The sequence below is a fragment of the Gymnogyps californianus genome, chromosome 8 (genome assembly GCF_018139145.2).
Source record: "Gymnogyps californianus isolate 813 chromosome 8, ASM1813914v2, whole genome shotgun sequence".
NCBI lineage: Eukaryota > Metazoa > Chordata > Aves > Accipitriformes > Cathartidae > Gymnogyps > Gymnogyps californianus.
Window position 1 is genome coordinate 10,067,907 of NC_059478.1, and position 288,358 is coordinate 10,356,264.

Sequence of the window (288,358 nt, forward strand, 5' to 3'; positions counted from 1 at the left end):
TAGAAACACTAGTTTATGCAAGCATATAAATACAAATCTTGGCAAGTCCTTTTATTTTGTACTACTCACCAGGCAATAAGGTAACAAAAGAAAGCCTGTGGTCACCTAGTTGGAAAAAAAACTTTCTTTAGAACACCACCACAGGTGTAATAAGATACTGTGATTGCATTGTAAAAGTGACCTCAAAAATGCTTTTTTATTTAAGGCTCATTTGGTAGGAGAATTGATCACTTTGATCACACTTTTACTGTTGTTCACTCCTAAATGTACGTGGAGAGTTTATCATGAATATGTTTGAAACACGCGGAAACACTAAAGACTCTGCTTTCTAGATGATTACAGGTTTACAGTTTTGTCTGTGTACAAAGGCCGTGTAAGTACTGGATATCTTAACCAGCCAGGCTCCTGCTCTTAAAAAAACCAAACAAACCAACAACCAGCCAAAAAAGAAACCCAACAAAAAAACCCAAATGTGGTAGAAAGGGGAGAAAATGAATAACGAATTTGACATTTTGATTTTGTTTTTTAATGGACTATTTTCAGGAAAGGTAAAATAATGAAGATTGAACAGCAGCATTGTATACAGTTTAAATCCTCCTAAAAATGAAGGTCAACACAGGATTCTGAGATAAAAAAAGACAGATTAAATATTTTGAACATAAAATGCAGTTTATAATGAAATCTATAAATGGAAACCTTTTCTGTTGTATAATGCTAACACATGACATTTTGCTGTTCATATAACCTTTAGCTTTTCTGTCAATATTATTGTGCTGCACTGATTTCAGAAAAGGCATTAAACATGGTCAGAATGAAAGGCATGTTTTAATAATAAAGCAATTATTATCCCCTTATGAAGTAGGAATATAATAGGCTTTTAATGTATTGAATCAAACACTATCTGCTTCAATAACTGTGTTGCTAAAACTATGATCTATAATTTATTAAGAACGGAAGAAAATTTGATGTCAGGAATGTAAACTAAGCACTACAACAAACACTTGTTGCAAAGAGACACAGATATTCAGCAAATTGTGATTGAAGGGTCCAAGTATTAGCATCAACCTAAGGTTTGATGTTTATTTTATTTTAAGATGAAAGCAAGCTGAACTTTTAGATTTATAAAAAATAATTGGTCAGGCAGCAGCAGAAACTGCATACTAGTGACTGCATAAGCATTATGTAAGAGACATTTTGTTCAACAATCTCATAGGACTGTCCCACTTAAAGAACTTGTAATGTAATTTCTAAATACCAGGCATGATCTCTGAGTAATTAAAAAAAATCTTTTCAAGATTCAATCCTTCTGTCTTGTAGCTTTTTTCTTTATCTTTGCTTCCAGTGTGTAATTTGTATGCCAATTTGTAGAAGGATGTGAAATCGTTTTTAAGTTGTAGGCCCAACTTTGCCTAAGCATATGTTTGTGACTACAACTTTTAATATTCAGAAGTATATGACTGTTTATGCTTGCAACTGTGTATTGTGCAGCTTGTCTGATCTGTTTTAAAAGTTTTATTAAAAACGTGATTAAGAGCAAGAACAAAATCGCTTCTTGCAATTTTAGATGCCTTTTAAGAAATCTTGCTTCTGTGTTGCTGACACCTCAGTCAAACTATGCAAGTGTAGTAATACAAGATATTATTTAAGGGACTGATTGCAATGATTAAAAGAGTTGGAAGTTTTGATAGCCATATATTTGTACAGAGCAAACTTCAACTTTGCTGTAAAACTAACATCATGGTGTTTTGTGTTCATTAAGCTATCATGACTGAACAGAATTCTTCTTGAAAATAAAGGTCCAGACTCTGCAGTGACATGGATCCTATGCGTTGCAGAGAAGCCAGAGCAATTTCTGCCTCTCGTTTCCAGCCCAGTTGAACAAAAGGGATGAATAGTAAGGCATCACATTTAATAAATACACACTTTGTATTGTTTTTCAGTATTGAGGAAAATACTTAACAAATGATCAAGCAGATTTTAGAGTAACGTGCCAAAAGCAAAGATAAGTTCACAACAGAAGGCCCTCTCTTGCTGGGTGCTCTGATATCCATGAGAATCGTGTAAAAAGTAGTGGAAAGAAATCGCTTCAATGGTTTGCACTAACTTTCAATTAAGAATGTTTTTATTACACTGCAGGATAAAGCTACAGTGACCATTGTTAACTTCACCTCATTCCTGCTTTTTATTTGAACAGAATGGATAGGAAACAGAGTTTACGAAGACAGGAGAATAAGTCCTGTTTTTGTCATCTAAGCTGTGTAAATACAAGAATCTGCTGGGGCAGATCATCTTGCAAAATGAACCTATATGATATAACATCTGAGGGTATGTCTGCACTGTAATGTACCGGAGAAAAAACTGAGCTAGTGTTAAATGAGTTTCTAATGAGAAATAGTCTAGCTGTGGCAGGATGGTAAATTATCCTCACACAGAGCTGGGCTATTACAAATAGGTTTCTACTACCAAAACCAACCCTTGATTATCTGTACTGTGCAGATGGGCAGGAGACCTCAGTGCTACATCTGAGCTTGAGTCAGGACTGCAGTGGTAGAACATCTTGTTCTGCCACCTGCTTCAGGGCAACCTTAAAGTCCAGATTTTCTGAGCCAGAGCTTGAGATTTGTCTAAAACTTCCTGCACTTGGTCACTAAAGTAAACCTCTTGCTGAAAGCTTAGTCCCTTCTGAGTTTGTTTTAGATGGGTTTGAAAAAGTATCATTATTTTGATTCAGCTATTTATAAAATTGATGCAACTAGCTATCTTGTGAAGCAGTTTGGAAGATTAGTAAAGAGTTTGAGAGGTTTTTCAGTGCTCATTAAGTCCCAATTATTCACCCTTGTCATTAACAACCTCTTTGTCACAACTGACCTTCCCTGCTTCTGAGACTTGGTTCTGAGAGTGTTCTGATCCCACTAGCCATGACTGTAATTTATGTACCAATTCAAATGTGTGAAATTCATTTTCAGACTAAGCTTGCAGCTGGGGTTCAAATATGCAAAAACAGATGCTGCAAGGGCAAAAAAGTAAAAGTAATTTTCTAGGGTCATGTACGACTAGATTGGCTAAAAGGTGGGTATCATCAATGAGTTGATTTCAGAAAGTCTGTTCGTTCTACTTTATAATGAGAGCTGTTATGGGAATTTTAGCATGTTGGAACTGACTGAACACTTGAATGTACCTCAGACTGGAATGATAATAAAACAAATCTTCTATATACAATTACAAATATTAAATGGGAACATTTCAGAAGACACACAAGTAATGCTTTCATAAACATGTTAGTTACAATGCAAATGAAATCTAAACCTGTGTAACAAATTGGCCATAATAATTTATTTTATTGTTTCTAGAAGGAACTTATTTTTTTAAATCAGGTAAGAGCATTTGCATTAAATTTCATTTTGCAAGTTGCTGTGATAACTGTGTCGTTGCAGATGCTAATGCTGGCCTTTTAATCTCATAAGTCATGAAATGTACTTGTCTTATATGTGCATGTACTCTCTTCAGTGCACCAGACAAAGCTTGCACTTAACCTGGACAAATACTGTTGCTTCTACTCTGTAAAGACAGCTTCACTATGAATAATCTGCAATAGCCAATTCAGCTTTATCTCTATGAACAATTTTCATAATTGCCCTTGATTAATTTATGTACATACTGATAAAATGTTTTTCTAATCCCTGCAATAAGCCTTTAAAAACTCTGAACATCCCCTCTCTTCTAAAAAGAATACTACCTAGCTCCTTCCTTCCTTCTAATTAACTTCTTTGGCTCTGGAACATGCCCTTTAGAAATTATAGTGCCCTAAACATTCTCCTTCGTTGATAAAACACTAAAATATGAAATGTTAGAAAATGCAGTCTGAAATACCATGCTCTTCAGAGGAGGAAGGATTTACAGCCTCCTTAAGAAGAGGCAGACAGCATAGCTTATAGCACCACAAAGTCCAAGGATTCACAGTAAAACCCTTCCTAAACATGAATAGAGGAGATTCATATTCAGATGATTAAATGATTAGAGATGAGGAAAGCCTTCCATAGGAAGGGGATTTAAAAGATTGAAAGTGCTTACTTTGGAAGAAAAATGCAGAGGATTAAAAAAAAATATTATATATAAAAAAAACCAGTAATGCTGTAGAGAAGGTAATTACTTTTGTTGTGTACCAGTGATCTGTATTTCCAGAACAGAAGGAGGATTTAATGAACTTTAGAAAGGGACATGTTTAAAATGATAAATGTAAATAGTTGTTGTTTTTTAAAAAGGTCTAAGAATAGTTGATTTTAGGATTGTCATACACTTACTGAGTTGTAGACATAAGTTGGTGTCAAAAAGCCTACAAGGCTGAACAGTGCCATTCACAAATGATTCCATTTTTTTGTTTGTTTTAATCTGGGATATTCACCCTTAGATTTAAAGATGAAGTCAACCATTTGCTGGCACAGTTTTTTTTCCACTGAAGTGTTACCATTGGAGGCAAAGTCACAGCATGTTGTTTTGTTCTGGAAAAATAATCGTTGTGTTCCAAAGATATCCCTGTGGCATCCCTGCCAAGAAATGATTTCTCTGTGAGTATGCAGCTTGATCAGTTAGCACATAAAAGGAAAGATGCAAGGGACATATCACAGCCCCTTTTCATCTTAAAATTTTCACTTGTTCATGTCCTTATGATCCAGGCAGCCTGACCGATTTTTGTCTGTTTCTTGCTATTTAACTATGCACCTCAGATCTAAGCACGTGCACAATAAATCACTGCAGATGCTTAATGGAAGGTCAACTGAAGGTAGCAGAGTGGGCTTTAACTGCACGATGTATGAGTTTTGGAGATAGCACCCGAGTGGCAAAGACTTGTATCTGTAACACAGTCAAATTAAAAGCAATATCTGTCAGGAAAAAAGCAAAGAAACTATTTCCAACTGACAACTATTGTTATGGTAAACTTGAGCTTTAAACTGTTCATTGTTTCAGTTATAGTGCTGTTCAAAAAAAAAAAACCCAAAACCAAACCCAAATCCAAAAAACCCACACAAGTAGAATATTATAATAAAGATGTGCATTTATTTTCCTCAACTCTAAGATGCTTTTATTTTTGATCAAACTAGTAAAGTATTCACCTTCAAGCTCAGACTGATCACAGAAACTATCATGCCTATTATTCAAAAGTTGAAGGAAGAGAAAATAGAAATAGTTCTGTAATCTTAACTATAGTGATTGCTGTTGCTCCCTCTACAGTTAAATGCAGACCTTTGTTAGAAACACAGGAATGTGGTTTACAAAAGAAGGCCTATTAGTAAGAACTTAAATGACTCAGGCTTTAAAGTAAGTGGATATATTCAAATAAGAGACGAAATTTAATTAAAGCTGATGTTATTACTAGCTGCTATAATTCCATTTGTTAGCAGGAAAACATTAAGGAACTATATATAGCCAGATTGAGCAAATGTTTTATATAATTACATGCATAGTTAGAGGGTATAATCAGAATCACACATTAAACATTGGCATGTTTTATTCTGTTGCTAGGGACAAGTGAAACAAGACAAGACAGCCCTCTTCTGCTTCAGAAGCAAAACTTAGGTATCATCATGAGGTGCCAGATACTGTAGATATTCAGAATATGACCGAGGAGGAGCACATGACTGCGGAACATGTGCTGCCCTCACCAGCGCTTATGAGTGAATAACTAAAGCTTCCTTAACATGTGTTCATTTCCCCTTGTGGGCAAATCTCTGCTTGATAAATCATTTCTTCCTCTTGTTTTCCAAAATTAGACTTGACATATCTCCAATAGGCCTGCTAGGATCCAGTAGTGAATGGTCATTATAATAAAAAAAATACATTTCTTTCCTAATTTTAGGCTTTCTGGAGCCTAAGACGCACAAAAATTGGTTGCTAGATCTGTTCCGTGGAAGACTGACATTTTTAATAAAGTGGTTTCTTTTCAGAACAAAGGATTTGTTTTCCCCAAAATTTCATTTTTGAAGGAAATAAATTTAAAAAGTTCTGAAATTCTTAAAAGTAACTGAATTTAGGAGTCCAAATTGCAAGGTGCCTGGCTCAGCCATAATGATCAGCTCTCAGATCTAGCAGACTGATGAAATCAGCAAGATTTTATACTCATGGTTGGACAGAAAGATTAATAGCTTGGGAAGATTCTCAGATGTGATGCTCTAAAGCTAAGAACAAATCCTGTGAATCCTTGGTATAGCTGAGACCATGGGAGTTAATGAGTTCACACCTGCACAGCAGGGCTAGCAAATGTTAGGAATTCTCTCAGTGTTTTCCTTCTCTAAATCCTTAAGTGAAGCTTCTAGGGCTTCCAGGCAGCATGAAAGTTTTGAAGCCTCGTGGTCCATCACCTAAAGGTTGGGACAGAAAGAGGAGTTGTTTTGTGCCATGGATCTTTGAAGAAGTGATGTCCCCAACTCAAATTCTGTCTTTTTGGCAGGACCGCACAAGAGCTCACCCTTGTACCCAAATGCATTCCTGCCCCTAATGTAGGAGCATGAGGGCCCAAACCAGTGATTGGCCTCTCAGTCAACATGCATGGTGGGGATGTTCAATCGCTGCTGCCCATTATCGATCGCACTTTCGTTACCACGTCTGTCTTGCAAAAATGCTAATTTTGGTGCATGTACACTTGTTCTATTTTTGAATCAATTTACATCAAAATAAGCTTTGAAATAGAAGTTTCAAATGTGACCAGCATGCTTCCAAGACTAACAGGTTAGAGACATCCCATTGAAACAAATTTATAAAGCTTGATTTATTTTTCTCTTAGAAGTTTAAATGCCAGGCTGCATAGCTTGCTAGAGAAACTGTTTAGGCTCTCAAATCCTTGCTGCAGTGCTGTTTTTTAATCAGGTAATCAGATGAGCTTCAAGGCTACACGAACTGAAAACTCTATAAAGTGCTTAAAAATGAATATTATTTGTGAAATCAGTTGTGGTACAGTAACTGTTACAGGTCTCATTTGAATATCTTTGAAGCCAATAGGATTTGCATGTAAATCTATATTCTCAAAGTAATGTGGGAACTGATTTTAGAACTCAAAACATACCGTGCGATAAAATTTCATTGAAGTATCTTCTGTATGTTGGGGATATTATGAAAAATTTGAATCTAAATTTAGATCCATCAGTATCAAATTAAGTAAATATAATAAAAGTATTGATACACCACTGTTCCGTATTTGGTACAGTTTTTACCTTTGAGGATGCAAGGTTTTTTGCTTTCTTTCACGAGGGTTTGGTTTGTTGTTTTTTTTTTAAAGAGAGTCATCTTAGTCATTAGCATATCAGAGGAGTCAAATATTTCATTCTCAATATATGATTCCTAAAATATCTGCCTTATCCCCTAAGTTTTTGCTCCAGAGCTTACCAATCATGTCACCAAACATTCTATCTCTGAGCAAAAGGGTAGCTATTAAATTTGAAAGGTAATGCTGTCCATACAATCCACTTAATCCCCACCATAAATACAGCTAGAGGCACTCCCTGGGCCTGTAATTACCTCAGGGGCGTGAAACGGAGTCTAAGATCAATATAAAAATGTTCTAATCTTCTAAGTAATAGTCCCAAACACTATAATTTAGTATTGTAAATGGTCTTATCCTAGGACATCACTTTCTCCTGGGCGCGTTGGACATGACAACACTGAATGGGGATGGGAGCACCAGCTAGGGCAGCTTTCCTCCAAGCAGAGCTGCAGTGGTCTCATCAGCAGAATTGCTCAATTTCTCCTTGCCCAAGTGGTGCAGGTGACTTTCTTCTGGAGCTGCATACCTCTCTGCAAACAAACCTTTGCTGCATGGAGTTTGCGGCACCCAAAAGACAATATATCTTTTCTGCTCAATATGGCTCCTTAGTAAGTATTTGTTAATACTGCATTAGGTCATGTTTTCTGCAGATGCCCATTTTTAACATACTCTGTTATGAGTCACTTTGCTCAGTATTTTAGATCTTGACTGTAGCTTGCTATTTATAGGTGAATTCCCTCAAGGCGTTAATGGTTTCTGAAGACCTTCTCACTCTAACACCATTCATACATTTTACAGAAATACATTTTTCTTTGTATTTCTATTTGAAAAGAGTTCCATGCTAAAATACAGAACAACCAAGAATATTAATTGAAAAACAAGATGATGTAAGATTTTATATTCTCTGCTTTCCGTTTTCTAGCCATGTTCTTTTGGATGCAAATTTAAAAAACCTCCAAGGGCTCCTCAGTAGTTAGCCCTTTACCTGTTTTTCTGCCAGTATTAACTCTTGCATGCTGGCAGCTTTTGCTTGAGAAGTTATTGCTAACATTCACTGTCATCATAGGAGACAACTTTAAACTGATTGGAATATTTATCAAATGGTGTGTTAGCACTCTCAGCTGAACTATAAATCATCCTGACTGACTCATGCTTTGTCACCCTCTGAAGCCTGACCCTTATTTTATTAATCCACAGGAGAAAATATATTAGAGAGGAGTGTATAAAAAGAATAATAAATTAGCTGAATAGTCTTTAATAGACATAGCTGTCTTCAGAGAACAGGGTAAATTTGAATAGTAAAAAAATCAGAGAAGTTTTGTTATATGGAAGCTGAGGAAATCATTCTTTGAAATTATAATGTGTGGTATCATAAATTATATTCCTTAATCTACATAATTATGTGATGTGGGTTGTCCCCACCCAGTAATCAATCTGCTCATATTCCCAAATATACAAATTGTTTTCTGCTATTAGTTGTTCCATTGCAAGTAGGAAGATAGATTTACATTCTTTCCCTGACTCTGTGCTCCTGCTTAAAATACTATCCCTTGTAATTATTTTACTGTTTGTCACATACACAAAAAAGCAAAAACCTAGGTGTCCTGGTTTCGGCTGAGACAGAGTTAACTCTCTTCTTAGTAGCTGGTACAGTGCTGTGTTTTGGATTTAGGATGAGAATGATGCTGATAACACTCTGATGTTTTAGTTGTTGCTAAGTAGCGCTTATCTTAAGCCAAGGTCTTTTCAGTTTCCCATGCTCTGCCAGCAAGCAGGTGTGCAAGAAGCTGGGAGGGAGCAGAGCCGGGGCAGCTGACCTGAACTAGCCAAAGGGGTATTCCATACCATGGAACATCATGCCCAGTATATAAACAGGGGGGAGTTGGCTGGGAGGCACGGATCGTGGCTCGGGAACTAACTGGGCATCGGTCAGCGGGTGGTGGGCGGTTGCATTGTGCATCACTGGTTTCCCCCCCCCCCCCCCTTTTTTGGTTGTATTCCTTTTCATTACTATTATTATATTTCATTATTATTATTATTGTTAGTATTATATTTTACTTTAGTTATTAAACTGTTCTTGTCTCAACCCACGAGTTTTACTTCTTTTTTTCCTCCTTCCTCCTCCTCACCCCACTGGGAGGGGGGAGGGGAAGCAGCTGCGTGGTGCTGAGTTGCTGACTGGGGTTAAGCCACGACACTAGGAAAGCCTACTGGCAGAAACCTCTGATCCCAGAGAGTCAATGAGAATAATTCAATCAAAAAAAGTAACAACCTTTCTTGTTGTGTCTTTTTTAAGACAGCTGTCCTGACACACATCCTCAATTCCTAAAACGCAAAGGAAACGCTATGAAACTGCTGGGTAGCTGTAGTTAAAAGTCGAAGAAAAATTCCAAAGGCTCCTGGACTAACAACAGAAAATAAATCTACAAACAAACCATCCGTTGGCTTGCTATATTCAGAGTCATTCCATGGAAACAAAACAAACATTGGAATGCAGGGAGTTTAGATTTTGTCTTCCTAATGCTCAGAGTATCCTCCTGTGAAGTACCTTCTAAACCCAACTGTACAGCAACGTTAAGGTAGAAAATAGACATTTGTATCAGTGTGTGCATGTGTATGACCAAAAAACCCAATCTGTTATGAATATATGTACAAGAAAATGTGAAATTTTATTAGCTGCAGAATTGTAACTGCGTTACTGGAATACTAAAAAAAAAAGCTAAAAATATTTTTCAGGTTTGTTCTCGTAGGTGGGATTGTGCCAAGTTGTGAAGTAACAATTATTTTGAATTAAGACTATTCTGACTGATGTGCATTCACACACTTGTAAGTGCACAAGCTTGTTGGTTAAGAAGGCACTGCCTGTAAATGACTACAACTACTAAGACTCACTGTAGCCCAGCAGACATGAGGTCAGCATGTGTGTCACTTGGGTTATTGACTAGGGAATGGGAGCGGGATGAATTGGTAAGCGTGCCTGCTGGTAGACAGGAGAAATGGGAGTGCAAATGCAAGCTAGAGATTTAAACTTGTTCCTTTCAATTAAGTTAGTTGGTTGCTTTCAATTGAGTTAGAAACACATACAATCTGTTAGAACATCTTTGGTGAGAGCATAATATCATAAACTGCAGTAATTTGATCATTTGCGGTCATCTGAACATCCCTAAGTTTATCCCTCAGGCAACTCCACTGACTTCCCTGGAACTACTCCAGGGATGAATTAAGCCCTGTGCTCAGAGAAATAACAAATGCCTTATACATAGGTTCGCTCAAGCTGTGTTGGTATCAGAGCACCTTTAATGTTGAAAAACCAAATTCTAAATCTTTCATCCAAGTTAAATTGGCAGCTATTTACTCACCTGATTTTTGTCTAGATGTAGGACCAGAATAGTGCTGTCAATGCTAGGCTTTGTTTTTAGTGTCCGATACCATGGTCTCTTCTGTCCACAGTTGATAGTGGGGAACCTGCTGCTTTCAGTGCTTAAATAGTCCTGTCTCATACTGGTTTCTGAAAAAGGTGTGTATGTGCAAGCTCCTGCCCCTACGCAGAGAGGGAATCGACACTCCATTGCAGGTTTTTGCCACATCGCCTCCTTTCCCATGAAGAACAGATGCACCTGCAGTGCCCAGAATGGAGTGGCTCTCACCTCTTGACTTATTTGCATTCTGCCTCCTATCTGTGAGGGATTTTGAATCATGGAGACTTTTGTAGAAAGTATATCAGTGTTATTTTTCAAGTGGATGGAGAAAACTTTTATGTTAAAATGCTACGTATATGTATGTATCCGATGGTACCTCTCACCTAGAATTTCAAAATATGGTGTAATTACAACAGAGCAAATGAACACACGGAAGGACCGTAGTAAGTTATTTGCCAGAAGTCATGTAATGAAGCAGTTGCAGAGCTATGGAGCTACATTTGAGTGCTGATGCTTCTCGTTTACAGCCACAATAATCCTCTTGTGGCTCTACAACCTGATGCGTACTAAAATGATGATTCCCAGTGACGTTGTACCATTGACCTTAAGTCTCACACGTGATCACTCTCACTTTCTGAGGTGCTTAACAGTCAGATTTGGCTTATTCATATAAATGATTCATTTCCCACATTCCATTTTCATATTCTTGTTCTTTAATAATTTCTCAAGCTTTTAAAAGCAATTTTTTATCATAGAAAAGTTCTGCATTATTTTTAAGAGAAAAATTCATTCAAAGCAAATAGTTACTTACTTTGACTTCCTGTAGTCATTAAAGTATTGAATTTAAAACGAATTGAAGTATTTATTAAGCTAATCTGCACAATATTATTTTATTTAGTAATAGGTTTAAATTTTGTCTAAAAAAAAGATAAAGCTGAATTAAATTACGGGCCTTTACCTATCTCCAGAATTTATTTATGTCTTTTCCACGGTAACGAAAAGCACAGAAACAGTTCTTTCTGGTAAATTTTATGATTTTGTTATTGACTTTATACATTCCGTATTTGTGAGCGTCATAAAGAGAAAGGAATCAGAAAGGTGTTTTCCCTGTTGAAGAAACACGGTACAGTGCTTTACTTTCACAGGGGCATTATTGTATAACACTACTCAAAATATGTTATTTTGTTTTATTTCAGAGTTATTGAAGGAACAACATACCACGTAATACAGAAGGTTTTGTTTTCTTTTTAGATTGACACCATTGTGTTAGATAAAAAAATTGTATCTTGCTAGGATACCCAGGTCTAGATTTTCTTGTATGTAAACACCTTAAATAATATCATGTTATACGATTAGCCATTTGAAATTAGTATAGAATTTAATGTTCCTCACTGAGTGAAAATGGCAGGCTGGGCAATAAGATTGAGATCCTAGTTGTGAAATCTAGGTTCTTGTAGTGAAGCAGATGAATATTGCATTAGCAGGCTCCCTAAAGCTAAAACGGCCAATGAGTTCAATGGGTTGTACTCCACCAGTGTTTCCTATAAAATCAGATGTCTCAAAAAATCGAGGAACTTGAGAAAAGGTGGGTTCTTTTGCAACATTTTGGCCACTCATGAGTCCTTATTCAACTAACTGAGAAATCAGCGAGCCTTCTGTGGGCACAAGGAGCAGTTGCAAATTCAGCTATGAATGTGAAGCGTCTTGCTTTGGAAATTACACCTCACAGTGTATAAATTGCTTTGAAAATTGAATTATTTGTAGTAATTTTAAGATTAAAACAAGGTCATCTTATCCTTCTCTTACCGGAGAAGTCTAAATGATATCAATGTTATCCTTGGCTTAGTTTCCAGATTCTGAGAAGGAATCCACAGGACTGGTATTTCAACCAGTTGTCTGCTTCCTCCTGCTCACACCACTGGTTTGGAGAGTTGTAGAAAGCTATGCAAAAAAAAAAAAAAAAAAAAAAAAAAAATCCAGTGGGGAGAACAGGGGAGGGCATTGGTTTGTTACTTGTTCACGTTGTAATCTTGAGTCAGCCTGCCTTTATTTACAGCGTTCACTGGTCTGACCTCTTGACATTTGTCTGACCAATGCTGATTTCAGAGAGACAGAATTGGAATATGTAGTCTTGATGTTCGTGTATTGCAAGGGTACAAATAGTTGAAACAATAGCTTCAGAAAATGCACACGTTTTCAGCTGTAGACAAGATTTCTTATGTTGATTTTGTATTTAACTGGGTTTGATTAATGTTTTCATGCTGGATAAAAACAATAATTTATAATAATTATTGTTGTTGTCTGATAAAGATTTTCTTTTGCCTGCAAATCATTTGTATAGACGAGGCTGGTTTTGGAAAAAGTGAGGGATTGCCCGAAGTTGTATGCTATCAAATTTAGAAAAGAGACTGCTGGAGGAATGGTGCAGTGCTGGGTAGGAAGTTGTAATGGCAAGAAGAGCAGTGTAGTAGGATATACATTCGATAGCAGCGTTATGGAGGTTGGAGACCATCAGAAGAAATTACGAAGTGCTGTACTTGAAAGTAGACACATCTGCTCTGAGGTTTTTCAGGCAGGTTTCTAAATAACTTTTATTAACCCTAAATCTCTTAAAAGATTATGACATAAATTACTCTTTTGTAGTACAGGTATTCTAGCCTGTCCCATCCTGTCATGTGTTGGCTGCGATAAGCAAGAGTCTCTTCAGACTTCTAAAATGCTACCAGATTAAGAATAAACATGTTGCTAAATAATAGTAAGTTTATCATAGGTAATAGGCAGCAAGGGTGAACATCTTAAGATATAGCTACACCAAAACCTATAAAACTCTAATCATATAGCTGAGATTTTAATAAAAAATGAGTAAAACTGGCACAAAGTGCCCTGAGAGGAGAGTAGGAAAGTAGCGGGTTGAACAGTTAAACTGAGTCTTTCAACCACCTGTATAAAATACTTTGGGCATGTATGCCAGCAGCCAGTGCAGCATTTCCAGGGAGCAGCTTTTGGAATCTGCTGCATTTCATCTAATTTAACAGATGAAACTTTTGATGTGGAAATAGTGGGAAAGTTTACATTCTCCTAAAGGAATTAAATTTTACTTTGGGAAATATGATATAAATACTTGACAGATCGAATTCAGTTTAGTCAGTTCCCAGAACACTGATTGGTGGAAACTCAGTGAGATGTTGGACTGCAGCTAAACAATTTCAATTATTCAATTCCTAGCCTAACAAACAATCCTGTTAAAAAGCGGCTCTTTCAAACAGACTTTATAGGTAATGATAGTGGCTGAAACAATAGCCTCACTGCTTCAGGAAGGTGTTAATGCACCGTACAAAAAAATCAGCAAACAGCCTTTGATAGAATGGACTGTTTAAATGCAAATTTTATTCTACTTATTAAAAATAATTCATAGAATCAAACAATAGTTAAGGTCCCTTTATGATTCCAAGATGAAGTCAGACAGCAGTATACCAACATGAAGAACACTGATTGTTTATGATTAAACATAAAGTCAAGTTTTGAAAAACAAAGTCAATGTATAGCATGCATATCAATGCTACTAGCAGTGCTATAGTCCTGTTTCTGTCTCTTGGATTTCTTTTAACTTAAATGGGAAAGTTGTAGTTCACACAGCAGGAAATCCAGATTGTACTATAAATGGGACTACATTTTTCTAAGAAGCTGCCTGTAATAACCAGTCAGGCAAACTTCCCATGGCACATCGAGAAAAACGGAATCTGTGACTGTGCAACTTGTTCAGTCCAGAATTTGGTTCTGTTATGTCCAACTAAACTATGTTACTGTGGAAAGGAAATATATTTGGGAATTAATAAAGGCAATTCCAGTTCTTGGTTACTGTAAGGCAGGAACGATTCTACCATTGAGATTTGAAAGGCAGGGTGCAGATGCTTATGCAATTGCAACCTGCTAAGTGTGTGTTAAAGACCTACTCTGTATTCATGAAAACACTGAATTGTTAAGCAGAGCAAAAGCAAGTACTGCTATATATATTGAGATCAACTCCCAAGTTGATTCTGCTAAGAGATAAAGGAAGTTCATCCATGTTGAAGGTAAAAAACGGAGAAGTTAAATGTACTTATTGTGCCTAAAAACTAATTTGTTTGGTTTGTTCCTAAAAGAGGGCCAAGCATACTGCAGGCTTGGACATGCAATGAATAGAGCAGAGAGATCAGTAAATCTGAAGATTAGTAATACAGTAAAGGCCATTGCAGTCTACCTGAACAATTAAAATCTAATGATTTGCAGAATGGAGTCTAGAACTTCTATATACTGTACAATTATAAACAGCACTACAGCTACAAGGAACTAATGTGCAGCTGTCTGTTGTATAAGGTATCAAAACTACTGTAAGAGCTACTTGATAAAGTAAAATCAAACTGATTCCTGCTCCTGTATTGCAAGGAGTTGCCCATGCAATAGATGCGTAGATGTGAAGCAAAGAAGAACTGGATTGATATACTTATGCTATATGGATCCGCAAGGTAAACATCTCAGTAGAAGGGAGCGTAAATGTATACTGATCCTCAGGCAGTTACATAGCATTTCCCAAAGAGATCCCTCTAAACAAGTCAATTGTATGGGCTCTGAGAGGGGCAGCTATAAAAAAAATGTAACCCAGCAGTTGTAAAGTGATAAAGCAACACCATTACTCTGCACAGTTCACTACTCTTGTCTTCTCTATAAGTTTTACTCTTAAAATTTTACTGTTTTCTTTATAACACACTAGGCACAGTACTAAATGGTGGAATTTTTACTTGATATGTTGATAAGCAGCAACATATCCAGCATCTCCTTATGGGGTTGCTGAGCAAGTATTTAATTCTGGTCCCTTTGGCTCTTCTAGTTACTGATGGACTGAATGCAGAACCTTTGCTTTTTTTCTTTCCAATTCTTGAATAAGCCAGTCTTTTCTTGAAACATCAGTGCACCAAATACTTCACAGTAGGAGGAAAAATCATTTGCGAGAATGGAAGTGTGGCAGCTTCTTAAACCCCAGTTTCCTACTGGGGAAATAGGATTCTATTGCTGGGAGTTCTGAAAGCTCCGTATACCTTATTGACATTCCTAAATAATGAAAGATATTTGATATTTGCTTTTTGGTATCCACACAATGAGCAAACACCAAAAGCTTCACAAAAAGGACATGAAACAAAAAGAAGCTTACAGGAAGACTGGAAAAAGGTAAGTTTCAAATATTTGATTTATTCCACGCGAGCCATATTGTTCCTTTGAAATATCATCTGATTGTTTATCACAGAATTTTTTTAATGTAAAAAAATAGCCTGTTTTAAACATTTCCTATCTTTTAATTCATGTAGGTCTTGCAGCCTAATAGTAGGCAAAATATAACCACTTTCAAACTGTTACCACTGGAAACGTTCATTTACACACTTATTTCCTCCCAAATACCTTACAAATTACTTAAGTGAAGTTCAGTGAGTCCTAGACACGTGAATAATTACAGTAAGATCTTACAGGGATTACAACTGCAACATAAAGTAAACCATGTATTGGTTAATTCTCTGCTGTAAGGTGGTTGGGGCTGATCTGGTTGAGTTGTATGTAGTTAAACTGCTTTATTATCAAGCTATAGGAAATTCTATGGATTGTGAGAAATCTTTTTTCCAAGACAGAGCCAAGATTGACTTTGAACTATAGTGGTTAAATCACTTCCCTGAGCTAGAGGAAACTGGATTTCCATCCTTGTGCCAATGAATATTGATACAAAGTGGAATAGAATCAACAGGATTAAATTTAATACTTTCCATCTTGGGATGTGTGTGTGTGGTTTAAGACAAGTACATTCCTATAACATCCAAAGGGAGAAGATAAAATGTACAGGGCTGCAGAGGATCTAAGCTTTGACTCACATACTAAGTGACAAGCATGTATATCTCTTTGTGAATCTAAAATTAATGATTTAGAAATTGATGGCTCAAGTTTCTAGCTGGAGAACTTAGAAGTCCAAATCCCACTTACCTGAAAAGAAAATTAAGATCCTAGGAGATAAAGTTTCTTGAAAATGGTACTTACATGTGTAAGTCGCCTTATATTTGCATGGTACTCTACCTGCACGATAATTTACCTTGAAGTAAATTTGTTGTCTAGGCATGAGACTAGAAAAGAGATGCAAAGATGGTGACTTAGAAGTCTTGAGAACTGACAGTATTTAAAGAATTTTTTTAAACTTAATGGTACATGTCCTGAACTTAGATTTCTTTAAAATTTATTCAGAATTACAAATCACTGCTGGAGGACATTGAATCTATTCTATCAGTACTAACTCCCATAAAACATATAATAAATTGTGAGTGCCTAGGTATTTATTTAGAATCATTTTTGTTAATGTCACACTAAGAAAGGCTATAAGAAATGAAATAGAATGCAGACACATATACCTAGCAGTTCAACAGGCAGTGCTATTGGCTGTAAAGAAGGATAAAATGAAATGTTGTGATTTCGTATGGAGCTTTACCACCACTTCAAGTGAAGGACATAGACTTATTCAGCAGTTCAGGAATTCAACCACAAAGTAGGAGATGGCTGGTCAAAGTTCAGTAGGCACTCCGTATGATAAAGGAAAAGGTTAAAAAGTTATTCTCAGGGGTGTTTAAGACTGCTATTTGTACCTTGCCTTTCCTTTTCAAAGCTCAGCAGCTCCGCAGCATCTGGAGTAGTGGCAATATAGACTGCCCTACTCTGAAATAAATAAATAAATCATGAGGGAATTTTTCAGTGCATATGGTTTGCCAGAGGAAATTGTCTCAGTCAATGGCCCACAGTTTATTTCAGAAGAATTTGACATGTTGTTAGGTCTAAATGCAGTGAAGTATGACAAAGTTGCTTCATTTCATGAAGCATCAAATGGAGCAGTGGAACATTTTTTTTCAAACCATTAACCAGACAATCTCACTAACAATACGTTATCAGAAAACTAGAGTCTGTTTGGTTCTCTTTTTTTTTTTTTTCCCCCTTTTTTTTGGTAAAAAACATCCCCTGTATGTCACAACAAAGGAAACAGTTAGTAGTTTTTAAATAGACCGAGAAGTCCCAAACCTTGTGCTGTTACCTTAACACAATGCTTGTGGCCTATTACAAGCAGTAGTAACACTGTATTTACTGAGTTACCAGGCTACGCAGGGTTAGAAGCTTTTATGGCTGGAGTCACAAAATACTGGCCGCCTTGTTAAAGCTCAGCCCTTTGTGGAGTCAATGACAAAATTCTCCCTTGCACAGAGGAGAAGGGGTGGTTTTCTTCCCTTTGTCCACTCATGCAGGTATAGAAAATGCCCAAGAATTTGAAATTCTTAGTAAAGCAAAGAGGAAGCTGAGCTGAGAACAACAAGTATAATGAGCAAATGTGTCAGACAAGTCATTTCTTACAAGGCTCTGAAAAGTTTGTTTTCCTGCTTTTTCATTCTGACCAGGGAAAGTGCATGGCATTGCTGTTAAAAGCTATCACGAAGACTAAAATGAATGAGGAATAATGATTCATATGGAGAACAACAGGGTTTTGTTGGTGTCCTATAGGGATGAATTGCTCAACTGACAATCAAGGTATCAATACCTGACTGACTTCTCTACCACTGATTTATTATGTGGCTATTTCTATTAGCCATACAATAAATATTTTGATGTTTTGTCTTATTCTTGGTATTATCTAATTAGATTGAATGGCAGTAAAGATTGGTTCTTACTGTGCGCCCACATGGTACATAGTACTATGGCATCACAAAGAGCCCCTAATAATACAGTAAATAACAAAATAAAGATTAATACTCTAAGCTGTCCAAACATGCATGCAAGGTGTGACGAAATTTTAATCAACCCACTTAGAGCTTTTTAAATTGTAAATTTGCTTGGGAAAAAATCTTGATTGAGTCTAGTAGAGCTGAGAAACTAGTTAGACTTCTGAAAATGAGAAAGTAGGCCTCAAAATGTGAACTTATAATCAATGGCTAATAAATCTTTCAGAGCTACAATTTAAAATGTGAAGTTTTATTTTATTTTCAGGCCTTCCAGTGCTTTTTAATCTCATTCTTTTGTTTTCTTTTTTGGGGTTTTACTTTACTTGTGATTGGATTTTTCCTTGTATTTTGGAATTGCTTATGACTTGCATGACTCAGCAGTGAAAGAAAAAAGTCTGTTGATCAATTTTAGAACATTGCAGGTGGGAGATTCTCATCTGGTCTAGTTTGTCATGACTACATTGAAGTGAACGAATCTGAGATAACTTATACTGAGACCTACCCCCTGTGTTTCAGAGGCAACATTTTCCTGTGTATTAAGAGGTAGATTTGCTGAGGGGAGGGTTTCCTAGAGGCCAGCCTCCTCTGCCTTTCTCGCAGGTGTGGCACATCTGTTCCCCGTCACACAATATAGCCGCACAGCTCTGCACAATCTCCTTTCTCCTCTGCCTTCATACCTCTCATTCACATTGTGGCTGCATCTGTCTGATGTATTGAAATCACCGAAAAGCTTAGACTATTATTAATAGCTTTTTGCTGAATGATGCTTTTGAAAATCATCTCAGTCTATCTGTATTCTGACTACAGACAATTCGGTCAAAGAACAGTCTCTGAGTTCTTTGGGGAGAACTATCACTGTCAAGTTCAGCACTGGTGGTAAGGTCACCAAGGAGATGGTCTTAAATGACAGTGTCATGAACTTGCCAACTGATTCTTGCCAGCTTGCTGGGGTTCTGGCCAAACCCTTCAGCATGACGGACAGCACAAGTACAGAGGAAGCCTTTGCCCTGTTGCAGCTAGAGAATGGCTGATGATGAATAGAAATGACTCCCAATACAATGCATTACATTATATTTTATAAGGACAGCCGAGCTGTCTCCAACTTACTTGCGGGCCTGAATAACTTTCCTTTAAATAGGTGTTCTTAACAGACATTCATACCGATGAATGTATATTTTTTGCCTACAGGCTCCTATTCACCAAATATGGAGATTCTGTGTTTGCTTTGATGCTGTTTGTTTTTGTTTGTGGTTTGTTTTTCTTTTTTTTTCATACCCGTTACCTCATTATTTGTAGCAGCTTCAGCTTTTGTGCATTTAGTTCTATTGGATTGTCTGTCATGGTGCGTGATTTTAACACGTATTCCTCTCTGTATTTTGCATGTAGAAAAAATCCAGTTTACAGGGGCTGTTTCAAGATACACTTACTCAGGCCAAACAGTTCTAAATTTGAATCGCAAAATTTCAAAAGAAATCCCATTCTCCATTGTTGAAGTAGTTCAGGTAAATAAACTCAGAAGAATAGATTCCTGCTGTAGGATAACATTTAAGAATTTGTAAAGAAACAGTCACAATCTTATAGTACATCTTGAACTCCGTTTAATTGAAATAATTTGTTGGGAAAAATTATGGACAGTCATATTCAGGAGATTTATTTATAGATAACCTAATTTAATACAATGCTGAGACTAAAGCTACCCTCTCTGTTAATCTGTGGATGTAATCTTCGTTAATATTAAAGAGTTGTGTGTGCATGAACCAAGGATGGTATCCCTGAGTGCTTAATTGCTGTATTCAAAATAATTCTCCTTACAAAGGATTTAATATTAGGATTGTTCAGAATTATATATGGCTTGACTTTAGCAAATAACGTTGGATATTACTTGGTTGTTATTTAGAAAAGGAAAGTTACAAGAAGTGGTTGAATAAATAAAAGACAGTCATTATATGTGTAGGATCCCTGTTAGCTTCCTTCCTTGCAATATTCTCTAAACTTACGCTAGTGTATGCTGTGGAAGAATCAGGTTACCCATGGTTTTTCTATTTTTTTCAGGAATTAGAGTTTTAAGGATTTCTTGTTATTCTCCAACACTGAAAAGTCAGAAGATAATTCAGGTCGGAAAGGACCTCTCATCCAAGCCCTTGCTCAAAGCATGGTCAGCTATGGGTTCAGACTAGGTTTCCTGGGACTTTATCCAGACAGATTTGGAAAACTTCCAAGGATGGAGACTGTAACAGTATACACAGAAATGTCCAGATGACAGTAATTTCCGTATGATAAATATATGCTCTGACTGCTACAGACTCCCTAGATTAACTGTGCCTTTGGAGCCCCACCCTGAAAGGTTCTTGCCTGCTCTGAGGCAGGTCTGTTGGAAAGTGGTTAGAATTTACATCAGACAGTGTCTCCTAGGTGCTACAGGTTATGTGAGCAGTGTGAAATACTGGCTACTTAGCTGGATCCTCTCAGCTAATGGTCAAGGATGTGGTTGTACTGAAATGGGAGGAATTAGACATCTTTATTCCCATTAAAGATCAGGTCAATTAGCATGTGGTTAGGCTTTTAAGTCAAGAATTACATGCAATTTAGCAAAGTGCCAAGTGATTGAATTGATTGGGTTTGGCACTTAAACTGCCCGGAGGAAGAGATTACTTTCTTATGTGCCTGATGAGGGCATATTATACTTGGCAAGCAAATGTCAGTACTATTATAACTACCAAAACAATCCTTACACAGAAGATGTTTATAAAATATATTTACATTAATGCTAATAACAGTAAAAATTAGGATATTGATGAATAGAAGCTCCATCTGTAACTGTAAAACAGTAGCTATATAGATTGGCACTAGTTCAGCTATCTTCAGAAATTTTAGTCCTTTCATTAAGGATGCCAGAAGCGGCCTCAGGAGAAATATTTACATTTTTATTTCAGAGCAAGATAGCCTTGCATTGAAGATGCTTTTGTTCCCACTGAAGTGTGAGGAGCAGCAGAAGTTATTTAAATTTGCTCATTTCTAGAAATGAAATACCTGATTATATTGGAGATATTTTAAGCTCTTATTAGCATAAGTTTCAAAGCTAAACGTTTCAGTACTGGGTTCTGCAAATCTTAATCTGTGTATCTTCATCCTCTTACTGCTTAACTTGATAGAGATCCGGGACAAACATTTGTCTCATTTACAGTAATGGAGTTCACTACTGTTTGTTTTATAGGAAACTAGCAAAACCCTAGTATAGCATCCAGAAAGCAAGTTAAACAGTTAGAAATAATAAAAAAATGAAAATGCCTACTATGTGCTGCATTGGAAAGATACAGAGCAATGGTGTAATATTCTGACTGGATTATGAATAGCAGACATCATAGTGCATTATTGCAAAGACTGGTCTTTGAAGCAACTATGGATTTTTCAAGCTCTGTTTATTTTGCTTTTTCATAAGCTAAGGTTTAGCTCTTATGTTTTCATAAAGGAAGCTGCAGTCCACTTGGAAGTAAATAAAATTACAAAATAATGTTTTCTACGAGAGGAAGAAAGCAGGAATGTAATCACCAGTACCTGAAACACATATACCCTGTGTTTTTCAGCAGATGTGCTACTGAATAGAATGGCCAGACATTAGCATTTTTAACGTCTTCTAACAGCATATGACAAATGTGTCATGAATAATTAGATATTACTAACTACTGAACAGCGCTTAATTCACTTACTTGCTGGTACATTTGCCCTTTCTATCTGACAGCTCAAGTTGAATAAATGCTATCTCTGGCTCTGAACCACCAGCTGTATAGGGCAGAAAGGTCAGTCTTTCACATCATAGAGTGAAAGCTCTTTACACTGAATAGTAATGCAGCTCCTGAGTCTGTACTATTTGAACGAAACTGCCTGGATGGTCAGTGGTGTGAACTGGTACTGGACTTTGCTCTCTGATTAGATGGTGTGCTAGCCTCATGGTTTCAACGCAGATGAGGCATGAATTAACTTCAGTGAACTGAGAAAAGAGTTTGTCAAGGTATACATCACTATCTATATGTCAAGAAACTACTTACATATTAAACAATGCAACGGCCAGGTCCTCAGCTAATGAAAACTCCATTTCATTGAAGTAAAAAATGTCTGCTATTTTCTGCTACCTATAGACTTAGTTGACTGCATTGTTTGGAAGAGTGTACTGCACTTCAAATATAGTGGATATGTGTGTGTTTCTAAAGATTTTGCTGCATTTGTTTTAAATTTGTAAGGTCAGGTATACAACACTGTGCTGGCTTAGAATATTCTTCACACATATCTGTAAGGCTGCACTAGCCAATAAAATCAAATTTACAGCTGGAATAGTATTGATTACCTTAGCATCCTTTGCCAATGTTGTCAACAATTTACACTTTAGGCAGAAAATAAGGTCACACTAAGGGCCAAGACCCTACTCCAAATGCCATTGAAATCAATGGAAACTTTCACACTGACTGCAGAATACTTAAAGGTCAGGCTCTGAAGTCCAAATTCTCACGATGGAAAGCTGCCCAGCGCTCAGGGTTGGCCACTGAACAAATAGGCACGGAAAGAAACTCATATCCTGTACCAGGCAGTAGTACTTTAAATGTAAGGCTTAGACGGAGGCAGCATTTTGCTGTAAACAGTGAGAAAAAGGGCTGAGAAAATTTTTTATTTAAAAAAAAAAAAAAAGATTAATGCCATTTTAAAAAACAATGATCCAGTGTGTTTGCTGTGATTAAAGGGAAAACTGGAAAAAAGAAACATCTTAGGGGAAAAAAGTGAGAGTATAGATGATTTAGACTGTGGAAAGTCTCAATGTGTAGCTCAAACTATGCTGAATTCCATGAATGAAAATGGAGGCTGCTAAATAGGAGGAAAAGTAAAAGAGAAAGTGAGATGACAAGGTCTTCCTCACGGAGATCATGATAGAGATTTTGTGATGTCTTGTCGCGTCTTCCACATCTGTGAGGAAGCAATTCGTAATCATTCCTGAAGTTAAACCTAATTTAAAGCACAGTGAAGTTGATGCAATGTTAGGTCATTTTTCTTCTATGAAGCTGTCTGTTAAACTTTGTCTTTTTCAGCATGTACTATCTAGTCTCTTTCATTGCTTCTTAGCAAAAACACTTTGTGTATATGCTTGAAAGATGCATTTTGATGGTAAGATGGGATGGGAGCTTTTGCATCTGAACTGAGGAAAGAGGAATTAAAGAAGCATTGAAATGTGCTGCTGTGCTTTCTGCTGTTGAGGTGCAGTGCAGCTGTTGCTCTTCAGGGGAGCAGGTACTTAATACGAGAAAACACAGTGTCTTTGCTGAAGTAAGTTGCCATTTTGTCATGGGAAGACATGACTGTGGGGGAAGAATGAGCAATTGTTCATTCGCATCAAGAGAAATATTAGCCAAGCAAATAAGAAGATTACTCGTTTTCTAATTGATGTGAATGCACTTAACACACACATATAAATATATTTATGTTATACAGCACAACTCAGGTTGTGTTGGTCTTGATAGATAAAAGAGAAATCCTGAGTTTTCCTTTCCATCCGTTGGGTGATTGACTGTCTCAGAAGTATTTAAAAAATTGGAAAAAATACTACCTTTTTTTTTTTTTAAGTCTGTGGGAGTCATCTACCCACAGGGTTATGTAGTACATATATTTTTTCCTTGAAATTAAGTGAGAAATGGGGAGATACTGTATTTATATTATGAGTGCATGAAGTCCAGAGGCCAACTGTAAAAACTATTTAATATCTTTTTATATTAAAAATCATTACAAAATTTTTATCCTTCACTATCTCACAGGGTACATTCATTCATAAGATGGTCTTAAAATTGCCTATTGTGAGTTTGTGTATGCATATGATGACATATTGATGATAAAGCAATTTACCCATTTCATTAATCATCAACTGCATGCTGTGACTAAGCATAATGAAAAAGGAGCAAACATAAGGAGTTTCTTTCAGCATCACTCATGCTTGTTGGATTGGTAAACGCTTCAAGACTGCGATTATATCTACTTTGTTGGTTCAGTCCTCTGCTTTTCAATGATAAATGATATTTTTACAGTTAAATAATTTGTTATTTTATTTCTGTGAATATTTACAGGACTCTGATCCAAACCGGTTGCTCAGCGTTTTCATCGTCATTATTATCTGGAACATAACTTTTAACATATGTTTTAACCACATTGACTGTTAAAAAATGTGAAGTCCATCCAGTGACCATTACACTGGGTCATTTTTGTGCATTCAGTGCTTCTGTTGGATATAGTATCAGACGGGCTAATGTGTGAGTGATCATTTCCTCTAGATGCTTCCTAATGACACTGTATGTATAGGCTATTAGCAGGAGTGATTCAGTTGAAGCTTAAGACCTATTGCCTGTGCTACTTTGGAACTTATAACTGGAAAGATCTCTTGTTTCTTTCCAAACAGCAGCTGCTCTTTTCTGCTCAGATATGTGTCTGCTAGTCAACTTGCTGTGTTGGTTTTCATATCCCTGAAGCTTTTGTAGGGTTGCATTATCATTAGGATTTCCAGAATGCTCTCTGTCTCCTGCAAGGAGGTAACAACTTTAATATTTTCTCTTCACTATGTAAAGGTAGTCTTCTTTTTTTGGTAGTGTGAAATGATGAAAGGGCTTTCAGACAGTCAGTGTATTCAGTCTCATAAATTATTTAAACGTATTTGTGTGTTATTTTACCAGGCAAATACTGGGTTCTTACCATATTTATCATTATATTTTTTTAAATTTTCTGACATACATTGTAGTATCATTAAAACTTTTCAGCAGCATTGAAGGAACTCATGCCTATAGCTAAGTGGAAAAGTAATATGGTCATTTATTTGCATTCGCAATAAATTTTCTATGCTGTTCACCCCAAGGCTCTTAGTATTGAGTGAAATGCACTCCTTAATCAGACATGAGACCTCATTGTAATTGTAAATCTGCAGTCAAAAAAAGCCTTAAGAGTACTTGCAATATAACTGTAATATGTTCCAAGTTGAACAGTTATGGCTCAGTGTTTAGATTAATATGGAGTGGAGAGACTTGATCCATACCTGCAGTATACAAAACCTCAAACTTGGCAATTGGAATGGGAATATTACTGTGGGTTGGTCTTACAAGTTTTGAAGCTAACCATTTTCTTTGCTTACATATACGTTACACACTATGCACGTAGACAGTCATGCACATGAATTTAAGGTGGCTATCTCCTGAATGTGTTGGATAAAATATATATTTTAGGCCTCCAAATTGATGTTGCTAAGGATTGAGAAGTTTGGCTAGTCAAATGACCAAGTCACTTAAGTTTCTCATCACAGGGAAACAATCTCTTCAGTAAAATGGTCTGTGGAAACTTGAGGAGTGTGTTTGGAGTTTGGATGAGATGAGTTTTGAGGAAAGATGGCTAGCTGATAGTTAAGAAAACATTTGTTGTCTTCTGTGTTGGAGTACTACACAAGGTGGTTTCTTAGCACTCTGGCACTGCTGCATGTACAGAATATATTTTTAAAAAATTAGATAAAGATTTGTTAGTAATTGTTGCACTGTGTTAGTAGGAATGTTAAAGTTACCAATACCTTGTTGTCTGAGAACAACCTAGATCAAAACTACTACCCTTAAAGCATGGGAACTGCAGTTGAAGACAGGCTTCAGAACAGGCAGTTTCTAATTTATATTTTGCTGTAGGCATTCAGAGTTGCACTTTGACATAAATTCAGATCATGAAATTTCTCATCAAGTTGCTTAATTCTCCTTTGGCCTCATTTTATTCAGCATAGTTGTTAACCTCTGTGCAAAGGGAGCATGATCTATTTGCAAAGCAGCAACAAGAAAGAATGATAGCATTGCACAACTAATCCATTTTTCACACACAAAAAAATACATGGTATCTTGATGAAAACTGGGCCTGGATGAAGCAAGGAGGTTTCATCAGCCATCAGCTTTCTATGCCAGGTTAAAACATTAGTAGTAAATAGCTTAAAATCACAGACACCCCAGTGTTCACCAAATTCATGTTCCTCATCTGTTTCCATTTATTATAAGGAACACAGAGGTTATGACTGGACAGGTATTTAGATGTTGGTAACTATATACAATTTTACCAATGCCTTAAGTACAAGCATGCATTACCTATAGGTATGAAAAGTAAGAAAATAGACCTTGAACCCAGTACTAAAACTCTGTTCGTGCCTTCACCCGCCGTTGTCTCCACAGCTACCCAAACCTACTATCAACAAGGTTACCGTTCTCCATACATATTTATTTTGAGGAAAGCCAAAATCCACAAGAACCGTTCTGGCTTGTGTTCTTCATCTATCTCAGATTTTATTTTTAAAGCAAACAGCCTCCAATTGAATAGCAGGACCAGTATCCCTTGGGAAAGAAAGCAGAGAAAGGGAACAGGAAAATATAAGCAAATGGAAATTGCCAACGATGGGGGGAAGCACTTGATAAGAGCTAGGGAAAAATAAAAGGAAAATGAGAAGAAATAATTCCTCAAATCTTGGTTCAGTGATGCTTTCTGGATCAAAGGATATTACAGAAATACATCTCCTGTGATTAAAAAGACTCTGCTAAGATAAGGAGCATTTGGGGGCACAGTTGGTGCTGCTGAATATTGCTGACTAAATCTTTTCTCCCAAGAATGAGAGCAGTAGGCACTGATGGTTTCCAAGAACTTGAAAAACAACCTTTTGTTTAATTAAATGGAGAAATTTCCTCAATGAAGAGTTCTCATTTGAGCTGAGCTTTTCTGTGGAAGAACTGACTATTCAAATCACTGTCGTTATTCATAACTATGAATGGGGATGATCTATACAATCTTCAGGTCACTGTGGTCAGATAATCACAGAAGGATGCAAGTTTGAAAACTCTGGAGGTTTCTAACTCGATATTTCTATTTTGTGTGGTTTATATTTTTTCTTAGCCTTAATTCTTCTTTTGTGAATATATTTCAGATTTCAAAATTATGACAAAAAGGTAGTGTACCTGTAATGATAGCTTATAAGAGCAGTATAGTTTTAAAATGCTTTATAGAGTAACTCTAAGTGATGCCACATGGTCTAACGTCATTGAAATTAATTTTCTATGTTTCTTCTAAAGCAATTCTGCCGTGCTTTTCCAGATGCACCTGCAGAAGTTAATGATGCATTCATGAGATTGCATTATACTGCTGTAGATTTCTGTCATGAATGCAGCTGAAAATGAACCAACCCTGAGTAATAGGGGGGCACATTTGCTGACAATCTTGTGCACTCCCAATGGAATACTGATCTGCTTTCTTACTGACCTCTTTCCTACACCCTCTCTCTTATCTGTAGCCCTGTAGCATTTACTGTGGGTTAGTGTGTGAGTTTTCTAGTTGCTTCTCTAACAAATGTAGTGGTCAAGCTCTAGCTTCACACTCTTGTCTCCCATTATTTCCCTTTTTATTCTTTGAAAGATCAATGGCACCATTTATACTGTTCATACTTCTCTTCTGTATTCTATTTGCTCTGTAATTCCTGTATTTACAATAATCCAACAAAAACATTCATTACACAAGCACAGAGGTCCCTCTGTCAATTATGTGATCTATATTGATTTATGCCAGCTGAAGTTTTGGACTAATATTTTAAATGTACAAAATATGTGTATCAAGATAATGAAGCAGATTGTAGCTGGTCTGTGAAGTTGTATATATAGCACAGCGAATATCACGCAAAGAAACTTCTAATCTCTCTTCCTGAGGACCAACAACAGTGAAAACCGAAAGCCCTTAAATTCAGAAAGCGCTAATCTCTCACTGATCTTGAGGCACAGTGGGATACACGCTTTCATCGAGTGCTCTGAATACTGGTAAAATATTTGGAAAAAAGAAAGCTTCTTTATTTTACTATAAGCCACACAGCAAACACTGCCCTAAAACCTGGGTTAGAGGCAAAGGATAGTCTGTGGAGTAAAAATAAATTTTAATTTTGTAGAAATACCTTTGCTCCGCAGAATCCTCAATCATATGCGCTGTCTCTGCAGATCTACAGCCAGTATGGATGTACGTGCCCTACAAGATCTCTAGCACAAGGCTAGTGTGGCTGCGAAAGACTGAACCCTAACTAAAATCAGTCGCTTCAGTGGCAACATAATTACGTTGATATGAAGCACTTAACAAGAGAAGTCCAGACCCCATGTTTGCAGTAATAATAGTCCAGTTCCACCACTTAGGAGCTCTAATTTCACATTGTTATGCTTTCAGTCTGTTACTATTACAGGACAAATCAATCCAGTTTACAATCCACATATAAACACACGTAAAGAATAGAACACATCTAAGCATATTAGATAGAACTAGATTTTAAAGATAGAATTTGGCTGTACTAAATGTATTTCAATACGTATGTGCTGTGTTTTTATCCCATAGCACGTTATGGTATATGTTATTTCATGCAAACATAAAATTAGACTGTGCATGCATTGTAGCATTAAGGTCTGAGGAATTATCTGTAGGTCTGACAGCTTTTCAAAACTTGAGACAGTATAATTCGAATTTTAATTGGTTTGCAATGAAGTGTTGTTTTGAAATCGTCTTCCTTCTTAATAAATCTGTAGCACAGCTCTCAGAGGCTTAAGGAAAAGTACTTGGCCTTTTTCTTATCCCCAGAATCTTCACGCATAGATGTACATCTGCATCAATTGTGTTGTCTCCAGACTAATTATCTCATTTACATATTTCATGCTTTCTGCTTAGAATGCTCCATGGGACAGCCAAGATTTAAATCGTGTGCTGTCAGACTGGTTAAGGGGAGGGAGATGCATTTTTATTTTATTAATATTATTATGAATTGTATGGTACATTTAGTATTAACAGAATATCATATCATGTAGTGCTTCATATAAAATATTATGGTAAAGAATTGTTGCAAGATGAAGCTCACAGAACTTAAAAAGTGCTAAAATCAAGGTTTTTGTGCAATCTTGCCTGGTCACCTCTTCCACCCTACACTATTACTTCCCCTGCATTTTGAGACTCTTGAGTTAATGAACTCTGTTCTTGTTTCCTGTGTCATTTAAGGTAATAGAAAGACTCGCATACCAGTTACGTTTTGCAGATGTCATGCCATAGAACCAAAAAATTGCTCGCACTAGAATGGCACATAACTGATAAAAGTGACCTAGTGGACAAGTGAAAGTACAGCAAGTTCTCAGCTGTAGGTCAGGCACACCTAATTAAAGATATAACTTTGGTTCCTTTCATGGTCTGATGCTTAAGAAGAGTATAGTTGAAGATTGCCTCAATATATAAATTTCAGTGTGAATTTGGGACCCTTGATACCACCTAAATGCCTAGTCAAAGTTTCCCCTTGAAAAATAGTGACCGCTTGAGGTTTCCAGGTAAGTGGGCACATTGCTATAGTATCCCCGTAAGATTAGGCATCTTAGGACCTTGATGGCAGGTTAGGCTGCTTTCTCTCAGAGGTTTCTTCAGGGAATCATGTACTCCTAACAATACTGCAAGGTAGAAACCTTGGTAGTCTGCTCAGTGCAGGCTGTGTGACTGTTACACATTCTGCTTTACAGGCTTCTGTTGAGTGAGTTATTTTATGTGCAGAGTGCAGAAATGTCATGGTTCACTGACTAATGGCTGCTAGCCCACTTCCTTGTATAGCAAGATTAATTCACTATAGGATAAACCAAATAAGCACCCTTGACAGGCAGGATCTGTGTCCTTTCAGTGGCTGAAACGAATAGTTATCCCAGTTAGCACTGACCTTTCCGTTCTACTGAAAGGCAGCTTAGTATTGTTCCTTCATTTGAGGATAGATATTGCTACTCTTCCTCTGCTAAGTACTGCTAAATAGCAGAATATGGCCTGTAATAAAGCGTAGACTTCCACAGAGGTGGTAGGTGATCCTTTGTGGTCCTTTTCTCCCCTTTTTATGTTTGCTCTTTTTTTATACTTTAGCACTGATCCATAAAAAGTAGTTTGATGATAAGTGAGCAGAGAAATTTCTGAAGACCACCTGTCTACAGACATCATGCATGGATTGCTGTCCTTAAAAAGAAAACCCCATCTGAACAGCTTCTAATAAGGAAATCTCAGATTCACATAAAAGGCCGAGATCTATATGTACAGCTATGAAATCAATAGGCAGTCCCTGAAGCCACTGCTCATAAGAAGCCAACTATTATAATGCATATTTGTCTGCAGCTCTGGAAAAAGAATTCTGCTCAAAACAGCATCAGTCTGTCTGAATAACAGAAGTAATTAAAAAAAAAAAAAAAAGAAACCAAAACAACCAAACAACATCCCAAAACAGAAAAACGTTTTGCAACATGTAGCTCATCAAAATTTTGAGAACTATTTTCCTTTGCTCTTGTCGGCACTGTGTAATGCTTTATACTGCCTGTGATAACAAAGAGGGCACTCAACTGCTCTTTAGTGCACTCTTAGATTCAAGGTGTGTGGAATTTAAGTATTTCACAGTGCTCATTTATGGTACCTTCACATACAGTGGCTTTTTCACATTAAAAAAAAAAAAAGTGTTGAAACACAAACACTAAATATTTCACAGCCATAAAATTAGAATCAATGAGTTAGTAAAATCACAAAATGATGTTTAATAGCTCAGCTATTGAAATCAGTATATTCATTCCCTTCCACGTACAGAAGAGCTTGTACTATGCTCATCCCCAACCAACTGAAACTATAAATACATTAAATACAAAATCAGCTAATTGTAATCTAGTATGTATTTTCTTTTAACATATATAGGACCGTAATAGCTACAATATGCCTTACTTCTGGTATTCACTCTATTTTGGTAATTCTACCCAGCAGCCCTGTTTTCTCCGTCTATGTTTTAACCTCATAGTTGCCTTATTCAGATTTCTTATGAGCTCAGTAATTTCTGTCAAGAAAGAAACAAGAGTTGCCAGGGCCTAATGGCTTTGACTTTAAATGTCTTGTTTAATTACAGCTTCCTAGACATTTACACGGTTCCATATGTATATTTGGCAGCTCTAAGAAAAAGGAATTCACCTAGTAATAGCACTGAAAGGGTATCTATTTTTAGTCCGAATTTTGTAGATTCCAGTATTTGAACCTGTGAAAGGCGCTCTCTGTCCTGATAAATTCCCATTTCTACATTTTAGTTGTTATTTTTCAGTTATAAAAATAATTCTGCTTTCCATAGGGCATTTTACCCTTAAGGGACTATGTGCCTAATAGGCAAGGGATTTTAGACGTTATTATGTTCAAATCTTATATGCAAATATAAATACTTTTTAAATTATCTGATGTTTCTTTGGACACTTGGTGAAACATACTAGGTTTCCTTCTGTAGTCCTAGGCATACTGGAAATTATGTTGCTGAAACTAAAGGCTTCTAAACAGGAAAGTAATACCTTTTCTTCTTTTTTCTTCAATCAGGGGGTCAAATCCCCAGATCCTTAATCAGTTCATTGATTATATTCAGGTACAGTTTTGACTTAAATGAGTGGAAACTAAGTCTAGATAAGGATGATAAAATTTGGCCTGGCATTATCTGCCCCTCTCCCGAAGGAAGCAAACAGTAAATCCGTATTGTTTCTGAAAGGGCGAATTCAAAATTACTTACCACTAGTTTAGCTCTGTCTTCTTGGAAGTCAAGAGTAAATCTTGTATTGATTTTAATGGGAATAATTAGGTCAGTTCTGAAATTCTGAGAATCTAGAGTGACTAGCCTCTGTAATGCACTCTAATATCTTGCAAAATAAGCACATATTGCATTGTGAAGTCTTCCAAATGCAGTGATTGCTGAGGCTGGATCCAGCTGGCTCTTGTTAAAGTTCAGTAATCCACAACTTTGTAATTGATACAAACTTGGAGTTCCCTGAAGTGAATGTAGGGAATACGGTTTTAGATGAGGTCCTGAGCTGCTATGCTCTGCTAGTTTGGAAGCAAATTGTAATCATTCCTGTTTGTTGTGGTTTAACCCCAGCCAGCAGCTAAGCACCACGCAGCCGCTCGCTCACTTCCCCCCTCCACCCCTGGGATAGGGGAGAGAATCAGAAAAAAATCTCGTGAGTTGAGATAAAGACAGTTTAGTAGGACAGAAAGGAATGAAAAACAATGATAATGATAATAATAATATGACAATAGTAATACTAAAAGAATTAGACTATACAAAGCAAGTGGTGCACAATGCAATTGCTCACCACTCGTTGACTGATGCCCAGTTAGTTCCCGAGCCGCGATCTGCCCCTTCCAGCCAAATCCCCCAGTTTACATACTGGGCATGATGTCATATGGTATGGAATAGCTCTTTGGCCAGTTTGGGTCAGCTGTCCTGGCGGTGTCCCCTCCCAGCTTCTTGTGCCCCTCCAGCCTTCTCGCTGGCTGGCCATGAGAAGCTGAAAAGTCCTTGACTTAGTATAAACACTGCTCAGCAACAACTAAAAACATCAGTGTGTTATCAGCATTATTTTCCTACTAAGTCCAAAACACAGCGCTATACCAGCTACTAGGAAGAAAATTAACTCTGTCCTAGCTGAAACCAGGACACTGTTTTAAAGGTGCATATTCTTATCATTCTCAGCAATTGAGTAAAATTACATTGCTTGTAAGAAGAGCTTTCTAAAATAGGTGCTGGATACCATAGTAATAATGAGCTTAGTAAAAATGCTTAGACTGAACGTGATCTCACAAAAGCAAAATGTGGCGTAAGGCTAATTTATAAAACTGCCTCGTTAACTGAAATTATTTGTAGCTTGTCAAATATTAAGTTGCTCAAATCAGTTCTTTGTAATTGAATTTCAGAGAGATTAATTTAGTCCATTGTAGTAATGAATTTAGTAGATTGTATGTTTTGTATATTGTCTCTAAATTAAAATTAAGTAAATACGTGGCTAAGTCTTCTGACAAATTTTTCTTTTTATAATATCTAAAAAAATTGAAAAGTTAAACTTCTCTCTTATTTGCGTTACACTTAAAATTAATTGAAAGCTTAAGTGAGCTTAAGAAAACCAGAAGTCATCAGAAACAAATTTTGTAGGATGGTGTGTATTGTCATGTTCATTTTCAAAATGAAATTACTCTGCCTGATAATGGTTTTCTGCTATTTGCTCAGTTTGTTTAAATTGTATTTACTCTATTTTTCCAGTCTTAAATGAATTCACACGTTTATTTTGTACCTGACTTATAGAACTTTTATGATAGAAAGAAAACCCTGTTTTATCACTGTCCTACAAGACAGTCTTCAGTAAATGTCATTATAACTGTAGAGCAAAAACGATGGCTAGTCACGGGCCTGTGCGCAATAAAGATTTGTCTGTGTAATGCATAGGTGACTTAAAGAGCACTTAGGATTCTAATACTCGTTAATGTCCTAACTTGCTGTTAATTCATAAATATACCTTTGCCAATGATGTCTGTTTCTCAAACATGCATAATATGTTGCTTCTAGGCGTGTATATGAGCATCTTCACTTCTCTATGATGCCTAAGAAAACTGTGTTTGCGAGATCCGTACCTTTTTAAGATGTCCCTAGGGTTCCTGTAATGAGTTTGCCTCCCTTATTACGTCTGCTGCAGAGCCACAGTATGGCAAAGAAATTTCAGACATCTGCTGTAAAAAGCACATCACAGTGTCTGGATTAAGGAGCTTTATGCAGCATATGAAGTTGTACTGCAGTACAGCATCTTTTAAATAAAAGTAATCTGAAAGTAAAAGGACAGGGATTGAGGAATTTGAAATTTTTTGCCAGTGTAACGTGTCACTACCCTATAAAAGATATTGTGTTATCAGTAACATGGTCCCTTACTACTGATGGTTTTTGTTAGCATTAATAATATTATCAGATATAATGCTTATTATTACATGATTTATTATGTCATATGGCGCTTTAGTTATAAAATCTAATCTTGTTCAAATACAACTATATCTAGACTACCATCGATGCCACTAGACAGAAAGAAAAAAAAACCCCACCTCTAAATAAATAATTCATGTGAAATAAGAAAAGACAAAAGGTAATTGAAATTGATATTTAGTTGTCTGGGTGACGAAGTGGAACAAGTTCCTCTTCAGTGCTATCACTGAGAGGAACTGTAGGCCTTTTGTGGTTAACCAACCGTCCTGCGCACACACTAGGGGCACTTAGCTCCTTCACAGAGTCTCTAAGGGTATAGCAGGTATCATCCAGGACACTGTTCTGTCCCTAATTGCATCATGGGTGACATTTGTGGTCTGGGAGCCTTGGAAAAAACCTTTATATATCTATAAGTTTAAATCACGCTGGGAAGATCAATAGTACTGTTTTTGCAACAGTCAGTTCAAATCTTTTCTTTACTGTTGAACGCTGTGGTGTAGGGTTCAGTTTTGGAGAATTTTTTAATAGTGGTTGATGTTCTACCCAATAGATACAATTTGCTTGCTCACCCAATTACAGCATCATCAAGTTGTATGCAAAGTTGTTAGGCTTTGTAAACATTTGATAAAAGCTGTAGCCCCATATTTTGTAGCAACATTTTTCTAATTGTACTCTTGCCTAAGTATCTGTGAAAGATGTAAATATCTGTGATTGTTTCTGTAAGTACACAAAACATACATAAATAATAACTATGAGCAATAGAGGGGTGATAATGTAACTGCTGTTTCTTTAATAACTTACAGTGCACAAGCAAAAATATTTTTATTCCTGGGTACAACTGCTTAGTCAAATTATGGGACTTTTCTGCATTGTAAGACAAAATTGAGAGTCGTGTGGTGCTTATTCCCAAGTGGTGAGTGCAAGAGCCTCCTGTGAGAGACAGCAAGAAGGGCGAGACGGGGGCAGAGGTTTGGAGTCCTCAGACAGTATTAAAAAAGCAAATAGGAAAGCTTTGATAAAACAAAAACTTTCGCTGCTGCTTTGAGACTGTTTTGAAAAACTTTGCTGTCACCTCAATGGAATTTGAATAATGTGGAAATAGAATTTTTGGGGGTTTAATATTTCCTGTGGAGTGTCATCTGTACTTCATTGTGAAGTACAGACTATAGAATCATAGAAGCAGTGGAAAATGTACATCTAGATTTATCGTCTTCAAAGAAAAATATTTCAAAAACTATCAAAATAATTTTAGATCAGCTGAAAACTTGCATATGCATAAGTAAATAGCATTACTGAACTTTATATCGATGCATTTTTTTTCTGTAGGTCTACTGTTCCCTCCTGTATGTACGATTAAACATGTAATCAATTATATTTTTGCCAGGTGAATCTGTGTTTTATGTGCATTCTTCCAGGCAATTTAGGTAATAGTTGACATTTCTTGTTTACTTCATTGCAGGAAAAATGGGCTAAATCACTAATCTAAAAGTGGTAAGCACCATGTCAGAATGAAATAAGATCCTTAAACAGATATTTAATGAACTAGCAAGATTAGGTAGTAACAACAACATTTTTGGTAATAGTGGTGCTTTCCCAGGGGCTGTAGTACCTGTTTAGGTCACTGAGTGAACGTCATAGTGCATTAATGCACAGTGCTGTTACCATGGACCCGGGGTAGCTCAGCTCATCTGCTTCTGAATGACTGTTGCGTGCGATAGTCTGACACTTTCTGACACAGTTCAACAGGGAACTGTGGTTTGCAACAAAACTAAAGGACTGAAACTTTGGTGGGAAAAACGTTTGACAAACAAAAGCAAAGGATTGCTTTTAGTAGCAATAAATAATAATAAGATACATAACAAAATGTAGTTCGGTATCGTTTTTGTTTTGAGCAGGACTAGTGGCCATCTCGGATGGACAGCCTGGCCAGTATATGTGACTGGTGTACATGATACTACCTGTTTTCTGCACCATATTCAACAAGGGGAAAATGCCTTTTAGAAGGAAATGCTGCTATTCTGAATTCTGCAAACTGCCAGTCTCTGCTAGCTATCTCTAAGTAATTATCACAGTCCCACAGAGAGCACATGGGGTCTGTGATGCAGCAGTAGAAATTGGGAGATAAGATGATGATGTGCACTTGATTTGATAGACTAACCTGTATAGAGTTTCTAAGAGAAGGGTCAAACAGCTGTTTCTTTATGGATTGTCATAGTACATCAAGAGCCATAGCAATAACTTTTACATTTTTATCCTTCACTTCTCATAGTACTGCTTACAGAAAATTCCAGAAAAACAAAACCTAACTGTTTCTCACTGGCTATTCATTTATTATAACTCCTTATTGCACAGTGAGATTTTGTAATAATAATTATTCACAATGTGATTTTTTTTTCCTCATCTGTTTTTCAGTTTTCTGCGTTAGACTAAACTGTGATATTACATGTCACAAGTGACTGAATTCACTGACAGTTTACCTCTGAAAGCAGGATAATGGGAGTTACAAATTAACTGAACAATAACATTGTTAAAGGGAGGAACAAAGTATTTTATAGCATCCTTTGTTTGAGATAAATTCTGGAACAGAAAGTGTTATACTGTAAATTAAAAAACTGTTATCAGGGTAGGGACTGATATTAAATGAGGTAATTTGGTTTGCTTTTTTTTTTTCTGTGGAGAAAGTAATCTGAAACATACGATTTGAAGACAGCTATTAAGCAATTTCACTTACATTACAGAATGTCCCGTCTTCAACTCAGAAGTACCCAAATGCATTTACTTACTGCAAATTTAATATAATAGAAAATAGTGATTAAAGGAAGGTACTATGTGCTAATGTATGGTCATTAAGATTTATGAAAATTGAAGTAGATGGCTTCAGATTAGACAAAAGTTCTATTTCATAAAATGTTTTTTACACTTATTTTTACCATGACAATTCAGCTGATATGTCAGAGCTCTGCAGTCTGTCTGAAGGGAGAAATGCACAGATAGAAGTACAGTTTTGAGTTTCACCTAAAAGATATTCAGGTTTGACAGTGTCCTTCTGTTATCAAACAGTGTGCAAGAAAGCTTAAAAAAAAATCCTGAAATTGCTGACTACTCCTGACCCTCATTTCTGAGTTCCCATGTAAAATTCTCTTTAAAAAACCCAAAACATATAAAACAAACCAAAAAAAACCTCAAACAGTAAAAGTGGCTCAGATACTTTAAAATTCCTCAGAAAACCTTTTAAATTGAAAAGGTTTTACATAAGTTTATCTCTAAATGCCATAAAGATAGATGGACCGTACTAATATATTCCTTACTTGCTAGTATATTCTGTCATAGTGTATTGACCACCTGCTGTCTCGGGTCAGGCCTCCATTGGCAACTTCAATAATCTCTATTGGTGAGAGTGTTTGTATCCCCATGAGGCTAGCTCCGAGTTCAGCATTTATAAGGAAAGACTGCTGAAGGAGGAATAAAAATAATCATTTTTTCATCAAACCAACACTCTAGTGAGTATGAATAAATAGTGGCCGAACATTGTTCGACAGCTCATTAGGAGAAGGGGAAAATAGGTGAATGAAAGAATTTGAAAGTTCTAAAGTGTAGACTGTGCAATTTACTATTTCATCTACCTTTCAAATCTAGATGGAAAGATTAGATAATAACTGGGAATAGTTCTTTCTGTCCATCTTGGGACTTCCTGCCAATGCTGCAAAGAGTGCAGTCATTCAATAAAACTGTATGTAATGGTTTTAATCCATTCTGTATGGAACTTCACTTTAAACAGATTGTCCTCTTCAAAATATTTAAATAATATTCAGGGTGTTAATCCAGGTCCCTGATTAGGAGGAACCTTTTCTTTTCAATGTAAATAGACTTCGTATCGGTGTTAGAGAGAACTAAATGTTTCACTAAATACTTATTAAAATTAATTGTATCTCTAATTACTTTTTCAGGATTATACGTTATCTGATAATTCCTAAAAAAAAAAGTTGGCAGCATCTCTTCTTTTTTCTGCCACTGTGTGAGATTCAATGTCGGATATCACAAATGCTGATGACTAAGAAAACAGTAGAAAGATTACAATGAAATGTACGTCTGGGATATCAAATGAGACTTAAGGAACAAAAAGTCATAGTTATAAGCAATTGGAGATGAACTAGAAAAGAGTAAATTACAAAAAAAAATTATATTTACATTTGATAGTGGAAACAATTCATATTACAGACTTATTGATGTGGAATCAATTTATTTAAAATAGTTTTACAATTAGAGGGTAAATTTGTAGCAAAACTATAGACTGAAGTAGTTGAGAACTCGCACATCTGGATCTCCAACATAACTCCAGATGGTTGGGATATGAGTATGGCTTATCTAATGTGTATGTATGGAAAAAGAGTCTGTTTTAATAAATTGTCAAAGGACACAGCATAGTCCTTGGAATAAAAGGAAATTATGAACAGTGTTAAGAGAAACAAACATAGACATTAAATACCATTGATTAAGCTTTCTTCTCAATTGATTCACTATAGTTCTTATTGCCTTTTTTTTTCAGACAACACAAAATTTGCAAATAAAACTGCTTTGTGAAATTACGGGCTTACGTAAAATGCATCCTATATTGATGACAGAAGAGTAAAAGGTGAAGGACTTCCAGGCCAGACCCCCAAATTATAAAGATCTGTGTCCTTAAGCTTGATGAAGCTTCTGTACCACTGTTGTGGCTGTTTCATGACTGATTCCAACCTGTGCTCCCCAAAAGTAACAAATATGAACTGCTGCTTACTGCCAGGGCTGAAATGTGAGATTTGTTACTGGAAGCACAGGCCCTGACATGCAAAGCAGAGGAGTAATTCCATTTTACACTGCAGGTAGCTCGCCAGTAAGGGGAGGTGGGTCTCACTCCTACAGCAAATGATTTCATGGCATAAAACACGTAGAAGTCTTAGTCTCTCATCGCTTCCACATCCTATACTCAACACCTAAACCTACCCAAAGCAAGCCTACCAGGGTTTTTTTTTTTCAGTGCTTAAACCAATAACCGATCTTTAACTTGTTTCTAGTTCTAGATGAGCCCTTGTGTTGCGACTAGCAATGAAACAAAGTGAACTCTGGATCTAAGGGCACAGCATTTTCAGAAATGAAATCATTATGGTAATCTGATAAAATCTCTGTTTATCCGTAAGAGTTACTGGTGGAAGAAATGCTGCTGTTCAGTGGTGGATTTAGTTTGTTAACCTTAGTTTTTGTCTCTTCTGTAATTGCAAGTACATTGTTTGGGCTAGAGCTGAGGAGGGATTGCTAATTGCTTCCTGGCTGAACTTTCTGCAGTTACAAGTGTTTTTGTTGAAGACTGTCCATTAAATGGTAGAAGACATTGTAGTGGATGAAAAACAAGAGCATAATTCTATGGCTCTGGAGTAAGTTTTTAGTCAGTTGGGAGTCAAATCCCAATCAGTCTTTCAGATTACTTAGCTTGCTAGAAGTGAAACCAAAAAGAAATGCATGTAGACTTTTCTTTTGCTCAAGTGCAAAACAAGCAAGAGTTGGCCTGTATATTCAAAAAATAATGGCTATTTCCAAGAAATATGAAAATGTGTATAAACAATATATTTTTTTGTTTAATGTTATTGGCAATAAATAAAGATACTGTATAAACAATTATCCTAAGCTAAAAGCACAGAGGTAAGAGATCTCTGATGACAACATGGATTAGTGATGCAGATTGCCCAGACAGGTATTTGGTTTTGCTAAAACAAAACTTCTGATAAGACCTGCAAGTAGTGAAAATAATATTTGTTCTCAGAGTAAAAATAGTACTGCTGAGTATGTGTCACGTATCCATGATAAGCTATGAAAAGGCTTTTACTCTGTACTATGCTATGTCGATTGGCATTCACCATTTCTCTCTACAGGAATATAGGCTATGGTTCAAAATTCTTTTCAATAGATAACATTTAAATATTTTATAGAATGCTATTATGCAGAAGGTGGAAAAAGTGGGAAATAAATATTCTGTGAAATTTTGTATTTTAAGATGAGCTTGGAATTCTTTGCAGCTGGATTTTTTTCTCAAATGGATGATTGTCTCTATAATCTTTTCACATGAATCATAGCAGTTGTCATCTGGATACACCACTTCCATGAGCTTTTGATCAGGTCTGTGAATATTCTCGGCCTATATTCAGTTCAGATGTCACATATTACTGAGAACCTTGTCCAAGAAGATAGTGCCACTGTATATTTGGTTAAAAATGTGATGTTTTAAGAGGAAAGATCCCCCCCCCCAAAGTGATGGCTGTTTCTGCTCAGATGTGTCATCTCAGTTATGCTGTGCTTACAGACAGTACAGGCAGTTTGAAGTTCACACCAAATGCCTAATGTTTTTCCTTTTTCATTAGTAAGAAAAAGACAGGAGCACAAAATAAGGTCGGTCTGTATTGGACAAAAAGAAATATATTACAAGGTGTTTGTTTCATCATTTGGCTCCTTTTGCTTGTAGAGTTCTGGATTGCTGAGAGTTTGCAGAATACTTTTATCTATTAGAATTGTTATCACCAGTGATGATCTCTGCTCTCCTAAATATTTCCGAGGTCCTGGTATATTTGTTTTGTTTTTTTCTGGGGAACTTTTGTAACATGGTTCAAGCAAACTAGCAGTCTCTCAAGAATTTTATATTTGATGTTTCCAATTTTCTTTTTGCTACTTACATCTTTTTAAAAGAATCAGATGCTGAGACACAGTCTTGTATTATTCTGCCAAACTTCAATTTACCATTGAATAAATGTGTACAGAATTGACTACTGTAAATGTATTGAAATTTCACTGAGCTTTTTATCATGTAGAGATCTAAATTTGGGGGTCTAGAGGTAGGGAGAAGCATAATATATACTTCACTGTGTTTTGGCACTCTTTCCAAGGCACCTGCTTTTACTTGTTCTTTATGCAGGATATTGGTTAGATTGATCTTATGGCTTATCTTCTGTACTTGTTATTATGTTTTTATATTTAAAAATATTTAAAACAGAAACAAAAAACCTAGAGTCTTTAATAGCCTTCTCTTTGGCAATAACTATTGGTGTAAACCAAATGTGTATGTATTACATACATATAAGCCCCTAGAAGAAATAAATTATTGTTGTGCATCAGTAACTGGAAGCCAACTTTGAAATATGAGAAGAAATCTCTGTTACTGATGTATAATGTTTCTCTGAAATGTAGAAAGAAGGGAAATGAGGATGATCTCCTTTGGCTCCATACGAAAAAGGATTAAATAAAGTAGGAATCTTCAGTGTGGAAAAGAACTGACTGAGGGGTCACAGTGTAATTAAGATGTGGAACTGTTTTCCACAAGACATTAGGGATGGTGAAAGTTCCACAGAACAATGGTGGCTGGGAGAACACTAGATGCTGGCCCCTGGTCATATGCTGTTGATCATTGCTAGAAACAGAATAATGGTCTAGAAGGATCTTAGGGAATCACTAAAGTAATTCTCATGTTTTTAAAACAGAATCACTAATGCAAAAAATTGCTTCCCCCAAAATCACACATCACCAAAAAAAAAAGCCCCAAAAGCCCAGCAGCAGAAAAATTTGACACTTTTTTGGAGGTGTTAGAAAATTAAGTAATATGTGGACATTATGACCAGCTTGATTTATATATTCTGGGAAACACTGGGCAGAAAAGTCACAGAGACAAATGCATTACCCTAAAAACTTTTCTCACCATTCAAAGTATTTCTGTCTTAAGATACTGAAATGCAAGAAATCTGAAGTGCATTGCTGACTTTTGCAGGTTTTACACATCTGTGCCCCAAGCCACTGCCTTTGCTATATGAATATAATCTCTCAAACATATTTCTTAGAAAAATCAATGTATCTGAAAAAAACCCATTTGATTATTTAATGTTACAAATCCCCAAAGATATCACTGCTGTCTGTACCATTCTAATTTTCTCTAAACATAATGTTCACATGATTAACATTTTCAAGGTTGAGGATTAATCTTGTGTACACTCATTGCATACATGGACATGACCTCCTGCAACTCATTGTGGAAAATGATGAGGAAGTTCTTACTGAGAAGAACATTCTTGAGAATACAATGCTCTGTGTATCAAGAATCAATGAGGCTAATGACATAGTCAAAATAATTCACTAATGTAAGCGTTTCTTGTTCTTGCCATGATCTTTAAAAGGCAGAATTAGCGTACTGTAGAAGAGAGGTCTTTCCCCACTGGGAAATGCTCATAGTTAGTCACAGGTAAGCAATTAAGGATTGCAGTAAAGCACTGAAAAAAACATACTGATCATACAAACACCACATTTATCAACATACTGCTAAGTAGTTGCAGGTAAAGCTATCAAGTTTTACTGAATGATATTTGATCATTGAGCTAAATTTAGTGAAATCAATGTGATAAAGTTTCTGCCTCTCAAGAAATAACATGATTCTGCGTTGCTGAAGTTTTTTCAAAATCATGCCCAGGTTTTTGAATGCTTTAATTAGTGACAATAAGTAATGATGATTTTGGTTATATTCATTAACATAAATACACAGTTACTCTACTCCTAATGAAGGACAGCATTAGAACTGAAGCAATAATTTCTATAGATTTAAAAGTACAAAATTACAAAATGTTGGTCAACAAAAATTCTGTCAGCAGAAAATAGTGACAAATACGTGTATAAATCCAAGAAAATTCAAAGTCTTCTGCAGTATCAAGTACCACAGAATTCCTGAAACAAATAAACGGTTCCATAAAATAGTGAATCCTGATCAATATGCAGTGAGAAGTCAGGCTTTTTTTTTTTTTTTTTTTTAAACCGATTTTCAGTCTTTTTAATAATACTTATTTCAGACTTGGGAACAGAAGTTGTAATGAGCAACTGAAAGGTAGCATCTGTCACCTCAGTAGGTTCTGAACCTGGGAGCTGGTCTGTTACTTGGAGAAAATAATGCACCTCCACAAGAGAGAACCAGAATTGTTCTAGATTCACGCGTTTTACTCCCTCAATGGCAAATAGAGATCTTCAGGTGAAAACGCATGCAGAGTGTTTCATAGCCCACATCTAACAAGTACCTCTATTATTACTTTAATAATTCCAGTAATCACTTGTATATATGAATATACATTGCAGTTATTTTTGTGATCATATTTAAGAACAAAGATGCATTATTCTCAAGATTATTGTAAAGGTATTCAGCACTTTGGAACAGTGGGAATGGATTAAATTTCCTATATGGTAAACAAGAATTATAAAACACTTTAGACAAATGTGAATAATAAAATATGAAGTAGAACTATTCATTCCTACGTGCTCTGAAAACTGAATTGTGAAGTCTACAAGTTATGACTTCTGTATTTTATTCCTCACTTTGCTATCAAGTTGATACATAGTGCCAATAGCTGTAGAGTCTAATTCAGGAAAATGCCTAAAAGCATTTCTACATTTAATGACACACTAAAGCATAGTGCTATGCTGAAGTGAAATTCAAAACTTCTTTTATGCCTGCTATACAGGGTTTTCCTATGCGTATTTGGTAAGAAAGGTACCCTGAAAGCATATAGACTGAAATTCAGCAAAAAGCTGGGGTTTTGCCTCTCTAAAACTTATTCAAGTTCCTTAAGAAAATGGATGTCTACTACTACTCAGCACCAAAGTCTATTTCTAATGATAATCCTAGTAATTACACAACATGAAAAAGAATGCAAAAACCTTGAAATTGGGACAAAAATAATTAATAAACATTTGTCTAACTTCTACTCTTCTGTCTAGTAACTTCCTCACTTAACCTAGGAGCCGTGTAATGTGGTATAGCCAAGAAGTGCTTAAATAATCCAGTATAGAAAAAGTTGCAATAAGGCACATGGAAACTTCACGGAGTTTCAATGCAACAGGCTAAAAATGTGTTATCATTCCTGCTTCCCGGCTGAGGGTCAGTGGCTTATCAAAACAGTATAATGTGCTCACAGGTGAACATCTGGCACTGCCCTTGGAACAGTTACCAGCTAAATGTCTGCTGGCCAGCAATGATTTATATGGCCCACTGATTATCTGACAAAATAAGAGGTAATTTCCTGTCTGGGACAAACATCTGTCTCCAAAAGTACACTACTCTTGGCTGTAGTGAGATAGGTAAATCAAAGAGGAAAATGTTTCTCCACTTAAAGATACTTAAATAGAAAGGCAGAATTTGGAGGAGAGTCATCTTGTTCAGGCAAGACTCAAGAGAAAAAGGAAGTGTAGTGAGCACATTCCTTGTGAAGATATTTATTTCTGTCATCCAGCATGGGGAGCAGATTGCTTTTTCAAGCTCAAACTCCTTCTTTATTGGCTATCAGTAACTCAGGAACGGAAACAGCTGAAATATAATTCACCCTACAAATTAAATAATGATTCCTTTTCTTGTAGCTTAATGCTTTTGTGTACTGAGATTTCAGCTTTGGTGCTCAGTGAATGAAAACTCTATCAGTATGAGTTATGTCCCTTTGTAAACAAGGTTTGTCAAGACAGCCTATCTAAGTAATAGACAATATACAGCATGGAAGAGAGTACTGTTTTTATTGTGTTTAGAGGTATTCTTAAGTGTACTGTTCGGTGTAACTCTTTCCATTCTGCTCACCATTGAGATCATCCCAGATCTCCATAACACCTCTGAAATATTCAGTTACATAAAATATTTCAGCCCTAAAAAATAACAATACCTGTTTGAGGTAAAGAGGAGAGAAACTAAGCTTTCATTAATTTGTAGAGCCTCCACAATGACAGTAAATTGTTTGGGCAAGAAATGTAGGTAGTCAAATCATGGTACATAGAAAAACAAACCTATTCTGCGGCAAAGCTTGTTTGACCTGGGGAAAGTTCCTTTTAAATTCAGACATAGTAATTGTGCGATCTTTAGCATACAAGCCAACTCCAGCCAGGTCGTGAGAGAATTTGATGTGCAGCCTTAGCAGTTCTTATCTACTCACTTAAAGCTTCTCACAGAAACACATAATTATATAGTTTAACTTTTCATGGTTGTGAAGAAAAGCTTGGTAATATAATCTTAGGCCTAAAGATGAATGAGAAAGAAATCTTACCTGTGCTATTTTAAAACCAGTCTCATGATAAAAATATTTGCACTTTCGGAAAGCTTTGGGGAAGCTGACCTGTCACTTTTGACTTTCGCATCTTAGAAACCTCTAACTACACACTTGTGACTTTGATTGCTGTACATGTTCTGCACGTCTCACCAATATAACAATGAAACATTTACAGCTTAGTGTGGTATGTCTAATAAGAGAAAAAAATCTTAATATCACAGGAATTTATTCAAGAGTTTTTTTACAAGGAACTACGTTTTCCATTAAAGAGTCCAGCTGTCTGATCACTTATGCTTAAACCTAATTGATATATTAACCAGGCAGCCAAGTATCTTAGGCATGTCCTAAGTATAAAGTAGATGACGTCTCTTACTTGTAACTGTTTTCCTGTAAACCATGTTTGTAATAGACTCTAAGCTTTGTTTATAAAAAAGTAGCATGAATCAGACAAGGATGATTTTCAAAATTAATTGTCTACATTATGAGACTATATGGTACATGTAGGCCAACCTATTAAAAACTGAAAGAAAATATTCATCTATTTATCTGGGGAGCAATGAGTAACCCACTAGCTAGTTACTAGATTGATGTGGTAGTGTGACCCCAAGAGAATTATTGCCTGCCTTCATCTGTTTTGAAGGGGGAGATTATAAAGGTAATTTAAAAAATCCTAATGATAAATTTCAGCACAATTTTTATTGTGTTCTCGTAACAAAGTGCCCCCAATGCCGATTTTTGTAATATAGAAAATCTGTCAATAAGTGCAAAATATTAGCAGAATTGAGTGCAGACAGTTATAGGCAAACAAATTTCAAATTGCATTGTATTTGTAAGACAGATCATGGCAAAAGATCTCTATGTGTATTTCTTTTTCTACTTGCTTACATAGCCTTTCACTGGGAGTCAAAAAAATATTGCAGTTCATGCTGTATTAGCAGTTGCAGCTTAGTTCTTGGATCTTATATTTTCCTTTCTTTCACTCCTTTTTAAAATGAGTGAGTTTAAATGATTTGAATAAGGAATACAAGGAACTTTGCAAATTAAGCAAAAAAAACAAGAAAAATTACCATGACCAGGTAATCAAAAAGCCATTTTGATGTGAAATGATAACAGCTACTTATTTGGAATATGACTAGATCAGCTTTCTTTAACAGTGTACTTAGAGTTTTTAGAAATTAAATTATTTAAAATTAGTAATGATATTTAATTAACTGCATTGCAGGCATGAAAATGAGGCAGCACGTTATTTCTCAAAAACCCCACATTTTTCAGCTATTCAGAGTCTTAATGCTCATCTAATGTGCTAAACCCCTGTTACCTTCATTTTATTATCTTGTAGAAACATTGAATTGGAACATCCAGTCGTAATCATTTTTCATTCAAATTGATCACAGCTTTGAAGTGTGTGCTATGAAAGTAATCGCATCATAAGAAAGACAAAAAATTAGGTCATTGGAATAAAAGGGAAATTATCATACAACTAGAACACATTCATATCTCTTCTTGCATACAGCCTTTCAGGCAAAGTTGCACATATAGCATTTTCGTATTCACTTGAATGTTTTAAGTTTTAATGAATTATGAATGATATTACAGCTGCTATTGCCTTACACAGCACTTTGAAAAATGATTCTAATTACAGTGACCTGTGACAGTTCTCATTAGTTTGTCACTCTGAGTACTCTCTTGAAATTAGGAATGTGAAGGGGCTCAAATAAATATTAGTAATTCATAATAGAAAGTATTTGTTGTCATAATGACGTAAAATAATCTTTTCGAAGTGAATAATTTATTTCTGATAAAAGCACAGGAAGATAGCTTTTCTGAAAATTAAATTTCAAAAATTATGACATTGCAAAGCAGGGATCTAATAATAGAAATGTTTAGGTCCAATCAGACTTTGCCTATAGCAGCCCCTAGGAGGTGTGCATAGAAAAAGAGTGATGTCAAAAGAAACTACATCCCTCATTCTGTGTGGTGCTTTCTCTTCAGAGCTGGCACGAAGAAGAACTCCTCTGTACAGCCCCAGTTAAATCAAGGGTGAGATCCCAACAGCCTGGTCCCCCAGTAAAATGAGATGACAAAGATAAAAGTGCAGAGCAATTTATATCTATCGAGTTATGGTAAGAAGAGTAGCTTTACTCCCAGAGAGGTTTCAAAACTTTACTTTTTGCTAGCTAATTTTGCAACATAAAGAATAGACATAATTATAGGCTGTTTTGTTACACTGTCTCACTGTGGAGCATCCTAGGTTGTGTGCACTATATTTCTGCACGCTTGAGAGCACATGCTGTTGATGCTTTGAAAAATAGGTGCTAACTTTAGACAGGTTCTCATCAAAACATTTACAGTTTTTCTGCAGCAACAAGTTATGTTAAGGCTCTCAAACCTCATATACACATATAATGTGAATGCCTATATACTTAAAAAAAATAATTAAAGGTAGGCAGCTAAAAAGAAAAAAGAAACCCCCTAAAATGAAAAAAAAACCCTAATGGCCCAAGCCCTCCCCCCAGATCCTCAACTATAACTAGTTCTCTGTAAAGTGTAGAAGTGAGGGGTAAATCTAGCAAAATTTTAAATTTGCAAAGATCTTTCTTTCAAAGATTTATCTGAGAATACATTTTAAGAGGAAGGATAGTCCACAGCAAAAGGAAGATTTATAATGAAGTTTTCCAGTTATTTGTTCTTTCATTCATTGGATACCTGTGATGAATGGAACCTTTTCAGTTCTTTCTTGTTAGTAAACCATCACTAGAAGCAGTGCTTCTATTTAGGAACATAGATGCTTACTTTGGCGTCTCTTTAATATATGTACAATGAACTGCTCTGATTTGCTAAGCATTCCGGTTTAGAGTTGAGCTCAAACAAATTTTTATTTTTCCCAGTGAATTATAAAGGAAGTTTGAAGGCTAATCAGTAATATTTTTCTGCACTCTGATAAAGCAGAGGCTTTGTACTTTTATTTCTGCTTAGTAAGGGCTCTTTAATGTTATTGCAAATTTTGAGCATCACTTTTTATACTGAGCATTTGGAATTAATCCAGAGAGAAGAATAAGAACTGTCAGTGAAAACATGACTTCTGAGGAAAGATTTTGAGAACTAGGTTTTGAGGAGGAGGAGAGCACGGTAACAGTTACTGATAACCTGAGAGTTTATTATAACATTTATCGTAACATTATTTTTGACATTATTTGTAACATGCCTGAGAATGAACTTTTCAAGCAATGAGGAAAGCCACCAAGACCCAGCATATTTACAGCTGTTTTTGAGGGCTGAGAGATGCAAAGAATAAGTGAAGTAGTAGATGAAGTGTTAGTACTAACCTGGGAAAAAAAATAGCCAAACTGCTATTATAAAGGATAAGAGCTGAGTGAAATGCCCAGGAGGTGGGAGAAGAGAAAAAAGAGAGATGCGCTCTTCCATGTCCTTTGACCGGCTCCTATTGCCCTAAAGGCCCCTGCTGCCCACCTCCTTAGCAGTAAAGTGTCTCCTCCAGGGCCAGGCTGGGTAGGAGTAACCTGCAGAGACGACATTACGTATTATTTAGTTGTCTTTTCTTACCTGATGGTTCTTTTGTTTTACTTTCTAGACTATTTTTAAATGCTTTTAAACTAGTAGAAAGCCTTTCATTATCACCTTGCTCTGAATTGTGAGACAAAAAATGAACTACTATGAACTCCATAGAAGATTTATAAATCTAGTACAAAATTAAGCATTTAAGCTATGTGGCACAGCATTAAAAAAAAGCATGAAACTAACGGTGTCTGTCTGGAAGAAAACCCAATCCAATTCCCTTGTTTATGTGCTAGTCCTAAGCAAATTTCATTTTCTCTCTACAGCTCGCCTTTTCATTTAAAGATTAATAATACCACTGTGGTAAGCCACTTTGAGATCTAAGCAGTCACCTGTAGCTTGTCATAATTGCACACTATTCACTGCAGTCCATAACTTATAGACTGGTTTGGGTTGGAAGGGACCTTAAAGATCATCTAGTTCCAAGCCCCCTGCCATGGGCAGGGACACCTTCCACTAGACCAGGTTGCTCAAAGCCCCACCCAGCCTGGCCTTGAACACTTCTAATGATGGGGCATCCACAGCTTCTCTGGGCAACCTGTTCCAGTGCCTCACCACCCTCACAGTGAAGAATTTCTTCCTTATATCTGATCTAAATCTACCCTCTTTCAGTTTAAAGCCATTACCCCATGTCCTGTCACTACATGCCCTTGAAAAAGGTCCCTCTCCAGCTTTCTTGTAGGCCCCCCCTTTAGGTCCTGGCAGGCTGCTATGCTGTTTCCCCGGAGCCTTCTCTTTTCCAGGCTGAACAATCCCAACTCTCTCCGCCTGTCTTCACAGGAGAGGTGCTCCAGCCCTCTGATCATCTTTGTGGCCCTCCTCTGGACTCGTTCCAGCAGGTCCCTGTCCTTTTTATGTTGGGGGCCCCAGAGCTGAACACAGTACTCCAGGTGGGGTCTCACAAGAGCAGAGTAGAGGAGGAGAATCACCTCCCTCGACCGGCTGGTCATGCTTCTTTTGATGCAGCCCAGGATACGGTTGGCTTTGTGGGCTGCAAGCGCACATTGCCAGGTCATGTTGAGCTTCTCGTCAACCAACACCCCCAAGTCCTTCTCCTCAGGGCTGCTCTGAATCTATTCTCTGCCCAGCCTGTGTTTGTGCTTGGGATTGCCCCGACCCATGAGCAGGACCTTGCGCCTGGCCTTGTTGAACTTCATGAGGTTCGCACAGGCCCGCCTGTCAAGGTCCCTCTGGATGGCAGCCCTTCCCTCCAGCGTGTTGACCGCACCACACAGCTTGGTGTCGTCGGCAAACTTGCTGAGGGTGCGTTCAATCCCACTGTCCATGTCGCTGACAAAGATGTTAAACAGCACTGGTCCCAATACTGACCCCTGAGGAACGCCACTCATCGCTGGTCTCCACTTGGACATTGAGCCGTTGACTGCAACTCTTTGAGTGCTACCATCCAGCCAATTCCTTATCCACTGAGTGGTCCATCCGTCAAATCTATGTCTCTCCAATTTAGAGACAAGGATGTCGTGCAGGACAATGTTAAATGCTTTGCACAAGTCCAGGTAGATGGCGTCAGTTGCTTTTCCCTTATCCATGAATGCTGTAACCCCATTGTAGAAGGCCACCAGATTTGTCAGGTACGATTTGCCCTTAGTGAAGTCATGTTGGCTGTCACCGGTCACCTCCTTATTTTCCATGTGCCTTAGCATAGTTTCCAGGAGGATCTGCTCCATGATCTTGCTGGGCACAGAGGTGAGACTGACTGGCCTGTAGTTCCCTGGGTTTTCTTTTTTTCCCTTTTTAAAAATGGCGATTATATTTCCCCTTTTCCAGTCAGTGGGAACTTCACCAGACTGCCATGACTTCTCAAATATGATGGATAGTGGCTTAGCTACTTCCTCCGCCAGTTCCATCAGGACCCGTGGATGCATCTCATCAGGTCCCATGGACTTGTGCACCTTCAGGTTTTAGATGGTCTTGAACCTGATCTTCTCCTGCAGTGGGCGGTTCTTCATTCTCCCAGTCCCTGCCTTTGTCTTCTGCGACTTGAGTGGTGTAGCTGGAGCACTTGCTCGTGAAGACTGAGGCAAAAAATTCGTCAAATACCTCAGCCTTCTCCACGTCCCGGGTAACCAGGTCTCCTGTTTCCTTCCAGAAAGAGCCCACATTTTCCCTAGTCTTCCTTTTATCACTGACGTGCCTATAGAAGCTTTTCTTGTTGCCCTTGGCGTCCCTGGCCAGAGTTAATTCTATTAGGGCTTTAGCTTTCCTAACCTGATCCCTGGCTGCTCGGACAATTTCTCTGTGTTTCTCCCAGGCTACCTGTCTTTGCTTCCACCTTCTTTAGGCTTTCTTCTTGTGTTCCAGTTTGTCCAGGAGCTCTTTGTTCATCCACGCAGGCCTCCTGGCGTTTTTGCCTGACTTCCTCTTTGTTGATATGCATTGCTCCTGAGCTTGGAGGAGGTGATCCTTGAATATTAACCAGCTTTCTTGGGCCCCTCTTCCCTCCAGGGCTTTATCCCATGGTACTCTACCAAGCAGATCTCTAAAGAGGCTAAAGTCTGCTCTCCTGAAGTCCAGGGCAGCGAGCTTGCTGTGCGCCCTCCTTGCTGTCCTAAGGATCTTGAACTCCACCATTTCATGGTCACTGCAGCCAAGGCTGCTCCTGAGCTTCCCATTCCCCACCAGCCCCTCCTTGTTGGTGAGAGCAAGGTCCAACATACAACCTCTCCTCGTTGGCTCCTCTATCACTTGGAGAAGGAATTTATCATCAATGCATTCTAGGAACCTCCTAGATTGCTTATGCCCTGCTGTGTTGTCCCTCCAACAGATACCGGGGTGGTTGAAGTCCCCAATGAGGACCAGGGCTTGTGAACATGAGGCTGCTCTTATCTGTCTATAGAGGGCCTCATCCGCTTGGTCTTCCTGGTCAGGTGGCCTGTAGCAGACCCCCACTATAATGTCACCTGTCCCTGCCCTCCCTTTAATCCTGACCCATAGGCTCTCGGTTGGCTCCTCATCCATCCCCAGGCAGAGCTCCATGCACTCCAGCTGGTCATTGACATAGAGGCTAATCTTGACCGCGTAGAAGCTAGCATACCTTCCCTGAAGTCAGTGGATTTATATTTATGCATGCTACTTGAAGTTTCTGTCTATCAAAAATCAAAGGAAGCTGATAAGGGCTGATAAGCATTGCATTCATTCAATGTAATCAGACTCAATTACTGAATTTTAAGATAATCAAACGGATATGAACAAGGCATCTGTAAAACTTCAGTAAGAGATCAAGGTACTATATGGTAGAATAATATCAACACTTTATATTAATTTGTGTTTTTAAAAAAATAGCACCTGCTTCTAGATTGAATTATCATTCACATTTTATTTTAAATGTGCTTTATTGTTTAATATTACTTTAGCTTAAAAGAATCATCTGAAGATAGTCCACAACAAAATTAAATAGAAGTGTTGCAAACTTTTTGTATTATCAATGCATAATTCAGCTGTATCCAGATATATCGTGCCATTCCTCCTGCCTTCTCATCATCACCTTGTCTGGTTAGACAGAAAAAAATCTGAGGATGAAATGTACTAGTGCTCCAACTATTCCCCATTGCATGCTTGCTGAGTTGTCTAATAAGTTGACTGTCTAAAGGGAGGGTGAGATCTTCAGTTAAGATAACACTATGGACAGCTATCATGAAGGGTAAAGTTAAACTTTAAAACTGAATAGCTACAGCTTAAAATAATACTCAAGTCCTCATACTGAAAAGTTAAGCCATTCATAAATTTCGCTCACATATAGAGATAAATGTATTAGCGTATTATTTTAAGATGCTTTGGTTTATCCCGCTGAAGGAATCAGAATAATGACTTTAGAACAGCTTGAACTACCTCTTCTACCTAAGGAGCCTTGACTGCTATGTTTTGCAGCTGATTAGGTCTTTTCTTCAGAACATCATTTCCTGGTTGCAACAAAACTTGCTGGCATTCTCAAAATTCTCCTTCTACAATATTTATTGTTGTTTTTCATTTTAGCAGCTCTTTTGTTAATTAAGTTGTACCCATACTGCCAAATAAAATGGGTTAGGAACCAGTTACTGGCTTTAAGACCAAGTAGTATGGACATGCCTATAGCCAGCTTCTTTTACTGAGTATTTCTCATTGCTCTGATTAGAATATGCTAAAACAGAGGTAAGGGCTGTGCTAGCAGTTTAGCAGTGCCGCTAATAAGAGGCCCAGAACCTGGACTTTTTACTGGCCTTCTTTTATTTAGCTGTGCCCATGTGGGCTTAGTTACCCTTTACCTCCTGGATTAGCTCATATTTCTACCAGTAATCACTTGAAAACTTCTTAGCTGTGTCTGCTTTTCCTTTCCACCAAATACAAACCCCTTTCTTTAAAAGAGCTCTGCCCAAAGCAGGACTATTTCTCAGAAAGGCGTATCATTTTGCTAGGGTCAAAAATAGTGGAAAGGATTTTTTCACAGTCCGTTTGGAACTCCAGAGGTTTTTTTTTATTTTTCTTGTTTTATGTAGACTAACTTCTCGTCATTAAACAGGATAATAAAATTCAGGAATGGGGAGGTAAGAATTTGTCCTATTGATAGGTAGTATTTACTCAACAGTTTAGATTAGTAAGATGTTTATCTGTCTGTTTTCCATTTCAAATTCTTACTATAAGAATATTTTACATCTACAGACCTTAGAAGGGCCTTGGGGTTATTACCTTTTTCCAAAACAGAAGCCTAATGGTATTATTCCATCCATCAGTGCTGCCAAAATACACAAATAAAAAAAATCTTCCTGCTTGTCTCCCGTGACAGCGCCAGCTCAAGAAGGTAAGAATCGGACTGTAGAAATAAGCCCTACTGTCATCAGTATTTGAAGTAAGACTGTCATCAATATTTGATTTTTTTTGTCACTCTATACTGTCCCATTTCCCACATCAAAATACCAGGAATATTAAGTGTATACTAATTATGTGGAAAATGCATAATGCCATGTTGCCTTTGCGTAACATACCTTTACTTCAAACTGTGTAAAAATTCTGCTACATTTTGATATGGCAGTACAGTCCATCTGTTGCACAAAAGAGCCATAGGCTTCTGTCTGTTTATTCCGCACTGTCTACATAAGTGGGGAAATCCTTGCAATGTGGGAACATGCTGAGAGATCTCTCCCTGAACGTATTTCCACTATATAAATCATGTGCAACTTGGCTTGTGTTTGAGTTCAGCCATCTAGAGAATAACATCCTTTTATTTTTCAGTCTTCCACTTCAAGAAATGAAATGACAGAGAGATCAAGTGCACATGATTCTTAGCTTCCTCATGTTCCTTCCTTTCAAATCCCAAAAGCCTTTTTTCTTGCTTTCAGAACAAGAAGGAAATAGCTCTATTTTACTTAATCCCTTGTGTACCTAAAGTGGCCAAGAGTAATTCACCTGAAAAATTATGAATGGACTAGTCGCGTTAGAAAAGAAACCTACAAAGGTATAAGAGGTATCTTGCTTAACTTTCTGCTGAGGTCAGCTTTTAGACTGCAACTTTGTGGTCGCAGGTGAAAATAATACTCTCTTCTGAAAAATGTTTTGCTTGTGCAGTAATGATGATTGCTTTTTACAGGTCCAACCTGAGGATAGGTTGGCATCTGTAACTCTGGGAACAGAAATCAGTTTTGCAGATTGTTCTCACAATTAAGAAATTATAACCTTCCTTTTATTGTCCTACCTTCCTTGCACTTCAGATGAAGTGTGCAGAAATCACCCTTGGCAAACTTAGACCACTGTCATATGCTACATAGATCTGAAGCTGAAGCAAACGACCTTTTGCTAGGAGCCTTTTAGAAATAAAATAGGCAGTAAAATAGAAATAAAATGCTCTTCTGAGAAGAGCATCTCTCATCTAGAAATGTAAATAAGAATCAGATCCCTGATATGCAGTCTGAGTCACGGATTTTCCAGTAAACAGATGGTGAATAAGCTTTTCCTAGCAGGAAAAAGCTCACTTTCATTGAGCCTCATAGTAGAAATAAAATATTTCTTAATAAAATAAAAGATTTAACATAATAAAAAGACAGAAGCATTCATTCTGTTTAATAATGAAAAAGAATTATTATTTTAAAAAAATATTTGAAGAAACATGTTAGTTGAATCTGTATGTATTCTGTTGCGCAGTGTTATGAGTGTGTTTTCTACTTCTCTTTGCTTCATGGCAGGATGTCTGTTACCATATATTGGTTATTCCTATTTCTTCACTAATAAATTAAATTTCTATTCATTCTACATCCGTATCAGTAGGTGTATGTGTGTGTAGGGCAGAATTAATTTTTTCCCCTACTGGATCTTCTAGAACCACCAGTCTCTCTACCACATAAACCACTGTATTTGCAAATGTGTTTGCTGAGAGGGGAACATAGGAGGTGTGGGCTCACAACGTGTTTAGAAAAGACAAAGATACTTTTAGAAATGGCTGTACAAGATCAAGATACTAATGGTCTCCAGCTGTTTGATGTTGTTTCTCTGCTCAAAATTGCTGATCCTACAGCTGAATTAGCAGAAAAAAAATTATGTGAGGACTCCCCATCTACTTCAGTGAAAAGTGAGGCAGCCTAATCCACCAACAAATATTATGTAAGGCTTTCCATCTCCATGTGTGAAGAAATTAGTAAGGGAGTAGGAAATGTCACTTGTTGCTCTTCTAAGAGGAGAATTAAAGACGACTAAAAGACAAGCAGGTATTTTATTTTAAGAGGGCTTGTTTTGTTTCTTTTTATGCCCAGTTTTATGTGGTAACATTTCAGAGGTGTTGAATGCATAACTAATTTTAAGCAACCAAATTATGAATTTCCAGGCCACTGACATATAATTGCAGTTTGCTTTTTGAACATTGTATGATCAAGGATTAATATGTGTGACTGGAAATACATTTTTATTCTCTGAAGTGTAATCAATGATCCTCAACTTTTTCTTCAAATCAGAAAACCTGTGCGAATTCCAAACACTGTGTGTGGAAGTGCTGGTCAGCATTTGCATTCTGTGAATTTGATAAACAAATATAAGTCAGTAAGAATGCGTAAAATCAATTAACTAAACAAACCATGCATAGCACTCTGAAGATGTAATTCTAAGTGCTGCAAATGCAGTCATCTGCATTGCCAGTTATGTTTACCAAGATAAGGAAAGTTATTTATATGTTTTAACATGCAAGGTATTTGCCAAAGAGTAAATTTAAGTTTCTGTTGAAATTAATGAGAGAATTCTGGTTCATAATCACTCACATATGTTTTGATTAGTGGGAAGTCCAACATTTCCTGGTACCAACATCTACAGTAATGCATAGTTCAAACTTTCAAATGCAATTAGAGAAATTTAATTAGGGAAACAAGTATAACATTAACGGAATTTTCTGTATGCACTATCTGGTTTCCATAAATAGAAATGGTAAAATTGTCTGTTCAAAGAGCATTTTAAATTTTTGCATACATTCAATAGCACTATCTGTTCAAAACCTATACAAATGTAGGAAAAGAAAAGTAAAACCTAGGAAGGCTTACAAAGCAGTGAATACTTCATTGTGGTTTTTTGGTTTGCTGAAAAAAACAGGCATGAGATGTTGATTTCAAAGCATGATACCCTCTTACTGTACCTAGTGGCATTCTTTGGTCTTGATTCACCGTTGTCCTGCATCTTAAATGAAAATTTGTGGTGCAACTGCATGTGAATAGTACTTTACATCTGTTTAACACTGATGCAAATTATTAAACAAACAACTGGTAAAACACAGATTGCAGATACTCTGTTAGTCTGGAGTTGAGGACATGAGGAGATGATCATCTTTTGACTTAGGCACTGGAGTTGCTAGTGATTGCGACAGATGCTCCTGATGACCTGAGAGGGAAAAAGTGAAGCGTCTGTCTCATCTGGCTTCAAATCCTGGTGACGTTCTTTCATTTGATCCTGCCTTTGTGAGCTGGTGAAGTTAACTGCTGCGAGAAAGCAGCAGTTGTCTCTGTGTGCGTCTTCTGTGTGTACCTGCGCCAGAAATTACCCAGCAGCTGGGGCAGGCCCTAGGCTAACCATGCTTCAGGGTAATGGTGCCATCAGACCGCAGCCAAGGTTGCCCACCAATTTGTTGCACTACCACGGTGGTGGCGGGCAGCCAAAGTGTGCTCCTGGGCTGCCTCACAGCTCGTTGTCTGCCGCAGGGGAACCAGAGAGAAGCTTGCAGTCCTGTGCGGTGGCTGGGGAACCCAGCTGAGGAACCCTGCCTAGCCTGCCCTCAGGAGGTCTGAGCCTCATGGCACCGCATAGAAACAAAGTAATAAGTGTTTAGGCTAGCTAAACCTCCTTTTTTAAGATTCTTGTCTGTAGCTCATGATAGTGTTACAAAAGGCATGATTTCTCAAAATCTAGACAGTAGTTTCACTGAACCCTCTATGTATACCAAAGCTATAATTTAGCTTCGCTCTTTCAGAGATAAAGATGAGGACATACGGAGATTCAAAGAAAGACCTTTTAGCGTTTCAAAAAGGAAGTTATTGTCAACAAGATTAAGACGTTAAATGGCTATCTTTATAATTTTAAGCTTTTTCTTCCCTTAAAAAATTCCTAACTCCTTCTAAGAAAATAGTCATTACAATAGCACTTGTAGAATCTTCCATGTTTTTCTCATTTGACCGTTTGCTGTCTACCAGAGAACTGGACACAAGTAGTTGCTATAAAGCATATCTTCATTTTTTAAGTATTGTAAGTATGCAAGGGTGTAGTGGCAGGGAGAACTCTATTCCTTAGATGATTCAGTGTATTTTAGTAACAGTTCATTGCCAATGTCATTTTCAGCCAGTATTTTCAAACATTTTAGTACAATTCTTTCTTCTTTCAAAAGTGGTCTAATTATGTTAACATCAGAAGTTTGTGCAGGTTGAGATGTCAGAAATTATTTAAATATACTTCTTAAATCTTCTTCCAAAATCAAATCTCTAACAGTCTAATAGTCGTCTTATGTTGGTGAAGCAGTATACAGGTGATGTGAACCCTCTCTGAATAACTGTAAAACGATCAGTATGACCATTTAATTAGGAAAGGCACCCAGCATATTTCCAAACTAATGGTAGTATAAATATTCAAACTTCTAGGAGCAGCACAGAAATCTATGTGTCAATGTAATCTTAATTTCCCTGGACATCAGGGTTTAAAAAAATTTAGAGCCTACAGCAAAAATCAATTTTGAGAATTACCTTAGAATCCTTCTTGCATGCGTTCAAACCAGTATTGCTTTGATTGAAACTGTTGTTTATTTTTATAGGCATACTGAAAAATTCTTATGTTTCTATAAATGCTATGTTTTACAGGTAATGAAGATAGGCCATACAAGGATAAAATAGAGAATTCTTAATATGTACAGTACAAGTAACTTAACATAAAATGTTTCAACACAGGGCCATAAGAATAAAGACTTGACTTTTTTCTTTTAAAAGTTATAAGCCTAACTTATAGGAGTAGTTACAGTTAATAGATTTTAAGATTAGAAAGGTACATCTCCATCATCTACTCACACTCCCCAGTACTGATCTTGAAAAAATTTCATGTTCATATATATGACAACCCTCAAGTATGTACTTGTTTGTTTTTTCCTTTTTCTTTTTTTTTGGTATTATAATTAGATAATATATCATGCCCATAACAGAGTAATATTACCGGAGAATAGGGTAGGTAGAGGTATAAGAAAATACTCATTCACTGATTTTTGTTAGGTTTGGGTTTTTTTTAAATAATAAATCTGCAGTAAACTAGGGCCTAGCATTGGCATTATGATCTCTTTGCTGTTTTGACTTGAATTTGGAAATCCAAATAAAGGAGCATTTTAATTAGTGTAGTAGTCTATACTTAAACACAGTAATTATTATTATTGTTGTTAGCCTTCATTGTAGCCCTTGTGACAGTGCAGGCAAGGCCTGTGGAACAAAAAGTAATATCACCATCTTCTTGACAATTGAGTATCTTGTGCATTAGAAATAAAGGACCTTTCAATAACTGGTAAGGAATCAGTGTCGGGGAAAGTCTACAAGAAAAATACATCATTCTTTTTTCATTGGGAAATGAGTGTTAAGTGTTTACATCTACTTTTCTATTGCTTGTGCTTTGTTCATACACCTCTCAGAAGGAAGTTAGCAAAGTGTGCCACGCGTACGTTATCAAGGAATGTTTGAAAAACAGGTTTCTAATACACATAGGAGATTTCACTGGGCTTTGAGGGGAGTTGCTTTGAGAGAGGGGTTGTGGCTTGTCTGGAAGGGGATGTTTCAGATAATGACATTTCTCTTTGAAGTATTATGTTCTTTTTTGCTTGAGTCACTAGGCACTTTTCCTTAATAGGAAAGGGATTTCTAGCATGATAAAAAGGATGTCTTGATTTGGAACGTTCCACACAAGTATATTGGGGGGCCTGCACCGTGAAAAATAAAATATGCTTTAAATGAAAAATAAAAGTCAACCAGTCAACATAGTACAAGTGAAAGAGCAAGCAAATTATATATATGAAAGAATCATGCCTTTTTATTTTTTGGTGAGTGCCTTTTTAAAGGATCAACTCATGTTCTTATGGGCTGGTTTACCGTTGCTTTGAATCATATGCATGGATGAATAGCATGCATAAACCACAACTTTTCTGTTTTGGTTTATGTGGACTCTGCAATACTTACGCTTGTTGGAGGTTATTTTAAACATTTTCTTGAACTGTTTATTTTTTCTGTGTCAGACATCCTGCTGTTCTGTATCAGACACCACTTCTCAATTTCAAATAAATAACTGCATGACAGAATGTAGTATAAAGCTCATCCAATTTGATCAGGCATTGCAGTTCTCTCCTCTCATCTGTTGCTACGTATCTAAAGCACAGTATGCTATTAGCATTAATCAGTCATAGTGTTAGATCATTTATCAATAAATAGCTACATACCAGTAAATAATTACTTCAGTCAGAAAGAGCTGAATCAATGAGGGATTTTTCATTTATTTATTTTAAAAAAATCTTACTGTTTCATAAATGGGAACTTTCTTGAGCTTGCTTACTTGGTAACCGTATATAAGTGGTTTAGGTGGCTATTTCAAAAGCACTGTAAATGCCAAGTGTATTACCCTTAATCTATGGAGTTAATCCTCATAATTCTGGAATCTTGTTAGTCTTGATCTTGAAAAGACCCCAGTCAGACAGGCTACTTGTGTCTCTCAAATCTGAGCAAGCTATTTCTTGTGTTTTCCCACCAAATATGGGTTCATTTTCCTGATTAACAGAGAGATGAGCAAGCCTATGGATCTGAAGTCTTTAGGCCCCTGATGTGACAGTCTGAACCACTCCTTATGCTCACTGTTATGCATGGGGCGTGAGAGTAATAAAGTGTTTTGTATCCTCTTTCTGCATAACTCTGTAGATATGACCGAAAAGGTTTGTAACAATTTGAATCTTTTCTTTCTCACATTAAAGTAGGAGAAAGTTAGTGTTGAAGTTCTTATGTATTAAAATTGCTCTTTTGTAATCAATCATCCAATTCAGGAAAAATCTTCGACTGTGAGGAATCTATCAGAGGTGTGCTAAGGTGATGTAGGTGTGCTAAGAAGGTAACCATGAGTGTGACTAAGCACTATTCACCCCCCAGTTCTTTCAACTTGCTGTATGTGACAGGTCTGTATTATTTCTGGAAGTCATGCAGGCATCTTATATGAATGCTGGGGGCAATCAATGTCCTCATGTTAAAGGAAGAACGCAATCTACTGGTTGCATCATTCCCTCATTACTCGGTAGTCCCACTAGTGGCAGCTGGAATTATTATCCTCTGTCTCACGTATCACATGATTACAGTACACAGCAAATGATCATAATTTGCTAGCAGTAACAATGTAGTCAAGCCAGATACCCTTTATGAATGTGCTGTGTCTTACAAACAGTGAATATCCTTATAGAATCATAGACTGGTTTGGGTTGGAAGGGATCTTAAAGATCATCTAGTTCCAAGCCCCCTGCCATGGGCAGGGACACTTTCCACTAGACCAGGTTGCTCAAAGCCCCATCCAACCTGGCCTTGAACACTTCCAGGGATGGGGCATCCACAGCTTCTCTGGGCAACCTGTTCCAGTGCCTCACCACCCTCACAGTAAAGAATTTCTTCCTTACATCTAATCTAAATCTACCCTCTTTCAGTTTAAAGCCATTACCCCATGTCCTGTCACTACATGCCCTTGTAAAAAGTCCCTCTCCAGCTTTCTTGTAGGCCCCCTTTAGGTTCTGGCAGGCTGCTATGCTGTTTCCCCGGAGCCTTCTCTTTTCCAGGCTGAACAATCCCAACTCTCTCCGCCTGTCTTCACAGGAGAGGTGCTCCAGCCCTCTGATCATCTTTGTGGCCCTCCTCTGGACTCGTTCCAGCAGGTCCCTGTCCTTTTTATGTTGGGGGCCCCAGAGCTGAACACAGTACTCCAGGTGGGGTCTCATGAGAGCGGAGTATCTTTGTATCACTTTCTCTCCATTAATATTCTCTATAAAAAAATCATCTACTGTTTCAAATTGTAGTTATTAGGAAATAATTGGCCTGAATAATGCATGAACTTACTAGCTGTAAATGGTAAAAGATACAGGATGCATAGTTACAGTTTTCCAGAAATATGTTTAACTTAAGGTTTATATAGAAATGATGTTGCTTGTTTTGTTTTGATTCTGGCATCAAAAATTCATTTATTATTTAGCTTTGTTTGACATTCCTTCAGGGTCAAACTTCTTGGGATTCTGAATATAATCACAGCAGGTATGTGTACATCTCTTGTTGCCTGGCTGAGCACAGAAGACCTAGAAGCAACCCTAGAGGCAAAAATCCACTCCCTTGATGCATTTTTTTAAATCGTTAATGCTTTCTGGCTGCAGCATGGGAGCAGGTCGTGATAGCAGAGCAATGTAATTAACCTTCTTTATAAATTAAATGTGCAAATGTGTTATGTAGTGCACAGAATTTGGATAGAATTATTTCTACTTCAGTGTAGGTTTAGTTGGGAAGAAATAATTTTCTAACAGCTGCTCTGTGGCTTGGGAATTTGAAACAGCTTTTACTCTCCTTAAACCAGCTATCAAGTACCTGCGGCTAAGAATGGCTAAATGTGAAATGTAGTCATATATTATTATGTACAGGATCAATATTTCAAAAGGCCATCTAAGCTCTTTGAGAAAAGAAGGATTTGCCATTTTTTCTGTAAACCACAAAAGAAGCATAGCTGGAAATACTTATTTTTCTCGTCACTTAGAGTTTAGCAGACAGGCTTCTATGTAATGCAAAGATGGCAAAAGAATAAATAAATTATTCATGAAGCCATCATTAATTGTTGAAGGCTCTTTAGCAATTGTGGAAGGGGAAAAAATCTTGCATAATCCATAAAGGTAAAATATGCCACAAAAAATAAAATAAAATGAATAGCTTATATGAAAGGTGAGAGTTTGCTAACCATTTGTGCATAAATTTGTGAAAAACATTCCCTTTTCTTCCTTTCCTTAAGGACAAGGGTGAGCACACTCCATATCTTTTGGAGAGAAGAGAGTTATTTCCTTTATTAAAGAAATGTGGTGGTTCCTTTGTCTTACCTGTTTAAAGCACAGAAACATGATGAAAAGCCAACAGATTGAAATTCAAGGAGCTTTACTAAAGAAATAACGCACAGTGCCAGATATAGATGATATTAGACTGCTTGTGTACCGGGAAACTGCTGCGTGTCCTGAAGGCATGCTAAAACTCTCAAAGCAATGAACTCGGGGAAGATCCCTACAGCTTTTGTAGGTGGTTTTACCTGAAGGGATACATAGGACCCAAAAGATGGGGAGGAGTTTCTGGGAAACAGAAGCTCGTTTACAACATGACAAAAAAGATATGCTTGTTTTCACTTACATTGTCCTGAGGTGGGGGCTGGCCAGGCTGCCATATGGGTTCATTTGTAGTTCAGCCTGCATGTAAGTTGCATGAAAACTTTCTTGTTTGCAAAGACAAAAAGTAATAATTTGAGGAGTTTGTGACAGAAGCAAAAGTACAGCTGGAAGTGTGGCAACATAAATAGTTGTATGAGAGACTTAAGCAGCAACTGCTAACCAAGTAGGAAATCAATGTAGCTGTTGGTGTGAAAACTCATATGGCAGTGTTTTGACTGACTTCTATAGAAATCAATGATGTGACATGAAAAATTATTCATTATTGCTTCTATTGTAATGGGAAATAAACACCATTTTCTTGAAAAATTCGCCCACCAGGCTTGTCTAATTTAATATGTAAAATGAAAACTGTTGTGGGCTTTTATAAAAGAAACGAGTAAAGTGCACACTTAAAGGGAAATTGCATAAATACTTCCATCATTGAATGTAGAGGTAAAAATTTCCCCTAAAAGGGTCATGCAGTAATTTTTTACTTTGTGGGGCATGCTAAAAACAGGGGAAGGTTTGCAGGAGAGAAAGTACTAAGTGTTGGATACCATATCATTTTAAGATCAGCTTATATTTTTCTTGCCCTTGTACTAAACATTTAAAAATTTCCTTATTTTTTTCTTTTCACTTCTCTTTCTTTTCCTTCCTGTAGATTTGTTCTGCAGTGTGTGTGTTGCTTTTTCGAAGTCAGTGATTTTTCTCATCTATACTCGTATATATTTTACAAACTAATTACCTATATTGTGGGACATGGAATTTACTGTTTCTTGAGTTTATGACTGACATCAGAAAACATGTACAGCTTGCCAAAACAGAGAATGAATCAAAAGTTATGTTGTGAATCGAAAGTTGATTGATACTGACAGCAAGTTTAGGGATAAATACTCAGGTTTGTTGTTTTTATACAACAGCCTTAGCTTCTTGTTAAAGATTAAATTAACTGAAAACCAATTCCAAAGAAGTCCATTTAGCTTGCTGCATTTTTTAAATAAATCCTAATACTGCACTAATCTGTATTGCTATATTATTTCTTATGGAATTTGTCTTAGTGGTTTCTGAAGTGAAGAAATAAGGAAAAAGTAGAAAACCCCAGCCGCCTTCTCTGTATGAATCAGCAAATCGATACTTTGGAATCAATCATTTCATAAGAATCCAACATAAAATACTACTATAAAATTTAGAAGTTGTCCTATTTTATGTTACAAACACCTAATTCATGACTGATGTGGAGGCACAACTTTTATCTATATGTCCTCTATATAGTCATTCATGGTGGGGCATGGGATTGGTATTTACATGCCTGAATTTTTCTCCTGCATACATAAGACAAATAAGATGTAATGAAGTGTTTTCAATGGAAAATATTCTCCTGCCCATCTGCTTAGGCAAACTCTTTTCCATAGAACTTCAGTTTCTAGATTTAACACTTTAGTTAGGATGTGTTAACTGTGGATGCAAATATATGAATCTTCCTCTTGACTAGTTTTTATAGGAAGCCTGGACAAGACAGATGGGATCTGATTATCCATTCAGGAGAATTAAAAGGGGTCGAGTATGATGGTGTGCATTGGCTACAGAAACTGGCTTGCTTAAAAATTGGCTTACTATCCCAATAATGATTTTTTCATTACATGGTGAACAGCATTAAAAAATAAAGAATGGTATTTTGGTCATTGTACATGTGTGCAAGCAGGGTGTTATCACTGTTGAATGTTACAGGCAAAAGATAGATCAAGAAAAAGCAACGGACTGCATGCTTATTGCTTTTATCCTTGCAGGGAAGCAAGTCATACCTAATATAGTATGTTTGGCTTCTTAGAAGGGCTGTTTAGCATAGGCAGAACACCTGTGTCTAGTTGCATCTGCTATCTCTGAGATGTATACCTGTATTCACCTATGTGCATTTATACCACTTTGATACTGTTGAGCTAGCTACAGTATCTTGAGTGACACTTCATCATGCCATCAGGATAGGAAATACACCCAAACTAACCGTGATTATGATGTGTCGATATTTGAATGATAAATGTCATAGGAATTGCAAATGATTACCCCCTGAGGTATTCATCTACTGTCTTAGCGAGATTTCAGGGAGCTCTGAGCCTCTGTTTATACTGTCTTTTGAATCAGCTAGTCTATATCAATTCAAAAGGTCTGTATCAACAGTGATCCCATGATACCTTTTGTAAATAGGATCGCTAACCCCAATATGCTGCCCAAATAACAAGTTCTAATAACGGTCAGTCAAGCCAAATTCCCCCTATATTCCAATGTTAGGTATAACATTCTTCACGTCCTCTTGTGCTGTTTTCCTCTTAAACCTCATGAAAATGAAAGCATTCAGGACTCTAAGAAATCAAACTTTATTCCAAGCATAGTTTTTCCTACTTGTCCCTGTTCTTCCAAGAGGTGTTGCAAAAGCTAACTTGAAGCTCACTGCGGGCTGATTTGCTATATGCCTAGGCTGAGATTTCGAAGTCATTAAGTTACTTAGTCCTCTTATCTATCACAATTAGAGTTAGACACCCAAATATTTTCATGTCTAGACATATTGATGGAAGTTATAGTCTCTCTTCTGTCATGGAAGATTATAGTTAATAATTAGGATTAAGGCATTGGCATGCATATTAGAAATCACTGCAGCCAAGGAACTCCTTTATCATCTAAATCTGCAGTAGATGCATAGACAACTCATCAGTAGCTGTGTTTGCTTCTATAAACTGCTCCCTTTTCTTAAAATGAGGCGTGTAGGACACAGCAGCTAATAACAAATGTCACTCTCACAGTAAAGCAGCAGAGATCCATTCCAGTTCTGACTGTAAAGGTGGAAAAGCAGCTGAAAACAATAGCTCGGTTAGGCTAAACAGAAAATTAGCAGCTCCAGTTCTGAGTTTTGAGCATATCTGGATGTTGTCATACCAGTTCTGCATTTATGCATTAGTGTGTATTAACATAAGGGCATCTCTCTCCTTCCCAGAATCTCAGATGCATTACTTTCTTTCTACGTTCCTCTCTGTATGGCTTTGCATCACAGATTTGAATAAAATCACACAGTTTAAGGGTCAAGATCCAGATCAATTCCTGCTCACTTGGAAAGCAGGTAGTCTGAGACCATTTAGAAATCTGTTACAGGAAAAATAGCCTTCTTTGAAATGCAACAACTGAGACTTAGCTTCCTGAGCTCCTCTGGAGGCAGAAAATCTGTGAGGGAGTTGACAAGAAAAAAGAATGGGGCAGTTTAGATGTTGCAGGGCTTCCGTCACTCCACAGACTCTATAGAACAGCCCAGGGACTGGAGGCAAGGACAAGAGAAGGCTGAGAAAAATGGCCAGTGGTATAAGTAGATTAAGAGCCACCTAGTAACAAAGAGACATCAACGTACTGTGAGAATGAGCATGACTCCTAGTTGCAAAATGTAAGGTAAGAAATGATCCTGTGTATGTGTGACATGGAGCGGGCTGTGGGGTGATTAAAATGGTAATCAGATCTTGTAAGCAGGAGTAAAGAGCTCTTTAGAAAAGGAAATCAATTTACAGCGAGTTTGTAAAATTTTCAGTGTTCTTAATGTTTGTTAAAAGTATGTTTCAATTATAGCCTGTTGTATTGTCAATATCTTGTTGTAGGATTTCTCTGGAGTACTCTACTCCTCCCTGAGTTAAATATTAAATTTTCAGTGTTTGGTACCGGTGTATGATATAACAGCCACTTTGAAAGGTATCGTTGCCATATATACAGTCTGAACCAACAAGCTGTACACAGATTCCAACCCCCCCCAGCCAGCTGCCCCAGTTTATATACTGAGCATGATGTCATATGGTATGGAATTATCCCCTTGGCTAGTTCGGGTCAGCTGTTCTGGCTGTATCCCCTCCCAACTTCTTATGAAAATTAACTCTATCCTAGCCGAAACCAGGACAATGGTATATTACTGGCTTTTCTTAAACCTTACACAATTACGTCTTATATCTTTACTTTCTCTGTAAAAGGAAGCTGAATTCTAGTAGAATATGTTATATCAAAGTTCATTAGCATTTTTACTCTTTCAGCATCCCTTTATATTATCCATTTTAATCACCAGTCTTCATGTTCTTGGTTTGATAACCACCAAAAGCAAAACCACTTTTAAAATTCTGTCATGTCTGTAACGGAAACTGGCATTCTTGAATAAATATTCATAAAATGTTTGTTGCATAAAATGTACTGAATATAAACAAAATGTAATGGCAGTCTGAAGTGTCAAAGAATGAACTACATAAAGGGGTTGTATTTTGAGAAGAAATCCAGGCCATTGAGTGATTCGGATATTAACATCTCCAACAGTAAACAAGCAGTACCATGTTTCTTGTCTTTGTAAAATTGCGAAATTCATTAGACTAAAAACTGGTGTTATCTATGAACTCTTAAACGTTTACTAAAACACTGCCTTTATGGATATTGCACATCTGTGTTAAAAAAAGAAAACAAACACTAGTGTCATTGTGACAGAATAGGTAATTGGGAAACAAAAATAGCAAGCAGTACTCTGTTTTTAACTATGACCTTATGCACAGTTACCAAGTTTAGCAGTCTATACAAGGTTTAAATCATAGCAATACCCTGAACACTTCTGTTGTACTGTCATGTTCTCCTAGAAAAAGTTATGTCATATTCCCCTCATATATCACCCCTCAAATTTCAATGAAAACCATCTATAACAAAAGATCTTCAAGCATAATAGAGGCAAAATAAAATTTAATAGGATTGTATAGTACAAACACAAATAATGAAAAAACTATGAGCTTTGTTTATATTTGGGCACCTTGAGATGTTAAAATAATCTGTATTTTATGTATATAACTTTTTAAAATATCGCGATGGGCATTTAGGGGGAAAATATCTTTGTATCATTAGCTGTTCTTGATAGCAAAAAATATTCTCTTAGGTCCATGATTCATATCAATGAGTACCTTGAAATCAGAGGGAGGTGGGCATATTTATTAGGATAACAACGAAACTCCTGATTTTTGGTGCTTTGAAGAACTGGCAAGCAATATGGTAATAGGCAAAGTTTTTACTTCATGGTTGTTTGCAGCTATAACTCTTTTGTAAGATATAACGAGGTAGAATAAAAAGGAAAACAACTGCTGGTACTTTAATAACCTGTCCTGTAGGACAGCTGGAATTTCAGAGCTTTAGGTCTGTATATTATGCAAAGTGTGAAATTTATGAAGAATCTGCCTTTCTGCCCTATTCTATTATTCCTGTATTTTTTTCTTCTTATATTATCTTTCTGTACCTTTCCAATCAGGCACAGTCCACATAAAAGTTTGGAAATTATTCTCCCTCCCTTAAATAGAATATTATATAGTATGCTGTTGTGCTAGTCATAAAGTCCTTTGTATAGATTGTCATCTACAGAGGTTTGTGTAGCTTTTGAAGTTCTCTTAGATGTGGAAATGCTTCACATATCCTGCATACCTAAGGTAAAAGCATTGGATTTCCACTCCCATCTCAACATTTACTATCATTTCTTACTTGCAGAGTAAATATCTCCACAATCTACCAGGCGAGCTCTAGCTGCAGGTATGTCAGTCAAAACCAAGAAAATAAAAACTGTAATAGAAAAGGTTTGTTTAACTATATTGGCATTCCTTTGATACTTTTCAAGACCTTTAATATGTGGCCAAATTAGCATCAACAGAAATGGCTCTTGAGTGCCTTCTGCATTTTCTCCGTGAATGTGATATGGATGTCATTTGACATGTGAACTCAAAATAGTGAAACGATTCTGTATTCTTATATTTCTGTAAGAAGTAAAATCAGTCTAATGAAAAATTAAAAGGCAGAAGAGTCATTACAAACAGGTTATTTGAGGTTGTCCTTTGAAACAATAATTGGGAAAGCAGATTGGCACAGAGTACGAATACATTAGTCCCAATGTAATTTTTGGGTTAGACTTTTCATTGTTTGTAAAAAGATGCCTTGTTTGATAGCATGAGTAAAGACACAGTCTTGCTTATGGCAGACAGTTTGCTTCTATAAAGCCTGTCAGTACAAAAAGCCACAAGGGCCAGTGCTGTAGAGAGCCAAATGGGGGGGGGGGGGGGGGGGGGGGGGGGGGGAAGGGAAGTGGAAAGGAGAAGAAAATGTGTGATTGTTTACCTGGGATTGCCAGGTAAGATTGACCTGGACGCATGATTTTACAGCACAGCCCTCAACAACCAATCTCTACAATTTCCCCCTCAGTTCGACATAGCTCTCAGAGCACAGAGTTGCAGGGAAGATCTAATGTTATCATTTCCAATATCTGCTATAGTAAACCCAGTTCAATAAATCTTAAGGATTCATTTTGGTTTTGATGTAAAGCACACATCCAGGGAATTCAGAGTGCATTAGCGAGTCCTTAGAATGTTGAAGCAAGTTTTACAGGAGAAAAGAAAGGTTCTAAAAAACATGTGAAACAAAAAAGAATCAAAACTTTTAATTTCAGCTGACTTTTGTGTTGTATATATTATCTCATTTTGCATCTGCATAGCGAGGTTATTATTATACTGCAATACATTAGTGAATGAGATCACATTAAAGATGCAAAAATGAAAGGTACAAAGAAAGATCCCATGTAGATTCCATCTGCAAGGGAAGAACAGTGTAAGTAAGACCAGTGTAACTAGAAGTGATTGGAAAGCTCCAGCAAAGGTTTACATCTGACAAATATGAACATAATAAAATGAAGAAAGGAAAAACTAAAGAAAGAGAGAATTGTAGTCAGGTGTATTAAAAATTACAAAAGAAGTTGTGAGAGAAGCCTATTTTGGGTACTCAGATATATAGAGTTGACAGAGTTCCTCACTTGATTTCTTTCTCCACTATTATATCTGCTGTTTGAGCTTCTGCGTATCCTTGGGCTTTCAGAGATTCAGTTTATTCAATAAAATAAATAATACAGTGCATTTCTAAGCAGGAAAATTACAAGGATGTAAGCATATATTTACAGCAGTGAAGAGAGAGATATTAAAGGGACAAAGCAGTAAAAGTTTCAGGAGCTTTATAACAAAAATTGACACGTGCTAGTTGCAGTCCTGATGTTATCTTGCCTTTTCAAATTCAAGTAGAGATAGCAACTGTAAGAAGATTTGAGAACAAGCTCATTCTTACACACAGGTGACATTGTTTTCCTATAGTAAATATGAACTTACTAAACGAGATAATTTTAAAATTAATACGAGATGATGTTGCAGATATAATCTTTAATAAAACAAAAAGAGATTAAATGTTTTGCTGAGAATCTGAAAATGCTCTAGGGACAATTTCTGTCCTTATACTGCACACACAAAAAATAGTTGGCAGAATGTGATAGAGTTATTTTTCATTTTGTAAATAGCACATAAGATCTTGTGTCATTTAAGAAAAAGTACATTGTAAAGTAATGCTGTAAATATTGCATGACATTATTCTGATCCAGTGTGACAATGTAGATGCTATGAAAAAGAACAAGAAAAATTGCCTTTTTAAGCACTATTAATCTGCCTGCTTTTGAAATTTTTAATCTTTAAAGCAATATAAAGCCATATTCTCATCCTTCAAACAACTTTCTAGCTTTGAATATTTGGTTTTGTTTTTTCCAGATTTACACTTCTACTATTTTACTATTATTTTAGGTCGTCCACTGATTCTGCAGCTACCTGTGCAATAATAGAAAAGAGCTTTTTTTCTTAAAAGAAAAAAATCCTTCATCTGTGTCTGAGATTGTCTCTTTAGGTGGCATTTTATTCCTTGTGCTCTCCATTGAGCATGGATTATGAAAAATGCCTTGTTATAGTAGTAAGACTCTTTATAATGAAGGTAATTTTATTCATAACAAGAAGAGAAAGATTCTGTTTAATACATCTAACTTTTTTTGGTCAAAGATCAGGTTTAAAATATCTGTTAGATTTAACCTCTCTCTGAGGTTAAAAATCTCTATCAGTCTTTTTATTTTCGTAAATAATTCTCCAACGTCATCAAGTTTATTTGTACCAAATCAGAGACATTCAACAGATATAAACAGTGTTACTCCATTGTCAGTTTATAAATGTTGAGACTCTCTTGTTGTCTATTAAGAATATACTTGCAAGTGTGCAGCTCATACTCACTTTTGTCTCTTATGTAGATACTTACCTGTATGGGTAAGGTCTCATTTACAATACAATTATCTTTTTTAATACTTTGCTGTGGTGCACGTAGATATATGAGGTGATATAAACATTTTTTGCATTAAATTTTGCTTCTGTTCTTCACCACATAAGTGCCTGAATGTCTGTGTGCATGTGCACGCACACTACATATATCTTTTCTTTTCTCGCAAGGAATTAGATAACATATTGTTGTTTTGAAGTTGTACTTGTGATTTTATAATCAGTCAAGAAATAGTAGTCCACTAGTCTGTGTTAAACCATTAACCTTGTATCATTACATCAACAACAGTTGTTCTATTTCTAACAGCAGATATTTGAGTAGATTTGAACATTTTTTCATTTTCATTTCCTTTTTTTCCCTGAGTTAATGAAATATTTTGCATGTAATCTTCTAATTTAACAAAAAAATCTAGCTGTAATTTAATTTCATACATATTTTTTTTTTTAGAGTTTACCAAGACTTTCATAATAAATTCAAGGTAATGTATAAATCACTTTCACAGGAATGTGTGTACAGCATTTTATTCTTACACCAAAAAATATTTTATGTGCCCTCTACTAGCTGTATTGGTTTTTTTATGCTTCTTAACACCAAATTGTATTGCAGATTGACAGAAAACCTCTAATCAATTTTGTATGTAACCAGCCATTCTTTTTATTGTTATGTATATTATACAGCTGAATTTAAATAATAGTCAAGAATAGTATCAGGTGATAACGATGTCTGCTCATCCTTAGTTATTACTTTACTTTCAGAGACAAAGGAGAAATAGATGTTTGGATTTCAGGTATTGACACGTTTAATTGGAAAATTGGAAAAGTACCTTAGAGTTCACATTTTTTCTGTATATAAAATAGCTTTAAAATGTCTTCATAAAATGCCAAATGATCCTGAACCTCTTGTTTCTATGACAACCTGACTGTGGTATCCTCTGAAGCTGCAAGTGACTTTATTAAATATTTTGTTTTAAGCAGGAAGGATGACACTGATTTTTACCAGATGAGCTCTCGGACCATTGTTTTAGTCTTTAGTTTTAAATATGCTGCTTTGTAGCTTCTTGGCTATTTCAGTGTCAAACATCAAGGAAGAGAAAATACAAAATTAATAAGGCTCAGCTCATGATACTTTATGCATAGAAAAAGTAGTATTTTCAACTGTCTTTAGACAATACTTGTCTAAAAGATACAGCTGCTTTTAATTAAATTTCATTTTGTGAGGAATACGTACTGATTCTTCAAGAAGACCAATCATCTGCAGACAAATATGGCAATAACAGTTTTTTTATTTGTTTTAGTATGACTTTACTCTGAAACATTTTTGTTTTCTGTTTGTTTTCTTTATCCTGTTTTTATGAACACTCTGCCTCAGTCAAAGAGGTTAATGTTACTATGCAATAGGGAATCTGCAGTCTATATGAAGAGGCAATGGAAGAAAAGAGATATTGGGAAACCACATAGCTGCCAGGCCTCTAATAATAGCATTGTTTTTATCAGAAGCATAGTTTGAAGACTCAGGTGAATGACAGCACACCACCATTGTCGTGGTTTAACCCCAGCCGGCAACTAAGCCCCACACAGCCGCTCGCTCACTCCCCCCACGGTGGGATAGAGGGAAGAATTGGAAGAGTAAAAGTGAGAAAACTCATGGGTTGAGATAAAGACCGTTTAATAGGTAAAGCAAAAGCTGCACACACAAGCAAAGCAAAACAAGGAATTCATTCACCACTTCCCATGGGCAGGCAGGTGTTCAGCCGTCTCCAGGAAAGCAGGGCTCCATCACGTGTCACGGTTACTTGGGAAGACAAACACCATCACTCTGAATGTCCCCCCCTTCCTTCTTATTCCTCCAGCTTTGTATGCTGAGCATGATGTCCTATGGTATGGAATATCCCTTTGGCCAGTTGGGGTCAGCTGTCCCAGCTGTGTCCCCTCCCAGCTTCTTGTGCACCCCCAGCCTCCTTGCTGGTGGGGTGGGGTGAGCAGCAGAAGAGGCCTTGACTCTGTGTAAGCACTGCTCAGCAATAACGAAAACATCTCTGCATTATCAACACTGTTTCCAGCACAAATCCAAAACATAGTCCCATACAAGCTACTATGGAAAAAATTAACTCTATCCCAGTCAAAACCAGCACAACCATTTCAGCTAGACATTTGTTCTTTACATTAAATGTTGCAAAATGGAATAAAGAGTGACCTTGATGGATAGTTCCATTGGAATTTACTGTCACTTCCACTCATTTTGAATTGGGCTCGAACAGTAAATCATGCCCGTTACGTTTTTCCCCCCACTCTCTCAGTGCAGAAGTGAACAGACTGAGAAGTGTTTGTGTTTCATTCCATCTATCGATGCATTTTTGAGATAGTAGTAATACTAATAATATACTCCAACTTAAATGCAGAGAGAGAATCAGATCCACAGTAAGTGAAAAATGAGAAAACTTTATTGCATTTACAGCTGAGTGTTCCCAGGACGTAATTCCTGCAAAGTAGCAATTTTTCCCAAATTCTAAGAGCCATGGAAGCCCAGTTCCTCTACCAGGAACAGAAGAGTGTTGCTATTCTGCTTTTTTGTTTTGCTTGCCTCTCCCAAATTGCGCTTCATTTTTGCTAGATTGGCTTGGGTCAATCTATATTCACACTAGATCATTACAAACAGGACCTCATTTCAGTAAAATGAAAATAAAATGCTTGGAAAATACTGGAGATTTCTGCTACCAGTTCAGCAGGCCTGGTTCTGATGAATAGCATTTTTATTTTAGAAGGTAGATTAAAGGCTTAGCTCTAAACAGGTAACCATAATACTTGTACATATCCTAGGTAATTAAAATGTACCAAAGCTTGCTGTTAGGAATATCACATGAAGGACATAGGGTTATAATCTGGTATACAGGCTACTCTAATCATAAAAGGTTGTAAACAAGCCATTTTAAAAAATGATTGGTATTATGTGTAGTTTCGTGACCCATGTTCATTTCTTTGAATGCAGCTACTCAACATAATTTTTGTTGTTCCACATTAATCAAAATATGCCTGCAGTTAAATTGGTGAGGTGTGCAAATAAATGTTCATATTAGGAAGGGTGTTAGACACTGTTTTCAGTCTCTCAATCCATTGAGAACAGGTAGTTTTGTCTATGATAATGGGTTGCAGAGGGTACAAAATTCACTCTAATTCACACTGAGTTATGGGAGCAGAGACAAGGAAATAACATTTTGTTAAGACAATAAATGTAGACAGTGGCAGAAGTTAAATATTTAGAGCTCTGGCCTAGTCCCAAACAGCATCTCCATGTTGCTAATGGCTAGCTAATTCAGTGCTTTGTCTGCGCTGCCAAAGAATGACAATTGAAGGGAAAATTAAAACTAAAATATGAACAAGCTCATCCACTTATGTAAAGATGATCTGGCCAAAGAATGACCAAATAGAAATGTTTTCCTAGTTTATTAGAAATAAGAATAAAAGTGTCTGACAGAGATGGAATCCCCATACAGTCTGTGTAATATCAAGAAAATGGAATTAAATAGTTCAGATCATCGATCTCTAAACTCTAATGGTCCTTCAGATTAATCAGAAATTTATAGAATCAGAGGCCCAAATTTCTACAGAATACTTTAATTTTCATTCTCCAGCCCAGTCACACCCTCTCTCTCTAACTTCACAAACACATCAAGGAGCTCTTAAGAGCTGAAGAAAACCAAAGCAGTCCTATTGCTCCAGACAGAGCGTTCATTGCTGACTGGTAGCAGCTTTCCAGGGTTTTAGAGATGCTCTTCCCAAAGAAGGACAGAGCAGCTTTGTTCCTTCAGGGTACAGCCTAAGCATATTTGTGTATTGTTTTTACTTATTGTCAGTAAAACAAAGGTGTCAAAGCAATGTACAGGTCCATACAAAATTCTGTTTTCAGGGAGTGATTTTGTCTCTGGAATTAATTAATCAGAGATTGCTTAAGTAGGAAATTTTCTTCCTTCCGAAAGTGTTGATCTTTTATTAAAGAAATGCTGGCACTAGCTATTCTAGAAATGGGAACTCAGGTGTTCAGGAAAATTACTTGATTTGCATTAAATAGTGCCATCTTTTGAAACATACCACAACAATATAAACTGACATTGTGATTGTTGATAATTCAGAGTGGCATATGGGAGGAACATGTGGAAGTCTACAGTAAAAATGCCAACCAAAATGTTAATATTAAATGATGAAAGCAAAGTTACTGAGTTGTTGATCCTGCAGAAGCTATAGGCTTCATAATATGCGCAGTGAGCCATGCATACATAAACATCTGCAGGTTTTGGGCCTGCCAGGTGTAAATCAAGGCAGCTAGCGTTGGCTATTGCCAAGTTATAGGTATAATTCACCATATGGTGAACCATATAATTGACAGGGTACAACACAGCACTATTACTTGTGAAACAAATTTAGTTGTCAAAATGAAAGTTCCCTGAGCTAAAATACAAAATAATAGTAATAGAAGATTTTTCCATAGGATTTTCAAATATAACATGCATGTTGCTACTTTTTCTCAGATGCTTAGATAAAGTCAAAGTTAGGAGGGGAAAAGAACTCCCAAAACATACCATTCCTCCAATTTTTCTCAATGTTCCAAAGCATTCAGATCAATTCAAGTCCTCTTTCTCAGGAACAGGGCAAACATCTCTTACCAAATTGATTTTAGATTCATCACACTAAACAAGATTAGGCATATAAAAAGAAATTTTCATGTGACTTCCAACATACTAAGCAACCCATACAGTCAAGCTTACCACAGCCTAGAACACGTCATGATGATAAAACTAGGAAAAAAGAGAAGATAAGGAAAGAAGAAATACAAGAAATAGTCTAGGAACTAGTAATGGAAATGAACATGCATGCATAAAATTGTTTAAGGATCAATTTGGATTTGTAGAACTGGGGACCATTTTTGCTTATTTCTTTAATAATCCAGTCACTCTGGAGTGAGCTGTCTCTCAGGACTTTGTTTTCTGGCTCTGCTGACATCAAAGATAATGCCAAATGTTTAAATTGCATGAACACTGCATGGGAAAAGCAGTTTGTAGGATATCCAACGTAGTAGGGAAAGGTGAATTTTGGAAACATTTTACGTGAATCTTGGCTTACTGAAGTCAATGGCAGAGCTTCCAATGGTTTCAGCTAAAGTACAATTTCACCTTTGACTTTTCTACAGCCTTCACCAAAAAAGAAAAAATATATTATAATTTTTTTTGTCTCTTAAAAGAACCAACAGAAATCTTAATATCCTTCCTGTGTTTTCTCAAGAGGCAGAATGGAAAAAGTAGTTATACTTGAAAAGCTTTTTTTTTTTTTTTCCTGGGAAGGAGAAAGAAGGGATAAATGTTTTCCAAGAACAGTGAGGAGCAATGAATGTCCAAGCCTCAAAACACTAAATAAAATGGGGGTTGTGGGGGGTGGTGGTGTGTGTGTTTTTTTTGTGGGTTTAGGTTTTGGGTTTTTTGGGTGGGGTGGTTTTTGTTTTTTTTTTTTTAATTGCCTTTTTGTTAAGGTCATATTTTCAGCAGGATCAGAGAAGAGATCCTGAGAAGCAAGATAAAACTTCTTTATTCATAGATTAAAAACACAGCTGCAAAAAATTGATAGAGTTTTAAATTGGCATTTAAAGCATGAAACAGATAAGAATTAAATTCTGTGGTTATGCTGAAATTCATGGAAAAGACTTTCTTTAATTGTCTGAAATGATGAAATAGGGATTGCTGAAACTGACAATAGCTTATATTTTCCTACAGATATAAACGTGGCACATTTCTGCCCATTTGGCTTTTGTTCAGTCTTTATGGCAGAATAACTCAGTCATTTTAAAAACACTGAAGTGCTTGTTAGATTAATCTAAACCATCTGAATGTTGTTTTGTTGAACTGGGGTTCTAAGCATGCAAGCACCATCTTTGAGAGGGAGGCAGTGTAGTCTTTTGAGCTTATGCAGAACATGTTATTCCTGCTAAAATTACCAGCAATTCATTTCAAGGAAAACAAGGTTTTTGTGTGATACGGACATAAGTCATCTCAGGAGTGGAGCTCTGCATCAGGAGGAAGCTGCTATTGGGTGGCCTTTACTTTCAGTTATTTATTCATTATTTACCTGGTCTGGATTTGTAACAGGGCCCTAGAGATATGAGAATATGTAAAGAGGAGTTTTAGAGCTCTCAGCAGGGTAAGCAAAGTTATTATAAGAATTATAATAACAGATATTATAAGAGGGTTATATTGTAAGAGTTATAACTGCCCTATTAGCCGTCACTGTTCCTCACATCCTGAGTCCATCCTTGGTGGCAGCTACAGCAGCAGGGCCCGCTATGCATGAGGCTGTGCAAATGAGATCAGCTGCTTGGACATCACCTTTCTTGAACAGCTGGTGTGCATTGCCACTGGGAGAAGACATAATCAAAGTGGGTAACAGGGCCATAGCTGTCCTTTATTGAGACAGTTTTCCTGCCTGATTTTTCTGTTCCAAAAGCCTGTTCCTGCCATAATGATCACACATGGTTCCAAGAACTGCTAACGCTATGCATTGGCATAAATTGAGTGAAAGAGTAGTAATACTAGTATACAAATACTTTTAATAATGCATTTTTAAAGCCATCCTTTAAACTTTTATATACTTAGGAACACATCATTTTATAAAGTATGTACGTATTTAGTGATTTATAAGATTACTTCATTATTTTGGGAGTTTCATTCATTATTTTTGTCATGTGGGAACATACAAGAGTGGGTGAACCTAGTTATGCCTGTTTTCATCAGCCACGAAGCTCAGCTAAAGAATGCAATTGCAGTACACATTGGCATAATTATACTAAAGTGGAGGTAGGTAGTATGGTTAATAGCAGTAGTAAAGGTGTTACTGATCAAGCTTCATCAAGCTTTATGGTGGCTTGGGATGTTTGGTTTTGCCTAGGTGGTATGGGATGTATCTAGTTGATTTTGTTATTACCTGTGCTAGCTAAATGAATGCTAGCACGAGTGTGACTGCTTGCTCTATATTTGTAGTATGATTATAGCTCAAGATACAGAAACTTGTTTATAGTCCTAGAAAGGCAAAACTCAAACATGCAATAAAGTAAAAGAAGAAAATTGAATCCTACAAAGAGTAAAGATACACAGAAGCAAATTTGCAAGTTAGTTATAAGGAGTAATACCTGTCATTACAGACCAACAAACATCTTATTTTAGCTTTTTTCCACCTGTTCATTTGGCATTTACTCTGGTTTCACTTTCACTTACTACACTGGCAATGTCTGGGCTCGGTGTTCCAAGGCTGCCTTTTCACTTAATTTTCTCAAATGAGCCAACTGTACGTTTTCTTTTCATGGTTTTTAAACATCTGTTAATGAGGGAAAAAAACCCAACCAACCAAATAAACAAAAAACCAAAAAACATCCTTAAAAAATCTTTTTAACAGGCTGATGTGATGAATACACAGTGGTACAAAAATGTTTACAAAAATCTGCATATTATAAAATGAGCATTCTTGAGCTTCTGTTCAAATCAAAGCAATTTTGCATTGTGATCATACTTAGAGAAGCAGTTAGAATAAAAAATGCTGCATGAAGTATTTAACAGAAGGCTTGGCCAATGATCTTGCAAACACTTATAGGCATGCTTGGATTTAGGGAAGTGAATGATCCAATTGATTTCAAAGTGTCATGAAACTGTACCTACAGAGCTTGATATAAGGTCTTTTGAAGTCAATATAAAGGAAAAAAAGGCCAAGAAGGGGCAATCCAACTTTCAGAGAAGTCACAGAATTAAGCCTTTAACTTTTCCCGGGTTTTTTGTTAACATATGAAAATACATTATGAAGTTGATGGATTTTCTTACAGGCAGCTACTGACAAACCCTATCTCCAGGTCTGGCCTACAGTCAACAACATTGTTCCTATTTCACTTAGATCTGGTAAGGAACTTGTTTCTTAATAGGCACATATCTAATAGTTAATATTTTTTTACCTCTAACTCCTATTTATACATATACCTATGTGTACCATATTTTATTTTAAAATATACATTACCTAAGCATTTATACTCTTTTCTAGATAGTAGATGTATTTTACCAGCAGCATTATACTATCTGGTGTTTGCTGATTCTCCAGAGAATTTTGTAATATTCACAGCTGTCAGTTTTTTAGGCTATCTGGTATTTTACAGTGTCTGATCACCATTTAACACATACTTTAAAACAACAGATAAAGCTTTGACTTTTTGCTCTTCAGATAAACAGCAGCTGTATTTTTAATTGACATGAGCCATTATCTCCTGAATTGCAGGGAAAAGCACCTATATTACATGGCATACAACTAGATTGCAAGGTGAATTTAAATGGTACCCTCTCTAAAGAAATACCTTTGATTTCACATATTTGACATGATATAATCGTATAAAATATCTGACACCAGGGCAAGTCTTAATTTTAAAATTTAAATCTACAAAGTTTAGTGTGAAACACTCCTGCTATTCTTTATTCCAAAGAAAGCTATCTTAGCAAAGTAAAATGAAACATGTGAATTACTTCCTTTTTTAATACCACACATAATTCATATTTGAGACAGATTGCTGAACAACATAATTGAATTGGAGGGCTCTGGAGGATTCATAAAAGAAATGCATGAGAACATCCACAGTCACATTAGATATATAACATTTGCATAAACCTGCACACTCAAGATCATGCACTGCTTTAAATTAAGAATACCTTTCTCCTAAGCTGGTTCTTTTATAGCTGATAGTTCGGAAGTAAAAATATGTTTCGTCTTCAAGAGCTGACTTTTCAAATATCCTGAAGTGGTTGGTTTACTAATATCATCTAGTACAATCCTTCCTATTATTCAGCCAAATATTAAGTTTACAGGAATAAGGACTAAGATGTAGGGGGAGCTTTGAAACTGAAAGCTGTGAAGCTAAAAACCCCCTCATCTTGGATCTGAATTCAACAGTTGGTGAAATTCTGATTCTTTGACATAAATTCTAGAATTCTTTTATTTCAGTAGGACCAGGAGATTTTCATGAACTCTGTGATTTGGTTCATAATTTTACAGACCATTTCAATCTATCTTTTTTATAGTATTTGTATTACAAATAATATAAGTACTAAAAAACCCAAACTCCTGACCCCTTAACTGAGACTAAAGGTTGTAATGAATTTAGGTTAGCATTGCAAGCATGTTTCCACATCAAAAAACCTCAAGATACTGACATGTTGGGCATGTTGTGTATGGAGCTATGGCTTTATGAAACTCTAGTAATTTTGTAAGAATTGTCTACTTTATTGATTTAAAACAGGGGAGAATGTAGTTTGCCCATCAAAATAGGGATCCAGCTAGCCCATTATCCGCTGTGAGAAATGCATGGTACACCACTTTTTAAAACAGCTAGTTTAAAGAACAGTATCAAATCCTATAAAACAAATGGTTTAAGAGAAATTTTCTATATATGAACTGTTTCATATAATACCATTTCTTATATTATATTCCATGTATTAGCATTCTATAAACTTATGCAGCTTTCTATAAACAGCCTTAGCACGTAGAACCAAAATCTAAACGCTCTGCCTAGCATTCTTTCTGCTACAATTAAGCTATTATGAGTTGAACTTCTGCATTTACTGTTGCATTTTCAGTTCAAAGGTTATTATTTCTTTGGTAATTGAGTTTTACTGGTTTTGCATAATTCGCATTAATTACAGTAGTTAATGGTAATATTACTCTGCTAAGCACATCTTCTCTGTCATGTACCCAAAAGCTGAGCTACTGACAATTCATTGCGAGTATTGGAGGGGACAGATAATGTAATACGAATAGCTTATAAAAACTGCACTTAAGTTTGTCAGTGATAAATTTTAATGGGGACAAATAACTAGAGCTATTATTGCAGCAAAAAGGGCTTTACAATTCCATTTGCTTCTGCCTTCTACATTGAAAAATAATTTAATTTTTCATACACCATAATACTTTGGCTGCCCAAGATCTATATTGAATACTGATAGACAGAGCTAGAATTGGAGAGACATAATGTATTTTCCATGTATTTTTTCTCCACAGTGTGTTCACGGAGGCTTAAGAAAGTAGTAGGCAATACAGATATAAGCATGGCTTACCCAACATCTTGTTGGATTGGTATGTAGCAATAAAGGTGACATGTATGCATTGACATGTCTTCATCTGTATTTACATGTACCAATACCTACGTATATTCAAAGTAATAAATTCTCTGAGAGCATAGTCTTATCAAAATGCTCTTGTATGCAGTCAGATGGAAGTTACTTCTTAAAATCCAGCAAACCTTTTGAACATATCCACATAGCAAAGTTGCCACTTCAGTATAGTCAGATTCACACCTAAATACATATTTACTTTTGCTTTTTGCTGTCTAAGGCATCTTTTAATCCCTCCCATTTGCAATTTCATAACATGAAAAGGGAGAGACTAATTGGAATATTTGGGTGTTGATGGTTTGTACTAGGATCCTGAGAGGGCAGAGGAATGTTGAAAAAAGGTGAAAATTGAACATATGAAGATAATGAAGAAAAACAGAATGTAAATGAAGTGGCTGAGGAGATAGGGAAAGAGTACAGGATCTGTGCAGCTGGTCTGAGTAACTCATAGTAATTAGAGTAAAGGAGACAGGTAGTGAGGTAAATCAGAGGCTCATGGACAGAGAGTCAAGATTTTAAGCAGGTAATAAAAGTTGAATTGAAGTCACCCATACAAGTTTTGTTTTCTTTCTTAAGTCAGTTAATATTTTTTGACCATGTTTTTGGGCAGCAGAGTATACTGCCCATGGATCCAGAGGATATGAAATGCCATTAATTCAAAGAATTCTTTGTTAAGTCTCCTCCACAGCTTCTCTAAAATTTGCTAAGCTGCTACATGGTAGACTGTGCCAGGAGAATTTAGGTCTCTTGATTATATTTTTCTGTTACTTTTCTGTTATTCTGTTATAAAGTCATAATAGTGTCATTAGCTGTGTTTCATTTTCTTGATTTTCCTATGGGTTCCTTCTGCTGCTTTAAATATTTAAAACAAACACACTACTTTGGACATATTTTATGTGATTGTTTTATTCCTTTCAGGAAAAAAACTATTGTGTGTAAAAATTTTGTGAAGCTGGGTCTGGCAGCTAGAGCCAAGCATGATGGGAGCAGGTGCTCTACAAGCTTTTTGATACAGCTCTGCCAACAGAGCTCGCTTCAGTCCAGCCAAGCTCTTGTCATCTGATTACTGTCTGTCTCCTGGGCAGCCTGACAATTGGTCCAGCTTTCTTTTATGTTGATAAAGAGCAAATTGGACTAGATTGCAACTATATAACTCATTTCCCTTCTGAAACATGTTCACTTGGACTTCTAAAGGGTATTGTCCTGGCCCTTAGGGCAGCAGTGGGCCTTAAATGCCCTGACCAGCCTCACCTGGTCCCCCGTTCCATACCCCCTGCCCTTCATCTAGGGTATCCATTTGAGCTCAGGTTCTTTCCTGGCCTGTGTTATAGGTGTGTCTGTTTCCTGTATGGATTGCAGACCTACACTGTAGCCTTGTCTCTAGCCCGGCCTGCTACTGCTTCTGGCTGGGCTCCCTGGACAGCCCTGGTCCATCCCCTTACTGTGTCTGGGATGGCCTGCCATGCTCAGGCTCTGTGGGATGGTGCCAGTTGGTGAGAGCACAGCCTGTGCTGCAATCACCCTTGGCTCCTGCTCATCATTCTTCATGGAGTTGCCCTGCTTCTGGTGCTCCTTGAGAGGTATGTCTTTACAGAGTCTCCAAAACTTTGCTGTAGTATACAGAAAGCTCAGAAATGCTAGAGAATGTATACAGTCATCATTGTGATCTAGAAAAGTGAAAGAAACTTTCTACAGATAGATAATTGCAGCATTTAATTTAATTTGTAATCCCTTAGGTAATTTTGAATACATAAGCTTAAGTGACCAACTCAGCATCACGAAAGAGCCTTGTGGCTCAGGGCAGAAATTCAACCCTAATTCCCTTGTTCCCCATCTGCTCAATTTGTGAAGTGGATTCTTAGGAGAAAATAGGCAATTAAAAGTTGTTTAGTGTTGATTTTTTAGATGGTACTGAGAACTCAGGTAATATCTGTCTAGTTCAAGTTATCTGTATTCACATCTACTGAGAAAACGGGCATTGTAATGTAGGAAGGAAAAATATTTCTGTCATACTTGGTCATATGTTTCAGTGCCTTTAATCTAAAATAAACTCACCTAGTCTTTTCTCCTCAAACCTTTGTGAAATCCAAAAAAAGCAACTATTAGAAGAAAAATATCTTAAGTATTTACTGTTAAGATAAGCATTTGTCTTTGGGCTGTGACAGGACACAGACTCTAACTGATGCATATTCATGTTCTCTGTCTCGTCTTTCTCCACCAATACTTGCATCCTTCAGTGTGGTTCCTTTAAACTTAGTATATTTTGTGCTTGGTTATTAATTATACCCTCAAGAAACTAAAAGCCTTGGAATCTAAATATGCAGGTTTTGCTCAGTCTTACAAAACTTCATGCGTTCAGGAAAGGAATCAAAGATTAGGGCAGCGCTTCACAGCTAATAGTTTCGGCACTGCTACATATGTCTACTTAGTCTCACCTTTTGATATGCTTAGTCCTTGCAACAAAAAGAAAACAGCGAAATAAAACTAATTCCGTGTTTATGTGGCCTTGCTATATCCCTTCTCTCAACATCACTGGAGAGACTGGTGCTTCATAAACTGAATTCACTTTCATTCTCTGTAAAGTTCTGCATTATTTGTTTAAGAAAACACAGCTGAAAATCTGAAATGGTAGCAATTTCACACCTGCTACCCCAGACCAAAGTTTGTTACTTAGCACAAAAACAATGTTTCCAAACTCATGTGTTCAGCAGTGCACTGTGCAGAGTCTCTAGCAGGTGTTCATCACAGGAGATGCCTTAATGATATTTAACCAGGTTCTTTTAAATCATTATATTTTGAAATCTCTTGCCAGTATTAATTTCATTTCTGACAGTACAGTTTACTGTAGTTCATATGAACCAGTGCCAAAATAGATGTAAATGCACTCAATTCATTTTGTTTGAATTTCCTCTTGAAGTTTTCATTTTTTAATCAAAACTATTCTTCGTAAACCTTATCTATCTTCCATTTCTTTCCCCAGAGGCCTCATCTGAGGTCCACTGAACTCAAAAGGAACCATTTCACTGAATTGTAAAGGCTTTGAACCAGCTTTCAAATGCTACTTTTAATGTGGAAAAACAAATAAACATCAGTACTTTTTCTTTTTTTTTTTTTTAAACAGCCCTGTAGTTGCTTTGAATGATGTGCATTCACTGAGACCATACAGTGCCTTGTTGAATTCAGTTGTATGTTGAGTAATTGAAGACAATTATTTATATTGGGTCAGAAAATAACCTTCAGTGGATCTCTGCTGTTCTGTGTTGAACTGCTTAAAGTTAAATACAGTAATTTTGGTATTTTAGTTCTTGTTTACTCTACAGCAAACTGCTACAAAACTGTTTTTCAGTAGGAGGTGTTTTGGTTTTTTTTAAAAAAAAAAAGAACCCTCAGAGTTGCCTATAGACCCTGAGAGAAAAACCTGCACTTATAACAGCTTAAAAACCGTTGCACTATAGTACAATCCCTGTTGCAGCATAGTGGATCTGCAGTTGTCTTTCGTGCCACAAATGGTTAACTTGGAGCAGCCGTCATGCTAGAACCATGCTTGCATAGAGAAAACCCTACGTGTAAAAGTATGAATAAAGAAGATATGGTCCATTTGCAAATACTATTATCCCAACTTTATGTCAGAAAAATCCAATTCATACCCAATTCATAACACTTTTGCGTGGTCCCAACAACTAGGATGTGGCTGGCTTGGGCTGTCTTTCTTTATACAATTTTTATCTAAATCATTTTTTCAGGTCTAGTTCCATTATGTGGGAATGCAATGCCCTACATGTTCAAGAGGATTCTACAGCACACGCAAAAAAATTGGGGAGGAGACACAGAAAAAGCAGTGAAAAGCCATTCAGAACAAAACTCGGCAATGTAAGGTGTAAATAGTTTGTCTGCCTTTTATGTCCAAAAGTGTATAATTACTAGTTCAGTTAGAAGCCTGCTGCCACTTAATTGCCTACTCACGAAGTTATGGTTAGTATCATATACTGCTACTTACCTGCCACCTGCATCTCTTGCTGGAATAAAATGGAAAAATAAATTTGAAACATGTAGAGAGATTGCTGAACTCATAGTAACAAAGAATGTGCCTTTAAAGATCTCTGCTGAGTTCACTGGCATGCTTGAAAAGGAAGGATACTGCATGCATTTACAACATTATTTGATCTGTGTTTCAAGGGCAGAACTACCTATCATCTGTTATTTACGCTGAGATCAAATGTTCAGTGTGGCTGGTAATAGTAGTAGGCAGAGACCATTTTTAGTGTTAAGAGTATTTTTCTTTCTTTTTCTTTTTTTTTTTTAACTGTTGAGTTTTGGAAAAAAGACTGTAGGGGTCAGAGGGTGAAGGTAATGATGACCGTTATATCAACTGCTTAACATGGATTGAAACCTAAAGCTTCTTTGTTTAACTATAAAAGAAAATTATTTTGCTAGCCTGGTGGAGGTGGGGGAGAATCTTGAAAATGCCAATCGCTGCCTATTGATATCCTGCTGTTAGCCCTTCTGCAAAACATAATATGCACACTATTGCAATTATCCACAATGAGTGTAAGTGGAATAATTTTAAAATATTAATTATTCCCCTATCAAGTGAGGTCTTGCTCTGCTTCGTTCTCTTGTTTTGAGCTCCTTCATAGTGTTAGAGGAGTCTATACCAAGTACTAAACTTTAAATTGGAAGACAGTTTATTGAGTAATTATTAACAGATTGTTATTAGAATTCATTGATTTGAGGATTCCAGGTCTATTTCAGACTGGAATTTTCAATGGAGTTGGAAAAGGAATACCTAGTTCATATAAGCTGATATAAACATTTGTACCTTAATACCATTTATGCATGATAAATATTGCCCAGCCTCCTGTCTCTTTATTTGCTCTGTTATTTTACGTAGCATATCTGTGAAGCATTGGCAGAACTGACCAGAGAAGAATGGACTTGTTTCTAGTCAAAATTTGGGTTTTGCTGTTGTAAGAGGTTACTGAACCCGGATTTTATTTTTTTTTTTAAATAAATTGATTTCCATTAGGAGAGCTTACAGAACCAAAAACATTACTAAAGATAAATCTTTTCTCTGTAAAGATAAGCTGATTGCCTCTGAGGTTTAGGAAGCAAATCCTCCTGTTTTAACATGGAATTATTGAAAGAGCAGTGCTGGCTTTCTCATGTGGGGCTTGTCTTGCTTTTGTGGGGCTGATGGTCCCTGATCCTGGCTGATGGTGCTTCCTGGATAGTGTTCATGTAGATATGAATCAAATGCTTTTGCTTGCTGCTTTATCTGGTGGTATCTTCAGGATTGGAGATGCATGTCTTCCCGGTTCTCTATCTTCCCCTTTCATGTAAACAGAAAGAAGTAATGAGTACTTTGGGGTCTGCTTGACAAAATCTAATACACATCACATTCTGGGATGAAACTATAGGATGTACAGAACACTTACAGTGTGTCTAACAGCTGTTTGATTTGAATTCAGAATTTTAGGGGTCCGTAAGGGGGAATCAGAAATGCTTTATAGAGACAGTCTTGCATCTTATGATCCTTTAGGCGTGCAGGCCAAATTTGAAGTTGATTTAATGCGCAATAGCGAGCAAGAGGAAAACCTGACCTAGTCACAGCAGAACAAAGAAGAAATTCAAAAAAAGTTTCATGATGCTTCCTGGCTCTAATGCTTACATTTAAGGACGTGACTTGCCTGAAGCAATTAGTTTTAACAGGCTAGAATCCACAATGGTACTGCCAGCCGGACATAGGTGGTTATTTGTAACTCTGAAAATTAGGCAATCAGAAAGTCTTATGAGTAAGCCTAATGGTGTAAATTACTTCTTCAGAGCAGGTCCGTGAAACTTGACAAATCAGAAAGAGGGAAGATGAAAACAAATAAGCAAAGAAACCATGCTGCTTGTCAGATGCAAAAAAATGCATGTTATCCCTCCCCATCTTAATCCTTGATATTCTTGTCAAATACCATTTTCCCCATCACTTGTTACTTTTGTCTTATCCTAAGCCCATCTGTTTTTCACATTCTTCAGTATAATATTCTCTTCAGTATAATATTACTTTCAGCATTATTTTGATTTTGTGAGGAAGACCAAGAACTTCTATGCATGAATAACTTCAGACATGTAGAAAAAATGCTTTTCATGTTATAAAAAGTTGTAAGAGGATATACCAGGGGTGGAACAGACTACTGATTTCTCTAAAGTCTTCCACTGAAATGAACATCTCTTAAAAATTGACATAGTCACATGTGTGCCCAGATCTGTTAGTCGTGGTGCTTGGCTCAGCTAGGAAGCAAACTCATTTTAGATGAAGCAAGTTACTAGTGAGCTTTGTCACTATTGGCTGGATCTTTTAAGGTGAGTCTATGCCAAATTTTACATGTAAAGTAGCAGCAGAATGCAGAAATGGCATTAGAAGTGCCATTTCACATCAGAAGATAAAGGGTCTGCAGAATCACTAGCCTCAATAGTGTAAAAGGAATAGAAGGGTAAATTCTTCCCTGTACTTAAATGACAGTTGTTGTGAAAACCTACCAGATTCTGACGTTTTTTAATTCCACTGTTTTGGAAGCTTGCATTTTGTGACTTAACCTCTTTCCTGACAACCACACAGGGTCATTTAAAGTGTGCATATAGTCAAATGTTAACTTTGCAGTCCATGTTCAAAATAAAAGCGACTGATCAATACTGCTTTTACTCAGGTAAGGAAAACAAGTCAGCTTCCTCCTTTGTAAGATTCTCCAGTCTAAAAGTTATCTTTTTAACTTATTCTAGTTTCTTCAACAACCAAGCTGAAGAAAAAAAATTAAACTATTTCAGGTAAAGGATCATTCTTATCTGGTCCAAAACCCTTAGCGCTTCACTAGCTTGATTTTATTTGCCTTTTTTAAAGGTGCATCTCATTAATGGTTCATAGTCTTCATATGATGACCTGGTCACTCAAAGACATCTTTCTCCTTTGTTCTTTCAGATTACAAAGTTCCTGGATTATTGCTGAAGCTTTTGTCACAACATGTTGTTTTTATCAGTTGTTGTTATTGATTTTGTTGTATGTGGCCTCATTTTGCACTTTTGAATTTCATTTGTTACCTTCAGTCCAGCTGCCAAGGTCATCCAGTTCTTGCCATGTGATATCATTATGATGTTCTATATCGAGCTTGTCGTTTCCTAGCTTGAGCAACATAGGCAAGTGTAATCATACTGGCTCTTGGGGACAGCTGCCTTACTTTAGACAATCCTTTTGCTTGCTGTGACTCACAGGTGGCCCTGGCTTGGGGTAGGAATGGTTTACAAGTGCAGGTTACTTCCTTCTCTTTTGTTTTGAGTTACAGTGTGTATTTTTCTGCAGGAATTGAAGATAGAAGCTGATGTTCTGGGTTATTTTATAGATATCAGAATTCAATGGATATAAATGCAAAAGAATGAATCCTTAGAAAAATCACAAAAAGGAGGAAGTGCTAGAATACAATGACTACATAAAGCCTTGAGAACACTAAGCAGCAAAGGCCCTTAAGGTGTCGGCACTTCACAGAAGGAACAGGATATTGGCATGATCCCAGATGCCTAAAAACAAAATTAAAGGAATTACAAGGTACTGGTTAGATCTCAGCAAGAGCCTTGCATTCACTAATAGCCATGTGAGAAAAGCTGTAATTGCTCATGGTAGGATAGAAAAAACTATCTAACCAGTATGCTTTTTTGGCTCAAAGACTTAAATTATGAGCAGTATAGAAGTTGAGCTTTTTCTTGGAATTAGTGGGGGTGGGGAAAGCCTTGGAGTTTGTCTGCTTAAGTGGAGTTTTGAAATGATCGGTGGGGTTGCAATAAAACTCATCCAAGCAAACTCTTTGTAAGAAATGAGTAAGATGACAAGATACAAAACTACACACATTCAGACACACATAGTACATTAAAAAAAAAACCCCAAAACCTCCTTCACCCAATAAAGAAGCAAAAGTGAAGTGGAATTGGTTAATCTTAGTATATCAAAGTTGCGCCTGTATGCTGTGGAATTCTGCTCCCTTACCAAGGGCCTCAAATGTTGGCACTGAGATGTTGAAGTATGTTTGAGAATCTGGGCTTCCATGCTTCAGATTCATAGGAATTAATTGTCTATAATAAAATCTACATTTTCAGGTGGGTGACATTTAAAGACATACATTTCCACCAACTGCAGAGAGAGTATCCAATCTGGATTTAAGTTAGCTGGTGAAATACAGCAACATTTAATTCTGGATGAGGGAGCTTAATGCCTCCTATTGGGATATCTACTCAGAATCTGAATGAAGGCAGGTGGCTGGTCTGCATGGAGGGATATGCTACAGGGATTACAGTGTATGCAGTAAATTAACCTGTGGATTAAGCTAGTCCTGGAGTTTACTTGAAGTGTAGTCTTCACAGTGAACTCTAATATGTTAACTTTCTTGACTTTTTTAAAAATCTGAGATATGGGAGCATGTGGGCTACCTCTAAATACTAAAAGCATGAAAGCCCAATGATCAATTCCTAGCTCTCAAGCCTTGTAGCACAAGACTGGGTCGTGTCTTCGCTGTTCAGTATTGGTTTCTTCTAGGCTGTGTACACACTGTGTAGCACTTGGCTTTTTTGTGTCCTTGGGATCTAGATCATCCAGAGGCAGTTGCTTTTATTGTGTGTCTGCAGTTCAAAGTCCCTGAAATAATGACTGTGCTGCAGCACAAGGTGTCTTTGGGGCATGATCCCAAGGCTGTGTTAAATGCTGTGGGATATGCTATAAGAGCATCTAAGCATGTGTTGGAAGAACCTTACACAGGTCAACAAGGGGAAGTGCAACCTCCCTCTCCACCTGGGGAGGAAATAACCTCTTGCCACCAGTACATGCTGGGGGCTGACCACCTGGAAAGCACCTTTGCAGAGGAGGATGCGGAGGTCCTGGTGGACAAGTCAAAAATGAGCCAGCAATGGGCCCTTGCAGAAAAGAGGCTAACTATTCTAGACTGCATTAGGAGGAGTGCTGCCAGCAGGTTGAGGGAGGTGTTCCTTCTCCTCTGCTCAGCACTGGTGGGACCACACCTGGAGTACTGTGTCTAGTTCTGGGCTCAACAGTGCAAGAGAGAGGTGGAACTACTGGAGAGAGTCCAGATACAAAGATAGTCAAAGAGACTTGCCTGGAGTGATATGACCAATAAGGCTATTGGTGGCTTACGCCAATCATCAACATTAAAAGCAATAAACAGTGAAAACAACAGCCCTTTGAGAAAAATATATCCATGAACATCCAACACAGTGCAGAAGGCTGCACCCAAGGTGGAACTGCTATGTGTAAAAACGAGGCTGCCAGCCAGGACTCTGATGCCTCAACCATCTGGAGTGGTTTCCTGCTCTCCTGAGTTCATAGTACTGGTTACAATGTGACTGGAGGCCTTTATTGCTATCACCTCCTATACTGATCTTGCTTAGTATATAATCATAGATTTTTGTCAGTGAGTGGTGTGGTTCTGTCCTTGCAGCTACCTCAGCCCAAAATTCCCACATGACGGATACCATGCTGACAGAAATGTAACTCAAGACTAAACATTGTCATATTGTGTATACAATGTTCATACTGAGGTCGCTGGGAAATTCAATTGCATAGGATGAGAAAATAATTTCCTGCCTAGCTCTATGGAGTCTGCTCACATTTAGGTTTAACAATTAAAATATGACTATAGCAATTAAGTTAATCTTAAAGCATTTTAGAAGCATGCTGTTGTGTCTAGCAGAGCCCTTCGACTTTCTTTTGTTATTCTACAATTTTTTAATTTTGAATTTGGGTTTTTTAGGACATGACTGACAGCTTTAAAAACATAGTATAGCAAAAGCAAGTCTATTATCTCTAGCATGAACATATTTAAACTTTCCTTCTTGTAGCATTTCTCTGTCCATAGGTATGTTATGGGCACGCGTTACAGAATAGACTGGAATCAACAGATCTCAGTTGATTCCAGCAAGTCATCTTTGTCATATATGTGGTGCTTATAACAGCAAGTGCTTTTTTGTAAAGAACATTCACATTCTAAGAAGAAGAGGGTGGAAAGTAGTTTTAGGTACTTTTTCAGTTGCCAAACTGGCCAATTAACAGATAGATGACAACTTTAAATGCCATTAATTTAGAACTTGTTGAATACTTTATAGCAAGCAGTATTCATTAAGCATTATTCCCATTTTCTATTTACAAATCTTACATATGTAAGCCTTTTCAGTTTCCTCTGAAGTACTCACATTTCTTTTAAGACTAATTTTTAACAAATATTTTTTCCTCTTTATTTGTAAACTGCTTGCTATAACAAACAACTAGTCATGTTCGTTGCTGGTATCATGGGATATTGATTTTGCTTCTGGAGTAGTTTACTCAGTTTTTTTCAATAATAGAAAAATGATTAGTCTGTGATAACTTTCATTAGAAGTTCTCTCCTTGAATGATTGAAAATAGCAACAACAAAAAAATCAATAGCATTTTGGGTATCCACTGTTACTCTCAACATTACTAAAGTCCGTAGTATCAAGAATATGGACAACATGAAATTGTCTGTGCCTGTAAACACTGGCAAGGTCTACTAGTGTCTTCAGATCACCTTCTGGTTTAATCAAAGTTAACTTGGAACAAATACCATGGGAAGATAAAAGCCATCATTACAGTTGACCTTTGTGTAATTTCATTTCATGATGACTTTTTATTCCTTCAGTTCTAACTTTGCAATTAATAGTAAAAGAGATAAAGGGCAATCGGTTTCCTGCCAATAACCTGGGGGTCAGAATTTGAGGCAAATTAGATAATGAACAAAGTCCCAAAAGCAGACCCACAGTGGAAATGGAATTTAAGAACTAATAAAAGACATTCATAAAATTATGCACAGGAACTGGAGGTACTTTGGAAAAAAGAGCAGTCTTTCAAATAAAGCTACTGACAGTATTAGAAGACATAAATGATAACGTAAGCCCATTTTCAGGGAAGCAAAGTCTGCAGTCTGTTTTTGAAACATTCACATTCGTTCTAACTTTAGATGTTCCACACATGTAGTTTTGGATTATAGTTTTTAAATTCACAATCAAACATCACAAAAGGAGCATTTTTGTAACAAATCACAGTTAATGTGGTTTTTCTGTAAAATCAATAGTTAGATATTATCAAGGTCTGTGACTTGCAGCTACAAGCCCTATGTGCTTGATAATTTCCTTATATAGGGTAAACAGAGATAAATACAATTGCTTAGCTGGAGTCCTAGGGAATAATGACCTCAGTTTTAAGTTATACAATATGGCAAGGAAGAATGTTGGGAAAGTACCAATATATTCACTACCTGTTTTTTTGTGTGTGTGTGGCGTTGGGGGTGGGGCAGGTTGCAAGGAATAGCTGGTTGCAAACAAAGGTGTGTTACTTATTAAGTAAAAATAAACTGACAGAAGACAGGGTATGTAGCAAAATGTGTTTATATGGCTATGACAAAATAATCTTAATGATCAAGTTCTTAGCACAAATGAAACAGAACAGTTCTGTTGTGCTCAATGAAAATATATGAGTTTAACTGTCTGACTTGATTTTTGTAACTCTAAAATATGACCACAGGCATATAAGTTTGATTTTTAGTGAAGTTTCAGAAAACTTGTAATGTACAAAAAGCCTAATATTTTGTTTACACAGCTATCAATTATTCTGTTTATTACAGCAAACTTAAGAGGATCAGAATAGCATTTGTTTACAGAATAATATGATATCTGGTCCAATAAATTACCTGGGGCAAGCTGGTGTAAGTCTATTCAATTCTGCTCTTTTACCAGCAGAGGAGATACCAGTGGGAAGTACAGTTTTGTCATAATTATGTGACATGGCACTACTATAAGATAAAGTTCAAACACACCACCAGGGATGGGTCTGATTATCCAAGCCCTAAATCATTTCATTTAGATTCAGTTCAGAGTAAGTCATGTTATCTGATTTCTAACAAATGATAGGATGGGAGGTTTCTTTCAAGTACCTGACACTTGAAGGTCAGCTGTTGTCCTGTTTTGTACATCTATGAAATATTTTACAGTATGTCACCATACTCCCAAGTGAAGAAGAGTTGTGCCTGGGCCTAAACCCAGGTCCCTTTTCCTACCGTGGAAAAGGGACAAGGTAGAAGGGAGAAAAACACCTCTATGCTGTCCTAAGACCTGGAAATAAAGTTTTACTTGGACTTTATTCTTCATCCACCACTCACTGACATCTGCACTGTCTAGAACACTGCATTAACACTTGCATTTACTGCCTGAGCTGAATGCCATGCACCATGGGAAACTCACGTAACTTAATCAGCAATCAAGATGTATACCAAATACATGGAAAGCAATTACATTATAATAATGCAACATAATAAATTAAGGTCATATTGACTACAATGAATTTGAATAATTTAATACCACTGAAAGCCAATAGCACACACCTATTGAAACATTCATTACAATAAATTGTTTAGGCCATGTAAAAAACTTATCATTCAGTATGAATATTAACAGCCTCTATTTCCCAGACAGCTAGACAACGATTAGAACTGACGATTTTGTATGTAATATGGAAATGATGTTCTTAATGGCAGTGAAGTTTTTATTGCAGTGAAGATATAGAAAACAGATTTATACTGGCAACTATGAATTACAATAAGGTATAGTGTACAGGACAGTTTCTTTCTAAGTTAATATTAACAAAACTGAATTCAATTTTTTTTTTTGGAGGAGTAGCAATGTTTTTTATAGCCTGTTTCTACGTCTTTTGCTTTAAAAGTAAATAAATAAATAAAAGGCCCACAGTTGGCTCTAAGACAAAAACAAGCAAGAACAAACAGTGGTAGTATGGTTAATGACCTAAACAGAGATGTTTGTATTCAGTTGAGGTCCTTGAGAAAAGTTTTGTATTTCTAAGGGTCTTACTGTGTTTGGGCCTCAGGCCCTCATCTGTAAAAAGGGAATGGTACAATTTGTTTCCTGTGATTTTTTTGGATATGGGCTGCTTTGGACAGAGCTTGTCTTTGTGCAGTACAGCTACAGAGTGGTCCAATGTTGGCTGTTATACTCTGATAAAAAATGAAATATGCTTTCTTCAAATTTATTTAAACTTTAGATACAAGTAAAGAAAATGTTTTTTCAAATATTCTAGAAAGGATAAGACAAGTCATATTTCCTGGACTGACCCTGTTGTAGTGTGACACTTTTGTAAAGTTACTGACACACAGTTGTACTGAATCATATTTATATTGTGTTCTCAAGAATTTCTGGTGATATGTGGACAACAGTAGATATTTCCTTCATTAAGCACTTCAGAAAGTTTATCAGGATACTTAGTTCCTTGATTTCTTGGTCACCCTTAATGGCTTTATAATTGCAGATGATATAATGGTCAAAGGGTCGCCCTTTGTAATCCCAGGAGTACATAAATGTTTAATATTGGTTCTACTCCAACTAGAGTTAAAGGAGAAAATCACTATAGTTTCAAACCTAGGCAGACATTGGTCCTTGGGCATTTGGGTGATTTATAAGGTTTACTAGATATGGCTTAATAAGGCATAACATCAGAAGAATACATTCTGTGTATAAATTTTACTTCTGGTATTGACTTACGGAAATCAACATAACAAAATGCAGTTCAAGACGTGAATCTTAGTTACTTTTTACAGCTGCATGACATGCAGTGCAGATATCAGAACTGTTGTTGTAAGCTGTGAGTTCCATACATATCCCAATAAATGAAAGTGAGCACAGCTGATATTTCTGAAATCCGTAGAGAATTTTGAAAAGTCTGAGAGTTATTTCTTTATTATTACTAGTTATAGTAATATACTATTTATTATATATATACTAATAATAATATATATACTAATATATTACTTCCAAATATATGATGTGTCTAAATTATTCCATTATTAAAAAAAAAAAAAGAAAAGCAACTAGAAAGATGTATCTGTCTCACTGCCTTAGAACTTACGTTATGTTTGTAGTTGGACTATGCAGAAATCAGTCTTTACATTCATTTTAAGCACAACTGACACTTATAATTTCTTATTACTGTTGTGCCTTTGTATTGTTCAGGATGCAAATGTATAAAACACAAGCCATATCTCAAAGAGCATAACAGTCTAAGTATGTAAGAGAATATTTCAAAAATTAAATTAATGCATAGAAAAATTAGCTGACTTCACACATTTGAATCCTAATCTTCTGGACTCCAGCCTACACTTAACCACAGCGCTCTTGTCCTCACAGTTTTTGGGGGTATTACCATCTGATGGTTATGATACGTTCAGACAATGCAAGTAAACCCAAGTATGAAATGGGTGCCTTACAATCCCAAAGTATAAGTTTGCTTCTGGTGTAGGTCCTCTGTAACATTCAGAGGTATCTTGGGGAAGGCTTGTCCCATTTCAGACTACATTCTGAGCTACAATGTGAAGTATTTCCCACAGATATTTGAATTCTTAAATTTGTATTGCAGTGTTTAAGTTGACTTTGGAACTTTACTATAATACCAGTGCAATAACTAGGAGTTAAAAGTATATTTAAAAAATAATTTAAAAATCGATGTTGATGTAGACAGTGTGAGATCTCGAGGGCTTTTTCTGTGCTTTCTGGATTCTAAGGTTTTTGAGGGACAGAAACTGACCACTTAAAGCAGAGATTTTTACTTCTGTTTAAAAAAGCAGATGTTATTTAAGCAGAGATTCTAGCATATTCACATGTCAGGGTCTAGAAATGTAAAAAAGCCAAATGTCATAGCTCAAACTAATACTGTGCTGATACTATCACTTGCAGGAGAGGAAGAATATAAGAATGTCAAAGTGGATCAAAGAGCACCCCACTGTAAAGGAACATTCTCTCAGAGAAAGATTAGTTGAAGCAAGACAATTAGAAAGATTCTCAGCCTTGTTATGTTGCCTTTTCTAGTATAATGATCAGCCAGTTTCACCTCCATTTTCCATACTAGATTTTCTGTAGGGACAATCCTTTGGGGAGCAGCACAGGCTGGTGTAACTCTGCAAGGGGAAGTGATTCAGGAACTGAGATCACAGGGAGCCAGACAGAGCAGTGCCCTCACTGACAAGGATGAAGTCCCACAGTACCTGAGCAAGGCAAAGAGCAGACCTGATGAGGGTAGCCAGGTACAGCCAAGACTTCAGGGATTACCAGACAAGTCTCTGGTGACGAGGCAACTCTGAGTTTAAGCCTGAAAGTAGTCCATGGGTCAGGATCAACAAGGTATGTAGCACAAGATCCCAGGTAGCCAAACCTTCAGGAAGTGGAAGAAGCCCTGACACTAAATCATACAAAGTTAAGACACAGGTATGCTGTGTTTGTTTGGTCACTATATAATAAAAAAAGTTTTTTTTTCTCGTACTTTAAGAACTCATGTGCAAGTGCAGGAAAAATAACATTTTTATTAAAAAGTTCACAATCCTGTTAGCCAGCCAACCTACTATTTCCTTATAACTGACTGCCTAACAAATCTTACTTTTGTTTTGCTTTTTTTTAATCAGTATTATTATTATGACTAAATAGTGGAGTAGAAGTTCTGAGATTTTCATAGCTGAAGCTGAATATGGATTGTTGAGAATAACAATTATTTTAATGGCAGTGTCAGCCAATATGACATTGTTGTGAAAGAGTAAATGTGTTTATGCATCATCAAACTGTCATTTTGACAAGGTGGTTTGTTTTGGGTTTTTTTTGCTAGAGAGGCACTTAAATGTCATGGTAAGAAAAGATATGAAATGTACCTTAAGTAGCTCTGCATGATGGAATTTTCAAATGGAGGCAATTAGCAGACTTGTCAAAACTTACAAAAACACTGCAAGCTCTTTTCAGGAACCTTGCACAATGTTTTTCTATGTGTATATGTACAAAACATACATACACGCCTGTGCATGTGTGTACATGTATAAGCAACTCAAATAGAAGACACATGGATCTGAAGACAATTTGTTTCCCAAGTTAGAGGTTTTTAGATCTCTCTGTATCATTGGATGATTCCATTATCTTTGCCCCCCTTTCATTTTTCATCTCATTTGTCATTATTTTCATTTTACTAACAATATTTTCGTTTTCTTTACTAGGAATATTATTGCTATAACAACAATCTCCACTGGTGTTTATGATGGAAATATACAGTAGTAACACATGATTCCCATTCCCTTTTTAATTAATTAAGCTCTTAATTATTTTAAAAAAATCTTTTCACAGTAATAATTGTATACAAGTCCATTACTTTGTGTAGCCACATTAAAACACAGTTCTGGTATAGATTGCACTTTTTTTTTTTTTTTTTTTAAATGAAAAGCAAGATAAAGAGTACATCTAGTAGACAACTTTGGGTAAAGGCAAGAAACAAAAAAAATTATGTCCTAGGTAGTAAAAAGCAATCACCTTCTCTGGATTTTGTTTAACTTTTTTACTAGAAAAATTTTACTTCTCAAGGAAAAATAACTGCACTATGTGCTGATCTCTTTAATATACGTAAGAGGGTTTGGACTGATCTAGCAATTGAAGCAGTTAATTAAATGAAGAAATCTCATGTTTAATTTATCATCTGATCTTATGAAATTTTGAAATCCATATCAATGCTGACAGTCTGACAGCACTGATGTCTGAGTGTCTGATAGCACTGATAGCACTAGTGTCTGAGTAAAACCTACTTTAAGATTGGAGGGAAACTGTCAGATAGCACTGTCATCTATCACTTACTATAATAGCTGTAGTAGAGAATCTTCCCAAAACCTAAGACAATTACATTTTTCATATTATCTGCCATTATTTGACAAAAGTCACAGAAGTTCATTGCAGATATGCATGAATTTTAATCCTGTTGCATTAGAAGCACTCTTTTACCACTTTCAAATTCTTCTGTTTAACAAGATGTGGTGAATGACATATTGGTGCATCAGACTTGCTTCTGGAGCGTATATGTATTGCAATATTTAAAACAGATGTTAATTGGGATGCCATTTACAATTATTAGAATTCAAGTTATTTTCATTGTTTTTTGCATTTCATTGTGCTAGATACAACCCCCAAATACCTAACAATTGTAGAATAGCAAACATGAACAGCAAACAAGATGTGGAGTTTTGTGGGCTAGGAATACACAACAAATAACAGCCAATATCCTCGTAGCCTAAAGTAGGAAAAAAGTAAGAGTAAACAAACTGAAAGTCATTTGGTCAATGTCACACAGCTATTAAGTACAAATGAAGTGAGCTGGGGAATTCTGTAGCCGTGTGTCATTCACTGTCTAATAGGCAACATTTGGTGAATAAATGTGATTTCAACTTTTTTTGGCCAAATCCTAAACCATAAATTTTCTTAAACCCAGAAGAGCATTTTGTCACAACCCAGTGTGCCTCCTTAGCCCAGTGATTAAAGGAACCCAAGCACGATATGACAAAGAGGAGAACTGAAGCTGAGTTTGGTGGTGTGCCCTAAATATGGGTCTGTTCTGGAGTTGGTCAGTGACTTTGAGATTGTTCTTTTTTCAGTGTACGTTAAGATAAAACTGAATGGGTATGTTTATTAATAAGATCCCTATTTTATGAGTTAGAAAATAATTTTGGAAATTCTGATGGTTTTGGTTCACAGAACAAAATATTTCCCAAATATTCTCGAACATCTGAGCACATCTTTTTTATTAAGTATTTACTTAGTTTTAGGAATCTGCTCAGTGCTTTAAAATACACTCTGAAAGCGCCCCCCAGTAAAAATGTCAGTCAGAATAGGTTATTCTTTTCCATTCTGATCTTCTGAATAACATAGGTCATCACAGGTGATACTGGCATGTGATCTAATAGGTTGTGGCTGAAGTAGTAGATTTGTTGTCTTAAAAGGGACAGCTATCTCAGAAAGGGAATGAACTTGTTACTCTTCATGCAAGAACCTGATACTCTTGATGCCAGAGGCTCATGTTTTAATTTTAGCTGATGAGATCTGTTTAAAGGTCACTTAAAGCTCTTGTATAAAGATGTTGGCCTATACTGTGGTGACATGCTTATGCAAATATAACTGAGCTGAATGAAGACTTAATTTTGCTGTGTTATAGGAGTCGTGTAAATGGTGATAAAGGGAACACATTGTGCTTTGTTTTTCTGGAATATGTCTTGGAGTTTTCGCACAAAAATAATGAAGATGTCCCAAAAAAGGCAATATCATATTGAAAATCAGTTCAGTAAAACAAGATCTCCTCAAGCACAAATAAAGTTAAATAATATTAAATCTGAATGCAATTTGATTAACACTTGTCAGATAGGGAAAGGAAAAAAAAATAAAAAGGAAAAATTTCTTCATTTGCAGGAAGTACTAAACATATGGACAATGAGACAATTCCAGTAAATTAGCAGCCTGGTTAATTCATTAAGAAGTTATCTCTTGGGTAATTGCTGAAACTGAAAATGTTGACAGCCTATTATTGAAATCTCCATAGGATGCTAATGTAGAGTTGAGGGATTTTTCTGTTAAGCTGAATGACTCCCTAGAGTCAGAGAAAAGAAGAATGTTAGCTGCCACCCTGTACTTTGCCAGGAAAGTGTTCTTTACCATTAAATTATAAGAATATAAGGAAGAAGTTTAATTTATAAAAGGCTATGTTGACATCAGCCTGAGATCTAAGTTTCTGAGCAATGGGATGCTAGAAATCTATAAAGCTTTGTCTTTGAAAAGTTAAATTGGATTCTATGTCTACTGCCAGGAATAATCACATGTATTTTTAGTTTGGGGTTTTTTTTCTAAATGTATCTGTGAGATACCTAAATGATAACAAATGCTGGGATTGTGCAAAATGGGCCTCTGCAAATGAAAGGTCAGTAATGTGAAATCCAACTATACTCTTAATAAAGCTAATTCACTTTCTTATTTTTACCATCTGTATTAAGCAGCATCTAGCAGCCAAAGCCACTGTGGTAGATACTGTGCAACCAAAAAAATACTAGCGTTTTTCTATATTGTGTTGTTGATGTCTATCATTGCTGCATGTTTCAGTTTTGTGTTCATCTGATTCTTTAGATTGTTGTTATATATCTTTTGGATTGCAACCCTGACAGTAAACCACAATGTAGGAGCCAACTCCTTAATTGGAGTCCATTTGAATTTGGAATTGGAGTCCAATTTAAATTTCCAAATCCATAAGTACGGTAGTTGTCAGAACAAAGTTTGAAAATTAATATATTTTTCTATAGATAATGCAGTTATATCTGATAGTGTAATCTTCCATAGTATTAATCTTTAATGATCAATTGTTTCCACATTTGTCTTAACTGTAGGTCTACTCAGAAAAAATAACAAAATAAACAGTTACAAACAGTATCCAGTATCACCCCCACCCCGTTTTTTTTAACACCTGCCAAATGTCTTTAATATCTAGGAAGACGCTTTGTGGATTAAAAAAAAAAACCAAACAAAAACCCCAGTAAATTGGAATTTTAAAAAAATGATTAAATAACACCTAGCATTACTGCTTAAATAGAAATTTCTTGTGTACCTGCATTTATAGGATGATCAGGTTTGAGTGACTCTAAAAAAACACATTAAGACGTAGTGCTAGGGTGTTTTTCTTCTGAAGTTATTCAGCCCACTGGAAAGTAATCTCCCCGAGAGATCAATACTTCCCTCAGTGTGCTGATTGAGTTAGCCTTCCAAACATCAACAGAAGGAAATAAAAACCACAGACAGCTTGCAAATCCAGCTAGGCCATAAATGAGTCAACAAGTCCATTAAGATGCATTGACTTTCCGTCTACTTACATGTATAGGTAAGCAGAGATTACAAACAGGAAATTGTTAAACAGGTGGCACAAATTATGCGCCACACTACCATACAGTAAGCTATTTTTGCATACTACTTCCTGAGACTTCATTTTTGGTATTCTTGCCATGCAACAAATACAATTGTATCTTAGATGATGTTTGACAAAACTAGCATCTTACCAGGAAGAGTACTATTAGTAAATTTAACGTATAATTTGGAGTGCGAACTTCATAAGATTGTATATCCTTATTTCTGTATATAAGCATGATTATCCAAGCCTTTTCCATCTGTAATTGCTATTAGCTCCTGGTTCTAAAACCTGTATTCATGGAAAAAACCTAGGGATCTAACTAACTCCACAGGTATTATTTCACAACTTCAATGATAATGTTTTGAGAAAAGCTGTGGCCTGTGAAGGCCACATGATTCTTTCCTATTCAATGAGTTCTTTCCTATTCAATGAGTACGCATAGCAAGGCCTTACTCTTACAATGGCACGCTGAGGACATGACATTCCATCTAGTCAGAATTGGTACCCTCTACACTTGTCACATTGGGTCCAAAAGCCAATGTGTGTAACGTGTAACATTAACAAATAGACATATTGCTCTCAGAAGGCCTTGGTAGGTAAAGGAAAAAAAAAAGTCTTATGTATACAGTTCTGAGCCTCAGCTCTTGACCACATGTAGGTATTTCTGGTGTCTCTGTACCACTCATACAGATAATTAGAAGAACTATTTGGTTGTCTTCTCCTATTACAGCCCTGAGTAATTCTGAACGATATACAGAAAGCAGGGATTTGTCACCTGACCTGACATGGCTGACATACAGCATTCCTGAACTTAGCATCAGTTCTAATGCCTGATGTAGGAACTGAGTCTTGTCGCATAACCTGAAGTAGGATGTGTTCCCTTCCTTTTTAATGAAAGCTGGCTATCCTAGCTGAATGGATAGTGATTAAATATTACATTCCATGAACTAACCAGTGAAGTGATTTAAAATGGCTTAATTCGAATGGTGAATTATTTAATTCCTAGGAAAATAAGTAATGAATTGGCTGTCTATATATGCTCAATTACCATCCAAAATTCAGAATAAGATCTTGTTAATGATTTCCTTACTTCCTTGCTATTTGCATTTAGCAAAGCAGTGAAATACGAGTTGTAATTTGAAATGAGTAGCACATACCCAAGTTGCATGTGCCCTTCTGGACGCTGCTGTACTGAATCTACTCTGATGTGAAGGAGAGGAAAGAAAACAGAATGGGAACAGGCACACATCTGAACTGAGTGGCATACATGAATGATGCAATGATTTCCCAGTAAAATAACAACAGAAATAATAGCATTATCTAGTAATTATTGCTAACATGCTACTAACAAAATACAATTCTTATATTTTGCCTTATAGCGTATTATATTCTAATCCAGTATGTTCTGGATCACTACATGAAATTCACCGCAGAAGTAACTTTCATGGATTGCACTTAGGTATTTTGAACTTGATTGCAGGATGTTGCTTTCTGGTTCGGGATTTAGTCGTTTAAGTATAGATAATATTTCTTCCAAATAGTACAATGTCTTAATTTTTATGGGGAAGAAATATTAAGAATTAACAACTGTGATACGACATTAAGAGTATCAAGTCTCTCCTGGATATAGATTTTACTGAAATATGCCGAGCTTGAAAAACTAAATAGAGGGGAAAAGTACCACTTCTTCCTTGAAAGACAAATATGATTTTAACTGTATGCCTTGTGTTAGAAATCTTGAACCTGTATCATACTTCTACTGAAAAAGCTTTTACAATAACTTTATGTATGTTACTGGCTTTGCTATGAGTAGAAACACTACAGCTATCCATAAGCTACTATCAGACAATCCATCTGCTGCATGCATATTAAAATCTTTGAATGAGAAAAGCAGCACAGCTTTTAAATGGGAGGCAATGTAATGCTTGCTTAACTGCACTCTCTGGATTATCCGTTACAGAATGTCCTGTAGTGCAAGACTGTCAATCAGTACTTAAATGAGGACATTAATTAGCTCAAAATAGCTAGTCATTTTTGGTTGATTATTGTTCCAAACGTTTTATCTTTAGATAAATTATTCATGAATTATTATGGTCATCCTTTCTTTGGTTCTGAGGCATGAATATTATCTGACAAGTGACCGATCTTACGAGTTTTCTTCATTGATCATTGTGTATTGTTTTGTATTCCACCAGCTCGTTTCACCTTTTCTTGAAGGAGATGCTGACATATCATGGCAGGTCATTGTAAATAATCATTAAGCAGTAAATGCTTTACACTTGACAGCGTCAGCTTGAATACCTTACAGGATCACTGTCATCTCACCATGAAATGTGAGAGAAATGAGATACATTGCCTCTAAAGTACACCTTAAGTGATGTATTTTCTTGGATTTCTACTATTATGCCTGAAGATCACTTCTAAAGAGACATTTTGACCTTCCTACTTAAGAGGGCAAAAATTGTTGCAGTTATGTATTTAGATTTGTGTGGCTCAGGTATGTAATTTCCTTAACTGGTCTGCTGGCCAAAAGCAACATGAAATTTTTGTAACGCAGATATAAGTTTTGAATACAGCATAACATAGTGTTATGGTAACATACAGAAAGAATATAAGCAGATCTTGCTTTTAAAAAGTAACTCTATTTGGCACACTAGTTAGGGAGTGTGCATTAGTTAAACAGAATTTTATATTCCCTCATTTAACTAAGGAAAAAAAAACCCAACACAAAATTCCTCAGAGCTTGGTTTGCTCTAAGCACCTGTATGTGGAGTGTGCTCAGGTTAGCTACCCATCCATTATGTTTTGGATCATATCCTGCATTCTAAAAGGGCTGTAAACACCTGATTTGGGTTCTTTCTTCAGTCTAGAAGCAGCTCACTCTGATCATTACTAAGAACTGGTAGTTCTTTTTATGTATACTAATACAAAGGGCTTCCCATATCAGTGTGAAGAGAACACATAAATTTTCTTTCTACTATTTTCTATAAATACATTTATAAATGAATATAGGTAGTGATAAATACAAACTAACATAACAAAAGAACCTGGCAGGGAAAATAAAAATATTGTCTAAATGCTAAACAGTGAGTAAAGATTTCTTGCCCAAATGTTGTACTTTGATCCTACAATTTAATTAACAGATTTTTTTTCCCAAACTTCCAGCATTAATTAGTGTACTGGTATAAAGTAGTCTTGCTAGGTATTTACAGATTACAATCAAGAACACATGTCCATTGCTCAGCAACATGTAAGACAATATCTTGTTTTTATATACCTTATCTCCTGAGGTTATTTCTACTAGCTAGCTCACTATATGTACATGGGGTAGAAGGTGCAGGTAACATTAGTTAGACCACAACAACACACACAAAGTACAACTAGGGTTTTGCATGTCTAGTCAATTGGGAATGTTAATCCATTAAATTTTCTTCCAAGTAAAGAAATTAAATAAGTACATAATTCCCTTAACCCAGTCTCAGTATGAGATAATTTTGTCTCCTCTGGAACTGAATAAGGAAATGCAGTAAATACTTTGCACTGAGTTAGAAGGTGAGTTGACCAAAAATAATTGGCCACATGGGTGACTTCAGTATTTCTCGGCTCTGGAATACATAGTGAATGCTGCGCCTTTCCATAATGCTGTGCTCCAAAAGCTGAGCTTTAATTTTCTTCTAGCCCATTTGGTTCTAGAATAAATGTTTCTAGGCTGGATGGCTATGGTTTTTTCAGAAATTCTTTAATGTATTTTAGGGCATCTCTTATGGGTAGATACAGACTTGAGCTCATTTTGGAAGGCATGACGCTGTGCTAATGGTACTTTAGCATAATAGTGTGCTAATGTGACTACTATTTGTGGATTAGAACTTGCTTTTGTCTGATCAGCTTGGATGACAGGTGGTAAAGTACTGATCCATTCACTTCCATTCATGTCCTTACTCAAAACATGATTACAGAAATTTATTCAGTGAAAAATCACTAGTTTAGGAATAAGGGTGACTAGAAAATAAGGCTTCCTTTCAAGGAAAATTCCGTGTTCTGATATTTATGTTTATTAGAACAAAAATGAGTCTTTGACAGTCTTCTTGGGCGTAAGGCACACAGGATAATTAAGAATACTGTGTAGACAATAGAGACATTGCCGATTCAGGTTTGTGCTCTGGTTGATTGAGCACAGGACCTTGAATCTGGATCTCAGGTATAAAGATGTAGTAATTAAGAAATTTTATTTCCGACCAAGTGACTTATTCCAACTGAACAGAAGGCTTTAGATGACCAGATCTAGTGAGTCCAAGAGCAGAAAGGTTTTTAAGTTACCACTTTAGCCCCAACAGCAACTTGTCTCCTTGGCTAGTTTAAAATTGAGAACAATGTGTTTTTCTCCATCAGTCCTGAGCTCACAGCAAAAGAGGTCTGACCTACATTTATCCCAGTAATATTGAAATGGCCTTTTTTGCTGAAGTTATTGGCACACAGAGGAATAAAATTACTGTTCTTTTGAGGCAGCTTACTTTTAAATTCTGAAAGCTTCTTTTTCTCTCTTCTGCCTTTTATTATCATTTTCTGCATTTTGAAGGGCAAAACCTCATCTAGGAATGGTTAGACAAGAAAGTGAACTTTCTATCACCATTTAAAGTCAAATTCCCCTTTTTTTCCTCTTTTTTTTTTTTTTTTTTTTTTAAACTGGAAACAAAGGCCATTTATCAAGGACATGGAAGACCAAGTCTGACTATTAATGTGGCTTTTAATCCCTAAGATTATATTCAGATGTCTTTTTAATCTAGCTTCACACCTAGGTGCCACTTAATGTTTTGAAGTCTTACTGGGAATTTTAGTAAATAGCCCTAATGCTGGTCTGTTCTTCAGCGTATTGACATTGTGTTCCAAATAGTCTTGTCCAAACATGGGTTTGAGGAAGCCGCTAAAGACTTTCCTGCCTGTAATGCGCAGATACATGTTATGCAGATTAACTGGCTGTTACCATCTGGAGGACTTCTTTATTTTAAGTTTCTGCCTTTAGATTTCAGCCTGTTGCAAATGCTTGTGTGATGATGCAATTATCTATATATATTTCTATATTTCTATAATTTGTATTGGAACTTACATTTTCCACTCCCCAGTGCCCCCAAATCAAAATTGACAGGAAACCTAGGTTACAAATAGTGGTAGTTTAAAGAGTTTCTAGAATGAAGAGGTAGAACAATTCTGTTTTATTGAAGTTCATGCTAGACAGTACTTACTGGATGAAGTAGGCCTGTGCAAGCTTGGTTGATTGCCAGTACATAGAAAATGAATTGTAAATTGGAGAACAGGAAGAGTTCAAGTTTGCATGTGAAATTAGTTACTTTAGCTTGTGTTATTCTTTTAAAGTTACCTAAGGAATGTAAAGTATGAGTCTTTTCTAGTTTTAATGCAATGTTCACATCCGTAATGTTAAAGTTTGCTTAAATATAAAAGTCTGGTGTGAATCCATAACAGTGTCATTCCACATATACTTCAACTAAGGACTGACAGTTCAGCCTTGAAGGAGGAAAAACTTAGTGAGTACTGTGTGGTTTGAGATGATGAGAGCATTGTGATCTGTTAGATAAGTGGTGGCCTAAGAGAATACGAGAAGGAAACTTGTGAAATTAGGAAAAGGTTGGGGATGGGGAGTTGGATAGGCAAAGTTTGAGAAAGGAATGGATAGGTGACTGATGAATTTCCATTGTTGGGTGTCAGTGGAGACTCTACAGACTGAATGTACACTTGGAAAAGCTATACTTGTTCTTGTTACATGAACCTGCTCTTATCTTGATATTTCTGGTTTGGGAGAAAGAAGGCGTACCTCACTTCATTACACCAACAGGAATGAAATGTAGTTTGGGGGAATGAAGGAATGGCTTGGCTCCCAAAGGAGAAAAGTACTGTGTTATAGAGAAGTGACCTTATATTAGAGGAGTATTTTTTTTATTATGTTATTAATAAAATATTTTTTGACCAGGGATAAGTTGCTAGATGACACTGAACAAATATATTGCCCAGCTTGAACAGGGTAGATACACTTCAGTGGAAACTCAATTCATAAACGGCCTAATATCAGAAAGATGCACAGCATTTTCATGAAGGTCAAGAAAGCAAATGAAATTTGGATCCAGTGGGATGGGATTTCAAACTTGTGTTTTTTTATTTTGCAGGACAGGTGCACTTCTTGAACAAAAACAAGCAATAGTCACTTGGAACAGTCCTGCATTTAGGTCACTGGCGATGAGGATGGTCTACACTCAGTTCTAGAAGCAGATTGCATGTTGTTTTGTGGATAATGTTGCTGCCAGAAACACCAATCCTTATGCTACATTGCCAAAAGTGCTAACTGACTATGATATTCTTCCTGGGAAGTAGTGCTAACTTCTGTTACTTGCACCTCAGGGAGGTTTGTCAAAAAGTCTTCTTGACACGACCACCTGCTGGTAGTCTATTTAGAACACTGGAAGTGTCACCTACGTTCAGTCAAGTCCAGCTTTGATGAGGATAAACAAAATACATGGCAGGAACAGTAAGGTACTGTCAGACTAACATTAAAACGGCAGTATATTAGCTTTTGCATGGAAATCTTGATGTAATTTCAATTCAAACAATGGATTTGTTTCCCCCGGGAAATTGTATATCCAAAATGTCTTTCATGGACCTTTGCACAGAAGTTGAAGTCATATTATATGCTGTAAAAGCAACCAGCACATTTGCAATTATTTCAAACAGAAAACATTTGGAGAGCCTTTGGGATTTAATTTGCTTAGAAACAAAACAATCCCTTGAAGATAAATAGCAAGAGGCATTGATTCTACTAACTGGAACACCACTTCCAAATTAATTGAAAAAGATTTCCTAAACCCAGTGTACGACTTCTACCAATTAAAAATATGTCCTGATTGGAAAGTTTGGTGCTGAAGAATTATAGTTACAGCACACTGAAAACTTATTGAATTAACTTTTAATTAAGCTATTTTATATCAAACTACTTTATATCAAAGACAAATGCAGCATTACTTCAAAGAGTTCATGCTGAACATGAAAATCATTAACATTTAAATAAAGATGTGCCATATGGTTTGGCAGAAACTGGAATACTGTCAGACATGGCGGCCTTCTGCTTTCAGCTTCAGAATTTGGAGTCCATTATAGCCTGGATGGAAAAAAAGCTTAAATCTTCAAAGAACATAGCCATTGTCAAATGGACATATTTTGTTTTAATTCATTGGGTAATCCAGTTCTAAGTAATTATAAAGTACTTCAAATGTTAAAAATAAAGGCACGAGTGGAGGGGCAGTTGGGGTTGGTTATTTATTGCTGACCATGTAGGTAAATAGACCATGAAAGTATAAAATTTAAAAATTTTAGACACAGTTTCTTGGTCATGGTAAAATCGAGGATGGGAGAATCAGTAGTAAAGAAGAAGGGAAAAGATGTGTTCTTTGAGAACAGACCATTGTCTGTGAGACAATTCTATGCACCGGCTTCTGTGCTTCTGAATTCCAGGACATTCTTAGATACTAGTGCAATGATCAATGCAAAAATGGTGTTCATACAGTTGAGGGCTGGGCCTCGAACATTTTCCTGAATTCAGAGGATTTTAGTCTGTGATTAGAAGATACAAAGTGTTTGACTTTTCAAACAGGGCAATACAGACTATACCTTAGAATCCCTTTAAATCCTCGTGAAATCTACATTAACAGGATGCACTAGGACAATTTCCAAGTGAGGGAAATTTCTGTGTAAAGAGAAAGAAATAATCATGTACCTTGAAAAACATTTAAATATGACTCGTGGACATTCAGCATGTGTACTAGATGCTGAAAAGTGTTGCAAGAACAGTACAAATGCTATAGGTAAACCAATTTCCTCTGCTTTCTCAATTCAGATTTCAAGATGCCTCATGCAACTTAGTAAGCATGGATTCCTCTGGTTTTGTTGTAGAACAGTCATTTTCTCCCAGGAGATGCTAGGCTGGAATGAGGGTGGTTACCTGTAATGGTTGAAGTTGTATGTTAGGGATTTCATTCTGCTTCTACTCAAGAGCATGGTAGAAAATGCAGTGTGGCTCAGAATGCTAAAATGTCTTCCTACACAAGTATGATATACACATATATATATATGTCTGGCTGTGCTTTGCTTTTGTCTAACAGAGAGACTGTATAGTCATATTGATACACACAGACACACCCCTGTGCAGGGGTCATGCAAGTGGTATTTTCATCTTCCAGAATATTGAAACACAAGTTGGTAAACGAACAAAAACCTTCCTGGTTTTTAAAACAGAAGGTACTTCCTAATAACTTAGAGTGACTGCATATTCATAGTATTTTAATGATAAAATATTTTCATACTAATAGCAATAGGAAAAGCAGCACTAAAAGTAGGTATGTTTTCCCACAGAATACGTATAGAAGAGGAGAAACTACTTTAGAACACGTTAGAGACCAAACCCCTGCAGAGTTGGATGTAGGAATCTCAGGTGAGATTGCTACCATGAATAAACATAGATCCTCATAAGGTAGACTAGAGGAAGAAATATTCAATCCTTGTTTAGTCAAACATGATTTAGCTGCTCATAATAAATGTAACGCAATCAAATGAATATAGTTCACAGTCATTTTTATTTTGACCATCTGTCAGTTGTGCTGCTAGGTTTTCCAGGAGTGAAAAGGTGGTTTAATCATTCTCAAAAAAATTTGTGTTACCAGTCTTGACCTTACTGTTATTTCACATTCTTCTAACAAATTGACGGAAGAGGGTAGAGCTGTATTTCAGTTCTTTGCATTTAAAAGATTTTGCTAAATACAGTCACAGTCATGTAACTGTAAGCCTGTCTTCTCAAAATGAATTATAATGGTGTTGATGATCATGCACACTTAATATCCAGTTCTTCAGAGAGTAACCTATCTTCAGAAATGGAGAGTTGAGGAGAAACAGTGTATTAATTTCAATTTAAATTACAGTAGTGACTAGATTCTTTTAGAAATTGATCCTATAATGTTATAGATTTTAATCAAACATTTCAATATAAATCATTTATAACAGGATCAGCTTCCTGTTTTGAAACTGCTTTCCAATTTTCTGTAGCAGAAATTATAAAACTGGAATTAATTCTTCTGAGGAAACTTACAATGATTTTTTTTTTTCTTCCTGAGTATTGTTTTAAGAGCAACTTCTTTTTTTCTGCGCCTTTTTTTCCCATGCCAGAGCTTAAATTTTTTGGAGTGTGCAATTTCCTGCTACAGTAAAGAAATGATTAAAAGTATAGAAAAATAAACTGTGAGGAGATGCAGGAGCAGGTGATGTGACTAACAGCATTTATCTTCTGGTAAGTCCTATGGCAGACCTGTGATTGAGGATAGGATGGCAGTTGAGGGCTCCCAAAATAAAAGTGATAATAGTCCTCAAAAATCAAATAACTGTTTAAGGTACAGACTTATGTTAAGTCACATTTTTTTTACTTGTGCACGGCTTTGCATTTGCAGGTCTTAGCTGGAGTCTGCAGAGACACAACTGCCAACATACAAAGATTAAAAACAATTTTCCTGGTATTTCTGAACTGTCTGGAATTTGGAAGAACTGTAGATCTTATGAGAGTGACTGGTCTCAGGAAGTATGGGCAATTCAGATAAGCTTTGAATAAGCATCAAACATTTTGCTGCTCACTGCTTCAGTTTCAAACTCTGAAATTTTTTAGGCTTATCTGTCACAACAAAAAGGGAAAGGAGGCAAGGTGCTATCATGGTCAAAAAATTGTACAACCATCAATAATAAGAGGTTTCTCAGTGCTCTTAGAAATTTCCTGGTACCTGCACCTTGAGACTAACAACTGGAAGTAGAGAGAAGTTTGGTCTGTGTTAATTTAACAAAAGTATCTAAAAAATATCAGCTCTTATCTCCGTAAGTGTTAGTCAGTGAGAGGAAAGGGTAAGATTTCAATTAACTGGAGATGGAATATTGGTCCACTGTGTTTTCTTCCTTGTTTTTGATTGCTTCTTGTTTTCAGGATAGCTAAACATATTTAATAATAGTTATCTGAGTATTAAGCAATTATTTTGAAGTGATCCTAAATTGAACTTTTTTCCTGACAGCTCTGCTTTGACATTTTGTAATAAGGGAATCTCGCCGAGTTGACGCTTTGTCAGAAGCAAGTGCTGTAATATTTAGTTCTCAGGTAAGCTGCAGTGATGTTATTTTCACGATGCTTCTTTCTTATATAGGCTAAATTCCTGATAAACCAAATTATGAATAATTTTCTTTATTTTTTGCTGTACCTCTCAATTGTAGAGAATGTGTTTAAAACAACAAACAGTATCACAATCTGTTCAGAGTTACTTACCAGCTTAAAAAAAAGCAATTTAAACAGTTCAGTGGTATTTATGGTAAAATTCTGTTGTGGTTTAGTTTTTCTGGTTTTCAGTTTTTTCTTTTTACAACAAGGTTTCCTAAATAACAGGTATTTGAATCTCAGGTTGTTTATTGGTATTGATGCTTTTCTATGAGGCTACTCACTGATGAGACTACTTTCTTCACAACAGTTTCACTTATGATAATTATGATGGCCTCAAACTGTTCAATAATTTGTAGACATGTTTTTAGTGTTCACTATTCCAAGTCGTTTTAGACCACACTTCCATGATGGTTATTTTTCTACGTGTGTGCTGTAGAATCACAGTTATGAATGGATAACTCAGGGTGTTATGCTAGAGGTAGGGTTTTTTCAAAGAGGTCCGTACTTAAAGATCATCTGAAATTATATTAAAGCAAATCCCTTTGTTTTATAAAGTCCTCCTACATATGTCTGTTGTCACGTTTCACTACATAAAGAACATAGAGCATTTGTTACTTTCTTTCATGTTACATGGCTGCAGTAGTTCTGATTTCCATTTAATTTTAATTTTATTTCTTCTGGTTTGTTTTTATTTTTTGTAGAACAGTCACTATGGCTCTAAGCCTTATTCTTTCTTCCACACTTTGCCTCATCCTTTACATACTAGCTTAAACTCTTATGAAAGCCAGGTCAACAATCACACTATGGAGTCATGAAGACAGTTAAACCCCTGTCAACAAAAACTTTTAAATCATTGTTCTGGAGAATAATTTGGAGAATAGGGTCCTATATCGAATCTTTGTAGATTTTATAATTTCTACAATTCTTTTCCCTAGTTTTGTACATCTCTGAAATTACAAGGCTTAAAGTTGATTTTATTCCTATAAGGTTTTGAAACAAGGATCCAAGGGATATTTTAATAATAAGGAACAAACCTTAAACCTTTTGAGGTTCTTAAATGCAATTTTACAGTAATTTTCCAAATGTATTTCACACTATAATTTTTTCTATGTAGATTAATTAGATTTATTTCACTAAGTCTAAATAAAACCTATTCATCCTTGAAAGCAGGCAGTAATATGTAATATATGTATTTATATATAAATATATAAATGCAGAACTCATCTGTGTGTAACAAGTGTTATACTGAATATGGTTAAGTTCAGTTTTGTTTATAGAAATAAACAAATTATAAAAAAATGCACTGTTTTGCTTGCACTTGCTGTGGGAGAGTAATTTAAATCTCCATCATAAAGACAAACTGCAGTAATATACGTATTATTACTTACAGTATCAGAGGAGTTATAGCAGAGTCAACGTATGAACTGCAGTACTAGCATTAATCCATCCCTCCCTCTTGCCCTGTAGAAAAGGAGAAAAACAAAATGTTTAGATGTTAACTTTAAATAACATAAAGTAAGAACTTTTGGAAGTTGAATTCCTTCACCTTTTTATTCTCCATATTATTTATATATTATTATTATGTTAGTCTTTCATCTTTTCTCAAGTAAAATAAATAGACTAAAATGCTTCAGTCTTACAGGTTTTCCAAACCTTCAATGACATTTGCAGTTGAACCCTTCTAATTTCTGCAACATTTTCTTCACTGTGGATATTGGACACTATTCCAATAGCAATTCTATGATGGTGAATAAAGCCACAAGGTAGCTGTTTTATCTCTTAAATATGCAGCAAAAGCTTACACTTAGCACCTTCTACTGCATTGTCATGTTGTGAACTTAGGCTCATGATTCCCAGGGCTCTTTTTGGTATTACTTCTTCCCATTAGGGTTTTCTATCCCTAAAGAACATAAACTATTTTTTCTCTATTATGGATAAAATTATATCTTTAGCCATTAAGAAAGATTACTGGTTTTTACTTGTGCCTGGTTTACCAAATAATAAAGATTGCTTTTCATCATGATTGTTCCGCTACATTAATCTCTGTCTCAATCTTTACGTATCTGCAAATATGATAATTCCTTATTTCATTTCTTTCCAGGGAGAAAGTCACTGGTCAGAGTATTAGTTTGGCTGTAATCAAGATCCAAACTTCAGGGAACTTGTATAAGCAACATTTAATTAAAAGTAATATCAAAGTCTTTAGGGACCTTAAGGGACTCATGATATCCTGAAGCAAATGTTTTTCTTGAGGTATTTTTTTGTCTCAATTGGTTTGTTGTGTATATTCAGATACCATGCCAAGAGATTGGTGTTTACAGTATGGTAATGTTAGTGATAGGGGTGTCATTAAGAAAGTTCTTCTAGTATAACTTAAAAGACAATTGTCAAAGACTGTGCAGCTACTCACTATTGCAAGTTTATTTCATAACTGAATCCCCCTTAAATGTAAATGCTTATATCTAGTGTGGGTTTTTTCCTGTATATGGTTCTTGCAGATGAAATTTGTAGCCAGTGGCTGACACAAGTTACTTATTCCTCTCTAGAAAGTAATCAAAAGCTGTCCAGATTTAGTGGAACACTTTAATAACTTTGGGGAAAAAGCCTAACAAATCACATGCAAACTTAATACACAGCAGTATTAACTGATAAAACACAAGTTATAAAATATTTTGCAAATTCAAAGTTAGTGAGTTCTACATTAAATTACAATAAATATTAAACAGAATTGATTTATTTATTTGAATTACATTTTCTCATTATTTAATTCCTCTTGAACTGATTTCCTCCAATTTCCAACGTTTCATGAAAATGTGATTATAAACACTGCATATTTATAACCTTTAGTTAAAATATAATTAAGCTTGAGGAAAAACCCTCTTCTGCATAGCAAAAAGAGGAACATTAGCAGTGGTAGGAGGAATGTAAAGTATTAGGCAGGTGGCTATATTCCAAGATCTAAAGGATCATTATGACTGACCTATATTATTTACATCAAGAAGATTTCACCTTAACTCCATTATTTCTTGTTTGGTTAGAGAATTACTTTTAGCTAAACATAAAGTCTTCACTGAAACCGTACAAATGGTGAACAATATACCACAGCTGATTTTGTCAGGTTATTGTTAGATTATTTTTTTATAAGTACCTTCTTTTGTGAATTCAGTTAGCTTCACGTACTAGTGGTTTAAATCAGTGTAAAGGTCTTTTTTGGTAGATTAAATAAATTGTACTGAAATAAATCCCTCTCATTTTCTCTTTGTAGGTGATCTCAGATCTCTATTTTGTCCTCTGAAGCTAGTAATCTATTTACCCTAGCTACAAGTTCTGTCAGAACCTGCTTTGCTTAGAGCTTAATTGCTCTAAGGAGCACTTGAAAAAACTTGAATGGCCCTGGTAAAAGACAATGGTATCCTGAAGAGCTCCTCTATATGCTCATTCCTTTTCTTATTTAACTTCAGCAGCAGATAGCTGTGAGTACGCTGACATGTTTAGAGACAAGTACAGAGATCTAAGGTCTACTAGCACAGTTTTCAAGCCAGGATAAATACCTGTAGTAAGGAGAGGTAGTATAGGTATCTTTCCTTTCCACTCTGCTGTGTCATATGGCTATTCCGGGCATGGGCACAGAACAAAGCTTTGTATATAATAAAAATGAGAGGTAGGCTGTCGCAGGGAAAACTGCTTAACTCGTGGTTTAGAACAAATAAGGACTGGAGCAGCTTAATGATTTATTAATGACATTTTATTAACTGTCTGTCAGTGAGCCAGTCATTCAGGATAGCTCCAGTAGCGCACACAAAATGTTAATGAAGACCTACAATTTTCTAAATGTTTTATAACTACTCCTCAAATGTTCTAGTCACACGCTCTACTGTGTGCATGCTCCCCCTCTTGCAGACCATGTGAGTTGCAAGCACCCCCCCTCCACTTCTGGGGGTGCAGGTTCTCGTATTTACATACATCTCCTGTTAGAGCTGTGGGTGCCCCAGCTTTATGTGTACCCTACTGCTCCCTAAAACCTGCTAATCCACATGCTGGTAAGAAAGGCACCACGGTCACATACGCACACCCAGGTTTGGGTCCCTGGTGCTGCACCCTGCATTGTCACTTCTCTAGCTGGATGTAGGCTGCTTATGGCATTCAAGGGGGGGGATGCTCTGCCTGGCCTAATCGGAGGTCGTGGTGTCGGTGGGGCGACTTCTGCCAGTGCCAAACCAGGTTTAGACAGCTGCTCTGTTATCCTTTTCTCACTCTAAGATCCCTCATGCTTGTTGCAAATTTTCATTATTCTAACTCCGTTTTATTTAGTCAAGCCAAGGCGAGAAATCACAGGGTTTAAGTTTGCAGCTAAGCATGGTTTAATTGCTGAGATAAGAATCTGTACTCTCCTGACTGAGAGTAATTTCATTTGCAAACTATCCGTAGGATGTCAAGCTCTCAGAATCATGTTTCACTACTTAACCTTTTACAGCAGAGACAGCTGCAGTAGCCCTGTGGTTGTTCACCTCAGAAAGTTCAGCTTTATTCACTATGTGAAAAGTTTAAGGAAATCATAGTAACTGGACATGTGAAAGCGTGACTCCATTCCAGAAAATGACAATAAGCCAGGCCACTGGGCTGTAACTAAGCATGGCTTTCAGGGTGTTTCTTTGTAAGGTGGTGGGGTGGGGGGATGGGAACAGGGTGACTGAAGAATCAGAAAGCATTAAAAACGTCATATGGAATTACACAAGAAAGGAAGTATTTGCTAAATCATAGTGTCTTTCGTCAATGCTACTTCATATCACTCTGGGAAGCAATCTTCCTTCTGTCTTCCCTGGTGAACTAATAAACAAGACTGACAATTCCTGGAATTGTTCTTTATAATAATGACTTATGCGTATTTATACAGCTTTTTGGGCTCTGCAGTCCTGTAGCATTGATAATTTGGGGCTGAACCCATACTGTTTCAATAACTGGCTGCCTTCTGCTAAATATGTCCTGCCACCTATGTGTTCTGAAAAGTGAAGGTATTCACTAAAATAAGAAGTTATAAGATAAATTGTTTCTTTCACTTAGAAAAAGAAATCCAGAAACTTGCACCAGATCATTTATTTTCCAAAGAATGTAGTCTCATGCCTCAGTTGTAAAATGAGAGGTGGAAAGACTCCAAGGGACATACGTTGGGTTCAGCAGTCTTTCTGTATATAATTAGTTACAAGATTGGAGGCTTAATTAAATGAGATGTAACAAGTTAAGTGAAACACCAGGAGAAAAGAGAAAGACAGCTGTAAATACATTTAATTTCCAATAAAAGTTTAAGAACATTCTAAATGTTGCAGTTGTATATTCCTTAGAATAAAGGTGTGACTACTTATAAGTAGCAAGTATTTGTCCAAGAGTGTGTTGTTGCAGCAGGTAATTACTGTTAAGTTTTAGCTTGTTCTATACCCATGATGTTTTTGATTAGCAAGCCTCTAAAACATTCCCAATAGAGAGGACTGTCAATACTGCTGACATGTATCTTGTACTTTTCTTACTCTTTGCAGTTCTCTTGGAAGTAATATGAAGAGACCAGAAAATGTATGCATGTACACTGGAACATCCTCTGTTTGTCACTTTTTTCTCTACGATATAGCAAGTATTTGAAAAAGGTTATTAATTTGGGGGGGGCTGGGATGCTTCTTTTGTCTCTGAAACAATTCATTTTAACCTGAGAAGACAGAATGGTTTTAGCAGCTTCCTAAAAACTGTCATAACTATTACACTCTCCAGAATTTGATAAGTCTAACCAGTTTTTTCCTTTTGTGAGAAAACTATGTCTGCCTATGTCTATTCTTTTCTTCTGCAAATCTTGAGCTGCCATTTCTCATTTGTCTTTCGTTGCTGATGTTACAAAATTGCTTATTAAAAATGTTTCAGAAATAAATTTGCGTAATAAAAAATCTAGAGTATAATCACAGATAATATTAGCAGGGATGTGGAAAACGTAATTTTTTTTCTGTCCTTTCATATCTTCCTTTCTAAAATGCAGTAAATTGTTGACCTTTACTACTTCAAAAGACAAATGTGGTTTTATTATGTACCTTGTATCTTGATATCTTGTTGGCTATAGCACATTATGAATCTTACTGGGTAACATAGTCTGGCTTTCTACCAAGAACAAGCTATACCTTACTACAGTTCATTGCAATGTCTGACTGCTTTGGAATAGAGGAAAAGTCTCTTGACAGATGTCCTGACAAAGCAATAACAAAAAGGTCATACCACATTTCCTGCAGCATTTATCTTGTTTCTTTAGTGGCTGTGTACCGAAAACTAGATCCAATTACATCTAATTAGGAACACCAAGTTTTGCAATAAAGTTAAGACTCTATTAAACACTTTTATCAAAATTATTACACATCATATTTGAAAATTCTAAAACTCTTAAATGGCATCTCGTCAACATTATTATTCAGATCCAGTCTTAAAACTTTTTACCTTTTCTAAAGATCAAGGTCATAGAGCTCAGCAGTACTTGTTTTATGGGGCCTTGGGGCCATTTTAAACTATTACTACTTCAAGAATTGTTGATTATGATTGAATACTGGAACAAAAGCACATCATAGACATTCTGAGCAAGTCTTCCCTGACAACATCATCAGCATATGGAATAACAAATGCCCAATATTCAGTGACAATTATGAAAATGCTTGCTTATCAATTATACTATCTTCCCTTGATAAGCCATAAATGATTAAAGGCTAATTCTAAAAATACTGCATATTTGAGTAAGTACACCAATTATGTTTCTTTCATCATAATGTTCTGATTTTAGTAAGCAAAGTAAAAATAATTGATGATGCTAAAGAAAATATTTTCTGTGTTTGATATACAAGAGTAATTTGGATAAGTTTGGAACAGGCTATTTTGAAAGGCCACAGAAGTCTACAGAAGTCTTTCAGCTGAATTGATGAGTTGTGTTAGACCCATAGGCTGTTAATTACATTGGTAACAGTGTCATCGTTGTTATGGCACCAGTAAAATAAGGTGCTTAATTGTGTGGTTTTTACACTGCTTAAAAATTGACTTATTTATTTTGCTTTGTGTCAGACCTTTTCTGCATAAGCAATATCAACAATAAACTTTGTTATGTTCCAGCTAGCTCCATATTTTAAAATGCTTAGATAGAAAATTTGGTCCAAAGTCAAGCAGGAGTTAGAAGTCACTAAGATTGTTCCCATCACATTTTCTTCTAAATGAGAAACATGGATTCTGATTAGTACATTCAGAGATAACCTATGTACAATAAATCTTATTTTCCCTCTGCATTTTGTAACAAGAAGAGGTGAGTCAGAGTACAGTATTCTATATTTTGTAAACCTTAATTACACAGCTGCAAAAACTGGCTCAAAAATAACTTTAGTAATTGTTCAACTAAATGCTTACTATTTTCTTTCCCTCTGTTTTGTCTTCTAGTGATTAATGCGTGATATACTGTCGTAGTTTAACCCCAGCCAGCAACTAAGCACCGCACAGCTGCTCGCTCACGCCCCCCATGTTGGGATGGGGGAGAGAATCGGAAGAGTAAAAGTGAGAAAACTTGTGGGTTGAGATAAAGACCGTTTAATAGGTAAAGCAAAAGCTGCACACACAAGCAAAGCAAAATGAATTCATTCACTACTTCCCATGGGCAGGCAGGTGTTCAGCCATCCCCAGGAAAGCAGGGCTCCATCATGCGTAATGGTTACTTGGGAAGACAAACTCCATCACTCTGAATGTCCCCCCCTTCCTCCTTCTTCTTCCCCCAGCTTTATATGCTGAGCATGATGTCACATGGTATGGAATATCCCTTTGGGCAGTTGGGGTCAGCTGTCCCAGCTGTGTCCCCTGCCAGCTTCTTGTGCACCCCCAGCCTCCTTGCTGGTGGGGTGGGGTGAGCAGCAGAAGAGGCCTTGACTCTGTGTAAGCACTGCTCAGCAATAACAAAAACATCTTTGCATTATCAACGCTGTTTCCAGCACAAATCCAAAACATAGCCTCATACTACCTACTATGAAAAAAATTAACCCAGCCAAAACCAGAACAAGTGAATGGCTAATAGAAGTTCTTCCTGGGCTCAGCTAGCTTTTTTTTAAAAAATCCAATCAAAATGCACAGACTGAAGGAACAAAAAGACCTTTCAGTCCAACTCTGTCCTCAAAGGCCAAGTTATCAGAGTCAATATCCCTCATACAAATTGCTGTCTTGTATATTCTTGTATGTTCTGTATTTAATAGAACTTAATAGTGTATTAATAGAATACATTTAAATCCTACCCACTTATATCTAGTGAGAAAACTTTTTGTTACTGAAAAAGCATTCCTCTAATAATACAGATGACATAGCACCAGGACTGATGAACTTGACTTCCATTAAGAAGCCCACTGGAGTGGCATAGTTCTACACTCAACAAAAAACAAATCTTGGTGAAAAGAAGAAAGTGAAATGAATGCAGCTTTGATACAGTCTCTTCATTCTTCTTACTATTCTTGATAAAAAGCATATTTGGTTTGTTTACAAAGTGCTTTTACTTTTAGTGATGTGGGTTTATAATCTGAATCACTAAGGCTTTAACTATAAATAATGTATATTTATATGCATATGCTTATATGTATATAATGTATATGCTTAATTATGAGAAGATACTATGAATTTTAGGACTGACTGATTCAATGCAGGTGAGCCTTATATTTATATCTATTTTTATGGTTTTGATCTACTCCTTTGCCTTCCCCATTTCACTTTCTTTCCCAAATAGTTTTTCCTCTCATACCGTGCTCGTTCCATCTTTGAGCTAAATGCTGATATGCACTGTTGGGGACAGGGGAGGAGGGCTGCACAATAGCCTGGATAACAACAGCTGACAAGAAGTAATGAGAGAGTAACTCTGTGTGACTGGAACAGCCAAAACTGTCTGAGAGGATTTGCGCAAACAGTGATGCTGCTGAAGATGATGATAACCATCATCCAGATTGAAGAGCAACCAGGGAATTACAAAAAGACTTTTGAAATAATGACGAAGTACCTTGAAAAGAAATATGAAAGACGCATAGAAAGTATGCAACAATCATGAGGGACCTTGGACTGAGAAGAGGATAACAGAGCAGCAGTTTAAATCCATTTTGACACTGGTAGAAGTCACCCCAGCATGTGACTTCTAGGGCACCGACAGGCAGTATGCGTAAATAAGGGAACCTGCACCCCCAGAAGTGGAGGGGTCTTACAGCTGTGAGTGTGTATGTGTGACTAGAACTTTTTATCATTACTTATAAAAGGATGCTTAGAAATTCGTAGATCTCTAGTAACATTTTTTTCAGTGTGTTACTGTTTTATCTGTTTTATTGCTGAAATAGTGATCCTCAGTGATTGGTTCACTGTTTACCAGTTAATGACATATCATTAATAAATCAATAAACCACTTCAGTCCCAATCTGATTTATGCCATGTGAATTGAGTGGTTTTTTTATGCTGGTACATATTGTATCTAGAAGCTTTCTTTGATGAAGTAAAATATTACAGTAATTAAATTGTGGATGATTTGAGCTTTGCAGTATAGTGACATTTTTCCTGTTTGTTAGAAATTGTGAGGTACATCTTGTGGGAGAGCAAGAAAAAAGTCATTCTAAAAAACTTTCTCCCTCCTCAGACATCTTAATTATTTGACTTGCCTTTTCTGAAAGTCATAGTTTTTATCATGTAACTGTAACAAAGTCTACTCCTAGAGGAAGAAGTACAAGGGTTATAAAAATGCTAATTTAAGCTAGAAAGTATAAATAAATAATAGATAAAGTATAAATAATTATATTTAAATTTTTTTCTTTGACATTGCAAAATAGGGACTAGATTCTTAGCAGAGAAATTGCTTAATCCAGGCTCATTTTATACAGTTGAGGGTCTAGCCTCATATACTTCAGTGCTCTTCTGAGTCAGGTCCTTGAAAATTTTCCAGTTCTCAAATACAGGTGTTCATTGTGCTCTACTGAGGTATAAACAATTGAAGAAACAAATCATATAATGGTATGTAGGCCTATTACATGTCACGATGAATTACAAAAGAGTATGATGGCACCAAAGTGATAAAGGATTATGACTTTATATGCTGCTAGTGCTGAACCACAATTATCTTAGCCAAGAAGAAGCAATTATTCAAAACAAAACACAATTTGCTCTAAATGCAGACTACTCAGAATATATGGGGTGTAAGTCTTCCACTGATGTAAAATAGTTTGGCTCAAAGGGTAAGTTTTCAGAATCAGTGTGACCTTTTAATTTTCTTGAGTTATCAGCCTGTTCCCATAGCATGGATAATTTTTTCAGGCACTTTAAAAATGAGCCTGTAGAGACAGAAACCGTCTTTTTTTTTTTTTACTCTAAGCCTCCCTACTTTCAACAGTCGTGATTTTTTTGTGTCATGATTTTTTGTGTTGTGCTCTCCTGCAAATTAGAAGGCAATGATTTAGACTCGGTGGGAAGGGCCTGGTTAGACTGTTCCCCTGAATGATATGGTCTCAGGTGTGTTTGGCAGGGCTGCCACAGGTGGCTGGTGATGGTGTGGCCATGAACTGCTACATACCAGTTACAATGGCTTCCAGCTGGCCCTGTGGCAGAGAGAACCAGGAGAAAAAAAACGAGCATATGCCAAAATTACTCACCAGAGAAGTATTTGGCATCGCATATTGAAGGAGACTGCAGCTGTTAAGTTGGGTGCTCTCTGCACGGAAGGAACGGTTCTCTTCTGAGGGAAGTGCCACCAGAGCGGGAACTCTCCTGAGGGAAGTGCCGCTGAAACTGCTGCCACACCAGAGTGGGGACGCTCCTGAGGGAAGTGCTGCCACAGCTGCTGCCATGCCAGAGCGGGGATACTCCTGAGGGAAGTGCTTCCAAAAGCACTACCACACCAGAGCAGGGATACTGCTGAGGGAAGTGCTGCCACAGCTGCTGCCATGCCAGAGCAGGAACAGTCCTGAGGGAAGTGCTGCTATGCTGGAGCAGGGACACTTGTGAGGGGGCTGTGGCCCACTGCTGATTGCACACCAGAGCAGGGCCAGGGCAGGGCCAGTGTGTAACAGAGCAACAGAAACCTTTAGGCACCTGCCTCAACTGCTACACCATCTGTCACCTCATCAGAGGAATTTTCAGACTGGCAGCAAAAATGAGGTAATTTGAGAATGGGCAGGTGGGAGGATGAGGGTTTGTCTAATCATATTCTGCTTTTCCTCAATACCTGAACCAGTGATTAGAGATTTGTTTTGGTGGGCAGTGAATTAACTGAAGTAAAACTCCCCAACTTTGGACTGTTTGCCCCGTGATATGTGGATGAGACTTGATACAGACTTAATCTAAGCATTACCTCTTACACAGACTCCCTGTTTAGATGGTCCTGGCGGACACTAAGTAGAATGATCCAACTGCAGTTATTGGGCACTAAGAATTTTCCTTGAGAACTTTCATGGAGCTGTCAGGGTGCTGTGAATCCACATCCCAGCTCTTTCTACAGAAACAAAACTAAAATTGTATACATGGCAAAAATAATTCATCTATCTCTAGGTGTGGCATTGTCAATAGAAGAAGTGATCACTTGGATTTGTGATGGGACCAGAACACCTCAGTAGAAGATAGAGGGCTCCTGTAAACATGGGGTCTGCAGAAGTGTGAGGTGCAATGTGTCCTATCTCACAGATACTGCTAGGGAGCCATTTTGCAAGTTCGTCTCCAGTTAATAACACAGTGAATATAACTAAAATGCCATCACCTGTGGTGCCTGCTAGGTCCAGGTGGAAAGTAAGTGTACCCTTTACCTCCGTATGTCTTTAGGTATAAGCATTAGAGGTTATCACTAGAAGAATAAAAGGTAATTCAAGCGGTGGTTCTCAGGATCCTTAGAAACACTAGGCATCCCACTAATTCAGGTGAAAATATATGGAAATAAAAAGTTAGAAAAAATTGTGCTTTAGGAATATCAAATCAGCTTGATAGGTTCATGATACAGGCACCAGAAGTTTTTTTTCTTCCTCAGTGAATTTTGTATTGGGAGGGCATGGAATTTACGTCAGCTGCTTAACTTCACCATATCCTATAGACAACAGCTGTCAGGATATTATTGCAGTGCTACTCCATGATTGCAGGTAGCAGGTGAGAGAAAAATAACATTTCTGAAGTTGCAGTCTCATGACATGTAATTTGATAAAGTTTTAATTATAGATTTTCATTAATACTTTATGTTATATAATATACTTCAAAAGTTAGTATATTCTTTGTATTCTGTGTATCTTTTGAATAATGCTCTAATCAATTAGTTGTATAGAGTTTTTAAAATACAACCAAAACCTACTTTTCACTGCTAAAATACAGATACTGGCCTGGCATTTTCCTCAGTACTAATGGGGTTTTAGTTTACTATTAGTCTGTAATTAGCAAATTTCTTTCTAAATTCTGAGGATCACTTGGGGAATTGCTGGATTGGAAGACAGCTTGGGTTTATGTGTTGGTGATGGAAAAGATGTATTTAATTTTGCCTCTGCACTTGCAGTATTTTTCAGAATGTATTTGTATGTTATATTATAAAACATAGACATCTTTTAGTACTCTTTGTTAGTATTTGTAGTTATATAAATGAACTAGGCCCTATTAACATTACAGTTCAGTATACAAATCCATGTGGCATCAGAATCTTTCTGTGTAATAGGGCATTATAAACTTAATGTTCTCACATTAGTGTAAGAAAAATATACTTGAATATAAATCAGCTGGCTTTAATCAGTAGAGTGCCCAAGTAGCTAAATAAGCTCTATTTAAACTCACTGTAAAAATATAACAGAAAATATATTCAATCTGATTTTGTAAGTGCATTGATTACCATTTGGGGATACATTCATAGAATTTAAGAGCGAACAAGTATGTTAAAATATCTAATCTCACCACCAAGTGTCCTGATCTGTTTAATTTCACCTGATTGTCCTTGCATTGTGCATATTTCTTCAGCTGGAATGAAAGTAAGCCCTGTGGTTGAACTAAATAATCCTTTTGACAGTGTATGGTTCAGGTATCCTAGTCATACATATCAGTTGCATGATTGATACATAAGACAATAGAAATATTATTTCAAAGGAAATAAACTCCTAAGGAACGAGATACTAGTAGAAGAACTTACTCTGGACAGGATTTTGTTGGTATATGAAGTTATGCTTGTATAAAATAATACTTTAATGGCTTGTCTATTGTTTTTATTTTCTTAAATTAGATGGTTAAAACTGAAAGCACCTGTGATGACTGTACAAGAAAAATCCCCAAAATTTGTAAGGTGATTTCCCCCCCGCCCCCCAGGTGAAAAAAGATGTATAGAGTAAATTTACCATTTAGAGTTAGTGTTATACTGTCTAGAACAATATTATATGGCAGCAGTTCAAGTACTTCATCATAGTAAAGAGAAGTCTTTGGGGACATACATACATATCATGAAACCTATGAAATTTTGATGTTCCCAGAGCCATAGTGAATTTGAGATGGGACTAGCGCCAGATGTCTAACTTGTATTAATATTCACTGAACACAGAAATAGCTTTAGTTTCAAAACCAAATGCTAATAAATTGTTCATACTGTAGCTGTCACTGTAAGTGGTGTCTACAAACACAGCAGCCTCTCGTTAAGGGTAGTATCTGTTAGAGCTTACACTACATTTAGTAGTGTACATTTAGATACAGCAGTTCTATTCCATTACTGTAGATATGTATGTGGACTGAATATCTTTGATCTTTTGGAGTGATTTAAACACAGTTGTGCTGACTTCAGAGAAGTTGTAGTGTTGAAGTCTGAAAGGGATTAAGGCTTATTATTAATAGTCTTTAAAATATTTCAGTGAAACTCAGATTGACTGTTGTATTTTTATAACCTTTCCATCCCTTAACATATGGAAGGAGGACTACAAATCAAGTCTTTCTGTTCAGACATTATAAGTGATCAAAATAGTTTCAAATGGGTGCTTCCCCTCCCCCTTCATCATGTGAATGAATTCTGAGTACAGATGTGGAAGAAAAATTCAAAGTATACTTGTCTTTCATTCTAATGCTTCCTGACCAGAATATTTATGTGGTGTGCTCATTTGTATGTTATCCCTTTTTTCATGTCATGTGACAATTTACTGCATTGTCTCAAAATAGAGGTTTTAGCAAAAGGAGCTCTTTGCTTCCTCAGATATTATTAGCTATATCAAGTCATGGTGCCAATTGAATTTTAAATATGCTGGATTACAGTGGAACTCATGTGGAAGTACCTGTGACATTCATGTGACCACCACATGAATTCTTAATCATCTGCAGGTTATAGTGAATACTAAATGAATCATTAAGATAAATGTAACTATATTCCATCTTTGTTATCAGGGCAGCTGTGTGAGTAGAAAAGTAAGTGTGTCCTTGATAGAAACAGTAGGAGAACTTGTAAAATCCCAATGCAGCATCTGTGCTGAAGGAAGAGAGAGACTAGCACATTCCCTAAGCAACTGGGGGGAAAATGGAAGCATGCAGGCATGCTGCTGGCATATTTTATATGTGTGTGTGTGTGTGTCTGTAGGTAATAGAATGAGATATGGAATATCATGCTAAAATTTAAACATGCCATCCCTAAAAAAATTGATCAAGACCAGAAAGTTTGTGTTATCATTTATTTGTACATCGAAAGTACACGATCACTGCAGGGTACAGAGAACAAAATGAGAACAAGAACAATTAGTCTTTCCTGGTTTTAGAATTATGTTGCTAATGAATTTGTTCAGGACAACATTTGGGGGGGGAGAGAATGGAAGCATATTGGTGAGAGGGTCAAGGCGCTAGGTGGGGAAGAGGAAATTATAGGCAGTGTTAGTCAGCATTACATGATACCAAGTGCATGGAATTCTGGCTCTGTTGAAAAGCTTGGAGACTTCCTATTAGTTTATTTTATTCTGGGTGTTTGTTTCATAAACTAAAGCTCACTAGTGTAACTGAGAAGCCTTCTACTGCAGGGTAGATTGGACTGAAATCCCGGATGAAATCCCACTCTGCTGGAAGTGGGAAAGTGGGACAAAAAAATCTTTTTTTTTTTCATCCTTCACTGAAGAAAACCCAGAGAAACTGTAAAAATATTATCTTTCTGTTAGTATATTTTTCTGCCTGTTTCATAAACTCTCATAACCTTTCCCCTACACACAATAAAGAAACTTAATGTCCAAGGAGACGCTAACATCTATTTTCTTTTTGTAAGAGAAACATTTGCACATTTGCTTTTAAGTGATTTCAGTTGCTAGTAGTGTTTGGTGATTGTATGTATTTAGAACTGCTATGGTTCTTTTGCTTTGAAATGAGCATTTGTGGAGAGTTTTGTGTATTCCAGCTCATCAAAGGAAATTCTCATTAACTTATGTTGTACCTGAACCTTTGAAGATACAGTACTTATTATATCGGCGTTGCGTACACATTTCATTATTCGTTCAATCACCTTTATGTTACATGAAACTGTTAGTCATGAAAGTGATGTGCTGTACTTTCAGATTTGGGATGGAGATTGTTTCTGAGGAGAAATTTGGGACTTTCACATTTTATTTATTTAAATTTTTTTGAAGAAGAAAAGTTTCTTTTTAATGCTTGCCTTACGATCTGGTTCGAAGCTGTAGTTGGAATACCAGCAACTCAAACATGTGTCTGAAATATCCTTTGGTCATCCAATAAGCTGACTTTCCCCCCCTACAAGGAGGTCAAAAGTTCAGCGTCCCTTATTACTATGAAAAGAAAATTAATGATACTTATTGAGGACTTAACTGATCAATATTGCAGTAACTTTAAGACTGTATTTATCAGGATAAACTTGCAATGTTAATAGTAGCAAGTGTTACACACTTTCATCTACTGTGTAGATAGAAATGAGAAACATACTGCTGTGTTTTGTGACTTTTTCGGATAAAACATATTGCACTTAAAGAATACCCACAGCTACTCTAAATTGTTATAGCTCCATTGACTTTGACAGAACAAATGTTTTATAGATTCTGTGTCTCAAACCCTGTAACATCTATTTGGCAAGCTGTTCCTAATACAGCCTGCAAAACAAAGATCACATTTATGTTTATTCTCTTCAGATGGATTAAACAGAGAGACTTCTTGAAGTTATCATTGGAAACAGATCTTCATTAGGTGAAAACTGCTTTAACTGTAGATGTTTTATGGACTTCAGCATTTTATATCAGCATTGAATCTTGTTCTTAACACAGAAATTTCAATCCCGCTGCAAGTTTTAGAAAGTTGAGTTGCTGATGTACTAAAAGATGCTACAAAGATTCATGAAAGCATTTGCTTAGCTAGTTATTGTATATACTTTATGCAGTGAATCAGAAGGGAGATTTTCTGTATATTATTGCAGTTCTTATCCATGTTTTTTGAGGAAACTTGAAACTGAACACTTAAATTTATAGACTCTTTTAGTTTGATAGCATATTGATTGGTGGAAGAAGATTTGTGTCTTTAATAAATTGACTTTATCCATTGCTCTGTCATTATCCTGAGTTACACTGTTACACTAAGGTTTATTAGTAGTTCTGTAAGGTGCTTTTGGCTTGTTTTTAAAGGCCACCTCTGTTAGGCATTTAATTCTACTAGCTTGAATTTATATTGATAGTTCCTGTAGAGTGCCATAACGTAGAATGTGAATGTCACATGAATAAATATATAGCATATATGCTGCATATAATGATCAGGGTTTTCCAGAGTTTTAAATTTTTTTTCTCCGTGATTTTAAAAGGACAAGATTTTTCAGAAGTGCAGAAGATTTATCCTCTGAAAATTGTTTCCTTCAGGAATTTTTATTTTAATCATTTTTTTTTAAATCTTGACCCAAATGTATAGAGTTAGCTTGTACCTTACTATTGTATATCTGAACATAACAAAGTAGCAGCAACCTAGCAGATCAGATCAAGTAGGAATGCTCTTAATAGTGAAGATATGTTGGTGACTCTCTTGTTATCTGGTTTTGCTCTTAATCTGTATTATCAGACCTGGCAATTGCTACTACTTAGGTTGTAATATCTCCAAGAAACTCTCGTTTTTAAAAAATAAACTAGCATAAAATTTAATTGAACTTTTTAATGATTTGCAAGTTTATGTAAATGACCAATTTAAAAAAGAACTTTATGTAATCGGACACATTCACTACTCAAGCCTAGCATTAAGTGTTCTCTGCAAATCTCATTATATGCAGCTCATAAGAGTGTAATTAACAAATTAATTTATATGTAGATAGCCATCTAAATGCCAAAGCATTTTTATTCAGCAAATTCGTTTCCACTTTTGAGTTGGTGGTGGGAAAAAAAATGTGAAAGAAAACTTCATAGGGTCAGAATGAGAGGCATTGAAACTCTCATGAATAACATTTTTTTGACCATTCTTAGCAGGTGCACTTTCAGTTGTCTCTTTTCAGGACGTTCTGTATAAACAAATGCAGATCTTTTTAATTTATTTTTTTTTAGTATCTCTGTTTTACCTTGAATGTTCGGTGTAAAATATGTATGATTAAACAACTTGGTTCTGAATTTAGTTGAACTTTGCAAAGAGAATAAATTTCAGTTAAAATATATTGATCTAGTCTCTCCTCCTAATCCTATGCTGTAAAGGCATCTATACAGCCTTGCATTATTTCAAGAGCACACTTCAGGCATGAACATAAGAATAAAATGAACCTGAAGTAGATCCCCTGATATCTTTGATCCCTTTGCGATCAAAGCTATAAATCAGAAACCTGAGAGTGGACTCCAGATAGAAAGGAGGAAAAAGTAAGATAAAGGACAGAATTCTTACGTAAAGTATAATATGCTTCTATATCAAATTCAGTGATTATTGTTAGTACAGATAATACAAAAATGAAGAGGGAATCTATGCTAAAATTCTCTGTCTTTTCAAATTACTTTGTTTTATAAGGTTCCAGCTACTTTCTTTGTGGTGTTCTGCAACATTGCAGAAACTGCTGTAAAATGCAAACAGATAATGTTTTGAGAAATGTTTGTCAAAATAAGAATAGATGATATTAGACTGATACAATCTATTTTAAAAGTTTGATTTTCAAATAACTTTTCTAAAGTTTGAACATACGATGCTTAAACTGGTTGTATTATCTAGCTATGACTAATAACGAAGCAAAAATAACTCCATCTGAGATTGTGGTATCATATGAAATAAATACCTACAATATTTTCTACTAGTTAATTATAATTAGCTTAAAAGTCATATATTTAGACAGATCATAAGACAGACAAATGGAGAGGGACAGTGGACTCAAAGTTAATATTCATTTTAAACGTCAAGTCTGTAGATATTTGCACACTGATTTGTTCACCTTTCTGGTTTGTCACATTAAAAACAACACTTTAAAAGTTTCAGTATTCATAAAAATCCAAATATTTTGGCCTAAAAAAAGGTGTCAGCACATGAAAAACAAACAAAAAACCCAATGTGCTTGGAATTTCCTTCTGTAACCCTTCAAACAAAAGGAAGTACACTTCTCAGACATCGGTAGACTTATTTTTGTGTTTATATAAGGCATTGCTGTTTGAAGTCTGTCATCTTCTTTTTGCTTTTACCTTGAGTGACTAGGATAATTTTCTTCCAAGTGACCAGCAAACATTCTCTTTATTTCCTGTTTTTTAACATGCATGAAAGAGCAAATTTTAAGGCATGTTTCTGGAGACTTAAACAACCGGATAACTGTTCTTTGAGTATTTTTTTTCTTTTTTTCCTATTTTCCCTTTGACATTTGGTTTCTTATCACTATTGAGAATACAAGATTTTTTGATACAATTCCTAATCAAATCTTTTTTTTTTCCCACAGTCTTTCCTGTTGCTTCTGTAGACTACAAGTTAATACTTAATTACAACCTGATGCATTAGTTTTCCAGGAATTTCACATACATGTAATACAGGTGTAGGAAGAGGTATAGAAAATTATATTTTCTAAGTTTAAATTGTAAAATGAACTATTTCAAGGATTTGAATAAGGTATTGAGGGCAAAATGATTTTTTTAATATATGTATTTTATTGTAGTTTACATAACAAGGATAACAGTGCACAATGTTCTTGCGAAGTCCAGTATTTAAAGATGAAAATTCTGGTGATGAAAGTATACATTTTAACTGCCAGGAGCTTCTGTTAAACTGTGACTAAAAAGGAAGGAGGGGAGTATGGAATTATCATCCCATATTTTTTGTTGTTATTCCTTTAGCCAATACTTTTCCAATTTTATACGTTGATACAAACCCAGTAGCTGAAGATGAACATACTATAAATGGGGCTGTCAAAAGTACTTTGCCAAGGAACCTGATTATTTAAATGTTTTGATCTATGCTCCTACTACTCAGAGTTCTCCAAATAAAGAAACCTTGTAAGTTATCTAAATCACTGATCACTTTTGCATTAATGGATTTCCTGGAATTATTATTTACAAATAAAATTATTAACTAGTATTATAATGATCTTGGTGAGCTACAGGAATATTATATGTTTGTTATAATTTGAATCTATTTACTATGCATTTTGAATGGATCAACAAGCATAATCTGACCTCTGAATAAGCAGGGAGTCAAATACATGGGGCTTTTGTTTGCAAAAGCAGTGCACTACTCTCTTGGTCAGTTTTTTTGTTATTTGAAAAAACAAAAAAAAAAACCTTGGTAATTTCAATAACATACTTCTTGAAGAAAAGATATCTAATTTTTAGCTATTAAATCACCTTGTAATACATGGCAGATGTTGACCTATAAAATCCCCTTTATAACAATTTCTTTATGAAATTGCAGGCATAAAAATACCTGCTGCTGCTGCTATGTCATTTTCAAAAAGTTTCTTAAATGTCACGTAAGCTGGAACCTGAAGATTGCACTCATTCGGACATTGTGAAGATGCAGTTGTTAGTATACCTGCTCTAGCTATGTCTAAATCTAATTCCAAAACCATGGCTAATTTCTGTTCTAATTCTTCACTTTATCCACATATCTGTTACAGCATTTATCAGCAAGTGTATTGTTTTGTTTGTGTACACTAAGTAATGAAGCTAATGTTTTGATTTAAATGGAAACGGGCAAATTCAGTTATTGGATCCTCTTTTAAACTTTTTTCTTTAGTTTCATGTATCATTTTCTGGAGAAGGCATTTCCATATGTTTGGGGTAGTATGTGGAAAAATTGAAATATTTTAATAAATATAATAGCATCTCCAACACTAACTTGAGTAAACAAGCAATAAAAGGAAAATTCTTAGAGCAAATATTGTGCCAAATGTAGCTATTGAGAAGCAGAAGCTGCAGGAAGTTCAGCTATTAAATGTCTTTTTGAAAATTACACAAGTAAACCTTATATTTAGATTACATATTTATTTTTTAAAGTGTATGGGTTTTTTTCTGCCACTTTCTAAAAGGACAAATTACTGTCTTTCAGGACATAGTGAGAGCATGGTTATAAATCAATCCATTTCTTTCACATTTTAAAGCAGGGCAGAGGGAGAAAAGACCAGCTGGGTGAATGTGTCAGCTCAGTTTAATTCCTAGGCTTCTGCTTCCTTACTGTTGCAAGCAATATATGTTACAGGAAGTATGAGGGAAACTTATTCTGCTCTTGCAAAGAACAGCTCTACCCTTCAAAAAATAATCCTAATAAAATCCCTTCTAGGGTGTGTCCTGAAGTATATAGTGCTTTTATAGGTAAGTATTAAAAGTCTGTGGAAATACTATCTTTCTTTTCTAAAAACTTGTGGAATTGTTGTTGAGAATATCAACAGCTGCTGGTTTAAACTTTGTGGAAGAAAACATTTTCTTCAGCTTAAACTGCATTTGACTGTTTCAACTTTCCACTTATTTCACTGTGTAAAAATTATTATTTGGTCAGTAGCATTTATGATTCATATGGTTACTTGCTCCTTTATCCTATCCATGGATATTGTACAGGTAAATAATGTTCTTCTGTTTACTAGCCTCCTCTCACATTATTTAAATTATTAAGGTTAATATAAATTAGTTAGAGCTGATTGCTTAGGACCTTGACTATTCAAGTTTTGAATATCTCCAAGTGCAGATACTCAACAGCGTCTGATCAACCTGTTACATTGTGGACCACACACATGCTAACAATTTTTTTTTGTCCTTAAACCAAGCTGGAATACCCCATGTTCCAGCCCATTTCCATTGTTTCTTGTCCTTCCACTCTGCACTGCTAAAAAGTCTGGCTCCATCTCTTCTGTAGCTTCCAATAGCTGTAGAGAGCATTAGGATCTTACCCTTAGCCGCCTCTTCTTAAGGTTGAACAAATCTTTCTCGGATTTTCCTTGTGTGTTATGTGCTCCGTGGTCTATTGTAAAATGCCGTCACAATTTTCATTCTAAAAGAAGCATGTCAAATAGGAAAATTACTTAAAGTTTAGCAGCTTTTGGTGAGTAGCATATGCTACTTATCTTCCACTTGTGCAGAACACTGAAAATGCTCAGACAACTAAATAGCACCTGATGTCTTGTGTAAGAAACAAGACCATTCTGGTGTATAGATTGGTTGCTTCTGCATTCCTATCACCGTACTGTCAGCAGACAAACTGTTGATTTGGGAGTCTTTCTTGCAGTATCATCACTTGAAAATGTGGGAAAATTTCTTAATAGCAATAAAATTGCCCATTTTTCATCTGAACAGTTGACTAAAATACATAATATTCATTTTTGTTTTAAACCCAAACTCCTCTAGGCAAGGTTGGATTCTACTATTACAAGGATGAGGAGAAAGGAAAAAAAGTTGGGAAGAAATAGAGGGTTTGGGTACAACCTGTCCGTAGAGAGGGAAGAATTCTGGAGACCTAAGCTCATTTCTTCTGCAACTATAGAAATAGGTAGATAAAGATAACCACTTCTGCAAACAGAAAATGCCTGCCCTCTTCATCATTACCTCCCATGGAACCAAATCCTGACACTTCCTGTGGAAGCAACAGCAGCAGCCTGCAGACAACAGGGCTGCAGCCCTTCCAATATGCTTCTCAGTCTGTCATTCTAGACTACCTATTTTGCCTGTGCATTGTCAACTCTCCATTATTCCTTTTGATACTGTTTTGTTTGCTCACAAATTCTCATTTTCCAGATCACAGCAGGATTCAACGAGAAAACAGGTTTGAAGCTGATTGCAAAGAAACACTTTGAAGTACACAGCATACCCAAAAAGCAAGCCCTTTTCACATCTTTCCCTCTGGCCCCACTCCCAATACTTTTTCCGATTCCTTTGCTTTCTGCTCTGCATTTGTCTCCATTCTTGTGTCATGCAATTTCATTCACAAAGGAATGCTCACACTCTGAGCAATCCATGCTCTAACACCTGTGTCCTCAGGGAAGCCTACAGGACCTCACAATACTACTCATACTTTGCCAGTCTAATAGTTTTCTGTTTCATGTTGATACTGTTGCAGCTGTCTTCTTCCAATTGCTTGTCATGAAAGAACATAGGTTCTGAGTCCGCTGCTTGCTCTTGTACTTGATAACATAATGGAATTCCATTCATAAACTGATCAATCTCCATCTCAAAATGTTGGTGAGTCAAAGAGTAATGAGTTTGTAAAACGTGTTATGCAAAGATACAGCTACATCCATCAAGTTGAGTGAGTTTTTTTCCAAGTAGTCTGCAAGCTATTTGTACTGGAATGTTCTGCTTCTCTCCCAAAGTACCTAAGTCTCCCATCATGCAAGATGTAGGTGGACTTTTGAGTCACAGTGTAGAAAACCAAGTGTGCTACTTTTAACTTTTTATATATCTTTACATACTTGATTATTTGGCCTTATGGTATGCTTTCCAGGGTATGGAGGTTTATATATATAAACAGGTTAAATTTGCTTCCAAAAAGAAGGAAAGGATGGGGGAAAAAGCTTTTGTCTGACTCGAATAATTTGTATTTTGAACCAAATTTATTTTCTTGGTCTATTTCAGCACTCTGAGTTTGGAAACAGCATTTATATCGTGCCCACCTTATGTGGAATATAGCTGTCCAAAGCACAGTATCCTTGTGTACTTGCCTTTCTGTGTAGTAATTGTGATCATAGTTTCTTTGACAGCTAATAGATGATACTTGAACTACACGAGCAACCATGTCTTCCTTGTTGCCCTTCCAAAACTGTTATATTTGAGCATCACAGTTTGGCTAAGAAAGTCCAGGAGAAAACAAGAGATGCATAATTTTTCTTGAGTGGAGGAGCTATAAAATAACAGACAAAAGATTTTAACCCATTTGTGATCAGAACGTTCTTCCTGACAATTATTTGATGGCGCTTTCCTGCCAGATGTGGATGATTGGGTATTTTGCTGCTAGGTTGTGGATTCTTTTTTCCTCTTCTGTCATATTTACTATCCAGACAGGCTTCTTTAGACCTTGTAAAATGTGTGAGATGGCTCTTTTATGACAATTCTTATTGAACTTGCCATGTCAGTCTTTGATTTACACGAGAAATAGCCTGTAATGATAGCTGCTGTAGAAGACTGGTCTGAAGTAGATATAAGAACTATCAAGGAAAAAGTCAAAGAATTTCTTTCCAATTTCAAGCTGGTTAAATAAGGTTTACGCTCAGATTGTAATTTCCTCTCCAGCTGGCCTACGCTTTAACCTTTATTAAATCATAGGAACATATACAAGATTTTGTCAGTTTCAGTGCAGGAGACAACCTATTCACTCCTGGGTAGTTGCTTATGGACCGATATTAGAGTGTTGATAGAAAAACTGCAGAGAAGAAAAATGTTTACCCTTTCCTCCATCAGTTCTATCTCTGGGTACCAATAAGAAGGACAGTAGTAAGAATGATTGAAAAACAGCAGTGAAATCACTCATACAGATTTATATACTTTTGTGAAATTCTGCCAATTAAGATTTAGTAGAATGATCTAATTTCAGTCTTATCATGTATCAAAAAATCTATAATGGGATTATATCTAGGTATAGACAATTATTATCTGAGAGATTCCTTTGTGTTATTATTTAAGAACAAATATCTTAATACTTGAAATATTAGTGTTACTTGAGTTATATCTCTGTGGATCAGTCTATGTAGTTTTTACTTAGCTTTTTGTAAAGGTTTATAGTGTTAACATTGCTACCTGAGCCTTCCAGAGCTCTTCTGAAACCCTAAAATCAGACATAAGGAAAATGTGTCCATTTTACGTTAATCAGTCCAGATCTCTAGTGGTGTCTTAAGGTCTCAGAGATATTTACAAGATCTAAAGAATAATATTTCTAAATACTATTTAGAAGTAATCCCCTGCAAGTGAAACATAGAAATCTTGTTCTAGTCTTATACTCTATAATGGCAAGTGATCAGCATCTGGGGAGCAAAACTTAAATCAGAAAGTGTTTCTGGGTTACCCTTATTTCTTAAATAATATACTAAGTTGCATGACTGCATACCTCGGAGCTTGTTCTGAAAAGTGGCATCAAGGAACTGCATATAACTGTCTTGGGAAGTAGCTTGGGAATGTCTGCCAAATCTGTGTAGTCCAGTTAATTCCAGTGGAAACGCTACACCTCTCAGAAATATATTACTGGTGATAGTATCTGGCATAGCTGATAATACTTTAGCCTTTTACAAACAAATCAACTGCAGGAGAGTTACATGAATCTTCTTTGCTTCTCTTTAGTTTAAACAAGAGACACCAGGAGATCAACATTGAACGAGAAAGTAGGACTACAAATTTTCACCTTTGTTTCACCACATAAGAAGGTTCTGTCATGGAAGGTGAGAGAAACAATTGGTGAAGAAAAAGAAGATTAGGTAAGAGAATTAGTTGTCCTAGTTCCTCCACAATTACCTTTTCTCTCAGAAAATTGATAAACACAGTCTCTGAGCCAAAACTGTTTTCCCAGGGTAACCTATTTCATATATGCAGGTTATTCAGAATCAACTTATTACTGAATTTGCTGTACTACTTGGATTCTTTTCATTGATTAGTTATTTTTTTTCCTCATCTTTACTACATTGAGTCTGAAATAGAATGTTTAATTGTATCTCAGGAAATATTTTCCAAAAGCATTTAGTGGATAATATCTAAGAATAAATAAGTTTGAGGCAATCATTAGCTGCTCCAGACAGTTCCCAAATGGAAAAGAAATTTGCATTAGAAAGAAAAGATCCAATCATAAAAGTTATGTAATCCAATTATAAATACTTTGTGAATCTTGAGTTCATGGGCTGTTTGCCTTATTTACTAATGAGCCTAATTAAAAAGATCCCTGAAGCAAAAAAAATTAGGGATGACAACTGATGTTAAAACACTGTACAAGTGCCAAAAAAAAGCGTTAAAAAAGCTCTACTTCAAATCTCCAATTCTGGAAATAGTCCTGACTTTTAGGATGTACTATTCCAGAAGAAAAGTAGTTGTACAATTATGCATCGAGTCTTTATTTTTCAAAAGTTTGGAGTTAAAGTGATTCATGACTCAATGCTAGATTTCAAATGACAGTAATTTTTGGCTGTCTTGATTTAGCTTCATCAAGCTGGGTGACCCCATAAGCTGTGGCTCTTGACTCTTCTAGCCCCTTATGATTATTAGTTCTTTCTCATCAACCTATTGGTATGTCAGCTCCTTTACAGCACTTCTTGATGAGTTTGAAATATTTTTAGTCAAATAGTTCATTAATTTTTTGAGTATGATACTTCTGCTTCTGTTTAGCCCAAATCTGTTCAGATATTGTCTTTTAAATTGATACAAGAATATGATTATATATCTCAAAAGAAAAGAAAAGCATTTTGCCTGTAGACTCTACCCTACTCCACCCTTATCACACTATTCTCTTTTCAAAATTCTGGAGGAATTCCTAGGACTAACAAGAGGGGCATAATTCAACTATGTCTTGCATTTAAACTATTCTGCTAGGGAAGTTAAACCAATAGTGAAGTACTTGAAAACTAATAAATAGCCTACTACTGTGTTTAGTATGTTTTACAGACATTGAGTGCACCATCTGAGATGTTTACTTGAACTGTTTAACAAGTATTTAGGACCGTTTCTTTTTCAGTATCTGCAATGTCAGATCCTTATGAACACAGAACCTCTGCTATTTAGTCTGTGCTGTGACTAGTCTTCCATTTCTAGATATGTGTCCAATGCAATAGCGAAGTTATTTTTTGGTGGGGAGGGGAGGGCTGGGGGGGGGGGGCATGCAAAAATCTATGGACTGTGTTTGAACAGCAAGCGATGATGACATGATGTCATCTTTTAGTACAGACTGCACAAACTTGTCTGAAGCATCTGGTACTCCACATTTGAAGTTAATGGGATCAAAGTTTCATTGCTACGCTTACTGAATTTGGAAGAAAATAAAAAAATTTGGATATGCCACACTCGGTGCAAGTATCCTTCTCCTTTTCTTTTACCAATACGGTGTCTGCTGTTTTGTAATGTTTCAAAGTGCCTTTGAATTGGAGCAATAAGGTTGAGAATAGAATTTGTTTTATTAATATAATGAGTTTTCTGAAATTACATGCCTGGATCATCTTGTACTGTGCAATGGATAGCTTGGGTTTCTTGTAACATGTCATATCATCCTTTTGAAAAACAAATTTGATTTTTCTTCTGGTAGTCTACATCACTTCATATGCTCTTCTGAAGTGGCATTAACAAGTCCTGTTTCTTTCACGTGCCTCTATCCTCCTTTTGACATTAGTTTTTGAATATATAAATACCTTTTGACATTACTGACTTGTATATCAAGCCAATTTAATATTCTCTATTACTGAACAGAATGCTGAAAAAATACCTAGTTTCATAAGTATAGCACCACAGATATTAAAATTCTGTAATTTATTTGTTCTCCTACTAGAATATGCAAAACAACATGTTAAAAATGTCTCTTCATAAGCAAAATGAATTATACTGTGTGCTACCAGAATTAAACTTGAGTTTTACAACAATACATAGATATTAAAAATAAAAGGGAAGCTAAGCTTTAAAAGGTTACCAGCGGAAGTCTACTGCATGCTTCTGTGCATACACAAGACCCTTTCTCCATTAAAATGATCTGATTCCACTGTGAAAGATAGCATAAAATTCAGGTCATCTGGGTGATGCTGAAAAACTTGAGACCATTTGCTGTTCTTTGGACCTGTCTTATTACACTGATGCATCTGCAAAGAATTATGCACTTTGCGTTCTGTGTTTTGGTGGAAATCACTGTCGCTGAATAGCCTGAACTAGAGGGAAGGAAGACTTCCCCTTGTCTTATCCACTTGTCAGAGCCAGCTTTCTGACTGAACAAAATAGAAATATGATGGAATTAAATAAACATGTGCAGGAAGTATTTTAATATAGACTTTCGGTTTTATATCACAACTGAGTTATGTCTTTAAAAATGAGAAAAATGTACCATTACAGTAACATACCTTTTACTTCATAAAATCTATGCCTTTGAAACCATTTTTGTAAAAGATGGTTATGTGCCTTTAAACTTTCAATTTTTTTTTATTGTTTTTGACCTGCAGTTCAACCACAGCTAGAATTTTTATAATAAAAATCAGGGGATATTATTGTTGTTAACTTGGTTAATGGCAATTTACTTCACTAAGCAGTGAGGCTATCTTATTGCAGTTTTCTTACTGGAAGAAGATTATAACTGTGTATATATATCTATCTGACCTAGATACTGGATAGTCTGGAGCTTTTCACTCCCACTTCCAGGGAATGAGAGAGTTTCAGTAGCAAGCTGTCAGAGTCAGAACTGAGATCACTACGTGCAATATCACCAAATAAGTTATACTTAGTTGCTTTAAGTCTAAGATCCGAAGAATAATTACTAAATGTTTCAAAGCCAGGAATGCAGTTTCATTTCTAATGTTAGGTTAGGAATGTTAGGAATTCCTAAATGTTAGGAATAAAAAATAGTTATCAATAGTTTAGCAATTGCCCAAGGCAGGGTCGAATATAGCTTTAGGCAAAGAAAAAAAATATTTTCTCTAAAGACTCTGTTGTAGTAGAAAAAGAATATTGGATTTTTTTCTGACTCTTGTAGCTTTATCCTTTCACTATATCTGAAGAAGCTGTGGTGCCTGCGGTCTTACGAATTTAAGTTTCTTACCTGTTCTTACCAATCCTATCCAGACAGGAAAAAAGGTTTGTGGTAAATGATGTACTCATTAAATGGACGTATTACAAAGCCGATATGTTTGTTAGTCCAAATAAATTTAGGGTTAAAGGAACGAACTAAAAGACCCAAAGGTGTATAACTTTGTTATATGTATCACAGTCAAAGCACTAGCAAATTACTGAAAGTAAATACTTCAAGATACTCTCTTTCAGCAGTTAGCCAGATAAGCGGTAGCCCGTTTTGAGTGACTTTTTTGTTTTTCTTTTTTCTTTTTTAAATTCTTTTCCTTTAAATTAGAGTGGATTCGGTTTGGTAAACTGATGCGTGTGATTTATGGGTTTGCAGGATCCATCTATGAGTAAGCTCTGGTTTGGTGTACTAATCATCCTCAAGCCTGACTTTATAAAACAATACTGAATACTGTGCTCATGAGTTAGTGTGATGTCATACTGCTACCCCTTTTTTATTCACTTTGCATGTCGTCTAGAATAATACTGTGAGAAGAAAAGCACTTCATTTCACTGTGCTAAATGTAAATGGATTTTTATTTTTTTCCTGGCTATTAAGTTAGAACATAGTTCTACAGCATTAACTATCTAATGAGTTGGTAAATTTCTGAAATGTATTTTAATTCATCTGAATATATATTTTAAGTCTTATCTGGTTTGTGAAAAACACTAGAGGCATGTTGGATGTATTTCATGCATTGATTGCAGTCTTGTGCCAATGTACGTGCTTAGAGAAACTTCCAAATTGATTAATCTTTTATAAAAATGTTGTTTCTTCCTGAAAATGCTGCTTGAGCAAGCACAAAGTTAATCCCCTTAGGTAACAATGTCATTTCAGTAGATTTCATAGGAAAACTATGGGTGCCAACAGAGATATAATTGTATAGCTAAATGACAGAGGTAATATACTTTTAAAGACATATTCAAATTGCTGTGCTGTAGACTTGGGGGATTTATGCAAGCTATCTTCAAAAATACTTTGGCAATGATAAACACGTTTAGAAATGGTAAAATTTGCCATTTATGAAGAGCTATAGTATGAAGAAGAAACTTCTATAGTATGAAGAAGAAACTTTGAATAAATAACACTCATTATTAGTCAGTAGAATTAGATTATTTGAGTAGCATCATTCAATTAAAATACTCAGTATTCAGAGTTCAGTATTCAGTGTTCAATGTTCAGTATTCAGGAGACAGTTGTATCTGTCTGCATTTTGGCAAAGTTGAATAGTTTTCCTTGGTAAGTATTATTTACAGGTTACAGTAAAAGCACCTTCTGTTAACACATATGCCGATAGTTCTTTATAATACTAGTCTATGGAGCACATAAAGAACGGAATGTGTACGAATCACTACTATTCCTTAATGTGCAAACCACCACTAATCTTTAATGTGATATTTCCTGTGCCATATGTACCAATGTTATGTTCAAACACATGAATCTCAATGTGAGCAAAACTTGAGAAACTAATGTATGTTTCTTCTTACCAACTGGCTTCAGTTCACAGACTTTCTGTAATACCCTGTGGTCTTGAAGACACTGCAGTTTGTGTTGATATGACAATGTGGGTTGCAAGCTTTAAATAAATAAATCTTAAAGGTAAGATTTGTTATTACCGATTAGTAACAGTCTTCCGTTAGATTAAGAAAACAAAATTTCTTTCATATAAAAGGAATTTTCATACTATCAATGCTTACACAAGTAGCATTATCAAGGTCACAAAATGAGTTTGGGGGAGCTGAAAGTAAATATCCAGACTTGCAGTTAGTCTATCACTATGTCCAGAGACATAAAGATCACTGGAATACAGATGAAGGTGAATCATAGACTGGTTTGGGTTGGAAGGGACCTTAAAGATCATCCATTTCCAACCCCCCTGCCATGGGCAGGGACACCTTCCACTAGACCAGGTTGCTCAAAGCCCCATCCAACCTGGCCTTGAACACTTCCAATGATGGGGCATCCACAGCTTCTCTGGGCAACCTGTTCCAGTGCCTCACCACCCTCACAGTGAAGAACTTCTTCCTTACATCTAATCTAAATCTTCCCTCTTTCAGTTTAAAGCCATTACGCTTTGTCCTACCACTACACACCCTTGTAAAAAGTCCCTCTCCAGCTTTCTTGTAGCCCCCCTTTAGGTCCTGGCAGGCTGCTATGCTGTTTCCCCGGAGCCTTCTCTTCTCCAGGCTGAACAATCCCAACTCTCTCCGCCTGTCTTCACAGGAGAGGTGCTCCAGCCCTCTGATCATCTTTGCGGCCCTCCTCTGGACTCGCTCCAACAGAGCAAAGAGAGTGAAGACAAGAAGTAAATGAGTCCTTACTATTTAGACATAGTATAGGTACTTCTGACTGTTGAAGATAAATGTTTACATAACATTTCGCATTTAAAGGTTTTTCTTGATAGTTTTGTGATATTTTTCTTTAACAGGGCATTACTCAATGACAGCAAGAAGCTTTTTACACTTGCTGTCTTATGGAATGCAACTTCCTTCTGTTCTCATAGTCATCACAAATTAAATATTTGATTAGATCTGGCAAGAGTAACTCATCTTTACTGAGAAGAAAAACCTAATCTGAGTTGTTTATCTGTATATTTTTAATAAAGTGTGAAAGGTGAGACAAGTTATAAAATATACACCAAGGTAATACATGGTTGCATGGGGAAATATTCCTCTGTATGATACGTCATGTGAGATGCAATTAAATTTTCTTCATTATTTTATTTAGTTTTGATAAGCCATTTTTGTGTCCTACAGGTTTTCTGGATTTTTTTTTTCCCCTCTCTAAGCCTGTGCAGAATGCATATGGTATGTTTTATATGTTAATGTAGTGGCTTTATTTGTCTTTTTAAGCACTAACCTTTGAATTAGCATTTTCCAGAAATAAGATACATGTAATGTTCTTCACCTCAAAATATAAAAATTTATTGTTATAATCTCTATCATAATTTTGTGATCTTCTAGCATAGCTGGAAAAAATACATGAAACAAAGTGTAATCCTTTTGAAAATACTTTTCTGTAGAGTTGACTGTGTATTCTTGATATGTAGATAATTGCTAAATGTGAACAGAGCAATATAGTAGACAGCACTTCAAAGTTCATTTTCCCATAAATTATTAAATTTGTTATCTTTTGAAGTCTAATTTTTTTCTGAGAATTTAACATGTGATTTTTGACAAGGCTTAAATATGTACCTGTATTTTTACTTATTAAAATATATTAATCCAGTAATATGACTATAGCAGTGGACAAAATAACAGAATAGCATACACAAGTCTTCTCCAGAACAAGGCTTATGTTCAAGTATTTTGAAAAAAACATATTAATGAAAGCTTATACTTATGTGTTGTCATGAAATTATCTTACCGGTTTTGTTTGATTTCTGAAATACTAAATGTCTGCAGTCAACTGCTGAAGACAGCTATAAGCGTGTTCAGACAATATCCAGCACTTACATGTACGACACCAGCTATGCACTTTTTGTACATACTTTGCTTTTATGTTCAAAGATTTTGCTTCTAGTGAAAATAAGTCATCTCTGTCACCTCTTTCATGATTGGCTTGGTAGATTTATGTAGCCTTTCCTAGGTTATGTTTCTCTGAGTACCAAGGTAGCATCAGAGATGGTACCTTGCAGGATATGCTCTGAGCAGATGAGATACACAGTTGAAATTCCAGTAACTTTTCAATAGAGGACAACAGAAATTACTCATGAAGAGCTTGCTTTTTGATCCTCAAGAGTAGAGTTGAACTTGAGAAAGATGAACTCACTGGGGTGGAAAGCACCGAGTAGTTCTTGCCACTGGGAAATAATGTACTACTGTTGTTGTTGTTCTGGAGGTGCGTCTCCTTATAGGCTGTCCCCTGCCCATGTTCTGATCTGTTCCTTTTTTTTCCCTGCAGAAAAATCATATTACTGGGGAGATGATAAGAACTAGTAATGCATCTTGACCCAGATAAATCTGAGAAACAAGTAGAAGGGAAGTCCTGCTCTTGTGTACACATACATGCACATGCCAACACACAGACTGCTGATTTCATTTAAAGGCATATGTCTATTGTGAGACAACATATGATCTGAATTAAAATTCGTCTGAGTGATTTAATGTAACTCCAAAACAGAGTATGGAAATTGTCTATTTTCTAGCTAGAAGCTTCTAGCCGGAAAATAGACAGGAAAAGTGGAATCTAGCTTTTTTGGTTCCATGAATACATGAATAAAGAATGTTCACTCAAATGGTCTTAGTTATAAGGGGAATTCAGAATAATATTTATTATTACTATTTAACTCACAGGAAAAAACATGAGGAAATTTTTTGTAAGATTTAACCAATCTGGAAGAAGATTATTTGCTCATACTGGTTCATCATGAATGGACCTTCATTTTATTTTAACACTGGTTCTATGCATTTAATTAAAGAAGTTTAGAAGGTATGCATTCAAAATGGGTTATATTAAACTTAGTTTAACTTGGCTAATAAAAAAAGAAAAAGAAACTGTTTATGAGAAACAACTCCACTTAGAAAACTTATTGAAAGATTTCCAGACTTTTTACATTAATCATTGACACTGGTCAGGGGCTTTTCTAATAAAAAGAAGAAATTTGAAAAGGTTAAAAGAATAAATATATCAATTACTTAATCATAAAAATGAAGACACACAATGCTATCTTGAATTATGTTTCACAACAGTTTCATGTTTTAGATAATGATTTTGATTGATACTGTAGGAGTTATAACTGTAAACTTTCTATTGCTGAAGGAGACAGACAATCAAAGCTACTAAAACAAAACACAAGCTTTTATAGCTAGAATGGAGTGGCAGCATGTAATGAGCCTGCTGAGTGCTTAAACACTATAGAGTTCCACAGTGAAATACATCTTACAGGCATTATAAATCAATTTGTGTAACGGAAAACAAACTACAGGCAGTTGCTATTTGGAATTTATGTATTTTTATTCTTTTGTTGCTGTCTTTACAAACATACTGGGAAAGTCAAAAGAACACATTATATCAAGTAAACACACTGAGGGCCTGTAGGGCAGTCATAAAGGTGTTTAAATAACCATTTCAAATGTATGTGATTAGTAGAAATAAGTTGAAAAATATGTTGTACTTATTCTATAAATACACTTAAACCAAACAAACCTTCTAATCCATCAATATGGCCTTTATTTTTCCGATCCTAATGTCATGAATTGGCAAAATTGTTGACATACTATTTCTGGCTTTACTCTGTGATACTGTCTGTGCCCTTTACTTATCAGCTTTACCATCAGTCTGCAACTTGTGACCCAACTGAATTTTCTTCAGAATTTACAATATTCAGATGCTTGGTATTACTGCTTCATTTTGTTTACGTCATGTGAAAGAGAACTATGTAAAACAGGGACTTTATTTCACCTACTGACTTCAATTTTTCAAGAGAATTCTTTGCTATCGCTGTGAAATTTAAATGTAAAATACATATCTGTAGATTATCATTTCTCCTTCTCTAAGAGAAATAAGCTACTGCATTACAGTAGCTGACTGTATAAGTTACTGCAAGGTGAGAGGAGACAAAAAAAGCACAATTAAGTGAGAATTTCATGGAGGAACAGGAAGGATCAAATCTTTTAGGGAACAGAACAGTAAGTTCAGGTTTAGTTCTCTTAAATGGTCATGAGTGTCTCTAAAATAATGTATGCCTAGTTGTATTACTTATTCAAAATTCCACAAGTTAAAGACTAAATGTAAGCTTAATTTTTAAATTACTCATTAGGTATTCAGTATGCCTATATTACGTTTTAAAATAAATCTGTTGAAGTTAACTTGTTTTAGACTTGAAATCCAAAGTACTATCATGTAGGGAATGTTTTTCTTTCAAAATGTTTCAGAACTGATAATATTTAATTCTGGTAGGATTTTTTGATATTTATTGTGAATTATATGGTAACATGTGAGTCTAAATATTGCCTTCAACGCTGTGATCTCGACTGTGCTGTAATCCTGACTGTTGTCTTTAGAAGACTAACTAGCATTATCCTTTGATCACATACTTCAGAATATATAGTGCAGCTGTTCAGCACCAAAAAACTCTTTCTTATTCTAAAGGCCTACCAAAACCAGAAATAATTGCAAGTTTTATCAAAGTGAAAGAACAGAGGCTCGTTATATTTTTAATCACTCTTGTTTAAAAAGTAGAAATTGAAAAAATACTCCATAATGCTACAAACTAAACGTGACGGTAGCCACTGATAACTCATTGGACAATTTATGGATAAAACCATATCTTGAACTGTGTATGACTCATTTAAAAAAAAGTGCAGCACAACAAAAACTACTCGTGCCAGGACCTTTTTACCTTGGAGAGGAAGTCAATATAGACAATATACCAAGCAGTGATGAGGCTCACTCAGTTAATCCTAACTCGCACTTCATTTTCAGTTACTGTCACTCCCTAGAAACTGAAGGGCGAGATGTTGATACTAAGATGGTTTCCCTGTCTACCAAGCTCTCTGTATGCAGCCTGAAGGAAGTTTTTTTTGGATAATTGCGTGAGGTAATTGCATTGTGTTACATCTGAGATACAACTGCAGATTTCCTGGGAGAGGTAATAGCGAGATAGCTGCTTCCTTGGCCAGATTTAGAGAAGGGATTTGCCTCTCCTTTTCCCCTTCCCCAGGTGAGTGTCTCTAGAACAACTATCTGACTTTCTATGATTGCTTTCTTTCTGGTTTGCTGATCCAGAAGGTCTTTTCTCAGTGTTTTATTTTTGGTGGTCTATATGAGTTTCAACAAGATGTTTCCATTTCAATGAATTAATATTTTCTGTAGTTAAAAAAGCATTTTGTAAATAAAAAAAATAAAGCTACTTGTTTTCCACACAATGTTTTCAGAGCTGTTGGCGGGGCTTTCTTTGGTATTTTTGTGGGTTTTTTTTAAAATGTCTCTGAAATTTCTTTAGCTAGCAGCCATGTTTTAGATTTGCTTTGTAAGTCTTTTTTTAACTATCACTTACCTAAGCTGAACAGCTTAATAAACAGGGTATTTCTGAAGCTAGTGGCACTGTTTAGGTAAGGAAAGCTGTAAGAGAACAATGAAGTCATAACAAAGTGATTTGAGAACAGTGCTGAAGGCAAAGAAATTGAAGGTAATGAAATCCATCAGGGAGGTGAAAAGGAGATGTGTGTGCCTGAGGTTTATGTATTTCCATGTGAAATGTTTTGAACTTCAGGTTTTTTGATATGTTGTAGCTTGAAGCTACAACATATGTATGACAGTGGTAGGTTCATCGGATGCTAGGGAGAATATGTTAATGTACTTAGGTACAAAATGTTCAAAGTTGGAACCCTAAAGGTGAGCCATGTTTTTATAGATTTAGGTATTCAATGTGGAAAACTTTGGTCTTAGTGTAATACATAGTTATATAATATTATTATACATAATTATTTATGGTATTCAGATCTCATCATATGCTTAGAAGATTATGTTCAAACAGGACAGTGAAGGACAAACTATAGTTCGGAAAACAGCGGTATTTCTATGTGTTGTAAGGCCTGCTGAATAGCTGGTCATAGGTTTGGATGGGTTACTCTCATTCTCTCTCTCTCTCTCTCCCCCCCCCCCCCAGTCTCATTCATCTAGCAGCAGAAATAATATTAAATTACTGCTGGACTGTGCATTCTTTTGATCTTCCAGTGCTCTGTACATAATATTCTGTTACTGCTTTTGAAAATAGCAAATCAAATGTACATTATTGTATTTCTGTGAAAGAATATTTGAAATTTTTCAGAATGCAGTGGACTTTTATTTGACTCTCTCCTAGGAAGGTCCTGTATTGTGTAACATCTGCAGAGGCCAGCTGACTCTACTTTTGTCAAAACAGGCAGTCTAGTGGTACAGAATGATCCCCTGAATTCTTTTCAGAGTTTATCAGGAGGGTTAGAATGGAGCCCTAAATTTTTTACTAAGTGATCACTTCAGTAGATGGTGTACACATGAGTGCTGTGCAGGTAATTCATAGCCCTCTGGAACAGAGTATTCCTTTTTGAGACCAGCCCTGTTGCACTGGAAGAGCTGAGGGAGATAGAGAGGTAGACAGACAAAATATTAGTGAATGTTCTGGAGTGGTTTACCCTCTGGGCTCTCAGCCTTTCTCTTTCCCCCTCGCCAACACACCCTTCTCATGGTATTGAATAACAGCACTATAATATCTTGAAAAAAATAATGGCCTGGCATCAGGGATTCCAACTGATAGAAGGAGAATGTAGTACTGAGAGATTACATTTTTGGACACACATAAACAACTATATTTGTGATGTCAGTGAGAAGTTTGGTAGTTTGCTTGCTAAGCAAACTAAAATATCTAAAAGATCTTAGCAAGGGAGAATCTTAAATGGCCATAGTGTGCATGGGTACGAGCTATATGTTCAAATAGCACAGTAGTCTTGAAAGCAAAATTTAGCTTGCTATCTGGAAGGTAAAGACAGTGTAGCAGTCTTTGGAATATTCTGTGTTCCTGTCTCTGATGTAAAACCTTGTGCCGACAAGACAGACAATTTCAGTGATATTTGAGAAAATATTGTAATGAAGAGGAATACAGATCTATCAGGAACTCAGGAAACTGTCATATAGGTCAGCTCTGTAAATTCCATGTAAATAAATGACAAGGAAATACTTAAACAGTAAGATGCTTTTTAAAGTAAGTTCTGGATGAGGGCACATGGAACCAAATAGCATGTGGTACAGGAGGGTCTACAATTTCAGGATTAAGTTCTAAACCCTCTGTATCCTAGGAAAAAAGTAGAGGACACAGGTAATAAATAAGCAAACAAAGGAGTAGGAAATAGCAAAGAACATTTTTATGAAGTTTCAATTATGAAAGGTACATGTGAATAGACTTCAGCATATGTGTACTTCTGCATAAATGCGACATACCTAAAGACTATTCTCCTTGAATGACTGAATTAAATTGGGTGCATTTAAATGAGCATAGTGATAGAACAGTCATCTTGATAGGAATGTTTGATATAATAATGCCAAAGTAGATGTTTCATTGTAACTTCATGGTGGATTTTACAGTTCATGACTGGCATGATATATGAAAACATAGAGTCAGATAAGATAGTTAAGGCAACTGTTTCAGCAGTACTAGAGAATCTCTATTGATTTAAATGTGGTATCCAAATACAGAGAGAATTACATCAGGTCTGTACTTTCTACCATGCAATGATGATAAGTGACAAAGAACATGAAACACAAAAGAGTAAGAAGGTTGCAAAGCATAATATAATAATGGAAGGCTTCAGTTAAATTCACAAATCTTGGATAAATGTCATATCAGGACAGAATGCTTGCTTCTGTCATATCTAAAATTTGAGTCAGTGCTTTTTGGAGCAATCAGTCAGAAAATCTTCAAGAGGAGATGTAGCAATCAATTTAGATCTGATTCAAGATGTACTAGAGATCATAATGGACTTAAATTTAACATCTTTATATAAGAGAAGCAGCCAGGTAATTTCATTCCTATAGCATTTTTAAGACAAGAAACTGCTTAAAGGAAAATGAAAAGAAACAGATAAAAGGTTAACCTGGTTAACCAGGGTGATGATTCCATATGGCAAAGAGGTTGTTTAAAGTCAATGTATTTGATATTATATTGGAGTAAATGTATACCACAATTTAGCAAAAAATGCTAGAGGATCTGACAGGCCAGCAAAATTCATCCAGCAGGTTAAGCAGGAGAATAAAGGTCTTTTCAGGTAAAGTTTAGAGAGTGAAAATCATTTATGGAAAATAAGAACAGAAAACTGCATCAATTCCAGCAAGTTCAAAACAAAGCCTTAACAGACAAATTGAAGAGTTATTTTGAGGATGAACTTGTTAAAGTCAAAAAAATTTATAACAAGTTTTTCAAACATCTGGAGCTCTGCTGGAGATGTGCATTGCGCACACACACACACACACGTGTTATATAACATGTAATGTTATATCCTATGTTATGTTATATATGATATATATTATGTTATATGTTATATGTTATATATTGTGTTATGTTAGATATACAATATATAATATATTATTATGTTAAATATACTCTATCTAGCATGTATGTTATATACCATATATAATATGTAGGATATATAATGTATATAATATTTATATATAATAACATATATTATATGTTCTATATTATAATATATGTTATAATGCTAATGAAAACAAATTAGAAGCCTGTGGCAAGTGGACATAGTATTACTATGCTTAGTCTTGATTGAACTATGCTGACTCATCAAGGGCTTGTCTTCAACTTCAAATCTCATCTTTATCTTTTTGATGTCTGTGCTAATAATTTTTTACTTCAGTGAGTACAGAATCAGATTCTTTATAAGTAAATGGACAGACCCCATTTCTAGAGGATAATCTAGATTTTTTCATTCTATCTATGCTATAGGATTTTATAGCCTAAGCTAAAGAAGATCCTATTCAATGCTAGTTAAGTCATCCCATTTGCTTTATAGGCAAAAGGACATATCATGTGCATCAATTTGGATATTGATTTGTGCCTGTGTATAGATCAGTGAAAGGCCTTATGTCTGATTTTTCAAGTTATTTTTTATTCTCTTTTTTCCAAGGAATTAATTACACGTATTGTTTAGAATTTTTATCACTACCTCTTCTGTGTCACCCTGATTTGCACAATATGGTTGGCAGTATCCTCAAAAACAAACAAAAAAGTTTCACTGGTATTGTAGGTAGAAGTACTCGGCAGTTTGTGGAAGATAATTTAATAGAAAATGTATGATGATACTAAGGCAGGATAATTTTTTATAAGGCGGAATACATGAAATCTAAAGAAGTACTCTGAGGAAATTAATGAATTATATTTGATCCCTCAGATTTTTTTAAAGCACAGTGCCTGCTGTCTTATTCTGACATTAACAGGAAATTATTCTGATATTTTAGTAAAATACTTTCTTATGCTAAAATCTTCCTTATTTTAAAATACTATTTTTATGATCTGTTTTGACTGCCAGAGTCTTGAGAGCATACTGAAATTTAAAAAAAAAAAAAAAAAGGACTTGTAACTTAATGAGATCTGGGTTAAATTAATTATTTGTAAGACTCTGTTTGTTTTGTATGTTTGTAAGCGCATATGTGTGAGAGCAAGAAAAGACCTTAAAAATGACCCTATTTGACAGCACATGAAATCTGCAGAGGTATTCCAAAAAGGTATTTTATGGAGATTCTTTAAATGCTTTAAAACAGAAAATGTTGGCTTTTCGCTGCTGTATAATGTTAGGGGCATTCTCCACCTTTAATTTCTTGGAGTTGTATTTTTCAGCTCCATTTAAAGGCCATAGAAAATAAAGCAGAGCTGAATTCTGATTGTTTACTTTTTAATTAAGAGATACATGAAATGTTAAAATCTGATTTATCCTGGCTTCTTGGAGGATCTATGTAACTCCTCTCACATTTTATTTTGAGAGGTAGTTCAGTCTTTTGTATTATCTATTTTTTTCAGTATTCATTGGATCTTTCATTAGTGAGAGTTTAATAAAAGTAAAAATAATTTATTTTCCAGGACTAAAATTCATAGATTCTTATGATAATTCAAGTTTAGGAGGAAATAAACTCTGTTTTCATGATAGAGGAGCGAAACAAGACTGGTTTAGTTTTATTTTGACATATGGCTTTGCTGTGAAATGGCAGTTACCTGTTTTGCAGTCTTCAGCCAGAATAAAGAGAATGTTGCATGCAGAAACTGCTGCATGCATTAGTGTACAGACACTTCAGATGGACATCCAGTTGTGACAATTTCCCCAAAAATGTAAGAGAACTTCCCACATAATGCTGTCCGCTTGGCACTTTTGTATTTGTCTTATCAAGCTTTATTTTCTGGGTATTCTTTAAATATAATTCTTTGCAAGTCCTGACAAAGGCATAGGCAGCCTATCTTCTAACATTTAGTCCCCACAACATACTTCTGAAATAATAGAATTGCAGTTATTAAGTTACGGATCTCATTTTGACATCTCGTGAGGCAGTTCCTGAATTCCTAAAGGAGACTAGCAACATTGTATCTATAGTATATCACAGAACTGTTTGTGCATTACATTACATCGGAGGTATAGATGTAGAATAAATATATTCTGTGTATATATAGCACTCTCGGTATAGATGTTGAATAACTGAATTTCTGCCTGCCTTAATATCTTGCAAGGCTCTCCTCATCTCAACCTGTGTTAACACAGCTAATGAGATCTGGTTGTAATGTCATTATGTGTGTTCTGTATTTCTAGCACACATGGAAATCAAAGGAAAGGTACCATAGCTTCCTCTTGATCAGAATTTTATCTAGCAAACATTGTTTTTTCCCCATGGATTGTGTCGTGAACATCTGCATAGAAAATATTTTCTTGACTATGAATGGTAGAGAATGCTAAGCTTGCCATAGAATATAAATTACTTGTCCCTTGGTTATTGTAGTGCAAGTTTTTAATACTATACCCATTCTTCCTTGTGACTGGAGAATAAGCAGAGAGTCTCTGATACCAATTCTAGTACCAATTCTTTCAGAAGACACACAGATACTGCAGATTCAAATTAAGACAAAAAGTAAATGGCCTGATTATACTTCTCCCACTTGCTTATGTTTGTGAATATTATAAATATATACTAAAATATTATCGTGAAGTATGTATTTAAAAACAGTTTCTGCTAGCATTAGGAAACTAGTTAAGCAGATCAATGTAAATAATCCATTTAGCAAATTACAATAAGTAAATGGAAATATATTTAGAAGCATTAATTTTTAAGAAGAAAACAATGATAGTTTGCACTCTACAAAACTCTTATATTCAAATAAAAGAATTCTGAGTTTTCCTTCCATTCTCTGTATGTTCTATAAACATACTGTCAATGGGGTACAAATAAAACTCAGAGGAACAGATATATACAGTAATAGGGAGATAATATTTACAGTAGTGGGAGAGATTGCTTGGAACTTCTCCAGGAACTGCTGTAGTCTTCAGGTGCTGTTATTTACAAAAAAGACTATTGTTGAATGTTTTTTGCTCTTCAACCCAAAAAATCAGCTTTTTTTCGATGTATTATTAAGATTTTGAGACTTTTGCGTTCAATGGCAACAAATACAAGTAAATTGTTTGAAAAGAGATGAGCCAAAGAAGAGATGAGAATGAAGAAAAACAAGAGTTTTTATCTTAGAGAATGATTTATGAGGTAACATTAAGAAGATAAATACATGCAATCTGAGTAAGTGCTATCTGAGATGGAGCAACAAGCTGAGCGCAAGGGTGAACGCTTGCATTGAAGATGAAATATATTCACAAGAAATGTAATGGCATAATGGAGTGACAATAGGCAGTGGAATTTTAGGCTGGCTATCATTATGTTTCTTAGCACATCTGTTTGATAGAATAAAAAATGATGGCTTGATTTAGCAATCTCAGGGAGTTCAAGTTGGTAAAGTAATGACCTGCTTTTGATGGTAGTTGAATATTCAATGAATTCTCTAAGTAATTCCAGAAGTTTGGTGGGGTTTTTTTTCAATTTTTACTGCTATATTTCTTCCCAAATATTAAAAACCCCACCTGTTGTATATTCTCCCCTATGAACAAAGTAGTTTTCAAAATTACTGGTACATTAAAATATGAATGAATAATTCATGAAAAAATGAATAGAAAACTTGAATTATTTGAAAAGATTAGTATTTAATTTTAAAACAGCAGTTTTAATTTTTAGAAAGTGTTCCATAAAATTATTGGTTCATATTCGTTTAGTTGAAGATGTATGGCCACAGGAGGCAGTAATAGCAAATCAACTTTGTTCTTCAAAAGATATAATACCGGTAGATTTTTATACCCTGTTTCCTGCACAAGTAAGCCCAAAGAAGCCTAATCCATTTGTGCACTGAGAATTGTGAGAAAGCTAGAAATTGACCTTTAAGTCAGGTAGTAATTTGAACAGGAACTTACTTGACATTTCTGTATATGCATATATTTTTTCTCATTAAAATGAAACAGGTACAAAAAAGTTTCTTTGGATTATTTGCCTTTATTCAGTTTTTCAGTGAGATTGAGAACTATTATCTGGAGAATCTCATTCTTCAAATGCTTATTTCTGCAATCAACTTTCTTTTATTTAATTATGCTTGGCCATATCCTCATAAGGCCATTGTAAAGTTTAAGTCACTCTTTGCATACGCAGAGAGATACCTGAAAGGAAATTAGCATAGGTGTGCAAAGTATTATTATTACTCTACAGTAAGCTGTAGGTTACAGCTGAATGGTGTTTGGTGAACGGTTGCCATGTTTTTTTCCAAGAAATGTAATGGGAATCCATAAATATTCTCTGCTCTCTAGTTAAATCTTTCTCTCCTCCCTTCCTGTCCTGTACCCCCCTGCCACCTGACAGCTTTTGAAAGTTTGTTTCTGGACATTAGCATTCTATTTATAAACATCCAGAGTTATCAAGTTTTGCAACAAGGGTCATCTTTGAAAGAGAATATTTTCTCCTTCTTTGTATTCACTCTATTTACAGCTCTAGTTTAGTAACCATTAAAGTCAATCATACAATTGTTATTGATTACATGATGTTTTGGAACAAATCTTGAGGCTCTGATGAATAAGCGTTCTTGCTTAAGACAACATTTAAATATGCATTTTTAACTAGTACAGTCAATACAACTTGTGTACAGTCTTTAAGCACTGAAGAAGGAAGAACTTAATCATATGTGTGTTTTGAATGAGAACTTGCTAATGATTCTTAAGAGTTTTTTGAACAAGAACCTAGTAATGTCATTTTCAAACCTTGGCTACAACTTCAATGTGTGTTTTACTGATTATGTAGAAGCTCATTTTTCCTTGGCCTGTTGCTATGACATTTTCTTTAGAGACTCTATGCTGTTACAAATGAGTACATAACACATAAAAGAAAGAGTCACCTCTGGTTATTCAGGAAAAAGATAACTACATGCCTTCAGATTTATAAATAGATGAAGAAGGTTCAAGAAGGGGGAATAAACTTTGGTTTTTGTTTTCCTGCAGAAATCTCATCTTGTAAGAGTGGAGGATATAGATTGTCTCAGGGGGTTTTATGACGGAGGATAGTATCTGAGACAGAATTTAATTTTTAACATTCTGTCATACAGCTTTCTTAGTATTCTTCTTAGCGATAGAGTTAGCCCATATTAAAGTAATTTCAGTACCACACTAACAAAGGTCAGTTCGCTGGGGTTTTTTCCTTCTTCTTGTTGTAGGCCATAAGTAGTCCTTTGTTGTCAGCTGTAGTTTAACTGTTCGGATACCCATTGTCATTTCTCTAGGAACTGCTAGAATTTTAAATTAATATTGTAATTATTTTGGAAAACAATCAGGAATCAGGTTCCTTGCCAGATTTATAATTAGATCAAAGACACTTCATTTAGTGTATTTACACTATGGAGCATCATGCACTGTTGAGGAAGCATGGGGAAGAGTTGCTCGTAATTTATTCTACATTTTATTTTCAACATAAAATACTAAACCAACTGAACCATAAGCCTTAGGTGAATAGATTTCTTTACTTGTGGTATTTACTGCTTGGATAAATTAGGTGTACATAATAACCAGCTGTCAACCTCCAGATGTAATACAGTCAAGCTGCATAAATTCTGCAGACTCCGACACTGACTTTCCCTGATGTAGGGCTTGGTGGGCTGCTGTAAATAATTTCATACTGTGTAACCTTATTTCATGCCAGCTTTGTTTTTATTTTTATTTTTCTTGTAGTTTAATGAAAATCATGTTTTAGTAGCAAAGTGTGATTTCAGTGAAACTGCCGGAGCTCTACTTTTTGAGAACATGGAGGCAGAAGAAACCAGAGAATGTGAAATTTCAACTACAGTGCTTGCAGCAAATGACAGAAAATCAATGAGTGAAGAGTCCTCACTTCTGATAAAATGCTTAGCTGTAATGCAAATATTACAGTACCAGTAATACAATCTGGGGTTTTCTTCTCCCTTCTTCAATTTTGTTGCTCAGCGTAATGATGGAGTAAGGTCTTTAAGAGCCTGAGCTGCCCACTAATTTCAGTGAAGCTGATGAATAAATTGGATAGTATAACTGACCATTAAAACAGCTTTTATTCTCTAATGGGAAAATTTCAAAAGCCTGTTAGATGTTTGAAGGCTGTTGATGGGTAGAAGGGAAGGAAAGAGGATGAGAGAAACATGGCAGAAAAACCTTGAACTCCTTGGAGCTTTGTAAGAAAGCAAAATGAGAAAATAAGCAACATACCTTATCAAATCTTTGGACTACTACATTTTTTTTCTCTTTAATAAAATTTTAACAACAGGTGATCATATTATGAGAGAGAAAACAGTTTTAGAGATGTAGATCTTCTTAATTTAGGCATATCAGGTTGCACCTCCCCCACCAAACAGGAAAAAAAGTTGCAAACTGATACGTTAAATGGGCTTGAACATCCTCTAATGCTTTATTAGTGAAAATGAGATCACCAGCTCAAATCCAGTATATAAAATGAAAGATAAATTTCAACAGCTAGGTGTACATAAATAGTGCAACAGCAACTTGAAAACAGGCAAAAGATAAAATAAATACATAAATAAATAAATATTTTTAAAATGTCATTAAAGAGCAGACCCAGCCTATGCAATCATCTGAGAGAAAAAAGACGTGTATGTGCTGTTCATAGGAAAATACCTGTAAATTGAGTGACTGGAAAATGATAGCCACAGTGGGATTAAGACTCGGATTCAGGAGTCACTGGAATATAAACAGGTCATTTGAATACTTCAAGCAGATTATTTACAAACATGTCTTTCATATTTTGGGATAGCTTTGCTTTACTGTGTCAACCTGGATTTAATGGAATGTGAAAACATTATTTAAAAATGGAAAGTGGCATGGAATTTTGGACAAACTAAGCAACAGAGTGGTTACCTCAAGTCTCACAGCTTGTGCTCATCTCTGTATTGCTATGCTCAGTTTTCAGTAGCTGAGACAAGGCTTCATGATCTACAGTTCTGCCTTTGACAGTAGTTTAGATAGCTGAATCGATCGTTTTTATGCCAATTCAAAAAATAACATGATGAAAGCTGCAAACCTTTTTTTTGGAGTAAAATACTGAGTTAAATTCATGATATTATTAAAAAAGGTGATTTTGTTGATCAATATTTAATGAAATTTTTAGCCACCTTTGATAGGTACATGACAAATCAAAGTATAATTTTGCATACTTTGGACTAAGTCAATTTTTGTTCAGTTACCGGTTTTCACTTATCAGAGAAGTAAGAACTCTCTGATGAAAAACATAAATTGAAGTTTGAAAGAATCAATTCCAAAGATTACTGTTGTTGTTTTTTCATGTGATAGCAATAACTTACAATATGAATTACTAAACAATGTTATGTTAGATAACTTTTTTGTTTCAGTCTTACACTAAAATAGAAATATGGCTCTATAAAGAAAAAATACTGCAAAGACCTCAATCCTTTATGTGATTTCATTTGTTTCCATGAGTAATTCCAGCAGAAAATCTAAGTCAAACTGCTCCAGATAAAACTCACTATTTCTGTTCTAACTAAAATAAATCAGAATCTGTAAGTCAGTGGGTACTTCCAAACCAAAATCAGTTATGGATTTGATTAGCCTTTCCCTGTTTATGAGGGCATGATATAATATAGTTTTCCAAATTAGTGTGTATGTTCTCTATTTTCAAGTACTTGTACATGTACCTTGAGACTCTGCCATGCTGAAATGGAAGTAAAGTATCAATTCAAACTTCAAATAATGTACCAGAAAAAAATTTGTAGGATTTGGGGGAAATATGAAGTTGACTTTTATGAAACCAATACCTCTTTATTTTATTTTATATAGTAATGTAAAAAAAAAAAAAGAAGCAAGGCTAAAGGCAGGCAAAAAAACTCCATTGAGTACAATTTTGAACATGAACAGTTTTGCTGACAGGTACATTTCATTAATCAGGTTCAGTTTATTTATCAGTTTGAAGAAAATATTTTCAATCTATATCAAATATTTGCTAAAGTGTAAGAATGAGGAAACTCAAGTGACTTTTTTCATGGAGGAGCTACTAAGCCTGTCAAGGGAAGAGGTTTCAGACACTGCAGGATACGATGGGCAAGAGAGTCATAACACAAATTTGGGAGCCTACACTTTGTGTAGAGAAACTGTGTGACTAGCAAGGAACAGTGCCAGCTGGCCAGGCTTCAGAAGGGATGGGAAGAACTTTCCAGGGACTGGAACGGACTAGGCAGAATTTGCTGCCACCTAAAAAATCATTTAATTGTGTGAAAAAAAAGTTATGTCTTCACAAGTTAGGATATATAGTAGGCAGGAGGTGATTTGTGTGCCAACATTTCTAGTTCCATCTTTTGTAGGTGTTTTGAGTTCTCTATATTGAAAAAGTTTCTAGTTTTTATTTAAATTAAAATAAGCTTTTCTGCATTAAAAAAACCACCGCTGATATTTTGATGGATTTTACTGCAGAGAGAAGATCTAGGTACTTCCACTGCAAGAGTGTGGGCAATTCAAGGTTTCATCAGAAAGAGTTGGGCACTTAGCTTGATAACATTTTTTTGTCTATCCCCTTACTCACCTTTCTACACCTTTAAGTGCCTCATAACTTTTATGAAGCTATCTACTGGAAGATTTTAGAAAGTGTACCAGACTACTAAAAGCTGACATGCAATACTGTCCTTTCTTACTCTCTATTTCACACGCTAGGCAGCTTGATACTATTCTTGTCAATTTTTCACCACTCTGCTTTAGTGTAGCTCTTTTCCCCTCACATAACTTTCACAGGTTGATGTAAAGGTGCCTTCCATCAACTTTAATTCAAAAGCAAGTTCTCTGAATTCTGAACAGGTAAAAAATCCCTTTGTATGTCACTCATGGTTTTGTATCTTTGCTCTGGCAGAGGATTTTTTGGTTTTGATGCCCCCCCTCCCTGGTTCTTCTGCAAACTCATTTTTCAGATGTTATTGTTCATGTAACAAGTAATTAATTTTCAAGATTTTCATATCTTTCGGACCTGATGTAGTCTATTTTGGACCTGACTCTTCATTTAGCCATGTAGTTTTTTGGGTTTCTCTCTCCTCCTCCACTCTAATCATTCCTTCCATAGTTTTGATTTCTCACCCACTTCTTACAAAGAAGGTTTGTCTTATATAAAACATATTTTATCTTAACTTCTAGTTAGGCTTTACTTTAAAACATAAGTTAAATACCCTTATTAAAAAACTACTTACCATATGACCTGCTAGTCCTTAATAGAAGGCTGCCAAAGACATTTGTCCTCACCTTGTGCATCAAGATTTCTTTTATGTATTAAAGTCAGATGAAATATTTCTTACACTTGAAAATAGTCATGTTGAATCTATGATTCTCTTTCTAAGTAATCAAGTTAAGATCAAGATACGTTCATTCATCTTCATGTCTTAGCCACTTTAAATTTATTTCTATTTTTCAGATCTTGCCATAGTCTTTGTTGTGGAGATAAATAAGGAATTAATTTCTGATTTTTAACAGTGCTTGCCATAACATGCTGTAATGTCTCCAGGTTCACAGAGGAAGGGGCTTGTTTATATGAGTCCGGTTTCTCTCAAATGTTTCATTTAACGCATTACCCTTTGTATTTTGCTCTGTAGTTTTTCTATAGAGCTTGTGTTCAAGCCTGACCTTTCAGCACTATGAAGACAGACATAAGAGTATAAACTCCAAAGGGTTGTCAATCAGTGTGATGCTAAAATATTGCAGAGAAGAAATTACTGTATGCATTTTAGAAATCTCTTCAAAATACTGTAGCCTATGCTTTTATTGTAAATGCAGTTGATTTCACCTAGCTGTAGCCATGCAGTGGCTATATTGCAGAAGTGAAGCAGTATTAATCTTTTTATGTAAGCCTGTATGGAATATACAGTATGAAACTCTGTGTGAATTCTGAGACACTTGAACTCAAAACCAAAGATAAACCAATGCTGGAAGAATGTAACCAGAGTGCAGTATAAGGATTAATTTTTAGTATAGGCTCTAAATTTATTGATACCTTCTACACATTTTAGTGCTTCATGGAATTTAGACATTTGTCTGCAAATCTTTCATCAAATCTGACATAAAAAATACATTATTTAAGAGTGCTTAACAGAATTAAGTCCACTGGGGAAAAAATCAGGTGTGGCTTACATCATTGTCTTGTTATTCCTTTTACTTCTGACTTCATCCAAACGCCTATCATGAGGTTTAAGGTTACTTCATCATATTACAGGAGTAGAAAGTAAGTGCCAGTTAAGCAGGAGGACTGTTTTGCCAAAGTTTGCCATAAAAATAACAATAAAGTCTCTGCTGTAAATCCCTCATAGCAGGAATCCAGATAAGCATCAAAATTTTACTATGCCTATGCGATGCTTGTTAAAACATTTTCATATGCTTTAATTTAATAAGCGCACATCTAATTGTATTCTTCTGCTGTCTTCCTTGTGCCAGCACAGATACTCATCTGCCCCTACAATGAGTCAGTACAGGAATCTAAACCAGTAGAAAATTACCTTATGAAAACCAGCTGATCAGCTGATTGAGCAGAATACCTTTCTTCTGGTTTAATTCTGTCTTCTGGATATTCACCATGATATCACACAAAGTGCATTGGGCAGGAGGTATGGGCTGGAGCACATAACTGTTTATGGAAATATAGATCTGTAGCTTGACTCAAAATAGAATCTAACAGCACGAAGGAAAATAAGTAAAGTGCGAAGGATGCTTCCTTATCAAAACTTCAAATCACTAAATGGGAAACTGGTTTAAAGCAATACTATGAGAAAAGTCCATGTTTTGCCTATTTCTTAAATTCATATACAGACATATGCATAAAGATATGCAATTATACACAGAGAGAACAAACTGTTTCTGTGTTTCCATGTTTCATAATAAATTTTTTATTAGGATAGACTCATATCCTATGAGTAAGAATAATTTCTTAATCATGCTAAGGTTTATGGACAGTAAGGCAAGGGTTGGTGGTTGAATAGTTCGAGCTTCTTTGTTAGTTTTAAAATGCCATGATATTTAAACTTGGCCTTCAATACTGCCAACAACACCTGGCAAAGGAGTTAGTTACATTTAAAACACTGCCAAGCTTCCAACTCACTCCAGAAACAGGCCATCATCGTCCTTCAAGAAAGTGAATGAGGCATAAAAGAGCACTTGACAAAATTCAGGGTATTTTTGAAGGGGGAAGATGAGAGGGAGGTGGAAGTAAATATACTGGTTATCGTAACAGTCTTTTAATTGGACCATGGTTTTTAGCATTACTAATAGCTAGTATATGATGCAAATTGGTAACTATTCAAATGTTAATAGTGTGAAGGAGAACTACAAACAAAATATTATTTCCAGTTAATTCTGCAGATGTGCTAGGAGTGTCAAGGCCAATAGACCTATGTGATTTTGATGCAGAAATTAGTTTCAAAGATACTGAATTGTGTGCTTCTACAGGATTTTGTTGCTGATTTATATGAGGTTTTTATGCAGATTAAATTGTAGATGTATGTTTGGGATTTGTGCTGTAGTATGTCCCACATTTTCTCACAACATAGGTGATTTCTGTGTATATTGGTCATTATTTTAGAAAAGCACAATGAGAAATTTATAATAATGAGCATAGTCCTATTTATTTCAGCTACTGTTTGTAATCAGAATAGGCATGTAAGTTATTCCCAAGCAGAGTTAATATGTAGTTTGACTGTCAAACAGAACAGCCAGTGCTTCTTTATGCCAAGTTTAAATAATTAATGAACTCCAAGAACGGGAAGAAGATTCCATCATGACATAACAGACTTTAACTAATAACTTGCAATTTGGACTGGAGACAATACTAACATTCTGATCCACTACATATTTACGATTACTCCATAATACTACACATGGATTATATTATCCATGGATGGCCTTTGGTTTTCTAACAGGTTTAGTTACTCTGCTGAGAGAGATCTTGGGAGCAAAGACTATTTCTTCTAATGGTATTGGTCTCCAAGAGAAAAACACAAAGCATTGTCCATGTTTCAAATGTAGAACTGTTTCTTTTTGTTTCTTCAATGCAGTGGCAGCTAAGATTTACAACAGTAGTGTAGTGTTGCAATGCTATTGGTTAAACTACCCCTTCCACACACAGAAGTATTTAAGCAAGAGTATTTATGGTGGTAGGGCATGATGATAAATAACAGCCCATATTTCATACACTATTTTAAACTTGAATGCTCACAATGTAAGACAAATCATCTGTGTTTAGCACTGGTTTTGGTTTCTCAGGCATTTGAATCAGATTTGCAGAGAATCAGGAGCTTCTGATAAGAAGCAGGTTCTGGCTCTATAAGAGGAGGAGAGGAGACAACCGTGACTGTTGGCTCTGCAAAATCCACAGAATTTGCACAGATTCTCTTGACACCTTGAACCTCCTACTCTGACTGTGTATGTACAACATAATCAAAATATTGACTGGACAAAATAGTAGATATTTCCATCCTCTTTGTGTATGATCCTCAGTATTGAAAAGTGCTAAGTGTACTCTATTTCTTGCAGAAGTGGCCAGTATCTGAAATGTAAAATACCTGCTTGTCATATGAAACTGTTGAACTGATGAATAAATGATGGTACTTGTATATCTCCACCTATATAAATAGACAGCCACTTCACACACCCATGTATTTCTATTACAGAACTAGAACAGAAGATCATGCTGGCAAATAATAATACTGAGGAAGTGAAGAAGTGTATTTCACACAAGTCACAAAAAATGTCCTGTAGTGCACCTTCTCTCTAAAGCACAGAAGGTATTATCTCCCCACAACATGGATACCTCCTAGGGAAATATGACCTCAATTTGGCAACTGAGTTTTTCTCTAGTTTGTAACAGTGGGCTGCATGTGTCAGAAAAGATGGGTAGGTTGACAGTGTTTTGTATGCAGTATCTTATAATTATTACATGCACTACAATACTTGCTAGTATTGTAGCATGTAATAAGAAGCTAATGGCTGCTTCTTTCCTGTTTGGACCCATTTTTACCTACTTTTGGATTTTTTTTTTTTTAGTTAGTCTTGTTAATACTTTTTATGTCAATGTTTTGCTTTTGTATTTGTCTCTCAACCTTTGTTTTGCTAAAGAAAATTAGTTCTCTTTTACTGTCCTTTTGTAAGGTAAACTATTTCTTGAGATCTTACCAGAAGTTCCACTGTGTACCTTTGAGGGCCTTTTTTTCTCTTCTTCAACTGTAATATGTTATGGATAGATGGGAATGTTAATAAGATTGTCATAATTTCATTTGAAATGAAAGTAGAGAGCCCTTTAGGTTACTTTATCTAGGTAACTTGTTGAGTGGATGTCTATATTCACTTGCAATTTTTATCGATTCTAGTGGGACTGACTGCTTACTTGCTTTTGAAAAATCTCATAGCCCACAGTGCTGTAGTTTCATTGTTAGAGCTAGCTAGATTAAGCTGATCTATTTGTATGAATTGCTCTAGTTTGCAGCATGTATATGAGTAAGATTTCCTTTAGAGATCCTCATTAACTTTTGGAAAGATGCAGATTGTTACGTGGTTAATTCTCTTTGGAAAATGGCTCTTCATAACTTTTACAAATTTAACATTTGGAATTGAAATTATTCCCTCATAATTCTATATAAGCTAGAGGGGCTCCAAAAGCATTTGATGTACCAGTCACAGCCTGAGTCTCCTGAGAGAAGTTTACTGACATAGCTTTAATTACCAACTTGAAATGAAAGGTATTGTTCTAAATTTTTTGCACATAGTATTTGTCCTTTTCTTTCTGACCTTTTTTATGAGTTAGTGGAAAATCGAATAGTAGTTTACATGCACACATAACTACACATACTAGAAGAATAAATTATATATAATTATATAGATGACAATATGATAATAAGTAATCAATGAGTCCGAAGCTGCTCTGTATTAGACATTCCCTGTGTTTCTTCCTTCTAAGGAATCTGGTTCATTTACTGACTTTTAAACACATATTTTATAAAAATCTAGATTCATAACTCGTGTTCTTTTCTAGGTGCCAAACAGCAAGCATAAAACTTCTCCAGAGCTCTAGTAGAAAGCTATGCCACTTCTTGGTGTTTCACACTCTTGTCTGTTCTTAGCTATCCTTGTGTGAACTAATTTCATATCAATTAACCTAATATGTCACTGTTTCAATCTAAGGCATTATGTCTTCATGTAATAAGGGACTATTGATTCCTTTTCCCAGTCTAATCAAACAACACAGATGAAAAAATATTGTCCCTGTTTCACAATACTTAAAATCGTGTTAGAGATGAATTTCAGTAAGCAGCTGACCAAAAGCACTAGGCAAGTAATGAAAACCTACATTAAGAGGAAAAAAACCAAACTGTTTTCCAAAAAGACAAGATACACAGAAAATATTTGTAAGAAATTGTTTAACTATATGTATTATGAAAGCCAAAAATCCCTTTTAGCACATTTTTTTTTTTGTCTTACAGATTCTGGTCAGCAGATACTAGTAAAGGTGTCTTATGTGTCAGTGAAATGAAACTAGCGACATATAATAGGAGCGCATAAAAAGTTAATTTTGATTTGAGAACTCAACAATATTCCTTGTATTTCTAAAGTCAAGCAAGAATTGAAAACAAGAATGGACTTTCTTCTTTGCGTTATGCATTTAATATAACCTGAGAAAATTTCCCTTCATCTCAATCTGATATTGGACAAGGTTGGGAAGTTCTCATCTATCTAATCTACCTTTGTACTTTATGAACACAATTGCCTTTATTAGTGTAGCATAGCATTGAGTTCATTGCAAACTATGAGGTAACAGTTCAACAGAAGATCAGGCCATGTATAGATAAAACCAGGAAACATTTTAATTTCCTAGACAATATAACACATCAGATTTTCTTTTGAAATCTTTAACCTTTTGTTGGTCAAAAAATCAGTTACCATTATTACCATCATTATCACTATTATATTTTTTACTACATTGACTAAGCATTCGCACATTTTTTTTTCTTATGGGAAGTATGAAAAATATCTAAATTTATTGGCCAGTTACCAGAGTTTAATGAAAAGCTAAAATCCTTAATTTTGTGACTAAATTCCAAAGAAATATTTGGTATATTTCATATGGCCTAGATATAGCCATAACATGAGTGGAGAAGAATGCGATTTTAATCCAGCTGTATAGCTAATTGCAGGTGGTGGTGATTGTGATTTTCCCCAGGCAAATCCATACCTAATATACGAATGGTCATCAAATCCTTATAGAGTTTGGAATATCAGTAATTAAAATGATGATATTCCTTATCTTGGGACATTTTTTTCAGGCTTCTAATACATATGTAGTAAGCTGTTTCTTCTAGGCCTGTTCTGTTAGATTCTTACATGAGTTTCAACATTTCAGCAAGTAAGCACATCCTCCAAGGACTATCTATGGCACTTCAGTCACTTTTTAAAAACACTGTATCACACTTATGCTCATCAGAAAGTCTAGCTTAACATTTTACAATGACATTTAAAGAAATCTTATCTAAAACTGCTTTCTCCTGTGATAGAAGCAAAATCAATTCCAGTTGGATTTGATCAATATCAGTTTTATAAGATCCAAAAACACTTGTAAAAAACCATCGTTTATCTGTACCTTTAAGCATCTGAATGTGTGTGTAACTCTTACAATCAGTAAGAGTAATAATTAAGTAATGTGTGTACAATAAATAATTTAGTTCACAAATAAATGACAGCACATCTCATCTTCCATACTTGAAAGTACTGGTAAACAGTGTGGCAGTTACACCAATGAAACTCACATTTAACTCTCCAAGGCTGGTGCAGTGAAAGATACATTTTTTTCTAGGCTGCCTCTGTCTGGAAAATTTAGTCTGCTCTTTAATTCCAAAAGCTGCCTTTATGTATCTTGTTTCTGCACAGCACTTTAGAGTATACTTAAGGTGTGAGTTCGTTACTTAATCTGTGGCCTTTTGGATATAATGGATCATCATTAAAACCCAAGACTTTCTGGAGCTGTAAAAAGTTTTGAGCAGAAACATCTGCTGATCCATGCTACATTTATGTATGAATAACTGTTGGAAGCCAAACTAATATTCTGCAAACTCTCAGGCATAATTTAAAAAAATCCAGGTATGTCTGTGAAAACACAACCAAAACCACTTTTCTGATCTGATCACAAAGAGCAGGATAGAAGAATTTCAGCCCTGATGAGAGTGAAATTCTGTGAGACAGTGAACTATTAAAAGCTGTATTATAATTCATTACACTAAGACTGAAGTAGGAATAACATTCTGGTTATAAGTGTTGTGTATATCTAGGCATAAATTTCACTTCAACAATGTAAATGAGGCATATGAGTGACCCCTTCTCTTGAAGTTCAGCAATATTTAAATATTTTACTAAACTCAGCTGCATCGCTAAGTGTTATTTGTAGTAAGTGCAGAGCAGGTACAAAACAGTACCAACTTTTAGATATACTTCAAACTGAGAATTAGGCCTTAAGAACAAACTTCATGCTTCTCTTGTAATACATTTATTAGGTTTGCACTATTAGTTTTATGTAGATTTCTGGGTGTTGTGGGGGTGTTGTGGTTTTTCACATAACAATATCAGAAAGGGTTGTCTGTTAAAGACCTTAAACACATCAGCCCTAATCTGCACACAACCAGAATTGTCGTTGTGCTCCAGCTGTTTTGTTTCTCTAGCAATGCACAGCAGATACAAAATCCGCTTAACTGGCTAGTTAACCAGATTTATAGTTGTTTTGCAATGCCAGAATGATGGTAAGTGTTCTGCAATACATTAATACATACTGAGAAGTTTTCTTTCCTGTTTTTGAATTTGTTTTAAAATTGACTGCTAAATTTTCTTTACATGATTGCAAATCCAGACAGGACCCTTGCAGTGACTATAGACCATTGGTATTTCTGGATTAATTTTATCCATTATTTTTCTTTTCTGTGTATTTCAGAGACATTTCAGCTTGCGATGTAAATGATTTTTGATCATTTAAGTTACTTTGGTTTCTGCTCTGAAAGTCATGTGGGTAGGTCTTTGAGAGTAATTTTAAACCACTACTTATAGCCCTGTTAAGCAGCAGGAAAGAGGAGAAAGAAGGTTAGCAATTGGTCTCTGTCCAGTGCAAACTGTTGAAATTGATTTGGCTTCAGGCTGAGAGTTAAAAGCAAGCCAATGCATTATAGACGATGTATCTATACCACATTGTGTTAATATACACCAGGGGATTTTTTCCTTCCCTGTTTTGCACTCAGCTTTAAACCTCGGGATCTGATTCTGATTATTCTTTAGCATATTCCAGTGTAAACCAATAATGGCTCCATTGAATCCAACAGAGCCATGCTGTTAGTGATTGTGACTTGTCAATTAGGATAGCTAAGTGGTGTCTTTGCCCCTTTTTTACTTTTGCAAAGAGAACACAAAATCCTCTTGGCTTTGCACTGAGCAGTGGAGAATTCTGCTCTGTTAGTGGAATATATTCATTACAGTGGTTGCACTGAAACAGGCTGTTTGAGTCTCCTCTTTTAAGAGAAAGTTGCCATTTATTTTTGTATGAAACATTTATTAACTTACAGCTGCTGGTCTTGCTCCAGTGAAACTGCTAAAGGTGTTTTAGTACTTATTTTAACAACCATACAAGGCTATGTTAGTTCTGATAGTTGGATCCTTGTGGTCTTTTATTGTTTTATGATTGGATGTGGTCAAGCATCCTGTCTGACATGTCTCCAGATATCATTTATGTGTTGCAATTATTTTAAGCTTCTAGACTTCAGACTGAGTACACATGCTGCCATTGAACCCAGGGAAAATGTCTAGGTTTGAATCAAAGATATAGATTGTCTGTATAGCATTCCCTCCTGAGAGCTAGAATTTAGTCCAATTGCTTGTTTTGTAATCTGTCAGACTTCCACGATCAGATAAATGTTCAATAAAACCTTTCACAGAGTCTCTCTGAAGTTGAGAATTCTAGTGTATTAGGTGGCCTGCAGCAGCAGCATGAGCAAACAGACAGAGCAAGATAAGTCTAACAGTCCCATCCCACTTCAACACAGCTTAATTACCTCTAAACAAGATATTTTGAGTATTAGAGGCCATATAGTCACTTTAATACAGAGTTTTCACCCAACTAATATATCCAGTTTGTCGTCTCAAGGATCTTGAATGCCTCTGCTGCTCAAGGTATAGCTATTTATAACAGGATATGGTTAGACAGTCCCTAAAGACAGTCTCAGTCCCCCTTAAGTCTTTCTTCACTCTGGACCACGTACTTCTTCCTTCTCCCTCCCTTCGTCTGGGCCTCATCTCTTGTTTCATCTCCTTGGTAAGCCAAATGAGATCATTCAAATGGCAGAAAGCTAACTCAGAAAACGAAATAAATATGCTAAGAGAGGGAGAGAGAAGGAGAGGGTATATGAGAGAAAAGGACTACTCCTTTTAAAGGGCAGGGATTATTAGATAAATTCAGCTATTTAATCCTTATTAATGCTTATGACCTTAGCTTCAATGTACGAACAGGTTTAAAAAAAGAAAAAGAAAAAAAAAAGGCTGTGTGGAGCATTTAAACCTTACTATTGATTTTAAGGATTAGAAAAGAAGTTGTTACATATCAATGAACTTTCTGAATAGAGACTTCCTTAAACTCATGCAGTGCTCTTTCCCCCTTTTTGAGATCATATAATAATTCTCCAGAGTTCATGGAGATAGCGTTTTCCTATTAAGCTTTTGAAATATGTAGATGCCCATTTGTTCCAGCTGTTGAAGAAGGCTAAAAAGAGTTTCCTCACTGATGAGCCTCCATCAACTATCACAGACATATCTGAGGTGAATTCATTGCCAGAGTGACCTGACAACCAGTCCTCAATCCAAGTTCTTATGTTTTAGAATAATTACATGTTCAGTGGAACTGCACTTATATCAGTGACCAGGGATTATTAGCCTTATGACAGAACTTCTTAGGAATTGGAGTCCAAGACAGAATAAAGAAAGCAATGATCAGCTTTCTACTGAAGTTTCCACTGAAGTTTTCAGTCTTGCATATATACACAGAGTTCATAGACTTGAATGGAATCCATAAGGTTTGTGAATGTAAATTCCACAGATAATCTCACAGCCCTATCGCATAATTATGCCTATTTCCATAATAATCCCAAACTTTTATAAACACATTGCATTTTATCCTTATTTGCTTTTAAAAAAGTGTGGGGTTTTTTAAAGGAAGCATGGAATCCTTTTACATGATTAGCTAAAATCCATCCTTAAGAGAAACCTTATTGCCATTACTTTGTAAATCCTGGAATTACTATTATATTTGTTGTAAAGGGCCCTCCTTAATTTAAGAACCTGGCATTAGTACAATGTGTTTTCCATTACAATGACAAGTACATATACAACACAAATCCCACTTGAGAGTCTAAGTGTTTGAAGGGTTTTAGTGTCAGCCACTCATTTCTAGGAGGCTGGATTAAGAATTGGAAAAGATGTTTTTACTAGAGCACTATAGCTGGTACATTAATGTGTATCTGCATGTCAGGAATACAAAGTGTATTGAAAGGCCAGCCTTTTACATTGCATATGACAACTATATAGATTTCTTCTTACACTGAGACATTGATGTTTACTACTTTCAAAAGGCATTTTTCCTGAACGAATCCCACTGGATTAATTCCTCTTTTAAAAAAAAACAATACATCAAAATTATGTTATCCTACACAGAAGAGAAATAAAAGCTGCCTTTAGCTATTTTTTCAAATCTATATTTCTGGATGATGTTTTTCTGGACTTGCCTCTCCTCTCACTTGCGTGCTTGTGAATCAGGACTATCTGAGAAATCAATGATACTACAGCACTCTAAGTGCGGTGTAAGAAAAGCTTCAAGGCCTATGTGTTTTTTCATATACGCTACTGTAAACTTCTAAATACTTAGTTGTTAATGCATAGAACTCCATTTGCTAGCCATTGACTTTTAAGATTTAGTAGTATTTCTGTAGAACTGATTTAAGACAGATTCTATCAGTCTGTGCTTTTTAAATTGATCTATTCACACTTGACAAAGACATAAAGATCCATATTGTTTTATGTAACTGGACAAAAATATTCTTCTTTTGCCCAAACTTGTTCAGAGGTGCTGCAACAATAAGGTCATAAATGTGGATCTGGTGAGGGGGCAACTTTAACTTGACCTGTGATATTGTCCCAAAGCTAAGGGGATCATGATTATTTTTTAGTTTATTAACAAACCTATATTGGAGAACTGAGTTTTGAGTATTCAGAGCTCTGAGTCTTTGTGATCTATAGCAATGAAGCAGATAACAGGCTTTTTCTGTCAGTGGCCAAGTAGCAATGATACAGACAAAGGATGAACTTACCCTATAGTCATTTACAGTTTTTACATTTTCAAGGTTATTTTGCAAGCCAAAAAAACCACAAAATACTTTTTTTATTAAAAATAACTCTCTCCTTTGTGTAGCATAGTTATTTGTGTCTATAAATTATGCCAAGATGCAAATGGACATTTATCTTGAGAGGTGCTGGTTTTTTGCATCAGAAATACCAACACAATCATCTTTAACACTCAACATTTGATAGAAAGTTTAATACATGTGATTTAATGACACCAGACTTTATGACATGCTTTGTCTTAATATTAAATATTGAATACCCTTAGTTTACAGTTGGCTTTTAGGCAAGAGGTGGAAAAATGCATTTATTGTTTTGGGTTTTTATTTCTAGCTTTATAGACATGGATGTAATGGTAATTAGAAATCAAGAATAAAGCAAAAGCTGATCAAATTATCCTTCATCTAATGACTTGCTTTCTGATGTTGATGAACAGTATGATAGTTTGCTTGAACCACCTTTAAACCTATACTGCTGAGGAAAATTCAAATAACACTTTGAAATAATGTAAACACTGAATAAATTTTAATTAACCCTATGAAAGCATATATGATTACCACATTCTGTTGAGTAACTTGTGAGGAAATCCTAATAGTAAAGGAATATTTCAGAGGAAAGAATGTTTCCAGTATCATTTGCTTAAAAAATTATCAAGTGCCACAGGAATATTGATGCTTACATGCAAATTGAACTGCTCAATTACTATGACACAAATGTACTTCCCACGTTCTTGCCCCAGGAAACTCAAAACAGACCTATGCCTTATTAAACAAACATACCAAACTACTCTTTGATCACACCTAATGTGTATAAAATACATGAATACAGAGAGAAATTTTAAATGCCTGGTGAGCTGGACTCAGCAACATTTTTGCTACACTGTCTTCCTTACAGATGTGATATAAAGATGGGTAGGCTCTTCAGTCAATACTTCTACCGCTTTATTGCTTTCCCTCAGCAGTAAGGAGGACAAAGCACCAAATCCCCTGTTTTTCTCTCTTTTCTGTCGTCCTTTGTCAGCCGTAAGTCTTAGCTAGGAGTAATGTCCACTATGAGTTTAAAGTATATGAGCAAAAATGTTTGTGCATTTCCCTGTCAGCAGCTAAATCACAGTGTAGTGCAAACTATAGAATCACAGGATCCCTGAGGAACCTAGTCCAACCTCCTGCTCAGTGCAGGATCAACACTGAGTTCAGATCAGGTGGGTCTGGGTATGGCTTCCTTGAAATCACTGGAGTCACATTGATTTACACACCAGGCTTTCACTAAGAGGCAAAAGATGCTGTGGTAGGGATATTCTGCTGCTGCCATTTGCTAGCTTTCTCATTTCACTGCAAACCTTGCCTGTATTTTGGCTTTGCTCACCTTTTGTTCAAGTCATTCGTAAGCAAGTGACTTACCAAAAATGCCCCCTGAATTTTTAATGCTTTACCTTCAGGCAGTAAAATCAAGTGATCTGACAAAAGTATGCTTTTCATTGCAGCTTTCAGACATCAGTTTGCCATTTTCACCCCCTTGCTAGCCCTATTATTAAAAATTAAATAACATTTAATTCTTTATACCTTCTGTTCAGATGTTGCTCAAAGACTTGGCTCTTAAAAATCCTTTCCTATTTATACATGCCTTTACAATCTCCTCTTAACCAACTTATCTGTCATTTTCTAATTAGCTTTAATAAAGTTTAAATTCTTCTGCAAAGAGCTGATCCTTAGCTGAATGAGTTGTCACATTGTCATACTGATGAAGACTGGGTAGTTTCCTATCTTCTTTGTCATTGAAGGTGGACACAGTATTTGTGTTCCAGAAACAGAAAATTCTATTATTGAAGCAGCAAGTAAACAGGAGAGTTTACAAAGATTTTCCTTCTCAAGATCAGGTCAGGGAAAACAGAAGATAGCAGTTCTTGGTTTTATAAAAGAGAGTTTTTGATCTTGAGCCATGTATATTATACAGATGCCTGAGGAAGAGTGAAAAAAATGTTATGAAAAACTACTTTGCTGTTTGCTTTAGAACAAAGAGCTTTCTGTTACTTTTCAGCTAAGAAAGTGCCAAATACAGCAACCACATATGAAAATTAAGTAACACAATCTCTAACTGGCTATTGGGTTTGGAGTTGTAGGATTAAAGTTGCTAAAGGATTTGGAAGTATTTATAAAGTTGCATGTTTTTAGAACAAAAAGCATGTTATCTACACACTCTTCAAAAAGCAATAGTAGCAGTGTGAATGGAAGAAAATAGTATAGAAAGCAGCAGAGATAATACAAGTATAGCCCTCATCTGAAAAAAATTAACTTTATTTATAGTGCTAATTTTATTTGTATTGGTATTATTAAATAAAATTTCACTGATAGATTCTACATTTCTGTTGAAAGTTTGAGCATGTGAGACAATCGCAAATAAGAAATTAGAAATCTGCTGATGGTTTTACTGTGACTATGGACAAATGACCTATTCTAGTACTCTTGCAGTGCTGTGCTGTAGTAGACAGCAGATTTCTCTGGTCCTCAAAACTCATTGTCATGGTTTAACCTCACCCAGCAACTAAGCACGACGCAGCCGCTCGCTCACTCCTCCCCCCTCCCAGTGGGATGGGGAGGAAAATCGAAAAAAAAGAAGTAAAACTCATGGGCTGAGATAAGAATGGTTTAATAACTAAAGTAAAATAAAATAAAATGATAATAATAATTGTAATGAAAAGGAATATAACAAAAAAAAGAGAGAGAAATAAAACCCAAGAAAAGACAAGTGATGCACAATGCAATTGCTCACCACCCGCTGACTGATGCCCGAGCAGCAATCCACCCCTCCCGGCCAACTCTCCCCAGTTTATATACTGGGCATGATGTTCTATGGTATGGAATATCCCTTTGGCTAGTTCGGGTCAGCTGTCCTGGCTATGCTTCCTTGCAGCTTCTTGTGCACCTGCTTGCTGGCAGAGCATGGGAAACGGAAAAGTCCTTGGCTTAAGATAAGCGCTACTTAGCAACAACTAAAACATCAGCGTGTTATCAACGGTATTCTCACACCAAATCCAAAACACAGCACTGTACCAGCTACTAAGAAGAGAATTAACTCTATCCCAGCTGAAACCAGGCCAATATCCATCCCTTATTCTATACCATTTACGGCATGGCCAGATCCCACGCTTTCCAATGCATTTCCAATTAATCACCACCACTTTTCCTGTCTTTTAATAGATACACAGGTATCATTCCCGCAGTCTGTGGGCCATCTCTATCAAATGTTTGTTGAGTTCATTCAGTCCATGACTTTGGGCTCCATCAGTCATAACAGTCTGTCTGGGCAGGAGGGATGGTGCAAAGTCCGCTCAGTCGGCACAGCAGGATCGGACTTTGGTGTGGTGCGGCAGGCAGGTGACATTGGGCGCCGCAGGAGGATGGTATGTAGTGTTGGATTGTTGCATGCTGCAGTCAGTCCTGGTTCCATCACTACTGTGCTTTGCTCAGTTTTATCAAAGTTCATTCTTCATTAATCTAAGTGAATCTTACTGTAATACCATTGATATAGCATATAACAGTTATAGTAATGATGACATTCAGTGGCAGGGTTATATAGCAATTAACATCATACAATTTAATTCATTGGCTATTCTCACCTAAAATCAAATTCCCTTGAGGCACACATCGGACTTGCCCATCCTTCCACATCACCCACCAGGTGCACCCAGGTCCTTGAGCAAAAGCAATCCAATGAATGGGTTTGCCTTTGCCTGAGGCAGGAATAACCCAGACTGTTTTTCCTAGCATATTTTTTATGTGCACTACAGGGCCTTTATTCTCTTCTACAGTACATGGAAGTTTTGATTGGGCAGGGCCAGCTTGACTGACAGATCCTCTAGTGTTGACTAACCAGGTGGCTTTTGCTAAATGTGTATCCCAATGTTTGAAGGTCCCACCACCCATTGCTCTCAATGTAGTCTTTAACAATCCATTGTATTGTTCGATTTTCCCGAAGGCTAGTGCATGATAGGGGATGTAATGCTCATGGCTCAATGCCATGCTCTTTGGCCCAGGTGTCTATGAGGTTGTTTAGGAAATGAGTCCCGTTGTCTGACTCAATTCTTTCTGAGGTGCCACGTCACCATAAGACTTGTTTCTCAAGGCCCAGGATAGTGTTCTGGGCGGTGGCATGGGATATGTTTCCAGCCATCTGGTGGTTGCTTCCACCATTTTAAGCACATGACGCTTGCCTGGGCGGGTTTGTGGGAGTGTGATATAATCAATCTGCCAGGCCTCCCCATATTTATATTTCAGCCATCGTTCTCCATACCACAGAGACTTTAACTGCTTGGCTTGCTTGATTGCAGCGCATGTTTCACATTCATGGATAACCTGTGTGATAGTGTCCATGGTCAGGCCCACCCCTCGATCACGAGCCCATCTATACGTTGCATCTCTTCCCTGATGGCCTGAGGTGTCATGGGCCCACTGAGCCACAGATAATTCACCCTTGTGTTGCCAGTCCAGCTCTACCTGAGCCACTTCAATCTTAGCAGCCTTGTCTACCTGTTGGTTGTTTTGATGTTCTTCAGTGGCCCGGCTCTTGGATACATGGGCATCTACGTGACGTACTTTTACAACCAGATTCTCTAGCCAGGACACAATATCTTGCCACAGTGCAGCAGCCCAGATGGGTTTACCTCTGTGTTGCCAGTTACTCTGCTTCCATTGCTGTAACCACCCCCACAGGGCATTTGCCAGCATCCATGAGTCAGTATAGAGATAAAGTATTGGCCATTTTTCCCATTCAGCAATGTCTAAAGCCAGCTGGATGGCTTTCACCTCTGCAAACTGACTCGATTCACCTTCTCCTTCAGCAGTTTCTGCAACTTGTCGTATAGGACTCCATACAGCTGCCTTCCACCTCTAGTGCTTTCCTATAGCGCGACAGGACCCATCAGTAAACAGGGCATATTGCTTCTCATTTTCTGGTAGTTTATTATACAGTGGGGCCTCTTCAGCACATGTTTCTTCCTCCTCTGGTGATATTCCAAAATCTTTGCCTTCTGGCCAGTCTGTGATCACTTCTAGAATTTCTGGGCGACTGGGGTTTCCTGTTTGAGTCCATTGTGTGATCAGTGCAACCCATTGTTGTGGTTTAACCCCAGTCAGCAGCCAAGCACCACGCAGCCGCTCCCTCACTCCCTGCCCACCCTCGGTGGGATGGGGAGGAGAATCAGGAAAGAAGGCAGAACTTGTGGGTTGAGACAAGAACAGTTTAATAACTAAAGTAAAATATAATACTAACAATAGTAATAATGAAATATAATAATAGTAATGAAAAGGAATATAACAAAAAAAAAAGGGAGAGGGGGAGTAAAAAAAAACCCAATGATGCATAATGCAATTGCTCACCACCCGCTGACTGATGCCAGAGCGGCGATCCGTGCCTCCCAGCCAACTCTCCCCAGTTTATATACTGGGCATGATGTTCTATGGTATGGAATATCCCTTTGGCTAGTTCAGGTCAGCTGCCCCGGCTATGCTCCCTCCCAGCTTCTTGCACACCTGCTTGCTGGCAGAGCACGGGAAACTGAAAAATCCTTAACTTAGGATAAGCGCTACTTAGCAACAACTAAAACATTGGTGTGTTATCAACATTATTCTCACACCAAATCCAAAACACAGCACTATACCAGCTACTAAGAAGAGAATTAACTCTGTCCCAGCCGAAACCAGGACACCCACTTACTCCACGTAGCATCAGTTGCATGATGTGTAGAAGGGAGCTTCCCTTTGAACATCCAGCCCAGCACTGGCAGTCAGGGTGCTAAAAGCAGCTGTCTTTCGGTACCAACCACTTCTGAGGCAGCTCAAACTCCTTCATATGCTCCTAATACCTCCTTTTCAGTTGGACTATAGCAAGCCTTGAATCCTCGATATCCCTGACTCGAAAACCCTAAGGGTTGACCTCAGGTCTCCTCAGGTGCTTTCTGCCAGAGACACCAGGTAGGGCCATTCTCACCGGCTGTGGTATAGAGCACGTTTTTAACATCTGGTCCTGCCCGGACTGGCCCAAGGGCTACTGCACAAACAATCACCCATTTAATTTGTTCAAAGGCTTGTTGTTGCTCAGGGCCCCATTTAAAGTTGTTCTTCTTTTGGGTCACTTGATAGAGATGGCTTACAATCAGACTGTAATTTAGAATATGCATTCTCCAAAACCCCACAACACCTAAGAAAGCTTGTGTTCCCTGTTTACTAGTCAGTGGAGACATAGCTGCTATTTTGTTGATCACATCCATTGAGAGGTGACGACGTCCATCTTGCCATTTTATTCCTAAAAACTGAATCTCCTGTGCGGGTCCCTTCACCTTACTTTGTTTTATGGCAAAACCAGCTTTCAGAAGGATTTGGATTATTTTCTCCCCTTTCTCGAAAACTTCTTCTGCTGTGTTGCCCCATATGATGATGTCATCAATGCATTGCAGGTGTTCTGGAGCTTCACCCTTTTCCAGTGCAGTCTGGATTAGTCCACGGCAAATGGTAGGGCTGTGTCTCCACCCCTGGCGCAGTCAATTCCAGGTGTACTGGACGCCCCTCCAAGTGAAAGCAAACTGTGGCCGGCACTCTGCTGCCAAAGGGATTGAGAAAAACTCATTAGCGATATCAATCGTGGCGTACCACTTGGCTGCCTTTGACTCTAGTTCATATTGAAGTTCTAGCATGTCTGGCACAGCAGCACTCAGCGGCGGTGTGACTTCATTCAGGCCACGATAGTCTACTGTTAGTCTCCACTCTCCATTAGACTTTCGCACTGGCCATATGGGACTGTTAAAGGGTGAGCGAGTTTTGCTGATCACTCCTTGGCTCTCCGGTCAACGAATCAGCGTATGGATGGGAATCAGGGAGTCTCGGTTGGTGCAATATTGCCGCTGGTGCACCCTTCTGGTAGCGATTGGCACCTGTTGTTCTTCAACCCTCAGCAACCCCACAACAGAAGGGTCCTCCGAGAGACGAGGCAAGGTGGACAACTGTTTAATTTCCTCCATCTCCAAGGCAGCTATACCAAGGGCCCACTGGTACCCCTTTGGGTCCTTGAAATACCCTCTCCTGAGATAGTCTATGCCAAGGATGCATGGGGCCTCTGGGCCAGTCACAATGGGGTGTTTCTGCCACTCATTCCCAGTTAGGCTTATTTCAGCCTCCAATACAGTTAGCTGTTGGGATCCCCCTGTCACCCCAGAAATACTAATGGGTTCTAGCCCTTTATAGCTTGATGGCATTAGGGTACACTGTGCACCGGTGTCTACTAGAGCTTTATACTCCTGTGGGTCTGATGTGCCAGGCCATCGAATCCACACAGTCCAATAAACCCGGTTGTCCCTCTCCTCCACCTCGCTAGAGGCAGGGCCCCTCTAGTCCTGGTCATAGGATTCTCCACTCACTTTTGTAAAAATGGATTAGAATTCCTTCTGGCAGTGTGCCTTGTCTGGCACACTGTTCACACTGCTCACCAGAGACTGGAGCAGCAATTTCCCTGGAAGAACCCTCATTTGTGATTGTTTTTCCTTGCAATTCACGTACCCATGCATCTAGGACCGAGGCAGGTTTTCCTAGAAATAAAAATGAAGACAGAACTGATGACTTCTTCTAAATGGTCGTTCTTGTTTGAATTAAAATAATGTATTTAAATATAGTAAAGAAAGTTTCTATAAATTTTGTGTCCATTTATAAAAACTGCTAAGCATAAATGTGAATTTTACTTTAGATATCTCTAAATGCAAATGAATTTAATGTTATACAATTGCTATTAGTTTAAAATATGTTCCTCTGGATTTGTTTTTTACAGCTTTACACTGTATAAGACTGATTAAGAAAATTATCGCAAATAAAAGAAATATGTCTTACTGTCAAGGAAAAAGGTTGAATCTATTGATTATAAAATGAAACTGCAAGAGAAAGTACAACTATGTAATAGAAACATTTCAATTTTGTCTAGTAGTGTAGTCAAATTCCCCCTTGATTGCACAGTGCTGGTATGGGGAATAATTTTCAGATAAGTAAGTGCATTTAAGTCAAATGAAATTCTAGAACACAGTGAAGTTGTCATTCAAATGCTTTGCCTACATAATAGCATAGCTATTCTTAGTTTACAATATATGGACCAATTTTGATATAACTACTTACATTTATGAATGCTCTCTTACTTTTCGGAGGGTGTCCATGTCAGCAGCTACAGGGTTCCAAGGTAATTTCATAGTCTAGTAAAAATTATTAACCATGCCAGAAATGAAAATATGATTCAAAATTTGGTAATTAGATGAGCTTTTGTTAGGGATAACCTTTTCAGTCTTATACACAGTACTTATCTCCAGTATCCCCTTTTCTTGATGAACATGATTCAGAAAACCTTGTTTCCTGTCTTTGCAAGCTAGAATAAAGTTTAGATCTTAATGCAGGAAAATACTGAATAATTAAAATCCTACTGACCTCAAAATGAATGTGACTGACCACTTCATTTTTAATCTCTGTATGTGGTGTGAAGCACTAAATGCTATTGTTAAGGGCAATATCAGTTTAAAGGTATGTATTAATGTCATGTTTCTCATTCTTTGCCATTTTGTTTCTTTTAAAAATTTTGATGCTTTATGTAATGAAGTGACAGAGCACTGGTTGTCTAGTGTACTGCTGTAGCGCACGTTCTGCACTCAGCCATGAATTCAGCTTTCCTTCTGAACTGCTCTAAATTTGCTCAGTTAAGGTGTGTACTTTAGCAAAGCAGAGTTGAACAAATCTTACAGAGCAATTACTGTATCAGTACAAAGTCATATTCTACCCAGTAAACTTGACTGCCAACCTGGAATACATTAAACAGCATTGGTCAACACTTCGAAATATCTGACAGTTATATTTATGGAGTTGCTATTAGGATGCTGTGAAAAATATAGTGTCATCCTACATTTTTGAGAGATCTTTATTACGTGGAAGAACACATACTATTTCAAGAAAGAAATACCTTACCAAAATCAGCTATAATTAATATGATTCAGCGTTCTTTAACTTCAAGACAAAGCAGAACAATAACAGTTAAAGATTTTCAGAATTCAGATGACTATATTAAAATATTAAAAGGGCATTTATTAGAAGATGTGTTTCAGGACAGTCTAGGAAACATTCTGTGAATGAGTAAAAATCAAAATGGGACTGAAATTGAACAAGAAATAACAGCAAGAGATTATTTCTTTTTTAATCTGTTTAGTTGGTAGTGGACTGAAATTCTAAAATGATGAAGGGAAACAGCTGCTGGAGTATGAGACTTATGATTGCCAATTACAGAAAGGTTAACTTAAATTTGAGCGTAAACTAGATATAATATGATGCTAAATTCAAGGGGTTTTTTTTATCTGTTTAAATATTTTATTTTACAAGTTGCTTATAGTTCTGTTTATTCACACCCACGTAGTGTCACATAGAGATAGTTTTGCTAGGTTGGTAAAAGACACTTTAGTTGGTTTAAGCAAATTAGCCCTCCTGAGTAGAACTGTGCTGCTTCTAGCTAACCTGTTTGACATTAGTTCAAGTGTGTCACTGAAACTGGCACACTGAAAGGGTATTTTGGAATACCCCTTTTTTTCCTAGAAAAAAAATGTCTTTACAAAAGACTTTTCAAGAATATATACTCAGAAATTTACTAATGAGAATAATTCTCTAAGAGAATGACACCTTACACAATGGTCTGAGAATCACAAGACATGGCGTATATAAAGCAAAGTTTGTGGAAAACTCTTGAACTCAGCTTGTTTTGTCTTTTTTGACATCTACAGTAGGCTCATATTTCTAATAGATAGGTTAATCTTTGGTGAGTCAGTGGCTGTAGCCTTTTGACAGCTTATAGAGACCTTGGATAAAATACTGGATGTGTTAAAATCAATGACAACCATCCATGTTCCCAGATTTAATCAGTACGGTCATCTGACTTACTAATTCTGGCACACTCAATGCTGTAAGTGCATCAAGATGCATCTGCTTGAGGGTGTCACCCTGTAGGCATGTAACCAAGACCTGAAACAGAATGAAACAAGGCCAAACCTTTAATCAGCCTGGCAAAGGGAAGCAAGTTCCTACTTTGTTTCTTGCAACAATATGGAAGGCTACGAAAAACCTTATCCAAGAAATTTACTCATTCTAAGCCTGCCCAAATAAACATGGAAGTTTAAGTAAGAATGGCTTTTACAATGTTGTAATACATTGGTAATATGTGTAAATTAGAATGACATCTCTTTCTTTATTTGCTTCACATTGTGCGTGATAGGAAATGTTCAGGTTTTCCAGCCTCATGTATTTTTACAAATAAGGAATTCAAGTGTACTTTCACATCAGTATGAATTAGAGGCTGTCCCACTGAAATGTGTGAAAACCAGTGTATATCAAATGGGAATTTGTTTTGACTAACAGAAGGAAAACCTTTCCAAAAAGTCTGTTCGCTTGCAGGTGATGTGGAGCAGTAGACTATTTTAATTATACTACTTTTTTATAGGCAGTAAACCACAAGGGAAATTTTGCTACCCACTTTCTGCAGTTGTTCCTGAGCTTCAGCAACCAATCAATTTTTAATAAACTGATATTGAAGAATTTTGCTTTTAACAAATATACAGTGACTTGGAAATATTAACTGTATCGCCACTGTTTAAGCTAAGCACATTAGTGAAGAAACAATTTGCTGTTTGATCAACTTTCTGTTCCTATATTAGGAGTAGTTCTGTGTGGAATTTTGTGATGTTAACTACTTCAGATTCAGATGTTTTACTTTATTGTTGGGCTTATTTTGGAATATCACATTTGCCTTTGGGTGTCAATTTATTTGCACCTAAGAATATCAAGCAGCCCAGGTCACTTAGTACTGTGTCGAAAGAGGGCCAGACAGTGGCTATGACTATCTATATATTTTGCTGTTATAATAATGCCTTTTTTCTAAACAGATATGTGCTTGTTCTCCCATTTCCTAAATAGGATAAAATCGTGTCACTACAATTCCAAATGTAAAATCATGCATTCTGTTTCAATCTGGGGTAAATTAACGGGGATCTGGTGCTATACTATCCATGCATTCTTAGTCCTTGACCTTCTTGGAGTTTAGGCAAACTGAGCATATCCAAGGCTGTATTAAAGGGTATGATAAATTAAAATTCCCGCTAACAGTTCTGCCTCCACCAGTTTTCCCTTCATTATTCTCTTAGAGAAGGTAGAACTAGCTAAACTTTTCTATGCAGGCTATTTCTGACCAATATCTTTTCTATTTAAACTGCACTCTTAATAAGAATATCAGTTTACATCCTTGATATTCATGACTGAAAATGAACAGTAGACAAGAATGGCATTATCAAAAATTAATTTTTCATTGCATATGACCAGATTTATCTCTATTTTACAGTAACTTTAACGGAAATTAGGTCAGAAAAAAAAGTATTTCCATAATACTTTGATGATTTAGGGACATATTTTCACTTCTGAGTAGATTTTACTCAGTGAAGGTCAGCTGTTCCTGAGTGAATCAGGCAAGCTGCATGTATGAATTTTTGAAAGAAGAAAGTACACAAGCAAAATCCAGTGTTTGCTTACAATGTTACTTTGAACTTCATCTGCAGCCAATACATTGGTTTCACTGTGTACAAGCATTGACTTTCTCACTTCTGACCTTAGGTTATCTTTATTGATTTCCTTTTGACTTGTCTGCTTAGTTAACTGTCACTCATTGCTGAAAAGAGAAGTGTTTTTTAAAAGCTTCCTTTAATCTTCAAAATAGTTACAACAGTAAATAAGTTATTACATCTACAGATTAAAAAAAATACACCAGAACTCTTCAAGAGGGGTTAATACTGTCTAAAGCTCCATTAGCTCACAGAAAAGTTGCATTGATAGAGCTGAGACTTGCCATTGACAAATAAAGCTTTCAGGGAGCTTTTAGTGTCCCCTTTAACATCAAGAACAGTTAATGAAAATAATTTGTTACCACATCTGAACATGCAATTTAGCAAAACAAAGTACATTTTTAGAATAAATTCTTTTTAGGTAAAATGCTTACGGTTTTGCTACTAGTATTAATGGCTGCCTAAGGTTCAGAACAATGAAGAACCAGGGTCAGGGAATTAAAATTAAGTCCGGGTTTTGTTATGTAAATATTTAGTCTTGTTTCAACATATGTAACTCTTCTTTGGCACTTTCTTTCAATGAGACAAAATGGTTGCAAAGTGTTAGAAATATGTTTTGGTTTATTATTAGAAGAATGTTTGCTGAGAAAATTCTGCTACGTATAATCCTATGTCTGTAAGGACAGTTATAGAAATCTTAGGGAAAGTACTGAAAAATGCAGGCTCATCTGATAGGAATTTATGTTCCAACAAGTATAAAGACTCATACTTCGGTGTTTGCTTCTTAAATTTCACTCTGCCTTACTTTATTTAACTGATACAATGTTCCTGATTGTAACTAAATGTCAGATTTCTGATATGAGTATATATATCAGGTTGTTACTGATAAAAAATACAGTGATTTTTGTCATTACATACTAACTCAGTCCCCAGTAAAACCACAGCATTTCCTAAACTGTGTAAAGATTATAAACTGCATTTAGATATTGTTTTCTTATGTAAGTTACTTTCAAGATGGAGAAAGAAATCAGTAGCATCATGTAACAACAGTGACTTGTATGACACATGCCAACTTTTGGTGTTGCAAACAGTTCAAGGAGTAAATATACTGCTTGATGTAGTGCTGACTGAGTATGTCTCTCTGATCTTTGAATGGCTTTTGCTAGCAACCAGTTATGCTGAATTTAGAAAGGGAAAACTCCCAGGAGTTCTGTTATGAACAGGAATGTAGAATAATTTCTGACTTAAGATATTCTAAAAGAAGGGAATAAAAACCACAGGATTTTTATTTTGTAAAATCTAGCTAGAAAATAGATTTGAAATGGCAATTTTCTAATATAGTCAACTCCAGGACAAAATATATATCCCTATATATTCACATGCATATACTTAGGTATTTTTTATAGCTCGAGGGATCCTGAATTAACTTTTATCATTCATTTATATTATACTGGAAGGAAACACACAATATTTACACATCATTTTCTGTAGTCCCTTTGTCACCCCTTTAAAAAAATAAAATAAAAATTATCTTTTTATTTCTGCCCAAGTAGCTAGTGTTATCTAAGACATTTTATAAAACTGTCTTTAGGCAGAAAACCACCAAATGAAACACAACAAAGACAAAAAATTTTATCTCTTACTGAGTATATCTCTAAGAATAAAGATGACTAAAGCTTAATCAGAAGACGAGTATTTATGGCTTTTTATGCTTATCAGAAGAAAATGCCTACCCCTGTAAAACAGAAATGGCTGAACAACTGATTATGTGGGCCTTCCAAAATGGAAACATGTTTCTGATAGATTAGTTGGGATCCAAGAGGAGTTAGGTATGTAGCTTGTTTAGGTAGTTATGAAGAGTCTAGTAGGTAATTATTCACTATTCTAGCTGCCCAACATCTTCTAAAGCCTGCAAATAAAGAATTATTCTTGCAAGTTTTCCCTTGTGTTTGCATAGAGACCCTTTGATATGGGGAAGAAAAGCCCACCAACAAGAAGTTTGTAGAACAGGTACATTATTCCCATATTTTACTATTCCCTTTGTATTTCTGTATTTTTTCCAAATGTATCTTGGTTCAGTAGATTTTATTCTGATGCTGACCACGTGACATTTGCACAATCTGAATTTTTTGTTTGGTTCAACAAACACTTAGGGTATCTTTTGGGACACGCTGTGTTTTATTGATGCTGAAGGGACTTACACATACGCTTGAAGTTGTACAGCTGAATGGAATCAAGCATATACATAATGTTAAATATGTACTTCTGTGATTGCTAAATAGGGTGTGCATAAATAACACAAATCAATCTATATAACTTTGTTCCAAATTTTTTCCTTTCAGTACCTCAGATTCTGGCTAGTTCTTAATTTTCTGGGAAAATTATGTAATTACTATTTTTCAAAGATTTATATGTATATGTATATGTTTTTCAAAGACTTTTTCAGTATCTTTCTTTTAAAGCAATACACCTTTTTTCTTTATCCCTCTTTTTATTAATGAAACATATCATTATCTAGACATTGTTATTTCTACACATACAGAATTGCAAGCTGTTTGGTGTGTTTTGGTTTTTTTAAGATCCATATTAATATTTTCTAGGCATTTTGGGTTTTTATTTCATATGTCATTTACATATATTGTAAAGTCATGAGCAAATATGTTTATGAAGCCTCCAGTGCAATAGAGCTAGAACTTTTAATCCCTACCACACTGGAATTAATAAATAATATTACAGATATTTTTATATACTATCCAGTATTAGGCATCTGATTTTGCCAGCTATATCAGGTGACCAAAACAGCAAGATAGAAAAACAGCACCAATAGAACAGATTATATCAATTAATTAAAAAAAAATTAAGTAAAATAGCAAACTTGAACTTCTGTTATGAAATTAATTCCTAGTTCAAAATTCTTGTTTCAGAACTCAAATTCCTTCACAAATTTATTTTAAAATTTACTTAGACTGCAGAAATAAAAATATTTGAAACAATAAATACATGAAACAATATGTATGTTTATCATATATACAGTTACAGGTATTCTGCTACTCAATATCACACAAAATACCCTAGTAAGGCACAAAAATTAGCTAGATTTTTACTTGTTCATATTTAAAATCTGGACACAGATATTCTCACTAGTGTGGCCCTGTGGACAGTTCAGCCCATATAAAGTACTGGACGTGTGTGTGTATGTAGGGAGGTAAAAGGAGAAAAAAAATTTTGATCACTAGGGTGGAAAAGGACATAGAAAAAAATGAGAAGGCTAAGTTAAAATCTTCTCAAGTGTTTGGTACAGAAGGAAAGGAGAAGTAAAGTCTAAGGAAAGGGAAGAAAATTATTTAGTATTCTATTAAGATTTCTTAGAGCTGATTAAATTACCTTTCTCTGGTTTTAGGGGAGCACAAGATTAGAAATGGTTAGTTCAGAAATTATACATTTAGTAAAATGCAACATACATTGCTTGTAACACAGTGGCAAATCTGTCTACAGAAAAAAAGTGTCTTTCCTAGGAGGATGCCAGTATGTTTTTGAGCCTCAGCATCTACAAATGTCTTGAAAAAAGAGGCAGAACGTACCCTGACCGATCAAGACAAGGGACTGGAAGAAAAGTGAATTTTGTAATGAACAGATACAGCACTATCCAGAGTATATAAATAAACACATTGCATCCAGGGATGTAGGCATGACAATAGAGATCATTAGAACAGCAATCTTCTGGGTACTGTCTGCTTTTGGTTAAAATTCTCAGACTGAGAGAAACGGCTACACTCCTTTGGCAATGTCAAGGGAATTATCCTCTGCGAAGGAAAATCTGAGTAATTTAACCAAAGGGAATTACCAGTGCACAAGTAAGCGAGTTATCTTAGCCCCACCTTTTCTCAGTTCTAAATTTCTTATTGTACAGTACTGGCCAGCTATTACCTCCAGCTGGGATCCATGTTTCTTCAATCCTCTTTTCAACTTAACATGCTTACATCACCCTTCATGTGAAAGATGGCCAGAGGGACTGCCTCTGCCTTTCTGTAGTGAATAAAGATCTGGTACAATGTTATTCTGAGAAGAGATGACTGTGATAATTCCAGGGATTGCTTGAGTATCTGTTCTACAGATTTTAAAACCTCAAACAGATTCATGTCAGACAGCGGCTAATTTCAGGGCTGTAGGCGATACACATTTTTGTCGTGTAGCAGTAAGACACCTAGGTCTATTTCTGCTTCTGTCTTTAGATGCACTGGTTCCATCATACAGTATGCTATTTCTGGACAGAGCTTTCCTGTTGTCCTCTTTGGAAATGACGTTGTATCTAGCCTTGTAATCACGTTCTTTAGGGTGTGCTTTATAGATTTTTCACCATAAGAAATATGACTTAACAGAGTGCTTCATTTTTCAAGATTTCATTTATTACATCAGAGTGAATAACACTGAGCTGGGTAAATGCAGAAAACACAAAAATAAGAGGAACCTCTCCCTGGTATATGTGTTTAATTTTAGTAGCAGTTGCCTATAAATGGTATTTCAGTAACTTGCTTACTTTAATTAATAAAGATGTAGTTTATAGGGAAAAGTTGATGGAGTAGTAGAAGAGTATGTGGAGATTTATTTTAGTAAATATTGATTCAACTAAAGATAGCATTACAACATAACTTGATTTATAAGTGGAAATAAACTAAAAATAGTAAATGTAAAAGAAAAGTATATTCATACACTTGTCCTTTTCTACCTACTTCAAAACAAGAGCTCTATTTATCCTGTGAGTTCCATTTCCCCTACCTGCTTTGGAGCTCCTTTTCTGTTTCCTTTGAAGTGTATGGAAATATTCCCATCGGGCTAAAATAACTCTTACTATTTAAAGAACACTCTATACCAAATTAAGCATTTACTTGACTAGATCTCTGCTTAACATTGCAGAGGAGTCACTTCTGTGAAATGAACACGTGTAAAATGCCATGAGATTATTGGTCTAGAGAGCTCTGTAGAATTCCCTTGTTTTCCTTCAGGGAAAAAATTATAAAACTATATATGCTATGTAAATATGTCCATTTCAGAATTTCACTAAATTCCACAACCAGCTTGCAGAAAGTGCAGTGGGACTGTAGCTTTAATTTTGATGCTTGTATATACTACTGACACAAATACTCTTTTGAGTTTTACTTCCTCTCTGAGAGGTTAAATTCTTGTCTTGTGCATGCACTGTGATACAGGACTACACTGTCTTCATTCCGCTATTGTACAGACAGGGAAGAAATATGCAAATGTCTTGTATCTAACAGTGTATTTTCCTGATCTAGCGTGTTGGCTCAAATCTGCTGGTTGGTAAACTGGTGGAACAGCTGCATCATTCTTACCTGTCTGTATAGGAAGAAAAATTTAGAACAGCCTCTGTATCCTATCTGTATTTGGACTGCAAATTAACACAGTTCTAATCTACACTTACTGGTTTTATAAAGCCTGCCCAAAGATTCTGAAATGAATGAAAGGACTCCTATTAACTGCCATAGACTTTCACTGAGGACTACAGCAGTGAGAGAGGGATTTTATTTAAAACAAAAGTCAACCAATGAAAGTGCAAGTAGAATTTTCTTATTTCAGTATGGTGCACAGGAATGTCATTACAGTGCCGTACAGTATTTTTAATTCTACAGCACTGTTGTTGAAGCTAATTTCACCTAGTAGTATAGTAGTAATAGTAATCCTCCGCTATGCCCGTTTCCTGTGTTTTCTTTCACTTGCTTGTCAGTGATCATCCTCACCACTCATCTTGGTACATGGACTGTTACATAGAAATTTATGCAGGAATTTTCATATGTAAATATATTTCTTAACTTCTTCACTAACCTTGTCTGCTAAAATATTCCAAGACTGCAGGTAAGCATTATTTGCAGCAGCCTGCCCAGAATTCCTTTTATCACCAAAAGATGAACAAATCTCATTAATGGCCCTTTCATCATACTCATTCTACAAATAGTAGAGCCCCTTTATAGCATTGTAACAAACTGCAGAACAAAACAGGATCCAAAATCTCACCCATCATCACTGGACATTATTTAAGAATTAGCATTAGATGCTGTGATTTTGACAGTCCAGATTTAAAGATTAATGAATTAACGTATTATTTACCGGGGGGTGGAGGTGGTTTGTTTGTTTGTTTGTTTGTTTGTTTTTACCATGACACACTGAAAATAAGATATTCCTTAATTCTAGCTTCTCAATATAAATTAAAGGAAATATGTCAGGACAGTGGACAGTTTTCATTCTACTACCATTAATATTATTTATATTACTTTTGAACATAGAAGCAAAATCAGGATGGAGTACTCTGTAATCTTACACCTGGACTAAAGCCATAACCAGAGAACAGGCACACAGAAATTGCATTTAAATGTAAGTGAATATTAAAATAAAACTTTTTTTCCCTTAATCTATTTACAGTAAGATGATTATTGTAAGTGAAGTAAATGCTAGCCATAGCTCATTATTTGCATGATCATGCACAGCAGAAGAAACTGTGAAATGTTGTTTAGTTTTCCCTTTTTGGTTCTCCATGTTTGCTTGCACAGATCTAGGAAGAGGAGTGAGTGCTAATAAAAACTCTCCATTTCCACACTATGATATCATGACCAAGATATACGTTGTTTTGGGAGTGGTAATGTGCTGCTGGTTATAGAGACATTTGCAACAGGGACTTCTGCTGCTGAATCTGAAAAACAGAAACATCTGGAGTGTAACCAAACACAGTCCTCAGCATTCATATGTAAATTAGCATATTTGCTTTTATTTTAGTTTAAAGCACACATCAGCTAGCTTTCTTGTTATACTGTCTTACTTCTTGTTGCATACAGTGTCTTAACGTTCTTTTATTCATTTGGACACAGTTTGACAAACACCAATCTTTCTAATTAGCTTTTTCCTGTATCCTGGTAGGTTCTTAAGATTAGAGCTTACATAGGAGCCTACTGTGTGGAACTTACTCATGGTCATGCTGCAATTTGATATAAATTACTCCATGTTGTGTACTGTACCCTCTCTAGCATTATACCAAAGATAATCCTCGTATTGGGTTTGCATGGCAAAGTTTTGGTAGCGGTGGGGGCTACAGGGGTGGCTTCTGTGAGATGCTGCTAGAAGTTTCCCCTATGTCCAATAGAGCCAACGCCAGCCAGCTCCAAGTCGGACCCTCCACTGGCCGAGACCGAGCCCATCAGCAACGGTGGTAGCGCCTCTGTGATAACATATTTAAGAAAGGGAAAAAGTTACTGTGCAACAGCAATTGCAGCCGGAGAGAGGAGTGAGAATATGTGAGACAAACAACTGGTAGAGAGGTAGAGAAAATTAGGAGTAAAGTTAAGCCCGGGAAGAAGGGAGGGGTTGGGGGAAGGTGTTTTTAAGATTTGATTTTATTTCTCATTATCCTACTCTGATTTGACTGGTAATAAATTAAATTTTTTCCCCAGGTCGAGTCTGTTTTGCCCGTGACGGTAATTGCAGAGTGATCTCCCTGTCCTTATCTCGACCCATGAGCCTTTCGTTTTATTTTCTTTCCCCTGTCCAGCTGAGGAGGGGAGTGATAGAGCAGCTTTGGTGGGCACCTGGCATCCAGCCAGGGTCAACCCACCACAATCCTCTGTAAAAAAACAATAGCATGAAGTGCTTGAAATGCCTCCTTCTCCATACATTCATGTTTACACTACAGATATCTGTATTGTGCAGATATCATGCATATAAAATGTGATCTTGCACTCACTGAATTCAGTGGAAATCTTATAAGGTTCTCACTGCAAACTGCATTCTCCAGTAGGATATGGTGTAGATAAGCGTCCTTGCTCTTATTGCTGGTATCATAGCAAATTAATTTAGACTAAAATTATTTAAATATGTAATAGTATGGGAACTGTGAATTCTGAATATATTTTCATTACTCCTATCACTCTACATGTTGAAAGTCCTACAGAAATTAATGGACATATCTAGCATAGGAGTGCAGTACGTGATACAGAGATCCCTGAATCTGTGTTCTTATAAAACACAAAATACAGAAATATTTGTAATACAAACAAAAATATGTTTGTACAAGTATAGTTGAATCAACCTAGTGAGATACCTTAGCTAATTAAGACTCTGCTAATGCATTTGTATGGTTAGTTTGCTTCCAGTTCAATGGAATGATATAGACAGGCCTGCTGAATTTCTTATTGAAAGCAAGAAATCTAGACTGATCTTGCATCCTAGCTATGGCATTTGAAAGCTTCACCAGTGTTAATTATCTACTATCCCTTTATTCTAAGAGATAAGGAAGTATTATTATTTCCATTTCAGACATGCGATTAAGTAAGATGTAGAAAATAACATCGTTCTAGTATGGTCATGTAATTGATCAGTGACAGGACAGAAAATTGAAAATGTGTTTCAAATTTATTATCAAACCATCCATTCTTTCTAAAAATATTTTCATTGGATCAGCTAATCTGAAAAGACTCTGTCCTGAAATGTAGCTTGCCTTTGAAATTAGAGACATATCTAATTTGAACTTTTATTAATTACAATATGGCTGGAAGGCAGGAAAACACAAATCTTACATGTAACATGCTGGATAAAAAGAATATGCAGGGAGCCATTAAATTTAGATTGGTTACAAAGATCTGGAAAAGAACTGACTTTCTGAAAGACAAACATACACAACATCAGCTCCTATTAAATCACAGGTCAATGAAAAGCTGACTATCACAAAGTCAGTGCTGATTTAAGTTCTTTTCTTGGTGTTCAGAAAGAACTGTTGTCTATGTATTTACCAGAAGCATGAAAACAGACATTTTTCTCTCTCAGAAAAGGAAGTAGGGAGGGGTCTATGATTCCATTCCCTCTGTTACACCAATGAACAAATGAATAGCCTTAGCTAGACTCAGGGAGCGGGAAAATAATATAAATTATAGTCTTAGAAACCATGCTTCTCCCTGACTAACACACTAGATATGCACATATATGGATTTACTCTAGTCTTCAGCTATGGATTCTCATTAATGTTGCCCTGAAGATGCAATATCCTGTAGTACTCAGAATTCCTGGAAAAATATAATAATACCTATGTGAAAATCGCATCATTTTAATGCCTATCTAGAAATCTTTCTCATTTTGTTCTTTTTAAGATGAGAAAAGGATATCAGCATCCTAATTAAATTATATATATTCTTTTGAACAGTTTTCTCATGTTGAAAGTCCCATATAAATCACTGCTCTAAGTTCATGGCTTCTTCATGAGAACAGTTTGAAGGCAGAAAGTATAGCTCGTATAAATTAGCTTTTGGGAGAAAGATCCTAATTTGCAGTAAAATTCCCTCTTAGTTGTTCACAAGTGTTCACTGGAGTCCTTATGTTTCACTAACAGAGACCCAGTGACAAAGAGGAGTTGTTCAGTGTTATGAGGAACATGACGCATTGTGCAATAGCATCATTATTCTTGTCTTTGTGCAAAATTAGTATCTTCTGGCTATTTGGTCTGCATGAAGAAATGTCTATCAGCATATTTATATTAACTAAAGAAAAAAGATATCATCTATAAATGACATTTTGAACTAATTACTACTGTACATAATTTTCAGTTAAATTTCTCTTGTATTTTCATAGGCTTGTATTATGACTGATTTAATATTAAGACAGGACTATATCTAGTCCAGATGAATCTATATACAAACATATGTATTTTTCTGAATTTGATAATGGAAGAGCTTATTATAAGTGAAATTCTGGCTTTAGTTTAAGTTAGTGGAACACTTGTTACTGCTTTCAGTAGGTCTAGAATGTTATTATCTATATTTAAGGTTATAATTACTATATGTACATCCAGTATGGAAGTTTATGAGAACATTTTAATGGCTTTTACAGTAGCGTTAGTGCCATTTCTACCATTTTACAGATTAGGAAACAGAAAGTAACGTGTCAAGGTCCAGCCAGTAGAGACAAAAAATAGTACTAAGTCCCATATCATCAAGTCCTCACTGGCTAGGTCAGTACGCTAAACCTTTCTGTACCTTGTTCACAAAAATGGGGAAAATATTTTTCTAAAATAAATGTCTAAGTCTCTCTCAGCTTGGGTTATTTTGAAACACTCTTCTTTTCCAGACATTTAGAAAAAAGTAGATGGTAGATGTATGATTCCCCAAAAAACTATTTGAACATCTACAGTTAACAACTAAAGAAATAAGTGATTTATAGCACTAGTGTGTTTATAGTGGAACTTGGAAATATCTATCCAATTTTTAGAGTATATTTGAATTAAAATATCACAGTTAAAATGCTTTTAAGATGTAATCATAATGCTTTATTGGGAATGCTTTTGTAAGTAATGATTTCACATTGCTATTTACTAAAGATTTAGTATGATCTTTTTCTTGATAATTCTGAGTTTTCATTTTGATTCATGAACATAATTTCTATTAATGCAGAAGTTCTTTTGTGAGGAGAAGATATATTGTTCATTCTTGTTAAAAGCAAACAAAAAAAGGAAATACAAAAATATAATTACAGGTGAAAGTGGTTTTAGCCCTTGAGTCAACATCAGGGCACTGAGGTCACTAATTGGCCTTCATTGCCTTGAAGAGCCTCACCTGGGCCCCACCCTCTGCCAGGAGCTCCATTTGTGCTTGGGTACTCAGTCTTTCCTAGACCTAGAGTGTAGGTAGGTTTGTCTTCATCCTTGTCTCAAGCTACCATGTTCTGGGTTGACTTCAGACCTATGTTGCAACCCCAACTCCTGCTGCTCCTGACCAGGCTACTTCAACTGCTCCGTCCCCTTGCTGTGCCCAGGGCTGTTGGTGAACTGTTGGCAGCTTGCCGTGATGCCTGCCCTGCTCAGGCCCCATGGGTTGCCTGCAGATCCTGGCTCTGTCCCCTCTCATGGAGCAGCTCTGCCTTTCCTGCTTCCTGGTGTGGTAAGTCTTTTCATATACATTTAAAAATACATGAAAGAAGATATTCTGTCATGTTATTAAAGTTTTGTCTAGCATTTTGTTAATCTTAGGGCAACCAGAGCAATCAATAAATCAAAAGGATTAAAAATATCATTACTTTGGCAGAGAGACTACCACCTGGAAGATGCAAAGCTTATGAGTGTTTGTGAATAGCTGTGGTTAAAAAGTAGCTTCTGATTTGTGACTAATGTAAGATAGCCATTTGTGTCCAAAATAGCATATTTTTAGTTCTGAATGTCTGCATTTAAAGTAAGGAAATAACAGATTTGAAGTATAACAACTGTAGAGGTTGCTGAGCATTTGTATGTATTGTATATAAAAAAAAAAAATCTGCTAAGGAGGTGTTATAAAGGAGCCTTTTTTTCCTATTATCTGCTGAATACAAAGGATCAGAAGTTATGCAGTCTGAGATTCTGAGCCTGGCATAAAATACAACATAGTTGTGTTTTAGGAAAAGACTGAGAAGATCTGTAGCAGAATTTTTGATGGTTGGAAAAAAACCCCCACAACAACAGTAGCAAAAGTCACCCAAACTAGATATTTTTTTTTTTTCTTAAAAGGAATGCAATATTTAGTGGGTTTTGGTGTTTTGTGGTTTCTTCCCTCCTCCTTAAAGACGTAAGAAATACAGGTTTTAATATCTCGCAGACACAGGATGAATGTGAATAAAGGGAAGGAATGCAAGAGAAACTGTTAAAACGAAAGCTTGACTGCAAATGTTTTTATTGGTTTTCCCTAATCTTTTCTGTATCATTACCATAAGATTAAAAATATTTTAACAGTTGTTATTTCCTTGTTTCTAAACAAGCTAAAATCTTTTTATTTGACTTATGAAATATAACTATTTAATATTTATGCCAACAGCAGTCACTTTAAACAAAACTTCATAGAATATTTTAAAAGTTTTACTTCAATATGTTTATAGAAGGAGCTATCACTTGGTATATTATAAAGGTCTGATTTATATTAATGATGATGCAGAAAGCTCATTTATTGTGTCAGATTTCCTGAATTAATTGCTAATTCTAAGTTCATTCCAGTAAAAATGTATGTCTATTTTTCTTGAGATGCCAGAATATAAAATTGATATAAACTTTTAAATAGCTGTTGACTCTTTAGTAGATATCTACAGCAGGAGTTAATTAGGTGCTGCTGAGGCTAATTGTGAAATAAATGGTTCTGAAATATGAGATATCATGAGGGTAGTTTGCAACTGGTGCTCTGAGCAGCTAATCAAAATTGTTAACTGCTGTACAAAGAGCATGCCTATGCTTCCTTCTGTTTGTGATTTCCTAAACTATTCACTTCATTTAAGCTGTTACACTCAAAATCTTGTTTAGGGGCAAAGGGAAACACATTATATATGAAGTCAAGAATTTCTCTTTAGTGTAACTGAAATTTTCACAGTGTAAACATTATTAGTCTGGGTCTCCCTATTGTAGAAAGGGAAAGAATATGTCTATGCAGGAAAAAAGTCTCAATGCTAATGCACTTACAAAATGCATGTATAACAATTTTGACTTTCTACCCCTTCTCCTAATATTATGTGCACCCTTGCCCTGCTCCTCTGGGTCCTAAGCTCAGCAGTTTCATTCTGGTGTTGGTAGTGGAGCTGTCAGAGCGAGTCATTGGTATCTGGAGTCCTTCACTGAGAGTAATATGGTGTTGATGATTTTTTTTTATCAGTCTTTATATACATACACCTTTTTATACACTTGCTAACACACTTTTTTCCCTTGCTCTTTCCTTGTTGGTCTGCAGCACGATGTTATATCCAAATTTACTATATATGATGCCTTTTAGATGCCATTTGCTCTCTTTATTACCCCAAACCCATTTTTTTCCAGTTCTGTGTTTCTTTAACCACTGATGTGAGTTGTTTCTAGCTGTTGGGCCTCCAGTGTCAAGCCTGTGCCTCGCTTACAGTCATCCTGTGCTTGTATTCCTCTATGCTTCCTTGTGTATCTCCAGACCTCAAGGCCTCTGTTATCATACCAGGCGTGTATTTCTTATACATCATAAAGTTAGGATTCAAAAAACATGGTGATACCATACAAAGATAAATGTAAAACAAATTAGTGGTAGACACCTGCTCAATTAGAAAAATTGCTGTTACAGCTAAACCAGGTGAAACAAAGCTGCAGGAGGCAGGTGAAATAAAGTTCAGACAAAGCACACCTGAGAAGCCTCTGTTAGGAGGCCTTGCAATCTCAGTACAGCTTACAAAAAATTCTAAGGCTTGCACCTGACAACACTTTCTTGAGTTTCACTGGAGATACTGGACAGTAAGACAAAGTCTCACTGGAGTATATTGATCGGATCAACAAAACAATGTTGTATTGCCAATAAATAAGACTAGGATTTGAGCCATGATTTGATATGGCATTCCCAAGTTTAATAGAATGTGTGTTCACACAGGTATTATTTTTATGTAGTGTATCTTTATTCATTTAAGATAACATTTTATTTTTTCAATTACTTCACATACAGCTTTATTGTGGCTGGAGGTATATCAATGGTATTTTGCAAACTATCAGTGATTGCTTCTCATTCTTTTGGCTAAGAATACATGTGGTCACTGCAGAGGAAAAATACAGCGATATTAAATGTCATATGATTTAGTCTGAGCTTCTGGCAAATACGTTTCTGTTTGCAGCCTGCCTTTCTCCATGAGGAGCATTTTGCATATACTAACTAACTGGAGTCTTGGGCAGAGCTCTAGCCCAAAGAAACTACAGGGCTGCTTTACAGTACAGTTTATGCCCTGTCACAGTAACAGGTGCCATAGTTTCTGTCAGACAGCCACAGAATTACCTCCCTCCTTGGTCTGCCAAGGTTCCCTTTCACTATGTCCTGATTTCTCTAGCAAATTGTAGACTGAGCACTTGGACTTTAACTTAACACGACAGGACTCTCTGATTTCATGAGGTCATATTGATCCATTCTGCAAAGCTGCCTTCCATCTTCCATATTTTTTGTCTTTTCTCTGTCATTCCACTTCTCCTCTTCCTGTTCTTCACTATTATGTTTTTCTTTGCCAGCCTTCTCTGCCTTGTTTTTCAACCAAGAAAAATAAGTCAGTAATGTGGAGACATCTAATGTGTATTAAAGCTCTTTGTTTTGATTTTGAATGCTAGAATACCAGTTTTAAGGTTGCTGCCATGTTCCATTTTGATATCAGTAGAGGAAACAACTGTTTTGAGACATTGTAGGCTGTGTTATTGTAAGTGATCTTGTCATTATTGTTTGTGCTGTCTTTTCCTCATTGCTTTTGTGGATATAAGAACTGAAGGGTACAAGGCTATATGCTCCACGAGTTTCCTGAGAGATGAGACAGCCGCAATGAACTGTATTTATTATAAAACCAGAGCCCTTTTTACCTTTTTTAACCTAAAACAGAAGAAGCATACTTCTGCATAAACAAAGGAAAAAACATTTATGAAAGAGAATAAAGACTTGATTCTTTGGTGGATGAAGAAATGTTTTCCCAGCATTGTGCTATGTTCAGTCTAGATTTTGAATCTAGCTCTGCATACACAAAGATACCCCAATAACATGTTTTCTTCAAGTGATTGTTGTTGAACTTGGGTTATGTTAAACTGTTGTCCCAAGTGATTTTGAGAGAATTTTTGGAATTCAATTATTAGGGAGAATTTGTCTGGAAAGAGTTATAACACTTTTTTTTTAATAATCCCCCTTAACAGTAAAGAAACCTGCAGAAAGAATCTAAATTTTAATGCATGTAAAAATATAAGAATAATCTTACTTGTTTAAACTAAACATTCCCCTAGCCCACTGGTCTTTCTCAGGCAGGTGCTATCAATGATTTCCCAGTGAAAAAATATAAGAATGGGGATAGGATACACTGATTCTTTCCAAATATGTTCCTGGTCTCTAGAGACTGTGGATAGCAGATTTTCATATTTTAATTTTTATGTTAGGTCTGGATGGGTTACACTTCAGTGTTTGCTTGAAAAATTTTTTGAACCTATCTAAGCTTTCAGCATCTATAGCCTTCTGGGTTTGTTCTTATACTTGGGGGCGGGGGGGAACAAATAATCTTTACAACCTTTTCCAAGACTATTTATGGGGTTTTTTTTAAGAAATCTGTGTCATGCTCCTCTGTCAGTCACTTCTTCTCAGGCTCAAATGTCCTATTTTATTTCATTTTTCATTGCATGGCAATCATTTCCTATCACTGATCATCCATGTCATTATTCTTTGTAGCTTCTTCATTTTCACTATTTGTTTTTCATGAGAGAATCAGAGCTGCCACAGCAGGTAGAATGAAAGTGTTCCATGGGTTTGTATGATGGTGTTATTGCATCTCCTCTTTTGTGCTCTGTTCCTTTGTAAATAGTGTCAGTGAATAGTGTTTGGTTTGCTTTTTGACCATTATCGAGATCACTTTTTTCAGTAGAACTGTGTATTCTCACTCCTGAGTCTCATTTTTTTGAGTGGTAATGTTCAGGCATCATTGTGTAGATTAAACTGCAGTTATCTTTTGCTATGTGCCTTACCTTACAATATTCAGTTACATTCAATTTTGATTTCTGGTTTTATCACCAAATCATTTGTTATTGTGAAGACCATAGTGATTTCTACAAGCTTTTGCAAGGTCATTAGGCTACAAATCAAGAAACTGAGCCATGAGCAAAACACACGGATACGAGCAACTATCATCTCCCCTTGCCTTGAACTTCCCATGTGTAAAGTAAGCTAATCATAATTCGCCTTTCAGTATAATCTGCTATCTCAATGAACTTTCTTCAGTACTGTTAAAATAGTGGTAACTATCACTTGCCAAGTAAAATACTTGGTATGAACTTGCATAATGCATTTCTGAACAGAATATCTTCCATCTCTCACTTGAATGCCTAAAATCAAGAAAATGCTTGGGTTTTTTAACTCATAGGTGGGTCTACATATTGTGCCTGTTGTTGAAAATAATTAAGATTCTCAAATGTTATAATTTGCCCTATCAGCCAGTTGTCGGCTAGATAACTTGTAAATGTTGAGACAGATTGAGATATTAATTTCTTCCTACTTGGCCATTAATTTAATAGTATTTTTATTTCATTTGTATACAACACAATAAAAAAATCTATGTAAATATAGATATCTTCAAGTATGGCTTTGTCAGCTTCTTATAAAGCCTGGAAACCTTTAATAGGAAGTACCAGCACGGGTAACTATGTAAACCACTTGACATCTGTCCATATTTATAAACACAGTTTTCATTTGCTGCAGTTTATTTACTCTTGGCACACACAAATGAAGTGTGACAGACACCCTGTGGCTTCTATTGATGAGAGGATTAATAAAGCTTGTACTTTCATTATGACATCCTAAGCCATCAAGCATGAAGACTTCAACAGTCATTACTCAACATTGACATGTATTGCATCGGTAATCAGAAATGACAGAAGACAAGAAGCTGGCAGAAATATGACTTTCAGCTCTCTCAAGAATAATCTGTGATTTAACGTGTCCTTAATAATATATAGCTGTGGGCTTTGTACACAGTTTCAGACTCACTTTTAGCTCCATCAGTTGTCCTTTAAAGGCATGTTAAAAAAAAAAAATCTTCTTTGTATACCTGTTTTACTGAGATGAAAGTAATACCTAGCACCAACATGTTGTTACTTGATAATACAAACCATCATGGCGTTCAATGCTAGAGCATCTTTTATGGGTTTATTTCAATATGTAGTGTTCATTAAATACCTTTGGCAGGCCTATGTCTTTTTCCCACATATTAACAAGGAACCATGTGGTAACTTCAGGCAAAGTCCTAAGTAACTCCTGGAATGTCCCAACAATCACTGTAGAAAAGAGTTCCCTGACTTCAGCCATGCAGGAGAGTGATTTAATGCTGATGTCTCATATGTAGACTCTTGAATCATTTGAATCATTCAAATGACCTATCTAGGTCATGTGGAGGCAAGGAGTATTCCAAAGCTAAGTGTTTTGGCATCTAGCCTAGGTACTCTACTTCATTATTTCTGCTACAGGGATCAAAGGTTTGGGTACTGTATATGGGGCTAAAATCCACTTCTTTCTCCAGAGTGCTAATCATGGTAGTGTCAATAGACCTTTATTGTGGTTTTGGTGGTAGATATTAAATCTCTTTGCAAGGAAGATATTAAACAATTTCTAAATGTGGAAACTGAGGAACAGAATCCTGAAAACTTCTATTTCTGGTCTAAGTTGTATTTCTAATCTACTGCTGGGTTGCTAGGTAGTTTTGTCCAAACTAGTTCCCCTCTCTGAGTAGCAAATCCATTCTGTTTTGAACAGCCCTCTAAACTAACAGATTTAGAAGCAAATAGGTGAATAAATTAAAAAACAAAATCAAGTTTCAAGGGTCAGCTTCATTTTAAAAAAAAAAGAAAAAAAAAAAAAAAGCCCTGTCTCAGTTTAACTCTGTGGAACTTTTGCTGCTTTATTCTATGCTTTCTCCAAAAAATTTTAGATAAATGCGGTTTGTTGTAAGAATGTACAAATCTTCATCTTAAGGAAGTAAAGAATTTCTTTCTCTTCTTTCAGTGAGTGTTATACCAAGGCTTCCTGGTGTCTGTGCAGGGTATTTTTTCATGTAACTTTTAAGGAAACAGTGGAAAAGCTGAAAAGTTAAACCTTTAATTTCTTCCTCTACACAAATCAACATAGCTGTTCTGAGGTACTGACTTTTCATCTTGCAGTTATTCTTCAGTTTAAATTGGTCTATTCTTGAGCAGCTTCTATTGCCAACCAGTTTTTCTTCTAGAACTTACATTTCTTTTTTTTTTTTTTTTTTGGTGATGTGTCATCTTGCTGTAAAGAAACAGCCACTGGGATAAATAGCTTCTGACTGTCTTTGGTTTTGGCACTTCTGTTCTTGTGTTTTTCCTTTGGTAGAGATTTTTTCCTGTAATATTAAACTTCTACATCTGAGAACAATATCCATTCCATTTGTCCTGTTTTGTTGACATGGCAAGGTTTTCCATAAAAGCAGGTAATAAAGCAGCCAAAGTAATCTCTCTTTGGTAGATACAGTTTAGAGGAGGAAGTGTTGGAAAAACATCGCCCATAAATGCCAGTCGCAATTTAACCTGGATTGAGAGTAGGAAAGAGGATGGGAACCAGAGAAAGTTTACAGCCCTATTCTGCCCTGTAAAGCTGAAAACAGTGTATAAAAAACCTGGATATAGGTATACACCTTCAAGAAATTGCTGCAATCAATGGCAATTGTTTTGCTGAAAGGTTGAAGGTGCTCGCTCGGAAGTGTTTGCTGAAGGATGAGCTGCCAAATTACAGCTGTGTGAAATAGTCTAAGCCCTTTGCTTAGTAGTGTTGTATTTATGCATGTTAAATGTTTTTTCTGAACTGAGGTCTCTTTCCTAAATATAACTACTCCTTGTTTATAAGATAAGTTCTGTCTCTAAGCGTGTAAGGTTTCAGAAAACAAATCCACAAGCACTTACCTTAAATTAAGAATAAATGTATTTGTGTTGTATGGAGGGAAGTAAGATTCCCCTCCTCAGCAGGGCAAGGGGGGAAAACAGGATGAGAAAGCTTGTGGGTCAAAATAAAGACAGGGAGATTGTTCGTGATTACCGCTGTGGGGAAAAAAAGACTCAAGTGGGGGGAAAATTATTGTCAATTAAAATAGATTCAGGTAGTGAGAAACAAAGACAAACATCAAAATACCTTTCCTCTCCTATTTCCCAGGCCTAACTTTACTCCTTCACTCCAGACTCCTCTACTCCCCTGAGCCGCACTGTGGGAGGGTGGGGAATTGTTGGGGGGTATGGTCTGTACATAGCAGTTTCTCTCTGCTCCTCCTTCCCTCTCTTGCTCTTCCCCTGCTCCAGCATGGGCTCTCCCCATGTGCTGCTGTCCTGCAGGAGGAAAAACCTGCCCTGGTGTGGGCTCTCCGTGGGGTGCAGTCCACACCATGAAAATCTGCTACATTGTGGGGTTTTCAATGGGCTGCAGTTCTGTCAGAAAAACTCTGCTCTGCTCCATTGTGGGCTCTCCACAGGCTGCAGTTCCTTCCATCTGCTCTGGTGTGGGGTTCTTTATGGGCTGCAGTGAATACTTTGGCTGGCATGGGTTCTTCCACAGGCTGCAGGACATACCAGCTCTGGCACCATGGAGCACCTCCTCTTCCTCTCTCTGACCTTGGTGATACCTCTCCTGTTTCTTGCTCTTTTTGTTCTCTCCTCCTTTTTTTCTTTTTTCCCCTCTCAGATATGTTTTCAGAGGCACCACAGGCTTGGCTGATGGGCTCACATTTGGCCTGTAGTGGGCCCATTGCAGAGCTGGCTTGAGCCAGCTGTGTCCATCATGGGGCAGCACCTGACCTCTTCCCACAAAAGCCAACCCTGCTACCAAAACCTTGCTACAGACACCTATACACCCATACAGAAATGTATAACTATTTTAATAACAGAATATACTGAAGTAGACCATCCATAGAACAACAATGTTACTTGTGTGAGTACTTTGTATTCAAAGAAGCTGTTCCTATCCCAAACACACAACCCCCACCAAAAATGAGAGGATAAAACACCTCTGCTACATTCTCGCACAAATTACATTGTATGCAAGTTATGTCATGGTATCCAGATGCTGAAATTTGTTGAGTACCTAGTGTTCTATTTGCTAGATATTTAGTGATTTCCAGTTAAGCACAACCCTCTTTTGTATGTGCTGCCCATACTTGCAGTGTAATAGTAGCAGTCCACAATATTACCTACACTTTCCTCTCGAAGATCATTAAAGAATACTTCGTAATCTGGAAGTGCATCCTTATAATTATAGGTTGAAGGATATTCTGGTGAGGTTTTATTTCAGCTATCCCTTTGTTAATGTAGATGTTTGACTACTGAGAACTTTAAACATGGAACTGTCTCTTGTATCTTTCTACTGGAATGACTTGGTCAATGAAATACAGATGCATATGCAGTCTAATCCTATAAATCTGAGTGCTTTTATGAAAATACAACAAATGACAGCTCAGAATTCATTTTACAATATAATAAATTGAAAATATGAAGCTGTTTATTGATAACTTACAGTAAATTATAGGAACCTCCCTGTTCCACAACGCCTACTTCCCCCCTCACTCTTGGCCCTGAATTCTGAAGGAAATTAGTTTATTTCTACTCCTTTGCCAAATTGTGTTGAATATGCCAAAGGGAGATAAACTGAATAAATTTAACAGGAAATCAAACTACAATCCAGAACAGACTAGTGTTGCAATAAACTATGATTTTCTTTTTGACTTAATCAAAGAGGTTGCATAGTCCTTTAGAATAAACATTCAGTACCTTGCAGGCTCATATCCCTAGTAGTTCCATGCTAAAATTAAGTTTTAATTTGGTCAAACTGTTCTGTTCCGTCCATTCTTTCTAATTCTCATTGGTCCATGCTAACTACTGTTGAGCAGGGGTGGGATCCACCTGACTGACTGGGGCAAAAGCATCTCTGCCAGTATTCTTGCTAACCTGGTGAGTAGGCCTTTAAAATAGATATGTAGAGAAAGTGTTGTCCCAACCTGAAGAGAAATGAACGCAAGGAGACAGTGGCCAAGAGACAAAGTGGTGGAAGAAGCTCTTTCTATGCCTTCTGTGTAAACAGTACAACACGAGTGCCTCCCGCCTGTCATTACACAAATGCATGCAGTATGGAAAACAAATAAGTATTAAGTCTGTGCACAGTTGAGATCCGGATCTAGCTCAAGTTCCAAGCCTTGTTTAAATTAATGAATATCACTGATATGCTAGGAAAAAAAAAAAAATCACTATTTTGTATCAAACTGGTAACTCTGTACATGAGTGTGTTGTCTTCCCCGTTTCTTGTAATTGAGCTGAGAGTAACTGGGCTTAAGGAATCAAACAATGAAAAGTTGGGGTGATTCTTGTTCTCTAATGAGACAAGCTACACTGGAATTGTTGCTGCTAGTGATATCTTAATATGTTTGAGTATAAGAAATTCACTTTTATTGTTCGCCTCTTTCTCCAGTCTACGTGTTTAGTGTTTTACATATTTATTTTATAGATAAACAAATACTATGACTTGCTCTTTCTATTGTATAATCTGTTGCCAGAGGATCATTATTTGCCATCTGAATCTGGAATTGGTTCTCGGTTTGTTATTCAAATTCAGTAATGTAGTGTTTCCTAAAAATGTGTCTATGCACACAATTATAAATGTAGCTATACTGAATTTTCCTCTTAATCATGTCAAGGTGCCTTCTTTGTCATCAATGGCTGATGAAAGTGTTGAGATTTCTCTTTATAATTAGGTCAAGTTATCCTCCTCTGTCTAGTAAGTAAGAAGGGGCTTTTATTCTGTTTATACAAAGCTCTGCTAGTAACTTGCAACAAAGAGTGAAGGCCCTTGCCCTGTAAGAAGTTAAGAGTTATTAGAATTATTCCTTGAAGTTCAGTGGAATTCAGATGCAGAGCTGTAAGGAATGGCATATCTAGAAGATATCCTTTTCTGCACAGTATGTAGCCAATTCAAAATGTCCATAATACTTACTGTTACATTTTCATGTTTTAGATCAAGACAAACAGGCTCCAGAGAAATTATATTTATACTTCCTCCTTCTAAATATAAGCATGTTTAAATTGGATTAAAGAAAATAAATCTCTGTCTGGATTTTTAAGTCGATATATCACACAAAACATCTCAATTTAGTGACAGAAAATGAAGATGAAAAGGTGAGTTGATCTTTATGAATGCTAACAAATGGAAACCTGTTTAGTCAGTGAAATAGCATGGACTTCATTCCCAGGTAATGAAGGTGACAGGGTGAATTTTTTAACAAAACGACTTGTAGATAGGAAAAAAAAACCCCCAAACTCCCAAACCCTCATAGCATTCAAAATGGTCAATAGTTGTTTGCCATTGACTTCAGTGGGAAGCGAAGTAAACCACAGGCAATCATAAAGAGTCAGTCAGATGAAAGGTCTGTGTAGGTTTCACATGAGTCTTGTGGGGGGGAGGTACTAGTTTTGCAGCAGGTTTGATTCATGTAAGTACTGGACAGAAACGTCCTATTTGACTTGATTCAATTTATCACTGGGTGGTGGAATATGGGTTGTGATGTAACCTTTGCTAAGAGAGATGCAAGTCACAGATGGGAGCTTGCTGAAAAAATTAAACACTGTTTAAGCAATTTTTCATCTGCAAGCAATGAAGCAGCGAAACAACAAAAAGTGGTGTCTGGGACACGTGCAAAGTCCATCAGACTAAATGGTGTTGTTGAAAGGGTGAGCCAGAAAATAAATAGTTAATTTTTCAAAAGGGAAATGAGACTCAAGTGGTGATGGGAGAAGGTAAATGAGGTCTGTATGTTTGAAATTAAAAAATCGGCCTTGCAGTAAATAGTCTTCAACACTTTTGTAGGAACCAAGTCCTTGTTCAACATTCTTTTGTGAAATTTGAGAATTTAAGGTTTGTAAACATAAGATTTTTATCTTAGTACTGGATTGTGGAAAGGTTTGTTTGTTTTTGATTAAGCTTCTATTTCAGCAGAAACTACTTCCTAGCATGATCTTGAAACACAGCTTCATTCCACACTACTGGAGAGCTGACCTTGTTTCCTAGGATCCCTTTTGAAAATTTTATTATTTATAAAATAGAAGTAGGTAGAATCTGAAAATTGAAGCCAGCTAGCAGAAGGGTCTCTTAAACAGAAAACAAATTTTTACTTTTTCCTTATGAAGTCAAGGAGGTGTATATTATTTCTTCTTATTTCTTTTTACACTAGTACCAAAGCTTTCAGCTACTAGTAGAAAAATATCAACCATACCATTATTTTCAGAAACAAGAGATTTTAGTGAAACTAAAATTGGCACATCTACATATAATAAGAGCCCCTCCAAAGTTTCATAGTTGTCTTAGAATTCCAGGTGTAGCACCATCAGTCATTATTAATTGGTCCAATTCTCTCAGAAACCACAAATGAGTGTGTAGAGCTTTCCAGGCAGCTCAGCAGTAGAGAGTCCAAATCTGAACGGTTAAGTGGTGTTTTTTAAATAGTGGCTAAATATAGAAACAATGCTAAGATTTTTAGACAGTATTACAATAGAAAAATGATTTAACTTTTTATCTACAGCTAGTACTGGACTTTGTATTTTTTCTTGGTATTTGGATAGATGTCATCTACTAATTGATTGCAAATGTAAAAATGAGCAGCCTTAATTAGACTAAAAGATCAGAATGTTGTTATATAGTCCTGTCACTGAGTCCATAAAATACATTTTCCTGAAGATTTAAACTGTACCAAAAAAAAAAAGGATGAGAGAATCCTGGGCACTGCTGGATAGTAAAAATGAAATAATTCTATCTTCATGATTGTTAATTACAAATAATAACAGTACAATTGGTAACAAATTGGACACTAGTCAAGATACTGACCCTTGTAACATCCAGCATAACTTTGCTGATATTCAGACTGTAAATAACTGGTGTGCTCAGTTGGTCTGAGGATGACTTTTGAGAATGTTAGGAGTATGTGGGAAGGTAGTTCTTGATATTTTTAACGACTTGAGTTAAGAACCTTCTCTAATCAATTAATTTTATTTTTAAGTGAGGTACATAGTCATGTAATGATCATGGCAATAAAATAATCATTCTCACTTTTCCATTCTGGATACTTAATCAAGTAGAAAACAATTCTATACAAGGAAGTTGGTTGTGTCAAGTCTTCTTTCAGTTACACAAATAGGAATGGGCTTTGGTTTCTCTAGCTTCTGACAGTATGTGGCTCAGGAACTAACCTCCTCTATCAGGCATCTTATCTTCATCATTGTGCTTAATAGCTACAGGTGGAAAACTTTTTTTGCCCTTTATATGTTCTCACATGAATATCCAGTCAAAATGAGTTAGAGATAAATTGTGTATGAAGTAAATTTTTTCCTTGTTTTAAATTTGCTGCAAGAAAAGGTGGTCTTTTTCCAAGCTAGAGAGATATAGTTTGGATCACTGTAGAGACTGTTCTGTGCCTTTAACCATTTAATTTTTTTACTTTTTTCTGGGTTTGACTTTGTGGCTGTGGGAGACTGACTGCACAATGTATTCAAGGTACAAATTTGCAGTATAGCATAATAACATAGCATGTTCATAAATCTCTACCTGTTTGCTTATTCTCATGATTGTTTACTGGATATCTTCTGCTGGGTTCTGCCAGATGAGCACTGAACTTGACAAATGAGGAGAGGAGTTCCCATGGAGATCAGATAGGTTATTCCAGCATTCAAAACTGAATTGTTAAGACCAAAATTCATATGAAAGGATAATACAGGGTGCCATCAGATGCACTTGTCTATCTCATTCTTCTTAATTAAGGCTGAATCAACTGAAAACAGGCAGATTTGTTTGCTCTTACCCTGGCTAACCTCTTACTGAAGTCAGTGGAATAAATGCTCAGTCAATGTAAATCACTGCCTTTCTTGTTTAAGCTCATTGAAATCACCTGGGATTCATGTCAGTAATTTTGCCTTGTCTGCCTGAGTTGGGATTGCAAAAATCCAGCAATAGATAAAGTGATGTTATGGCTTACATATTTTTGTTCTCTTTTGGCAAGTTGTTTGGGTAATAACGTTTCTATTACCAAGCTTTTCCTGATTTGGGGAGGCCTGTCATGCGTTTATGTGGTTTTCTTTAAATACAACATCCTCCTGTAGTTTTTCTTTCTTTCTTTTCTTTTTTTTTGGTAGATTATGCTTACCTTAAACAGTGTAATTAATTGATATGCTAATAACTTGCTTGGTGAATGGGCTTTGTGTGTGTATACATCTGTATGTCTATATAGTATGTAAAAAAACCTGTACAATCTCTTCCTCATAGATTCTTGCCTATCTCCCTTGCTGTTCAGATCCTGCTATTGCAGCATTCCTACTGTACATTCTTTGTGGATTTAAATTTGTCATTCCTCAAATAGAAATAACTTTACTGAGGTGTGAATTATTAAATAAACAGTATTTACAATAACTTGAGCACAACTCTTAAATGGAGATTTTCAAACACTTCTAAGCATTAAGTAGTAAATTCGTACAGCTTTATATGCAGGAAGGTATTTTCATTTTAGAGAGTCATCCAAGGTGTGTACAAATTCACAGGTAAAACTGGACAGCTTGAGTTCGGATTTCTCACTACTTATGAGACAGACATAATCCTTACATACTTTCTGTCAGAAAACAGGGATGTCATCTCTGGACATAAACCTAAAAGTTTGTCCCTATATCTTTTCTTTGAATAAATATGAAAGCATAGAGAAACAATAATATATTCTAAGGAAAGATTCCTACACTAAAAATGCACATTAAACTGCAATCATGTCAACCATTCCAAAAGACTTCTTACAAGGCTGTTCAAAACTATTTGCAAGATTTATTAAGTTGGAGGTACATTGCTGAATATAATTCATCATATTTTATGTGTCTGCAATTATTAATGGTTGACTGTTGAACCTTTACAATGGACTAAATAGGAAAGGCGTTTGGAAAGTTAGGCACTTTCCTTCTGATAAAGGCTTAAAGAAGGGTTTCAATGAAGCATAAATGTTTTCAAAAAGCCCACAAAACTCTATCTGTAAGCACATGTATGCGTGTAGTTTGTGTTTCTAAGGATAAACCATATTACCATGATAATGCGCTTTCTTGCCAAAATTCCAGGTATTAACGTGCATAGCTTTAATTTGCTTCATAAAGTGAAGAACTAGGGAGAGCTTGGGGGAGAGGCAATAAGAGTTCTAAGCTTTCAACAGTGCAGTTCAAATGGCGCAACTAAATGTTAACTAGTATTTGTGATAGTTGCATTTGGTCCCATCCAAGTTAGAAAACCTTTGAAACAGGGAAAAGCATATGGTCTAAACCATAGTTAACTTCTTTTTGCAATCTGAATCTGTATATTGAGGAGTCTTATATATTCTTGTACTAAATTTCTTTTTGATTAAGAATTCAAAGATGACTTTTGGTCACAATCCTGAAGAAATTGTGTCTGAATGCAAGTTCTTCTCAAATGAAGATTCTGATAAGCAACCTGTAAATATTCGTTCTTTAGTTACGGAGAATATTTTTCCCCAGATACGACAGAAATCACTCTACAGAACAAGTGCAAGCTTTTTCCATTAATGAAACTCATTGATATATTGTGATCTTTCTTCACTACCACCGTGCATAAGTACTATCTACTAGAGCAGTGCTAAGTAATCATCCATGGAGACAAGACCTGAGTAGTGTAAAACAATGTGAAAACCTAGGCAAGTCAAATGTGATGTAAGGATCATGCTAGGAGCAGCAATGTAAATGATCAGACAAAATGCATCTGGTAGCTGGGATGAATAATGAGTGGGAACAAATAAAATGGAAGGTAATGGACAAAAAGCATAGATAGTTGCTGAGCTGACCATTATAATGTTGAACAGGATTTTTCAGGCATACCATATGTTACACATGCAAATAGATTAACATAATTCATTGGTTTCATCCTCTACATGTGCATTTACAGTACTCCTTTTGGCACATTTTACTTTCAAAGGATTGAATATCAATATAAAAATCGGTGCACAACAGGAAGAATCACGATAGTTTTCATCTGTCTTCCTTTATAAAAGTCCTTCAAAACTATATTTGGTGTATTTTCCATCGTGTATTTGTTCAGTTCTAGTTCAAGTATAGAGTGCCAAAATAAGTTTAATCTCCTTTGGTTTATGTGTCTGCTGAAGCCAGTCAGCAAAATGTGCGAAACTTTTAAAATTTGGTATCCTGAATCTCTGCTTTACCTTATGGGTTCAATATAAAAATTTTAGTTATTTAGACAGTGCTGGGTTAAAGAGTGTGAGAGAAGGATTCTGGTTTATCTGGTTCACACAGTCAATAGGAAATGCTGCTATCCTGTTTCCGTACAGTTTATAAGGAGTGTGAATGGAGGGGGGAGCGTGTTGGGAGACAGCTCAATCGAGGCATGAGCAGGAGATGGAGCTTAACTGCCTCTCTTTCTCTCTTTTCCTTTTGGGTGATCTCTGAGTCATCTTGGTTTTGGGACTGGGTTTCACAAAATACCTGCTTTGTCTCAGAGGCTGCAGGAGGGGTCTACCTAGTCTGTTTTTACTTTAGAAATTAATGTCTTGGTAGGACTTGAAGGGGTGACTGGATAGCATGTACAGTCATATAGAAGAAGATAGTGTGCAGAGCATGGTAGGTGGGGCTGTTTTGTAGAGTATTGTATATTCTATGCCCCAAAGGATTAAAGGACTGGATTCAAAGCAGGCAGGTGAAACATGATGCATGTGTCCAAGCAGCTGCAGTCATACCAAAGTCACAGATCACTGAGGATGAATATCCTCAACAGAGAAATGTAGTGGAGCATGATTTGCTCTGGGACAAGGAGAACAAAACTCTGTCCCTGGATCAGGGCTTCTCCTCCATCACACAGTCCAAACTAAACATTGAAGAGGCAGGGTTCCCATTCTCCAGAGTTGTGCACAGAGCATATCAGCTGGACACAGGAATTGTGTGTAGAGGTATAGATTGTAAAATAAGGATGACAGTCCAATGCTTATTTGTTATTGTCCCACTTTAGTTCCTGTATCACTATCTGCTAGTTCATTGGTAGTTACTTTTAACTTCCTTTTAGTTTGAAATGGGACTCAAATCTGAGTGTTGGCTTATTTCCTTTATCTTTGCCTTCAAAAAAGAAAGACAGAAATTGCTGTCTCTAATAGAAATTGGCCATGCAGATAGTGTCAAAACAAAGTGGAAGATGGTGGTTCAAGCAGAAAAAAGATGATGCAGAGGTCAGCTACATGTACAGGAAGATGCAGGAAACAAGTGTAGCATTGTTCATTTTTTACTGTATCTTCTCCAGTGTAATAGCTGTTGAGTATTCTGACAATGCTAGTGCTCAGCTCTAAGATGTTGAAACTGTATTGCAGGGATGTGCATACACTTACTGCAAGATATGTGATATCAAGTGTCCTTTCACTCATTGCGTCATGAAACATGCTCTGGCCCTCATTAAAATGTTTTATTCCTACTCCCTAGATGTGGCGCATTCAGGAACTGCATTTTGGATACAGTTAAAACAACCTGCTGTGTGTGACAAGATTGCACTCTGGTGCAACTCTGGGTGGACCCCAGCCGCTCTGTGTTGCCATTCATCCCTAAGGCTCTCTTCTTAAGAGCCTGCTGTTATCCATTAGAAGTAGTGAGAACAGTCAGCTTGAAATCACCCGTTTGTGTCACCAAGTCTCCAGAAACAAAATTCAAAATGCTCTGGAAAGGGTAATGGCGCAGGAGAGCTTATAGAATACTATTCCAGAAGTCATCATTGCAATTTGCACAGGGCCCCACAAGTGTACTTTAAATACTTGTTTTGTCTAGATCTTGCCTTTCTTATACTTACCGGTAGCCTGAATGCCTAAAGGGAGGAAAGCATCAAATTAAAACAGATGATCTATATTTGTGGGTGCTTGCCTTGCACACTGACACAAGGGAGAGAGAGAAAGAATATGTTATCTATTGGTGCATGCTGTTATTGTAGACAATAAATTACACTGAAAGATTTTAACATGGTATAAGCAAAGGTGTCTCACCATCATATAAGAGAATATTTTTTAAAGATCTTGCCTGTTCCTATCTGCATGATACATTAGACGTAGAATTCCGGAAGTAGATGCAGACTGAGATTTTTTTCTTATTTGTGATACATTTTTCTAAAAATATAACAGTTTGACATTGAAACAAGGGAAATGCAATGAAAATTGGAAGCTAATGTGTATATGTTTATAGCATATAGAAGTCAGGTGTCTTTAAATGGAGCAAATCTGTTTACCATCGTGGGTATTTTATTCATCAAAACAGTTTAGTAGACCTAACAGTGATAATTGATCTTGTTTGCTGGACAAAATATCACTGATAATGATTGGGGCAAACAGTGGGATTAATTAACAGTATTCAGAGACTGTTTATTAAATAAGTTTTAGGAGGTAAACTTAGGTAGGCTTCCGAGCTCAATCAAAGCTTTGCTGGGATTGCTATTTTTGTTGCTTATGAAGGACTGACATGTCCAATCACTTGATCTTTTAGCAATTGCAACTTTTGAAACAGTAATTTAGCCCAGCTGGGATGGAGTTTGTGTAGGAGAGTTGTGTGCAAAATATGCCATTATGACTTACAGTAATGTACTTCACTTCCACACCTTGACTAGTCCTGCCAGGTGCAAGAGCTCTGTTTTTGAAAGGATATCTTTTCTGGACAGAATAGACTAACCCAGGTAAGCTTATTGCTGTGCCAGAGACTGATAGTGCATTGTAGGGAAAGAAAGAGAGAAGTTGGGGTGGGGGGGCATCAAAGTGCTGTTTTACTGTAGTGTCACTGATGGTAATTACTGAAGGGATCAAAGAAGTAGGTCTCAGCCAGCTCTTGATATTGGTTGTGTTTGTCTTTCTGTGGTGTTTCAGTGATATTCTTATCAAATTATTTGGGTGGACATAGACCTCAGTTCACAGCATCACCAGAGCTTTCAAGCTGCTCGTTTCATAAGCAGCCCTTGTGACACTGCTGAACTAACTTCCTTTTGTTCCAAAATATAGTTAGAAATAGAAAGAATCAGCAATAAATCATATGTAATAACTGTAACTTTATAGCGCAGGTAGCTAAAGCTTTAGTTTATGCTTTGGAGAAAAAGTTTGGGAGGTGGCAATTGCCACAGTTAACCTTGCAAGATTTACCTTTACCTTCTTGAAATCAAATGTGTGGAGAAAAACCTAAGTTGCCAGTTCTACACTCAACTTGTAGATTCCACATTAGAGCCACTAATGCTCTATTTATAATTATTTCCTGCCAAAAAGAACATTTTAACTATAGCCTATGACATCTGTGGCTCACTTCTATTTTTCTAAGACCTTCTTTATTCTGTTGCTCTCTGTGCCTGTGTATCCTTTAGCCTTCGCTTCTTTGTGAAGTTTCAGATTTTTGAAGCACAAATCTGATATCTGAGTTAGATCAGAGTTTTGAATATAGGCTAAGTATGTGATGACAACAGTTGATAAATGTTTTCATCCTGATGCATCGAAGGTTTTGACAAACACTCATTAAATGATCTTGAGAATAACCTTTAGGCTTAGATGACTGAACTTGATTTTACGCTACTGCAATACCATCCTACCAGGACGATCTTATGCATTATCCTGTATTCTCTGTCTCTCTAGTTTCTGTTTAGTTTTGATTGTTATAGTCTTTGGGTTTGTATTTTAGTGGTGCCCAAAGTTTCAGTTGAACACTTAAGTATGTAGTAGGAGCTGAAGTCATAAAGGTCTGCAGAACAAACACTCTGTTAACTAATGTCTAATTTGAGAAGTACCTTCTCAGTTAATGGCAAGTGAAATAAGTTTGAATGGTGCTGTTTAATTTCACCAGAAGTCTGAATGGTCCCTTTTCTCTGCAGCATTACATTAAGTAAGTGACAGAAGTACTATTGCCAGCCCTGAATTAGTAATATAGTGCTGCAGCAGCTCTTTGTAAGCCTTAATAAAGCTCAGGCATGTTCACAACAGTCCAACTGAAGTCCCAAGACTGCATTTACAGTACTTATGCAATACAAATTGTTAAAGAGGAATATTTTGCTTCAGTTCATTGACAATCCTTTTGTTGCAGGGGGACTGCATTGCAGTAGGGCCACCTTGCTAGCAACAGAGGAAATTCACTATTTCCAAACATGCTCTGTGGATGTTTTGTATAATCTATGGGGTATTTAAAAACAAACTTTACCATAATGAGGTGATATAAAATGACAGGTCTATAGCTGGTATAGTTCTGTTGCTGAATGTCAACTCAGAACTGTAGCATTTATATCACTAGAGAATATGGCACTAATATGCTAAGGCCCTGAGTTGCAGTGAACATTAAATGTGTGATAATTCAACAGTCTATGTTGTCTACAGTTAGACAAGGCAGCAGGTAATAGAATTTGGGCCAGCTTTTCCTGTCAATTACACCAGTGTTTCTGGATTAACTTTATTGTCTTACATATGCCTTAAGCCAGGGTACTTGTTGCTATGGCCAAGTCTGAATTCTAAGAGGCTACAATATCCAGGTCCATTGTCTGCCCCTTTGTTAGGGTTACTGCTGCAGTAACAGAGCAGGCTGAAAGCATAATGTCTGTATCTGAGCTTCCCTGATTCCATTTAGCATATTAACTCACACTGTCATTGAAAGTGCATACCTCTGTAGAATATGAAAAAACATGTTCTAATTTGCAGAATTGAGTAATGCAACAATAAAGAGCTAGGATCAGTAATACCTTATATGACTACAGATATTAACTCTGTGAATGTGAGTCAACCTTCAGAATAGACCTCGTTCTCCATTCCACAAGCTGCATAAATTTTGTTGCTATACAAAGCAACGTTACAGAAGAATGGGATTTGATAGATGTCTAAACATCGTTGCAAAAAAAGAGAGAAGAAAAGATGAATACTGGAGAACAGTGTAAACAGGTGAAAAGATTGAGATGGGGAATAAAAAGGTCCATTAGATGACTGAAGAAAATAGCACTTGGAATAATAGTGCAAATGAAATGAGAGAGGAAGAGGATTTGGTAAACAATTACGTGTGATTACTGTTGAGCTGGGCTGTTATACTTTCTCAGCACACAGATACATAATGATATAGGAGTACAGCTTTAGTGTTTTCTATTTACAAAGCACTAAACATTGAAATGATATATATACCTTCCAGGCAAATGTTCTAGAATGGCAGTAGTGCAATCAAATGGCATTGTGATGTGCTCTAGTAAGAATCATTGAGATATTAATCCCATGCATGAATTGCAATAACAAAATAATTTGTCTGAACTAGAGGTTGTCAATTAAAAGAAAAAATATTACAGAACTTCAAGGTTCTATAAATTGTTCCAGGTTGCCAGTGAAAAGAAGTAAATTCCTCCCCCTGCCCCTAATTGCCAAATAACACCTAGTCTTCTCATAAGTAACAGAATGGGGAAAAAGTATTCTAATTTTGTAATGGTTTCAGTTATAAGGATTTCCACATTATAAACTTTAAGTATTTTTCTTATCCTTTTCTTTCCAAAATTTATGGTGAAATGGATGCAAATACTGGTTATTGCTATTGTTTTACTTCTTTCTAGGTACTGCTGTGTTTAGCTTTCACATTTTGGTGAATATTTCTGTGCAATTCAGGTTACTAACAGGTGAGGGACTTCTTAGGCACCCCCTAACCTGGATTGAATCTTGAATGGTTTATGCGTGCAAATAGTATTTTTCTTGCTTTTATAGTCTTTGACTTGAAGCTTTCCCCAAAGCTTACTCGCATCCCATTTTTTTCAGTTGGTTTTAATATGATTTATTTGTGAGCTTACTTTTCAAGAGTTTGATTATATTTCAAGTCCTCAGCTTACCTAATGTTATGTATAGTGAATTCATACTGTTTTGTCTCTTTCTGACTTAAGGATTTTTTTCTTTTAGTTTTGCTAATCAAAAAGAGGGCTTTGACTTGATTGTCCACCCCCGCCCTGGTCTTAAAGAGCAAGACTGGTATTTCAAACCTCCTCCTTCCTTTAGCACTGCCTGTGTTGGTTGCCTTGCAAGCCTGCAGCAACACCAGACTTTCTAAACGAGATTGAGCTGTGCTAGCCTGAGATTTGCTTCTGTTTCCATTAGTCACATAAAGGTTTATGCGTTGAAATTGAACTTTCCTTGTACAGTCCAACCTATGTTCCAGAACGAATATCCAGATTACCATGCACAGTGTGTTTCTGTGTACTTGCTGGAGTTGCAGTTTTAATGCTATTTTGCAAACTTTGTAAGCCCTTGTAAAAGCCTTACTATAAAATGATGACACATTATTAATTGGTTTTGAGAAAGTGAGTTTCAGAGTACCTATGTAGTGAGAAAGTTACTCTTCAAAAATTTGTTCTAACTATACAAAGTTTGAAAAACTTTGGGGATTGGAATATGCCTTAAGTCAAAATAGAGTAGATGCTATTAAAGCTGTCTAATAGGTTTGGATTCTTAAGTTTAATTGGTTTTAATATAACACAGATTTAAAAGACAAGTATCATGCTAGTAAATAAAATCTTAAAATACTCAAAGTTGGGGAGGAGAGGATGTACTCTGGACTTAGCTCCACCTGGGCTGCTTGATGTCCTGAAAGCTAGGACTAATAGCAGTGTTCACAGATTTTTATAGTGGGTTTGATGCAATCATGATAAATTGTTTTGTTTCTTTTGTTTTTACATCCGGAAATTTTGGGCTCCCTGAACATGCCCTTGCAATTTATATAGTGATTATCTGGGCTAATGTAGCTTCATGACATAGAAATTGGTATTTTCAACCATCTACAGTTATGAAAATAGATATATGGAAGCCCTAAGATCATGTGGTTCCTTTGTCGTGAGGCTATAGCTGTTGTAAATCAGGCTTTATCTATAGCTGCTTCACTACTGAATGTTATAACTGCATACAAAACAACCACCTGCTGAACATTCTCATGCAATTAACGTAACGGCTGCCATTGTTTCCTCTATCTTGTATTCAGAAGCAGAACCCAGCCAGAATATTTCACACAAGCTTTTAGAAGTAGCCATACATAACTCATTCTTCATAAATATAGTTTGCATTAGACCACAAATGCAAGTTTTAAAGTTCAAAGAGTAAATAAACATTTCAGTGAAGTGAATTTAGCATAACTTTACCTTTTTAATGCTAATCATCAAAACAAATTCCTAAAGATTTCATAAATACACAGTAGAAAACCAGCATCTTAATTATCAAAACAGTGATTATTTGCCCCTTTTCTTCCAGACTTGACCTCAAAACTCAAGTTGTTATCTGTTCCAGAATGCAACCTGAAAAAAGTCTGAAGGTTGGGAGACAATACTGGTTTTGGGAGGGCTTCTAAGGAAATGAAAACACATAAGTTATGAATCACTGATGGAACAGCAAAATGCCCTGCAGTATTTTTTCAGCCGGTAGTGTGCTAGATACGGAATTTAATTACATCTTTGGCAGTCGCGGTCACTTCACTTGAAATACCAACCTCCCCAAAGGCTTCTAGGAATGATATTTCTTTGGGCTTGCGTGTCTTTTTGTTCTTCACTCAGAGTGGAGAGGGTTCTGTATACATGATTCTCTTCTTACCTTGTTAATATTTTCATTCAGTGAAAATGTATGTTAACTTGAACTATGTTTTAAACAAAAACAGTAATATAAATAATAGCACTTGCCTTTTGAGAGGTATAATTTCAGCATCTGTAGGACTGAACAGAATTGCCCTTACATAGCACCAATGAAGTGCATAAATGAAAACTGTGAATGAATGAGAGATAAATGGAGGACTAAGAGGAAAACCTGATGTGCAGTATAAGAAATGACCAGTCAAAAAACATGGTTAAAAAAATCTGTACTGCTTAGTATGCATCTTACAAATACATAATATAGGGAACGTTATGCTGATACAGGAAAGAAATGAAGACATCTGTTCATTTATATACTGAAAATGTATAAAAAGAAAGAGCAAGGCAGTTGTAATTTTACATGATTTCTCTCAAACTCAAAGCTCTATAATCTGAACTATTTTGACTGTTTTTTTTGAATGGTAAAACTTGTAAAAACATTATAAAAATAGCAGAGCAGGATGCAGACTAAGTAAGATTGTTAGGCTGTTGCGGTTTTTCAGTTAACAGACTTTCCCCCCAAACTTATCTGTCTTTTATGCACAGTCTACATAATGCAGAAATTTGTATTTTTGTCTCTTAATTCATTCTACCCTTCCCATTATCTAGTCTGTCCTAAGCCCTGTGAAGCATGGACTAGACTCCCATGATCAGGTTATTTTTATGTCAATTGTCTTCATTAGACAATCCCATTAGAACCTCACCAGTGACAAAGGAGGGAAACGTAATGCCATCAGCACCCTTATAATGCTACACTCTCCAAAAGTTACTGGCATTAGTAAACTCATCTTACTGCCAAACCCTTTTAAAACAGTCTACAAGCTAATTTCATTGACTTATAGAACTATTTGTACTAAGCAATTCATTGTATGTTACGCACTGAGGAACAAATTCTTCCTTTCATTTAAGTCGACTGCATTGCTGAGATACCACCCTGAGCTAACTTTCTATCTATTTTTGTGTCCCTTAAGGATCTCATTAACATAGTAGAGCAGTCTCTATCAAATATTCATAACCTGTAGTAAACTGAAGTAATATCCTCCTTTTCATTGCAGTTTGACACAGACACATGTTCACAGCTAGCATTACTTGCACAGATCCACAAATTCAATTTTTACCAGTTGGAGCTCTGCTTCATAACATTTAGGTATTGCTATTGTTTTCTAAACTTTTGATAGATGCAAAGATTCTGCTTTATAAAAATGAGCATCTTCCCAAACAGCAGCATGTGATTACGTATATTCATACATATTTTCTGCACTTTCTCTTTCTTAACTAGTTTTTTTTTCTGTTCCAAGAGCTTTGTGGAAATGTAATGTCATATTATTTCATCTATAACTGTCCTGGTTTCGGCTGGGACAGAGTTAATTCTCTTCTTAGTAGCTGGTATAGTGCTGTGTTTTGGATTTAGTGTGAGAACAATGTGATAACACACCAATGTTTTAGTTGTTGCTAAGTAGCGCTTATCCTAAGTTAAGGATTTTTCAGTTTCCCATGCTCTGCCAGCAAGCAGGTGTGCAAGAAGCTGGGAGGGAGCAGAGCCGGGGCAGCTGACCTGAACTAGCCAAAGGGATATTCCATACCATGGAATGTCATGCCCAGTATATAAACAGAGGGGAGTTGGCCGGGAGGGGCGGATCGTGGCTCGGGAACTAACTGGGCATTGGTCAGTGGGTAGTGAGCAATTGCACTGTGCATCACTGGGTTTTTTTCTCTCTCTCCCCCCCCCCTTTTTTTGTTATATTCCTTTTCATTACTATTATTATTATATTTCATTATTACTATTGTTAGTATTTTACTTTAGTTATTAAACTGTTCTTATCTCAACCCACGAGTTTTTTACTTTTTTTTTCTTTCCTTTCCTCCTCACCCCACTGGGAGAGGGAGGGGGAAGCGGCTGCATGGTGCTTAGTTGCTGACTGGGGTTAAACCATGACAATAACTCAGGCTTATCCATCAGTGATATGGAAACCTATGATCTCTGAGAGGTCCAGAAATGTGCAAATGAAGTGGTTATAAGAAATAAGGCAAAATAACCATGCCTGGAACATGAGTATAAGGCAGTACCTATCTAGTGCTTCATATGTAAAAGTGTGTGGAATTCAGTTATGTACTTAACTATGTTTCAGACTACAAGTTCAGGAGTGGGCTCTTTGAAGTAGATGTAGCTGATTCTCACTTGCATTTTTTATATAAAGGTGCCATAATGCAAACAAGTTGAGCTGGCCTACCTACATGTTTGAAGTTAGGCATGTATTCCTCTATCTTGCTGGATAAGATCCTGACTCGGCAGTTCATTGACTTCAAAGCCCTTCTTTTGAATCACTCTGAGTTTTTCAGCTTTTGAACTGTTTTCAACCTGAGCTGTCAGATATTCTTTTTTTTGGCTGACCACCAACTGTGAATAACGATAGACTTTTTTTTGCTTTCTCTTATGTGTTGGACTGACTGTGATGTTACTTCATTATTTTATGCCAAGTTAATTTGCAAAGTTAATTGCAAGAGGTATCTTTCAGAACAGGAGTAGCAAAACCCAGATTAATATGAATCACTGCTGCCACAGGACTTTTTCCGTAGGGCACTGTAAGTGGATTCTGAAACATGGAAAAACTTTACGTGTAGTAAAATTTATCTATCAATTGTGCAATGGCTTTGTGCCTCTACTATAATGACAACAAAATCAAATCACAGGTGGTGCCCTCAAATGAATAATATAGTAATAAAAATTCTTCCACCAAAAAAAGTCATTAGTGCTGTTGGATGAGAATATCACCTCTAGTGTCCCTAGCATTGAGACAGTATAGTCAGACATAGGCTGTAGGATGTTTTCAGGACTTCTACGTGATGTGATGATTGTGGTTGTCAAAATGGATTTTAAGGCTGTCGGTGAACTCCTGGTGCACAGAAAATCTTTTCTTGGAATTAAAGAAAACACTTATTAATTGTACATGCTGATTGTACATAATTTAAAAAAAAACCCCATAAACTCTTTTAGGTGATATGTTGTACACTGAAAAATAAGATTTTAATTTTACCATGTTATTTAAGCTAGTAAAGCGAATACCATAGTTTAAGCAATCAACCTTCCTGTAAAGTATTCAGTTTCAGCAACAGTCACTTCTGAATAAGTTCAATTTCTGAAGTGCTCCTCTTTTTTGTGAAGAGAGGTAATGCCACCTCAAATGCATCATCTGTTGTCACTTCTATCCTTTTGGGTGCAACACGCTCTATTTCTGGAATTCTTTTGGGGCAATTCAAAGATGTTATAGGAAAGATTCCTGCAGAAAAGTGTCTTTTTGTTTTTTTCTTCTTTCTGTGGATGAAGTGGTAAAGCCTCAGTTCATGGGAAACTTTGAGTTCAATGTGGAATTTTCCGACTCTTTCACAAGAGATGGAATAGAACTTTGTAGAAAGTTGGACCTTTTTTGCTGTTGCACTGGTACAGTGATCCCCTGAAAACACTGAAAGGGATGGCTGAAAACACTCTGAAATGAAAAAAGTAATGTAACATTGTTTCCTCAGGTGTAAGACATTTATTGGATTATGCTGTACAAGCTGCTGAAATAGGCAAGAGAAGAAATATTCAGGAAATACCGATTTTGGGAAAAGCAGCTGTGAGAGGACATGGACTCTACCATGTTGCCAACAACATATTTAGTGTTGAACAAATAATACTGAACATGTTAAGCTTTGTTTACCTGCATATATCAATGTAAACTATTATGCAACAAAACTATTCTGCATCATGATGTATCTTACCGGAATGTTACCTGGAAGATACCTCTTTAATTCCAGTCTAGTGTTCCCTGTGAAGTAAAATGTGAACTACATATAAATGTAGTTCACATGTGTGTCTCCATACAAAATGGAAAACAAACAAAAAGATGAAAAAGCAGTAGTAGTCAGTCACACTTCATAAACTCCACCTTCTTGCTGTGCTGTTCTATAAAGTAACTTAATGTACCTCATGAGATTTCATGAAAAGTCTAACCCTTTTTCATTCAAACCCTCACTTCACAAAATTAGCCATTGCAGAAGTAGCAAGTATTGCTGAGTAGCATATTAGAATGCTCATTCAAAGCCCTTATTGAAAAACAGGGCCGTGAATGTGAATTCCTTCCTTTCTCCTCCATTTTACCTACTTATACGCACAGATATAGAGACAAAAAACCTGCTTCTTTTAGTTCTAGGTGCGTGGGGGGACCACGGCAATGTGACCCTTGACCACATGTGACTACAGACCATGGACCTAGTTATTTGATCCGCTGTCAAGGAATGGTTACCTCTGCTTGCCTGTACCTGTGACACCATCCTTTAGTCCAGACTCTCAGGACTGATCCTGAGTGTGCAGGCCTGTTGGCTGCACCAAATTTCCCACTCCTTGGGCAATAATATAAAATCTGTTGTTTGTCATGAAGATCTTGAAAATTAGTTTAGAAAGTTATGGATTGCAGCAGGAGGTGGAGAAGAGAAAATCCCATTGATCTGGGACCCAAGAGCAATCATGTGCCGTGAGACCCCAGTCTCAGAATAGGAGATTTCCGCTCTGAAGGTCATCTTTCCAAGGCCTTGTGACTGGTGAAAGAAAGAATTTTTGAATTGGACTAGGCTGCCCTGCCAGGGCTGTTGAATTATCACATTTGAAAAGGTTAAAATTACTAACAACTGCATTTGATGTTAGGGGGGCATTCATGACAAAGCTTTGCAACTAAAAGCTAACATCTACTCCATGGGGGAGAACTTCTAGCAAGGGGTAGGCAGGATACTCAAATGAAGAACTGCTGGTATAGTCACAGAGAGCGAGATCTGCTCACATGTTATTGGATATTGCCCTGCAATTCAAGATGCTAGGATGAAGAGACATAACCAACTATGTGAACTGTTGGCTGAGGAAGCTTGCAAGAAGTGGTTAATGAACAGCACTTCCAACAGTCTTGAAGGACCATCAAAATGAGCTATACAAAGCTGACTTGATATTTAGGAAGGGAGGTCAGGCCTCAGGGGCCTCTGGTGGATATAAAAACCATAATCACTTGACCTTAAGGAGCAGGTCTGAGAGGTGATGCATGCCAACAGCTCAGTGGTATGATGGCGACTACAGGCTTCTATCTGAACTGGGACTCTCAAGGTACTTGGGGCAGGGGTGGGTTTCTAGATGCACCGGGGGAGGTTCTAGGTGCCTAGGGTTCTAGAAATTCTGGGTGCTAGTTATGTTAACTAACTTAATGTGTCAGTTTCATAGTTCCTCAGTTTATCTTTGCAATACTTTACAGATTCTGACTTTTGGCTATTAGATGGTATTTCAGTTAATTGTTGTTAATCCTTCATGTAAACCATTAAGGCAGTTGCAGAATCTCTTGCTGTTTCCCAAAGACTTCCAGTGAAGTCATAAGAAGTCTTAACTGCAGCATGCTGGACCCACAGTTGTATACAGATATTTATCTTGGCACATTGTAGCTTAGGTAATTATGAAAACATTGCCAAACATCTTTCAGAAAAATAAGTTGTAAGGCCCTGTTGAAGTTGAGAGACCAAACTCCCCTTTGGGGGCATCTTAAAAGCAGAACAGTACAAATGAGACGCTAATCTCTCTTATGTAAGAATATCCCTTACGTAAGGAGTGCAAGGGCAATGGTAAATGGGTAGATGTGAGCCTTTAGTGTTGTATGCATGCCACACATTCCAGTTAACTTCCTCCTTAGCAAGTTTTTTCTTTTAAGAAAGCCTTGGTTTCCACTGATGTCTTCCTTGTGCACTTTAACCAACCATAAGTTGCACAGGGTGTTTCTTCAGCAAATCTTCAGTCTAGCTGTGAAATCTTTATGGAATTATTTTTAAAAATAGGTTTAACAGATGCATGATAACTCCTTGACTGCTTTCTTCAGCCATGTTTTACTCTGGGGGGTAATACCAGAAACTAATCTTGTTATTGCATAAAATGAGCAAGCTAAACAAGATTATGGCTATTGTCCTCTTCTAATTTCAAACCATGATAGCTGCTAGAAGTATCTCAATTAAAGATGAGTGTAGGAAAAATGTGCTCAACTGTTAGAAGAATGGTATGCATAACTTATCTCTGAAAATAAACAGGAAGCTGCAGGATTGGACATTTTCTGAGCTACAGAGATTTTCATTTCATTTTGAGAGGCAGGAAAGATGGATAGATCTGATGTTATTTTAAAGCACTAGAAATTACTTCCAAATGTGTGACCAGCTGAACAAATAGCTTTTGTATTTGAAAAACCGATCCAGATTCTGATTTCAGTTACTGTGATGTGAACTCACAGAAATTGCAGTGAGTGTGTTAGAATTGCTCTGGATTGAAAACTGAATATGAAAACAATGATCTGGCCTGCTATGTATTTGTGGGGTGTGCTTTTTAAAGGTAGATGTTATTTTGAAAACTTCTGGGAAAAATATTTATCAGCTGGATGTTATACATGTAAAAATGCCTTACTCCATGACTAATAGTTTTATTATAATTAATTTTGAATAAGCAGGTTTTAGTTTATACATGGAAAATATTTCTGGAATCCCTGGAGGGGAAGGTGAATCCAACCAACCTACCAACAAGCAAACAAAATGTAGTTTAGTTCATAATTCGTAAGAATACAAAACCTTACTCTGTTTATGTGGCTAATAAATGCAATCAGAAAGTCTTAAAAATTGACAGTACTGCAAATGCTACTGTCCTTATGTTGCCAGCTTCCTAAATTTGAATTTGCTGTGTCAAGAATGAATACATCTTTTCTTTCTGGTTTGAATGCAGATAATATTTGCCAGATATGATCTGAGTTGTCATTATAGGCCTTCAGGTTTATGTTGTGACTCACCTGAACTCTAAAATGTACTAGCACAGAACTTGAATGAGAATGAGTAAGGACCACATATTGTATAAATAGCTGTTTTGAAAATTGTCAGAATGTATTATATATTCTAGCTTGCATATCTCACAGAAATTTATGATGTTGTAGTTAACCTCAGTGCATATGATTTGAGATCTTTACAGTTTTTGGGCTTTTCAAATTAAGAGTTATGATTTGTTAAATGACAGCAATGTTGCACCTCGGGCCAGAACCTCAGTCAGCTCTGTTCTGTTTGTTGAAGAGCTTTACATACATGAATGATAGGATAACTAACACCAAGAGAATTTAGTGTTTTTTCCAACAGATTAATGAAGCAACTTACATCTGTTCTTATAGTACTCAGGTGTCTCTAACCTATTTACACTGTACAATATGCTATATCTGTTCAAAACCCTAGAGTTGAAATGTAACTTGTGGAAACTGTTCTGTTAACTCCTTTGAGTTATCCAGGAGACTAGCTGTAAAAGTGAAAATTAATGTAGGAAGAAAGGTTCCATGTGTCATAAATCACAACAAGCACTGTAGTATCCATAAACTAGATGCTTTCCAATACACAGGTATTTTTAAACTGTTGTCCTGGTTTCAGCTGGGATAGAGTTAATTTTCTTTCTAGGAGCTGGTATAGTGCTGTGTTTTGGATTTAGTATGAGAATGATGTTGATAACATACTGATGTTTTTAGGTGTTGCTAAGTAGTGTTTATACCAAGTCAAGGATTTTTCAGTTTCTCATGCCCTGCCAGCAAGAAGGCTGGAGGGGCACAAGAAGCTGGGAGGGGACACCGCCAGGACAGCTGACCCAAACTGGCCAAAGGGATATTCCATACCATATGACATCATGCCCAGTATGTAAACTGGGGGGAGTTGGCTGGGAGGGGTGGATTGCTGCTCGGGAACTGACTGGGCATCTGTTGGTGAGTGGTAAGCAATTGCATTGTGCATCACTTGTTTTGTATATTCTAATTCTTTTAGTATTATTGTCATTTTATTATTATTACTACCATTATTATCATCATCATTATTATTTTCTTCCTTTCTGTCCTATTAAACTGTCTTTATCTCAACTCATGAGTTTTACTTCTTTCAATTCTGTTCCCCATCCCACTGGGTGGGGGAGTGAGGGACTGTGTGGTGCTTAATTGCTGGCTGGGGTTAAACCACAACAGCTGTTCTTGTCTTGACTTAAGACCAAATTTGACAGTGTGCAGACTAAATGGAGTTGATGTCAGAACACTTTAATCCCAGGTACATACACAGTATGATAAATTAAATAACTTCCCTCTTCTGCAAGGGAGGTGGTGTGGTTTAGAAGGAAGGTCAAGTGGGTCAGCACAGTGGTTCCAGCTATGCTGCACAGAGACAGGGTGCCACAGGGCTGTGGGATTCCCTCTGTTACTACTCAGGTACTCAAGACCTCTCAAGGCCTTTTCTGGGTCTCCCAGAGTCATTCCTGACCACATCAGTTATAGGATTAGGTAGAAAATACTAAATTCTGACTTGTTGATTCTGTTACTCCTTAAATCTGACTCCACACCTTTGGATTGGAGACCTAACACCTAACTGATGGAGATGGTTGTAATGTCGATTGGTTAAGTAACACATCTTTACTTAAAAAAAAAAACAAACAAAACCCAACCAACCAACAAAACCCCCAAACTGAGGCAGCATAAATAAATTCCTGTATCTGGCTAATTTCTTGTTGATTCACAGTGTCTGTTTCCTTATTTCCTGCATTGTTCTACACATGGCTAAATGCAAAACACTTTAAAATGGCACAAAATTCATATTTCTGAACAAAGAGTGGAGCCATTTTCAGAATGCAGTTTTCTGTTTTATGCTAAATTGAGGTGCCTGCCTGAGAAAATGCCTTTATTTCTATCACAAATCGGTATTTGTGTAAACATACAGAGGATAATGCTCTGCCCTGTTGCAAAGTCTAGCTGAACAAAGGTCAGGTAGTCAGAGCTGGCATAGTTCTGTTGTAGGTTCTGTCTGTTCCTCAGCAAGAGGAATGCTCTGTTATTTCACATCATATAGTCCTTTTCATAAACTGCAAAATAGCTAAATGTTTTTTCTTCCTACCAGCTGTCGTGTTTCCAGACTTCTTTTTTATTATTATTATTATTAGAATATTTTTCCTCATTTCAGCCTTAATTTACTCTATCTGATTTACATAATCTGGTCTTGATTTGATGTACTTTATCCTACATAGTTCCCTCTCTGCTCCACAGATTTTCTTCCGTGTATTTTTATACTGTCACTTCACTTCCCTAGACTAAGTGTAATCTTTTTGCTTTTTCACTTAAGATCATTTCTCTTTCTTCTGATTATACCCTTCTTGTCCTCTGCAGCTCATCTGTCTTTACTTTTTGGAGAAGCATTCACACTTCATGTTGCTGAAATACTTTTAAATACTCTGAAGTTAATTTTTTATATTTTATTTTTTAAGATTTATGAAGATGTATGTTTGCAAGAGGGATTTTTGCTAATAAAAAGTATAAATATACTATTATGGGTCAGGGAAAACTTTTTCTCTTGAGAAAGAGTATCCTAATTCCAAGTGGTCTTGATGTCTTCACTGGTACATAAATGTATGGTTCTTCACGCTAATCCTGTCTTCTGGCTTTGTCATCTTAGTCTGAACACTGTTAGGAGCTCATTAGGGGATTTCAACATCAAGTCCGTATGTTATATTTGAGATCTAGCATACAATTTCCTAAAGCATCCTCATAATCTTATTTTAAGATCAGAATTATTTGGAATATCTGTTGCCTTAATTCTGGTAATTATCTCATGGTGTTTAATAAACACATATTGTATGTGTAAAGTAGATGTAACTGCACAACAAAATAGAAAATGTCCTGTAGCTTGACAGCACAATTCACTCAAGAGCACACAGCTTTACCTGAAGGTGGAACATGTGCTCTGGTCTGAAGATTCCCCTACGCTGTCATGTGTACAGAGCAGCTTAGTAGACCTTCCACAATATATTCATTTTAGGCTGGCATGTAGGAGAATAAGGAGCAAGTAGCAGTGGATACAGGCATTTCTTCATGGATGCAATAAGTATGAGTCATTGCATAGAAAATACAGAAAGGCAGGATCAATTCTACAGTAACCTAGTTGGGGACTTCTAATCATTGCTTGGTTTGGAAGTGTGTTGCTGCAGTAGCAGTTGTGAAATAGCTATATTACTGCATCACAGCATGTGAGAAGAAACCCATTTCCCTAACACTGAAAGAGATAGGATGGTTTGATTACTTGGATACATGAAGACATGAGGCTATAAAAATATGACTGATAACAAGAAAATACAGTTTGCATATGATATGTGCAATGTGAGAATTTATCTTGCTTTTATAACTGGAGCAGCACCCACAGTATCAGAATTTGTACTGGACTAATCTGTAGTATTTAGTCATTCTCTGTCCTGTTAACACCCCAAATCAATGGGAGGTTTTGTCTATGTAGGAAAAAACCCTACAGCATTGTGTTACATGCCATAATGCGCCTCTTCAGTATGCTTTGTTTAAAACATATGGAAACAACTTTTGCTTTGAGACTTCATTTCAGAAGGATACAGTCAGGAGTGCATTTTGTACTTGGGTTGCTGTCAGGTCACTTTTAAAGATGGGCCACTGCCTCTGGGATTACATCCTCACGTTACTCACTGTGCTTGGGAGAATGCTGGAGCTGTACCCAGCATGTCACTGGTGTGCACTGTACTGAGAAATCCTAAGTCCTCATCTTGGTACAGTGGATCAGTGTTTTGAATCAAAATTAGCCCTTACATCCAATTTAGCTGAAGATTCCTTTGGAGTTTTTGCCTCTGAAATGAAGACATTACTTCTGTGGTTTTGTTTTGTGGGTTTTGGTTTTTGTTCAGTTGGGGTTTTTTCGGTATTTGTTGTATTGCTTTAGTCTTTCTTTTTAAGAGGTATAAAACAATAGTAATTTTTTCTGATTTTTCTCTAATTTCCCCCTAAATCTAATTATTATAATCTACCTGATAAGAAGCTCATTTACAGAGAAGATGGAGGAAAATCATGGGCAATGTAGATAAAACACTTAAAAGCAAACATTTAGTTATGATTCATTAAAATTTGCATCTAACTCTGCCTAGATGTTTACTGGTTGAATTTAGATTTATGTGCTCTGTAAATGAAATAAGTAATTTGCCCCTTCCCCCAAATATTTAATACTTTTTATAATTTCATTCTCAAGCTCAGCTAAGCAGGAATAGGAAACACATTATTGTGACTTAAATACTCATAGAAAGTTTTTCTTATTAGAAACTTCTTTCCAACGAAAGTTCTTATTACTTTCCATCTCTTATTACTTTAACAATATTTCTTCCTATTTGAGATAGTAATATGGTTAGTGCTGTATTATTACACAAACTTCTTACTCAAGTATAAGGAAACCTGAATATTTTTTTGCCAAATGCTATTTACAGAAAAATTGCAGATCCACTGTAGTGCTTTCAAATGAAAATAGTTGGCAATTTATGACTCTGTAACACTTTAAACACCCTCCACCCCCCATTTAATTACTTTTAAGGCACTGTTAAATCCATTAGTGAATACACTGATTGGTGTGTGGGAGGAATGGCAGTATTTGTTTTAATTTCAACTGCAAATTAAAAAAATTTTTCTTAATATGAAGCTGGATGGGGAAAAGCATAAATATAACTTCTCATATCTTGCCATATTTAAGGTGAAAAGATTAATGTAACAACTATTTTCATGTCCAGTATGTATGTTACTGCACTCCTTTTTATGAAGCTTCAAATTCAGCTCTTTATTAATCAACACATTGAAAAAAATGTAGGCAAATAAATAAAGTATCACTATGAATCACGAAATTTCAATAAGGATATGATAAAGTATTATAAAGGCTTTTGCATTTATAATATTTCTTAAATTGGCTGCATCTATGACATTTAATTATGTTTACAAATAGGAGAATTTTATTAATTATAGTGCTGTGAAAAAAAATTTAAACCACAAAATTGTACTTTTTTAAAATGGAAATTACTAAATATCCAAGTAGTAGGATTTAAATACAGAAAGTACTTGTTGCTCACTTTAATAAATAACAATAAATATAACTATTCTAGTAAATATTATCATTCTCTTGTTTGTAGTCATATGAAATGTGCTTTTGTGGCTGTTCACTCAAGCCCTGCTCAGACTTTGGCCGACCCAGCTGATGCTAAGGCCTGCTGTGTGCTGGGAGTGGCGCCATTAGGTCAAAGGAGAGCAGCACGTAGGCAGGACAGGTGGCCAGCCAGAGCTGAAGGGCCGTTAAGCAGCCGTTATCACCTGCAGATTGCTGTCTCCGGCAGCCATTATCGGTTGTCTAGCAGTCTCGTCAGAGTCCTCTAACTTATGAAAATGGTAAAGACCAAACCTCCAAGCTGGAAGGTATAAAACATCAGCTTACCCCAAAAAGCTTTTGAAGCTGATACAACAGCACCCGGACTGTTGAGGCTTTCGTGCTGCCCAGTGTGATAGAGGGGATGCCCGCACTGTGAGGGAGGAGGAAGAACGGGCACTCTCACCCTCGGCTAGGTGCCTAATTTTCTTTTCCTCATAGGTGCACGAATTAAGAGTTATGGGTTATAAGTTATGAAACCTTATGACTGGAATGGTGAATAAGTGAATTCACATGATAGACTACTCTGGACAAAAGGGGATTGAGCCCCTGTTTGTTGTGTTTGTTTGTTGCACTACTTAATGAGCACATGAAACAAAGTTTAAGTCACAGAGTATGTTGTCCTATAAATTTGAGAGAGCCAAAAGGATTGTGACAGCTTTTCCTGAAAAACAACAAGAAAAAAGCATATTTTTTTGGCATGTTGTCTTTGTCAAATTTATAAGACAGGATAATTAAACTCAGCAGGATTCATGTTCTAATTAAAATAGGGCAAGAATTTATTCTGTTATCCCATGACACTTTCATGAGATGCCTTTTATTTTCATCTAGTTTTTCATTTAAAAAAAAAGCCTAAAAAAATCCACTGAAGGAAACTTAAAGACCCCATAGTTTGAGAGGTTCAAATGAGATGGGGAAAACTGCAGATTGCATCCTAGCAAGGGGGTTATGGAATGAGTTCTAACCCACCATGTTTTTATTCTTATACTGAATGCATGACAGCTAGGAGGATTGGTAAAACGGGCAGCTTGTCATAGAGGAATGAACACAGGCGTGAATATCAGCAGTGAAGAACTCTTACTATGTCATATTTTGGTACCAAACAAATTTGGATAGATTTTTTCCAGTCTTACAGTTTGAAAACAAAACTAATCTTAAGGAACAAATGATGTAAAAGGTAATGCAGAAAATTAATAGATAGCAGAGGTTAAATATATGGCACACTTGTTAATTGCATGCTTTGCCTGATTTTTATAGGTTTGAGCTTAATGTTTATCAAACATTCCCATATGTGACATGAAAGGCACTGCAACTTGGTTTCAGTCAAGAAGTGTGAATGGAGTAAAAAATGAACTCTCCCTGCTAACCTAAAAATTATCCAGGTGTTGGCTGAGGATTATAGTTGTGTGCAGTGCTGCTCACACATCATCTTCCTCCCCAAACTTAGTATGCATGGAGTGATTCAGAAGCAGTAGAGCTTAGACTTTGTGCATCTACTTTTGATAGCTGGATTAAGTAAATCAGACTAGAGTGTGCTTTGATCTGCTGTGGGGATAGAGCAGTAGTTTGTTGCCTCCTGTATGAAAGAGAAGGAAACTGAGAAGGAATCGTGCAGCACAGGAGTACTCCTCTGCTCTTCTGCCAGCACAGCTTACAGAACAGCCTTTCGTAAAGTTATGCTTAAAGCTACATGCTACTGTGAGAGACAGACTTGTTTGTAGGCAGTGAAAAAGAAATAGGATATAAGGAGAGTTTGGTTTTTTTTGAGGAACACTCTGTCACAGGTTTGGGAATCCCAGAGAAGAGGAATGAATAATATCTCAGGTTTTTGTAGGAAAACTGTGATGTAAAGGCTGGCATCATTAGCACATGGGAGAAGATAGCCATGATTGCCTGGAAGAACTGTTTAATTATTTTGGCTGAGTTTTCTTTCTTGCTCAGCTGAGATGGCAATAATACTTTCTTCCACCTGTGGCAGGTGCACCCACCCTGGTAAAAACCAAAACCCCTTGAAACCTCTCGACCATTGAACCACAGCTCTCCCTAGTGACGACTGTCATGCACACACTTCGGGTGAAAGGCAAGGCCCTCAGCCAATGAAACACTTTGGTTGAAAGAAACTTCTAAACCGTTAACCATGTATGACCACAGATCAGATTCGACTAGGGTATAAATGGAGCCCTGCCGGAGGGCAAATTGAGCCAGTCCTCCTCGGAGCAGTGGGTCTGTAGTCAAGGGCACTCCCCATGGGTCGGGATGCTGCCCAAGGTAACTCCTCAAGGTTGAGAGCCCTCATCTTATAGGTGAGCGATTGCGCATTTTGGATTCTCGTTTCTAAAGCTTAAGAATTCTGAAGTTGTTTGTGTAGTATTAATTCCGTTTGACATCTTGAACCTGTAGTTTACTAATGTTTGTCAGAGTGCTAAATGACTTTGATTAGAACAAACTTCATTCCTAGTTTATCACCTGTTAAACAGTTTTGGTTAGAATAAAATTTATTTTATCACCTGCCTAATTTAATTTCTTGTAAGTCTCCGTGACACCACCCACCTTACATACCTAAAACAATATATATAGATTTCTGCAAGATGAGGAAAAAAGTGAATGTTTCCTTAATCGTTTTTTCTTAACTAATTGTTTTTCACTGAGATGTAAGATTCCACACGGTGACTAAAATGCAGTGGAAGAAGTCCAGCTCTGGTGTAAGTATAATGACAGAAAGCACAGAACTATATACTAAGCTTGTGAGATATCTTACTAATAGGTGTACTCTGTACACCCATGCAGGTGAAGTAACTGAGAACTATAACATTGAAGAAAGGTATTGACTGTTCTGTATATCAGTTGCATCAGCAGTGACACAGATGTGACTTGAATAGGACTGATGCATTTTCTTGTTTTTCTACTGAATAGCTATCAGAAATAACATATCTGAGTCTGCCTTTTGAAATGAAGGCAATAAAAAAGTCTGCCTGTATTTTGGGAGCGATGTATTTCATTTAGGACAATACAGCAGTGCAAAGTTAATACCTTTACTCTCCAGGGTTTCAGCATATGTAATATGCTGATCTGCTTCTGCACAGAGTCTCTGAAGCAGTGCTAGTGGGAGAAGATAGGGTAGTTTCATCAGTGCATCTTGAATGTTACTGTCTTCCATTTAACCTTTTCCATGGTATCTTTTATGTTTGTTCCTGTACCACCACTCCCTCAAATGACATCAAGGCTATAGTTACTGTTAAGACCATCTAAGAAATTACAACTGACTTTATAAAAACAAGGGTCACTACTGCAGAAAGATTCCTCCCAAGTTAGTTTTCAAGAGCTATGTTTAGAGCAACTTGTCAGTTCTGGATCCCAAACAAGAACTGAGCTTGCCACGCATTTTGCCCGGTCTTCCCTGCCATACCTCCCAGTGCTTGGAAATGGTTGGGTTCTTTGGGAAGGTGGCAGTTGGACTTCTACCCATTCTGTTTCCAGTGTAGACTATTATTACTGCCTCAATTTCGCTGCAACTAACTGTAGCAATAACAGCCAGCCCTTCCTCCTTACCATCTGCATCCTCCTATGCAGAAACAAGACAAAAAGGGAAGAAAGGCAGCAGTGTGAGAGCATGTGTCAGTTGTACTTAACAAGTACTGCTTGTAAAGTGTGAGGGTGAAAGCCTCACTTGAAAGCCACCAGCTGTGAGGGTATTTGTGGTTTGTGGTGTGTTTTTTTTACTGTGTTTTATCAGCACTTTTCCATTCATAATTACAAGTTATCCCAAATGTTGTTTCAAAGTGCAGTTGCTGGTTATTTAGACTGAGTATGAGCATTTGAGTTTAAAGTACTAAAAATCTTTTTCCATTCAGAACTTTGTGCTAGGAATTTAAGAATTATCCAGGACAGCCACAGTGAATTCCTCCTCTTCAGTAGATTTGCCTCAGCACCGTCCTACAGAATCTCCAGAATCACTGGCTTGCCTGAAATACTCTTTTCCATCTGTGGTGCTCAGGTTTTTAACCTAAGTAGTAAAATGTTTTTTTATGCAGCTGTTGTTTTGTTAGTAAACCTACTGTCCTGTACCTTCAGGAATAGCATTTCCCAATCACATAAAGTCCTATGCAGCCTGATGGAAGAACACATCAAAGTTGACAGTGATGTAGCACATATAATTCCTTCAGTCTTGCCCCTGCTTCAGCAAAGTGAAAATAGTTTTGTTGTCTATAAGGAAAACAGGAAGACAAGCATATTAGGTAATATGCTATAGTGCCATCTGGAGACCCCAGTGGATTGGAAAGTATGTAGGCACCTAACTTACAGATTGCTTCTACCTCTGGAAGGTTGAAATCTATCACTTGATAATTCCCATTCTGTAGCACATTCTGTTTCCTTTAGGAGTAATCACCAGCATATGACTTCCTGTAATTTAAAGGGGGGGGGGGGGGGGGAGTACAAAATATAATTTCTCTCCTCTTTTACTAGGTGATCTGAACTTAATTTAGTAGATCATTCTTCCTGGATGTGCAAGTCTCCTCAAACTAGCATAAGCTCTAATTATTGCCATCTATTTATTCCTATATTTTCATTGACATTTCCTTTTCTACAGTTGTTACAGTTGCACTGTACATACAGCTACAAGATTATGGTGCTTATCTCTCTATGGACCATGCAATTGCCACTTACAGCATTTACTTTCAAGGAGACATCTGCGAGTGATACAGCCACCTATCTCACGAGTCTGCATACTTTGTCATTAAGAGTGTCAGGGTTGATTTGCAATGTAACTAGTGAAGTCACTCTGTGTAATACACCTCATTATTACATACATGTGTTTATCCCTACAAAATGGCTCAATGTTGTTTGTTAGTGTACTAATCTAAGAGTATCAGAGTGTATTAAAGTGATGGAAAGAAGATCGTAATAATAATCCCTTTGATTATAGTATTCTGTTAGACATTAGGAATTTTGTAGGGGAGGGACTATCCTTTAGAAAAGACTAGCCAAGTACTTAACTTCTGTGTACACAGAAACATCATAGAAGACCCAGAAAATACTTTAACAATACTTACTGTTTTCCTCTAGCTTATGTAAATTTTCCTCCGGTATAACTTCCAGGATTTTAATGTAGTTTTTCCAATTTTTTCTGAAGAACTAAAAAAGGAACAAAGTTCTTTGACTTGTAAATCATGGGAGCATATAATATAGTAATGAACCTGTAGTATGGGAAAGTGGTGATATTCCCTTACTGTTGTCTGATTATCTTTGCATAACTACATAGTCTATTACAAAATTATTTTCCTGGGAGAGCTGTTAGAGGCAAAAAATGCAACAGAAGACCAGAAGCGCAACTGTTATACCCTGAGCAACTTTAGCATCAACTAAAGCTGCTGAAGATTATTTTAATTTGTACACATTGGTGAAAAATACCAACTTCTGTCTCCCTTTAACTTAGGTCACATGAAACCTTCATCCACAGTGATTCTTTCAGACCACTGAGAAATTCTTGCCCAATTGAATTCAACAGTTTTGCCACCAACCACAGTAAATACATTCCCCCCCTGCCCTGTGTATTCTTACGCAGTATGATCCTTACCTGCAGTACTTGTTGAGGTATATTTAACACATGATGTTATTTAATGTTTGTAAAGCAGTCTATAGATGAAAAATGCATAACTGCGACATACAGTTGTATCTGCTATTATTAGCTACCACTGTCTATTGTGTATTATACCCTTAAAAAAAAGGCCAAAACCAAATAATCCCCTTTATTCTTAGTATTGAAGTATTTTTCAATAATCAGTCCTATGATCTGTTTCAAAATAGATTCTGTGTTGTTATTGTGGTTACTTAAAGAACCACCTATGTAATCTATGCAGATTTGTTCATGTAAATTATTTGTGGTGTACAAACTTTTGTTAGGTCAGACATCTCTGGAAGGAAGATAAATGTCACTGATTTTTAAAAAGAAAAAGCTCAGGAAAAGTCTACTCGTACTGATTTTAGTAACATGGCATGAAAGGTATTTTTACATTAAAATAGGATTGTAGTCTTCTGTCTCTGTGCAGTAATTGATTTAATATCAAGTTGTTCTTAGAACAATTCCATTTTAAAGTTGAATGTGAATAAGTCACTAATAAAAGGAAATGTCTATTTGTTCAGATAATTGTAGTATGTATTATAAATAACCTGACTTCTTCTGAACCAATCTATTGTAAATAAACTGGATTTATTTACTTTCCTTAGAGGAAAAGAGCTGTATAAATAGCCCTTAAAAATGCTCACTGTTTAGACTTTGTCTTAGGAGTCATGCTAATACTTTATTTTAAATTGTGCTAATTATGTAACTTCATTTAATCCATTGAAAAACAGATTTCCCTAGATCCTTCATGACATGTTAATTGTATGTCTGTCACTAGAGCATTGAAAATAGACTATTGCAGCTGGTGTCACAGAAAAATATTTTAAAGCAACTAGTTCTTCAATAAATATTGGAATATTTAAATGGATTTGGACATTAAATTATCACTAATAAGTTTTAACTGAGATCCTAAAAGCATAAGTTACAATAACAACTAAGGTCAAGTTCTGTGTTGCATTAACTGTATAGCTTCATTGTAGACACACTATCTCTGTTTTTCTCAGTTCTATTAGGTTTATAACAGTCAATGTATTATTGTTAAGGATTAGTTTTGATTTGTATTAAGTTAGGATAACTAGTCTTTTGTATTCAGTAAATTGGGTAGATGCATTTTTGAGTACAGAGTTGAGGCTTGACTGTTACCAGATGCTCTAATGTATGCAATTCTTCATAGGAAGTAGTGTGCTGGGTCTTCAGCTCTTGCTTTCTGTGGATAATGGAGAAGCAAAGATGGCATTAAGCTACTTCTGTGCTTAGCCTGTCCCAGGCCATTAGGTATGTCAGCTGGGATGTCTGGAGGCTATTCCAACAGGTAGACTTGGACAATGATACATGAACAATGATATCTACTGTTGAAACTGGGTGATGTTAGTGTCTAAGGTGGGAGTGTGAGCTGTGCACTGACAATGAACATGTGCACAATAGGGGGTGGTTCTGCTCAGCGTCAATCCATACACACAAACATCCACTGTATCTTGGTAGCTTTGTGCTTGGGTCAATGTAAAGCTACTCTAGTCAATGACAGTCTGATGCTTTGAGTTTGCAATTGTGAACTTTATGAAAACCTTTCTATATCAAGAAGGTTTAGGAATTTTGTTTTAAAGCAAAAACAATCAAAAACCAAACTGAGACCCAAGTTATAACTCTTGGAGATCTTAATCTAGGGTAGCATTCCTGGGCATTCCTAAATTAATGCTTCACTACATTCCTGAGTCAGATCCGTAGAGTACCAATGGATTAACTAGTCTTATTAATAGACACAGATGTGCTGATGTTGTAGGTGATTTGGTCAGCCTTGCATCTGATCCTCTGTTATTTTTGTCTTGTATAATCAAGTTCACTTCTACTAAATGGTACAAAAAGGTAGCAGTGTGATTTGGCAGTGTTTATGCTTGCTAAGCTCTGATGTTAATGGCTTGGAAGATATAAGGAAATGGAGAAGGAGACTTAGTGTCTCTTGTAATCTTCCTTTGCTCTCTACTCTGTTCTTTGTAATGCCCTTGTCTTTTTATCTTTTTTGATCATTATGTGCATACAAAGAAAACTGCACTCCAGCATCATATGAAATGACATGAAACATTAAAAAGTTTATAGAGAATAATTTTATGCTCTTGACAGTGACAGCGACAGCAAATATGACACATAGCAATACTGTATTGTAATGGATGTAAAACAAAACAAATGAAGCCCACCACCAGCACCAAAAAACCTTCTTCACTAGTGACCTCACTTGACTATAGGATCAAATCCAAAGATTGTTAGACATGGGGAATCTTTTGATAAAACACACTTTTACAATAAACTACTGACAAATAGAGCTGGCAGTAATGGAATACGTATTTATTCAGATTTCATTGTTGGTAAGCACTTCCTATATTTCCCAGTTTACTTTTGTCAGCAAATTTTATCCTACTCAGACTCTCTGAACCAAAAACTGCTAATCAACACTACTTTAGTTTCAGAAAATTTAACTAATGTTATTTTTAGTTTATGGCCAGGAATGCCTTGTTGGGAAAGTGAAATGTCAAAGAGGTTCAGTCAACTCAGATTTGACTTGGCTATTTTAAAATTACATGTGCAATTGTTTATCAAATTATGGTTTCTCAGGCAACCTATTCAAGCCTTTCTTGTAGCTTCTAATATTTTTTCCTACTATGGAATATAATTTTATAGCTATTTACATGCCATTCTCAGTGGAACACTTGAATACTTCCAATAGACCCCTTACCAAATTTGTGGAGTGAATGTCATTAAATGTACAGCTTTTTGTGTGACACATGCAAAATGTTGTATTTTCATGGATTAGAACTATATTTATATGAATTCTAAAATATATCATTTTTATAAAATTAAAATTAATTTACAATCTCACAAATGTTTTTTCTTCAAACCGCAGGCAGAGTCATTGGATATATTCTTTAAATCTTCCATGGGCTAGAAAAGTAAAGCTCTGTTCTCTTTGTTCTACTTACAAATCTAAATGTAGAAGTAGTTCAATGCCTGACATGCTCAAAAGCACCTGAGAATTGATTGTCATGTATAGAATATATGCATACAGAAGATGGCTGGAACTGCAAGTATGTTCAGAGATAAATATAATGCAAGGTCTAATTTGGATAAATGATTCTTAAAGGAGACTGCTGGGAAATGTGCAGATATGGCTAAAACAAGTCAGAGGCATGTAGGTCACATATCAAGTAGATTGCTTAGTTTCTCCAGCAGTTTTGTTATTTTGTGGCTTGTCTTCAGGTCTGAAGAGACTAGTAAGAGAAAGGACAAAGATTTGGAGATTTGGGTCAGTTTAGATGGTTTATTTAATGTACTTGGACTAAATTACTCGACTTTTTCCTTTACCCATAGCTCCCCCATTTTAATCTGTGCTCTCTTTGCCCATGCCTATGCATGCTGTATGTTTCAAAAGTGGCGCAAAAAGCCTGTAATACATCTGGCAAACTAGTTAGTTCCTGTATGTTGATGAACAGGAGAGGTTTTCTCATTGAGTAACTGAAAATGGGAAAACATCTTGTCGTGGTTTAACCCCAGCCGGCAGCTAAGCACCACGCAGCTGCTCGCTCGCTCCCCCCCCACCCCTGGGGTGGGGGAGAGAATCAGGAAAAAAAAAACCTCGCGAGTTGAGATAAAGACAGTTTAATAGGACAGAAAGGAAGGAAAAACAATGATAATGATGATAATAATATGACAATAGTAATACTAAAAGAATTAAACTATACAAAGCAAGTGGTGCACAAGGCAATTGCTCACCACTCGTTGACCGATGCCCAGTTAGTTCCCGATCCGCGATCCGCCCTTCCCAGCCAGCTCCCCCAGTTTATATACTGGGCATGATGTCATATGGTATGGAATAGCTCTTTGGCCAGTTTGGGTCAGCTGTCCTGGCGGTGTCCCCTCCCAGCTTCTTGTGCCCCTCCAGCCTTCTTGCTGGCTGGGCATGAGAAGCTGAAAAGTCCTTGACTTAGTATAAACACTGCTCAGCAACAACTAAAAACATCAGTGTGTTATCAGCATTATTTTCCTACTAAATCCAAAACACAGCGCTATACCAGCTACTAGGAAGAAAATTAACTCTGTCCTAGCTGAAACCAGGACATATCTATATGGCTATGACAATGGTAATTTGCTACTTAGTAAAATGATCAAGTCCCCAGTATATGTTTCTAACTTATTAATGAGGGAAAGAGGAATAACTGAGTGACTTGTTACATTGCTGGTCACGGTCTCATCAAAGTTGTTTTTTGGTGGGTTTTTTTACTGTTTCTGGACAGAATTACACATTTGATGTCTTGAGTATTGTGCCTTTATCCTGTCTTTTACAGCTAGCCTTCTGGTTTACTTGCCAAATTCATTGCAGGTGATTGTCATAACATTTCACTTTAAATATACAGGCATGACTTTAGATATTTTCAAAAATACACTCCCAACAGTTTAAATAGGGTGCTTCCATTTGCTCTCCTCAATCTGATTTTGCTTTCAATTTGTTTGACACGTTTCAACTGTTATTTTCTACTGCAGTATACAGGTAGAGTTTCATGTTGGGCATAACAAAAAAAGAAGCAGCAATAAAGTTAGATATGTACATTATATTATGTTAAAATATAATTAAAAGTATGACTGACACATTTGCAATGTTTTGTAGAGAATTTTCTGAACATTCCCTGTTTGTTTAATCACTTAGTCGTCTGCAAATCTCAACACAAAAGTTTTTACAACATTTTTTCTGAAGTGATCTAACTTTCCTCCTTTTAAAGAAAGCCGGGAAGTGCAAAAGCTGTGCTGTTTAGCATGTCACAATATTCTCCAAAAGTACAGAAACAATCTGTCATACAGACTGTCAATATTCCTAGCTATGAAGGAACATATTATACATTCTCCATATTTGTGACTTTATTGATCTTTTGTCATTCCCACAGAATGAAACTGATATTGTCTAACAAAATATAATTTACTGGAACAAACAAGCAGTCAAGTGCTGATGAAAAGAATTCTAGGAAATGGCCACTCTGTCTACGAATGAGTTAATGTAGGCCGATTCTGCTCGTTGATGTCTGCTTTGTATGCATTTTCTGATGCTTACAGTCCTTATTAGCACTGTGCCTTTTAATTAAAAATAACTGCATTTTCACTTATTAGCCTCAGTGTTCCCAAGCTCATTAATTGGAATTTTCCAAAGTTCTGATAGGAATTAGTCATCTAACTTCCACTGAATTTTAATGATATTTTGATACATGCTTGCAGCCATAAAATATTTCCTAAAAGAGACTGTGAACCGATGTAGCTGTTTGTATGCATGTCAAGTGTGCAAGTTCTTTGTGCTGCTCAGGGATGAACTACATTAAGGAAACTGGATTTTCAGAAACAATAGTGGCCTGTTAGTCCAAAGAATTTGTAAATTACTGGTTTGTAGGAAAACTGAGGTATTTATAACTGAGACTGCATGCCTTTGACCTGTGCCTAACAGCCTTGTGAGAAACAAGCAAAACATACAGTGGTTGTTTTATATTAACAAGCTGGCACAGATCATACAAATGTTTTCTTTGTATCGGTCTTAGCAGTACTAAACTGTCCTGTGCACTTTTTTGCTATTAACTTGTATACATGCTGAAAAGAGAAGGAAGGCACAGTATGTAGCATCCTGCTTTGCCATTCTGCATGCAGCTCTGAGAACAAGAGGGAGTGGCCAGGCTGAGTTCTGGACAAAGCTTTTTTTACCATAATTCATATATAATTTTGTTTCTGAAGTAGATCTAGTACAAACTACCCTGAAAGAGCATGTATTCTGACAGTGTCTGTTTATTACTGTGCTTTTTCAGAGTGATTAACAGGAGTATTGCAGATACAGCAAAAATGTTTTGCCTGATGTGAAAAAGTAGTTAGTTTTTTGTTCCTGGTTAGCAACAAGCTTCTTCCGGGCAAACTTGTTCTGCTGATGAGATGTCATGGGAATGAGAAAAAAGAAAACAGTAAGGAGAGGGTTCCCTGTTTATTCTCCTGAAAAGTAAAAATGGAGGGTGGCTGGTATGTCTTAAAAGAGGTACAGCTAAGATAGTATTAAAAAGCTGAAAAAAAAGAAGTACAAGTAATGAAAATGTTTGTTCACTTTACTGCTATAATCTGAAGACCCAAATATTAATGACTGCTTTAAAAAAATAGAGAAAAAGCAAAATATTTTGATGCCCATATTCATTAAGGGTTTTGAGAATTTAAGTCAAATTAAAAAAATATTTTCTCTTTCACAGAAATAATTCCATTGGTTTCTGTAAAGCACTACAGTGTGTTAACTCCTCTTAGTTTATTTATGTAAAGAATATTGTGCAAGTTTTCCATTTGCCCTGAACATAAAACCTAAACAAATATAAGAGAAGAACATTAACATAATTTTATTTCAGGTCCTTTGGGGCCTTTTTATTAATTGTATTACTGTGTTTTATTTCATCATTACTTTTATTTCAGTCCTTTTCAGGCTTCTTTAGCATTATTAGTTTCATTTGTAGTGACTCTTGTTTTACATTATATTTGTATTGCCTTTTTGTCATTTAGCATGAAACACCTTGAATTTTTAGAAATGGTAACCAACTGGTTTGTCTGCTAGATTTTCTTTTTCTTTGGTTCTCCTCCATATCTAACAACATTCTTGTCTCTTAAAGGTGTTAAATGTCTGACAGCAGAAATAAGACCATTAAGTCTCATCTGCTTGCTACAAAGCCCACCGTAATTGATTATAAGGTTTGACTTCATGTTAGTAACTCTTTAAGATTAAAGAAACCCCAGTTTTGCACAGGCAAATTCAAGACTCAATCTACTTAATGAAAGCACAAGCCCACTGCTGTTTTCATTTATCGCTGTTAGAGGTATCTGCAACATTAGAAGAAATCTTACCATCTTATTTTCTTTCCAGAAATTTTCTGAGGATAGAGGGGACCTCAGGAGGTCATCTAGTCTCCATATGTCACTTGTTCAAGCCTAGCCTCTAGCCATCTCTTCTTTCTTGCATCCTGTAGCCATTGCTCTTACCTTCATAAGGTCTCTGTGAAGATATTTAAGACTAAATCTAGGATCCATTTATATCTGATGTCTTTGACACAAACGCAAAGGATCACAAAGTGGAGAAGAATGCAAAACATTGAGCTGTTGCTTGTACCTTCCTAAGCTGAAAATTCATGAGATTACATTCTCCTGTATAAAATAGAAGTAGGAATTTCTATATTTTTTGTATTCTCTTTATTTTTCAGTTAATATTTATGAAAAATTCAGCCTTAGTACAAAGTATACTTGCAAATAGGGATATAGTATGTATCCCTAAAAGGAAAAAACAGTGTTGGGGAGGGGCAATGGAATGAGCCTGTGTTCATTTCTTGTTGGGGAGGGGTAATGGAATGAGCCTGTGTTCATGTCTTATAGCTAAGTGGACTGATTTAGAAGCAGGAGACAAAACCCTGACTAAAAAGAACTGCTTATTTTGTGGGGAAAAAGTGCTATGAAACATTTTTGACCTAATCTTAAATGTTTAGATGCTGTCTTACTTCACTGTATATACCTGTTACGTTTAATTTCATACAGTTAGGGCAAACAGGTATTCCTTTAGGCTTCTCTGGGACCACAGATATCAATGGGAACATAAACAAAAATGATGAATAGTCACTGCTCATTTGTATTATGTCACCTATTCCCACATTTCCTTAGTTACTATTTACTTATCGTTCCAAAGCAGATTGTTAGTTTTGCTAGTATATTTCTGCAGATTTCCCTATTTGATATGTGAGCTAAGCAATATCACTTTCAATAAACAAACATGTTTACTTCAGGCAAACTGCAGCAAGAAGGGAAAAATCAGCTATGACTTGATTAGATTTGTTTTAAGCTAAAAGCTGAAATTTGATTGGGTCACAGCAGGGCCAACTTGACGAATCACAGCACGCAAGGAAAATGGAAGGATTTGATCAGATTTTTAAATGAGTGTTATTCATGCAGAAGTGATTTAAATAATCCTCCTTTTCAGAGGTTAAAAGAGCTTTCATGATAAACAACCCCCCCCCCCCCCCCAACCACCGCAAAAACCCAGAAATAGTCTGTGGGTATTTACTGTAAAGCCTAACATCATTCTCTGGGCCAAGTGCAGCTTGTCCAGCCACAAATATTGTTCTCAGTGAATTTTGAATTAAATGTGTAATGGTGCCACTATGGTGTCCTGTCCCTTTCTGCATTTTCAGTCGTCTTGTCTTTGCTTCTTAGTGGTGCATTTTTAGAATCCAGTCCTATTGCAGGTTGAACTAACATATAGTACTGATGTATTTACTGATATTTGAAATGAAAAAATGAAAAAAAAACTCAAAAAAATTAAACTCTAAAGCCAATTTAAAATTACTGTGGATCTTGTAAATAATAAGAATTCCAGGAATGAGGACAACCATTTTAACTGACTCAACAGATGAAGGTGGCAATTTGCCACAGTGATTGCACTGTGAAATTAAGTAAAACCCCAAAAAACACCATACCCAAGAATTGCATGACTTAAGGATGTGGAGAAAGTATTCAATAGGAAGTGCCTGATAGGAGATACTTGAGAATGAAGGGAGATGGAATTTTCCATCACTACCTAGTTCAGTAAGACAGGGATCAGTAAAAACTATCTGATCTTTATATTGTTGCAACTTGTCTTGACCGGAGAGATGTTGACACAGTGAAGGATTTTTTGATCATATGGTACAAGCTCATTAAATGCTTTGCAAGAATTACACACATCAGTACATTAGACATAGATTTCTGTAACTTTTTTTGTGATAACTACAGATCATAGCATATTATTTTTGTTGCTATATACAAAATCTCTTGATTAAGTTCTTCAGCCATCTGCTGTAGGACAAAATGTATAAACATGTCAGCAGAAAGAGCAGGGTGTTGGTTTTGGCATGTTTATGAATTACAAACACGTGTTTGACTTCAAAGTGGTCAGAAGTCATCTTTTGCAAAGTTAATTAAAAAAAAAAAAAGCATGCTCCCTAATGAATAAGACGCAAACCATTAAAGCATTAAATTAAATTTGCATAGTTTGTCACAGTTGGCATTCTCCATACAAGAAGGTGAAGAGGAGCGTGTAGCTGGGAAGATCCTGAATGATCTGTCAGCCTGAGAAAGAAGAGTTTATATGTTGGCACTTTTGCTGTTCCTGGGTGCAACACCACTAAACATAGATAAATGAAATAATTTGCATTCAGAGTAGTTGGAGTTCAGTCCAAGGTAGTCAGCTAAACTCTTTCTTCCTGTGGGAAGACAGAGGGTACCCTTAGAGTACAATCCACGCTAGAACTGTGATAGCATTGCTTAAGCATAGGGACTTAGGAAATTTCCTCAAAAGAGGCTTTTTCCCTTTTGACCCGAGAAAAGGAGTACCCTTTCTAAAAGCCTGCACAGCTAATGTGAACAGAAAAAAAAAAGTTTTATTCAAAAGTATTAAGCAACAACATCAAAACCAGACTTCTGTGGGGAAAAAAAAATCTCTGCAGTACTTTACCCTGAGCTTCCAGTTGGGATCTGATTGGTTTCATAATAATACAGCTTCATATGTAATAGGTCCTAATTTCACCAAAAGTCTCAAAGTCTGTTGGCCCTTTACGTAATCCTGGATATTACTTTTTATTGACGCTCCTTTTTGCAGGTCAATGTTATATCTAATATTTTTGGTATAATACTTTTTTCAGCAGTTCTGTGCTTTCTGTGTGAGCCATTATCTGTTCAGAGCTTAATCTATTTCTCTTAGAATGCAAAAAAAAAAAAAAAGACTGAAAATTCGTGCTTGTCTTATCAGTACAGTTTTACAGCCACAAGAAGGACTAAGTCTCCTTAATAAAACTTCTGTTAGTTAATGCTTGAAATGGCAGTTGCTAAAAAGGCTGCAGATAATTTGATTGTATGAGAATGGCTGCTATCTGTATGAGCATACTGTGTGATATTTAAAAAGAAAAAAGGAAAAGAGAAACTGAGGCAGAGGGAGTAAACAGAAGAAATTTGACCAGATATGTATGCCTTAATATGCATCAGGTTTGCACCCTATGGAAATTTTGAATGCAAGTGAACAGAAAAGGTTTTAAATACTGGAGACTCTAAGACAATAGGTGTTTTTGTACTTTGTATTAGAAGAAGCAACATCAGTATTAGCACAAGGATTTCTTTAAGTGGCTGAATGGTTTTAAATCCTGCTTGCAATAGAGGCACCAAAAACTGTATACATTTGACATATACATATTACAGGAATTACACTGGTTTAAGCAGTATTAGTCAGAAAAACGGGAACAATGCACTGGTGAATCAGAGCTGCTTGTTCTTTTTATATACATACACAGATTTGTGTCCAGGCAGCAGAGGCACCAGTCTAGACATGATTCACTTATGCGTAGATTCCTGTTCAGCAAAGCTTTTAAATATCTGAGCAGTCCTGCTGAAGCTTTTTTTTTAACCACAAAGTGATTGCTGCTCAATGTAGTGACTTGGGTATAGTTGTTTTTCATAGTTTGTAATTCTTCAATTTGGAACACAAAGTAGCCCATACACTGGAGTTGTTTACTTGTTTCCCTAAGTTACTTGCCTACTGTTGTTTACTTTTTTGCCTAAGTCAGAGTTATATTTACTTTTTAAGAATGTTAGTTTTTAGCTTGCTTAATACTGATTTGTAGGATATTATTTTTAATGGAGCCTAGATTTCAAAGCATTCATAAGTGTATGCTTAATGGCTGATCTTTTGAAATTCTTCATAGAAGTGTGGGACATTGAATATCCTTTTCAGAATTTGCATTATAATCATGATATTAGAAATCTGAGTCTAGTTTTTTTAATTGTCAAGTAAGGCATATAATTTGCATTTTCTGTGACTGGAAAAACCTCCGCTCAAAGAGCTTGCATGATAATTTTCTTCACACTATAGAAACAGCTTCTAATCTATGATTGTGCACCTTACAGCAAGAAAGACTTAATTGTGAAAATCTGATGAAATGCACTTATTACAAATTTTATAAAAATTCCATTAAAAAAAAATCTTTGAATAGGAAAGATTTAGGTAAACCATTTTATCATTTATTGTCCAGCCTTTAATGTTCCCTTTTGTTATCTGACTCGAAGAAATTTTCCATTCTGATTTTCTTTGTGAGCTTCACGAGCCTTACTAAACGTTGGGTCACCAGAGACAGAACCTTTAATCTATTTTCTTGCACTGTGAAATAAGAATGTGAATGGGTTTTTTGACTTGTAATATAGGTAATGATAAAGAGAAAAATACGCAACCCTACCTTCATAAATGAAGTATGCATTCTTGTGTGCTGATATAGTGCCTATAGAGGTGTGACTTTCAGCAAGATGTACTCCCATCATTTAAATAGTTCCTGAGTTGAAACTCTGTCAAAATGTTGTGCTACTGTTTTGGGGATTTTTAATCATGCTGTACCACAAAAGATTTATATCCTCGACATTAACACAAAGAGTATCATAATGATATACAGTGTGTTTCTTTCTGGAAAAAAATGCTGGGCTGTAGCTCATCAGTATTTACATTTTACCCTCAAAATAAGAAAAAGATCCTGAGGTGTTTTTAAGAAATGCCCATGGCCTTTTGCATGACTGAGCTGTGTTGTGGTACATTGTATGAATGCACATGAAATGACATTTCACAACACTGTGAAAGTTACTGAGAAAATCTATAGCAGTTACATCTGACTTGCATTTTGTGCCAGTATATCAAAATATTAGTGTCTGGTTTCATTTGTAACTTAAGTATGAATTGCTTTCACCCTAAAAAGAAAAAAATATTGTGACTTTGACATTATTTTGACAACTGAAAACGCAATTTCAGTCTTGAAATACCATTTAAAAAGGTAGCACTAGGAATTTTTCAGTAACAGTAAAACAATATTTTTAATTCATAAGTGAAAATGCCCCAAGGCCTCTAGTTCCTATGAACAGAAGTAAATAGAAAACCATAATTTAAAATTATTTCCTGATTAGATCCAACACAAATTAATTATTAAAGAGTCCTGGCTTCATGTTTGTTTAGCATTTCATCAGCCACAAGAATAAGTTTATTGCATGATCTGCTGCAGAGCCAGAAGCCTATCCTTTAGTCAACCGGTGATACTATCTTTTGAATTGGAGAGGTAAAATCTATTGGTTGTCCACCAGCGAAACCACTTTACTTCTATGTGCTCAGATCCTTTTAATGTAAACAATGCAGCTTTCCAGCAAAATTTTAGATGCATGAGTAGTTCTTATTTATGTGACTAGTTCGGCTGACTGCATTAATATTACCTATGTGAAAAAAAGTTAAAGAATCTGAATAACTGAAGTAGTAAAACCTTATTCCATTAAAATAAAAGCATGGATTCTTTTGTGCTTTTTTTTAAAAATTATTACCTGAGTTATACTTTTGTTATAGTTCCATGTGATTCAGTCCTCTCAAAAACCAGCATTAATCAGTTTTTCCATTGACCTGGGTTTTGAATCAGTACTTGAATGAACATATCTATTGGGTCCGGCTTGATGGAAATTCACCAGAGGCAATGGAAATTTGGTTACCTAGGCCTAGATGAATGAGTCCACCGGAACGACTTGGCTGAGTAAGGAAACAGGAGGTCTGAACAGGAAGTATGAATAGGGATATTCTTTATAACAAAAATGTTTAGCAAAATTACAAGTGAATAATATGTGAAGGCTTCTCTGCACAGAGGTCTTTAATTTTTTTTAAGGGGGAAAATGTACAAAACCATTTATCTGTATTCATACACATGGAAACTGGAAATAGAAAACCCCTCTTTTTATAACTCATAAAATACTTTTCATCATTTTATCCTTAATTTTGTAGGTGGATAATCCAGTGTAAATCTGCTTATTTCTGTTAATACAATTAAGCTGTTAATTTCTCCAATAATTAAAGTGAAGGCTAAGGAAAGACTAGAATCATTTTATGTGGGGGGAGAGATGAGATGGTGTTTAAGCTGCCAAGACAAAGTAATTGTAAAAGTTTTGAGCTGAAAACATCTTGTTTTGTTCTAAATATACAAAGTGAGCTTTTTGGTCTGGCAAAATGAGGAATACCATTTAATACCCAATTCTGTACCACAGGTCAAGATATCACTTAAATTAGTACAGCCCAATTTTGAGATCAGGAATGTTGAGCAGGAAATAGCAGCTTATATTATATCATCTTTCCTCATGTCCATAGTCCTGGTTCCTGACAAATAAGATGCCCTGCAGGTTAGACAATCTTTGCAGTTACTCTAAGCTGTACCTGATTGTGGCAGCCCCCAACAAACAGCTGGAGATGCTTACAGAAGAGCAGTGCTCTTAGTCTCTGTTAAGTCTCTGACCTGAAGTTAGGGCTGGGAACCATACGCTGTTTCTATGCAAACTGGTGTTTCTTTGTGCCAATGATTTCATAACCAGGAGTTCGCAATGGCTTGACGTGCAGCTTATGTTGTACGAACTGTGCAGAGAAGGTTGAGTATGTCAGCAGGTCTGACCTTTTATAGTGATAAAAGTTGTCTTCATTATGTGAACTGTAGGTGCATGTGAGTTCTTAAGCACCTCCTTACACTGTGGAGCACCCTAGATTTGAATGACTTGAGAAAGGATTCAGTGTAACTCGGCTTTTTACGGGATTGTGTGCTTACTTTGTATTCTTTAATTCACATGTGTCTATTTTTATTATCTAAGATTTCTAAATTAGAGAAAGGAAAAAAAAGCCTCTATCTAAAGGAAACCAGGAAATAACTTTTTAGACAGCTTGGTACCATGAGCTCTGTCCTTGAGAGCAGCTGAGGCTTTTTGGACTGTAAAGACAAAATTACCTCTAACAGAAAATATTTTTAAGCATATGTTATTCCAAGGTAGGCAGCTGCTCACTGCATGAGTCCTTCACTCACTGCTGTGCTCAGCAGTTAGCTTTCACTACTTAAAGGCAGTAGGGCATGGAAGATAATTTCAACACATTGTTTTTCTATTATTCTTTACTCTCTACTCAGTATTATCAAAGTGACCGTATTTTGATAGCAAGAAAATGATGGAAACACAACAGAATGTAGCTATGTTGATGAAGTTTAATCTCCAAGAAAACACTTCATTCTTGTATTAAAGTTAATACAAACCACCCAGAAATAAAACTTGGCGAGTGTTATTTGGAACAAGAATGACCACCTATCTGGGATAAAAAAACAGGTTTTTAACTAGAGTATTAACTTCTCTCCTTTTAACATGCTCTTTCAGTTCTGTGGAATGCCAGCGTATTGTTGTAATAATAACAAGTACATGCTATCTTCAGTAATATTTCTAGTTATAGAATTCTAGTCTGGCAGTCGTCTTGAATTTTCTTAACTAACAATATAAAAGCAAGTTAGAATGACATCAAAGTAGGAGTTGGTGAGGGAAATTTGGAAGACTAAGACTGGAGGAACAGCTAAAATATCTCTGGGGTAACAAAAAAAATTAGAAAACTAAATATACTTTATACATACCACATACTTATGTAAGCTACTATGCACTCATTAAATATCGTGAAACTGCAGAGGTCAGCAGTCTTTTTTCTTCTTTCCAAAATTAGAGGATACAAGTGATTCTAAAAAATTATCTCAAGGCAGTATTGTTTCCAGCTGGTAACCTTGCAACATCCTTCTTGGTATCATTCAAAGTCTATTCCTGTATTGTCTTCAGAAACTCGCTATAGATTGCTGATTTCTGTGCTACTCAGCAAGCCTTACATCTGATCACCCAGTTATTAGATTTACCAAAAATATAATTTTTTAATATTTTGTAATAGAATTCTATTCCCTTAAGGAAATTAAATAGATTTTCAATATATAAAATAATTCTGTAATCAACATGGTATCCTAAAATTTTACATAAACACTCATGTAGCATTCAAATTAAGAAGCATGAAAAATTTTCAAGTAATGCATTTGTCAAAATGTTGTCATGACTCAAAGTTTCAGAGAAATGTTTCAATCATTTAGACAATCCAGTACAGAAATGTATCATCACTCAGGATTTGTAGCATTGTTTATTTAGAAAGTTGAATGATCTCTTCAAGAAGTTTGTATGTTTATTTTAGAGAGCAAACTATCTTATTTTTTTTATAAACTGTCTCTTAAAGACCAGGAATATGCTCTTGAATAAATCAGTGTCTTTTAAAATTTTTATTATACCATCAGCCCAGTTTCTGAGATCCTTTCAAACACTTATGAGGAAATGCTATCTCATTTCTCTTCTTTCCCAGTTTTAGAAGTAATTTTTTTTATTAAATAGTATAGAGTGTCCATAAGTAGTGTGTGCCTACACAATTTTTTAAGGGAAAGCTAAGTTCAAGAAATAACTTACTTGCATTCCATGGTTTCTGTAGTCATTCCTAGCTCTTACACAACTGAGACAGCGAGTGTTAGTTTTGTCCAGTTTTCGTCTCTTTGTCTCTCCTATGAATATTCCATCAGAAATTAATAGTTTTATAAGTTGCATCGAGTATACCTCCTAGAAGCTTATGCTCACACAAAGAGGTAATGTTTAGTCCTGTGCAGCCTGCTCTAGGTGACCTTGCTTAAGCAGGAGGTTTGTGCAGGATGACCTCCCAAGGTCCCTTCCAACCTCAACTATTCTTTGATATTCTTAGAATCTAAATAGAATGACAGAATCGGAGAATAGTTGAGGTTGGAAGGGACCTTTAAAGGTCATCTAGTCCAACCCTCCTGTAATGAGCAGGGACATCTTCAACTAGATCAGGTTGCTCAGAGCCCTGTCTAACCTGACCTTGAATGTTTCCAGGGATGGGGCATATACCACTTCTCTGGGCAACCTGTGCCAGTGCCTCACCACCCTCACTGTAGAAAATGTCTTTCTTGTATCTAGTCTGAATCTACCCTCTTTTAGTTTAAAGCCATTACCCCTTGTCTTATTGCTACAGGCCCTACTAAAAAGTCTGTCCCCATCTTTCTTATGAGCCCCTGTTAAGTATTGAAAGGCTGCAATAAGGTCTCCCTGGAGCCTTCTCTTCTCCAGGCTGGACAACCCCAGCTCTCCGCCTGTCCTCATAGGAGAGGTGTTCCATCCCTCTGATCATTTTTGTGGCCCTCCTCTGGATCTGCTCCAGCAGGTCCATGTGTTTCCTGTACTGAGGACTCCAGAGCTGGATGCAGTACTCCAGGTGGGGTCTCACCAGAGCTGAGTAGAGGGGGGAGCTAAAGAGGCTTTAGGATGATATTTCCAGGGTTGCCTCTCTGTCAGACAGGAACCCACACTGGAGAAAGCAGCAGCCATGTGATAATGATTCACCAGGGAGCTTGGTCACATGATACACTCTGTTTAGTAAGTCGTTTCAGTTAAAGAGCTAAAGTAACTGGTCCTATGCATATGTGAGCACAAAGGCTATGTCCTTTTTAGTAAGGGGACATGCAAAATGTCATTGATAAAACATGATTCTTTTTGTGAACAAAATATTATCTGAAGGAAATTGATTAATTCTCAAGTGTAGTAAAGAATTCTGTAGGCTGTGGAATTACTCATGAGAAGTCAAATTTATGGTATGTCCAAGGCAAACGAAAACACTCCATGTAAAAGCTCTGTATGCTTAGGACCTGAAGCTTCCACCCATTCACAGGCAAAAGAGGGGTAAAAAGTTATGGATGGTCTGATGACGGTGCTCCTAATATGGTGCCATAGCATTTGAAAAAGAAGAGGTGCATTTCTCAGGGCAAGTTCTTTGTAAAACAACAGTAAAAAAATAACAATAAAAGCTCTACACACCTGTGAGCTATTAGTGTGAGGTTAATTGGACAAGAAAGATTTTCCGGTAGTCTAAAAATTTTAGAACTCTGTAAGCCTCGCCCCCATTCCACTCAACAATTTTAATTGGTACCACTAAGGAAGTGGTCTAAAAGATACTGAGAACCACTATTTTAGCATTGTAGTAGCCTCCCAACTTCTGATCCTTGAAGTTGGCTTTTAAACTGCTTGCAAAGTGTGTGTCATTCCCATCAGTTCTTTTATGTTAACAAACATTGTACATTTTGAAAGAAATTAAATAGAAGCTATGGCTAGATATAAGTATAAAACAATCCAATTTGAACAACCTAAACAAGATATTCCTCAAAATAGCATTTTGATTTTAGAAACCCATAGCACTTGATATGAGTGGAAATTAACAAAGACATCTGAAATAATCAGGAAAATTAAATAGACCTTTGCTACTTACCAAACTCTAACAAATAATATATTTCTAAAGATCATTTCCATGGAAGTAGAAACTAGGGACTTTGCCCTTTATGGTGGCTTCATAGTGGATGAACATAGAGTAAAATTTGTTTAGGTTTTTAAATTCTGCATAGTTTAAAGCTGCAGGGTCTACCTCTATGTAGATGTTAATGTTTATCCTATTCTGAAAAAAATATGACTGAAGAACTAGTGAAAAAACATGAGAATCAAAACACTGAATTTTGAGCAATGAAAGTAAAGATGATTTTTCCAGTTTTTGTCTTTTTTTGGTAATCAGTTGTTGTGGCTTAACCCCAGCCGGCAGCTAAGCACCACGCAGCCGCTCGCTCACTGCCCCCCCACCCCTGGGATGGGGGAGAGAATCAGGAAAAAAAAAACCTCGTGAGTTGAGATAAAGACAATTTAATAGGACAGAAAGGAATGAAAAACAATGATAATATGACAATAGTAATACTAAAAGAATTAAACTATACAAAGCAAGTGGTGCACAATGCAATTACTCACTACTCGTTGACTGATGCCCAGTTAGTTCCTGAGCCGTGATCCCCCTCCCAGCCAGCTCCCCCAGTTTATATACTGGGCATGATGTCATATGGTATGGAATAGCTCTTTGGCCAGTTTGGGTCAGCTGCCCTGGCTGTGTCCCCTCCCAGCTTCTTGTGCACCTCCAGCCTTCTTGCTGGCTGGGCATGAGAAGCTGAAAAGTCCTTGACTTAGTATAAATACTACTTAGCAACAACTAAAAACATCAGTGTGTTATCAGCGTTATTTTCCTACTAAATCCAAAACACAGCACTGTACCAGCTACTAGGAAGAAAATTAACTCTGTCCTAGCCGAAACCAGGACATCAGTCTTTACACTTTTTATTTAGGCTTTATTAATACCAATTTAACTTGATTAATGTTTTTGGTGAAGGACATCACTGTTGAATATTTGGTGATTACATAAGTTCAGTTAAAGAACCAAAAACCTCAAAATAAACAGGCACTGTTAAAACAAGTCTTTGAAGTCTAAACACTTCTGAAGTGAAAAGTGATGTGTAAATTGCCCTCCACTTAACCTTCCTCCCTCCCCCAAATCAATAAATCTCAAAACTTTGACAGTGTAAAACACCTCCAGGCTTCTTTCAAACATCACAGAAAATAATACATTGAAAAGAGAACCCTCCTCTCACCTCGATATATAATATTGTTTCTGGTTTTGCACTTCACCTTGAAATAAATTTCATTTTTTTCTTTGTTTATCCCCCCCCCCCCTTTTTTTTAACCTGTCCCTGTCTTTTGTAGACTCATGTCCGTATCACATTGTATCACAATTTAACTTACTGTTTAGGGTTTTTTAGTTTCATTAGAACGGTTAGTGTTGACTTTGGGCTAGAAACCAACCATATTCTGCCTCTTAAGAATTTATTTTCATGGCATGGTGTAACAATCTGTGCACTGCGTTTTTCTCAGCTTCAGCCTCCAGTTTTCAAGAATATCAGCTTTAAAGAACTATCTCTTTTTAGTAAAACTTGTATCAAATATTATTCTGTAGTTGTTCAATAAGTTCATGTTTATCAACTCATTTTGTTCCACTGTGAATAATTTCATTAGTTTTCAGACACCTATATACATTGACATATCTAGATGTTTTGTACATAATAAATTATGTATTTGTTGTTGTCCAAATCTCCATCAATGAATTTATTTAGTGAGGGATAAGTTACATAATGTTTACAACTGCCTTTGATGGCCAAAACAGTACAAGAGAGTTTGAAGATACCCAGGAGAAACCAAAATTATTCAAGGAGTGATTTTACTGAACTCACAGACAGAGTGAGTGCTTGTTAAAATAAACAGCTCATTTAGATAATCTTTTCTTATGGTCCTGGTATGGTGTCTTGAGCTGGATTGAGTAAGATTTCCTGAACTGTTTGTTGTTTTGCTGAATTCCTATGTCCAGCTGGCTTGTGGTTCTGCATGATGACTCCAATTTATGCATGATGTTTCTATTGATTATCTTAAATTCTGTGCAAAACATCTAACTATTTTAACAAGAGAGCACCCTATGGGACCATTTCTTCACCTGCAGGAAGTTCCTTCTGACAAAGTGTCTTCTCTACTACAAAGGGTAGACCAGGAACTACCTGGGGAAGCTACTAGGACACCCAGGTCCTTGTCTCAGAATGTTATCAACACATTTAAGGATTCAGGGAGTGCCTGTCAGTTAGTTTATGCTTGGCACAGGCTGCCTGGGAGAATCTCTGGGACTGACTGAAGTTCTTACCTGGAGAACTCCTGTAAGTCACATGCTTTGCTGTGAAGTCAATTTCAGTCAGTCATCTTCTCTCAAGCTGGTCCGCTGCCTAGCACAGAGACTAGCTGCAGAGTTCCTTGGATCACGCAGGGAATCCAGTGTGCTGGATGTACACATAGACATAGCCCTGATACCCAGATACACTGCAATAGGGCAAAGTTGAATTTCATCTTTATATTATATTTACAACTTAAATTCCACAGATTGTGCCACAACTTTAATTAATAGCTCAGCAAAACACCTCTCCCTTACAGTAAAGTGTGTAAATTATTACCTTTCACGTAATTTGGCAGACAAGTGGGAATTTCAGTTTATAGTTTAGTGCAATTTTATTAAATCCTGTGTAATCAAAATACCGTCTTTTAATCATAGACTCATAGAACCGTTTAGGTTGGAAAAGACCTTTAAGATCATCAAGTCTGACCGTTAACCTAACACTGCCAAGTCCACCACTAAACCGTGTCCCTAAGCACCACATCTACATGTCTCTTAAATACCTCCAGGGACGGGGACTCAACCACTTCCCTCGGCAGCCTGTTCCAATGCTTGACAACCCTTTCACAGTGAGGAATTTTTTCCTAATATCCAATCTAAACCTCCCCTGGTGCAACTTGAGGCCGTTTCCTCTCGTCCTATCGCTTGTTACTTGGGAGAAGAGACCGACACCCACCTCGCTACAACCTCCTTTCAGGTAGTTGTAGAGAGCGATAAGGTCTCCCCTCAGCCTCCTTTTCTCCAGGCTAAACAACTCCAGTTCCCTCAGCCGCTCCTCATCAGACTTGTGCTCTAGACCCTTCACCAGCTTCGTTGCCCTTCTTGGGACACGCTCCAGCACCTCAATGTCTTCCTTGTAGCGAGGGGCCCAAAACTGAACACAGGATTCGAGGTGCGGCCTCACCAGTGCAGAGTACAGGGGGACCATCACCTCCCTAGTCTTGCTGGCCACACTATTTCTGATACAATCCAGGATGCTGTTGGCCTTCTTGGCCACCTGGGCACCCTGCTGGCTCATATTCAGCCGGCTGTTGACCAACACCCCCAGGTCCTTTTCTGCTGGGCAGCTTTCCAGCCACCCTTCCCCAAGCCTGTAGCGTTGCATGGGGTTGTTGTGACCCAAATGCAGGACCTGGTGCTTAACTTCGTTGAACCTCATACAGTTGGCCTTGGCCCATCAATCCAGCCTGTCCATCAACATATCTAGTAGTCTTTTCAAAATTAATTTAGTGCTCATCAAAGATTCTGAATTGACAGCTTTTGAAACACTCCTGCTCCCTTATTATTCAGTATCGTTTTCTTCTAGAGCTTCTTGTAGTGCTTTTCCTCCTTGCTTCAGCTTGACCTAGAGAGATTGGCCCTGAGATAGGGAAGCATGGTGCATATAAGAGCTGAGACTTGAGATTTGACTCAACAAAGGTGTTATACAATACCTCAATGATAGTCTATATGAAATGAGCAAGGGATCCATCTTGATATAAAGGAAAAAAGGTTTATATGCAGTCACAGCTTTATGTAGTCTTGACTGTTTTTACAAATGATTAAACCAGACAGCATATTTTTCCTTTAGGTTTTTGACGACCCCAAAATTTATTTCATGTAAGCTATTGTCAATTTGTTAAGATGCAATGAGTTAAATTTTAACTTTTAACAAAAAGTGAAAGGATCTGTAACCCTTTACTAATGCTTTGTTCATTGATTATTTAATTTTTTTCTTCCTTGCTTTGATACTAGGTATTTGAAATTAATTGCATAATTCAGCAGGGTAAACCATCTACTCTTAGCTTTATGTAAAATTAGGGCATTCTCATTTGATTGAATGTCTGTTCTGCAGGCTGTTACATTTCCAATTTTTTTATCAGTAGGCTTAGATTGTCAAATATGCAATTTTTAGGTGCTTACTGGAATTTTGTAAGTAGTTAATTCTCATTGAAATAACAGCAATTGAAAAAGAACAGAGACCTTCCCAAAATTAGTAAAATATATTTTCTTATGATAATGCAAAATATTTCCTGAAAATGTTTGCTGTTATTTTTTCCTAAACTGTGTCATGTAGTCCAACTAGATAATTTTTAATTGTTGGCTTTGAAATGCCAAGAATTTTACTACTAGTATTCTACATACTTGAAAATAGGACTATGGATAGTGATACTATACTAAAATCTAAGCTGCCAGCTGCCTCTTCAGTATTCATTAAGGGCAATATTAATATTCTGATAAATACATCAGTTACTTTTCCTTTGTACTTGTGATTTTGTTGCAGTTTCTATTTCAATATTGTAGTGGGAAACCGGTTTTAAATAAACCCATACAATCTTTTATCTTTTCTGCTCAGTGGGATTTTTTTGTACTCATGAAAGAAACTTGAAATGTTTGTACTTAGTGTGGATTCCACACGGTAGAATCAGCCTGTGACTTGTTTCCAACCATTTCAGAAGCTACATTGTAACAGTTGTGCCATTATATCCTTGTTCTCCTGAAAAATGACAATATGACTAGGCTCTTGTAAAACTAGTGAAATGCATATCCTCTTCTGACCCATTTTTGACGTGCATTCTTCCTCTTTCTCTTCACTCCTTTCAGATGCAAAGGTACACTGGAGCACTTGAAACAATTATTTGTACTGTAGCACCACACTAAGAAGGTGGTTTTTGTCACATGAAATTTTCTGCTGGAAATTTCGAAGCTGGCATCCACACTTCTTCAGCACATAAGAGAACTTGTTTGTACTAAGGATTTGGTTACTGATTTTTATTGTCAGCGTCAATGGCCATGATAATTTTGGTTTGTAGCAGTATATCAAGTTTCAAATTTTTTATGAATGTGAGAATGGAAAAAAAAAAAAACAAAACAACCCTCTTTTGAAGTTTTTGATGAGTGGCATTGTCCTGAATTTTTCATTTTTAAATAAAAAAATCAGTTTTTTAAAATATGTCTCTGACTAGGAGCTCCAAAATATTTTCTGCAGTGTTCCAATGATGGATTTATAGTATACATTGATGGGTTTAATACAGTTGCTGTTGTATTTGTATTAAGGTATGATTCAGTTTAGTTTCCCATTGTGTGGATTGTGTTTTGTGTAAAGTGTTATGATTCGCACTACTTTCTGACAAGTATCTAATAAACAAATGGTCACAGCATTTCTCCTTAATGAGATGGACTATCAGATTGATATCCTGAAAAGTATTTAAGCCAGACCACAACAGAGTGGTGTCAGTTTGTCAAGAAATGTCTGTCTAGTTCTTGTGGTTTTGTTTAAATTTTGTTTCAGAGTTTTAATAGATTATCGAGTATTAGAAAAAGAAACTCACATGTTCTTTTCTTTTATGTCCGGTACTGCTGCTTAAAAATGCCATTGCATGTCTCAATGGTACCCAGTGTCACAGATGCATAACTGGGTGACTGCACCATAGTAATTCAGAAAGAGGAGAGGAAGGTAGTACAGAGACCAGCAGTGTGCCTTGGAAGAAACAGAACGTTGTTTAAGCTTCAATGTAATCAAGCTGTTGTTTAAGCTTGGATGTCTTGATCAAAGAGCCATTTAATAACAAGCTTCTGGAGCCTTCTCTGTTACTGTTCATCATTTACACTGGATGCTAGGCGCCCACCAAAGCCGCTCTATCACTCCCCTCCTCAGCTGGACAGGGGAGAGGAAAAATAATAAAAGGTTTATGGGTTGAGATAAGGACAGGGAGATCACTCTGCAATTACCATCACAGGCAAAAGAGACTCAACTTGGGGAAACTAACTCATTACCAATCAAATCAGGGTAGGGTAATGAGAAATAAAACCAAAGCTGAAAACACCTTCCCCCCGCCCCTCCCTTCTTCCTGGGCTCAACTTCACTCCCGATTTCTCTGCCTCCTCCCCACCAGCGGCACAGGGGGATGGGGAATGGGGGTTGCGTTCAGTTCATCACATGTTATTTCTGCTGCTGCTTCTTCCTCAGGGGGAGGGTTCCTCACGCTCTTCCCCTGCTCCAGTGTGGGGTCCCTCCCACGGGAGACAGTCCTCCATGAACTTCTCCAACGTGAGTCCTTCCCACGGGCTACAGTTCTTCACGAACTGCTCCAGCATGGGTCCCATCCACGGGGTGCAGTCCTTCAGGAACAGACTGCTCCAGCATGGGTCCCCCGCGGGGTCACAAGTCCTGCCAGCAAACCTGCTCCAGCGTGGGCTCCTCTCTCCACGGGTCCACAGGTCCTGCCAGGAGCCTGCTCCAGCATGGGCTTCCCCCAGGGTCACAGCCTCCTTCAGGCATCCACCTGCTCTGGTGTGGGGTCCTCCAGGGGCTGCAGGTGGATATCTGCTCCACCGTGGACCTCCATGGGCTGCAGGGGGACAGCCTGCCTCACCATGGTCTTCCCCACGGGCTGCAGGGGAATCTCTGCTCCGGCGCCTGGGGCACCTCCTCCCCCTCCTTCTTCACTGACCTTGGTGTCTGCGGAGTTGTTCCTCTCACATCTTCTCACTCCTCTCTCTGGCTGCAATTGCTGCCGCACAGTAACTTCTTTTCCCCTTTCTTAAATATGTTATCCCAGAGGCGCTGCCACCACTGCTGATGGGCTCGGCCTTGGCCAGCAGCAGGTCCAACTTGGAGCTGGCTGGGATTGACTTTATCGGACATAGGGGAAGTTTCTAGCAGCATCTCACAAAGGCAACCCCTGTAGCCCCCCCCGCTACCAAAACCTTGCCACGCAAACCCAATGCAAACTTGTCCTGTGTAATATTATTTAGGTAAATTTTAATTTCAAACCCTTATTTAAGCTGACGACATAATTCAAAGTAAATTTTTAAAGAGGGAGTGGCATGTGTTCTTTATTTACTAGACTATCCTGATCTAGTTCCTTCATGTTCAAATCTTTATTTTTATCCTATTGTATTAGTACTAGGCAAAATCATTGTATATATGACTTGAAAATGCTAAAAAAAATGCCTGACTTTACTATAATGTTAATCATGTAATAACTCAAGCAGGTCTCTCAGCATGAGTAGGAGTAGTGGGAAAAGAAACTGCTATGTTGTAAGGGTTATATAATCTACCTCTGAGATGTTAAACATAATCCTGATGGTAAATATTTAGAATATTTCTCAAATAAATCTGCCAGGATCATAAGAACTTTCACATTACCTATAACAAAATGCATTAGAGAAACAGTCATGGGATATCAAGAACTTTTATCTCTCCATGTAAAGCACTTCCTAGGTAATTTCCTAACCTTGACTCCCATGCGTTTGCTGACAGCATTTTCTAGTGCTAGCTCTAGCTACTAGCTAGTAGTTTATTAAGCTTTCAAAAAAAAAAAAAAGGCATGAAGAATAGTTGGCAATGTTGCCATCTGTCACCATATTTTAAGGAGTGATTAATATCCTTCTCTAACAGAAAGAGCTTTAGACTCCTCAACGACACAAAAATGCAGTGACAGGAAAAAACAGTAATATTTAATGACATGTTACTGTATTCATTTCCGTATAGCTGTTCTAAATGAGAAAAATGATTATATAGAATGCAAATCCTTATTAGGTTTGTCTGCCTATAGGATGTGGATTTACTCAGTGTGAAAAGTGACATTTTAAACTCAACAATCTGATTTTTTCATCTAATCTGACTAGAAAAAAGAGCTAGTTACATATTCCATGTAAAAACAATTTTAGAAGTTTCATGAATTACCACCATTTTCAATAATGCATTGAAAGTTTTAGCAAAAAAAATCAAACAAAAATTAACTAAAAAAATCCTGCAAGCAAAAAAACCACCAAAACAAACAAACAAGAAAACCCAACAAAACCCAGAAAGGGAGCAGAGAAAGTCAAAACATTTTGACTTACATTTGTGAAAAGATTTTCTATTTGCCATTGACTTTAAATGTTTAAATAATGGGTTGAATAACCTGAAGAGAAAATGAAACTTTCTTTTTAGTCAAAACAAAAAATTTCATGTCAATTCAAGACTGTTACCAGCACTAGAGATGCTGCAGAATAGGCTGTTTAGGTAAACATCTATCATGTTTATAATCAATATCTGTCAGGAAACATGAAATAATGGTTGATTCTAAGCTGTTTCCAGTCTGTGATTCTGTTTAAGTAAATTTTTAGTAGATTTTTTTTCCCCCACTTTCTAAACAAATCATAATGAAGAATAACAAATAACAGCAAACAAAATTTTTTGGTAAACCCATTTTTTTACTTCTTTTTCTAGTACTCCAGCTCACCCAATGGCAACACTCTTCCTAATGCAACCCAGGTGGCTGTTGGCTTTCTTTTCTGCCAGGGCACATTGCTTGCTGATGTTCAACCTGTTGTCCACCAGGACCCCCAGGTGTTTTTCTGCCAAGCTGCTTTTTAGCTGGTTATCCCCCAGCGTGGACTGGTGCATAGGGTTATTCTTCGCCAGGTGCTAGACATAGCATTTCTCTTTGTTGACCTTTATGAGTTCCTGTTTGTCCCTTTCTCCAGATTGTTGAGGTCCTTCTGAATGGCAGCACAACCACCTGGTGTATTAACCACTCCTCCCAATTTTGTGCCATCTACAAACTTGCTGAGGGTGTACTCTGTCCCATTGTGCAGGCCATTAATGAAGGTGTTAGACAAGTACTGGACCGAGTATCAACCCCTGGTGTACACCACTTGTGACTAGCCTACAGCTGAACTTCGTGCCACTGATCACAAGTGTTTGAGCCCAGCAGTTCAGCCATTTTTCAGTCCACCTCACTCATATTTGAACCACAAATACCAGTATTTGTGAAGCTGTGATAATGCATTGTATATAGTTCCAAACGCATAATGTATTTCCACATCACAAGGAGCTCTATTTTTTGTGGCTCTGTAGGGGCGTGTCCTGCATCTGGTGGAGCTGTGCAATCCAAGGGGTTTCAGACCCTGCATGTACTGTAGTTCCCTTCCTTCGGCTGCACCAAGTACTTGAATACTGCAATGCGGTTCTTCCAGCATGAGTCACATGCAGGTTGCAACTACAAGGCTAATGTCTATGTTTCACTGGTTTTTACACGCTTCATAGAGAATGCTGTAGAGTCACTTTCCTAACTGCTTAGATGTACATCTTCTTTACATGGGGAGGGTGCCTGAAAGAGAAGGCAAATTCAACATATTTCCTTCGCACAGCTGAGTTTGTAGTTGTTTGGATGTGAATCAGAGCATGTAAGAGTTGCTGGGATTTCAGTTTTATTTTTTCTAGCTCTGATTGTAAGCTCATGATTTTAATTAATTACTTCCCTTTTCCTTAGTAATTAATTCTTTTTTTTTCCTTTTATGGCCTATGAGTCTCATCCTCTATTTTTAGTTTCCTGTAATATATATATATATAGTTTTCCCATTTTCAATGTGCATACGCATTTTGTAATTTTGGTACTGGTCCAAACCCTCAATTAGGTAAGTCATATGTTTAGTAAAGCAGCTTCAGAGTACAAGAGATCAGGAAATCAGAGTCCTGAACAAGCATTTGGCTTACGCAGTTGTTGTTGTTGCCTATCCTTCTCTTATTTGGATATGTTGAAGTCCAGGGTGCCTGTGGGTACCTGATAAACTGTTCTTCACAGTCCCAAAACTTTAACCTCTTTAGCTTGTAAAACTGACCGCTAAAGCAATAAGCATTTATTATTATTTATCATTTGAAGGTTGTTACATGTAGATAATCAACTACAGTTGTGCGTGTTTTGGTGAAGACTAACTCTGTGCATTGGAAATCAGTTCCCAAAATAGAAGGGTTTCTGGACCATTAAAAGTATTTTTCATATTCTTCTAGATTCTTCAATGTTCAGAAAAAACTGAAATGAACAAATATCTGTTTCCATATCTAACTAAGAATAGTAATAAGCCAGAGGCCTGTGTACTTGAAATGCAGTTAAAATTGATTGATTGATTGATAAGATATTAAACTTCTGAGCAAGTTTCTGGTAATTTGATATTTGTATTGCAGTAGCTACAGGAACTCAAACTCCAACCAAGATCTAGTCCCTGTCTCTCAGGTTCCACAAAAACGCAGAGTCAGGATAATACATCCTGCTCTGATTGGCTAAAAGTTAAAATAGAAGAAGTAAGAAGTAGATGGTGGAAGGGAAAAAATTCAGAAAGGAAATAGCTGTAACAGCAGCTGGCATCAATTGGAATCCAAGTTTGTGACTCCTGATCAAGCACCTGTTTGTTAGCATGTGCTTTCTTCCTCATGAAATTGCTTAGCTTTTTTTACGCTTGTAGTTTGAATGTGAATGCAGTGATGCTGAATTATGTCCTGCTTGCCTGTCTCTTGTGAGTAGTCTCATTGCTCCATGTTGAGCAGTGTGGTTCGTACATTTTGAAATACCCCTTCTGACTACCATCATGTTTCTGATTTTTGTGGGCCATGTGGTCTTAAGTGGTTGAAACTGGTCAGCCAGTAAACTCTGGCTTGTATCAATTAGGCAGAGAGGGTTTAGCTGCTGCTTTTACGTAACTGTTGACTGTACGTTAAGGCAGAAATCTTTCTGAGCTAGAATGACTTTTGAGGTTTCATACTTAATGTGGCAATTTGGAAAACTTTCACAATTATATAAAATGCAGACTGACTCTGGCTCCTATTTTTGTCTATATCAAAACTCCCTGGTAGACAGGAATGAGTTCTTCTGTGGGGTTCTTCTGCTGTAGATATTTCAAAAGTAAGTCCAATGATGTGGATTACTCTATGCTTTTACAAGAAGAGGGTCAAATTCAATGTTAAATTAAGTTTTAAACTGCTGTTCAAGATATGACAGTAGATGCTGTGAGCATTCACTGGAAAATAGCTATTTTGTCATTGCATGCCTAATTTTAACTTAATTAACAGTCTGTCTTGGGTACAGGCTCTTAAGGAATCATTTCTTAGCATGGGTTATATAAATAGCTGGTTTTTTATTGCATGATTTTCTGTTGTTCTTGTCAAAATTGCTCTGACAAACTTTTACTCCTGAGGTAATGGCCAGCGATAAGAATTTCTTAGACAAAAACCAGAGAAACTCTTGTGGTGTGCTGAGCAGTTTCAACTTCCTGGGACATCAGTAGCCTTGGTTAAGCATTTTACTGACTACGTAGATGTAGAATAATGCCTCTCTTTTTAAAATGCAACTATTTTACCTAGAATATGAGTGCCTTGTAAAACAGAGTGCTCACCCTTTGATCTCCCATACTAATGTAGTGCATGGTAGAGAATACTTTGGCTCTCCTTGCTGCCAGAGACAGCATACATATTGCAGAGCTCAGTATATGGAGTGAAACTGGGATATAGTTTAGCAGTGCTGACTCCACCCTTTGCAGTTCTCAGAACATGGAACTGAATGATGGATGTGACACCTTTATTAGACACTCCGACTGTTCAACAGCATAAAGGAGAGATGAGAAATCTTGTCTATCATCCAGTCTTACGTTGTTTCCTTGGGGAATTTTAATGAATAAAAATAATGTACAACCAAGAACAAACCAAGATTAGAACACTAATCTCTCTTCCAATCCCAGAGCAGCAGTGATTTCAGTAATTTTGCAGAAGCAAAGCTGAGTTTCTATAGCACAAATCTAATTATGTCCTGTAAATTAAAATAAAAAGACCTACATCATATTTTACAGCTGTTACATGGGCTTAAAGTGTACAAGCAATAGTACTATCCTCATTTTATTGCATACATGCATTCATTTTACACAGAAGTTATTGACTAAAATAACACAAGGTGAGGAGAGAATGAACAATATGTTTTAAGACACCATTTCATGAAGCAGGGAGCAGTTTGATTTTCCTAGCAAAGGACAGACAACTATGAACCTTTTCCAGATTCTGCACATTTTTAATATGTTATCATAGAGTCATAGAATGGTTTGGGTTGGAAGGGACCTTAAAGATCATCTAGTTCCAAGCCCCCTGCCATGGGCAGGGACACCTTCCACTAGACCAGGTTGCTCAAAGCCCCATCCAACCTGGCCTTGAACACTTCCAGGGATGGGGCATCCACAGCTTCTCTGGGCAACCTGTTCCAGTGCCTCACCACCCTCACAGTGAAGAATTTCTTCCTTGTATCTAATCTAAATCTACCCTCTTTCAGTTTAAGGCCGTTACCCCTTGTCCTGTCACTACATGCCCTTGTAAAAAGTCCCTCTCCAGCTTTCTTGTAAGCCCCCCTTTAGGTCCTGGCAGGCTGCTATGCTGTTTCCCCGGAGCCTTCTCTTTTCCAGGCTGAACAATCCCAACTCTCTCCGCCTGTCTTCACAGGAGAGGTGCTCCAGCCCTCTGATCATCTTTGTGGCCCTCCTCTGGACTCGTTCCAGCAGGTCCCTGTCCTTTTTATGTTGGGGGCCCCAGAGCTGAACACGGTACTCCAGGTGGGGTCTCACAAGAGCAGAGTAGAGGAGGAGAATCACCTCCCTCGACCGGCTGGTCACGCTTCTTTTGATGCAGCCCAGGATACGGTTGGCTTTGTGGGCTGCAAGCGCACATTGCCAGGTCATGTTGAGCTTCTCGTCAACCAACACCCCCAAGTCCTTCTCCTCAGGGCTGCTCTGAATCTATTCTCTGCCCAGCCTGTGTTTGTGCTTGGGATTGCCCCGACCCATGAGCAGGACCTTGCGCCTGGCCTTGTTGAACTTCATGAACTTATCTCTCCTCTAGTCTCCTGTCTGCCTTGTAAGCTGAGGCATGACTCACATGATTGCAGTGGTTTTGAGGAAGGTGACTGCTAATCTTTTTTTCTTCTCTTCAGTTCATTTTTCATTGTCCCACCCACAACTGTCTCAGAAAAGCAAAATGTGGCTGCAAATTGTCATGCTTCTCTTGTAATCCTGAACCGGTACTGAGTGTTTACAGCCTTCTACTTCTCCATAATGCTTTATGGTAATACTGAAACAGGACAGTGATTAAAGACCTAACCTTAGGCCCATAAGAAAGCCTAATCAACCAAACGTCTCTCTGCCAAAGATGTACAGCTGTAGAAGGTAATGCAGATCTTGACTCTAGAAAGAGGAACTATGATCCTCTGCTTTAAAATTTTGTTACCTATCCAAATGTAGGTGGGCTGAAGGCAGCTCATACTACCTAAGTAGATCTTTACTTTCCCAGTGATCTCCAGATGCAGAATGTGGAATGAATCCAACACTTCTTCTGTGTGGATAAAGTATAATAATGATTAACTGCATATGTATGAGAAGCTTTTCAGTAATGTTCCTCTGCTTGAGCAACACCATTCTGTCCTGTGTAGTTTCTCTAAAAAAATCAGTAAATGAAAATGATAGGGAATAGCTGTTCAGTAGAAAAATCTAGATAATGGGTGATTTGTTAAATCTCACAATTTTATAATTGCAATTCTGGCATAAAGGCAAACAGAAGTGCAAGAAAGGACACCTCTTTAGAAGAATAATTTTTAAACTAAAGGGTAAATAAAGGCTATACAAAATATTACAGGACACTTTAATTAATAAGGAAATTAAGAGATCCTTGAAGCATCTTTGGTGGCTTTGTTTGCATTGAAGAACAGCAAGAAAACCTCAGGAAAAGGATCAGAAGTGGATCCCCTCAAGAGGCAGAATACTCTTAAGTTGCTCCCTGGAGTTTTATGGCTGATAAATGCACGGGGAAGTTTCTGAATGATGGCAAGGACAAGAATTTGATTTCATGTATGTTCCAGTTTTAATTTACTTTTATTTTTTATATATATAAGAAAAAAGATATTTTTCTTATATAATTTTGTTTCCAGTTTTGTAATCAAGAACCCCAGCCATTGTTTGCTAGAGTATGATGTTGAATTTGTGCAAGGTTAAGATGCTTGCACACGGTTTGCTACAGTTATGCATCTACTTCTCTAGAAAATGTCACTAAAGTAACTGCTGTTAAAAAAAACTTCCTGGGCAGTCTAAAGCCCATGGCAATCTTGGAAATCTTATGTGCGGAAAAGGGCGCATGGAGGATAATGTTGATCTGCAGAGATCACTTTGGAAGTAGTAGCATGAAATGCCTGGACATAGAAGTCTCCCCATTTTTATTTATCAGGTTTAGATTGGATATTAGGAAAAATTTCTTCAGCAAAAGGGTTATCAAGCACTGGAACAGGCTGCCCAGGGAAGTGGTTGAGGCCCCATCCCTGGAGGTATTTAAAGGACATGTAGATGTGGTGCTTAGGGACATGGTTTAGTGGTGGACTTAGCAGTGCTCGGTTAACGTTTGGACTCAATGATCTTAAAGGTCTTTTCCAACCAAAACGGTTCTATGATTCTGTAATTAAAAGAGGGTATTTTGATTATACAGGATTTGATAAAGCTAGAAAGGCAGAAGGTTGACTTCTTTATCATATAGAATATTTTAGATTAACAACATTCTTTAAATTCCTCTAAAATTATGAGCTTTAAATGATCTAGCATATAATTTATTTTCAGAAACAGTATTTTATATGTCTGTTTGGTATAATTTGTACCTCTTTTAACCTCATTAAAATCCAAGGAGATATTTTTTTTATGGCCAAGGGAATAGTTGGTGAAGGACAAAGTAGCGTCTGTCATTTCAATAAGGGAAAGCAAAAGAATCCTGCAAGTCATTTCTAATGAGAGATCTAATTGGTATATAGTAGGTCTCATGAGTTACCATTGTTATGAGAATTAAAGGACAGTGGATCAGCTAATTAGGATTTATACAAAAGTCTTTCTGACAGAATAACTCCCAAAAATTAATTGGAAAAATATCTATTTGATAACATTATACTCTCAGGACTTCTACTTACTTCCTTCACTTTATTTTTTTCACTTTTCTTTTTTTGCTTCCTCAACAAAACTCTCTTCAATTGCTGTTTATTCATGCAGGTTTCAAAAGGTGCTGATGACATATTACTGGAGGCATGTGTGTTGTATTTGGGATGGGCATATTTTACTGTTAAATTTAACAAATGTTAACTTCTTTTATTGTGAAATTATGTCCATCATGAGAGGTGGATTATCATTACAGTACTTAAAATCCCTTCGTATAAATATTTTTGTGGACTAAAAATAAATATGCAAAGGTACTGTGCATTATTTGGTTTCATTTTTGTATCTGATTACATCATTGAAATTAAACTTTTAAATTACTTCTGCAGAATTCAGACTTTTCGTATCTCTTACTTCCTTTAAAAGGAACCTAGTATTGATAAAAATAAAAAATATAAAAGACAGTTAAAGTTGCTAAGTGAGAACAGTACACTTATCTGTCACATAAGCATAAGCACTTAAAATTTTGCAATAAAACAAAGTTAAAGACAAATCCTACTCTGCCACATGATAATAAGACATTTTTCTTATCAAGTATCTGGATGAATACTTAGTCAAAGCACAGTATTCAGCTTGCATTTTGCAGTTATTATTTATGTAATTTTAATACAAATATATGATATTTGATTTTTTATAAGCATACTAGATAGGATAAGCCAAAAAATCAATTAATGTGGCGGGGGGGGGGGGGAGTATTTATAGCTGTTTTCAAGAAATGATATATGCAGTAATCAAATAAGAGTGTATAGTTCTATTAAGCTGGGGAGAAATCATATATTTAAAATTCCATTTGATACTTAGCACTATGTCACTAATGGGTACCTATATAATTTTTTACATTACTTTTTCAGATGGCTTTTGTGCTGTCAGTATGGTCTGTAGCATTGTCATGGACTGGGACTTCTTCCCTGCATCCTTACATTCTTAGGTCTTGAAGCCAGGCTTCTTGCACATCCATCACCTCAGTATTGACAGTAACTTCTTGTAATGGGCCCATAACTCATGTATATATAAATTAAAAAATAAAGGACTTTAAAATGCAAAAAAAAAAAAAATTATATATTTTATATATGAAGGAATTTAAAATAGAAACAAGTCTGAACAGGTAAAGCTATCTACACTTACATATTATATTACTATATGTAATCTAAATAGAGATTATATATAATAGTAAATAGATATCTAAGTCTAAATAGATAAAATTGTAAATATATATAAGTGTAAACAGAGAAGTCTAAAAAGATACTTAAGTGTTAAAATACATAAGTTTGAAGATGCATAGTCTAAATAGATATTCTATATAAGTATAAATATATAAAAGTGTAAATAGAGATAAGTCTAAACAGATGTTCTATATAAGTGTAAATAGATACATGTGTAAATATGTATATGTCTAACTAGATATATATTATAAGTGGAAATAGATAATATAGATAAAACATATAAATATATATTCCCTAAATATATATATGTGTAAACAGATGCGTAAGTGTAAATGTCTATGAAATATAAGGTTTTTAAAATGCAAAGAAACCATATTTATAGAAAGGCTTTAAAAACTCAACCCCCCATTCTAACTGTCTCTCTATTGAAGATATAAAAGTGCTTTCAAAAGCTGCCCCTTTCCCCTTCTCCTTTTCCCATCCCAATTTGGGGCCAATTCCCCCCAAACGGGGACTTTTCCCTGCGGGGCCGCGCACACAGAGCGGGAGCTGCTGCCATGGCACAAAACTACACCAAACCCCCTGATTTGCATCTGCAACAGGGGAAAAAAACCAATTTGGGGGGGGATTTGAGGGGCATCGCTGAAGATTATCTGGTGGGGATTATCTGGTGTGGGTCAGTTATCCAGAGTGGATTAGCTGTTGCAGGTTATCCCGGGTGAGTTACCAGTTGTGGATTATCCCTGGTGTAGGTCATCCCCATGCACGTCCCCCCTGTCCATCCGTCTCCCCCCGACCCCACACTGTCCATCTGCCCCCCTGCCCCCCCTCCGTCCCACAAACGTTCACACGCAAGTTTTTCCCACACGAGTTTTTCCACCCAAAGTTTTCCCACGCAAGCTTTTCTACGTGAGTTTTTTACTCACGCGATTTTTTTTACCCTCACAACATCTTTTTACCCTCGTGAGAATTTTACCCATGCGATATTTTTACCCGTGAGGTTTTTTCACGCAAGTTTTTTTTCATCCAGGAGGAGTGCAGAGTGCTGGACAAAATCTGATGCATATAGGGTCTGTTTTACCTAGTATAGACTGGATAGCAGTTCTACTATGGTTACTTCATTGTGGAGTTCTAGTTTAATTCTGCAAGTATCACTGGTATGAATCCTGTTTGCTTCAGATGCATTCAAGGAATCTGAATGTGGGATTGTGTTCCCTACTGCTGGTTTGCTGTTAGGTGTAGGGAATGAAACATCGTTCTAGAATGTCACTCCAAAGTTAGGTGGTAAAATTGCTGCATATTGAAAGAACAGAGAAAGAAACTTGAATTATAGCTTCATCTTTGTTTATTCAGCTTTGCTTTCTGAATATCGTTATTTATTGATTTAATAAATCTGCAATCAAAATCAATAGCCATGCCCTTCAAAGGTGTTTACTGGGAAAATAAAAAAGGGAAAAAAATTATTTGGTCAGTGTAGTTTCTCTTATTGTCTCTGTACAGAACAGAACGCAAACACATGGGTAAAGAAAAGAGGAATAGTTTATCTTAGCTTTTGGAGTAGTGTTTCCCTTTGTAGCGAAGGCTGAGCCCTAGTGGCTTAACTCCAGTTTGGACTGGTGTATAGCTGATTTCCCTAAAGCAGTATCTGAAGATACACTACATTCAGTGAAGTGGTATTTAAGAGGTTACCATAGTATATGCCTTCTAGCGCAGGAGCTAGAGACCTTTACCAACTGCTTAGATATGAACATATGTCTTAGCAACTGTGTCTTAACAGCACTTGCTGGATGATTGGGCGCTTTGTTTTTGCTTATTATCCCTGTCCAGGGTTGCTAGCAAGGGACTAAAAGATTACAGGGACTACAGTAATGGTGGATTGTCATGAAAAAAGCTGGTGTTATCTTTATTAAGCTCCTTACAAAGAGGGAGAATATTTCCACCTTTTCTCCCTGGGCCTTCAGAGAGATGTATGAACCGCGCAAAGAAAAAAATAGTGTATAATTCTGGCAAGTGGTGGCACATGTCTCCATCCTCTCATCACCTGAAAAGCTTTGTTCCCAAATCTGACAAAGGTTGCACAGTGGGTTTTTTCATTTTTTTTGACAAGCGTATCTATGACGATCAGCTTTTTCTCATAGGTAAATGATGAAATCTGTGAACTGAAAGAGCCGAGCGGGTAGTTGAGTACTCATGCTCTGATACGGTATAGACATGTGGTTCGCTGTTCCTCCCTCTCTGTCATGTTACTCTTCATTTTTACTTGGTTCAATTCTGTCAGTGATGTAAGTTACAAGAAAAATGCATCAATGATCCTAATCTTCAAATCCTGGCAGTTGAACAAAATGATGATACATGGAGGTTCTTTTAATTTTCCTTCTGATTTCTGAGACTTACCATTTGTACTTTCTGTTGGTCTCTCCAGGACCACCAGGAGCAAAAAATCACTTGGAAGCTGATGACTTACTGTGGGAGTGGTATTAGTTCTAACTGAGAGTAACAGAGTAATGACTACTGGGGGTGTGCTAGCAAGCGTAAATAAGGTAAATAAAGTAAGCGTAAGACATTGCTGACAACTAATTAAGAACTTAACTGAAGCACAACAAAACTAGAGGCAATTTTTACCAAACAATTTTTAGCCAACAACTTTTAGCAATATGATTCAAAAAAATCAAACAACACTTTAAAAACCTGTATTAAAGATTTAAAGATCTGATTTCTTTTTAATTTGCTATCTGCAAGTTTATGTTTATTTTAATTATATATTATATATTTGCCATATATATCATACTTTTGTTTAGCATTTCTTGCTGTTTAGCACACTGGAGTCTTGGTTGATGGCTTGTGTTTTTTGGATGGTTTAATATTGGGGAAAAAACCCAATATTTATGATAGCATAAATAATATGAAGGGTAACTTTTTTGAAATTAACACATGTAGGTTTGCCTATTGAAAAAAAGTTTGGTTTTATTTTTTTCTCCCAAATTCACTACTATTTATTGCAGTGTTAACCAAAACCCTTGTAAACTGAGGTGTTTCGGATTGCCTTCTCATGTTCTTATATTTCCTGTATGGCAAAATCCTCAAAGATCCTAAATATCTGCCCGTAGTCCTTTAAACACACTATGTGAAAGGCAACACCAGGAAATGAATAGTTTTAAAGTTTGCCAATTCTTGTGGGATTCATGTGAGTTTAAAAGACCCATAATGCTGTACTTTCAAGTATGTGTAGCTCTCTTGTTTTAAAATATAAATAAAATCTCAAAGCAGGATGTTGAATAACTTTTCACACCAAAACTCCTGTAATCACATGGCTACTGCAGTTTGGAGTTTTAAAAAAAAAAAAAGAGGAGGGGGAAAAAAAAAAAGACTCAGGATCTTTGTGAAACAGCAGCAGCTCCAAAATGCCAAATAGATCAGTGCTAATTCATACACAGTTTTAATGCCATTGTGATAAGTGACTTGTATTAGAACTCAGTTGTGCTTAATTGCTGGATTGCAAAATTAGGGGTAAATCCATGATTTGTCTCGCTGTTGCTCTATTATGGGTATCAGCTATCCAATTCCCTCCAGCCAAAATAACCTTTTTTTTTTGTTTTTTTCCCCCCATTCTTTTAGCCATTGCTCGGGGCTAGATATACAGAAATGAGGAAACTTCTTCAGTTCTGTGGAGATTTTATCACTTACCTAGATAAAAATCTATCTGTACTATTTCAAATGACCTCCTTTGGGCTAGAAAAATATTTCAGAAGAACAAGGAAGCAGAGACTTACTGACTATCTCTGTCAATTTCCTGTAATTATTTTCACTTTGGGCCAATGCTCTCAAGTGACAGAGGGATTTCATTTTACTGATAAAAGTACAGAGAAGAACATTGACAGTTAATTCTATCTGGTGAGACCATTAACTAATAAAAAAGCCCATAGTCTATTGATGATATATAATTATCAAATAACCCATAGCATGGCTTGCATTATTAGTTTTGAGAAGATTATAGGTGATATTCAAGGAGAAAATATTAAATTGTTTCATTAGTTTTGTGTCTCTGTTTCCAGTTTAAACTGAGTCAGAATTTGATGAGTTTAACAGGATTACTGTCGACTGATTGTTGTTACTGGAACACCACCATGTTATACATCTAATTCATAGTTTGGGGTTGTTTTTTTTTAGTTTACTTGTTGTTGTGCTGCAATAAAGGGTCCTTTCACATTCTTGTAAAATAGTGAAATAACTCAACTGGGACAACAGTAAAAAGAGAAGAGCCTTCCAGGCAAGACATGTTCTTCCTTACTTCCTCCAGATCCTAGAGCGCCAGCTTTACTATGTGAGCATCTGAATAGAATAATCATATCCTTGCAGAAACCAAAGCAAATTCTGATGTGGATTACTGACTCCTAACAACTGTGACTTTAGGTAAATGTGACTGTTCGTCATTTCTGTGCTTTAGACACCGTTCTCATAGATTTTTCTACCTTTCCCGTGAAACCTGATTGAATTACATTCTTCAGCGTTTTCTTATTACTCTTTTCTGAAAAGTGGGGGAAAGGAAAATTGGATTTGATTTATCTTGTGCTTACAACTGAACAGGACTGGCTACAGCAATTTAAAAGCTGGTAATTCAGACTCACATCTGAAGGAAACAACTTAGCTTAGAACCTTCATCTGTAACACAGCATAAAACTCAGTGAGGTTATACCTAATCAGTTTTTATATTTTCTTTGTAGGTGTGGTTTGAATAATCTTTTTTTTTTTTCTTAGTAGAAACAAACCTTAATAAAAATGAAGGGAAAAAGGTGACTTTCTCTTCTTGCATCTTAGTTCCATGAGCTAGTCCTTGGAATGCATTTGTGATCTACAGCATTTGCTGTCATGGGAAGTATTTTATGTGAATTTCAAAAGACAAAAGCATAATTATTTATGAAGCACTCTCAGTGCAGTTCTTAAAGAAGAACCATGGAGTCATAAAGATTTTCTATACACCAAGGTCACTACAGCTATGCTGTGTGGAGGGAAACTTTAGAGAATCAGTTGACACTGGAAACCTTCAAAGGATGTGAACCAGTAAACAGAGGGGAATGAGAAAAATTGATTTGAAAGCTAAAAAGCAATAAAAGAATTAAGATATGAGGAGTAAAGGATTAAATAGAGAATGAATAATTTACAATTGAACATACAATAAAAAATAGAGCAGGTATAGAGGATGCATAGAAGACTTAAGGATATGATTAAAGTGGGGTATAATATGATGAGAGAGAACCTCTTTCAGGAAAAAGGAGAAAAACAATAGTATTTTTGGAGCCTAGTCAGGACAGAAGGAAAATGATGATTTGGGTTTTTTGGATAATCAGTAGGTGATGGAGAAGTAATATAGGATGGTGATTTTAGTTGGTTGCCTTTGAAATTTAAAACTGGACAAAAGCTCCTGGGTTGCTCAGTCTAATATCCTTCTATCTTAGGCAACCGTATCACGTCATCCCTTCTCTAAACTGTCTTGGAGTCCTCCTATTCCTAACGAGAGACTGCTAGAATTTCATTTTTCTTATAGTTAAAAATCTTGTAACATTCAAACTAAATATATTCATGGCACAGATATGCCCATTTTGTAGCATCTCACAGCTATGCTAATCCATTGAAGTCAGTTGATGTGCCAAAGGTTATGTGCCTAGTGAAGAAGTAAACAAGCTAAATAAAAGGCTATTAGGTATTGGTGTCAAAGAGGCAGTTTAACTGCAAAGGAAAAAAATGGGAAGTGTATGTTTGCTTTTAATAGCCGAAAAAAAAGTCTTGTAATTTACTGCTTTATTATTCTTGGGCTTCTTTTAACCTTATTTAGCTTGCAGGATTTCTAAAAGGCTACTTTCAGAGTATTAGATTCTGAAAGAAGGAAATACTGTACCTGTTTTTGTTTCATAAATCTCTGATAACAAGAAACGTTTCTAAATGATTAGTAACAAAGAAAGGAGTGGGAATTAGTTACTTATTCTTTTTTTTTTCCCCTTTGAAAATAATAATAAATAACTAATGCTGAAAAGTACTAATTTCTTGAATAGTTTTTGTGTAGTTCTGATACAGTACTGGAAATCTTTTTATCTGATTTTCTTGTATTGTAAATTCTTTACTTTCCTTGTGATTTTAAAATTCCAGGATATTCCTGAGAAGCAAATGGCAACTTTTTGATAAACAAAGATCATCTGTGACCCAGAAATGAGGATATCAAAGAATCTCTAAGATTTAACATGATTTGACAAGATCCTTTGCTGGTGGACTTTCAGTAGGAATGATTCTGCCTTGCTGAAGCACAAAACTTTTGTATTCAGGACTTCACAGTAGCAAATTTCAGTAGCATCTAGAGCGTTGTAGCCCTGGAAGTAACAGAAGGGGCATGCTGTTCCCAAGTAACGGTTGCTTTTTGGAGAAAAGTTTCTCCATGTGTTTAGAGAATAGCAAAGAAGAGAGACAGAAATTGCCCTAGGCAAAACCCAGGAAGTTGTCAGAAAGGTTTTGGAAAAATGTGGAGAAGTGTCTGTATATAGCCTTTGGGATGCTGCAACCATAGGGACAGATGTGATTGCAGAATGAATTGGATTACTCAGTTACACCCTGGCTGCTTTGGAAAATTACAGTGATGCTTCCTATGTCAACATAGAGTTGTAACAAAATTTTTAAAATTATTCATTGTATAGTAAATGTTTTACAAATATTTTCTTAATCTGTGAGTTTTCGGCACATTTGTCCTGATTTCTATAAAAATATTCATTAATTCACTAGATAGTTTGGACAAACATCAGTATAAAAGTTACCTGTTATAATTTTCCTCAGCCATCAGTTACCTGTGATGCAAAACTGGGCAGCTGAATCAGGTGGTATTCTTGCTGTAAGCTGAGTGGAAGGCTGATTACATTTTTAGGCAAAAAAACCCCAGGCATTAAGTTTAGCAGAGAATTTTCAATTATATTATTCATTTGGGTAACAGAAAATATTTAAGATAGGCAAATATTTTTCAGATACTAAACAATGGGTAGCAGTATTCACAAGCATTAAGTTATAGACAGTTTATTGTTTCGAGGTAAACACTCTGCTCCTACAAGGAAATATATTATGCAGATACATCTACTGAAGATATAGTTAAAATTTTCTATTAATTTTCACTAAAAAAATCTAAACCTTTTAAAATATCCTCTGAACAATCTCTGTTATCAGTTGAGTAGAGATAAAAAGATTTGCACTGCTTTCTGTTGCCAAGATTTTTGTAAAATTTTCTGAGAGTGCTATTTCATGATCATTCAGATGTTATTCCCTATACAGCAGATAATAGTAAATAGTCCAGTTTTCTTTTAAATTTTCAAGACAAAGGCAGGAGGGAGATGGGAGTTGCTAAGAAGGATGTCTTGCTAATAGTAGGATATATTACATTGTAACAAATACACTCAACAAAGCAAATGAGTATCTTGCATGAAGCTGCGAACGGAAGCGAGGTTTCCAGTAGGTTTCCTCTAAAGAAAAGGGAATTTTTTAGAGCTGAATTTTGACTAATCTTTATATATTTGGGGTTGAAGTCAGTAGTATAAAGGCAAACATCTAACGAGGAAACAATGACAAAACTTCTTGGATATCCATCACAGTGCAGGATTCTTTTTCACTCTGATGCCTGTGTTCATCATCATTCGATTTACTGCTGTTTTATTTATAAAAAATAATAGTGTTTTATGATGAGTCTTAAGATTTTGCTGGCTGCAGTATCTGTGTGTCAGCATAAGCAGACAGAACAGTTATAGAATGTGCCTAAACAGATGGAACATGAAAATAAGTATGAGGTTTAGTTGTACATTGTGCTAGAAAAGATGACTAAAACAGGCATAAAACCAGATGTGGCTGTTGGGCGTTCTACACGGGGCTGAACTTCTTTCTTGTGCTGTTATCTCTGGAATCCTTTAGAGGATTTTGAGTGAGATTTGTATCCAGTACTTTAACAGCTTAAAAATAGGTTCTTTCCTTCTTTTTTCGATAGACTGATTTTGACAAAGGTGAATCTATCTCCATTTTCTGGTAACAGCTTTCTGCACAATCCAGGACGGAACACTTACCTTCTGTAAGTTCTCTCAAAATACATTCTATTTTAAAAACTTAAAATTCTATAGCTTTGGCTAAGTTGTTTGCACTGGTATTGGTATAAGCTGTATGCAGCCTGTCCAATCACAGGTGTTTCATTTACGTTCACCTGTCTTGCTTACTTGTAGTATCTGTGGCTATCACGCAGCTGTGTGCTGAAAAACATGTACATTTTGAAGAGCTATACAGTGAAATTCAGCAGCTTTTCTTCTTGTTCTTACAAATTGCCACTAGCATACCAGCTGTATAAATAGATCATCATTTCTAGTAGGACAACCTGAAAACAAATACTAAAGTCCGAGTTTGAAGAAACAGAGGTTCGCTAGGAAAAAAGAAATGTAATCAAAAGAATACATCTTTGTCCACTTTTTGTGGTTAATATTAGGATCAGCTGGAAAAGACAAACTCCTGTTAAATACACAGATCATCAAGAATTTTATGATTTTAGTGCTTAATTCGTGATTCAAAACTAAGCAACAGTAAGTGCACCATCTGGATAGTTAATGTTTATAATCTTTTCTGAGTTCTGTTACCATGCTTCCCAGAGTATATTTTTCTCATTTATGTCCCTTTGTCAGTCAGTGTTAAAGCTGACCAGTCATGTGGTTATTTAGGACTTCATTTTGGTGAGGAAAATTATAGATAATGTTGCTTGCTTGCAGAAAATTTGTAAGGCTGTGTCTCTTCCATGCATTGTTAACATTTCAGTATGTGCCACTTAAGTTTTTTCAAGATCTTCCAAAAACTGTTGAAAAATTGAGAAAAGAACTGGGCTATGTATGAATCTCTTGTTGAAAGCTGTGGAAATGAGCTATGATGATTCCAGTCCTGGTTCATGACCCATTGTGTTGTGTTCACTTAGTTCGATCGCAGTGACCTCTCTAATTTTCCAGGAGGAAAGGATAGCTTGTAAATATCACTGAAAGCATGCCATGCAGAACATGACGAGTTTTGATATATTTTCCTTGGCCATAGGCAGGTTAAAATTGTTCTCTAATAGCAATGGGAAACAGTGTAAGCAGGGTGACTGCCACACCGAACAAATAGGAAATATGTAAAACACAGATGTATGATCAAGAGGAGGCATCTTTACCAGTGGCAATGTCTTTTTGCACTTTATATATAACAACATAAAATAGATCTGGAAGAGAAGGTCCAGGACTTTTGGATGCTGCATCAGGGTTGTGTGATTCACATTTAAAACTTGCCTAGAAGCTCAACCAAAGTGTGCAGAGAAATTGGATTGGTTGGAACCACAGGTAGAAAGTAACGTAAAGAATTAGATGAAAGGTTTGTCCTAGAGTCAATTCACATTTAAAGAGTTTCTAAAAATGAATTTCTGAAAGCAGGCCTTTTACTTTATGTTGTGTGGAGAATGATACTCTGACTTGACCTGTGTAAGCCACTAGACCTGACAGAATTATTTTGGGAGTCTGTCTCATTTAACTTTCCCTGATGTTTCGTTATGAACTATTTGTGATCCATTTGCGGTGCATTTTGGCTGCTATGCAGACATTAAGACTGTTACTTATATTCAGACCATGTATTGTACATTACCTGCACACTTGGGTTTCTGTTGATCTCTGGTGGTTACTTGTTTGTGTGTGTTGCAAATGAAAATTTCCTTCATTCTCTACATACAGTTGTCAATACTTTTTTACTAGTGTAGTATATCAGTCTAATAATTCAGGGAGTTATGTGCCTGAGGATTAAAGAGAAATTAATAGAAAGAAAGGTCTGACAGTTTGTATAATCTTAGTTGTTAGGAAAGGAGCTTGCCCTGTCATTTCAGACCCATTAATTACTTCGGGTGCTAGCTCCTAGGCACTTAGATTGTTGTTTGGCTCTGAAAGGTTATGAGAATAAGAAAATAAAGGACCCTTTCTGCCTATCAACTGTAATTTTCTTAGTTTCAACTAAGCAAACTTTGTGAAATGTTTGAGCTAACTTTTTATTGTGTGGAAAGGCCACATGTGACTAATGATGGAATGACAGGACTGATTATATCGCAGTTTAAAAATGTAATTAAAAAGGGGAATTTTTCAAGCCCACTGGCATTTTACTGCTACCTACAGAAGCAGAAAAAGTATATTTGCCGTTAACATATAATTTTTACACGAGAGATTAAACCTGTATGCCTGTGGCCTGTGTCTGATTTTGCTAATATGTTTTCAAGCTGAAGGAGGAAAATTTGATAACTGTTTCTTTTTTCAAGATAAAGCCTATGCAGGTATTTAAAATACAGTGTTGTGGGCTTTCTTGTTTTTCTTTTTTTTTTTTTCCTTTTTTCTTTTTTAAGGGTATTTACCATTTCCTGCAGTAGTAAATGTGCAATCCCTTAGCCACCAGTCCTTTTAATAAGTGAATACCCTGAATTTGAAACATCAGAGTGTACCTAATACTTTCAGATACCATTATAATCTGCAAGACAGTAGTTTTCAGGAAGAATCTTTCATTTTCAGCAGTAACTAATGTCTGAATCTGGTAAACATTTATTTCCTCTCCTGCACCTATGAACTTCAATAAAAAAGTATGTGAAAACATGAAGAGTTGTGAGAGTGTTGTTGCATGGGGTCCTCTTATTATGTACTAGATTCTTTACACATATTCTGAAGTATGCCATACCACAGTGATAATTCAAAATCAATTTCTGAAAGCCTGAAACACTGTAGCATTTTAGAGGTAGCAGTGGAATTACATATCATCAGATGTGATCCCCTCAGTTTTGACTGAAAAAATTATTAAGATGGTTGGCTAACTGGACAAAATAGATGCTGATTGAGAGTGTCAGCCTTGTGTGAGATTTCAACTATTTTGTCATTTTTATAGCTTATATACTTGGCTTTGCAGGCCTCTGTAGAGATTAGCTAAATCAAAGCCAAACTGAATGAAGTCTCTGGAAGTACTTGTATATCTGCCATCCCAGATTTGTATAATAGTTTTACAAACAAGCTCCCCCCCCCCCCCTTAAGAGAGAGGCATTGTTCAAACCTGTGTGGGGAATCTAGCTTTTCCACTTAAAACTATCTGTCTTTGTGTTTACTCCAAAGCATTTGACAGCTAGCCTGAGAATTCCACTGCTTTGAATGATTTTACCAGTTCCAGAGATAACCCCTTTGCCTTTAACATGAAAAGACCTGTCAAAGTCTTTCAAAATAGTAGATGCTCTTAGAATCACTGGTGTAGATTTTCCACCACCTAATGATATGCACTATAAAGGCTTAAGCATGAGGAAATCGCAAGTTGCCATGTATTAATGAAAATAGGAAGCAGAAGCAGGGATGGAGGCTGTCAGCAGAGGTGGCAATAGTTTGCTAGCGTGGCAGACAACTGGGGATGTTTTGCTATATATATATATGAATGACTACAGGATCCTCATTTTTTGTTTACACGCTCTTATGTTCTTTCTTCCCCTCTTAGGAACCTGTCTTCCTGGCCAGGTGGCCTTACATATGTTCAGGATTCAAAACTATCCCAGCCAGTTCCTCCTGGGCAGCTACAGAACAGCCAAGGGGAACTGTGCAGCAGTACATGCTTGGGGGGAGTGATGAAGGTTGCTGACTCATGGGCAGGTGAGAGGAAAGGAAGCCTTCCATCACGTATACTTCTCAGCTATACTCAGAGTAGTTGATATCAACGCAGGGACAGCTCCACCCACCTAATCATCTTTATAATTTATATACGTTGTTTTAGTTATATATTTCTTTTGCCAAATCTATATTAACTATTAATGTGTTTAATTCTTGAGTCTAGTTTGATTAACAAATCAAATTTCTGTCAGTGATGTTATGATTATGTCATTATCTCTGCTTAACCTTGGACTTAACAACTAATAACAATCCTAACAAGTAGTTAAATTTTTTAAATTAACGGGCATATTGTCTCTGATTTTGTTTTCCTTTTTCTCACCAACATTTGTATATAGCTTTCCTGTGAAGTAGATCATTGTTACCTCTTAAGACACCTACAATTTCTTTATTCATATCATGCAAACTTTGCAGGCTTAAATTTTCTGTGCTCAAGTTTCTGCAGAAACAGAAATCCCAATAGAGGCAAAAAAAAGTAAGCAACTTGGCAAGTGCAGATACACTAGATTTGGAAAGTATTCCTAGCAAGGGCGCAACTACTGTAGTCAAAACTGTCCTTTTACTAATAAGCATATTCTGAATCCCTCATGAGTATATTTTGTGTCAGCAATATGAGTTTTCTTGAAAGAACTGTAGCGACTTAATTGTTCTTATATCCATATTAGAGTCTCTCAATTCCTCATGTCACTGTTCATCTAGGTATGCAAAAAAACCCCTTGTAATGTAAACATGGCTTGAGGCCAAGAATGTAGGCAAGGTAGACTGCGGAAACGTCAGGATTGTGTTCATGGGATAAATATGTTATCCTAAAATTCGTACTGGCTTTTCACTGCACAGCTCCAACACCAGCTGAGTTTGGGGCAATAGAAGCTTGCGACTAATTGAAGCAATGTGCCATACTGAAAACTTAAGATAATCCTGTAATGCCAAAATACGTAGATCAGGGTTCCTCAAAGGGTGATATTCTGTTTGTTTGCAGACTGCCAGTACATTTTACCAGTGATTTCTGTCATGTTTCTGAGTGGCTTTCTCATTTTTGGTGTTCTCCTGATCCCTGGGAAAACTGCTGCAGTACGGAGGAGAAGAGGCCACACAGAATGCAAAGGTGTGTTGATACAGGGTGATATGAGACAGGACTTCACTTCTGAATAAATCTCAGTAAAATTGCTCCGTGAACCTGTGTAAAAGTGATCTTAGTAGCCTGGGTTAAATGAAATGCCAACCATTTGAAATGCCTCCATGAAGTAACTAATGGATTCAGTTGGTTACAGACTTAGGGTGAATAGTGGAGTAAGTTTGATTTGCTGTTCCCTATTAGATGTCTCGCAATGATCTGGGGGGGAAAGACAAACTGTAACACTAAGAGGTAGTCTAGAGCAGGTACTAGATTAATTAAATAAGCAGAATTTAATAAATGGAAAAGTTCTTCTGCTATTAGATAGAACTGACAGTTATTGGAATCATATAGTAAAGCTATTCAGTTGGAAAAAAATCGTAAATAGCCTATTGTTGCCTCTAGCATTTGTTGCATTGGATTGAAATGGTTCCTCAGAAAATTATAAAATATATTAATGCATAGAAATGACCACACACAGAAACTGTTTTTCTTGGCATGCTGTTTATAGCCTGAGAAAAAAGAAAATAATGAGTTTGGTGAGCTAAGTGACGTCTATATTTTAAATATTGCTGTTCCTGTAATTTTTTTCCATTTGCCGTGTTCCTTTGTTACCTAGGAGAAACTAGAAATGAATACTAATTAGGGGCACAATGAATATTTGATGTATACTACTTTTTTCCTTTTAAGCCAGCTTCATGTTTTTTTCTTCCAGATGTGATACTTTCTCACAATGGCTTATATTGTTCATTATGACTAAATGAATAAGTATTTTTTGACATTACCTGTCCTAAAACCAGGCTAACATACACTGTCATAATGAGCCTCATAAGCCTTTTATTATAAGATATTTTGTCCCCTGAATGATACTTGAATGATCTAAAAAAAAAAAAAAAAGAACAATCTGGAAAACTGGTGACAAATGAAAGGCAACAAACACACTTGGATAGGAGTAATTGGCTTCACAGATACAGGATGGGGAAGAACAACCTAGGTAGCTTTTCAGCCTTGTTTTTAGCTCTGTGGGGTTTTTTTTCCTTCTTTTAGAAGAGCCTAAAACGCTGTAGCATCTATCACAGGTTTTTATTGCCATACTTTACTTTAGCAATTGGAAAATTCAGAATCCATAGAGTTCTAATTAAAATTTTGGGAGGCAATGAAAAGGAGGATAACAATTTTCACTAATAGTGTGATAGCTAAATTTTGTGCTAATGTTTCCATTACAAAACCTTTTTCAGAGTTTTATTCAGCCATGAAAATGTTACAAGATGAAACTCTTTCTACATGCTCTCAGCCTAGAAGTATTTAAAAAATCTGTTTAGCAGCATTGCATGTTCTTTTTTTCAATAAAGCAACAACAATAATCAGAAGCTTTAGTGTAGTATGCACTCACTGGAAAGTTTGAAGTTTTTCTTTAAAAAATAGAAAAAAATAGTGTTGTTGATTTAGAAAAAATATTTTTAAATTGCCACCTGACATTTCTGAATCATACAAATGGTGTTGGAAATCTTTAATGTTAACTCAGCTTTTTTAACTAATTTCTTAAGATATATTTCTATAAAGTATTGAGATCACAGTTTTAGAGACTGAAATCCCATGATATCTTTATATATTTTCATATGTCCCATAGTACACAGTGTAATATTAAAAGAGAAAATTAATATTGAATTTAAATATGAATTTTAAATCTGCTCCATTAAAATCTGAAGGTACCTCTTTTGTTTGTGTAGTGGTTCTTCTTTTTAAAAGGGAGATTTTGTTAAAGCACAATAAGACTACCTGCCTAGATTCAATTACTTTTTTTTAACCTGAAAATGGAACTTCAGGATGAACCTAAGGTACTTGTTAGAGGAAGAAAATAGTCTGAGATGGTAGATGCAGTTGCATCTTGTGCAATGGAGTTTCACAGTTCCTGGAACATGATCTTTACAACACTTAAGGAAATTAAGGATTTTTTAAGGAAAATTCAAATGATAGGTAGAGTTTGCAAGACAAATTCTCAGAATTTTGATTAGCTTGCAAAGTCAATTGCATTTACTGCATCTGTCACAAAAGTCCATTTTGAATAGTGCACAGAAATATTAATTCATACATTTAAATTTAGTCGTGTAGATTTTTTAAATCAAAGACCATATCTAGCACTTTCTATCACAACAGACCATACCGGGCAACTAGAGAATGTTTTAAGCTGTTATGTGCAGTGTATAATCTATTATTGTGACAAAAACAATGAAATTCTACTGTTAAAAGAGTACAGGAAAGGTAAATGAATGGTCCTACTGATAAGATAAACTGACAAATAAACTAAGAAATGTTATAATTAAAGCAGATGGCTTAAGGATTATTCAGAAGCTCATAATATAGCATTATCCTGTAATGTGCACAAGATATGCTACAAAAACCTAACAATACTCCCAGGAAAAAAAGTAATAATTTTGAGTGACAATCCAGGAAAGCTTTTAAGATCTGGGATTCTTTGGACTGGGGCTTTAAAATTTTCTAGTTACAGTTATTTCATATTGCAATTTTTATGTATTTCCTTTTCTTAGACAGAAAGTTAGGTTTGAATAAGACTGTTGGACTAAATTTTTAAATCATTAAGTGGCATTTAATGTCAATATGAAGACCTAAATAAAAGTAGCCTGATTTTCTGTTGCTTATATGAATAGAAGTTTTGATTCTCATTATATCTGAAAACCAAGTACCTTCACTTAAACGTCTGTAGATATATGTAGTTTCCGATGTATAAATTCTCAAGAACTTTAGTAGAGGCAAGTTATGCTGTGGGGAAATCTGAGCACAGAGCAACCTTGCTTTGTCTGCTGTGGATCACTGTTTTATTACAGCACCTAATGATGAAGCTGGACTGTTTGGTAGGATCCGATAGAGTCTTTTTTCTTTGTTATTACACACTGGATTACTGTCACACTCCTCAGTGAGACTGAGGACTTGTGTTAGACTACTGCATTTTGAAAGGTCTACTCCATGAATTGTCCATCCTTGCAGGGCAACAGCACTGCGTGAAAGCAAAATGTTCTAAAACTGACTTCTAAAACAAACAGGAGCAGCCTTATGTGGAACTGTTGTTCAAGTGCTAAACCACCCCTAGTGACAATAAAGAATGCAGGGTAGAATCAACTCCTCTTCAGGACAAACTTGCAAGCTGTTTCTCTCATTGAGCGTTTTTTTTTGTGGTAGCTATTGCTAATGCTCTGTTGCAGTGCTGTAATATACTTTTCACCTAAACACGTGCTCCTCAGTCATTTGTCAGCTATGTCACTACTAATTCTGCCATGATGCTGTGATTTGTTGGCACGTGCAGCTTTGATGGAGCTGTCATTACTCTGGGCACAATTGCTTATCATCCCGTGTATCTTCAGATCACTGTCCTGTAATTTTAAATGTAACCTTGTCCTTGTGGAAGGAAGAAACTGGTTTTCTAAGTTACTGGTAAACCTCCCATGCACTATTCCTTTTCTGGATCTGTCAATCGTACACTTCATAGTATTCCTGAATCCTTAACAGAAGATGGAAATTCTTCTCCATATTCCTCTGCTTCTTCGGACACGCTCTGTTAAATAAATAAAACTGTAGATAAGGATGAATTGCTGAAGTGTTTTGGGCCACTCATTTTATTTAACTATGGGGGTTACTGGTTAGTCCAATAGGAACGTTATTTCTCCCAGTTACATATAAACAATCAAATAATATCTGCTTTAGATAATTAAGTCAAATAAATAGTACCTGAGCGCTTGGGATCAGAATACTTCCACCAGTCTGTTCAACTTCTCTGCTTGTATCATAAAATCTCACTTCTCTAGGAACTGTTGTCAGGAGCACAATTTTTACAAGGTTAGTTCGCTCAGGACCCTTACTTTTAAAAGGCATATGGAGGTCTGGAAGAAGAAGTGATTGTTATAATTCTTCAAAATATAAAATATCTAAAGCATAAGGGACAGAAAGTCCTCATCTTCTTCTTGCAAACCTTTATATGCAGTGTTCCTAGGTAAAAAGGAGCCTTTAAAAACAAAAATGGATGTAGCTATTCTAAATGGCACAGACATTTGTTTCGATTAAATTTTCTGTATAATGGCATTTTCCAGTCAACAGTCAGGCTCATATTTTTATGAATTCATGCATAAATCACATTATTGATTAGAAAACTGTTGCCTTACACATCATACTTTATCCAGTTTTAAATTAAAACCTAAGTACAGAATAAAGAAAGAGGAAAAAAATTGAAGTGAGTTTATACTCTGAACCCAATGGAACGAAAGAAAAACTGCTGTTCCTAAGTTAACAAATATGAAATTTCACGAAAGTACAAATTGATCTTACTGATTTGAGGAAGTACAGGACATTCAAACCAGCCTTTATTTCTGCCTAAAATTAGGACTACGTTACCAATATTTTATGAAAAGTAAACTTTGGTCACTTCTATATTTAACTCCACCAGTTGAGAATAAGTCTTGGAGAATTTGTGAGAACTTATTGAAAAAATGTCATAGAACATGATTCTTCAGTAATAGTAAGTCCTGCCCTGTTTGTCTCTTCTGTCTCTGAGCACTGAAAGCTGTCTCTCTTCTGTGAAACTAAATCTTTCACTGTCATTGTTACAGCTATTCTTTTTAAAATTGATAAATATTATATATATTTACCAATATAGTGCAGCCATATAGATATAGATATATGGATAGATATAGATATAGATATATACGTACTATGTTGGTATATCTTTTCACTTTAGGCCAAGGAGCATATAGAATTATTAGGTGACTATTAGAAAACCATTAGTTTGAATTTGTATGCCATATTATCACCTAAGACTGAGTGTCCTAATTATGATATTTAAGGGAAATAAATTCAACTGAACACGTAGAACCTGATGACCGTGTCAGCTCCAAGCCATCACCTCAGTGCTTGCCTTCCTGCTAACTCTGAGATTTGCTGTAAGCCCAAAACAACCACTGCATAGGTGTTAATCTAATTACATCACAAATAGCCAATTAAAGTGTAATGAAACACAGCTCAGCCCTGTGTTCACAATGCAATATTCACAGTCCTAAAATCAGCCCTCACAGCCGGAATGAAAGGGGCTCAAAGTCTGTTCTCTATGCTTAATCTCTCTTCTGCTGCGTGTCTTCAGTTCTTACTGATATCTTCATAGCAACACTGTTTAATTTATGTTGTAGCAGCATCCTGAAACCATCTCTCTTGCTAGAGCTTCTTGGGTAGTTCATGATAAGTACACGTGAGGGAAGTTCATTGCATTGAAGAGTTTATAATCTAGGTAATGATAACCTTTAAAATAATCAGGAGTGTAAAACCTGGAGTCCACAGATCAGCTCGCTCTCTTCATTCAGATGCTTATGTTTTCAAGGAAGGTTAACAACAGTGGTGGCTACCTTGTATAATTAATAGGGAGTATGTTCTTAAGTATTTTGATTAATTGGTACTAAAGTCTTAGAATAGAGTGAGATAGGAAGAAAAGATTGTTTACAAGCAACTTCATCATTTGCTAATTTATGAAGTATTCCCTTTTGAGTCTTAACAGTGGTCCTTAAAGTAGAGGGTTTGAACATACAGCATATATTGGGGTATTTTTAATTTCTGTTTGAAATGGACATGAAACAAATATGTAGTCTCATTATAAGAGAAATGGAAAATTACATTTTACCTGGAATGGAAAACAGCCTTGGAAGTAACTAGTGTATCTTGATTTGTGATTTCGTCTCTTCATTTTTTTATTTTAGATTTATCTGTTATTTTCTCTGTATTATTGTTATGTTTATTGAGAGCTTAAGAATTTTGGTTTTCACTTAGCAGACAAAGATGTTACATCTCATCCTCTTTTAGTGAGTGTCTTGTTTTCTCTTAGACATTTCATTCTAGTTTCTTTTTTAAATACCTTCCTTTCTTTCATTTCTCATCTTTCTTACTAACTTCAGCATTAGCTGTCTCTTTTCTTTGATAATGTTCGTCTACTATTTATCTCTGTTTGTTTTCCCCCCTTTTTGGTTACCTGGTGGCTTTGGTTCTTGTTGTCTACTCAACTGCTTTTGATTGCTTTCTTTTTATTACTCCACATCTTCCTGCATCAACAGTGTCTTCCTCCTTGTTCTGAACTCTATGGCTATTCACAACATTGAATAATGACCTGTTGCAGTTGTAGGTTCCTTTGAGATGCTAACTTCTCTTCAGGACTCTGGTGTTTTCCCAGAATGTATTTTCTGTATTTATTACAGACAATGGTTTGGTATTCATGAAGGCCAGATAATTTCCTTTTGCCCGGTATTGATGAATTCAGAATTCAGTGAAAAAATTCCCTTTTGCAATCATCTTGCTGTAGTCAATACTGTGCTTTGCTCTTCGATTTTTCTGTAGCCCAAATCTTCAAGGTGATGAAAATCAGTACAACAGAGGAGATCCATCGTGTCTTGTAGGAGTGGAAACACTGCAGTCCTTTAGAGGAAGGTTTGGTTGCTTGTTCATACTTATTCAATTACAGAATGGTGGAAAATCAAACTGTCCCTTTGTCATCATACATGTGTTAATGTTATGCGTGTGCCATCTTTGTTAGAAAAAATGAGCATAATATTTCCAAGTGAAAGTAATCAAAGTTAATTGTTAATTGCCAATTATTATAGAGTCATATTATTGTCTTTCCTACTCTAGAGCTGATTTTAAAATCTTGATTTTTATATGCAGTGTATATTTCTACAAGCATAGAAATCTATTTATCTTGGTAGTTTAGTGCTCATCTTATTTTTTTAACACGTTGTGTGTAATATACTCACTGAGATGCAGTCCTCCCTAGTGAATTCTTGTAAACTCCTACCTTCACAAATAGCAATATTATTTGTCCATTTGCTTATGCCAATAAACCTTATTATGTTTTTTCATAGAGGGGAAAAATCAGTATTAATTTTCCATATCTTTTCCCTCAGAAACTCTCTTCATGCTGATTAAGTCCTTGAGATTTTGAAATGTGATGTATTTATTTGTAATAAACAGGTGTATATTCTGTGCTGATCAGCCTCTTTCTTTGCTAGTCCTTATCAGTATCTGTGGGTTGTTCCCGTGAGACAGGAAGGATTTAGGCTGATTAAAATATCTGATACTGTCATACTTGCTTAGCACTTAAAAATAAGGAAAGAAAAAATATCAGTCTCTTCCATTTTGAGTAGATTCTGTACTTATCTCTATTAATATAATTGAAAATAGAAAAAGGTAAAGCTGCAGGCATTTATTTTTGCGAGAGAAAAAAACTACTTAAAACTGTACTAGCAGCTATGCAAATCTGAAAGTTTCTTCAGAATAGTGAAGTAATGTTAATTTCCAGAAATCACAACAAATGCTGTGGAGATAGGTAATGCATAGATTTTCCTGACTGACTAGAAGTCTGTTTGTAGGTCATCAAACTTTAAAGGAACAGTTGCAAGGTTATCAATTCCTTATCCTTGGCACTATTTTTTCTCACTGTGGGGAGTGTCATTATGTCTCCCTCCCATCCCTCTGCTCTACAGTGACCCCATGACGACAACGTTCCAAATGAAGGATGATATTGTGAGGAATTATTAGCCAGGGTTCATTCATGTAGCCCTTTGAACATATGGAGCTTTATTTGCGTGAGGATAACTCTTCCAGCTGGTCTCAGTCCAGTTCTCAGTGGACAGGTGTCTGCAGTCTGTAAATAGCAATGATGGTGCTTAATAAGCCATAACAATAGTCTCAGCAAGAAGACCTTACTTAATAAAGACAGTGGATCCATTGATCAGTTCATAGAAACTCAGATGCATACAATTGTGCTTGGTTTATGTTTTAACTAGATTTTTTTTCTCCTTTTTGTTTCCATTTGGGTTTTTCCCATGCCACTGCAATAATTTTCAGTTTAATCTTTTAAATGGCAGCTGCTTTGCATTTTCAGAATTAAGAATGACAAATTGCATAGTGTATGAAACTAGGATTCTCGTTTTCATGGCATATGTGAAAGATACCTTTTAAAAGTATGTCTTTCCTTGAAATAAAATTGATTATAGATATACTCTTCCCCCCACATACACCAATATTAAAATGCACCGTAAACTATTTATATGATCACTTGTTTACTGCCCTTAACATCTTGATGGAGGAAAAAAGTACAGGCACAATAATTTAAAAGGTTTTGTGCATATACTTCTTTCCACTTAAATAAGTCTGCATGTAAATTAGCAGTGCACACTTGAAATTTTTTAGCGTGATGGTCTCTTCTGCCCCTAGATAATTAAATACCACCCTCTGCCATCACAGGCAACTGATATCTAGTCCACTCTGCTCCAGAGAACAGCAATACATAGAGCAGCTATAGTAAGAGACCAAAAGGGGAGACAGAGGGAAAGATGAAGAATATAGCTAGGCAGAATAAGGAAGGTCTAGGACATTCTCAGTGCCCTGGCACCATTTAGTAGGTGTTTGGTTTGAACTACACCAGTTTCATCTGAACCTGTGGCTGTAAGTTTGTATGTTCTGATGTTTATTTTGGCCTAAAATAATGTGATTCGGTACAGTGTTCACAAATAGTTGCTGGATGTGTACAGTGCTTGGTGTATCATTTTATTTTGCATCCGTGTGTGTGTGGTCAGAAGTATATCTCAGTATTATTTTCTGACAGATGTCCTTTACAAGAAAAAATAGTTTGCTGTTTTTAAAGACCATCTCAAATTTGCCTGTGAAATCTTTTTGGTTATTACTATTATTGTCTAGCAATCTGGATTTAATTGGTCTTTGGTTTTCCTACTTCAGAGACTGAAATGACGCATACCTCTACTTAAGTGTTTTTATTAAAATCAGTGAGGCTTTTAACATGAGTAAAACATGGGTGTATGATTAAATATTTAGAAGGTAGGTGAAATATTTT